Source organism: Leptosomus discolor, chromosome 10, assembly GCF_034619465.1.
Source record: "Leptosomus discolor isolate bLepDis1 chromosome 10, bLepDis1.hap2, whole genome shotgun sequence".
Classification (NCBI taxonomy): Eukaryota; Metazoa; Chordata; class Aves; order Leptosomiformes; family Leptosomidae; genus Leptosomus; species Leptosomus discolor.
The window spans coordinates 1045363-1320610 of NC_141400.1; the positions used below are offsets into that span (position 1 = coordinate 1045363).

General features: G+C 49.2%; 12 protein-coding genes and 5 pseudogenes across 12 annotated transcripts; all 17 read left to right on the forward strand.

Annotated features, from left to right (window-relative positions):
- The first annotated feature begins 2138 nt into the window (after positions 1 to 2138).
- On the forward strand, positions 2139 to 6596 carry LOC104351309 (protocadherin-10-like). The gene is made up of 4 exons (XM_086471261.1): positions 2139 to 4625; positions 5837 to 5895; positions 6000 to 6088; positions 6337 to 6596. The coding sequence occupies exons 1-4, from the start codon at positions 2139 to 2141 to the stop codon at positions 6594 to 6596; spliced, it is 2895 nt and encodes a 964-aa protein (XP_086327387.1).
- A 19728-nt stretch (positions 6597 to 26324) lies between these two features.
- LOC147414732 (protocadherin alpha-2-like) lies at positions 26325 to 33464 on the forward strand. Its single transcript, XM_086471190.1, has 3 exons — positions 26325 to 28787; positions 31860 to 31949; positions 33414 to 33464. Exons 1-3 carry the CDS (start codon positions 26325 to 26327, stop codon positions 33462 to 33464), a joined length of 2604 nt encoding a protein of 867 aa, XP_086327316.1.
- A 640-nt stretch (positions 33465 to 34104) lies between these two features.
- On the forward strand, positions 34105 to 41251 carry LOC147414733 (protocadherin alpha-2 pseudogene; annotated as a pseudogene).
- Positions 41252 to 41887: 636 nt separating this feature from the next.
- Positions 41888 to 46728, forward strand: LOC147414734 (protocadherin alpha-2-like). Its single transcript, XM_086471191.1, has 2 exons — positions 41888 to 44353; positions 46678 to 46728. Exons 1-2 carry the CDS (start codon positions 41888 to 41890, stop codon positions 46726 to 46728), a joined length of 2517 nt encoding a protein of 838 aa, XP_086327317.1.
- A 6627-nt stretch (positions 46729 to 53355) lies between these two features.
- Positions 53356 to 59078, forward strand: LOC147414735 (protocadherin alpha-2-like). Its single transcript, XM_086471192.1, has 3 exons — positions 53356 to 55818; positions 56025 to 56048; positions 58890 to 59078. The coding sequence occupies exons 1-3, from the start codon at positions 53356 to 53358 to the stop codon at positions 59076 to 59078; spliced, it is 2676 nt and encodes an 891-aa protein (XP_086327318.1).
- Positions 59079 to 61120: 2042 nt separating this feature from the next.
- LOC147414736 (protocadherin alpha-2 pseudogene) lies at positions 61121 to 65961 on the forward strand (annotated as a pseudogene).
- A 6641-nt stretch (positions 65962 to 72602) lies between these two features.
- Positions 72603 to 79948, forward strand: LOC147414737 (protocadherin alpha-2-like). Its single transcript, XM_086471196.1, has 6 exons — positions 72603 to 75068; positions 75981 to 76032; positions 76183 to 76228; positions 77473 to 77504; positions 78085 to 78136; positions 79888 to 79948. The coding sequence occupies exons 1-6, from the start codon at positions 72603 to 72605 to the stop codon at positions 79946 to 79948; spliced, it is 2709 nt and encodes a 902-aa protein (XP_086327322.1).
- Positions 79949 to 81897: 1949 nt separating this feature from the next.
- LOC147414738 (protocadherin alpha-13 pseudogene) lies at positions 81898 to 89171 on the forward strand (annotated as a pseudogene).
- A 1912-nt stretch (positions 89172 to 91083) lies between these two features.
- On the forward strand, positions 91084 to 98426 carry LOC147414739 (protocadherin alpha-2-like). The gene is made up of 6 exons (XM_086471197.1): positions 91084 to 93546; positions 94459 to 94510; positions 94661 to 94706; positions 95951 to 95982; positions 96563 to 96614; positions 98366 to 98426. The coding sequence occupies exons 1-6, from the start codon at positions 91084 to 91086 to the stop codon at positions 98424 to 98426; spliced, it is 2706 nt and encodes a 901-aa protein (XP_086327323.1).
- A 1949-nt stretch (positions 98427 to 100375) lies between these two features.
- Positions 100376 to 107657, forward strand: LOC147414740 (protocadherin alpha-2 pseudogene; annotated as a pseudogene).
- A 1921-nt stretch (positions 107658 to 109578) lies between these two features.
- LOC147414741 (protocadherin alpha-2-like) lies at positions 109579 to 115365 on the forward strand. The gene is made up of 3 exons (XM_086471199.1): positions 109579 to 112041; positions 114850 to 114909; positions 115351 to 115365. Exons 1-3 carry the CDS (start codon positions 109579 to 109581, stop codon positions 115363 to 115365), a joined length of 2538 nt encoding a protein of 845 aa, XP_086327325.1.
- A 1536-nt stretch (positions 115366 to 116901) lies between these two features.
- On the forward strand, positions 116902 to 119772 carry LOC147414742 (protocadherin alpha-13-like). The gene is made up of 2 exons (XM_086471200.1): positions 116902 to 119367; positions 119674 to 119772. Exons 1-2 carry the CDS (start codon positions 116902 to 116904, stop codon positions 119770 to 119772), a joined length of 2565 nt encoding a protein of 854 aa, XP_086327326.1.
- A 7263-nt stretch (positions 119773 to 127035) lies between these two features.
- On the forward strand, positions 127036 to 132773 carry LOC147414743 (protocadherin alpha-2-like). Its single transcript, XM_086471201.1, has 2 exons — positions 127036 to 129492; positions 132585 to 132773. The coding sequence occupies exons 1-2, from the start codon at positions 127036 to 127038 to the stop codon at positions 132771 to 132773; spliced, it is 2646 nt and encodes an 881-aa protein (XP_086327327.1).
- A 2346-nt stretch (positions 132774 to 135119) lies between these two features.
- LOC147414744 (protocadherin alpha-6 pseudogene) lies at positions 135120 to 141322 on the forward strand (annotated as a pseudogene).
- Positions 141323 to 141380: 58 nt separating this feature from the next.
- Positions 141381 to 144328, forward strand: LOC147414745 (protocadherin alpha-5-like). The gene is made up of 2 exons (XM_086471202.1): positions 141381 to 143867; positions 144266 to 144328. Exons 1-2 carry the CDS (start codon positions 141381 to 141383, stop codon positions 144326 to 144328), a joined length of 2550 nt encoding a protein of 849 aa, XP_086327328.1.
- Positions 144329 to 148368: 4040 nt separating this feature from the next.
- On the forward strand, positions 148369 to 182868 carry LOC104341171 (protocadherin alpha-C1). The gene is given in 5 exon segments (XM_086471203.1): positions 148369 to 148477; positions 151501 to 151571; positions 151574 to 154000; positions 154061 to 154082; positions 182588 to 182868. Coding segments are annotated over 5 exon segments (2910 nt in total).
- Positions 182869 to 183150: 282 nt separating this feature from the next.
- LOC104353985 (protocadherin alpha-C2) lies at positions 183151 to 230819 on the forward strand. Its single transcript, XM_086471205.1, has 4 exons — positions 183151 to 185670; positions 227203 to 227319; positions 228947 to 229013; positions 230509 to 230819. The coding sequence occupies exons 1-4, from the start codon at positions 183151 to 183153 to the stop codon at positions 230817 to 230819; spliced, it is 3015 nt and encodes a 1004-aa protein (XP_086327331.1).
- Positions 230820 to 275248: the final 44429 nt, after the last annotated feature.

Below are 275248 nucleotides of genomic sequence, written 5' to 3' on the forward strand. Positions count from 1 at the left end.
GAGCTGCCTTAGGAGAGGGAAGCAAGGAAAGGGGGAACGGACCCCCCCACCCCAAGGAAGCATCGACGGAGAGCTGCGGGGGGGCATCGCCGAGCAGAGCTGGAAAAGGGCAGGCAGGACCGGGCGGGGGGGCACGGATCCTGCCAGGAGCAGGTTGCACCTGGGAGGGGAGAGAATGAATATTTTAATCTGAATCAAACAAAAGGGCGAGAGCAGCTCCGAGGATTTCCCGGAACGCACTTGGTCGGAGACGAGGAAGGACTGGAAGGAAGGAAACGAGACCCCCCAAAATCTCTGTGTCCAGTGCCCCCTCCCGCAAATCCCCCTCTGGCCTGAGCAGCCGTCGGGCGGCTCCCGGAGCATCCCTACCCCCGGCATCCCGCCGCCGGGGTCCCAGCCCCGGGCAGGGCTGGGCGGGGATGCAGGGCGGGGAGGGGGGGACAGAGAGAGGGATTGGGGGGGCGGGAGGGAGATTGTGGGATGAGAAAGAAACAGACCGGGGCGGGGGGGGGAAGGGGGGGGGGTGTGACAACGACTCCGCCAAGGGTGGCCCTGGCGTGGGAGATGGTGCGGGGGCCGGGCCGGCCGTGATCGGCGCTGCCGAGGCAGCCTCGGCTTCGCTTACCGGGAGCCGTCCCGATTCCACCCGTGACCCAGCCGCGCCGCTCCCTCCGCCCGCTCGCCCGCGGCACCGCCCCGCTCTTCTCCGGGACCGGGATCCCCCGTGGGTCGCGCTGCGCTCCCACGGACCAAACCCCCCGCTTTTCCCAGCCAGACAAACCCCTCCGGCCCCGCCGCCTCCTGCTTCCTCCGGACTCCCGCTCGCCCCTGGATCCTGCCTCCCACGCGGGGCCCCGTGGGGAGCCGGCGCGGGCGGGCGGGGGGGGGGGGGGGGGGGGGGGGCGTTTGGGGCCGGCGGTTCCCTTCCCACCGGGGGCCGGGAGGCAGAGACAAAGGCGGTGAAATATCACTGCACGGCTAAAGCCGCACCGAGCCCCGCCGAGCCCTTAACTAGATCGTTAGGGGATTATCCGCGCCCTAAGCAGCCGCGGGGCGAGGGGGGGTGTGCGGGGGGGGGGAGCGGCCGCCCCGTCCCGTTACCGAGAGGCCCCGGGGACGGCGCCGGTGGGAGGCGACGCGCGGAGCTGCCCGGGCGCGGCGGCGGCTGGAGCCGGGTCTGCGGGGAGAACGGATCGGCCAGCGGAGGGACTGTGATCGGTACCGGGGCGGAGAGGGGACCGGGGGCGGGGGGGCGGGTTCCAGGGGGCTCCGTCTGTCGCCCTCCGGGGGCCGGTGGGGGATCCGAGGCTCGGTCCGCGCCCGCCTCCCCTCTCGCCTTCCGCGGGGGGCGGAAAGTTTGTGCCCGCGGGGGGAGCCGCTGGAGGGGGGGGACACGACACGGTGGGCAGGCCCTCGGGTCTCCGCCGGGATCGTGCCCCGAGAGCCCGAGGGGGCTGACATCGGGGTGCCCGGTGGGAGACCGGGATTAGGGGCGCGGGGCTGTGGGCAGGCGGGGTCTCGGGGGTGGGAGCAGGCAGGGAAGGCGGGGGGCGGGGGGGTGTCTCTGTGCCTCCGCGCTGATGGGCTCAGCTTTATCCGGGGCTGTAATCCCCCCTGCTCCGGTAATTAAAAACTCCGCATTACAAGGAAAACGGTGTGCAGGGAAATGTAATCAAGTCTGGAGGGGCTTAACCATCTGGTAAAGGTTAGGACCGGCACGGCGGGGGACGCGGCCGGGGGATTTGGCAGCCGCCGCGATCCGGGCTCCTCTTAATCTACCGCGGGGGACAAGCGCAGCATCTGCGGTGCCTCGGGAAGCGATCGGTCTCGCCGGGGCTCCCACCGCTGTTAACAGGACCTCCTCGGGGCTAGCCCCCTCTCCCCAGGTGCGTCCGGCTCCGGTAGACCGATTCGGGTGTGACACTGGAGCCCGGATTGCATCCCCTCCCCGGGGCCAGCAGGGAAAGGGTTAAGCGACCGCCGGTGGCCGCGGCTCGCCCCCCGCCAGCTCCAGGCAGGGCCCTCCCCCGCCGCCCCCGGGAGCCCGAAACTCTTTGGAAGTGCAAGCGGCGAGCAAAGGCGAGGGGGGACGCGGCGGCGCCGTTGGGACCCCCCGTCCCCGGGAGGGCTGCGGGGCCATGGGGGCCGCAGCAGGCTGCGGGCGGGGGCAGCTCTTCCTCCGCTCCCTCCTCTTCCTCCTGCTAGCCGGGCCCCCGGCACCGCGCCCGGCGGGCGGGCAGCTGCGCTACGCCGTGCCGGAGGAGCTGGAGCACGGAGCCTTCGTGGCCAACCTGGGCGAGGACCTGGGGCTGGACGTGTCCACCCTTTCGGCGCGGCGGTTCCGCATCGTGTCGCGGGCCGGGGCCAGGCAGCACCTGGAGGTGAACCTGGAGAACGGGATCCTCTTCGTGAACGAACGGATTGACCGGGAGGAGGTGTGCGAAGCCGGGGGGACCTGCCTGCTCCACCTGCAACTCCTCGTCGAGAGCCCACTGGAGCTCTACCGCGTCGAGGTGGAGGTGCTGGACATCAACGACCACGCGCCCACCTTCCCCTGGCAAGAGTATGTGTTGGAGGTGGCCGAGTCTGCCGTGCTCGGTGCCCGCTTCCCACTGGAGAGCGCCCAGGATCCTGACGTGGGTACCAACTCGGTGCACACCTACCGCCTCAGCCCAAACGCTTTCTTTTCGCTCGAGGTGCAGACACGCAGTGACGCCAGCAAGTTTGCAGAGCTGGTGCTGGAGCGCGCCCTCGACCGCGAGCAGCAACGCGCGCACCGGGTGCTGCTCACCGCGCTCGATGGCGGTGTCCCCGAGCGCTCAGGCACAGCTCACATCCTCGTCTCCGTGCTGGATGCGAACGACAACGTGCCTGCCTTTGACCAGCCCTCGTACGGCGTGAGCCTTCCTGAGGATGCCCCTGCCGGCACCCTGGTCATCCAGCTCAACGCCACTGACCTGGATGAGGGCCCCAACGGGGAGATCGAGTACTCCTTCAGTGGGCACGCACCGCCGCGCGTCCGGGAGCTCTTCCACATAGAGCCCCGGAGCGGGCAGGTACTGCTGAAGGGGCGCCTGGACTACGAGCGGGCAAGTCTCCACGAGCTCTACGTGCAAGCCAAGGACCGTGGACCCTCGGCTGTGGCCGTGCACTGCCGGGTGCTCGTGCACCTCCTTGATGTGAATGACAACGCGCCAGAGGTGACCCTCACCTCTGTGTCCACGCCTGTGCTGGAGGATGCCCCACCAGGCACCGTCATCGCTGTCATCAGCGTTCTGGACCGGGACTCTGGGGACAACGGGCGCGTGAGCTGTGAGGTCGGCCCCGACGTGCCCTTCGAGCTCCGCTCCTCCTTCCGCAACTACTACACGCTGGTCACCACACAGGCGCTGGACCGGGAGGCTGTGCCCGAGTACAACGTAAGCATCACAGCACGGGACATGGGCTCCCCCGCCCTGCTGACCCACAGCACCCTCACCGTCCCAGTGTCCGATGTGAACGACAACGCTCCACGCTTCCTCCAGCCCTCCTACAGCGTCTATGTGATGGAGAACAACGCGCCAGGTGCTTCCATCTGCTCCGTCAGCGCGCTGGACCCCGACTGCCAACAGAATGCCTACCTGTCCTACTCCATTGCTGATGGGCACATCCATGGCATGCCTGTGGGCACCTACGTGTCGATCAACTCGGACAGCGGGCACATGTATGCCCTGCGCTCCCTCGATTACGAGCAGATCCGCAGCTTCCAGATCCAGGTGCAAGCACAGGATGCAGGTTTCCCCCCACTCAGCGCCAACGTCACCGTCCACATCTTTGTGCTGGACCAGAATGACAATGCTCCGGTCATCGTTTCCCCCATGCCGCGCAACGGCTCCGTGGCCACTGAACTGGTGCCGCGATCAGCCAGGCCTGGCTATCTCGTGGGCACGGTGTCGGCGGTGGATGCGGATGCAGGGCTGAACTCCCGCCTCTCCTACCAGCTCCTCCAAGCCACTGATTTTACCCTCTTCAGCGTGGCACCAGACACGGGTGAGCTGCGCACCCTCCGCTCCTTTCTGGAGCAGGATGCCACCCGGCAGCGGCTGGTGGTGCAGGTGCGGGACAGCGGGCAGCCAGCCCTCTCTGCCACCATGTCCCTCCTGCTTTCGGTAGTGGAGACCATGCCTCAGAGTCTCTCCGACTTCAGTGAACTCAGCCTGCCCCCAGAGGCCTCCTCATCCTCCCCACTCACCCTCTACCTCCTTGTCTCCCTGGGCTCCATCTCCTTCACCTTCCTCCTCGCCATCCTCATCCTCACGGCCATTCGGTGCCGTGGAGATCGGCACTCCCGCCAAGGTGACAGCTGGTCACCACCCCGCTGCCGCTGCTGCCCTGGGTCCAGACCCTCCTCTGACGGCCTGAAGACGTCCAACCTGACAGCGCAGCCCCCCACGGGGACCACAGCTGCCACTTGCCTCGACGTGCCCGCGGGCGGCCCCCCGGGCTACTGCTACAAGGTCTGCCTTGGTCCTGAGTCTGCCCAGAGTGACTTCATGTTCCTCAAACCCTGCAGCCCTCCACGGAACAACGAGAAGGACCCCGGGAAGCAGGCCCAGCCGGGCCAGCACCTCCAGGTCTCCAAGCAGGTAACACCGTGCCCAGTGGTGCTCACTGGCGCTCCATGGGTCCCCCCAGCCCCCTCCCTCATCCTCTGCCGTGAGAGAAACCAGGCACGGCTTTTCCCAAAGAATAAGCAGCGCCTTTGATCAGTGCGGGAATTAGGAGCCGTTAGGCAGCGGGGAACTCTCCACCAAGCTTCCTGACGGCTCTAATTACCAGGGGAGCGTCAGGCTCAGCTGAGGCAAGAGGAAATCCCTTCCCCACGCCTTTTGCACCCATTAAAGACAGCGGAGATGCTCTGGTGCCCCGGGGGAGGTAGGATGGTGGGATTGGCATCTCCTTCGTGTGGGTGAGCAATTCACGCTGGGACAGTCTGAGCGTTGCTGCGGCTCCGCTTCCCCCGTGCCGGTGGGGGTCCGCAGTGTCCCGCTGCTGCCACCAGGGCCGGTCCTGGCCCCACCGGCACCACTGGTCTCCCCAGTTCTGGCACCCAGGCCTTGGGTGCTTGCACTGGGCTGTGCCAGAGGGGAGGGGGCGCACTGGGCTGCCTCCCATCTTTGGGGCGGGATTTTGATGTCAACATTCGTTAGGTATTGAAATGAGGAACGTCTAATTTTCCCGATGAAAGACTCTTTCTGAAATGCGATTACAAGGATGGAGAGTGATGAGGCGTCTAATCCACTTACGTTTGACTTTTAATAAAACAGCCCTTCCAAGGAGAGCCCAAGACGCGCTGCCAAGAGGCTCTCCCCACGCATCTGCTTGCACCCCTGGACTCTCTTCTCTATTACACTAATGCAATTTTCCTGTGGGTGTTTGCAATTCCCCCTGGGACATTGGTTGTGCAGCCCATTTCCACACCTCTCACCCTTTGTGCCCCAGACCTGGGCTAATTTACCATTGCACCTGCAAAAAACGCTTTTTAAAATTAACAGAAACAGGAAAAGACCCTCTCTCTCCCCAAAAGGACAAAACTTGGCAATTAAGAGATGGAGAGTAAGCCCCAGACAACCCCAGTGTCTCAGGAGGGTGGGCAAGGTCCAGAAGGGAACAGGCTGGTTCAACACTGCCTCAGTTTCCCTAAAACGGGAATGTGCTGCTTGCTTCTCCACAACGGGCACGGGGAAAGAGGAGATGGGGTTCTGCAGCCCCAGCTACTGAAGCCTTGTGCTGGCAGGGCTGGGCTGACAAGCAGAGGGTCCCAATAACCAGTCTTGCCCTTCCCTGTGTTTTCCAGATCAAGCAGCCCAACATGGACTGGCTGCCTCCAAGCACCCAGCGACCTGCCCTGAAGAGGTACCAAATCCAGCACTGCAGGAGCAGAGGGAGCAGATGGAAGGGGGGTGTGGGGACGGGGAGGTTATCTCCAGCACACCTTTGAACTGGTCTCTTCTCTTTAGTTCCCAGAGCCTGGAGGACATGGGGGAAATCCGCAGAGCCTTCCAGAAGGAGCACGAGAGGCTGTGCACACTGGTGACTCCTGTCTCTGGTTAGTAATGGGGTGCTGGGGCTGGGAAGACCAGACCCTCTTGTCGCTTGGTGGAGGTGCAGTGGGGGGGACCCATCCCTGTTCCTAGCAGTGGTAGAGTTTTGTGGGGTGGAAGGGGCGTCCAGGCTCCAGAAGGGAGGTTGGTGACACAAGCCCACAGGCTTGCACCCTGGGACATGGATGTGACTGTTCCACTGCGCTATGGTGTGACCTCCCCTGAGCCAGTCTCACACTCATCTTTCCTCCAGAGTTTCAGAAGGCTTCGGCAGGCACCAACAGCATCTGGACACCCCAGTACAGCCCCTTGTACCCAGGTCACATTCCAGCCCTGGATTATCAGCACAATGTCTACATCCCTGGCACCCCCACTCTGCTTTCCAGCAAAGATGGGCCCCTCTTCCTGGGCCGGGAGAACAAGAACAGCTTCTCCACCTTTGGCAAGAGGAAGAAGATGACAACTTACTGTGACATGCATGACAGTGTGGTTATCAACAATGACCTGAAATAGTGACCAGCGCTGAGCCTGGCTGGCTCTGCCCGTGGCCCTGGTAATCACTCGCGTTATTTCAGCTGTTAGGTCCACCCACAGCTCCATGTACGGACCACTCAGGACTGTGGGGCTGCTGAGATAGTGGCTCACCAGAGCGTGGGGAAAGGATTCAAGGAGCAAGAGACTGAAAAGTGATAGGGATGGGTGGGGGGAGCGGAGGGGGTGTATTTCTCCCATCTCATTCTGCAGAGCTGTGTCAGCAGCAGGTGCTGTTGGGGGTCCATATGACCAGATTTAAGCAAATCTGCCTTGAGTTTACCCATTCCCATGTCCCCTTAGGGACCATCCAACTCTGTAAACGTTGTCACTTCTTTGTCTTGTCTGGCTGTGTGAATGTACTGAGCTGCATGCCTGTATTTCTGTCCCAGTAGGCATGGAAAATGCACGCAGACCAAGCCTGGTTCAGTCAAGCCTGACCGTAGGTACTGGCGCAGTGACCATTGCTCTGGCCCTGAGATCCAGTGGGACGTGTTGCATGTCCAGAGCAGCCGTTGGTATTTGTCTTCTCTGGGAAGTGAGTCCAAAACCCAGCCATTTTGGGTGCTTCCCTTCAAACCCTTACCTAACACTTGCAGGGCTGGAGACCCAAAGTCTGGGACACGGACAGGGTCCAGGACACAGCCAGTCTGTGCTCCGGGAGCAGCATGGGCCGGAGCACACACACAGGTTAGATGTCCTGAAGAGCTGTTAGCTTAAGCAGCTGAGAGATGCACAAGGTGAGGCCCTGCTGGGTAACTCTCTAGCCCAAGGCAACATCATCTGAATGAAAGACAAGTTTCCAGCCATTGCAGGGGCCCAAACACAGGTGACAGTCCTCTTCCCTCCTCCCCCTGCCCTCACCTAGATCTCTCTTTTCCTCAAGTCCTGAATGCCTGGGGGAACCCCTCCACTGGGGGTCTCCACCTGAGTAGGACAGACATCTCCCACTGTGCCCTGCTTCTCTTTGAGGACTTTTAGCTGGCTGGCAGGAGCCCTCAAGGGCAGAACTCCAGCCCCAGAACAGTCTCTTCCCTGCCCTGCTCACCCTACACCTGTCCACCCGGTCTGTCTGCTAGCATTGCCAATCGCTCCTGTCACGGGACAGTTCATCTCCAATCCATCTGTGCAGAACATGACAGCTTTTTCTAAACCAAGTTTGTTTCACAATGTCTGATTTGTACCAATAAATCGTATTTTAATAGCTCACCCTGGCTCCTGGCTGTCCCTGAGCTGCACATGACAGCAGGAATTGCTGCTCAGCTCTTGGAGCAGAGCTCTTGGCTCCAGGAGACGTGTGTGTGTGTCCCTCTGGCCTCCTTAGTTGCTGGAGCAGCCTAGGACAGCTCATTTTATTTATTTCCCTTGGATGCTGGGGGCTCAAGGTTCCCTTCCCTCCTTCCCTGGACTCAGGAGCCATTTGGGGTCCTGGCCAGGAGGAGCCTTGTGCTGGAGATGTCACTCAGCTCCTTGCTCCACGCTCCAGCTGGGGTAAAGACTCTGCAGAGATTTGCACCAAAGTGTGGGCATGAAGGGCTTTGAGCTGCTGGGGAGAGGGGCTGGATCTGGCCGTAACGACTCATCGCTGTTATTGTGCATTGCTTTCTATGGTTCATTTAAGCTTTCCCCTGGATGCTCGCCACCCACCAGCTTGCCTTGAGAGTCACCGAGATAACTTGCACGTGTGCCAGGTGCAAGGGACCAACTGCCTGGGAATAGGGAAGCCTGTAGCTGCTGGTGGGATGACTCTTGACTTGATGGGGGAAGCAGTTCACCTTTGGATGAAGTCCTGAGGTGGCCATGCACGGCTGTCCTTCTCTTACCCCCTGCTTGCTCAGTGACTGGCTTTGGGAGGCTGCAATGCGGCTTTTGGGATTGACCCAGAAAAGTTCTTGCCTACAAGTGGGTAACGTGCTCTTTAGTGGAAGCAAGGGGCAGGCAACGCTCAGAAGGGCCCCATGGGAGCCAGAGACCCAGGAGGACAGTGCTTTGGACATGAAAGGGACCTGGCTGCTTCTGGTGACTTCAGTCCCAGCTCGCAGCTGCCTGACTGTGAGTAGATGAAATATTCCCTGTCCTAATTAGACAATAGGATGAAGGATTTTATGCTGCTGAATGCATTCTTCAATGGTCTCTACAGAGTGTTAAAGGTAAAAAAAGAACCCCAAACAGCCACAGCTTGAGACCTCTGTACAGCATTACCCCATTTCACTGCTTCAAATGAACAAGAGAATTATGTAAAGCAATACAATAATATTAATAACAGCCTCAAGAAGTAATAAAAGCACCAAACGGACGTGAGTCCCTGCAGGGCAGTAAGCATCTCCGTCTCCCAGATGAGCTCTGGCAATATATTCCCTGCCATTTTCAGGTGGTGCTGGTCAGGCATGAGAAGAGGACTGCAGCTCCTCTCCAGCAAGGCACAGGGGCTCAGGCACAGGCCCTCTGCAGCGGGGCCAAGCCGTTAGCCAGGTTTTAGCTCACTCAGCAAAAGCACCCAGTATACGTTCTTGGTGCTATCCAGGATCTAAGTGAACGCTGGCGCTTTGCATCAGATTCCCAGGTGTGGCTTCCCAAAGCGGATCTCAAAATTGATCCCCAAACCCACAGGCATTTGAAAGTGATACTTTACATCCCTGTCTTTGGAATTTCATGGGGTTGAGCAACCAGGTGGCCAGCTTTTGCCATCTCCCTTTGTCACTTTCCAGTGTATTTTCTTGGCATTTTTTAACCCCTACTACTAGGGCTCAGCTGACACCCAGTAAATTGCCTCCCTCTCCTCTCCATTACTCCTGCCCATCCCCAGCCCAGGCAATGAAAGACACACGCACACATCTGTGCCTCTTGCTGATCCTCAGGTTTGCATGTTCAGGTCAGGCATCTTCCAAAAGGGATTTGAGGGTCAACACAGGGCTCAGCCTGGGCCCCACCACCCCGTATTCCGTGAGGGTCTCCTTTTGCTTAGTTGAAGGAAATCCTGCATTAACAAGAGCTCAGTTTCAATCTTTCTTCTCAATCTACATATTGATAAAAAGGACAATAAAAAGAGACTTGCTTTAGGGGAGAGGGCACTTACTTAAATCTCATTCAACCACACTACTACTCCTTCTTCAAAGGGCATGCCTGGTCATAATTGTCCATCTAATACATGAGATCTCCTTTGAAGATATCCCACAGGGACAGGGGGTCATTAAAAATGCAAGGTCTTTGCCCTCCAACCAGTTATTTTTACAACTCCTCCTGTGCTTACACTCCTGCACAGTTCATGAGCATTAGCTGGTTTCTGTAGTCGGGTAAATGCACTGGGCATGAGAGATGCTTTGGAGATATACTCCACAGCACGCTCTCTATATGCTTTTCTCATACATTCCAGCTCTCTTATTGCTCCAGAGGCAAATCTGGCTTTCAGGGACCTGCCAGACAGCTTGAGATTTGCTTTTACAACAGTGGGAAAGCTGCCATGTGGAGCAGTTGGCTGCAAAACGCTGCAGGCCATGCTAGGCAGGCACATAGTGCTTCTGGGCACCAGCACAAATAGGGGGGTTTGTGCTCTTGCTGTTGCTGAATAGACTCCTTGGATGGAAACATTACTTATATCTCTGTAATGACTTGAAAGCATATACCGGAGAGACAAAATGAAGCCAGAGGTAGGGAGAAAAGAGGCCAGAGAGAAAGACCCAGAGGGGCTGGTGCTCAACTCTACTCCGGTCTGCCATGCATGGAGTCGAGTGGCAGCCAGTGGTGCCCCCAGGAAACCTCAGTGGGGACACGGTGCTCTGCATGCAGCCGGGTGAGGCTGGGTAGAGCCATGAATACAGGTGGTCTCAGCTCACCGGGGGGGCGGTATCAGCAGGACAGAGCTAAAATCCATCGGGATCAGTGGCAGTCTGCACATTGACCTTGGAAGGTTCTGGATCCAGCCCGAAGTCTGCAGCGCTCAGTGGTTAACTACATCTCCAGCGATGCTGGGACTTTGTTTTCTTTTCTTCTCTCCTCACTTGAAGGTGCTTCTGGAATGAACACACCTTAATTTAGCCAAGACTGGGTCGAGATCCACCCTGATTTCTTTTCAAATTGCCTCAGTGTCTTCAGTATGTCCCTGGACTCACCCTGCAGAGCAGTCTGCTGGTCTTGGCTGGATCTCCTCCTCCTGTTTCCTTTTCAATCTCAATAGATGTTTTGTAGAAATAAATATCCTTTAGCTTTTGTCACAATAATTTAGCCTCTGACACACTGAAAAATGGTTTGCATGATTATCAAGTGCTGATTTTCTCTCTTCCAGTCCATCTTTTCTTTTTTTTTTTGCTGCTCTGACAACACCAGTTGCCAACTCCTCCACAGAGATCAGATGAAGAAACAGGCCTGGGCTAAGTGAAGCTTTTGCCTCCCCAGTTTGCCTATAATGTGTTTTCAATCTAAGTGGTAGAAATGTCACTGACTGTTTGCAGCATTCACTCAAGTGGAGTTAATGCTTCTTGTTAGTGATAATATGACTTAATCAGCTTAATTATTGTGAGACATAAGTAGACACCTTTGTGTATTGAATAACTTATGACATACTGGACCAAAAAGCACAAATGAAGGCTTTGAAAATAAATTAAATATGACCTCTAGTGCAGGCTGCACTTTGACTAATGATTCGTCTCCCATGGAATTCAATGATTTACAAATGTTACTTTTGAATAAATTATACATTTTTGCATGTTTTAAACAATAGCAGCGATTTTTATTTCAGCTTTCAGAATTCAAAGTCTTTCTCCAATGCCAGGAAGCAGGGCAAACAAGTTCATGTTAAACGGATTGAAAAATAAAACATTTGTGCAGTCAACCATCAGAAATGCATCCAGAGGATCTGCAGGCATTTGTGATGAGATATTTATTCTAATTCATTGCTAGGAATCTCTGCAACAACAGGTGAAAAAATGCATCAGAAGAAATGAAGAGCAAGTGAAGATTCCCAGAAGGGTCACTAAGGTCTTCGCATCAAATCTGTTCATTTCAATAATGTCTACAACAGCAAATATCATTAAATAGCTCCAGGAATGTCTTATCATACATTTTGCCTGCACAGAAAATAAATCATACTTATACAAAGGAAAGAGAAGCAGGAAAAGCAACCATCAATCAAGAAAATTATTATGAGCATTAATAGGATTTCTGGTAGGCCAGGATGCAGAGATAGCACGCTGCATGTGGAATAGAGAAGTTGGGGTTAAATTGCTGTGTGAACCCAGAGAAAAGATGGCCTGTCTGAATTTGTTCTGTTCTATTGCAATGAGTCACTGCATTTCTGTGTCCAAATCTTCCCCTAAAAAGCACTGGAGTTCATCGTGGTGCAAACAGTAACGCAGATCTCTACACAGGGATTTTCAGCCCAAGCCTATCTGAAATTCAGAGCTTAGTTTAGACTCTAGCATCACAGGGAAACCTGGCTGGTTTGAAGAGTCTCCTTGTAAGTCCATGTCCATATTTCTTAGTGTTTTAACTACTAGAAAGTTTTTTTCATACTGCCAAGGGTGAGGGCTGAGGGCTTTAGGCTTCATTTTTATGTCAAAGAGCTTTTTTGCACCCAGTTTATCACTGCTCTTGCTCTGCAGCTGTTCATTCTGTATTGACTAAATCTCCAAAGCTCCCCTGAATACAGATGGAACATGTCCACCCAGGTATCTAAATGTAAGGAGTTTGATCTGGGGCTAAATCCTACCTGTAGAATCCCTCTTGTTCTCAATTTCTTCCTTGATCTTCCTTAATATCATTTACCAGAAGTGGAGGTAAAGCCCTATGTGCCCAACTGCTGTCTGTCAGCGGCATTTTATCAGAGACCAGAGGAACAAATTTGCTATTTGCCTTGAGTCTCCCCTAGAAGACAGAACTTCAGGAATGTAATCCTGAAATCAGTTCCTAAAACTAAAGCTTAATTTTTCTGTTGCCAGGAAACACAATGTTATATTCCGTTCGCTTACCTAAACCATCTTTCCTTCCTCTTAGTTTCCCCCTGCAAAATAGTCTGGTAGTTGCCCTGGTGTATAGGTAAGGAGATCTACAGCCGGGGTTGAATCCTTTTCCCTTGTTCCCCAAGAGTCCTCTTGGCTGGTTGTGCCACATGTTGTGAGCCATCTGACTCCCTCAGTGCCCGTCAGATGGCGCTCACCGTGAGGATCGTGTTCCTTTGACATTTGAACAGACTTCAGCATGCTCCTCCTGTCGCTGCGGGGTCCACCCTCATGCTCAGGTTTTATATCTGCCACAGTTTCCTAGTGAAGGTGGATCAAATCTGGCCCTGCTTTGACCATGAGGCTGACCCAATCACTTCCAGGCACCCCTTTTGGTCTCAGTCATCATGTGAATCCACGAAAATCCCCTGCTGCAAACTGCCAAATCCCTACTGATATTGTGCCTCCCCTACGTTACCCACATGGTGCACACCACCACCAGCACCCAACTGGGACAAAAGCATCCTTTCTGCTGTGCTTGTGCCCACTGACCCATCTTGTGTACAGCGTGGTGGTGTCTGAAAAGCAGCATGGATCTAGGTGGGGCGTCACGGCTGACCAGCAAGACACTTCCAACCTTGCAGGGGAGGAGTTAGAAGATCATTTCTGTTCCTCCTATCTCAGAGGCCAGCAGGGACAAATTACACACTTTGTTTTAATGTTACAACTTCTTCACAAAGATAAAAAATAAATTAAAAACTTGGATCTGAGCTGCGGGGTCAAATCACAGCACAGAGCTTGGGAACACAATGGGGACCCTTGTGTCTTCCCGCAAGCCTTTCTGTCTAGTAAAGCGCTGTCTATCTGCTGAAGGAATGAGGAAGGAAGACCACTCTGGGAGCCACTTGTGAAAAGCTTGATTCTGTTGGCATGGAGAATTTTCTTCACAAAGGACCTCTATATGCAAATGGGAAAAGGCGATGGAGTGGGAAATGAGCCCAGCAAAAAATCATGTTGCCTGCAGGTGGAATTCAAGCAAAAAAGGGGGAAAAAAAAAAGAAAAAAAGAAAAATGAAACAGCCTCTTCTCCGCATATCTTGCATTGCTGGAGAAGCTCTGAATCTTGCAAGGCACAACAGTTGTCTGCTCAGAGGTTCCTTCCCTGGGGCCTTTGCCTGGGATTGTTTCATCCGTTTATCCCTGACTCCTGGCATCTGCATAACATGCTCACAGAGAGAGTTATTAGTTTAATTTTCTTGTGAATTACAACAGAGGCAGAGAGAATTAGAAAACACTTTTTTTTTTATTATTATCATTACTTTTTGTTTTCCAGTTGAGAGATTGTAAATGAGGCTATTCATCCTGCTAACATCAGTAGGGACCCAAACTCAAGCCTTTCTGGGGTAATTGGTTTCTGATGAGCAATCACTTGTGAAACCAATAGTGAAGGCAAGAAGTGAAATATAAATTCTCCCTTTACGTGCCGAGCTTTTTGTTAGGATAGTGTGGCTGGTTTCTTTCTGGGATTCAGTGGAAAAGCCAAGAAGTGGTAAACAAGGCAGTGGACTAAGCCTGACAAGGAGTTTGTATTAGCAACAAACAGGGAGAACAGCATTGCCCGACGTCCTTGGGAACAAACAAAGCAGCCGCAGAATCGCTCAAGCTACAGCTTTCTAGTGAGCCCTCTGGCCAAACTAAGGCCTTGGTCAGGAACCAGAGACAGCAGATCTTCTCATGTGGTTTCATGTGGGGTGGGCCTGAGTGTGCTTCTACCCAAAAGAGACTGAAAGGTTGAGGAAAGCAAAAAAAATTAAAGACCAGGGACAGGTGTCCATGCTGCAAGTCTAACCAGGGTGGCTGATGGAAATTTGCAGTCCCTGGTATCCTGCAGTTCACAAAATACAGTGGACCTTGCTATCTGGAGTTGTTATAAGGGCTGAGACTGCGAGTCAGGCTTCAGTTATCTTTTTTTTTTTTTTTTCCCCTCAGTTCCCAGTGAGGAGGCTGCTAATCTGCACCAGCTTTTGTTTCCCTGATGAATGTCATGGTGCTTAAGGCTTGATTTATTTATTTATTTTGGTGGTAAATTAAGTATCAATCTAGATGCAGCTTTCAGTGTTTTCTAGGTTGGGGTTGTGGGGCTGTCATTCATTGGCTTAACTGGATTGCCTGCTGCTTTATGGGGGTTTTTTTCAGTAAAATCTTTTGGCACACATACAGCTGGTTGTTGCCTTAAAGATGAGAAGAGAACAGCAGGCTTGACAAAGACGGAGAACATTTTTAAACTCATGTGCACAGAAAGACCTCTGAAACAAGAATAATGCAGACATATCTCTAACAAAACAAACCAAGCAAAACTCTTCAAACAAATCCACATTTTCAGCTTCATATCCTGAAATCTTTCCCAAGGAAACCAACATGAAGAGTAAAATCACTGGACTCAGTCCTGGGCAATCTGCTTTGAGCAGAGGGGAGTTAGACTAGATGGTGTCCAGAGATCTCTTCCAAACACAACTATTCTGTGATTCTGTGATCACAGCTTTTTCCTTTCCTTAACCCAAAAGAGACAGACATGTTGCTGTGGTCACGGGAAGAAAGGAGACAATTCAGACATTTCCATATTTGCATCACATTTGCTCACAACACGTAGCCCAACGCAAGATTCTGCATACCTGTGACGCAAACCAGTTTCTGCTTCTCTCATTTGGAGCCAAGCTTTCCAGGAGCCTGGATGTACCCTGTACTAACCATGATTTGCTATCAGTTGCACACCAGCCAAGCTCTGCTGACTCTCCTGCCTTTTTGGCTTCCCACCTCAAACATCAAGCCCCCTGATGTAATTCTGGAACTGCTTGAGCAGAAGTGAGTGTCTTTCCATGCCCAGGATCATTCACCTAAACTTAAACACTGGAAGTTTGAGGAATATAAGGCATTGAGAAGCAGTTTTAGCTAAGACTGTGGTGTGACCTAGGAGAGGGAGAAGAGGACCAGCTGGTCCCAGCAGTTTTCCGAACTGCCCAAGCCCCTGGAAACAAAGATGATAATTCAACCCTTTCTCCTTGCAATGTGAGCAGAGGTTTGTACCAGATTTCTAGCTCAGAGAAAACTTGTGCAAAGGGAGGCTTGTGCCTTCCTGTCAGACCGGACAAGGACAATCCCCAGGGCCTGACCCTGCATCCTCATCACTACTGGTACCTCTTTAGAAATATACAGGCAGAAGCAGAGTCTGCAGATAATGAACATTTTTTCCTACTTTGAGTAGCTGCCCCATGAGCCCTGGTTCCCCCCCCCTTTTTGTGATCCTCGAACATTTCCACACATCCTTGCTCTGCGGAGAGCTGAAGTTCCCCAACGAGTTCTCTTTTGCATGGATACGCTGGCTAATCATCAGAACATGCTTTCATTTTATCTTAATCGGGATGTCTGTCCTCCAGATGATGAACAATATGGCTGACCCTTTCAAGGCAATTGTGATGGAAAAAAAAGGTGAGAAATTACAGGAAGCAAAACCTTCTGACTTGTTTGTTTTGTAACAAGGTTCTACTGTGAAAAATTTGTTATTTTGGATATGCCCCATATTTCCCCTTTCTGAGCTCAGCCATGAGGAGGTTGGGACTGAAAAATTAGGAAAACATCCACAGATCATATACATCATATATCAAATACATAACAGAATTATATATTCCTTTTAAAATGTGTAGGTTCTTTTAAAAGATTTACTCATTGTGGTGACAATTTGTCAGAGGCACAAAGTGGTGAGCGATTGAAGAACCTTTATCAATCCAGAAAATATTTTTGTTGCTGTTGCTGGTTTTGCTCATCCTCTGCTTTATTCTGTGACCTGGCCTAGGAAACTCGTTGAGGACGTGTAGATTTGGGAGGTCTGTGAAAGCAAAAAGGAGATGGCATTCGGGACCTGCACAGCTGGTGTGCAGCAAAGGAAAGCGAATGAAAAAAACTATGGTGTGAGATTTGTCTAATTTAAGCACCTATAAGAATTTCTGCCATGGGATAGTATCTGTAGTTGCTGTTACAGAAAGAAGGAATAAAGATGGGTGGAACATTGAAAATTGGATAAGAACAGCCACTATCTGACTAGGAAACCAGTGTTGGAATATCCCTCCATTCCCTTTCTGGTGGACCTTTCAGGGAATCCATGGTATTAGAGGAAGCTATGGATAGAAAAGAAAATTGTTATGGAAGCAGGGTGCAAGGTGTTATATAGTTTCTGCCTGAAATTGCAAAGAGATCAGTCTCTGATAGTCCACAACCTCCCTTCACCTCATGCTCACTGGGCATTTTACATGACACCCCCAGCTTTTACAGCCTGATTACCCTTTCTGTGGCAAGCCTGGCCGGCATGATTTCATGCAGTTCTTCCCTATTGCTGTAGAGCAAGGAGGATGGAATTCTTTTTTCCTGCAACTGCATCATTCTCTCACTTTATGTACAGAGGATGAAATGAAGAAAACTCACCCCTGCACTAGAGCTGTTGGGCATGGGGAGCACGGTGAAGGCAAGGAAGTGGAATTATATTGCAAATGTCAGGAGCTATGAAAAATGTAACAGACTTTAATACCCTTCTGCTGTTATTGCTGAGTGTCTCTCACCTGCGCTCACAGAAAGTGAAGTGCCTTTTACCGAGCCCAGCTGCCACTGAGCAGAAAAGATTGCCGAGCTTCCTATTTTTATTTTAAAACTACACAATGGCAAACATCCTGATAATAAATGCACATTCCCTCCAAACCCTTACTTTAACAATTAACCTTCAACTTTAAGACTGAATTTAACCCTCAGTCTTTAGGGTTAACTCCTACATCATGCTCCACTGAACTTCAGCCCCAAATGTTGTGCTACTTACACCTTACAAGTGACTTCTACATTCCAAATTGTAACCACAGCCCCTACCTTCCGTGATACCTAACTGGTCCTAAGCCAGCCACTTGGATGCTGCGCTGAAGATGTAAAACATTAACCATTCACAGCTCACTCTCCCGTGGGGTTGTGTTTCAAGGTAAGTGGTTTGCATAAGATCCCTCAGAGACCTGCATTTAGTTTATTCAGTAGTATAAACAACCTGCTGCTTTTGTGCTTCTCCCTATAGAGCAAAGAAAAGCCCATTTTATACATTAAAATTGAACGTAGTGTTGCTGAAAGGTCTGTGATGGCTTTTTCTGGAGCTCAGAGCATCTTACCTAGTTCCGGGAAGAGTCTCACAGGGCGTAACCAGTTTCTCCCTGTACAACCCCCTCCTCTTTTAAGACCCTGTGTCCAGGAGGGAGATGAGGTCACTGGCCCTCAGCTCTGCTTGTCTCGCTGCCCGTACTGCCCAAGGCTGGGGGAGTTCGTGTCAAGGGTAGTATTGGTTTTCTTCATGGGGTTGTTTTGATTTCATCCCAATACAGCCATCCCCACTGTTCAGAAAGCAGCTCCGGGAGGGGGAACCTGGCTCTCCACAACCCAATTAGCACAACCCTGGGAAGCAAAGGGCATCAGTCCCGACCTCTGCTGTTTTGCTGGGAGTCACGATAACTTGTTCCCTGCCAGGCACTGGAGAGGGGGGCTGCAATGCGTGCCTCAGCTTCCGGCCCGCCATGGAGAGCGGAGGGCCCCGATGGGGAGCGAGGCGGCCCCGGCAGCACTCAGCGGTGGATCTCCCCAGGACATGGGGGCTGGCAGGGCCAAACCAAGGCTGCCATCAGACCTAGTTCAGTTCCCAGAAGCTTATACGCAGGATTGGGGAGGGGGAGGCATGAATTTCACCCTTTCCCTCCTTGTCAGTCGGTGCTGCTAAGGCACAAAGAGGAGCAGGAGGAGATAAATGAACAGCTTCCCCAGGCCGGGATTTGAGCAATCAGGAAATATAATCTGAGCTGGAAAGTGCCCGAGCATCTGCTGGGTTATTAATAAATTGTATGCAATCTGTCCGGGATGAACCTCGGGATGGAGGGGAACCATCTGCTCCCGAGCGGGAGCTCTAATGGTGTCTGGGGAATGAACTTAGCAAATGAAAGGCAGTGCGATCGGCCAGCCGAGCTCCCGGGGTGCCTGGTCTCCTCACAGCTTTTCCAGGGTGGGACAACACGGGGCTCCCCGACTCCCAGGACAGGACTCAGCATGGATGTGCAGAGAACTGGGATTCAGGCCGAGGGTGTACATCATCCCCTCAGCCTCGCAGGCTCCGCCAGCCCCCGGGGAACTCGCCCTGTCTTTCGAGTCCCTTTCAACAAATCAAAGGGTCCTGGGCCATTGAGAGCCCCGCTCCCAGGGGCTGCCTTGTGTCGTGTCCCCCCCGCGGGGCGGGGAAGCCGATCTTGTCCGCCTTTTCTCTCGGTCAGTGCTAATTGCTGCCCGTAAATGTTATTCTCCACGTTTTATCCTCCACCTCTAACGGTGCCTGCTGTGTTTTCTCGGAGCAGGTGGCGAGGATTCCCAGCTCAGCAGCCCCCAACGCCGGGCAGCCGAAGGGGCGGGCGGGCCGTAACACAGCGCGGGTGCCTGCGCGGCTCCGCAGCGCTGCGGGCGGCGTAACCCCCCTTCAGCCCAGCGCCGGGGCTCCGTGCCTGCTGTCCCCCGGGAAAAGGGGGACTGGTGGGGTGCTGCGAGGGCCTAGATGTCACTTATGTTAATTGAGGAAGGCTGGGGGCATGGAGGGCTTATCACACGAGTTCTCATCGCGGGATGAATAACCAAAATGTTGATTGTTGGAGGAGATCACCGCCTGATCGCGACCGGGTGGGGTCTGTGTTAGCAGACATGCTTTCCCTTAAAGGGAGAACCCTGGCTCGGGCAGCTGTTGCAAATCTGCAGTGGTAAGAAAAACTTCTCTACACAAGTTAGATCAGTAGAGACGTCCCTTATCAACGATGCGCACCGGGGACATGGGATCCTTCCCAAGGATGTCCGCCTGCACATTGCAATCAACAAATATTTATATATTAAATTCATACATATTCAGTCTGTACAATTCATATTCATTATCATCCTCTCGATGATTGGTTCTTCTCTTCTCGCTTCTGATGCAAATTAGCATGCAGCCTCTGTCGTAGTCTTCTATTGTTCTCTTTTGAGTAGGGGGTATAATTTGGGTGGGTGGTCCGTGAGTCGGAGGTCTCAACCACTCCTCGAATTGACCGTGTATGGTCAAGAAACATGTCCTCGGCTTATACCTACTTTGGTCATGATTCAAAGATGATACACAATGAGCACCATAATAAATCCTGTCTAGCAGATATCTTGGACTATAACACATTATCCTTGTTTCTAACCACTAACAGAGCATTGGTTAATGAATACCTCAGGTCTGGGGCTTTACAGGGGTGTCTTAGCAGCACTGGCAATATAAATTTTGGTTTACATTTGATCATTTATTCTATTTGAGACTTACCTTCCTAGAATCATCACTAGTCATTCCCACTAATCTCCGCTAATTAGAATTCTTGATATTCAAATCAAAATGAGAAGAGTGAGGGGGTTTTCAAGCAGCATCACCGGGGCACGGCAGATGTCAAGTTTCTCTAAACTGCCATCACCTGGTGAGGTTTCTGCGGTTACAGGACTCAACACACCACACCCCCCCCCCACAGTTCGAACATCCTAAATCTGATGAGTTTATGCACCGTGCGCCTAAAACACTCAGCACGTGGGAAAGCCCATGAACCCTTCACGGCGGGCGGGCGGGCGGGCGGGCGAGCTCGGCCCGGGGGCGCCCGGCGCTGCCTCAACGTCGCTGCCTCCGCGCCGCTCTCGCCCGCCGGCCGCCGGGCGCGCGCCGCAGCGGGAGCAAAGGCTGCCGGGAGCATCCGGCGGAGGCGGGAGGCGCGGGGGGCGGCGGAGGGGCGGGGCGGGGCGCCTGCTCTTTTGAGGCCGCCCGGGGAGGGACCCCGTGGCTCGGGGGCGGTTTGGAAGTGGCTGGAGGGTTTTGTTGTTGTTGTTGTATTTTAGTTTGGTTTTGTTTTGTTTGGGTTTGGTGTTTTGTTTTGTTTTTTTTTTTAATGCGCTTTATGACCGGGACCGCTCCTCGCCTACCGCGGCGGGGGAGTCCGGCCGAGCCGGGGCCAGGCCGCTTCCCCGGGCGAGCGGCGCCGGGCTGGAGGAGCCGGGCGGGCGCTGGGCCCGTCGGGGAGAGCGGGGCGGGCGGCGGCAGCGGCGGGAAGGCTTTTGCCAGAGCCCGCGACGGGCCCTGTGGCCGCCCGAGCGCCGGCAGCCGCCGGGTGCGCAGCGATGGGCGCCGCCGGCGGCTGCCCGGGAAGGGCCGCGGGAGGGGGGCTCCAGCTCTGCCGGCGGAGGTGAAAAGGGACGGGTTTGGGGTCCGTTTCCCCGCGCTCTGAGCCTGCCCCCGTTATCTTCGGTGGTTGCTGAAGGGGATGCGCAGAAGCGAGGGTCGCTGAGCCAGCAGCTCACCTCCTTCTCCGGCCTCTCCGCCGGCATCGCCCAGGGCGGAATGCCCCGCTGAAGGACCGGCGGGACCCTATACGGGCTGCCTCTCTCTCCGTGATTAGGGCACTCTTGAAGGAGAGGCTGTTTCAAAAGCTTTCGGTCTCAAGAGGGCTTTGAAACCAGACCTCGGCTTTTCTGTGCCGGGATCTAACGGCTAAACTGCGTTGAAGAGGCGTAAAGTACCCGCTTCGTAGGAAGACGAAGCCGACAGTGTGAGCTCGGGGTTCGCCTGCCCTTCAGGAGGGGACGGGCTCTACTTTCGGGATCCCCGTCGACGGGGACAGTTGCCCTGAGCCGTCTGATCTGGAGCTGCTGTGCGGCACTTTCCGTCTCGGGGGTGGTAAAGCTGGAGCGTCCTGTGTCATGGGAGCGATTCTGCCGGAGCTGCTGCTCTTCTCCCTCTTGCTGATTCTCCATTTCTTGCCTCAAAGTGTAACTGAAGTCATGCTTTATGTTCAGAGGGGGTCGAGCTTTCCAGTTATCCTTGCAAAAGTCTGCCTGTCTCTCCGCTGTCTAAAGAACGACAGGAGGCGAACCTTTTGGCTGGCCGGAGCTTCTCTTTTTGTCATGGGGCTGTACCTGTACATTTCTAAGAATCCAGCGTTCAGTCCGTGAGCTCTGATGGATGAACTGAACTCAGGGTGTCGAAACTCGAGGTTATTTTTTGCAACAGTTTAGGCTTTCACCGCTTGCTGTCTAATGGAGGAGACTCAAAGTAATGCCCGGGCACTTAATGGGCTGTCGGGGTGTAAACGTGAGTAGCTTTTACTGATTTTTTCTGTAGATTATTTCTTGATGTGGATAACCACTCCTCACGTCTTGCTGCTTAGTCAGAGGCCCAGGACATACTCTGAGACTGACCAAAGTTGGAGTAGCTAAGCTAAGCCTTCCACTAACGCGAGTGCTTTTTGCAGGATCATCTCAGCTTTCTCTTATGGCCTTTGCGGCTTCTTGTTATAGATGCAGGCGGTATAAAAGGCAACGTAGCTGTACATCTGTGGTAGCAGTGCGATGCTACAATGCTTAAGGATTGCCAATCCCACACGCTACCCTATGCTGCTCAGGTAGTAGCTGGATTTCATCAGAATGTGAGAATTTCACGTGGACTAGATTTGAGTAAGCAAGAAACAACTCTTCCAACGTGGAGGTCATCCTGGATTCTTTAGCTGTTTCTTTGCATATAGAAACACCTTTATATCTTTATCCTCAGATCTCCGGCATTGTGGGACCGTTTATTCAAGCTGCTGCTTGGTGGATATAGAAACAATGCAGACAAGTGTTCAGACCACAGGAAAAGGGACACCATGTCAAATATCCAACGTCAGTGCTTGTCATCTCATTAAAAGCTGTTTTACTGGTTTAAAACATCCTGCTACATTTTACAGCAAGCTTAACTTAGACCTTAGCACAGGTCTAGATACTTGAAAATAAAATGGTGCTCTTTTTGCTGACATCAGCGTTATAGTTTCATCCCTATGAATATGCCATGAAATATTCCTCCAGAGATGATCTACTTATTCCAGGTAAGTCGATTAATTTAGCAAGCGGATAAGTAGGGGAAAAACAAAAACAAAACAAAACCAAACCACCAACACCCCCCCCCCCAAAAAAAAAAAAAAAACCAACACAAAAAAAACCCCCACCAAACCCCCACAAACCTATCCTGCTTAAATACTTCTCGTCCTGGACTCACATGGTTGAGCGTGATGAATTTGTTGATAGAAGATCTGTCCCAGCGTCTCTTCCTATCCACGAGTCAAGACAGTGATCTCTATCCAAACCTTTATTTCCTTTTGCTACACGAATTAAAACAAACTGCCAGAAAACTCCAGGAAACTCAGGTCGGGAACTTGTCTCCAGAGTAACATGGAAAAATCATGCTTTGTAGAATCTTACTCGGCAGTCCTCTGTTAACAAAAAGATCCAGTCTGTCACCTGCACCTGGAAAAAGTTAACACATGCCATTCTACTTGGTAGGAGAGATTTGTCTCTCTCTGTAGTCTATGGTAAAGACAGTGTGAGCCTGCAGAAAATCCATGTGTAGACTTAAACAATGGAAGGGCATTACAAAACCTGTGTGGCGTTATGAATGCGATAGGGATGTGCTAATGGGCTTGGTACATCCGAGTCCCCGGTAGCAGCAGTGTCTGCCAGAGGTCCCTTTTGCCGTTTACTGTGGGCTGCTCCGCTCGGGATCAGCACTGAAGGGAAAGCCTCTTCAAAGACTGAACTTCCACAAGGATTTGGGATATGAAATCTGATCCGTCTGAATGTCTTTCTCGGGGAGAAAAGCCTGTCACTGGTCGGGATAAGGAAATGCAGGTAAGTTACAAAGACATAGTAGGAAGAGTTCATCTTTGCATTTTGATGGCATAGACTGTACAAAAATGGCACCAGGGATGGAGATGGAATCAAGACGTCATTACTGTCCACAGCAAGCCTAACTACCTTCAGTGGCAGATTTCCATAGGAACTGGCAGCGCTGTAGAGATCAGTCGGGCAGGAATACAAGGTCAGTAGGCACAGTCGTGTTCAATAATCTTTTGAACTGTGGTTCATGTACATGAGCTGCAGAGCTAACAGAGGAGTTGCACTCATCCCTGGTCCGGCTGCGGGACCGGTGTGCCACAGCCCGGCTGCCCGCGGGGGCCAGGGGCAGGGGATGGTGGATTCGAACGGGGGTGAACGAGAGCTGTGTGGGCAAGCGGTGGATTTTGCCCTGAAGCTTCAAATGGTGGTTGAAAATTCTCCCACAGCCACGCACCAGGCTTTGCCGGGGCGGGGAATGGTAACTCTTTTAATTGTTGAAATATGCTGTTGTGGTGGAGCAATGTCCGGGTACTGTGGCAGTGATCCTCCGGTGGGATGGAGCAGAACTTGGGGCATCCGTCACAGGGAGGGTGACTTTGAGTGGGGAAGAATCTTCCTGGAGGAAATGGAGATCCTGTGTAGAACGTGGCCTGTGTCTTTAGTGAAAAACTGGAGAATGTCTGCTTAGCAGGAGGTCTCATTTGCCAGGGCTTGGGATGGAGGATTCCAGTAGAAAACGTTTGGGACATGCCCAGGGCACCAGGTTGCTTGCCTGGGATCCTTTCAGTACCTCCAAAAGTACTGCATGTCCTCACGGCTTGGTGTCCTCCATGCTCTTCCTGCCAGATGTGAAGACATCTGCCATACACTACTTAGATCACTTGTTTCTAATGGGAAATGGTGTTGGTCAAACAGAAACTAAGGAAAATGTCACTTAGACCCACTTCTCCTCCCCTGAATGTGTTTATTTTCTGAAGAAGCAACCAGTGATGCTACAGGTAAGTCACTCTGACCTAAAGAAGATGCATCTGATATATAATTTTCTTCCTGTCTAGATATGGTACTTTATGTTGCTGGGATTAGGAATTGGAGTTGATGATCCTTAGGGGTCCTACCAACTTGAGAGATTCTACAATTCTCTGATTGGACCAGCAAAGCAGCACTGTCTGCTGTCATGGCTGTCTTGCTGCTTCCAGGCACAGTGTGAGCAGGTGGCAGCAAGGATGGATGGAGGAGGGAACCCAATGGATTTCTCGGCATGGATGTGTTGCAAGTCGAGGGGATATTTGTTCTCAGTGAAAATGCTGTGGTGTTACCTTTGTGTCTTTGATGGGTGGCTGCTGCTAATGAGTGAGAAGTGTTCTGTGGGGAGTAATGCCCCTGGGTATGGGGGTTCTTGCTGTGTGGTTCTGGCAGAGCATGGCTGCCTGAAAGGGAAAGCAAGAACTTGCCAGTCACTGTGCGAGTGGAAAATTAGTCTGGAAGACCAGCTCTTCATCGAGGTACATGAAGAGTGCTGTGGAGCTGTGTTTGTTTCATGATTTTTCAGCCTTCTTGTAGGCTTGGTGTGCTGGTCTGTGATGGGTTTGGGTCTCCGAAGGAAAGACGCCCCTGGGTTGTTTGGACTCCTTGGAGCCTGGTTGCACAGATGTTGAAGTACTTGGGCTTGGTCCTGTATTTCAGAGGGTGGTAGGTTGTCTGCCTTGAGAGGACAGTGGCTGAAGAGTGTGCTCTTCTTCCAGAACGGGAGGGAAGGGGCAGTGCAGGGGCTAGAGGAAAGCAGGAAAGTTTTTCCTCGTCTGGAGATCTGGAAGGTGTCAGGGAAGAGGCATGAGAGCTCTTGTCAAAGGGTATGTTCGTGCTCCATGGAAAGAGTCATGCAATCCTATAGAAAACCTGTTGGTTAGGGAGATAAAGCAGAGGCAAAGAGAAAAGGTGGCGGGGGGAGGGATAGGGAAGAGAAGACGAGGAGAAAGAGGGGAAGGAAGAGAAAGAAGGAAGGAATGATGCAGAGAAAAGAAAAAATAATGAAACAAGCAATAGAGAGAAAGGAAGAAAGGATAAAGGAGTTTACCAGCATGAACCGACGCTATCACTTTACAGAGAAATGTGGTGAGGCAGAGAAAGGAAGGAAAGGAAGATAACAAAGAAGATAAGAAAGGAAGAAAAAATAAGGGAGATGACCAGGTTGCACCAACGGTGTCTTGCAGAAGAATCCAGGAGGAAAGAAAAATGCCAGAAGGAATCTATGCAAGTAAGAAGCACGAAAGGAGAAAAGAAAGCATAGAAAGGAAGGAAGGTGGGAAGGAAGGAGACGATAGACAAGATAACCAGAACGCAACGCCGTCATCTCTACACACGGAGCGGAGCTGGCCCCTAACAGCCTCCGCCTTGGTTAGAGAACCGCGCTCCGGCGCTGATGCCCAGTCATTAGAGCTGATGGCGCCGCCTTTGATGGTCTGTGCCGCGGCGCAGGAGGCGACTGGTGAGGCACTAACGAGGGTAAAGGAGAGGAAAGGATGAAAAGAGAAGCGAAAGGGGATGAAAGGCTGGAGCACGACAAGGCAAGAAGGAAAAGAAGGAAGAGAAGGAGGAAAGATAAGATAGTAGGAAGGGAAGAAAACATTGTAGGAAAGAAGTAAAGAGAAAAAATGAAAAAGACTTGAAGAAAGAAAGAGAAAAGGAGAAAGTGAAACGAAGACAGAGGAAGACTGAAAGGCAGGAATGTATGCAAGCAAAGAGGGAGCAATGAGGAGAAAGGAAGAGAGAAAGAAAGAGGAGAAGGAAGGCCGAGCGGAGAGAGGAGATGAGGCGGCCGGGCCCGGCGGCGGGGAGCGTGCGAGGCGTCGGAGCAGCACACGGTGTCGCTGCAGGCTCAGAAACGGGGCCGGAGCGGCTCCGCCCCGGCGCGTCGGCGAGCCCGGCTGTGAGCGCGGGGGGGCGGCGCGGGCAGGAGAGGCGGTGCGTGCGGGCGGCGGCGGGGAGCCGTGCGGGGCCCGGGCGGGTGCCGGCGGCGGCTGCGGCGGCGATGGCGGTGTGTTGGGGTGCCGTGGTGCGGGTGCTGGTGGTGCAGGCGGCGTGGGCGCTGGGCGGCGGGCAGGTGCGGTACTCGGTGCCGGAGGAAGCGAAGGCCGGGACGGTGGTGGGGCGGCTGGCGCAGGACGTGGGCCTGGAGGCGGGCGAGGCGGAGGCGCGGCGGCTGCGGCTGGTGTCGGCGGGCCGGCGGGCGAGCGTGGAGGTGAGCGGGGCGAGCGGGGCGCTGGTGGTGAGCTCGCGGCTGGACCGGGAGGAGCTGTGCGGGAAGAGCGCGCCGTGCGCCCTGCGCCTGGAGGTGCTGGTGGAGCGGCCGCTGCGCGTCTTCCACGTGGAGCTGGAGGTCACCGACATCAACGACAACGCGCCGCTCTTCCCCGCCGCCCGCAAGAACCTCAGCATCGCGGAACTGTCGCTGCCGGGCTCCCGGTTCCGGCTGGATGGTGCGTCGGATGCCGATGTCGGAGCCAACGCGCAGCTCTCCTACACACTCAGCCCCAGTGAGCATTTCCGTCTGGATTTACATCGCAGTGAAGAGTACCGAGAATCCCTGTTCCTGGTGCTCGTGACGCCGCTGGACCGCGAGACGCTGGCTGTGCATCGTTTGGTGTTGACGGCGAGTGACGGGGGCCGTCCGTCCCTGACGGGCACGATGGAGCTGGTGATCTCGGTGCTGGACGCGAACGACAACGCGCCCCAGTTCAACCAGTCGGTGTATAAGGTGCAGGTGCCCGAGAGCGCTGCAGAGGGGACGGTGGTTGTGCGGGTGAACGCCACGGATCCGGACGTGGGAAGCAATGGCGAAATGACCTTCACTGCGAGCGATACTTTTCCTTCGAAGGGAGTAAATCTCTTCATTTTAAATCCGAAGACGGGGGAGATCCGTCTGACCGGCGCCTTGGACTTTGAAGACGTCCGTTCGTTCGAGATAGAAATCGAAGCGACAGATAAGGGGACGCCACCGCTGTCGGGTCACTGCAAGGTGGTGGTGGAGGTGTTGGACGTGAACGACAACGCGCCGGAGGTGTGGGTGACGTCGCTGTCGGTGCCGGTGGCGGAGGACGCGCCGCTGGGGACGGTGGTGGCGCTGCTGAGCGTGTCGGACCGGGACTCGGGGGCGAACGGGCGCGTGCGGTGCGCGGTGTGGCCGGCGTCGCCGTTCGGTCTGGTGTCGACGTTCGCGGGCTCGTACTCGCTGGTGCTGCGGGAGGCGCTGGACCGGGAGCGGGTGTCGGAGTACGAGGTGGAGGTGCGGGCGGAGGACGGCGGGTCGCCGGCGCTGCGCGGCAGGCGCGGGGTGCGCGTGCCGGTGTCGGACGTGAACGACAACGCGCCGTCGTTCGCGCAGGCCGTGTACACGGTGCTGGCGCGGGAGAACAACGCGGCGGGCGCGGAGCTGGCGCGCGTGTGGGCGCGGGACCCGGACGAGGCGGGCAACGGGCGCGTGAGCTACTCGTTGTGGGAGGGCGGCGTCGGGGGCGCGGTGTCGGGCGGGGGGTGGCGGTCGGCGTCGAGCTACGTGTCGGTGGACGCGGAGAGCGGCCGCGTGTGGGCGCTGCAGGCGCTGGACTACGAGGAGGTGCAGGTGCTGCAGTTCGAGGTGCGGGCGGTGGACGCGGGGGAGCCGCCGCTGTGCGGCAACGCGACGGTGCAGGTGTTCGTGGTGGACGAGAACGACAACGCGCCGGCGCTGCTGCCGGGGGCGGGGGCGGGGGCGGGTGCCGCGGGCGCGGTGGAGGCGGGGCCGGTGGGGTCGGGCTCGTCGGGGGCGCTGTGGGCGTGGGCGGCGTGGGGGGCGCCGGCGGGGCAGGTGGTGGCGAAGATCCGGGCGGTGGACGCGGACTCGGGCTACAACGCGTGGCTGCGCTACGAGCTGTGGGAGCCGCGGGGCAAGGGCCCGTTCCGCGTGGGGCTGTACAGCGGCGAGGTGAGCACGGCGCGGGCGCTGGAGGAGGCGGACGGCCCGCGGCAGCGGCTGGTGATCGTGGTGCGGGACCACGGGGAGCCGTCGCGCTCGGCCACGGCGACGCTGAGCGTGTCGCTGGTGGAGGGCGGCGAGGCGGCGCTGGCGGCGGCGGCGGGCGCGCCGTCGTCGGGGTCGGGTGTGCGGGCGGCGTCGGGCGCGGAGGGCGACGCGGGAACGGCGTCGTCGTCGTCGACGAACGTGTGGCTGGTGGTGGCCATCTGCGCGGTGTCGAGCGTGTTCGTGCTGGCGGTGGTGCTGTACGGGGCGTCGCGGTGGGCGCCGCGGGCGGGCGTGCTGTCGGGGCCCGGTCCGGCGACGCTGGTGTGCGCCAGCGAAGTGGGGAGCTGGTCGTACTCGCAGCGGCAGAGCCGGAGCCTGTGCGTGGCGGAGGGCGCGGGCAAGAGCGACCTGATGGTTTTCAGCCCCAACTTGCCGCCGCCCGGCGCGGCGGCGAAGGAGACGCAGCCGGAGCCGCCCGCTCTCGTGGACACGGTCAGTGGCCCTCCCTGCCTCGCCTCTGGCCCCTTGCCCCGCCGCCCCTTGCCCGCTCTCGCCCTTCTGGGCCGCCGCGTGGGCAGGTGCTGGTGGGGTGGGAGTGGGGCCGATGCCGCGGGCCCCGCGGGCGGTGGGTGCTTGTCGTGTGCTTGAGGGTGTTAATGGGACCTTTGCCTCTGCCCTCGGGTCCTTGCTTTGTGGAGGGAGGTGGTGACGGGGGAGATGAAGGTACGGGCGCCCCCCGCAGGAGTCGCCGTCGGCAGCTGCGGTTTGCTCTTGTGGGTGTGAGGTGGTGTCCCGCAGAATGAAATCGCTGGTGATTGCGGTGAGCGGTGCCACGACGTGAGCTTTGCGGAGGCTGTTGCTTGCTGGTGTGTGGCATTTCTGGTGGGAGCTTGCTGAGGGAGTGCAAGACAGGAAGGCTGGGGGGGGGACGCTTCCCCAGGCGCTGTTTACTGCCTTATTTCCGTTGCTGCCGTGCTGGTATCAGCTGTAGTTTTCTGTTGGAAACTTTGTCCTCCTCTTCTTTTATTCTCTTCTGCGAGAGACCTGATGGCATATCTCCCTTTTGTTTAGCCCAACAGCATCCTTATGAAAGCAGGGAGGGGAAAACGGACTTTTCCTGTGTTGATTTGCCAAGTATGTTGTAGCCGTATTTATTGTATTGAGTGTTGTGGCAGAGGATCGTGACTCAAGTCCGTGTTAGAAACGCGGATTTTCTTTTTCTTTTCCTGCTCCTCTTGTCCCCTGGGTTGTGGATTCATGTTCCCGGTCAGAGAAGTGGCATGACGTATGCCGGCCTGTTTTCGTGTTCTTTCAATATACAGTTACAAAAGACCTCGAAATCCTGTTTTGGTGATGATAAACAAATAAACAAAACCAGGCAAAGACACCCCGTCCAAAAACAACCCTCCAAACCTGAATTCTCCTACACAGTCGATATAATCCTTTACAGTGGTGTGCTCATTAGCTTTTTGGTTGTTCTCCCACAGCATGGAATCACTGTTATTGTTGTTTAGAGCAATTATCTATAGAAAGAGTAGAGAGTCCACTGGACATCCTGTGTGTGGTTTCATCTGTGTGTTTTTTCATGGTGATCTCAATTGATTGAAGGGTCTACAAATGCTGGAGTGGGCCTTGAGGTGGGAAAGGAAGGTGTGACGTGTTCATGGAGGTGAATGTGGCAGTGGCACTGAGCAGGGTCTGGCAATGTCCTGCTGTGAAGTGTGACTGTGAGCCTTGTCTGAGGAAACTGGAAATCCTTGGGAAGACCACAGGCCATGTCTTAAGAAGAAAAGAATGTGAGATGATGTGTTTGTCTTGAGAATGCATGTCCTAGAGTGGGGAGTGGAGGATGCCTAGATTACAGCATGAGGCAGGATAAGCAGAGCGCGTTCCTGTCCAGGAGCCTTTCCCAGGGTCCCAAGGGTGTAGGAGTTCAGATGTTCTGGATCTTGAGGTAGTTACATGGTATTGCAATGCCCACAATGTCCTTTGATGTTATGAAGATCTCCCACCAGAGACAGTCCCTTGTGCTGATGTCTAATTGTTGTAGGCAACGTGTGGCTAAGAGGGAGTGAGCTGCAGACTGCTGAATGTTGTCTGACGAAGCTTTTTGCTCCTGTTTTGGGAAAGATGCTGTGGGAGGGTAGTGCTTCAACCTGCTGTCCTTGTGTAGTGGTGGGCATCTACAGGAGCTTCCACAACTGTTGTTGGTTCCTTGCTCTTCTTCAGGTGTGATGGGAGGTGGCTGTAATCTGTGTGTGCTTTATTTCCCCTACCTGTGCATGTGCACAGTCAGCCTCAGTAGAGATGCTGTGTCCCCTGTTCATGCTTAGTTCTGGTGTGTGCACAGACAGGCCAAATGCTGCACAGCAGCCCAGCTCTTGTTTTGTGTGATACAAATTCTCCCACCCTGTGATATTGTGAGTGTGCTTGTGCTTCAGCATTTGGTGTGGTTCTCTGAACGAATAAAATCCGTATGGATTGGGATCTGAGCTGTCACCGCTGGAATCACAGAATCTTTAAGAACTCTAATGTGCAGCTCTGTGGTGGTTTTCCATCTGAGATTGTTGAAAAGTCACAAGGCATTCAGGGTGAAGTTCACCCAGCTGTGTAGAAGAGTCTGCCAGCCACTGTGGTTTTGCATCCCTCTATATGTTCTTTGTGCCAGTTGTGCATAAAAGTGAGGACGTGCGAAGGCCCGGGTTGTGCTCAGAGTGGGTTTCATTGCTGGGGCATGTTGTTGTGATGGAGAAATGTCTGGGTTCTGTGGCAGCAGTTTTGTGAGTGGCATGGAGTAGGGCCTGTGGCATGCATCACAGGGAGGGTGACTTTGAGTGGGGAAGAGTCTTGCCTAGGAAATGGAGATGCTGTGTAGAACATGATCTGTGACATTGGGGAAGAACTAGAGAATGTCTGCCTAGCTGGTGATCTTACTTGCCAGGGACTGGGATAGAGGATTCCAGTAGAAAAGATTAGGAAGGTACTGGTACACTGGGTTGCTTGCCCAGGATCCTCTCAGGACCTCCAGAAGTACTGCATATCCTCACGCCTTTGTTTTCTCCATGCTCTTCCTGCCAGATATGAAGACAACTGCCACACACAGCTCAGATAATTTGTTTTTGAAAGGGAATGGTGTTGGTCAAACAGAAACTTTGCCAAATTTCAGTCAAATTTGGGCAGCCTTGTCTCCTTGGTTACGTTTCTGCTCTTAACCTTGCTAGAAGGTGGAAGAAGTGTTCTCCATATTGAAGAAGTCAGCAAACCTTGTGTTTCAATATGGGGGAGTGGGATCCTTTGGTTTTCTTCTCCCCCTTACCAAAATCTCCTACATTTTTGAGGCAATGAGTTGGTAACTGTGGCTGAGATGCAGACTGGTGAATTTTGGCAGCTGTCAGGTGGCAGAGATTCAGGCAGTTGGGTGTCAGTGCAGGGGATAGCTTTTCCAGTGTCCTGAGCTTTCAGGTGTCCCTGCTGCTTCCCCTGTGATAGAAGTGCATAAGGGAGCACTGCACACTGTCCAGTTTTGCGTAGGGTGGGTCATTTTTTTCGGTCCATCTTGCCCAGAAATCTCTGATAGTGTTAAATCTACCTTCGATCCAGTGCCTCTCCACTGAAAATGTTTCTTTTCTGAAGAAGCAACCAGTGATGCTACAGGTAAGTCGCTCTGACCTGAAGAAGATGCGTCTGAGAGAGAGAGATGTACTTTTGTTCCTGTTTAGTCTTGGTGTCTTCATCTTGGATTGTCTGGCTTAGGAGTTGGACTTGGTGATCGTTAGGGGCCCTTCAAACTTGAGATATTCTATGACTGGACCAGCAAAGCAGCACTGTCTGCTGTCATTGCTGTCTTGCTGCTTCCAGGCACAGTGTGAGCAGGTGGCAGCAAGCCCGGGTGGAGGAGGGACCCCAATGCATTTCTTGGAGTGGATGTGTTGGGAGTCAAGGGGATGTTCTCAGTGAAAATGCCGTGGTGTTACCTTCGTGTCTTTGATGGGTGGCTGCTGCTATAAAAGTGAGAAGTGTTCTGTGGGGAGTAATGCCCCTGGGTGCTGTGGTTCTTGCTGTGTGGCTCTGGCAGAGCGTGGAGCCTGAAAGGGAAGGCAAGAGCTTGACTTTCAGTGTGCAGGTGCAATATGAGGCCAGAAGACCAGCTCTTCCTCGAGGTACCTGAAGAGTCCTTGGTAAGTGTGGTTGCTCTGTGCTTTTTCATTCTTCTTGGAGGATTGGTGTGCTGGTCTCAGTCCCCAAATGAAAGACTCCCCTTATTTGGACTGCTCGGAGCCTGTTTGCACAGATCTAAAAGTACATGGGTCTTGGGCTCCTGTTTCAGTGGATGGTGGGTTCTGTTGTGATGTAGCAGAGCTGTTGTTTGCCATTTGGTTGCATTGCTGTGTTCTCTGGTGGGTCCTTGAGAGGACTGGAGGCTGAAGAGCGTGGCCTTCTTGCACAGGGAAGAGGAATGTGAGCTGTTGTGAAAGGGTATGCTTGTGCTTCATGGGAAGCATGGAGTAGACATTTTAGAACTTCTTGTTAAGGGAATAATGAACAGAAGATAAAAGGATGGCCGTAGAAGAGAATGAGAGGCAGAAAAAAAAAAAAAAAGAAAAAAGAAAAAAAGAAGAAAAAAAAAAAAGGTGATGGGGAAGGACGAAAAAGAGGAAGGAGGAAGGAAGGGACAACAGACGAGATTACCAGTATGTGCCGACATTATCCCAACACAGTAAGTGGAGCAAAGGACCTCACCACCCTCGCTACACAGGGACACTGAATAAGCTTATGGAAAAGTGTTGAGGAAGAGAATTGAGAGCTCTTGCCTGAGAGGATGTCCATGCCTCATCGCGAGTGGTTGTGTGATAAGGACGCATGGATGGGGCAGGGCAGGGAAAGAAAGAAAAACAACGAAGCATAGGAAAAGAAAATAAGACAGAAAGAAGTAGGAGAACAAAGAGTATGTGAGAAAGCAGAAGAATGGCAGAAGGGAAGGAAGAAGACAAGGAATGAATTTATAGAAGTAAAAAGGAAGAAGGAAGAAAGAAACGAAGGAAAGAAGAGAATATGGAGGAGATGACCAGCACACCCCGAGCTTACCTGTGGACGCTGAATGCAGTTTGACCCTAACAGCCTCCGCCGTGGTTCGAGTACCGCGCTCCGGCGCTGATGCCCCGTAATTAGCGCTGATGGCGCCGCCTTTGATGGTCTGTGCCGCGGCGCCGGAGGCGCCCGGTGATGTGCCAGCGAGGGTAAAGGAGAGGGAAGGTTGGGAAGAGGGAAAGAAACGAAAAGGAGAGGGATCGGCAACTACGAGAACGAAAAAAAAAAAAAAAAGAAGAAAAAAAAAAAAAAGACAGAGAGAAGACGACGAAACAGGAAAATGAAGGAGAAGACGGGAGGAAAGAGAATAAAACAAAGTAGGAAGGAAAAAGACAAAAGAGGAATGATGGAAACGACTTGAAGGAAAAACGAAAAGGAGAAATTGAGACGAAGACAGAGGAAGACTGAAAGGCAGGAATGTATGCAAGCAAAGAGGGAGCAATGAGGAGAAAGGAAGAGAGAAAGAAAGAGGAGAAGGAAGGCCGAGCGGGGAGAGGAGATGAGGCGGCCGGGCCCGGCGGCGGGGAGCGTGTGAGGCGTCGGAGCAGCACACGGTGTCGCTGCAGGCTCAGAAACGGGGCCGGAGCGGCTCCGCCCCGGCGCGTCGGCGAGCCCGGCTGTGAGCGCGGGGGGGCGGCGCGGGCAGGAGAGGCGGTGCGTGCGGGCGGCGGCGGGGAGCCGTGCGGGGCCCGGGCGGGTGCCGGCGGCGGCTGCGGCGGCGATGGCGGTGTGTTGGGGTGCCGTGGTGCGGGTGCTGGTGGTGCAGGCGGCGTGGGCGCTGGGCGGCGGGCAGGTGCGGTACTCGGTGCCGGAGGAAGCGAAGGCCGGGACGGTGGTGGGGCGGCTGGCGCAGGACGTGGGCCTGGAGGCGGGCGAGGCGGAGGCGCGGCGGCTGCGGCTGGTGTCGGCGGGCCGGCGGGCGAGCGTGGAGGTGAGCGGGGCGAGCGGGGCGCTGGTGGTGAGCTCGCGGCTGGACCGGGAGGAGCTGTGCGGGAAGAGCGCGCCGTGCGCCCTGCGCCTGGAGGTGCTGGTGGAGCGGCCGCTGCGCGTCTTCCACGTGGAGCTGGAGGTCACCGACATCAACGACAACGCGCCGCTCTTCCCCGCCGCTCGCAAGAACCTCAGCATCGCGGAACTGTCGCTGCCGGGCTCCCGGTTCCCGCTGGAGGGCGCGTCGGATGCCGATGTCGGAGCCAACGCGCAGCTCTCCTACACGCTCAGCTCCAACGAGCATTTCCGTCTGGAATTAGGAAAACCGAATGAGCGAAATATTGTACCCGATCTTGTTTTAACGACCCCGCTGGACCGCGAGACGCTGGCTGTGCACCGTGTGGTGTTGACGGCGAGTGACGGGGGCCGTCCGTCTCTGACGGGCACGATGGAGCTGGTGATTTCGGTGCTGGACGCGAACGACAACGCGCCCCAGTTCAACCAGTCAGTGTATAAAGTGCAGCTGCCCGAGAGCGCTGCAGAGGGGACGCTGGTTGTGCGGGTGAACGCCACGGATCCGGACGAAGGAGTTAACAGTGAGGTAACCTACGCGGCGACCAACTTCGTTCCTCCGAGTGGAAGAGAAGTGATTAGTGTCGATCCGAAGACGGGGGAGATCCGTCTGACCAGCGCCTTGGACTTTGAAGAAGTCAGTGTATTTGACTTTCGCATAGAAGCGAGAGATAAAGGGACGCCGCCGCTGTCGGGTCACTGTCGGGTGGAGCTGGAGGTGTTGGACGTGAACGACAACGCGCCGGAGGTGTGGGTGACGTCGCTGTCGGTGCCGGTGGCGGAGGACGCGCCGCTGGGGACGGTGGTGGCGCTGCTGAGCGTGTCGGACCGGGACTCGGGGGCGAACGGGCGCGTGCGGTGCGCGGTGTGGCCGGCGTCGCCGTTCGGTCTGGTGTCGACGTTCGCGGGCTCGTACTCGCTGGTGCTGCGGGAGGCGCTGGACCGGGAGCGGGTGTCGGAGTACGAGGTGGAGGTGCGGGCGGAGGACGGCGGGTCGCCGGCGCTGCGCGGCAGGCGCGGGGTGCGCGTGCCGGTGTCGGACGTGAACGACAACGCGCCGTCGTTCGCGCAGGCCGTGTACACGGTGCTGGCGCGGGAGAACAACGCGGCGGGCGCGGAGCTGGCGCGCGTGTGGGCGCGGGACCCGGACGAGGCGGGCAACGGGCGCGTGAGCTACTCGTTGTGGGAGGGCGGCGTCGGGGGCGCGGTGTCGGGCGGGGGGTGGCGGTCGGCGTCGAGCTACGTGTCGGTGGACGCGGAGAGCGGCCGCGTGTGGGCGCTGCAGGCGCTGGACTACGAGGAGGTGCAGGTGCTGCAGTTCGAGGTGCGGGCGGTGGACGCGGGGGAGCCGCCGCTGTGCGGCAACGCGACGGTGCAGGTGTTCGTGGTGGACGAGAACGACAACGCGCCGGCGCTGCTGCCGGGGGCGGGGGCGGGGGCGGGTGCCGCGGGCGCGGTGGAGGCGGGGCCGGTGGGGTCGGGCTCGTCGGGGGCGCTGTGGGCGTGGGCGGCGTGGGGGGCGCCGGCGGGGCAGGTGGTGGCGAAGATCCGGGCGGTGGACGCGGACTCGGGCTACAACGCGTGGCTGCGCTACGAGCTGTGGGAGCCGCGGGGCAAGGGCCCGTTCCGCGTGGGGCTGTACAGCGGCGAGGTGAGCACGGCGCGGGCGCTGGAGGAGGCGGACGGCCCGCGGCAGCGGCTGGTGATCGTGGTGCGGGACCACGGGGAGCCGTCGCGCTCGGCCACGGCGACGCTGAGCGTGTCGCTGGTGGAGGGCGGCGAGGCGGCGCTGGCGGCGGCGGCGGGCGCGCCGTCGTCGGGGTCGGGTGTGCGGGCGGCGTCGGGCGCGGAGGGCGACGCGGGAACGACGTCGTCGTCGTCGTCGACGAACGTGTGGCTGGTGGTGGCCATCTGCGCGGTGTCGAGCGTGTTCGTGCTGGCGGTGGTGCTGTACGGGGCGTCGCGGTGGGCGCCGCGGGCGGGCGTGCTGTCGGGGCCCGGTCCGGCGACGCTGGTGTGCGCCAGCGAAGTGGGGAGCTGGTCGTACTCGCAGCGGCAGAGCCGGAGCCTGTGCGTGGCGGAGGGCGCGGGCAAGAGCGACCTGATGGTTTTCAGCCCCAACTTGCCGCCGCCCGGCGCCGCGGCGAAGGAGACGCAGCCGGAGCCGCCCGCTCTCCTGGACACGGTCAGTGGCCCTCCCTGCCTCGCCTCTGGCCCCTTGCCCCGCCGCCCCTTCCCCCCTCTCGCCCTTCTGGGCCGCCGCGTGGGCAGGTGCTGGTGGGGTGGGAGTGGGGCCGATGCCGCGGGCCCCGCGGGCGGTGGGTGCTTGTCGGGTGCTTGAGGGTGTTAATGGGACCTTTGCCTCTGCCCTCGGGTCCTTGCTTTGGGCAGGGAGGTGTGGATGGGGAGATGAAGGTACGGGCGCCCCCCGCAGGAGTTGCCGTCGGCAGCTGCGGTTTGCTGTTGTGGGTGTGAGGTGGTGTCCCGCAGAATGAAATCGCTGGTGATTGCGGTGAGCGGTGCCACGACGTGAGCTTTGCGGAGGCTGTTGCTTGCTGGTGTGTGGCATTTCTGGTGGGAGCTTGCTGAGGGAGTGCAAGACAGGAAGGCTGGGGGGGGGACGCTTCCCCAGGCGCTGTTTACTGCCTTATTTCCGTTGCTGCCGTGCTGGTATCAGCTGTAGTTTTCTGTTGGAAACTTTGTCCTCCTCTTCTTTTATTCTCTTCTGCGAGAGACCTGATGGCATATCTCCCTTTTGTTTAGCCCAACAGCATCCTTATGAAAGCAGGGAGGGGAAAACGGACTTTTCCTGTGTTGATTTGCCAAGTATGTTGTAGCCGTATTTATTGTATTGAGTGTTGTGGCAGAGGATCGTGACTCAAGTCCGTGTTAGAAACGCGGATTTTCTTTTTCTTTTCCTGCTCCTCTTGTCCCCTGGGTTGTGGATTCATGTTCCCGGTCAGAGAAGTGGCATGACGTATGCCGGCCTGTTTTCGTGTTCTTTCAATATACAGTTACAAAAGACCTCGAAATCCTGTTTTGGTGATGATAAACAAATAAACAAAACCAGGCAAAGACACCCCGTCCAAAAACAACGCTCCAAACCTGAATTCTCCTACACAGTCGATATAATCCTTTACAGTGGTGTGCTCGTCAGCTTTTTGGTTGTTCTCCCACAGCATGGAATCACTGTTATTGTCGTTTAGAGCAATTATCTATAGAAAGAGTAGAGAGTCCACTGGACATCCTGTGTGTGGTTTCATCTGTGTGTTTTTTCATGGTGATCTCAATTGATTGAAGGGTCTACAAATGCTGGAGTGGGCCTTGAGGTGGGAAAGGAAGGTGTGACGTGTTCATGGAGGTGAATGTGGCAGTGGCACTGAGCAGGGTCTGGCAATGTCCTGCTGTGAAGTGTGACTGTGAGCCTTGTCTGAGGAAACTGGAAATCCTTGGGAAGACCACAGGCCATGTCTTAAGAAGAAAAGAATGTGAGATGATGCGTTTGTCTTGAGAATGCATGTCCTAGAGTGGGGAGTGGAGGATGCCTAGATTACAGCATGAGGCAGGATAAGCAGAGCGCGTTCCTGTCCAGGAGCCTTTCCCAGGGTCCCAAGGGTGTAGGAGTTCAGATGTTCTGGATCTTGAGGTAGTTACATGGTATTGCAATGCCCACAATGTCCTTTGATGTTATGAAGATCTCCCACCAGAGACAGTCCCTTGTGCTGATGTCTAATTGTTGTAGGCAACGTGTGGCTAAGAGGGAGTGAGCTGCAGACTGCTGAATGTTGTCTGACGAAGCTTTTTGCTCCTGTTTTGGGAAAGATGCTGTAGGAGGGTAGTGCTTCAACCTGCTGTCCTTGTGTAGTGGTGGGCATCTACAGGAGCTTCCACAACTGTTGGTGGTTCCTTGCTCTTCTTCAGGTGTGATGGGAGGTGGCTGTAATCCGTGTGTGCTTTATTTCCCCTACCTGTGCATGTGCACAGTCAACCTCAGTAGAGATGCTGTGTCCCCTGTTCACGCTTAGTTCTGGTGTGTGCACAGACAGGCCAAATGCTGCACAGCAGCCCAGCTCTTGTTTTGTGTGATACAAATTCTCCCACCCTGTGATATTGTGAGTGTGCTTGTGCTTCAGCATTTGGTGTGGTTCTCTGAATGAATAAAATCCGTATGGATTGGGATCTGAGCTGTCACCGCTGGAATCACAGAATCTTTAAGAACTCTAATGTGCAGCTCTGTGGTGGTTTTCCATCTGAGATTGTTGAAAAGTCACAAGGCATTCAGGGTGAAGTTCACCCAGCTGTGTAGAAGAGTCTGCCAGCCACTGTGGTTTTGCATCCCTCTATATGTTCTTTGTGCCAGTTGTGTGTAAAAGTGAGGACGTGCGAAGGCCCGGGTTGTGCTCAGAGTGGGTTTCATTGCTGGGGCATGTTGTTGTGATGGAGAAATGTCTGGGTTCTGTGGCAGCAGTTTTGTGAGTGGCATGGAGTAGGGCCTGTGGCATGCATCACAGGGAGGGTGACTTTGAGTGGGGAAGAGTCTTGCCTAGGAAATGGAGATGCTGTGTAGAACATGATCTGTGACACTGGGGAAGAACTAGAGAATGTCTGCCTAGCTGGTGATCTTACTTGCCAGGGACTGGGATAGAGGATTCCAGTAGAAAAGATTAGGAAGGTACTGGTACACTGGGTTGCTTGCCCAGGATCCTCTCAGGACCTCCAGAAGTACTGCATATCCTCACGCCTTTGTTTTCTCCATGCTCTTCCTGCCAGATATGAAGACAACTGCCACACACAGCTCAGATCATTTGTTTTTGAAAGGGAATGGTGTTGGTCAAACAGAAACTTTGCCAAATTTCAGTCAAATTTGGGCAGCCTTGTCTCCTTGGTTACGTTTCTGCTCTTAACCTTGCTAGAGAGTGGAAGAAGTGTTCTCCATATTGAAGAAGTCAGCAAACCTTGTGTTTCAATATGGGGGAATGGGATCCTTTGGTTTTCTTCTCCCCCTTACCAAAATCTCCTACATTTTTGAGGCAATGAGTTGGTAACTGTGGCTGAGATGCAGACTGGTGAATTTTGGCAGCTGTCAGGTGGCAGAGATTCAGGCAGTTGGGTATCAGTGCAGGGGATAGCTTTTCCAGTGTCCTGAGCTTTCAGGTGTCCCTGCTGCTTCCCCTGTGATAGAAGTGCATAAGGGAGCACTGCACACTGTCCAGTTTTGCATAGGGTGGGTCATTTTTTTTTTGATCCATCTTGCCCAGAAATCTGATAGTGTTAAATCTACCTTCGATCCAGTGCCTCTCCACTGAAAATGTTTCTTTTCTGAAGAAGCAACCAGTGATGCTACAGTTAAGTCGCTCTGACCTGAAGAAGATGCGTCTGAGAGAGAGAGATGTACTTTTGTTCCTGTTTAGTCTTGGTGTCTTCATCTTGGATTGTCTGGCTTAGAAGTTGGACTTGGTGATCGTTAGGGGCCCTTCAAACTTGAGATATTCTATGACTGGACCAGCAAAGCAGCACTGTCTGCTGTCATTGCTGTCTTGCTGCTTCCAGGCACAGTGTGAGCAGGTGGCAGCAAGCCCGGGTGGAGGAGGGACCCCAATGCATTTCTTGGAGTGGATGTGTTGGGAGTGGAGGGGATGTTCTCAGTGAAAATGCCGTGGTGTTACCTTCGTGTCTTTGATGGGTGGCTCCTGCTATAAAAGTGAGAAGTGTTCTGTGGGGAGTAATGCCCCTGGGTGCTGTGGTTCTTGCTGTGTGGCTCTGGCAGAGCGTGGAGCCTGAAAGGGAAGGCAAGAGCTTGACTTTCAGTGTGCAGGTGCAATATGAGGCCAGAAGACCAGCTCTTCCTCGAGGTACCTGAAGAGTCCTTGGTAAGTGTGGTTGCTCTGTGCTTTTTCATTCTTCTTGGAGGATTGGTGTGCTGGTCTCAGTCCCCAAATGAAAGACTCCCCTTATTTGGACTGCTTGGAGCCTGTTTGCACAGATCTAAAAGTACATGGGTCCTGGGCTCCTGTTTCAGTGGATGGTGGGTTCTGTTGTGATGTAGCAGAGCTGTTGTTTGCCATTTGGTTGCATTGCTGTGTTCTCTGGTGGGTCCTTGAGAGGACTGGAGGCTGAAGAGCGTGGCCTTCTTGCACAGGGAAGAGGAATGTGAGCTGTTGTGAAAGGGTATGCTTGTGCTTCATGGGAAGCATGGAGTAGACATTTTAGAACTTCTTGTTAAGGGAATAATGAACAGAAGATAAAAGGATGGCCGTAGAAGAGAATGAGAGGCAGAAAAAAAAAAAAAAAAAAAAAGAAAAAAAGAAGAAAAAAAGAAAAAAGGTGGTGGGGAAGGACGAAAAAGAGGAAGGAGGAAGGAAAGAAGGGACAACAGACGAGATTACCAGTATGTGCCGACATTATCCCAACACAGTAAGTGGAGCAAAGGACCTCACCACCCTCGCTACACAGGGACACTGAATAAGCTTATGGAAAAGTGTTGAGGAAGAGAATTGAGAGCTCTTGCCTGAGAGGATGTCCATGCCGCATCGCGAGTGGTTGTGTGATAAGGACGCATGGATGGGGCAGGGCAGGGAAAGAAAGAAAAACAACGAAGCATAGGAAAAGAAAATAAGACAGAAAGAAGTAGGAGAACAAAGAGTATGTGAGAAAGCAGAAGAATGGCAGAAGGGAAGGAAGAAGACAAGGAATGAATTTATAGAAGTAAAAAGGAAGAAGGAAGAAAGAAACGAAGGAAAGAAGAGAATATGGAGGAGATGACCAGCACACCCCGAGCTTACCTGTGGACGCTGAATGCAGTTTGACCCTAACAGCCTCCGCCGTGGTTCGAGTACCGCGCTCCGGCGCTGATGCCCCGTAATTAGCGCTGATGGCGCCGCCTTTGATGGTCTGTGCTGCGGCGCCGGAGGCGCCCGGTGATGTGCCAGCGAGGGTAAAGGAGAGGGAAGGTTGGGAAGAGGGAAAGAAACGAAAAGGAGAGGGATCGGCAACTACGAGAACGAAAAAAAAAAAAAAAAAGAAGAAGAAAAAAAAAAGACAGAGAGAAGACGACGAAACAGGAAAATGAAGAAGACGGGAGGAAAGAGAATAAAACAAAGTAGGAAGGAAAAAGGAAAAGAGGAATGATGGAAACGACTTGAAGGAAAAACGAAAAGGAGAAATTGAGACGAAGACAGAGGAAGACTGAAAGGCAGGAATGTATGCAAGCAAAGAGGGAGCAATGAGGAGAAAGGAAGAGAGAAAGAAAGAGGAGAAGGAAGGCCGAGCGGGGAGAGGAGATGAGGCGGCCGGGCCCGGCGGCGGGGAGCGTGCGAGGCGTCGGAGCAGCACACGGTGTCGCTGCAGGCTCAGAAACGGGGCCGGAGCGGCTCCGCCCCGGCGCGTCGGCGAGCCCGGCTGTGAGCGCGGGGGGGCGGCGCGGGCAGGAGAGGCGGTGCGTGCGGGCGGCGGCGGGGAGCCGTGCGGGGCCCGGGCGGGTGCCGGCGGCGGCTGCGGCGGCGATGGCGGTGTGTTGGGGTGCCGTGGTGCGGGTGCTGGTGGTGCAGGCGGCGTGGGCGCTGGGCGGCGGGCAGGTGCGGTACTCGGTGCCGGAGGAAGCGAAGGCCGGGACGGTGGTGGGGCGGCTGGCGCAGGACGTGGGCCTGGAGGCGGGCGAGGCGGAGGCGCGGCGGCTGCGGCTGGTGTCGGCGGGCCGGCGGGCGAGCGTGGAGGTGAGCGGGGCGAGCGGGGCGCTGGTGGTGAGCTCGCGGCTGGACCGGGAGGAGCTGTGCGGGAAGAGCGCGCCGTGCGCCCTGCGCCTGGAGGTGCTGGTGGAGCGGCCGCTGCGCGTCTTCCACGTGGAGCTGGAGGTCACCGACATCAACGACAACGCGCCGCTCTTCCCCGCCGCCCGCAAGAACCTCAGCATCGCGGAACTGTCGCTGCCGGGCTCCCGGTTCCGGCTGGATGGTGCGTCGGATGCCGATGTCGGAGCCAACGCGCAGCTCTCCTACACACTCAGCCCCAGCGAGCATTTCCGTCTGGATTTACATCGGAGTGAAGAGTACCGAGAATCCCTGTTCCTGGTGCTCGTGACGCCGCTGGACCGCGAGACGCTGGCTGTGCATCGTTTGGTGTTGACGGCGAGTGACGGGGGCCGTCCGTCCCTGACGGGCACGATGGAGCTGGTGATCTCGGTGCTGGACGCGAACGACAACGCGCCCCAGTTCAACCAGTCGGTGTATAAGGTGCAGGTGCCCGAGAGCGCTGCAGAGGGGACGGTGGTTGTGCGGGTGAACGCCACGGATCCGGACGTGGGAAGCAATGGCGAAATGACCTTCACTGCGAGCGATACTTTTCCTTCGAAGGGAGTCAATCTCTTCATTTTAAATCCGAAGACGGGGGAGATCCGTCTGACCGGCGCCTTGGACTTTGAAGACGTCCATTCGTTCGAGATAGAAATCGAAGCGACAGATAAGGGGACGCCACCGCTGTCGGGTCACTGCAAGGTGGTGGTGGAAGTGGTGGACGTGAACGACAACGCGCCGGAGGTGTGGGTGACGTCGCTGTCGGTGCCGGTGGCGGAGGACGCGCCGCTGGGGACGGTGGTGGCGCTGCTGAGCGTGTCGGACCGGGACTCGGGGGCGAACGGGCGCGTGCGGTGCGCGGTGTGGCCGGCGTCGCCGTTCGGTCTGGTGTCGACGTTCGCGGGCTCGTACTCGCTGGTGCTGCGGGAGGCGCTGGACCGGGAGCGGGTGTCGGAGTACGAGGTGGAGGTGCGGGCGGAGGACGGCGGGTCGCCGGCGCTGCGCGGCAGGCGCGGGGTGCGCGTGCCGGTGTCGGACGTGAACGACAACGCGCCGTCGTTCGCGCAGGCCGTGTACACGGTGCTGGCGCGGGAGAACAACGCGGCGGGCGCGGAGCTGGCGCGCGTGTGGGCGCGGGACCCGGACGAGGCGGGCAACGGGCGCGTGAGCTACTCGTTGTGGGAGGGCGGCGTCGGGGGCGCGGTGTCGGGCGGGGGGTGGCGGTCGGCGTCGAGCTACGTGTCGGTGGACGCGGAGAGCGGCCGCGTGTGGGCGCTGCAGGCGCTGGACTACGAGGAGGTGCAGGTGCTGCAGTTCGAGGTGCGGGCGGTGGACGCGGGGGAGCCGCCGCTGTGCGGCAACGCGACGGTGCAGGTGTTCGTGGTGGACGAGAACGACAACGCGCCGGCGCTGCTGCCGGGGGCGGGGGCGGGGGCGGGTGCCGCGGGCGCGGTGGAGGCGGGGCCGGTGGGGTCGGGCTCGTCGGGGGCGCTGTGGGCGTGGGCGGCGTGGGGGGCGCCGGCGGGGCAGGTGGTGGCGAAGATCCGGGCGGTGGACGCGGACTCGGGCTACAACGCGTGGCTGCGCTACGAGCTGTGGGAGCCGCGGGGCAAGGGCCCGTTCCGCGTGGGGCTGTACAGCGGCGAGGTGAGCACGGCGCGGGCGCTGGAGGAGGCGGACGGCCCGCGGCAGCGGCTGGTGATCGTGGTGCGGGACCACGGGGAGCCGTCGCGCTCGGCCACGGCGACGCTGAGCGTGTCGCTGGTGGAGGGCGGCGAGGCGGCGCTGGCGGCGGCGGCGGGCGCGCCGTCGTCGGGGTCGGGTGTGCGGGCGGCGTCGGGCGCGGAGGGCGACGCGGGAACGACGTCGTCGTCGTCGTCGACGAACGTGTGGCTGGTGGTGGCCATCTGCGCGGTGTCGAGCGTGTTCGTGCTGGCGGTGGTGCTGTACGGGGCGTCGCGGTGGGCGCCGCGGGCGGGCGTGCTGTCGGGGCCCGGGCCGGCGACGCTGGTGTGCGCCAGCGAAGTGGGGAGCTGGTCGTACTCGCAGCGGCAGAGCCGGAGCCTGTGCGTGGCGGAGGGCGCGGGCAAGAGCGACCTGATGGTTTTCAGCCCCAACTTGCCGCCGCCCGGCGCGGCGGCGAAGGAGACGCAGCCGGAGCCGCCCGCTCTCGTGGACACGGTCAGTGGCCCTCCCTGCCTCGCCTCTGGCCCCTTGCCCCGCCGCCCCTTGCCCGCTCTCGCCCTTCTGGGCCGCCGCGTGGGCAGGCGCTGGTGGGGTGGGAGTGGGGCCGATGCCGCGGGCCCCGCGGGCGGTGGGTGCTTGTCGTGTGCTTGAGGGTGTTAATGGGACCTTTGCATGTGCCACGACGTGAGCTTTGCGGAGGCTCTTGCTTGCTGGTGTGTGGCATTTCGGGTGGGAGCCTGCTGAAGGAGTGCAAGACAGGCAGGCTGTGGTGGTGCAGTTTCCCCAGGCACTGTTTACTGCCTTATTCCTGTTCCTGACAAGCACTGATTGTGTCATGTGGATTCTGTCCTCTTTCTGTGTGATACCGCTCTGTAAGAGATGTGATTCCAAGTGAGAATTGGGAGTTCAGGGTTTACTCTTCCCCTTGGTGTATTTTCTCCCTTTTGATTCTCCCACCAGAGTCATTAAGAAAGTACAGAAAGTTCTTTTTCCAAGTATCTTGTAACCGTCATTACGGTATAAAGTATTCAGGCAGTGGAGTGTTGAAGGAGAGGAGTGCAAGCCAAGGTAGTTGTTACAAATGAGCATTTGGTTTTCCTGTTCCTGCTCCCACCCTCGCCCAGGTTGGGGATTTGCGTTCCTGGCCAGTGAAGTAGTGTGATGTCTGCTGCCCTGTTACAATGTTCTTTCAAAATTTGTATCAACAGCCAGACTGTTTCAGAAGCCCTGGAAATCTTTTTTGAAAAGAAAAAACAAAGAAATGCCTCCCCAGCCCAATATAATCTGTTACGGAGGTGTGCCTGTCAACAGTTTGGTTGTTGTCTCAGAGCATGACATCAATTCCATTGCCGTTTAGAGCTGTCCTGACATCGTCTTTAGCAAGAGTATTGCTCCCAGGTCTGCAACATTTCCGTCTGAGCTAGCTGAAGCATTGCCAAACATGAAGGGTCATTAGCAGAAAGTCTGCTGGACAGAGAGTATGTGACAGCATCTGTGTGGTGTTTATGGTGCTCTCGTTGATGGAAGGGTCTGGAAAAGCTGGAGTGAGCCTTGAGGTGGGAAAGGAAAGTGTGGCATGTTGCGGAGGTGAATGTGATGGTGGCACTGAGCAAGGCCTGTCCATGTCCTGATGTGAAGGGTGACCTTGAGCAGTGGGAAGGCTCATCTGAATTAAAACTCGTTGAGAAGTCCGTGGGCCATGTTGTGAGAAGACAGTAATGGGAGATGATGTGCTTGTCTTGAGAAGACGTGTCACAGAGTGTGGAGTGGAGGAAGCCTAGAAGAAAGGATGAGGCAGAATGGGCATGGAGTGTTGCTGCCCTGGACTATTCCTCAGGCTCCAAGGATCTGGAGTTGGAGGCCTTCTGGATCTGAAGGTAGTTCAATGGTATTGCAATGCCCAGAATGTGCTTTGAGGTTATGAAGATCTCCCACCAGAGACAGTCCCTTGTGCTGCTGCCTGCCTGCTGTAGGCAATGCAACAGTGAGGAGGGGGTGAGACGCAGACTGCTGAATGTTGTTTGATGGACTTTATGATTCCTGTTTTGGGGAAGGTGTTGTGGGAGGGTAGCTCTTCATTCTCGTGTGCTTGTGTATTGCTGCACCCAGCAGCAGCTGCGGTTTGCTGTTGTGGGTGTGAGGTGTTCTGCTGTAGAATGAAATCACTGCTGGTTGTGGTGAGAGGTGCCACGCCAGCAGCTTTGCAGAGGCTTTTGCTGGCTGATGTGTAGCACTTCAGATGGGAGCTTGCTGAGGGAATGGAAGACAGGCAGATTGTGGTGGTGACAGTCCCCCAGGCACAATTTACTGCATTATTACCGTAGCCGACTGCTGACCGTGCTGGTATCTGCTGTGGTAACTCTGTCCTCCTCCCCTTTGATTTTCTTCTGCAAGAGACCTCATGGCATAGTGGACATGGACTTCTCTGTTTGGTTTGCAAGTATGTTGTAACTGTAGTTAGTTGTAGAAAGAGAACTTTGAGTTCAGAGAGAGGTGTGTGACCCAAGGCAGGTGTTAGAAACGGGCATTTTGGTTTTCTCTTGCTGCTAACCCTGTCCCCCTGTTGCGGACTCAGGTACCTGTCCAGAGAAGTGGCGTGACGTACGCTGGCCTGGTTTTGTGTTCTTTCACTATTTGCATCAGCATGCATACAGTTACAAAAGTCCTCAAAATCTTCTTTTTGTGATAATAAACATGCCAATAAAAACAGCCAAACACAACACCTCCAAAAATAAAACACCAACCTGAAATTTTCCTACAGAGTTGACGTTATCCATTACAGTGGTGTGCTCGTCAGCATTTAAATTGCTCTTCCACAGCATGAAATCACTGCCATTGCCATGTACTGTTCCTATCTACTGAACGAGTGAAGGGTCTGTTGTACACCCTGTGTGTGGTGTCATTTGCATGTTTTTTCCTGATGCTCTCAGTTGATGGAAGGGTCTGCAAATGCTGGAGTAGGCCTTGAGCTGGGAAAGGAAACTGTGGTGTGAATGTGGCAGTGGCACCGAGTAGCACCTGGAGATGTCCTGATGTGTAAAGTGACCTTGAGCAGTGGGGAAAACTTGTCTGAGGGACCTGGAAATCCTTGGGAAGAGCATGGGTGCTGTCATAGAAGTCAAGAATGGAAGATGATGTGCTTGTCTTGAGAACACATGTTGCAGAGGGGGGACTGGAGAATACCAAGAGGAAAGCATGAGGCAGGATGGGCATGGAGTGGTCCTGCCCAGTGATCCTTCCCAGGCTGTGGAGTTAGAGGCCTTCTGGATCTTGAGATAGTTACATGGTATTGGAATGCCCACATAGCTGTTGAGGTTATGAAGATCTCCCACCAGGGACAGTCCCTCACGCTAATGCCTGTCTGATGTAGGCAGTGTGTTCCTAAGGGGGCGAGCTGCCGAATGCTGAATACTGTCTGATAGACCTTATCCCTTTGTTTTTGGGAAAGGTGTTGTAATAGGGTAGTGCTTCAACCTGCTGTCCTTGTGTGGTGCTGGGTACCTACAGGAACCTCCACAGCTGTTGGTGTTGCCATGCATGTAGAACCATAGAATGGGTTGGGTTGGTGGGACCTTGAAGATCTTCTAGTTCCCACCCCCCTACCATGGGCAGGGACACCTCCCACCAGACCAGGTTGCTCCCAGCCCCATCCAGCCTGCCTTTGAACACTGCCAGGGTGGGGGCAACCACAGCTGCTCTGGGCAACCTCTTCCAGTGTCTCACCACCCTCACAGTGAAGAACTTTTTCCTAATGTCTGATCTAAAACTGTCCTCTTTCAGATTGAAGCTGTTGCCTGTCATCCTATCACTGCACTCCCTGATAAAGAGTCCCTCCCCACCTTTCCTGTAGGCCCCCTTTAAGTAGTGGAAGGCTGCTATAAGGTCTCCCCGGAGCCTTCTCTTCTCTCATCTTTCTGGCCCTCCTCTTGACCCACACAATCCAGTCCCTGTCCTTCTTATGCTGGGGACCCCAAAGCTGAACACAGTACTGCAGGTGGGGTGTCACCAGAGCAGAGCAGAGAGGGAGGATCACTTCCCTCATCCTGCTAGTCACACTTGTTTCGATGCACTCCAATACATGATTGGCTTTCTGAGCCGCAATCACGCGTTGCTTGCTTATATTCAATTTTTTCATCCACCAATACCCCCAAGTCCTTCTCCACAGGGCTGTTCTTGGTCCACTCGTCGCCTAGCCCACATCTGTGCTGGGGACTGCCCTGGTCCAGGTGCAGAGCCTTGCACTTGGCCTTGCTGAAGTTCATGAGGTTTGCATGGGACCACCTCTGAAGCCTGTTGAGGTCCCTTGAGATGGCCTCCCTTCTATGTAGAGTGTCAACCACACCACTGACTTTGGTGTCATCTGCAGACTTGCTGAGAGGGCACTCAATCCCCCCATGTGCCCGAGAAAGCTTTTCAATAGTACTACTCCCAGTAATGGATCCTTGAGGTGCAGCACTCATCACTGGTCTCCACTCAGACATTGAGCTGTTGTCAGCAAGTCTTTGAGTGCCACCATCCATCCAATTCCTTATCCACCAAATGGTCCAGCCATCAAATCCATGTCTCTCCATTTTAGAGACAGGGATGTTGTGCAGGACAGTATCAAATGCTTTGCAGAGATCCAGGTAAATGATGTCAGTCATCTTCCCTTATTCACCAACACTGTAACCCTGTCAAAATAGGCCACCAAGTAGTCAGGCACAATTTGCCATTAGCGATGCCGTGGTGGCTGTCACCAGTTTGTTCTTTGTTTTCAAAAACCAAAGTCCATAGTTTCCAGGAGGATCTGCTCCATGATCTTACTGGGCACAGAGGTGAGACTGACCGGCCTGTAGTTCCCTGGGTCTCCTGTTTTTCCGTTTTTAAGCATGGGGGTCATGTTTCCCCTTTTCCAGTGCATGGGAACATCACCAGCCTGCCATGAATTTCCAGCTATGAGGGATAGCGGCTTAGCAACTGCATCTGCGAGTTCCCTCGGGAACCTTGGGTGCATCTCATCAGGTCGTATCGACTTGTGCCCATGGAGGTTCCTTAGATGGTCTCCAATGTGATCTTCTGCTACGATGGGCAGTACTTGATTGTCCCATTTGAGGTTTGCTGTTGTGGGTGTGAGCTGTTCTTCCCCTGGAATAAACTCAAGGCTGATTAGCGCTGAGAGGTGCCACACCCCCAGCTTTGCAGACGCTCTTGCTTGCTGGTGTGTAGCATGTCCCCTCGAGGCTGCTGAAGGAGTGCAAGGTGTGCAGGTTTGGAGGTTGCAGTCCCGCAGGTGCTGTTTACTGCCATCTCTGTAGCTGACTGCTGACCGTGCTTGTATCAGATGTGGTTTCTTGTCCAAAACTCTGTCCTTGTCCCCTTTGATTCTCCTCTGAAAGACGTGATGGAAGGTGACAGTTGGGACATCAGGGTTTTCTCTCCCTGTGATGTAGTAATTTCTGCATTTTGGTTGGCTCACCAGAGTCCTTATGAAAGTCAGGATTGTCCCATGTTCTTTTTCCCAGGATGGTGTTACTGTAGTTTGTAATCTAAAGTGCCCAGTGAGAGGTGTGTGACCCAAGGCAGGTGTTAGAAACAGGGAAATTTCTTTTGCTGCTCCCCCTTTCATGCTGGCTGTGGACTGCTTTCCTGACCAGTGAAGTGTCATCATATACGCTGCTCTGTTTTCATGTTCTTTCAAGAGTTGGATCAGCAGCGACAACCTTAAACAATCCATGTTAACTGTGTTTAAAAAAAAAAAAAAAAAAAAAAAGATAAGAAAAAAGAGCTCCCTGACTTGTCCTACACATTAATGTCATCGATTACAGTGCTGTGCTCGTCAGCATTTGCGTTGCTCTCTGGCAGCATGAAATCCATCCCCATTGCAATCCAAGATGCCATCCCATGTCCTGGGTTTATGAAAGGCAGGTTCTGCTTGACTAACCTGATATCTGTCTCTGAGAAGGTGACCTGCCTAAAGGATGAAGGAGAGGCTGTGGATGTTGTTTCCCTGGGCTCCAGTAAAGCCTTTGACACAGTTTCTCACAGCGTTCTTGTGGAGAACCTGGCTGCTCATGGCTTGGATGCGCGTACTCTTTGCTGGGTAGAAAACTGTCTGGGTGGCCGGGCCCAAAGAGTGGTGGTGAATGGAGTTGGCTCTGGCTGGTGGGTGGTCACAAGTGGTGTTCCCCAGGGCGGAGTATTGGGGCCAGATCAGTTTTGTGTCTGTATCGATGATCTGGATGAGGGGATTGAGTCCACCCTCAGTAAGTTTGTAGACGACATCAAGTAGGCCTGGGTTGTGCTCAGAGTGGGTTTCATTGCTGTTGTGGTGGAGCAACATCTGTGTACTGTGTCAGGGATCCTCCAAGTGGGACAGAGTAGGGCCTGGGACATCCATCACCGGGGAGAGAGACTTTGAGTGGGGAAGAGTCTCCGTTGAGGAAATAGAGATGCTGTGTAGAACATGGCCTGTGCTATTGGTCAAGAAGTGGAGCCTGTCTGCTTAGCTGGTGATCTCATTTGCCAGGGACTGGGATGGAGGATTCCAGTAGAAAACCATGGGAAGCTGCGTGGTGCGTGGGATTCTTGCCCAGGATCCTCTCAGGACCTCCAGAAGTACGGCATGTCCTCAGGCCTTGCTGTTCTCCGTGCTCTTCCTGCCAGACAAGAAGACATTTCCCATATACAACTTAGGTCACTGTTTTTAACAGGGAATGGTGTTGGTCAAACTGAAGCATTTACACCTTTTGATGAGATTTGGGCAGCCGTGTCTGAACCGCTCCTTGGTTATGTCTCTGCTCTTAGTCTTGCTCAGGAGTGGAAGAAGTGTTCTCCATGCTCAAAAGTTGGCGGAACTTGTATTTCAATATGGTGGGATGGGATCCTTTGGCTCTTCTCTTAACAAAAAAATCCTTTTTTTTTTTTTCCTTTCTCTCACATTGGCAGCGTGTCGGTAACTGTGTCCAAGATGGAGACCGGTGAATTTTGGCAGCTGTCAGGTGGCAGAGTTTCAGGCAGTTGGGCATCAGCATGGGGGACAGCTTTTCCAGTGTCATGAGCTGAGGTTGACATTGAGAGAATGTCCTGAGCTTTGAGGTGTCCCTGCTGCTTCCCCTGTGGCAGAAGTGCATAAGGGAGCACTGCGCACTGTCCAGTGGTTTTATGGCTTTTGTGGAAGGTGGGTCATTTTTTCCATCCATCTTCTGCAGAAATCACTGAAAATATTAAGGGAATATTTCCCTTAGAATCAGTTTCTCACTCTTTATTTTCTAAGGCAGCAAGCAGTGATGCTTACAGGTAAGTCGCTCTGACCTAAAGAAGATTCATCTGACAGAGATGTACTTTTGTTCCTGTGTAGTCATGATATTTTCATCTTGGATTGCCTGTGTGTTTCCTGGATTAGGAGTTGGACTCGATGGTCATTAGGGGTCCCTTCCACCTTGAGATATTCTAGAATTCTATGACTGGACCAGCAAAGCAACACTGTCTGCTGTCATTGCTGTCTTGCTGCTTCCAGGCACAGTGTGAGCAGGTGGCAGCAAGGATGGATGGAGGAGGGACCCCAATGGATTTCTTGGAGTGGGTGTGTTGGGAGTCGAGGGGATGTTCTTAGTGAAAATTCCATGGTGTTATCTTTGTGGATTTTGATGGGTGGCTGCTGCTAATGAGTGAGAAGTGTTCTGTGGGGAGTAATGCCCCTGGGTATGGGGGTTCTTGCTGTGTTGTTCTGGCAGAGCATGGCTGCCTGAAAGGGAAGGCAGGAGTTTGACTTTCATTGTGCCGGTGAAAATGAGTCTGGAAGACCAGCTCTTCGTCGAGGTATCTGAGGAATGCTGAGGAGCTGTGGTTGCCCCGTGCTTTTTCATCCTTCTTGGGGAATGGTGTGCTGGTCTGCACTCGCCTGGGTTGTTTGGATCATTGCAGCCTGTTTGCACAGATGTCAAAGTACTTGGATCTTGGTCTTGTGTTTCAGAGGGTTGTGGGTTCTGTTCTGATGTAGCAGAGCTGTTGTTTGCCATGTGGTTGCCTTGCTGGGTTCTTTGGTGGGTCCCTGAGAAGACTGGAGGCTGAGGAGCGTGGCCTTCTTGTACAGGGAAGGAGAATGAGAGCTGTTGTGAAAGGGTGTGTCTGTGCTTTGTGGGGAGTATGGTGTACACATTTTAGAACTTCTTGGTAATGGAAAAATGAACAGAAGACAGAAGGGTGGCCATAGATGAGAATGAGAGTCAAAGATATGGCAGGAGGAAAAAAAGAAGTGGCAAAAATAAAAAGAGAAAGAAGAGGAAAGAAGGAAGGAAGGAAGAGGTAAAAGGAGATTACAAGTATGCGCGGACATTATCAACGATACAGTGAATGGAGGAGCTCAGCATCCTCGGTACAGAGGGATGCTGAGTAAGCTTGTGGAAAAGCGTTGAGGAAGAGGAGTGAGAGCTCTTGCCTCAGAAGATGTTTGTGTTTCACTGCGAGAATGCTGTAGGCAATTAGAAAACTTTTCAGTTAAGAAGGAAAAAAAAAACAAGTTTCGGCTCTGTGTCTAGAAACAAAAAAAAAGATGCGGATGCAAAGATGAGGCAGGGCAGGGAAAGAAGGAAAAACGACGAAGCAGAGGGAGAAAAAAATGAAGAAAGATGTAGTAGAAAGAAAGAAAACGAGTATGTCAGAAAGCAGAACAATGGCAGAAGGAAAGGAAGAAGACAAGGAATGACTTTATAGAAGTAAAAAGGAAGGGAGGAAGAAAAGAAGGAAGGAAATAGGAGACGATAGAGGAGATGACCAGCACACCCCGAGCTTACCTGTAGACGCGGAACGGAGCTGGTCCCTAACAGCCTCTGCCTTGGTTCGAGTACCGCGCTCCGGCGCCGATGCCCCGTGATTAGCGCTGATGGCGCCGCCTTTGATGGTCTGTGCCGCGGCGCCGGAGGCGACTGGTGATGTGCCAGCGAGGGTAAAGGAGAGGGAAGGATGAAAAGAGGAGAGAAAAGGGGCGTGAAGAAAGTGGGTCGGCACGGCAAGTACGGAAAAAAAAAAAAAAAAAAAAAGAGAGAAGGAGGAGTTGGAACAAAGGAAAGAAGGAAGAGACGGAGGAAAGAGAAGAGACTAGGAAGAGAAGAAAACCAAGTAGGAAAGAGAAAGGAAAAGAGGAACGATGGAAAAGAGAACGATAGGAAAAAAAGGAAAAAAAAATGAGACGGAGAAAGAGGAAGACTGAAAGGCAGGAATGTATGCAAGCAAAGAGGGAGCAATGAGGAGAAAGGAAGAGAGAAAGAAAGAGAAGGAAGGCCGAGCGGAGAGAGGAGATGAGGCGGCCGGGCCCGGCGGCGGGGAGCGTGCGAGGCGTCGGAGCAGCACACGGTGTCGCTGCAGGCTCAGAAACGGGGCCGGAGCGGCTCCGCCCCGGCGCGTCGGCGAGCCCGGCTGTGAGCGCGGGGGGGCGGCGCGGGCAGGAGAGGCGGTGCGTGCGGGCGGCGGCGGGGAGCCGTGCGGGGCCCGGGCGGGTGCCGGCGGCGGCTGCGGCGGCGATGGCGGTGTGTTGGGGTGCCGTGGTGCGGGTGCTGGTGGTGCAGGCGGCGTGGGCGCTGGGCGGCGGGCAGGTGCGGTACTCGGTGCCGGAGGAAGCGAAGGCCGGGACGGTGGTGGGGCGGCTGGCGCAGGACGTGGGCCTGGAGGCGGGCGAGGCGGAGGCGCGGCGGCTGCGGCTGGTGTCGGCGGGCCGGCGGGCGAGCGTGGAGGTGAGCGGGGCGAGCGGGGCGCTGGTGGTGAGCTCGCGGCTGGACCGGGAGGAGCTGTGCGGGAAGAGCGCGCCGTGCGCCCTGCGCCTGGAGGTGCTGGTGGAGCGGCCGCTGCGCGTCTTCCACGTGGAGCTGGAGGTCACCGACATCAACGACAACGCGCCGCTCTTCCCCGCCGCCCGCAAGAACCTCAGTTTACCGGAGAACTCGCCTGCGGGCTCCCGGTTCCCGCTGGAGGGCGCGTCGGATGCCGATGTCGGAGCCAACGCGCAGCTCTCCTACACACTCAGCCCCAGCGAGCATTTTAGAATACAGGCAGAAAACAGTAATTCGCGCACTCAGTCCCTGTTCCTGGTGCTCGCGACGCCGCTGGACCGCGAGACGCTGGCTGTGCACCGTTTGGTGTTGACGGCGAGTGACGGGGGCCGTCCGTCTCTGACGGGCACGATGGAGCTGGTGATCTCGGTGCTGGACGTAAACGACAACGCGCCCCAGTTCAACCAGTCGATGTATAAAGTGCAGCTGCCCGAAGATGCTTTAGAGGGGACACTGCTTGCCCGGGTGAGCGCTGCGGATACGGACGAGGGAATATACGGAGAAGTGATCTATGAAATTGATAGTGTTGCTCCTTTCTCGGGCTCAGATTTGTTTAGCATCGATGCGAACAGCGGAGAGATCAGACTGAGGGGCGCGCTGGACTTTGAGGCAGAATTTTTCTACGACCTACACGTTAGGGCGAAAGATAAGGGGACGCCGCCGCTCTCAGGTCACTGCAGCGTGGAGCTGGAGGTGTTGGACGTGAACGACAACGCGCCGGAGGTGTGGGTGACGTCGCTGTCGGTGCCGGTGGCGGAGGACGCGCCGCTGGGGACGGTGGTGGCGCTGCTGAGCGTGTCGGACCGGGACTCGGGGGCGAACGGGCGCGTGCGGTGCGCGGTGTGGCCGGCGTCGCCGTTCGGTCTGGTGTCGACGTTCGCGGGCTCGTACTCGCTGGTGCTGCGGGAGGCGCTGGACCGGGAGCGGGTGTCGGAGTACGAGGTGGAGGTGCGGGCGGAGGACGGCGGGTCGCCGGCGCTGCGCGGCAGGCGCGGGGTGCGCGTGCCGGTGTCGGACGTGAACGACAACGCGCCGTCGTTCGCGCAGGCCGTGTACACGGTGCTGGCGCGGGAGAACAACGCGGCGGGCGCGGAGCTGGCGCGCGTGTGGGCGCGGGACCCGGACGAGGCGGGCAACGGGCGCGTGAGCTACTCGCTGTGGGAGGGCGGCGTCGGGGGCGCGGTGTCGGGCGGGGGGTGGCGGTCGGCGTCGAGCTACGTGTCGGTGGACGCGGAGAGCGGCCGCGTGTGGGCGCTGCAGGCGCTGGACTACGAGGAGGTGCAGGTGCTGCAGTTCGAGGTGCGGGCGGTGGACGCGGGGGAGCCGCCGCTGTGCGGCAACGCGACGGTGCAGGTGTTCGTGGTGGACGAGAACGACAACGCGCCGGCGCTGCTGCCGGGGGCGGGGGCGGGGGCGGGTGCCGCGGGCGCGGTGGAGGCGGGGCCGGTGGGGTCGGGCTCGTCGGGGGCGCTGTGGGCGTGGGCGGCGTGGGGGGCGCCGGCGGGGCAGGTGGTGGCGAAGATCCGGGCGGTGGACGCGGACTCGGGCTACAACGCGTGGCTGCGCTACGAGCTGTGGGAGCCGCGGGGCAAGGGCCCGTTCCGCGTGGGGCTGTACAGCGGCGAGGTGAGCACGGCGCGGGCGCTGGAGGAGGCGGACGGCCCGCGGCAGCGGCTGGTGATCGTGGTGCGGGACCACGGGGAGCCGTCGCGCTCGGCCACGGCGACGCTGAGCGTGTCGCTGGTGGAGGGCGGCGAGGCGGCGCTGGCGGCGGCGGCGGGCGCGCCGTCGTCGGGGTCGGGTGTGCGGGCGGCGTCGGGCGCGGAGGGCGACGCGGGAACGGCGTCGTCGTCGTCGACGAACGTGTGGCTGGTGGTGGCCATCTGCGCGGTGTCGAGCGTGTTCGTGCTGGCGGTGGTGCTGTACGGGGCGTCGCGGTGGGCGCCGCGGGCGGGCGTGCTGTCGGGGCCCGGTCCGGCGACGCTGGTGTGCGCCAGCGAAGTGGGGAGCTGGTCGTACTCGCAGCGGCAGAGCCGGAGCCTGTGCGTGGCGGAGGGCGCGGGCAAGAGCGACCTGATGGTTTTCAGCCCCAACTTGCCGCCGCCCGGCGCCGCGGCGAAGGAGACGCAGCCGGAGCCGCCCGCTCTCCTGGACACGGTCAGTGGCCCTCCCTGCCTCGCCTCTGGCCCCTTGCCCCGCCGCCCCTTCCCCCCTCTCGCCCTTCTGGGCCGCCGCGTGGGCAGGTGCTGGTGGGGTGGGAGTGGGGCCGATGCCGCGGGCCCCGCGGGCGGTGGGTGCTTGTCGGGTGCTTGAGGGTGTTAATGGGACCTTTGCCTCTGCCCTCGGGTCCTTGCTTTGGGCAGGGAGGTGTGGATGGGGAGATGAAGGTACGGGCGCCCCCCGCAGGAGTTGCCGTCGGCAGCTGCGGTTTGCTGTTGTGCCTGTGAGGTGGTGTCCCGCAGAATGAAATCGCTGGTGATTGCGGTGAGCGGTGCCACGACGTGAGCTTTGCGGAGGCTGTTGCTTGCTGGTGTGTGGCATTTCTGGTGGGAGCTTGCTGAGGGAGTGCAAGACAGGAAGGCTGGGGGGGACACGCTTCCCCAGGCGCTGTTTACTGCCTTATTTCCGTTGCTGCCGTGCTGGTATCAGCTGTAGTTTTCTGTTGGAAACTTTGTCCTCCTCTTCTTTTATTCTCTTCTGCGAGAGACCTGATGGCATATCTCCCTTTTGTTTAGCCCAACAGCATCCTTATGAAAGCAGGGAGGGGAAAACGGACTTTTCCTGTGTTGATTTGCCAAGTATGTTGTAGCCGTATTTATTGTATTGAGTGTTGTGGCAGAGGATCGTGACTCAAGTCCGTGTTAGAAACGCGGATTTTCTTTTTCTTTTCCTGCTCCTCTTGTCCCCTGGGTTGTGGATTCATGTTCCCGGTCAGAGAAGTGGCATGACGTATGCCGGCCTGTTTTCGTGTTCTTTCAATATACAGTTACAAAAGACCTCGAAATCCTGTTTTGGTGATGATAAACAAATAAACAAAACCAGGCAAAGACACCCCGTCCAAAAACAACCCTCCAAACCTGAATTCTCCTACACAGTCGATATAATCCTTTACAGTGGTGTGCTCGTCAGCTTTTTGGTTGTTCTCCCACAGCATGGAATCACTGTTATTGTCGTTTAGAGCAATTATCTATAGAAAGAGTAGAGAGTCCACTGGACATCCTGTGTGTGGTTTCATCTGTGTGTTTTTTCATGGTGATCTCAATTGATTGAAGGGTCTACAAATGCTGGAGTGGGCCTTGAGGTGGGAAAGGAAGGTGTGACGTGTTCATGGAGGTGAATGTGGCAGTGGCACTGAGCAGGGTCTGGCAATGTCCTGCTGTGAAGTGTGACTGTGAGCCTTGTCTGAGGAAACTGGAAATCCTTGGGAAGACCACAGGCCATGTCTTAAGAAGAAAAGAATGTGAGATGATGCGTTTGTCTTGAGAATGCATGTCCTAGAGTGGGGAGTGGAGGATGCCTAGATTACAGCATGAGGCAGGATAAGCAGAGAGCGTTCCTGTCCAGGAGCCTTTCCCAGGGTCCCAAGGGTGTAGGAGTTCAGATGTTCTGGATCTTGAGGTAGTTACATGGTATTGCAATGCCCACAATGTCCTTTGATGTTATGAAGATCTCCCACCAGAGACAGTCCCTTGTGCTGATGTCTAATTGTTGTAGGCAACGTGTGGCTAAGAGGGAGTGAGCTGCAGACTGCTGAATGTTGTCTGACGAAGCTTTTTGCTCCTGTTTTGGGAAAGATGCTGTAGGAGGGTAGTGCTTCAACCTGCTGTCCTTGTGTAGTGGTGGGCATCTACAGGAGCTTCCACAACTGTTGTTGGTTCCTTGCTCTTCTTCAGGTGTGATGGGAGGTGGCTGTAATCTGTGTGTGCTTTATTTCCCCTACCTGTGCATGTGCACAGTCAGCCTCAGTAGAGATGCTGTGTCCCCTGTTCACGCTTAGTTCTGGTGTGTGCACAGACATGCCAAATGCTGCACAGCAGCCCAGCTCTTGTTTTGTGTGATACAAATTCTCCCACCCTGTGATATTGTGAGTGTGCTTGTGCTTCAGCATTTGGTGTGGTTCTCTGAACGAATAAAATCCGTATGGATTGGGATCTGAGCTGTCACCGCTGGAATCACAGAATCTTTAAGAACTCTAATGTGCAGCTCTGTGGTGGTTTTCCATCTGAGATTGTTGAAAAGTCACAAGGCATTCAGGGTGAAGTTCACCCAGCTGTGTAGAAGAGTCTGCCAGCCACTGTGGTTTTGCATCCCTCTATATGTTCTTTGTGCCAGTTGTGCGTAAAAGTGAGGACGTGCGAAGGCCCCGGTTGTGCTCAGAGTGGGTTTCATTGCTGGGGCATGTTGTTGTGATGGAGAAATGTCTGGGTTCTGTGGCAGCAGTTTTGTGAGTGGCATGGAGTAGGGCCTGTGGCATGCATCACAGGGAGGGTGACTTTGAGTGGGGAAGAGTCTTGCCTAGGAAATGGAGATGCTGTGTAGAACATGATCTGTGACATTGGGGAAGAACTAGAGAATGTCTGCCTAGCTGGTGATCTTACTTGCCAGGGACTGGGATAGAGGATTCCAGTAGAAAAGGTTAGGAAGGTACTGGTACACTGGGTTGCTTGCCCAGGATCCTCTCAGGACCTCCAGAAGTACTGCATATCCTCACGCCTTTGTTTTCTCCATGCTCTTCCTGCCAGATATGAAGACAACTGCCACACACAGCTCAGATCATTTGTTTTTGAAAGGGAATGGTGTTGGTCAAACAGAAACTTTGCCAAATTTCAGTCAAATTTGGGCAGCCTTGTCTCCTTGGTTACGTTTCTGCTCTTAACCTTGCTAGAGAGTGGAAGAAGTGTTCTCCATATTGAAGAAGTCAGCAAACCTTGTGTTTCAATATGGGGGAGTGGGATCCTTTGGTTTTCTTCTCCCCCTGACCAAAATCTCCTACATTTTTGAGGCAATGAGTTGGTAACTGTGGCTGAGATGCAGACTGGTGAATTTTGGCAGCTGTCAGGTGGCAGAGATTCAGGCAGTTGGGTGTCAGTGCAGGGGATAGCTTTTCCAGTGTCCTGAGCTTTCACGTGTCCCTGCTGCTTCCCCTGTGATAGAAGTGCATAAGGGAGCACTGCACACTGTCCAGTTTTGCGTAGGGTGGGTCATTTTTTTCGGTCCATCTTGCCCAGAAATCTCTGATAGTGTTAAATCTACCTTCGATCCAGTGCCTCTCCACTGAAAATGTTTCTTTTCTGAAGAAGCAACCAGTGATGCTACAGTTAAGTCGCTCTGACCTGAAGAAGATGCGTCTGAGAGAGAGAGATGTACTTTTGTTCCTGTTTAGTCTTGGTGTCTTCATCTTGGATTGTCTGGCTTAGGAGTTGGACTTGGTGATCGTTAGGGGCCCTTCAAACTTGAGATATTCTATGACTGGACCAGCAAAGCAGCACTGTCTGCTGTCATTGCTGTCTTGCTGCTTCCAGGCACAGTGTGAGCAGGTGGCAGCAAGCCCGGGTGGAGGAAGGACCCCAATGCATTTCTTGGAGTGGATGTGTTGGGAGTCAAGGGGATGTTCTCAGTGAAAATGCTGTGGTGTTGCCTTCGTGTCTTTGATGGGTGGCTCCTGCTATAAAAGTGAGAAGTGTTCTGTGGGGAGTAATGCCCCTGGGTGCTGTGGTTCTTGCTGTGTGGCTCTGGCAGAGCGTGGAGCCTGAAAGGGAAGGCAAGAGCTTGACTTTCAGTGTGCAGGTGCAATATGAGGCCAGAAGACCAGCTCTTCCTCGAGGTACCTGAAGAGTCCTTGGTAAGTGTGGTTGCTCTGTGCTTTTTCATTCTTCTTGGAGGATTGGTGTGCTGGTCTCAGTCCCCAAATGAAAGACTCCCCTTATTTGGACTGCTCGGAGCCTGTTTGCACAGATCTAAAAGTACATGGGTCTTGGGCTCCTGTTTCAGTGGATGGTGGGTTCTGTTGTGATGTAGCAGAGCTGTTGTTTGCCATTTGGTTGCATTGCTGTGTTCTCTGGTGGGTCCTTGAGAGGACTGGAGGCTGAAGAGCGTGGCCTTCTTGCACAGGGAAGAGGAATGTGAGCTGTTGTGAAAGGGTATGCTTGTGCTTCATGGGAAGCATGGAGTAGACATTTTAGAACTTCTTGTTAAGGGAATAATGAACAGAAGATAAAAGGATGGCCGTAGAAGAGAATGAGAGGCAGAAAAAAAAAAAAAAAAAGAAGAAAAAAAAAAAGGTGGTGGGGAAGGACGAAAAAGAGGAAGGAGGAAGGAAGGAAGGGACAACAGACGAGATTACCAGTATGTGCCGACATTATCCCAACACAGTAAGTGGAGCAAAGGACCTCAGCACCCTCGCTAGACAGGGACACTGAATAAGCTAGTGGAAAAGTGTTGAGGAAGAGAATTGAGAGCTCTTGCCTGAGAGGATGTCCATGCCGCATCGCGAGTGGTTGTGTGATAAGGACGCATGGATGGGGCAGGGCAGGGAAAGAAAGAAAAACAACGAAGCATAGGAAAAGAAAATAAGACAGAAAGAAGTAGGAGAACAAAGAGTATGTGAGAAAGCAGAAGAATGGCAGAAGGGAAGGAAGAAGACAAGGAATGAATTTATAGAAGTAAAAAGGAAGAAGGAAGAAAGAAACGAAGGAAAGAAGAGAATATGGAGGAGATGACCAGCACACCCCGAGCTTACCTGTGGACGCTGAATGCAGTTTGACCCTAACAGCCTCCGCCGTGGTTCGAATACCGCGCTCCGGCGCTGATGCCCCGTAATTAGCACTGATGGCGCCGCCTTTGATGGTCTGTGCCGCGGCGCCGGAGGCGCCCGGTGATGTGCCAGCGAGGGTAAAGGAGAGGGAAGGTTGGGAAGAGGGAAAGAAACGAAAAGGAGAGGGATCGGCAACTACGAGAACGAAAAAAAAAAAAAAAAAGAAGAAGAAAAAAAAAAGACAGAGAGAAGACGACGAAACAGGAAAATGAAGAAGACGGGAGGAAAGAGAATAAAACAAAGTAGGAAGGAAAAAGGAAAAGAGGAATGATGGAAACGACTTGAAGGAAAAACGAAAAGGAGAAATTGAGACGAAAAAAGAGGAAGACTGAAAGGCAGGAATGTATGCAAGCAAAGAGGGAGCAATGAGGAGAAAGGAAGAGAGAAAGAAAGAGGAGAAGGAAGGCCGAGTGGGGAGAGGAGATGAGGCGGCCGGGCCCGGCGGCGGGGAGCGTGCGAGGCGTCGGAGCAGCACACGGTGTCGCTGCAGGCTCAGAAACGGGGCCGGAGCGGCTCCGCCCCGGCGCGTCGGCGAGCCCGGCTGTGAGCGCGGGGGGGCGGCGCGGGCAGGAGAGGCGGTGCGTGCGGGCGGCGGCGGGGAGCCGTGCGGGGCCCGGGCGGGTGCCGGCGGCGGCTGCGGCGGCGATGGCGGTGTGTTGGGGTGCCGTGGTGCGGGTGCTGGTGGTGCAGGCGGCGTGGGCGCTGGGCGGCGGGCAGGTGCGGTACTCGGTGCCGGAGGAAGCGAAGGCCGGGACGGTGGTGGGGCGGCTGGCGCAGGACGTGGGCCTGGAGGCGGGCGAGGCGGAGGCGCGGCGGCTGCGGCTGGTGTCGGCGGGCCGGCGGGCGAGCGTGGAGGTGAGCGGGGCGAGCGGGGCGCTGGTGGTGAGCTCGCGGCTGGACCGGGAGGAGCTGTGCGGGAAGAGCGCGCCGTGCGCCCTGCGCCTGGAGGTGCTGGTGGAGCGGCCGCTGCGCGTCTTCCACGTGGAGCTGGAGGTCACCGACATCAACGACAACGCGCCGCTCTTCCCCGCCGCCCGCAAGAACCTCAGCATCGCGGAATCGTCGCTGCCGGGCTCCCGGTTCCCGCTGGAGGGCGCGTCGGATGCCGATGTCGGAGCCAACGCGCAGCTCTCCTACACGCTCAGCTCCAACGAGCATTTCCGTCTGGAATTAGGAAAACCAAATGAGCGAAATATTGTACCCGATCTTGTTTTAACGACCCCGCTGGACCGCGAGACGCTGGCTGTGCACCGTGTGGTGTTGACGGCGAGTGACGGGGGCCGTCCGTCTCTGACGGGCACGATGGAGCTGGTGATCTCGGTGCTGGACGCGAACGACAACGCGCCCCAGTTCAACCAGTCAGTGTATAAAGTGCAGGTGCCCGAGAGCGCTGCAGAGGGGACGCTGGTTGTGCGGGTGAACGCCACGGATCCGGACGAGGGGGTTAACAGTGAGGTAACCTACGCGGCGACCAACTTCGTTCCTCCGAGTGGAAGAGATGTGATTAGTGTCGATCCGAAGACGGGGGAGATCCGTCTGACCAGCGCCTTGGACTTTGAAGAAGTCAGTGTATTTGACTTTCGCATAGAAGCGAGAGATAAAGGGACGCCGCCGCTGTCGGGTCACTGTCGGGTGGAGCTGGAGGTGTTGGACGTGAACGACAACGCGCCGGAGGTGTGGGTGACGTCGCTGTCGGTGCCGGTGGCGGAGGACGCGCCGCTGGGGACGGTGGTGGCGCTGCTGAGCGTGTCGGACCGGGACTCGGGGTCGAACGGGCGCGTGCGGTGCGCGGTGTGGCCGGCGTCGCCGTTCGGTCTGGTGTCGACGTTCGCGGGCTCGTACTCGCTGGTGCTGCGGGAGGCGCTGGACCGGGAGCGGGTGTCGGAGTACGAGGTGGAGGTGCGGGCGGAGGACGGCGGGTCGCCGGCGCTGCGCGGCAGGCGCGGGGTGCGCGTGCCGGTGTCGGACGTGAACGACAACGCGCCGTCGTTCGCGCAGGCCGTGTACACGGTGCTGGCGCGGGAGAACAACGCGGCGGGCGCGGAGCTGGCGCGCGTGTGGGCGCGGGACCCGGACGAGGCGGGCAACGGGCGCGTGAGCTACTCGTTGTGGGAGGGCGGCGTCGGGGGCGCGGTGTCGGGCGGGGGGTGGCGGTCGGCGTCGAGCTACGTGTCGGTGGACGCGGAGAGCGGCCGCGTGTGGGCGCTGCAGGCGCTGGACTACGAGGAGGTGCAGGTGCTGCAGTTCGAGGTGCGGGCGGTGGACGCGGGGGAGCCGCCGCTGTGCGGCAACGCGACGGTGCAGGTGTTCGTGGTGGACGAGAACGACAACGCGCCGGCGCTGCTGCCGGGGGCGGGGGCGGGGGCGGGTGCCGCGGGCGCGGTGGAGGCGGGGCCGGTGGGGTCGGGCTCGTCGGGGGCGCTGTGGGCGTGGGCGGCGTGGGGGGCGCCGGCGGGGCAGGTGGTGGCGAAGATCCGGGCGGTGGACGCGGACTCGGGCTACAACGCGTGGCTGCGCTACGAGCTGTGGGAGCCGCGGGGCAAGGGCCCGTTCCGCGTGGGGCTGTACAGCGGCGAGGTGAGCACGGCGCGGGCGCTGGAGGAGGCGGACGGCCCGCGGCAGCGGCTGGTGATCGTGGTGCGGGACCACGGGGAGCCGTCGCGGTCGGCCACGGCGACGCTGAGCGTGTCGCTGGTGGAGGGCGGCGAGGCGGCGCTGGCGGCGGCGGCGGGCGCGCCGTCGTCGGGGTCGGGTGTGCGGGCGGCGTCGGGCGCGGAGGGCGACGCGGGAACGGCGTCGTCGTCGTCGACGAACGTGTGGCTGGTGGTGGCCATCTGCGCGGTGTCGAGCGTGTTCGTGCTGGCGGTGGTGCTGTACGGGGCGTCGCGGTGGGCGCCGCGGGCGGGCGTGCTGTCGGGGCCCGGTCCGGCGACGCTGGTGTGCGCCAGCGAAGTGGGGAGCTGGTCGTACTCGCAGCGGCAGAGCCGGAGCCTGTGCGTGGCGGAGGGCGCGGGCAAGAGCGACCTGATGGTTTTCAGCCCCAACTTGCCGCCGCCCGGCGCCGCGGCGAAGGAGACGCAGCCGGAGCCGCCCGCTCTCCTGGACACGGTCAGTGGCCCTCCCTGCCTCGCCTCTGGCCCCTTGCCCCGCCGCCCCTTGCCCGCTCTCGCCCTTCTGGGCCGCCGCGTGGGCAGGTGCTGGTGGGGTGGGAGTGGGGCCGATGCCGCGGGCCCCGCGGGCGGTGGGTGCTTGTCGTGTGCTTGAGGGTGTTAATGGGACCTTTGCATGTGCCACGACATGAGCTTTGCGGAGGCTCTTGCTTGCTGGTGTGTGGCATTTCGGGTGGGAGCCTGCTGAAGGAGTGCAAGACAGGCAGGCTGTGGTGGTGCTGTTTCCCCAGGCACTGTTTACTGCCTTATTCCTGTTCCTGACAAGCACTGATTGTGTCATGTGGATTCTGTCCTCTTTCTGTGTGATACCGCTCTGTAAGAGATGTGATTCCAAGTGAGAATTGGGAGTTCAGGGTTTACTCTTCCCCTTGGTGTATTTTCTCCCTTTTGATTCTCCCACCAGAGTCATTAAGAAAGTACAGAAAGTTCTTTTTCCAAGTATCTTGTAACCGTCATTACGGTATAAAGTATTCAGGCAGTGGAGTGTTGAAGGAGAGGAGTGCAAGCCAAGGTAGTTGTTACAAATGAGCATTTGGTTTTCCTGTTCCTGCTCCCACCCTCGCCCAGGTTGGGGATTTGCGTTCCTGGCCAGTGAAGTAGTGTGATGTCTGCTGCCCTGTTACAATGTTCTTTCAAAATTTGTATCAACAGCCAGACTGTTTCAGAAGCCCTGGAAATCTTCTTTTCTGAAAAGAAAAAACAAAGAAATGCCTCCCCAGCCCAATATAATCTGTTACGGTGTTGTGCCTGCCAACAGTTTAGTTGTTGTCTCAGAGCATGACATCAATTCCATTGCCGTTTAGAGCTGTCCTGACATCGTCTTTAGCAAGAGTATTGCTCCCAGGTCTGCAACATTTCCGTCTGAGCTAGCTGAAGCATTGCCAAACATGAAGGGTCATTAGCAGAAAGTCTGCTGGACAGAGAGTATGTGACAGCATCTGTGTGGTGTTTATGGTGCTCTCGTTGATGGAAGGGTCTGGAAAAGCTGGAGTGAGCCTTGAGGTGGGAAAGGAAAGTGTGGCATGTTGCGGAGGTGAATGTGACGGTGGCACTGAGCAAGGCCTGTCCATGTCCTGATGTGAAAGGTGACCTCGAGCAGTGGGAAGGCTCATCTGAATTAAAACTCGTTGGGAAGTCCATGGGCCATGTTGTGAGAAGACAGTAATGGGAGATGATGTGCTTGTCTTGAGAAGACGTGTCACAGAGTGTGGAGTGGAGGAAGCCTAGAAGAAAGGGTGAGGCAGAATGGGCATGGAGTGTTGCTGCCCTGGACTATTCCTCAGGCTCCAAGGATCTGGAGTTGGAGGCCTTCTGGATCTGAAGGTAGTTCAATGGTATTGCAATGCCCAGAATGTGCTTTGAGGTTATGAAGATCTCCCACCAGAGACAGTCCCTTGTGCTGCTGCCTGCCTGCTGTAGGCAATGCAACAGTGAGGAGGGGGTGAGACGCAGACTGCTGAATGTTGTTTGATGGACTTTATGATTCCTGTTTTGGGGAAGGTGTTGTGGGAGGGTAGCTCTTCATTCTCGTGTGCTTGTGTATTGCTGCACCCAGCAGCAGCTGCGGTTTGCTGTTGTGGGTGTGAGGTGTTCTGCTGTAGAATGAAATCACTGCTGGTTGTGGTGAGAGGTGCCACGCCAGCAGCTTTGCAGAGGCTTTTGCTGGCTGATGTGTAGCACTTCAGATGGGAGCTTGCTGCGGGAATGGAAGACAGGCAGATTGTGGTGGTGACAGTCCCCCAGGCACAATTTACTGCATTATTACCGTAGCCGACTGCTGACCGTGCTGGTATCTGCTGTGGTAACTCTGTCCTCCTCCCCTTTGATTTTCTTCTGCAAGAGACCTCATGGCATAGTGGACATGGACTTCTCTGTTTGGTTTGCAAGTATGTTGTAACTGTAGTTAGTTGTAGAAAGAGAACTTTGAGTTCAGAGAGAGGTGTGTGACCCAAGGCAGGTGTTAGAAACGGGCATTTTGGTTTTCTCTTGCTGCTAACCCTGTCCCCCTGTTGCGGACTCAGGTACCTGTCCAGAGAAGTGGCGTGACGTACGCTGGCCTGGTTTTGTGTTCTTTCACTATTTGCATCAGCATGCATACAGTTACAAAAGTCCTCAAAATCTTCTTTTTGTGATAATAAACATGCCAATAAAAACAGCCAAACACAACACCTCCAAAAATAAAACACCATCCTGAAATTTTCCTACAGAGTTGACATTATCCGTTACAGTGGTGTGCTCGTCAGCATTTAAATTGCTCTTCCACAGCATGAAATCACTGCCATTGCCATGTACTGTTCCTATCTACTGAACGAGTGAAGGGTCTGTTGTACACCCTGTGTGTGGTGTCATTTGCATGTTTTTTCCTGATGCTCTCAGTTGATGGAAGGGTCTGCAAATGCTGGAGTAGGCCTTGAGCTGGGAAAGGAAACTGTGGTGTGAATGTGGCAGTGGCACCGAGTAGCACCTGGAGATGTCCTGATGTGTAAAGTGACCTTGAGCAGTGGGGAAAACTTGTCTGAGGGACCTGGAAATCCTTGGGAAGAGCATGGGTGCTGTCATAGAAGTCAAGAATGGAAGATGATGTGCTTGTCTTGAGAACACATGTTGCAGAGGGGGGACTGGAGAATACCAAGAGGAAAGCATGAGGCAGGATGGGCATGGAGTGGTCCTGCCCAGTGATCCTTCCCAGGCTGTGGAGTTAGAGGCCTTCTGGATCTTGAGATAGCTACATGGTATTGGAATGCCCACATAGCTGTTGAGGTTATGAAGATCTCCCACCAGGGACAGTCCCTCACGCTAATGCCTGTCTGATGTAGGCAGTGTGTTCCTAAGGGGGCGAGCTGCCGAATGCTGAATACTGTCTGATAGACCTTATCCCTTTGTTTTTGGGAAAGGTGTTGTAATAGGGTAGTGCTTCAACCTGCTGTCCTTGTGTGGTGCTGGGTACCTACAGGAACCTCCACAGCTGTTGGTGTTGCCATGCATGTAGAACCATAGAATGGGTTGGGTTGGTGGGACCTTGAAGATCTTCTAGTTCCCACCCCCCTACCATGGGCAGGGACACCTCCCACCAGACCAGGTTGCTCCCAGCCCCATCCAGCCTGCCTTTGAACACTGCCAGGGTGGGGGCAACCACAGCTGCTCTGGGCAACCTCTTCCAGTGTCTCACCACCCTCACAGTGAAGAACTTTTTCCTAATGTCTGATCTAAAACTGTCCTCTTTCAGATTGAAGCTGTTGCCTGTCATCCTATCACTGCACTCCCTGATAAAGAGTCCCTCCCCACCTTTCCTGTAGGCCCCCTTTAAGTAGTGGAAGGCTGCTATAAGGTCTCCCCGGAGCCTTCTCTTCTCTCATCTTTCTGGCCCTCCTCTTGACCCACACAATCCAGTCCCTGTCCTTCTTATGCTGGGGACCCCAAAGCTGAACACAGTACTGCAGGTGGGGTGTCACCAGAGCAGAGCAGAGAGGGAGGATCACTTCCCTCATCCTGCTAGTCACACTTGTTTCGATGCACTCCAATACATGATTGGCTTTCTGAGCCGCAATCACGCGTTGCTTGCTTATATTCAATTTTTTCATCCACCAATACCCCCAAGTCCTTCTCCACAGGGCTGTTCTTGGTCCACTCGTCGCCTAGCCCACATCTGTGCTGGGGACTGCCCTGGTCCAGGTGCAGAGCCTTGCACTTGGCCTTGCTGAAGTTCATGAGGTTTGCATGGGACCACCTCTGAAGCCTGTTGAAGTCCCTTGAGATGGCCTCCCTTCTATGTAGAGTGTCAACCACACCACTGACTTTGGTGTCATCTGCAGACTTGCTGAGAGGGCACTCAATCCCCCCATGTGCCCGAGAAAGCTTTTCAATAGTACTACTCCCAGTAATGGATCCTTGAGGTGCAGCACTCATCACTGGTCTCCACTCAGACATTGAGCTGTTGTCAGCAAGTCTTTGAGTGCCACCATCCATCCAATTCCTTATCCACCAAATGGTCCAGCCATCAAATCCATGTCTCTCCATTTTAGAGACAGGGATGTTGTGCAGGACAGTATCAAATGCTTTGCAGAGATCCAGGTAAATGATGTCAGTCATCTTCCCTTATTCACCAACACTGTAACCCTGTCAAAGAAGGCCACCAAGTAGTCAGGCACAATTTGCCATTAGCGATGCCGTGGTGGCTGTCACCAGTTTGTTCTTTGTTTTCAAAAAACAAAGTCCATAGTTTCCAGGAGGATCTGCTCCATGATCTTACTGGGCACAGAGGTGAGACTGACCGGCCTGTAGTTCCCTGGGTCTCCTGTTTTTCCGTTTTTAAGCATGGGGGTCATGTTTCCCCTTTTCCAGTGCATGGGAACATCACCAGCCTGCCATGACTTTCCAGCTATGAGGGATAGCGGCTTAGCAACTGCATCTGCGAGTTCCCTCGGGACCCTTGGATGCGTCTCATCAGGTCGTATGGACTCGTGTCCATGCAGGTTCCTTAGATGGTCTCCAATGTGATCTTCTGCTACGATGGGCAGTACTTGATTGTCCCATTTGAGGTTTGCTGTTGTGGGTGTGAGCTGTTCTTCCCCTGGAATAAACTCAAGGCTGATTAGCGCTGAGAGGTGCCACACCCCCAGCTTTGCAGACGCTCTTGCTTGCTGGTGTGTAGCATGTCCCCTCGAGGCTGCTGAAGGAGTGCAAGGTGTGCAGGTTTGGAGGTTGCAGTCCCGCAGGTGCTGTTTACTGCCATCTCTGTAGCTGACTGCTGACTGTGCTTGTATCAGATGTGGTTTCTTGTCCAAAACTCTGTCATTGTCCCCTTTGATTCTCCTCTGAAAGACGTGATGGAAGGTGACAGTTGGGACATCAGGGTTTTCTCTCCCTGTGGTGTAGTAATTTCTGCATTTTGGTTGGCTCACCAGAGTCCTTATGAAAGTCAGGATTGTCCCATGTTCTTTTTCCCAGGATGGTGTTACTGTAGTTTGTAATCTAAAGTGCCCAGTGAGAGGTGTGTGACCCAAGGCAGGTGTTAGAAACAGGGAAATTTCTTTTGCTGCTCCCCCTTTCATGCTGGCTGTGGACTGCTTTCCTGACCAGTGAAGTGTCATCATATACGCTGCTCTGTTTTCATGTTCTTTCAAGATTTGGATCAGCAGCGACAACCTTAAACAATCCATGTTAACTGTGTTTAAAAAAAAAAAAAAAAAAAAAAAGATAAGAAAAAAGAGCTCCCTGACTTGTCCTACACATTAATGTCATCGATTACAGTGCTGTGCTCGTCAGCATTTGCGTTGCTCTCTGGCAGCATGAAATCCATCCCCATTGCAATCCAAGATGCCATCCCATGTCCTGGGTTTATGAAAGGCAGGTTCTGCTTGACTAACCTGATATCTGTCTCTGAGAAGGTGACCTGCCTAAAGGATGAAGGAGAGGCTGTGGATGTTGTTTCCCTGGGCTCCAGTAAAGCCTTTGACACAGTTTCTCACAGCGTTCTTGTGGAGAACCTGGCTGCTCATGGCTTGGATGCGCGTACTCTTTGCTGGGTAGAAAACTGTCTGGGTGGCCGGGCCCAAAGAGTGGTGGTGAATGGAGTTGGCTCTGGCTGGTGGGTGGTCACAAGTGGTGTTCCCCAGGGCGGAGTATTGGGGCCAGATCAGTTTTGTGTCTGTATCGATGATCTGGATGAGGGGATTGAGTCCACCCTCAGTAAGTTTGTAGACGACATCAAGTAGGCCTGGGTTGTGCTCAGAGTGGGTTTCATTGCTGTTGTGGTGGAGCAACATCTGTGTACTGTGTCAGGGATCCTCCAAGTGGGACAGAGTAGGGCCTGGGACATCCATCACCGGGGAGAGAGACTTTGAGTGGGGAAGAGCCTCCGTTGGGGAAATGGAGATGCTGTGTAGAACATGGCCTGTGCCATTGGTCAAGAAGTGGAGCCTGTCTGCTTAGCTGGTGATCTCATTTGCCAGGGACTGGGATGGAGGATTCCAGTAGAAAACCATGGGAAGCTGCGTGGTGCGTGGGATTCTTGCCCAGGATCCTCTCAGGACCTCCAGAAGTACGGCATGTCCTCAGGCCTTGCTGTTCTCCGTGCTCTTCCTGCCAGACAAGAAGACATTTCCCATATACAACTTAGGTCACTGTTTTTAACAGGGAATGGTGTTGGTCAAACTGAAGCATTTACACCTTTTGATGAGATTTGGGCAGCCGTGTCTGAACCGCTCCTTGGTTATGTCTCTGCTCTTAGTCTTGCTCAGGAGTGGAAGAAGTGTTCTCCATGCTCAAAAGTTGGCAGAACTTGTATTTCAATATGGTGGGATGGGATCCTTTGGCTCTTCTCTTAACAAAAAAATCTTTTTTTTTTTTTTTTTTCCTTTCTCTCACATTGGCAGCGTGTCGGTAACTGTGTCCAAGATGCAGACTGGTGAATTTTGGCAGCTGTCAGGTGGCAGAGTTTCAGGCAGTTGGGCATCAGCATGGGGGACAGCTTTTCCAGTGTCATGAGCTGAGGTTGACATTGAGAGAATGTCCTGAGCTTTGAGGTGTCCCTGCTGCTTCCCCTGTGGCAGAAGTGCATAAGGGAGCACTGCGCACTGTCCAGTGGTTTTATGGCTTTTGTGGAAGGTGGGTCATTTTTTCCATCCATCTTCTGCAGAAATCACTGAAAATATTAAGGGAATATTTCCCTTAGAATCAGTTTCTCACTCTTTGTTTTCTAAGGCAGCAAGCAGTGATGCTTACAGGTAAGTCGCTCTGACCTAAAGAAGATTCATCTGACAGAGATGTACTTTTGTTCCTGTGTAGTCATGATATTTTCATCTTGGATTGCCTGTGTGTTTCCTGGATTAGGAGTTGGACTCGATGGTCATTAGGGGTCCCTTCCACCTTGAGATATTCTAGAATTCTATGACTGGACCAGCAAAGCAACACTGTCTGCTGTCATTGCTGTCTTGCTGCTGCTTCCAGGCACAGTGTGAGCAGGTGGCAGCAAGCCCGGGTGGAGGAGGGACCCCAATGGATTTCTTGGAGTGGGTGTGTTGGGAGTCGAGGGGATGTTCTCAGTGAAAATTCCATGGTGTTATCTTTGTGGATTTTGATGGGTGGCTGCTGCTAATGAGTGAGAAGTGTTCTGTGGGGAGTAATGCCCCTGGGTATGGGGGTTCTTGCTGTGTTGTTCTGGCAGAGCATGGCTGCCTGAAAGGGAAGGCAGGAGTTTGACTTTCATTGTGCCGGTGAAAATGAGTCTGGAAGACCAGCTCTTCGTCGAGGTATCTGAGGAATGCTGAGGAGCTGTGGTTGCCCCGTGCTTTTTCATCCTTCTTGGGGAATGGTGTGCTGGTCTGCACTCGCCTGGGTTGTTTGGATCATTGCAGCCTGTTTGCACAGATGTCAAAGTACTTGGATCTTGGTCTTGTGTTTCAGAGGGTTGTGGGTTCTGTTCTGATGTAGCAGAGCTGTTGTTTGCCATGTGGTTGCCTTGCTGGGTTCTTTGGTGGGTCCCTGAGAAGACTGGAGGCTGAGGAGCGTGGCCTTCTTGTACAGGGAAGGAGAATGAGAGCTGTTGTGAAAGGGTGTGTCTGTGCTTTGTGGGGAGTATGGTGTACACATTTTAGAACTTCTTGGTAATGGAAAAATGAACAGAAGACAGAAGGGTGGCCATAGATGAGAATGAGAGTCAAAGATATGGCAGGAAGAAAAAAAGAAGTGGCAAAAATAAAAAGAGAAAGAAGAGGAAAGAAGGAAGGAAGAGGTAAAAGGAGATTACAAGTATGCGCGGACATTATCAACGATACAGTGAATGGAGGAGCTCAGCATCCTCGGTACAGAGGGATGCTGAGTAAGCTTGTGGAAAAGCGTTGAGGAAGAGGAGTGAGAGCTCTTGCCTCAGAAGATGTTTGCGTTTCACTGCGAGAATGCTGTAGGCAATTAGAAAACTTTTCAGTTAAGAAGGAAAAAAAAAACAAGTTTCGGCTCTGTGTCTAGAAACAAAAAAAAAGATGCGGATGCAAAGATGAGGCAGGGCAGGGAAAGAAGGAAAAACGACGAAGCAGAGGGAGAAAAAAATGAAGAAAGATGTAGTAGAAAGAAAGAAAACGAGTATGTCAGAAAGCAGAACAATGGCAGAAGGAAAGGAAGAAGACAAGGAATGACTTTATAGAAGTAAAAAGGAAGGGAGGAAGAAAAGAAGGAAGGAAATAGGAGACGATAGAGGAGATGACCAGCACACCCCGAGCTTACCTGTAGACGCGGAACGGAGCTGGTCCCTAACAGCCTCTGCCTTGGTTCGAGTACCGCGCTCCGGCGCCGATGCCCCGTAATTAGCGCTGATGGCGCCGCCTTTGATGGTCTGTGCCGCGGCGCCGGAGGCGACTGGTGATGTGCCAGCGAGGGTAAAGGAGAGGGAAGGATGAAAAGAGGAGAGAAAAGGGGCGTGAAGAAAGTGGGTCGGCACGGCAAGTACGGAAAAAAAAAAAAAAAAAAAGAGAGAAGGAGGAGTTGGAACAAAGGAAAGAAGGAAGAGACGGAGGAAAGAGAAGAGACTAGGAAGAGAAGAAAACCAAGTAGGAAAGAGAAAGGAAAAGAGGAACGATGGAAAAGAGAACGATAGGAAAAAAGGAAAAAAAAAATGAGACGGAGAAAGAGGAAGACTGAAAGGCAGGAATGTATGCAAGCAAAGAGGGAGCAATGAGGAGAAAGGAAGAGAGAAAGAAAGAGAAGGAAGGCCGAGCGGGGAGAGGAGATGAGGCGGCCGGGCCCGGCGGCGGGGAGCGTGCGAGGCGTCGGAGCAGCACACGGTGTCGCTGCAGGCTCAGAAACGGGGCCGGAGCGGCTCCGCCCCGGCGCGTCGGCGAGCCCGGCTGTGAGCGCGGGGGGGCGGCGCGGGCAGGAGAGGCGGTGCGGGCGGGCGGCGGCGGGGAGCCGTGCGGGGCCCGGGCGGGTGCCGGCGGCGGGTGCCGGCGGCGGCTGCGGCGGCGATGGCGGTGTGTTGGGGTGCCGTGGTGCGGGTGCTGGTGGTGCAGGCGGCGTGGGCGCTGGGCGGCGGGCAGGTGCGGTACTCGGTGCCGGAGGAAGCGAAGGCCGGGACGGTGGTGGGGCGGCTGGCGCAGGACGTGGGCCTGGAGGCGGGCGAGGCGGAGGCGCGGCGGCTGCGGCTGGTGTCGGCGGGCCGGCGGGCGAGCGTGGAGGTGAGCGGGGCGAGCGGGGCGCTGGTGGTGAGCTCGCGGCTGGACCGGGAGGAGCTGTGCGGGAAGAGCGCGCCGTGCGCCCTGCGCCTGGAGGTGCTGGTGGAGCGGCCGCTGCGCGTCTTCCACGTGGAGCTGGAGGTCACCGACATCAACGACAACGCGCCGCTCTTCCCCGCCGCCCGCAAGAACCTCAGCATCGCGGAATTCACCACGCTGCCGGGCTCCCGGTTCCCGCTGGAGGGCGCGTCAGATGCCGATGTCGGAGCCAACGCGCAGCTCTCCTACACACTCAGCCCCAGCGAGCACTTCACGCTCGATGTTAAATCCCCTGATGAAAACAGGAAATCCCTGTTCCTGGTGCTCGCGACGCCGCTGGACCGCGAGACGCTGGCTGTGCACCGTTTGGTATTGACGGCGAGTGACGGGGGCCGTCCGTCCCTGACGGGCACGATGGAGCTGGCGATCTCGGTGCTGGACGTGAACGACAACGCGCCCCAGTTCAACCAGTCAGTGTATAAAGTGCAGGTGCCCGAGAGCGCTGCAGAGGGGACGCTGGTTGTGCGGGTGAACGCCACGGATCCGGACGAGGGAATTAATAAGGAGTTTTCTTACAGCATCGTCAGTTCGGTTTCTGTTGGTACTAGAGATCCGTTCAGCATTGATGCGAAGACGGGCGAGATCAGACTGACAGGCGTCTTGGACTTTGAAGATGTCCGGTTTTATGAGCTGCAAATCGAAGCGACAGATAAGGGGACGCCACCGCTGTCGGGTCACTGCAGCGTGGAGCTGGAGGTGTTGGACGTGAACGACAACGCGCCGGAGGTGTGGGTGACGTCGCTGTCGGTGCCGGTGGCGGAGGACGCGCCGCTGGGGACGGTGGTGGCGCTGCTGAGCGTGTCGGACCGGGACTCGGGGGCGAACGGGCGCGTGCGGTGCGCGGTGTGGCCGGCGTCGCCGTTCGGTCTGGTGTCGACGTTCGCGGGCTCGTACTCGCTGGTGCTGCGGGAGGCGCTGGACCGGGAGCGGGTGTCGGAGTACGAGGTGGAGGTGCGGGCGGAGGACGGCGGGTCGCCGGCGCTGCGCGGCAGGCGCGGGGTGCGCGTGCCGGTGTCGGACGTGAACGACAACGCGCCGTCGTTCGCGCAGGCCGTGTACACGGTGCTGGCGCGGGAGAACAACGCGGCGGGCGCGGAGCTGGCGCGCGTGTGGGCGCGGGACCCGGACGAGGCGGGCAACGGGCGCGTGAGCTACTCGTTGTGGGAGGGCGGCGTCGGGGGCGCGGTGTCGGGCGGGGGGTGGCGGTCGGCGTCGAGCTACGTGTCGGTGGACGCGGAGAGCGGCCGCGTGTGGGCGCTGCAGGCGCTGGACTACGAGGAGGTGCAGGTGCTGCAGTTCGAGGTGCGGGCGGTGGACGCGGGGGAGCCGCCGCTGTGCGGCAACGCGACGGTGCAGGTGTTCGTGGTGGACGAGAACGACAACGCGCCGGCGCTGCTGCCGGGGGCGGGGGCGGGGGCGGGTGCCGCGGGCGCGGTGGAGGCGGGGCCGGTGGGGTCGGGCTCGTCGGGGGCGCTGTGGGCGTGGGCGGCGTGGGGGGCGCCGGCGGGGCAGGTGGTGGCGAAGATCCGGGCGGTGGACGCGGACTCGGGCTACAACGCGTGGCTGCGCTACGAGCTGTGGGAGCCGCGGGGCAAGGGCCCGTTCCGCGTGGGGCTGTACAGCGGCGAGGTGAGCACGGCGCGGGCGCTGGAGGAGGCGGACGGCCCGCGGCAGCGGCTGGTGATCGTGGTGCGGGACCACGGGGAGCCGTCGCGGTCGGCCACGGCGACGCTGAGCGTGTCGCTGGTGGAGGGCGGCGAGGCGGCGCTGGCGGCGGCGGCGGGCGCGCCGTCGTCGGGGTCGGGTGTGCGGGCGGCGTCGGGCGCGGAGGGCGACGCGGGAACGGCGACGGCGTCGTCGACGAACGTGTGGCTGGTGGTGGCCATCTGCGCGGTGTCGAGCGTGTTCGTGCTGGCGGTGGTGCTGTACGGGGCGTCGCGGTGGGCGCCGCGGGCGGGCGTGCTGTCGGGGCCCGGTCCGGCGACGCTGGTGTGCGCCAGCGAAGTGGGGAGCTGGTCGTACTCGCAGCGGCAGAGCCGGAGCCTGTGCGTGGCGGAGGGCGCGGGCAAGAGCGACCTGATGGTTTTCAGCCCCAACTTGCCGCCGCCCGGCGCGGCGGCGAAGGAGACGCAGCCGGAGCCGCCCGCTCTCGTGGACACGGTCAGTGGCCCTCCCTGCCTCGCCTCTGGCCCCTTGCCCCGCCGCCCCTTGCCCGCTCTCGCCCTTCTGGGCCGCCGCGTGGGCAGGTGCTGGTGGGGTGGGAGTGGGGCCGATGCCGCGGGCCCCGCGGGCGGTGGGTGCTTGTCGGGTGCTTGAGGGTGTTAATGGGACCTTTGCATGTGGCCTCGGGTCCTTGCCGGAGCCCCCCGGCTCTTGCTTTGGGGATGGGGGTGTGGATGGGGGAGATGAAGGTACGGGCGCCCCCCGCAGGAGTTACCGTCGGCAGCTGCGGTTTGCTGTTGTGGGTGTGAGGTGGTGTCCCAAAGAATGAAATCGCTGGTGATTGCGGTGAGCGGTGCCACGACATGAGCTTTGTGGAGGCTGTTGCTTGCTGGTGTGTAGCATTTCGGGTGGGAGCTTGCTGAGGGAGTGCAAGACAGGCAGGCTGTGGTGGTGACACTTCCCCAGGCACTCTTTACTGCCTTATTCCCGTTGCTGACTGTCCTGGTATCAGCTGTGGTTTCTTGTGGAGAACTGTCCCTCTTCTCTGTTATACTCCTCTGTAAGGGACGTGATACCAGGTGACAACTGGGATATAAAGGGTTTTCTCTAACTGTTATTTCTCCCATTTCATTCACTCACCTTAGTCGTTCAGAAAGTAGAGGAGTTGCAGTGTTTTTCTTTGTTCTTTTTTACATACGGTGTTATTTTCTGCAAGTATTTTGTAAGTGTACTTATTTGTATATGGTGTTCAGGCAGAGGTGTGTGACCCGTGGTAGGTGCTGGATGTAGCTTTAATGTAATGCTGTAATGTAGTATTTCAGGTGGGAGCTTGTTGAGGGAATACAAGACAGGCAGCCTGTGGTGGTGATGTTCCCCCAGGCCCTGTTTACTGCCTTATTCCCGTTGCAGTCAAGCACTGATTGTGTCATCTGCTTTCTGTCCTCCTTTGTTATTCTCCTGTGTAAAGGGACATGATTCCAGGTGAGAACTGGGAGTTCAGGGTTTACTCTTCCCTTAGTGTATAGTCTCCCACCAGACTCATTAGGAAACTAGAGAAGGAGTTGCAGACTTTTCCTGTGCTCGTTTTTGAAGTGTCTTGTAACCGTTCTAGTATTCTCTAGGGAGAATAGTGTTCAAGGAGAGGAGTGCAAGCCAAGGTAGGTGTTACAAACAGGCATTTTGTTTTCTTGTTCCTGCTCCCTCCCTTGCCTAGGTTGTGGATACGCGTTCCTGGTCAGAGTAGTAGTGTGATGTCTGCTGCCCTGTTACAATGTTCTTTCAAAATTTATATCAACAGCCAGACTGTTTCAGAACCCTGGAAATCTTCTTTTCTGAAAAGAAAAGGTAAACAAACACCCTCTGCCCCCCACCTATAGTCGGTATCATCTGTTCAAGGTGTTGTGCCTGCCAACAGTTTAGTTGTTGTCTCAGAGCATGACATCAATTCCATTGCCGTTTAGAGCTGTCCCGACATTGCCTTTAGCAAGAGTATTGCTCCCAGGTCTGCAACATTTCCGTCTGAGCTAGCTGAAGCGTTGCCAAACACGAAGGGTCATTAGCAGAAAGTCTGCTGGACAGAGAGTATGTGACAGCATCTGTGTGGTGTTTATGGTGCTCTCGTTGATGGAAGGGTCTGGAAAAGCTGGAGTGAGCCTTGAGGTGGGAAAGGAAAGTGTGGCATGTTGCGGAGGTGAATGTGACGGTGGCACTGAGCAAGGCCTGTCCATGTCCTGATGTGAAGGGTGACCTTGAGCAGTGGGAAGACTCATCTGAATTAAACTCGATGGGAAGTCCATGGGCCATGTTGTGAGAAGACAGTAATGGGAGAGGATGTGCTTGTCTTAAGAACGTGTCACAGAGTGGGGAGGAGGATGCCTAGAGGAATGTATAAGTCTGTTGTGTGTATGAGCTGTTGTCCTGCGGAATGAAATCACTGCCGATTGCGGTGAGAGGTGCCACAACATCAGCTTTGCAGAGACTTGTGCTTGCTGGTGTGTAGCATTTCGTGTGGGAGCTTGCTGAGGGAGTGCAAGACAGGTAGTCTGTGGTGGTGAGATTCCACCAAGCATTATTTACTGCCTTATTCCCATTGCTGATCGTGCTGGTATCAGCTGTGGTTTCTTGTGGAAAACTCTGCTTTTCTCCTCTGTGAGGGACGTGATGCTAGGTGACTTAAGATTTAAAGGTTTTTCTTTACCTGTGGGGTAATTTCTCCCTTTTCGTTCACCCACCAGAGTCCTTAAAGTAGGGAAGGCATTGTGGATTTTTTCTTTGTTCTTTTATTTTTCCTATGTCTGTTGTAACTATATTTAGTCATATATAGTGTTCAGGCAGAGGAGTGTGAGCCATGGTAGATGTTGGAAACAGCGATTTTTCTGTTCTTTGTTGTCCTGTCCCCCAGGTTGCGGACTTGCATTCCTGGCCAGAGGATTGGTGTGGTGTATGCTTTGTTACAATGTTTTATCAACATTTGCATCTGCAGCCACACCCTTACAAAACCACCTGAAAATTCTCTTTTTGGGAAAAAGAAAAAAACCCAACCCAGAAAAGTCAAGGCAGTTCACCCCAAGAACCCGACACAAAATGCTTCTGCAGAGCAGATATCCTTGGTGACACCTGTACATTTGCCATTTGGGTTGTGCTCTCACAGCATGAATACAGTGTCTGTTGCTGTTAGAGTTGTCCTGACACCACCTGGATAAATAGTATTGCTCCCAGGTGTGTAACGTTTCCATCTGAGATTGCTGAAGCCACAGGGGAGTGTGGGGTGAATGTGACAGTGGCAGTGAGTAGGGCCTAGCCACATCTGATGTGAAGGGTGACCTTGAGCAGTGGGAAGATTTATCTGAGGAAACTGGAAATCGTTGGGAAGACCGTGGTCTATGTCTAGACAAGAATGGGAGATGATGTGCTTGTGTTGAGAATGCATGCCCTAGAGTGGGGAGTGGGGGAATGCTAGAGGAAAGGATCAGGGAGGATGGACAGGGTGTTCCTGCCCATGATCCTTTTCCAGGCTCCAAGTTGTCTGGAGTTGGAGGCTTTCTGGATCTTGAGGTAGTCACGTGGTATTGAAATGCCCACAATGTCTTCTGAGGTTACAATCTCCCACCAGAGGCAGTCCCTTGTGCTGCTCCTGCCTGATACAGGAAATGTGTTGTCTAACAGTTGGTGAGATGCTCAGTGATGGATCTTTCCCCTCCTGTTTTTGGGAAGTGTTGTGGGAGGGCAGCACTTCAACCTGCTGTCCTTGTGTATTGGAGGGCATCTCTAGCAGCTTACATAGCTGTTGCTGTGATGATTCGTTGGGCCTCCTCAGGCAGGATTTGTAAGCTCATATGAGAAGGTGAGCGTAATCTTTGTGCACTTTACTCCCCCTCCTAGTGCTCTTGCACAGTCATCCTCGGTAGGGATGGTGTGTCCTGTTGTTACACGTGGCTCGTTCTGATATGTGCACGTGCACACCAGACCCTGCCCAGCAGCCCAGCTCTGGGTCTCTGTGGTACCAATACTCCCACCGAGGTGGCATTGCGAGTGCAATTGCACTTCAGCATTTGGTGTGGGGGTGTTGGAGAGTAAGGTCTGCGTGGACTGGGACCAAAGTTGTCACAACTCTCATCACAGAATCTTTAGGAACTCTGATTCTCTTTGAAATTGCTGAAGAGGCACAAAGCATCCAGGCAGCTGGGAAGAGTCTAAAAGTCACAGAGTGGTTTTGCAGTGCTCTAGGTGTTCTTTGTGAGTGAAGGTGAGGATGTGCAAAGGCTGGGGTTGGGCGTAGAGCAGGTTTTAGTGCTTTCATAGCTGGGGCATGTTTTTGTAGTGGAGCAGTGTCTGGGTATTGTGGCAGTGATGGCTCCGATTGGCAGTGATGAGGGTCTGGGGATGCATCACAGGGTGAGTGTTACCTGAGGAAAATGGAGATACTGGGTAGAACACGGTCTGTGTCATTGGGAAGGGAATGGAGAATGTCTGCTTAGTTGGAGATCTCTTTTCCCATGGTGTGAAATCAAGGCTGCCAGGAGGAAACCTCGAGTAGAATCCCAATGCACAGTGATTCTTGCCCGGGATCCTCTCAGGATCTCCCAGAGTTCTGCATAACCTCACAGCCCTGTCTCTGTGGTATTCCTGCCAGATGTGATGATGTCTGCTATACTTGTCTTCACTCACTCTTTTTTGGTCTGGAATGCCATTGGTCAAACAGAAGCTTTTTGAAATGTGGATCGTGCTGCTAGCCTGCTGTGAACTGCTGCGCCTTTGGTTTTCCCTCTCTCACGTTGTCAACGTGTTGGTAACAGTGGATGAGATCCAGACTGGTGAATTTTGGCAGCTGTTAGGTGGCAGAGATTTAGGCAGTTGGCCATCAGGGCTGGGGATGGTTTTTCTACTCTTTTGAGCTGAGACTGATGTTGAGAGAATACCTTTAGGTTTCACGTCTCCGTCTTGCTTCCCTTGTAATAGGAGGGTGTAAGGGAGCACTGTGCACTGTCCAGCTTTTTCAAGGCTTTTGCAGAAGACGAGTCATTTTTTTCAGTCCAAGTTCCCCAGCAATCAGTCATAATGTTGAGTGAAAACATCCATTACAATAAGTTTTCCTGTCCTGAAAATGTTTTTTTACTTTGAAGAACCAGCCAGCGATCCTACAGGTAAGTTACTCATAAAGGAGATGATGTATTTTGATAAACAGATGCAATTTATTCCTATTTAGTTGTGGTGTCTTCATGTTGGACCATTTTAATGTTGCCTGGATTATAGTGCCTGTAGGTTTGGATGAGCCCAGCACCAGGGCCTGCTCTCGTTCCTTTCCTGCTGCTTCCAGGCACAGTGTGATTGGGCAGCAGCAAGCATGGACGGAGGAGGGACCCAATGTATTTCTCTGAGTGGATGTGTTGGGTATCAAGGGAGTGTTCTCAGGGAAAATTCTGCAGTGTTACCTTTGTGGTTTTTGGTTGGCTGTGTGACAAGTGGATCACGCTGATGAGTGAGAGGGATTCCATGAGGACTAATGCCCCTGGGTGCTGTGGTTCTTGCTGTCTGCTTCTGGCAGAGCATGCCTGGCTGAAAGGGAAGGCAAGAGCTTGATATTCATTGTGCAGGTGCAATATCAGGCCAGAAGACCAGCTCTTCGTTGAGGTACCAGAAGAGTGCTGAGGAGCTGTGGTTACCCCATGCTTTTTCAGCCTTCTTGGAGGATTGGTTTGCTGGTCTGTGATGGGTTTGAGTCCCCGAAGGAAAGACTTCCCCTGAGTTGTTTGGACACCTTGGAGCCAGTTTGCACAGATGTTGAAGTACTTGGGTCTTGTTCTTGTGTTTCAGAGGGTGGTGGTTTCTGTTCTGATGTAGCAGAGCTGTTCTTTGCTGTAAGGTTGCCTTGCTGTGTTCTTTGGTGGATCCTTGAGAGCACCAGAGGGTGAAGAGTGTGACCTTCTTGCACAAGGAAGAGGAATGAGAGCTGTTGCGAAAGGGTGTGTCTGTGCTTTGTGGAGAGTGTGGTGTAGACATTTTAAGAACTTCCTGTTAACGGAAAGATGAATAGAAGATACAAGGATGGGAACAGAAGAAAATGTGAGGCAAAGATAGGGCACGACCAAAAAAAAAACAAACCACAAAACAACAAAAAAACCCCAAGAAAAAAACCCACAAACAACCACAAAAAAGAAAAAGAGAAAACAAAAAAGAAGGAAGAGACAACAGAGGAGATTACCAGTATGTGTGGACATTTATCACGACACAGTGAATGGAGTGGAGAAGCTCAGCATCCTCGGTACAGAGGGACGCTGAGTAAGCTTTTGGAAAAGTGTTGAGGAAGAGGAATGAGAGCTCTTGCCTGAGAAAATGTTTGTGCTTCACTGCGAGCGTGCTGTAGGCATTTAGAAAACATTTTGGTTAAGGAGAAAAAGTAAACATGTCTCGGCTTTGTTTCTAGAAACAAACAAAAAAAAAAAACACCAAGCGGATGCAAAGATGAGGCAGGGCAGGGAAAGAAAGAAAAAATACGAAGCATAGGGAGAAAAAAGAAGAAGAAAAGAAAAAGAAAACGGGTATGGCAGAAGGAATGATTTTATAGGATAAATAAATAAAGGAAGGAAAAAGGAGGCGATAGAGGAGATGACCAGCACACCCCGAGCTTACCTGTAGACGCTGAACGGAGCTGGTCCCTAACAGCCTCCGCCTTGGTTCGAGTACCGCGCTCCGGCGCCGATGCCCCGTAATTAGCGCTGATGGCGCCGCCTTTGATGGTCTGTGCCGCGGCGCCGGAGGCGACTGGTGATGCACTAGCGAGGGTAAAGGGGAGGGAAAGATGAGGTGGGGCGTGAAGGAGAAAGGTCGGCACGGCAAATAGGGGGAAAAAAAAAACCAAAAAACCCCAAAAAACAGAGAAGGATTTGGAACAGAAGAAAGAAGGACGAGACCGAGAAAGGAGAAGAGAGTAGGAAGAGGAGAAAACAAAGTAGGAAAGAGAAAGGAAAACAGAAACGATGGAAACAGGTGTGAAGGAAGAAAGGGAAAAGAAGAAAAGAAGAAGGGTATGCAAGCAAAGAGGGAGCAATGAGGAGAAAGGAAGAGAGAAAGAAAGAGGAGAAGGAAGGCCGAGCGGGGAGAGGAGATGAGGCGGCCGGGCCCGGCGGGGGGGAGCGTGCGAGGCGTCGGAGCAGCACACGGTGTCGCTGCAGGCTCAGAAACGGGGCCGGAGCGGCTCCGCCCCGGCGCGTCGGCGAGCCCGGCTGTGAGCGCGGGGGGGCGGCGCGGGCAGGAGAGGCGGTGCGTGCGGGCGGCGGCGGGGAGCCGTGCGGGGCCCGGGCGGGTGCCGGCGGCGGCTGCGGCGGCGATGGCGGTGTGTTGGGGTGCCGTGGTGCGGGTGCTGGTGGTGCAGGCGGCGTGGGCGCTGGGCGGCGGGCAGGTGCGGTACTCGGTGCCGGAGGAAGCGAAGGCCGGGACGGTGGTGGGGCGGCTGGCGCAGGACGTGGGCCTGGAGGCGGGCGAGGCGGAGGCGCGGCGGCTGCGGCTGGTGTCGGCGGGCCGGCGGGCGAGCGTGGAGGTGAGCGGGGCGAGCGGGGCGCTGGTGGTGAGCTCGCGGCTGGACCGGGAGGAGCTGTGCGGGAAGAGCGCGCCGTGCGCCCTGCGCCTGGAGGTGCTGGTGGAGCGGCCGCTGCGCGTCTTCCACGTGGAGCTGGAGGTCACCGACATCAACGATAACGCGCCGCTCTTCCCCGCCGCCCGCAAGAACCTCAGCATCGCGGAACTGTCGCTGCCGGGCTCCCGGTTCCCGCTGGAGGGCGCGTCGGATGCCGATGTCGGAGCCAACGCGCAGCTCTCCTACACACTCAGCCCCAGCGAGCACTTTTCTGTGGATTTACGAAAACCGAATGAGCGAAATATTGTACCCGATCTTGTTTTAACGAACCCACTGGACCGCGAGACGCTGGCTGTGCACCGTTTGGTGTTGACGGCGAGTGACGGGGGCCGTCCGTCCCTGACGGGCACGATGGAGCTGGTGATCTCGGTGCTGGACGCGAACGACAACGCGCCCCAGTTCAACCAGTCGGTGTATAAGGTGCAGGTGCCCGAGAGCGCTGCAGAGGGGACGCTGGTTGTGCGGGTGAACGCCACGGATCCGGACGAGGGGGTTAACAGTGAGGTAACCTACGCGGCGACCAACTTCGTTCCTCCGAGTGGAAGAGATGTGATTAGTGTCAATCCGAAGACGGGGGAGATCCGTCTGACCGGCGTCTTGGACTTTGAAGAAGTCAGTGTATTTGACTTTCGCATAGAAGCGAGAGATAAAGGGACGCCACCGCTGTCGGGTCACTGCAGCGTGGAGCTGGAGGTGTTGGACGTGAACGACAACGCGCCGGAGGTGTGGGTGACGTCGCTGTCGGTGCCGGTGGCGGAGGACGCGCCGCTGGGGACGGTGGTGGCGCTGCTGAGCGTGTCGGACCGGGACTCGGGGTCGAACGGGCGCGTGCGGTGCGCGGTGTGGCCGGCGTCGCCGTTCGGTCTGGTGTCGACGTTCGCGGGCTCGTACTCGCTGGTGCTGCGGGAGGCGCTGGACCGGGAGCGGGTGTCGGAGTACGAGGTGGAGGTGCGGGCGGAGGACGGCGGGTCGCCGGCGCTGCGCGGCAGGCGCGGGGTGCGCGTGCCGGTGTCGGACGTGAACGACAACGCGCCGTCGTTCGCGCAGGCCGTGTACACGGTGCTGGCGCGGGAGAACAACGCGGCGGGCGCGGAGCTGGCGCGCGTGTGGGCGCGGGACCCGGACGAGGCGGGCAACGGGCGCGTGAGCTACTCGTTGTGGGAGGGCGGCGTCGGGGGCGCGGTGTCGGGCGGGGGGTGGCGGTCGGCGTCGAGCTACGTGTCGGTGGACGCGGAGAGCGGCCGCGTGTGGGCGCTGCAGGCGCTGGACTACGAGGAGGTGCAGGTGCTGCAGTTCGAGGTGCGGGCGGTGGACGCGGGGGAGCCGCCGCTGTGCGGCAACGCGACGGTGCAGGTGTTCGTGGTGGACGAGAACGACAACGCGCCGGCGCTGCTGCCGGGGGCGGGGGCGGGGGCGGGTGCCGCGGGCGCGGTGGAGGCGGGGCCGGTGGGGTCGGGCTCGTCGGGGGCGCTGTGGGCGTGGGCGGCGTGGGGGGCGCCGGCGGGGCAGGTGGTGGCGAAGATCCGGGCGGTGGACGCGGACTCGGGCTACAACGCGTGGCTGCGCTACGAGCTGTGGGAGCCGCGGGGCAAGGGCCCGTTCCGCGTGGGGCTGTACAGCGGCGAGGTGAGCACGGCGCGGGCGCTGGAGGAGGCGGACGGCCCGCGGCAGCGGCTGGTGATCGTGGTGCGGGACCACGGGGAGCCGTCGCGCTCGGCCACGGCGACGCTGAGCGTGTCGCTGGTGGAGGGCGGCGAGGCGGCGCTGGCGGCGGCGGCGGGCGCGCCGTCGTCGGGGTCGGGTGTGCGGGCGGCGTCGGGCGCGGAGGGCGACGCGGGAACGGCGTCGTCGTCGTCGACGAACGTGTGGCTGGTGGTGGCCATCTGCGCGGTGTCGAGCGTGTTCGTGCTGGCGGTGGTGCTGTACGGGGCGTCGCGGTGGGCGCCGCGGGCGGGCGTGCTGTCGGGGCCCGGTCCGGCGACGCTGGTGTGCGCCAGCGAAGTGGGGAGCTGGTCGTACTCGCAGCGGCAGAGCCGGAGCCTGTGCGTGGCGGAGGGCGCGGGCAAGAGCGACCTGATGGTTTTCAGCCCCAACTTGCCGCCGCCCGGCGCCGCGGCGAAGGAGACGCAGCCGGAGCCGCCCGCTCTCCTGGACACGGTCAGTGGCCCTCCCTGCCTCGCCTCTGGCCCCTTGCCCCGCCGCCCCTTGCCCGCTCTCGCCCTTCTGGGCCGCCGCGTGGGCAGGCGCTGGTGGGGTGGGAGTGGGGCCGATGCCGCGGGCCCCGCGGGCGGTGGGTGCTTGTCGTGTGCTTGAGGGTGTTAATGGGACCTTTGCATGTGCCACGACGTGAGCTTTGCGGAGGCTCTTGCTTGCTGGTGTGTGGCATTTCGGGTGGGAGCTTGCTGAAGGAGTGCAAGACAGGCAGGCTGTGGTGGTGACGCTTCCCCAGGCACTGTTTACTCACTTATTCCTGTTCCTGTCAAGCACTGATTGTGTCATGTGGATTCTGTCCTCCTTTGTTATTCTCCTTTGTAAAGGGAGGAGGTTCCGGGTGAGAACTGGGAGTTTAGGGTTTACTCTCCCCTTAGTGTATTTCTTCCGTTTTGATTCTCCCACCAGAGTTGTTCGGAAAGCAGAGAAGGAGTTGTGGACTTTTCCTGTGTTCTTTTTCCAAGTATCTTGTAACTGTCATTACAGTATAAAGTATTCAGGCAGTAGAGTGTTGAAGGAGAGGTGTTCAAGCCAAAGTAGTTGTTACAAACGAGCATTTGATGTCCGTGTTCCTGCTCCCACCCTCGCCCAGGTCAGGGATTCGTGTTCCTGGCAAGAGAAGTAGTGTGATGTCTGCTGCCCTGTTACAATGTTCTTTCAAAATCTGTATCAACAGCCAGACTGTTTCAGAACCCTGGACATCTTCTTTCTGAAAAGAAAATGCAAACAAACACCGCCCCCTCCCCCCCGCCCCCCTAAGTCGTATCATTCGTTGTGGTGGTGTGTTTGTCGACAGTTTGGTTTTTGTCTCAGAGCATGAAAAAACTGCCATCGCCATTTAGTCCTATTATCTACTGAAAGAGTGGAAGGTTCTTTGTACACTGTGCGTATGGTTTCATCCGTATGTTTTTTCATGGTGCTCTCAGTTGATGGAAGGGTCTGCAAATGTTGGAGTTGGCCTTGAGGTGGGAAAGGGAACTGTGGCATGTTCATGGAGGAGAATGTGGCAGTGGCACCGAGTAGCACCCAGACATGTCGTGATGTGTAGCGACCTTAAGCAGTGGGAAAACTTGTCTGAGGGACCTGGAAATCCTTGGGAAGAGCATGGGTGCTGTCATAGAAGTCAAGAATGGAAGATGATGTGCTTGTCTGGAGAACACATGTGGCAGAGTGGGAACTAGACAATACCTAGAGGAAAGCGTGAGGCAGGATGTGCATGGAATGTTCCTGCCCAGTGATCCTTTCCAGGCTCCAAGGTGTGTGGAGTTGGAGGCCTTCTGGATCTTGAGATAGCTACATGGTATTGGAATGCCAACATAGCTGTTGAGGTTATGAAGATTTCCCACCAGGGACAGTCCCTCGTGCTAATTCCTGTCTGATGTAGGCAGTGTGTTCCTAAGGGGGCGAGCTGCCGAATGCTGAATACTGTCTGATAGAGATTTTCCCTGTGTTTTTGGGAAAGGTGTTATAAGAGGGTAGTACTTCACCCTGCTGTCCTTGTGTGGTGCTGGGTACCTACAGGAACCTCCACAGCTGTTGGTGTTGCCATGCATGTAGAACCATAGAATGTGTTGGGTTGGTGGGACCTTGAAGTTCTTCTAGTTCTCATCCCCCTGCCATGGGCAGGGACACCTTTCACCAGACCAGGTTGCTCAAAGTCCCATCCAGCCTGCCCTTGAACATTTCATGGAGAGCATAGCCACAATGTCTCTGGGTAACGAGTTCAAGTGTCTCACTACCCTCACAGAAGAGAATTTCTTCCTAATGTCTGATCTAAAACTGTCCACTTTCAGTTTGAAACCATCACTGCTTGTCATATCACTGCATTCCCTGATAAAGAGTCCCTCCCCACCTTTCCTGTAGGCCCCCTTTAAATAGTGGAAGGCCGCTATAAGGTCTCCCTGGAGCCTTCTCTCATCTTTCTGGCCCTCCTCTGGACCCACTCAATCAAGTCCATGTCTTTCTTAGGCTGGTGACCCCAAAGCTGAACACAGTACTCCAGGTAGGATGTCACCAGAGCAGAGGGAGGATCACTTCCCTCATCCTGCTGGCCACGCTTGTTTCGATGCACTCCAATACATGATTGGATTTCTGTGCTGCAGTCAAGCGTTGCTGGCTGTTATTCAGTTTTTCATCCACCAATATCCCCAAGTCCTTCTCCACAGGGCTGTTCTTGGTCCACTCGTTGCCCAGCCCTCATCCGTGTTTGGGACTGTCCCTGTCTAGGTGCAGAGCCTTGCACTTGGCCTTGCTCAACTTCATGAGGTTTGCATGGGCCCACCTCTGAAGGCTGTTGAGGTCCCTCTGGATGGCCTCCCTTCCCTATAAAGTATCAACCACACCACTGAGCTTGGTGTGACCTGCAGACTTGCTGAGGGGGCACTCCATCCCCCCACTTATCACTGGTCTCCACCCGGACATTGAGCTGTTGTCAGCAAGTCTTTGAGTGCCACCGTCAAGCCAATTCCTTATCCACCAAATGGCCCAGCCATCAAATCCATGTGTCTCTATTTTAGAGACAGGGATGTTGTGCAGGACAGTATCAAATGCTTTGCAGAGGTCCAGGTAGATGATGTCTGTCCCTTATTCACCAACACTGTAACCCTGTCAAAGAAGGCCACCAAGTAGTCAGGCACAATTTGCCATTAGCGATGCCGTGGTGGCTGTCAGCAGTTTGTTCTTTGTTTTCAAAAACCAAAGTCCATAGTTTCCCGGAGGGTCTGTTCCATGATCTTGCTGGGCACAGAGGTGAGACTGACCAGCCGGTAGTTCCCTGGGTCTCCTGGTTTTCTGTTTTTAAGCATGGGGGTTATGTTTCCCCTTTTCCAGTGCTAGGGAACATCACCAGCCTGCCATGAATTTCCAGCTATGGGGGACAGAGGCTTAGCAACTGCATCTGCGAGTTCCCTTGGGACCCTTGGATGCATCTCATCAGGTTGTATGGACCCGTGCCCATGCAGGTTCCTTAGATGGTGTCCGATGTGATTTTCCTCTGCGGTGGGCAGTACTTGATTGTCCCATTTGAGGTTTGCTGTTGTGAGCTGTTCTTCCCCTGGAATAAACTCAAGGCTGATTAGCGCTGAGAGGTGCCAGACCACCAGCTTTGCAGACGCTCTTGCTTGCTGGTGTGTAGCATGTCCCCTCGAGGCTGCTGAAGGAGTGCAAGGTGTGCAGGTTTGGAGGTTGCAGTCCCGCAGGTGCTGTTTACTGCCATCTCTGTAGCTGACTGCTGACCGTGCTTGTATCAGATGTGGTTTCTTGTCCAAAACTCTGTCCTTGTCCCCTTTGATTCTCCTCTGAAAGAGACATGATGGAAGGTGACAGTTGGGACATCAGGGTTTTCTCTCCCTGTGGTGTAGTAATTTCTGCATTTTGGTTGGCTCACCAGAGTCCTTATGAAAGTGGGGAAGGCAATTTGGACTTGTCCTATGTCCCTTTTCCAAGGATGGTGTTACTGTAGTTCGTAGTCTAAAGTGTTCCGTGAGAGGACTGTGACCCAAGGCAGGTGTTAGAAATCGGAACATTCTTTTGCTGCTCCGTCTTTCCCGCTGGATGTGGACTGCATTCCTGGCCAGAGAAGTGTCATGACTGGCCTGTTTTGATGTTTTTTTCAATGTTTGGATCAGCAGGAACAACCTTAAACAATCCCTGTTAACTTTGTTTTAAAAAAAAAAAAAGTGCCTGACTTGTCCTACACATTAGATGCCCAGTGCACCTGATTGCTTGCCCAGGATCCTCTCAGGACCTCCAGAAGTACTGCATATCCTCAGGCCTTGCTGTTCTCCATGCTCTTCCTGCCAGATGAGAAGACATTTGCCGTATACAACTTAGGTCACTGTTTTTAACAGGGAATGGTGTTGGTCAAACCAAAACATTTACACCTTTTGATGAGATTTGGGTAGCCGTGTCTGAACCGCTCCTTGGTTATGTCTCTGCTCTTAGTCTTGCTCAGGAGTGGAAAAAGTGTTCCCCATGCTCAGAAGTTGGCAGAAGTTGTGTCTCAATATGGTGGAATGGGATCCTTTGGCTCTCTTCTCTTAACAAATTTTTTTTTTTTTTTTCCCTTCTCTGACATTGGCAGCGTATTGGTAACAATGTCCGAGATGCAGACTGGTGAATTTTGGCAGCTGTCGGGTGGCAGAGTTTCAGACAGTTTGCATCAGCGTGAGGGACGGCCTGTCCAGTGTTGTGAGCTGAGTTTACGTTGAGAGAATGTCCTGAGCTTTGAGGTGTCCCTGCTGCTTCCCCTGTGATACAAGTGCATAAGGGAGCTCTGTGCACTGTCCAGGGGTTTCAAGGCTTTTGCACAAGTTGGTTCATTTTTTCCATCCATCTTCTGCAGAAATCTCTGATGACGTAAAGAGAAAATCTCCCTTAGAACCAGTTCTCCTGTCCTGTAAATGTTTGTTTTGTTTTGATTTGATTTGTTTTTTTTTCCCTGAAGAAGCAACCAGTGATGCTACAGGTAAGTCACTCCTACCTAAATAAGATGCCTTTTGGAGCGAGAGATGTACTTTTGTTCCTGTCTAGTTGTGGTGTCTTCATCTTGGATTGACTAAGTGTTGCCTGGATTAGGAGTTGGACTTGATGATCCTTAGGGTTCCTTCCACCTTGAGATATTCTAGGATTCCATGACTGGACCAGCAAAGCAGCACTGTCTGCTGTCATTGCTGTCTTGCTGCTGCTTCCAGGCACAGTGTGAGCAGGTGGCAGCAAGCCCGGGTGGAGGAGGGACCCCAATAGATTTCTTGGAGTGAATGTGTTGGGAGTCGAGGGGATGTTCTCAGTGAAAATGCCGTGGTGTTACCTTCGTGTCTTTGGTGGGTGGCTGCTGCTATAAAAGTGAGAAGTGTTCTGTGGGGAGTAATGCCCCTGGGTGCTGTGGTTCTTGCTGTGTTGTTCTGGCAGAGCATGGCTGCCTGAAAGGGAAGGCAAGAGCTTGACTTTCAGTGTGCCGGTGAAAATGAGTCTGGAAGACCAGCTCTTCCTCGAGGTATCTGAGGAATGCTGAGGAGCTGTGGTTGCTCTGTGTTTTTTCATCCTTCTTGGAGATTGGTGTGCTGGTCTGTGACGGGTTGGAGTCCCCAAAGGAAAGACTGCCCTGGGTTGTTTGGATCATTGGAGCCTGTTTGCACAGATGTCAAAGTACGTGGGTCTTGGTCGTGTGTTTCAGAGGGTGGTGGGTTCTGTTGTGATGTAGCAGAGCTGTTGTTTGCCATATGGTTGCCTTGCTGTGTTCTTTGTGGGTCCTTGAGAGCACTGGAGGCTGAAGGGCATGGCCTTCTTGCACAGGGAAGAGGAATGAGAGGTGTTGCAAAAGGATGTGTCTGTGATTTATGGGGAGCTAGCGTAGACATTTTAGAACTTCTTGTTAAGGGAATAATGAACAGAAGATACAAGGATGGCCGTAGAAGAGAATGAGAGGCAAAAATAGGGTAGGATTAAAAAAAAAGAGAGAGAGGGAAATCAAAAAAGAAAGAAGTGAAAGGAAGGAAGGAAGAGACGATTGAGCAGATTACCAGTATGCACGGACATTATTCTGACACAGTAAATGGACTGGAGGACCTCAGCACCCTCTATATGCGTGGACGCTGAGTAAGCTTATGGAAAAGTGTTGAGGAAAAGGAGTGAGAGCTCTTGCCTGAGAGGATATGTCTATGCCTCGTTGCGAGCGGTTGCATGACAAGGATGCAAGGATGGGGCAGGGCAGGGAAAGAAAGGAAAAGGACGAAGCATAGGGAGAAAAAAATAGACAGAAAGAAGAAAGAGAACAAAGAGTATGTGAGAAAGCAGAAGAATGGCAGAAGGGAAGGCAGAAGACAAGGAATGAATTTATAGAAGTAAAAAGTAAAAAAGGAAGAAAGAAAGGAAGGAATTAGGAGACGATAGAGGAGATGACCAGCACACCCCGAGCTTACCTGTAGACGCGGAACGGAGCTGGTCCCTAACAGCCTCTGCCTTGGTTCGAGTACCGCGCTCCGGCGCCGATGCCCCGTAATTAGCGCTGATGGCGCCGCCTTTGATGGTCTGTGCCGCGGCGCCGGAGGCCAATGGTGATGTGTCAGCGGGAGGAAAGGATAGAGATGGATGAAAATAGGAGGGGAAGAGGCGTAAAGAAGAAAGGTCGGCACGGCAAGTACGGTGAAAGAAAAAAAAAACAAAAAACAAAAAACCCCAAAAAACAAAACCCCAACAAAAATTGAAGGAGGAGTTGGAATAGAAGAGAGACGGAGGAAAGAGAAGAGAGTAGGAAGGGAAGAAAACCAAGTAGGACAGAGAAAGGAAAAGAGGAATAATGGAAAAAAGAACGATAGGAAAAAAGAAGAAAAAGTGAGACGAAGACAGAGGAAGACTGAAAGGCAGGAATGTATGCAAGCAAAGAGGGAGCAATGAGGAGAAAGGAAGAGAGAAAGAAAGAGGAGAAGGAAGGCCGAGCGGGGAGAGGAGATGAGGCGGCCGGGCCCGGCGGCGGGGAGCGTGCGAGGCGTCGGAGCAGCACACGGTGTCGCTGCAGGCTCAGAAACGGGGCCGGAGCGGCTCCGCCCCGGCGCGTCGGCGAGCCCGGCTGTGAGCGCGGGGGGGCGGCGCGGGCAGGAGAGGCGGTGCGTGCGGGCGGCGGCGGGGAGCCGTGCGGGGCCCGGGCGGGTGCCGGCGGCGGCTGCGGCGGCGATGGCGGTGTGTTGGGGTGCCGTGGTGCGGGTGCTGGTGGTGCAGGCGGCGTGGGCGCTGGGCGGCGGGCAGGTGCGGTACTCGGTGCCGGAGGAAGCGAAGGCCGGGACGGTGGTGGGGCGGCTGGCGCAGGACGTGGGCCTGGAGGCGGGCGAGGCGGAGGCGCGGCGGCTGCGGCTGGTGTCGGCGGGCCGGCGGGCGAGCGTGGAGGTGAGCGGGGCGAGCGGGGCGCTGGTGGTGAGCTCGCGGCTGGACCGGGAGGAGCTGTGCGGGAAGAGCGCGCCGTGCGCCCTGCGCCTGGAGGTGCTGGTGGAGCGGCCGCTGCGCGTCTTCCACGTGGAGCTGGAGGTCACCGACATCAACGACAACGCGCCGCTCTTCCCCGCCGCCCGCAAGAACCTCAGTTTACCGGAGAACTCGCCTGCGGGCTCCCGGTTCCCGCTGGAGGGCGCGTCGGATGCCGATGTCGGAGCCAACGCGCAGCTCTCCTACACACTCAGCCCCAGCGAGCATTTCCGTCTGGATTTGCGGAAGACGGAGGAGGACGGAGAGTTCTTATTCCTGGTGCTCGCGACGCCGCTGGACCGCGAGACGCTGGCTGTGCACCGTTTGGTGTTGACGGCGAGTGACGGGGGCCGTCCGTCCCTGACGGGCACGATGGAGCTGGTGATCTCGGTGCTGGACGCGAACGACAACGCGCCCCAGTTCAACCAGTCGGTGTATAAGGTGCAGCTGCCGGAAAATACGGAACGCGGCACTTTGGTGGTGAGACTAAACGCCACGGATTTGGATGAGGGGACGAACAGGAATATCTCATATTTTCTCCAGAACCTGTTCCCGCAGGAGGGAAGAGACGTTTTCGAGATCGATCGAAACAGCGGCGAGATCCGTCTTAGGGGCGACTTAGACTTTGAGGATGTTGGTCTCTATCGCCTGGAAGTGGATGCATCGGATCACGGAAACCCTCCGCTGTCGGGTCACTGCAAGGTGTTAGTGGAAGTGTTGGACGTGAACGACAACGCGCCGGAGGTGTGGGTGACGTCGCTGTCGGTGCCGGTGGCGGAGGACGCGCCGCTGGGGACGGTGGTGGCGCTGCTGAGCGTGTCGGACCGGGACTCGGGGTCGAACGGGCGCGTGCGGTGCGCGGTGTGGCCGGCGTCGCCGTTCGGTCTGGTGTCGACGTTCGCGGGCTCGTACTCGCTGGTGCTGCGGGAGGCGCTGGACCGGGAGCGGGTGTCGGAGTACGAGGTGGAGGTGCGGGCGGAGGACGGCGGGTCGCCGGCGCTGCGCGGCAGGCGCGGGGTGCGGGTGCCGGTGTCGGACGTGAACGACAACGCGCCGTCGTTCGCGCAGGCCGTGTACACGGTGCTGGCGCGGGAGAACAACGCGGCGGGCGCGGAGCTGGCGCGCGTGTGGGCGCGGGACCCGGACGAGGCGGGCAACGGGCGCGTGAGCTACTCGTTGTGGGAGGGCGGCGTCGGGGGCGCGGTGTCGGGCGGGGGGTGGCGGTCGGCGTCGAGCTACGTGTCGGTGGACGCGGAGAGCGGCCGCGTGTGGGCGCTGCAGGCGCTGGACTACGAGGAGGTGCAGGTGCTGCAGTTCGAGGTGCGGGCGGTGGACGCGGGGGAGCCGCCGCTGTGCGGCAACGCGACGGTGCAGGTGTTCGTGGTGGACGAGAACGACAACGCGCCGGCGCTGCTGCCGGGGGCGGGGGCGGGGGCGGGTGCCGCGGGCGCGGTGGAGGCGGGGCCGGTGGGGTCGGGCTCGTCGGGGGCGCTGTGGGCGTGGGCGGCGTGGGGGGCGCCGGCGGGGCAGGTGGTGGCGAAGATCCGGGCGGTGGACGCGGACTCGGGCTACAACGCGTGGCTGCGCTACGAGCTGTGGGAGCCGCGGGGCAAGGGCCCGTTCCGCGTGGGGCTGTACAGCGGCGAGGTGAGCACGGCGCGGGCGCTGGAGGAGGCGGACGGCCCGCGGCAGCGGCTGGTGATCGTGGTGCGGGACCACGGGGAGCCGTCGCGCTCGGCCACGGCGACGCTGAGCGTGTCGCTGGTGGAGGGCGGCGAGGCGGCGCTGGCGGCGGCGGCGGGCGCGCCGTCGTCGGGGTCGGGTGTGCGGGCGGCGTCGGGCGCGGAGGGCGACGCGGGAACGGCGTCGTCGTCGTCGACGAACGTGTGGCTGGTGGTGGCCATCTGCGCGGTGTCGAGCGTGTTCGTGCTGGCGGTGGTGCTGTACGGGGCGTCGCGGTGGGCGCCGCGGGCGGGCGTGCTGTCGGGGCCCGGTCCGGCGACGCTGGTGTGCGCCAGCGAAGTGGGGAGCTGGTCGTACTCGCAGCGGCAGAGCCGGAGCCTGTGCGTGGCGGAGGGCGCGGGCAAGAGCGACCTGATGGTTTTCAGCCCCAACTTGCCGCCGCCCGGCGCCGCGGCGAAGGAGACGCAGCCGGAGCCGCCCGCTCTCCTGGACACGGTCAGTGGCCCTCCCTGCCTCGCCTCTGGCCCCTTGCCCCACCGCCCCTTGCCCGCTCTCGCCCTTCTGGGCCGCCGCGTGGGCAGGCGCTGGTGGGGTGGGAGTGGGGCCGGTGCCGCGGGCCCCGCGGGCGGTGGGTGCTTGTCGTGTGCTTGAGGGTGTTAATGGGACCTTTGCATGTGGCCTCGGGTCCTTGCCGGAGCCTCCCGGCTCTTGCTTTGGGGATGGGGGTGTGGATGGGGGAGATGAAGGTACGGGCGCCCCCCGCAGGAGTTACCGTCGGCAGCTGCGGTTTGCTGTCGTGGGTGTGAGGTGGTGTCCCACAGAATGAAATCGCTGGTGATTGCGGTGAGCGGTGCCACGACATGAGCTTTGTGGAGGCTGTTGCTTGCTGGTGTGTAGCATTTCGGGTGGGAGCTTGCTGAGGGAGTGCAAGACAGGCAGGCTGTGGTGGTGACGCTTCCCCAGGCACTGTTTACTGCCTTATTCCCGTTGCTGACTGTCCTGGTATCAGCTGTGGTTTCTTGTGGAGAACTGTCCCTCTTCTCTGTTATACTCCTCTGTAAGGGACGTGATACCAGGTGACAACTGGGATATAAAGGGTTTTCTCTAACTGTTATTTCTCCCATTTCATTCACTCACCTTAGTCGTTCAGAAAGTAGAGGAGTTGCAGTGTTTTTCTTTGTTCTTTTTTACATACGGTGTTATTTTCTGCAAGTATTTTGTAAGTGTACTTATTTGTATATGGTGTTCAGGCAGAGGTGTGTGACCCGTGGTAGGTGCTGGATGTAGCTTTAATGTAATGCTGTAATGTAGTATTTCAGGTGGGAGCTTGTTGAGGGAATACAAGACAGGCAGCCTGTGGTGGTGATGTTCCCCCAGGCCCTGTTTACTGCCTTATTCCCGTTGCAGTCAAGCACTGATTGTGTCATCTGCTTTCTGTCCTCCTTTGTTATTCTCCTGTGTAAAGGGACATGATTCCAGGTGAGAACTGGGAGTTCAGGGTTTACTCTTCCCTTAGTGTATAGTCTCCCACCAGACTCATTAGGAAACTAGAGAAGGAGTTGCAGACTTTTCCTGTGCTCGTTTTTGAAGTGTCTTGTAACCGTTCTAGTATTCTCTAGGGAGAATAGTGTTCAAGGAGAGGAGTGCAAGCCAAGGTAGGTGTTACAAACAGGCATTTTGTGTTCTTGTTCCTGCTCCCTCCCTTGCCTAGGTTGTGGATACACGTTCCTGGCCAGAGTAGTAGTGTGATGTCTGCTGCCCTGTTACAATGTTCTTTCAAAATTTATATCAACAGCCAGACTGTTTCAGAACCCTGGAAATCTTCTTTTCTGAAAAGAAAAGGTAAACAAACACCCTCTGCTCCCCACCTATAGTCGGTATCATCTGTTCAAGGTGTTGTGCCTGCCAACAGTTTAGTTGTTGTCTCAGAGCATGACATCAATTCCATTGCCGTTTAGAGCTGTCCCGACATTGCCTTTAGCAAGAGTATTGCTCCCAGGTCTGCAACATTTCCGTCTGAGCTAGCTGAAGCGTTGCCAAACACGAAGGGTCATTAGCAGAAAGTCTGCTGGACAGAGAGTATGTGACAGCATCTGTGTGGTGTTTATGGTGCTCTCATTGATGGAAGGGTCTGGAAAAGCTGGAGTGAGCCTTGAGGTGGGAAAGGAAAGTGTGGCATGTTGCGGAGGTGAATGTGACGGTGGCACTGAGCAAGGCCTGTCCATGTCCTGATGTGAAGGGTGACCTTGAGCAGTGGGAAGACTCATCTGAATTAAACTCGATGGGAAGTCCATGGGCCATGTTGTGAGAAGACAGTAATGGGAGAGGATGTGCTTGTCTTAAGAACGTGTCACAGAGTGGGGAGGAGGATGCCTAGAGGAATGTATAAGTCTGTTGTGTGTGTGAGCTGTTGTCCTGCAGAATGAAATCACTGCCGATTGCGGTGAGAGGTGCCATAACATCAGCTTTGCAGAGACTTGTGCTTGCTGGTGTGTAGCATTTCGTGTGGGAGCTTGCTGAGGGAGTGCAAGACAGGTAGTCTGTGGTGGTGAGATTCCACCAAGCATTATTTACTGCCTTATTCCCATTGCTGATCGTGCTGGTATCAGCTGTGGTTTCTTGTGGAAAACTCTGCTTTTCTCCTCTGTGAGGGACGTGATGCTAGGTGACTTAAGATTTAAAGGTTTTTCTTTACCTGTGGGGTAATTTCTCCCTTTTCGTTCACCCACCAGAGTCCTTAAAGTAGGGAAGGCATTGTGGATTTTTTCTTTGTTCTTTTATTTTTCCTATGTCTGTTGTAACTATATTTAGTCATATATAGTGTTCAGGCAGAGGAGTGTGAGCCATGGTAGATGTTGGAAACAGCGATTTTTCTGTTCTTTGTTGTCCTGTCCCCCAGGTTGCGGACTTGCATTCCTGGCCAGAGGATTGGTGTGGTGTATGCTTTGTTACAATGTTTTATCAACATTTGCATCTGCAGCCACACCCTTACAAAACCACCTGAAAATTCTCTTTTTGGGAAAAAGAAAAAAACCCAACCCAGAAAAGTCAAGGCAGTTCACTCCAAGAACCCAACACAAAATGCTTCTGCAGAGCAGATATCCTTGGTGACACCTGTACATTTGCCATTTGGGTTGTGCTCTCACAGCATGAATACAGTGTCTGTTGCTGTTAGAGTTGTCCTGACACCACCTGGATAAATAGTATTGCTCTCAGGTGTGTAACGTTTCCATCTGAGATTGCTGAAGCCACAGGAGAGTGTGGGGTGAATGTGACAGTGGCAGTGAGTAGGGCCTAGCCACATCTGATGCGAAGGGTGACCTTGAGCAGTGGGAAGATTTATCTGAGGAAACTGGAAATCGTTGGGAAGACCGTGGTCTATGTCTAGACAAGAATGGGAGATGATGTGCTTGTGTTGAGAATGCATGCCCTAGAGTGGGGAGTCGGGGAACGCTAGAGGAAAGGATCAGGGAGGATGGACAGGGTGTTCCTGCCCATGATCCTTTTCCAGGCTCCAAGTTGTCTGGAGTTGGAGGCTTTCTGGATCTTGAGGTAGTCACATGGTATTGAAATGCCCACAATGTCTTCTGAGGTTACAATCTCCCACCAGAGGCAGTCCCTTGTGCTGCTCCTGCCTGATACAGGAAATGTGTTGTCTAACAGTTGGTGAGATGCTCAGTGATGGACCTTTCCCCTCCTGTTTTTGGGAAGTGTTGTGGGAGGGCAGCACTTCAACCTGCTGTCCTTGTGTATTGGAGGGCATCTCTAGCAGCTTACATAGCTGTTGCTGTGATGATTCGTTGGGCCTCCTCAGGCAGGATTTGTAAGCTCATATGAGAAGGTGAGCGTAATCTTTGTGCACTTTACTCCCCCTCCTAGTGCTCTTGCACAGTCATCCTCGGTAGGGATGGTGTGTCCTGTTGTTACACGTGGCTCGTTCTGATATGTGCACGTGCACACCAGACCCTGCCCAGCAGCCCAGCTCTGGGTCTCTGTGGTACCAATACTCCCACCAAGGTGGCATTGCGAGTGCAATTGCACTTCAGCATTTGGTGTGGGGGTGTTGGAGAGTAAGGTCTGCGTGGACTGGGACCAAAGTTGTCACAACTCTCATCACAGAATCTTTAGGAACTCTGATTCTCTTTGAAATTGCTGAAGATGCACAAAGCATCCAGGCAGCTGGGAAGAGTCTAAAAGTCACAGAGTGGTTTTGCAGCGCTCTAGGTGTTCTTTGTGAGTGAAGGTGAGGATGTGCAAAGGCTGGGGTTGGGCGTAGAGCAGGTTTTAGTGCTTTCATAGCTGGGGCATGTTTTTGTAGTGGAGCAGTGTCTGGGTATTGTGGCAGTGATGGCTCCGATTGGCAGTGATGAGGGTCTGGGGATGCATCACAGGGTGAGTGTTACCTGAGGAAAATGGAGATACTGGGTAGAACACGGTCTGTGTCATTGGGAAGGGAATGGAGAATGTCTGCTTAGTTGGAGATCTCTTTTCCCATGGTGTGAAATCAAGGCTGCCAGGAGGAAACCTCGAGTAGAATCCCAATGCACAGTGATTCTTGCCCGGGATCCTCTCAGGATCTCCCAGAGTTCTGCATAACCTCACAGCCCTGTCTCTGTGGTATTCCTGCCAGATGTGATGATGTCTGCTATACTTGTCTTCAGTCACTCTTTTTTGGTCTGGAATGCCATTGGTCAAACAGAAGCTTTTTGAAATGTGGATTGTGCTGCTAGCCTGCTGTGAACTGCTGCGCCTTTGGTTTTCCCTCTCTCACGTTGTCAACGTGTTGGTAACAGTGGATGAGATCCAGACTGGTGAATTTTGGCAGCTGTTAGGTGGCAGAGATTTAGGCAGTTGGCCATCAGGGCTGGGGATGGTTTTTCTACTCTTTTGAGCTGAGACTGATGTTGAGAGAATACCTTTAGGTTTCACGTCTCCGTCTTGCTTCCCTTGTAATAGGAGGGTGTAAGGGAGCACTGTGCACTGTCCAGCTTTTTCAAGGCTTTTGCAGAAGACGAGTCATTTTTTTCAGTCCAAGTTCCCCAGCAATCAGTCATAATGTTGAGTGAAAACATCCATTACAATAAGTTTTCCTGTCCTGAAAATGTTTTTTTACTTTGAAGAACCAGCCAGCGATCCTACAGGTAAGTTACTCATAAAGGAGATGATGTATTTTGATAAACAGATGCAATTTATTCCTATTTAGTTGTGATGTCTTCATGTTGGACCATTTTAATGTTGCCTGGATTATAGTGCCTGTAGGTTTGGATGAGCCCAGCACCAGGGCCTGCTCTCGTTCCTTTCCTGCTGCTTCCAGGCACAGTGTGATTGGGCAGCAGCAAGCATGGACGGAGGAGGGACCCAATGTATTTCTCTGAGTGGATATGTTGGGTATCAAGGGAGTGTTCTCAGGGAAAATTCTGCAGTGTTACCTTTGTGGTTTTTGGTTGGCTGTGTGACAAGTGGATCACGCTGATGAGTGAGAGGGATTCCATGAGGACTAATGCCCCTGGGTGCTGTGGTTCTTGCTGTCTGCTTCTGGCAGAGCATGCCTGGCTGAAAGGGAAGGCAAGAGCTTGATATTCATTGTGCAGGTGCAATATCAGGCCAGAAGACCAGCTCTTCGTTGAGGTACCAGAAGAGTGCTGAGGAGCTGTGGTTACCCCATGCTTTTTCAGCCTTCTTGGAGGATTGGTTTGCTGGTCTGTGATGGGTTTGAGTCCCCGAAGGAAAGACTTCCCCTGAGTTGTTTGGACACCCTGGAGCCAGTTTGCACAGATGTTGAAGTACTTGGGTCTTGTTCTTGTGTTTCAGAGGGTGGTGGTTTCTGTTCTGATGTAGCAGAGCTGTTCTTTGCTGTAAGGTTGCCTTGCTGTGTTCTTTGGTGGATCCTTGAGAGCACCAGAGGGTGAAGAGTGTGACCTTCTTGCACAAGGAAGAGGAATGAGAGCTGTTGCGAAAGGGTGTGTCTGTGCTTTGTGGAGAGTGTGGTGTAGACATTTTAAGAACTTCCTGTTAACGGAAAGATGAATAGAAGATACAAGGATGGGAACAGAAGAAAATGTGAGGCAAAGATAGGGCACGACCAAAAAAAAACCAAACACAAAACAACAAAAAAAAACCAAGAAAAAAACCCACAAACAACCACAAAAAAGAAAAAGAGAAAACAAAAAAGAAGGAAGAGACAATAGAGGAGATTACCAGTATGTGTGGACATTTATCACGACACAGTGAATGGAGTGGAGAAGCTCAGCATCCTCGGTACAGAGGGACGCTGAGTAAGCTTTTGGAAAAGTGTTGAGGAAGAGGAATGAGAGCTCTTGCCTGAGAAAATGTTTGTGCTTCACTGCGAGCGTGCTGTAGGCATTTAGAAAACATTTTGGTTAAGGAGAAAAAGTAAACATGTCTCGGCTTCGTTTCTAGAAACAAAAAAAAAAAAAACACACCAAGCGGATGCAAAGATGAGGCAGGGCAGGGAAAGAAAGAAAAAATACGAAGCATAGGGAGAAAAAAGAAGAAGAAAAGAAAAAGAAAACGGGTATGGAAGAAGGAATGATTTTATAGAATAAATAAATAAAGGAAGGAAAAAGGAGGCGATAGAGGAGATGACCAGCACACCCCGAGCTTACCTGTAGACGCGGAACGGAGCTGGTCCCTAACAGCCTCCGCCTTGGTTCGAGTACCGCGCTCCGGCGCCGATGCCCCGTAATTAGCGCTGATGGCGCCGCCTTTGATGGTCTGTGCCGCGGCGCCGGAGGCGACTGGTGATGCACTAGCGAGGGTAAAGGGGAGGGAAAGATGAGGTGGGGCGTGAAGGAGAAAGGTCGGCACGGCAAATAGGGGGAAAAAAAAACCCAAAAAAACCCCAAAAAACAGAGAAGGATTTGGAACAGAAGAAAGAAGGACGAGACCGAGAAAGGAGAAGAGAGTAGGAAGAGGAGAAAACAAAGTAGGAAAGAGAAAGGAAAACAGAAACGATGGAAACAGGTGTGAAGGAAGAAAGGGAAAAGAAGAAAAGAAGAAGGGTATGCAAGCAAAGAGGAAGCAATAAGGAGAAAGGAAGAAAGAAAGAAAGAGGAGAAGGAAGGCCGAGCGGGGAGAGGAGATGAGGCGGCCGGGCCCGGCGGCGGGGAGCGTGCGAGGCGTCGGAGCAGCACACGGTGTCGCTGCAGGCTCAGAAACGGGGCCGGAGCGGCTCCGCCCCGGCGCGTCGGCGAGCCCGGCTGTGAGCGCGGGGGGGCGGCGCGGGCAGGAGAGGCGGTGCGGGCGGGCGGCGGCGGGGAGCCGTGCGGGGCCCGGGCGGGTGCCGGCGGCGGCTGCGGCGGCGATGGCGGTGTGTTGGGGTGCCGTGGTGCGGGTGCTGGTGGTGCAGGCGGCGTGGGCGCTGGGCGGCGGGCAGGTGCGGTACTCGGTGCCGGAGGAAGCGAAGGCCGGGACGGTGGTGGGGCGGCTGGCGCAGGACGTGGGCCTGGAGGCGGGCGAGGCGGAGGCGCGGCGGCTGCGGCTGGTGTCGGCGGGCCGGCGGGCGAGCGTGGAGGTGAGCGGGGCGAGCGGGGCGCTGGTGGTGAGCTCGCGGCTGGACCGGGAGGAGCTGTGCGGGAAGAGCGCGCCGTGCGCCCTGCGCCTGGAGGTGCTGGTGGAGCGGCCGCTGCGCGTCTTCCACGTGGAGCTGGAGGTCACCGACATCAACGACAACGCGCCGCTCTTCCCCGCCGCCCGCAAGAACCTCAGTTTACCGGAGAACTCGCCTGCGGGCTCCCGGTTCCCGCTGGAGGGCGCGTCGGATGCCGATGTCGGAGCCAACGCGCAGCTCTCCTACACACTCAGCCCCAGCGAGCACTTTTCTGTGGATTTACGAAAACCGAATGAGCGAAATATTGTACCCGATCTTGTTTTAACGAACCCACTGGACCGCGAGACGCTGGCTGTGCACCGTTTGGTGTTGACGGCGAGTGACGGGGGCCGTCCGTCCCTGACGGGCACGATGGAGCTGGTGATCTCGGTGCTGGACGCGAACGACAACGCGCCCCAGTTCAACCAGTCGGTGTATAAAGTGCAGCTGCCCGAGAGCGCTGCAGAGGGGACGCTGGTTGTGCGGGTGAACGCCACGGATCCGGACGAGGGGGTTAACAGTGAGGTAACCTACGCGGCGACCAACTTCGTTCCTCCGAGTGGAAGAGATGTGATTAGTGTCAATCCGAAGACGGGGGAGATCCGTCTGACCGGCGTCTTGGACTTTGAAGAAGTCAGTGTATTTGACTTTCGCATAGAAGCGAGAGATAAAGGGACGCCACCGCTGTCGGGTCACTGCAGCGTGGAGCTGGAGGTGTTGGACGTGAACGACAACGCGCCGGAGGTGTGGGTGACGTCGCTGTCGGTGCCGGTGGCGGAGGACGCGCCGCTGGGGACGGTGGTGGCGCTGCTGAGCGTGTCGGACCGGGACTCGGGGTCGAACGGGCGCGTGCGGTGCGCGGTGTGGCCGGCGTCGCCGTTCGGTCTGGTGTCGACGTTCGCGGGCTCGTACTCGCTGGTGCTGCGGGAGGCGCTGGACCGGGAGCGGGTGTCGGAGTACGAGGTGGAGGTGCGGGCGGAGGACGGCGGGTCGCCGGCGCTGCGCGGCAGGCGCGGGGTGCGCGTGCCGGTGTCGGACGTGAACGACAACGCGCCGTCGTTCGCGCAGGCCGTGTACACGGTGCTGGCGCGGGAGAACAACGCGGCGGGCGCGGAGCTGGCGCGCGTGTGGGCGCGGGACCCGGACGAGGCGGGCAACGGGCGCGTGAGCTACTCGTTGTGGGAGGGCGGCGTCGGGGGCGCGGTGTCGGGCGGGGGGTGGCGGTCGGCGTCGAGCTACGTGTCGGTGGACGCGGAGAGCGGCCGCGTGTGGGCGCTGCAGGCGCTGGACTACGAGGAGGTGCAGGTGCTGCAGTTCGAGGTGCGGGCGGTGGACGCGGGGGAGCCGCCGCTGTGCGGCAACGCGACGGTGCAGGTGTTCGTGGTGGACGAGAACGACAACGCGCCGGCGCTGCTGCCGGGGGCGGGGGCGGGGGCGGGTGCCGCGGGCGCGGTGGAGGCGGGGCCGGTGGGGTCGGGCTCGTCGGGGGCGCTGTGGGCGTGGGCGGCGTGGGGGGCGCCGGCGGGGCAGGTGGTGGCGAAGATCCGGGCGGTGGACGCGGACTCGGGCTACAACGCGTGGCTGCGCTACGAGCTGTGGGAGCCGCGGGGCAAGGGCCCGTTCCGCGTGGGGCTGTACAGCGGCGAGGTGAGCACGGCGCGGGCGCTGGAGGAGGCGGACGGCCCGCGGCAGCGGCTGGTGATCGTGGTGCGGGACCACGGGGAGCCGTCGCGCTCGGCCACGGCGACGCTGAGCGTGTCGCTGGTGGAGGGCGGCGAGGCGGCGCTGGCGGCGGCGGCGGGCGCGCCGTCGTCGGGGTCGGGTGTGCGGGCGGCGTCGGGCGCGGAGGGCGACGCGGGAACGGCGTCGTCGTCGTCGACGAACGTGTGGCTGGTGGTGGCCATCTGCGCGGTGTCGAGCGTGTTCGTGCTGGCGGTGGTGCTGTACGGGGCGTCGCGGTGGGCGCCGCGGGCGGGCGTGCTGTCGGGGCCCGGTCCGGCGACGCTGGTGTGCGCCAGCGAAGTGGGGAGCTGGTCGTACTCGCAGCGGCAGAGCCGGAGCCTGTGCGTGGCGGAGGGCGCGGGCAAGAGCGACCTGATGGTTTTCAGCCCCAACTTGCCGCCGCCCGGCGCCGCGGCGAAGGAGACGCAGCCGGAGCCGCCCGCTCTCCTGGACACGGTCAGTGGCCCTCCCTGCCTCGCCTCTGGCCCCTTGCCCCGCCGCCCCTTGCCCGCTCTCGCCCTTCTGGGCCGCCGCGTGGGCAGGCGCTGGTGGGGTGGGAGTGGGGCCGGTGCCGCGGGCCCCGCGGGCGGTGGGTGCTTGTCGTGTGCTTGAGGGTGTTAATGGGACCTTTGCATGTGCCACGACGTGAGCTTTGCGGAGGCTCTTGCTTGCTGGTGTGTGGCATTTCGGGTGGGAGCCTGCTGAAGGAGTGCAAGACAGGCAGTCTGTGGTGGTGACGCTTCCCCAGGCACTGTTTACTGCCTTATTCCTGTTCCTGTCAAGCACTGATTGTGTCATGTGGATTCTGTCCTCCTTTGTTATTCTCCTTTGTAAAGGGAGGAGGTTCCGGGTGAGAACTGGGAGTTTAGGGTTTACTCTCCCCTTAGTGTATTTCTTCCGTTTTGATTCTCCCACCAGAGTTGTTCGGAAAGCAGAGAAGGAGTTGTGGACTTTTCCTGTGTTCTTTTTCCAAGTATCTTGTAACTGTCATTACAGTATAAAGTATTCAGGCAGTAGAGTGTTGAAGGAGAGGTGTTCAAGCCAAAGTAGTTGTTACAAACGAGCATTTGATGTCCGTGTTCCTGCTCCCACCCTCGCCCGGGTCAGGGATTCGTGTTCCTGGCAAGAGAAGTAGTGTGATGTCTGCTGCCCTGTTACAATGTTCTTTCAAAATCTGTATCAACAGCCAGACTGTTTCAGAACCCTGGACATCTTCTTTGTGAAAAGAAAATGCAAACAAACACCGCCCCCTCCCCCCCGCCCCCCTAAGTCGTATCATTCGTTGTGGTGGTGTGTTTGTCGACAGTTTGGTTTTTGTCTCAGAGCATGAAAAAACTGCCATCGCCATTTAGTCCTATTATCTACTGAAAGAGTGGAAGGTTCTTTGTACACTGTGCGTATGGTTTCATCCGTATGTTTTTTCATGGTGCTCTCAGTTGATGGAAGGGTCTGCAAATGTTGGAGTTGGCCTTGAGGTGGGAAAGGGAACTGTGGCATGTTCATGGAGGAGAATGTGGCAGTGGCACCGAGTAGCACCCAGACATGTCGTGATGTGTAGAGTGACCTTAAGCAGTGGGAAAACTTGTCTGAGGGACCTGGAAATCCTTGGGAAGAGCATGGGTGCTGTCATAGAAGTCAAGAATGGAAGATGATGTGCTTGTCTGGAGAACACATGTGGCAGAGTGGGAACTAGACAATACCTAGAGGAAAGCGTGAGGCAGGATGTGCATGGAATGTTCCTGCCCAGTGATCCTTTCCAGGCTCCAAGGTGTGTGGAGTTGGAGGCCTTCTGGATCTTGAGATAGCTACATGGTATTGGAATGCCAACATAGCTGTTGAGGTTATGAAGATTTCCCACCAGGGACAGTCCCTCGTGCTAATTCCTGTCTGATGTAGGCAGTGTGTTCCTAAGGGGGCGAGCTGCCGAATGCTGAATACTGTCTGATAGAGATTTTCCCTGTGTTTTTGGGAAAGGTGTTATAAGAGGGTAGTACTTCAACCTGCTGTCCTTGTGTGGTGCTGGGTACCTACAGGAACCTCCACAGCTGTTGGTGTTGCCATGCATGTAGAACCATAGAATGTGTTGGGTTGGTGGGACCTTCAAGTTCTTCTAGTTCTCATCCCCCTGCCATGGGCAGGGACACCTTTCACCAGACCAGGTTGCTCAAAGTCCCATCCAGCCTGCCCTTGAACATTTCATGGAGAGCATAGCCACAATGTCTCTGGGTAACGAGTTCAAGTGTCTCACTACCCTCACAGAAGAGAATTTCTTCCTAATGTCTGATCTAAAACTGTCCGCTTTCAGTTTGAAACCATCACTGCTTGTCATATCACTGCACTCCCTGACAAAGAGTTTCTCCTTACCTTTCCTGTAGGCCCCCTTTAAATAGTGGAAGGCCGCTATAAGGTCTCCCTGGAGCCTTCTCTCATCTTTCTGGCCCTCCTCTGGACCCACTCAATCAAGTCCATGTCTTTCTTAGGCTGGTGACCCCAAAGCTGAACACAGTACTCCAGGTAGGATGTCACCAGAGCAGAGGGAGGATCACTTCCCTCATCCTGCTGGCCACAATTATTTTGATGCAGTCCAATACATGATTGGCTTTTTGTGCTGCAGTCAAGCGTTGCTGGCTGTTATTCAGTTTTTCACCCACCAATATCCCCAAGTCCTTCTCCACAGGGCTGTTCTTGGTCCACTCGTTGCCCAGCCCTCATCCGTGTTTGGGACTGTCCCTGTCCAGGTGCAGAGCCTTGCACTTGGCCTTGCTCAACTTCATGAGGTTTGCATGGACCCACCTCTGAAGGCTGTTGAGGTCCCTCTAGATGGCCTCCCTTCCCTATAAAGTATCAACCACACCACTGAGCTTGGTGTGACCTGCAGACTTGCTGAGGGGGCACTCCATCCTCCCACTTATCACTGCTCTCCACCCGGACATTGAGCTGTTGTTAGCAAGTCTTTGAGTGCCACCGTCAAGCCAATTCCTTATCCACCAAATGGTCCAGCCATCAAATCCATGTGTCTCTATTTTAGAGACAGGGATGTTGTGCAGGACAGTATCAAATGCTTTGCAGAGGTCCAGGTAGATGATGTCTGTCCCTTATTCACCAACACTGTAACCCTGTCAAAGAAGGCCACCAAGTAGTCAGGCACAATTTGCCATTAGCGATGCCGTGGTGGCTGTCATCAGTTTGTTCTTTGTTTTCAAAAACCAAAGTCCATAGTTTCCCGGAGGGTCTGTTCCATGATCTTGCTGGGCACAGAGGTGAGACTGACCAGCCGGTAGTTCCCTGGGTCTCCTGTTTTTCTGTTTTTAAGCATGGGGGTTATGTTTCCCCTTTTCCAGTGCTAGGGAACATCACCAGCCTGCCATGAATTTCCAGCTATGGGGGACAGAGGCTTAGCAACTGCATCTGCGAGTTCCCTTGGGACCCTTGGATGCATCTCATCAGGTTGTATGGACCCGTGCCCATGCAGGTTCCTTAGATGGTGTCCAATGTGATTTTCCTCTGCGGTGGGCAGTACTTGATTGTCCCATTTGAGGTTTGCTGTTGTGAGCTGTTCTTCCCCTGGAATAAACTCAAGGCTGATTAGCGCTGAGAGGTGCCACACCCCCAGCTTTGCAGACGCTCTTGCTTGCTGGTGTGTAGCATGTCCCCTCGAGGCTGCTGAAGGAGTGCAAGGTGTGCAGGTTTGGAGGTTGCAGTCCCGCAGGTGCTGTTTACTGCCATCTCTGTAGCTGACTGCTGACCGTGCTTGTATCAGATGTGGTTTCTTGTCCAAAACTCTGTCCTTGTCCCCTTTGATTCTCCTCTGAAAGAGACATGATGGAAGGTGACAGTTGGGACATCAGGGTTTTCTCTCCCTGTGGTGTAGTAATTTCTGCATTTTGGTTGGCTCACCAGAGTCCTTATGAAAGTGGGGAAGGCAATTTGGACTTGTCCTATGTCCCTTTTCCAAGGATGGTGTTACTGTAGTTCGTAGTCTAAAGTGTTCCATGAGAGGAGTGTGACCCAAGGCAGGTGTTAGAAATCGGAACATTCTTTTGCTGCTCCGTCTTTCCCGCTGGATGTGGACTGCATTCCTGGCCAGAGAAGTGTCATGACTGGCCTGTTTTGATGTTTTTTTCAATGTTTGGATCAGCAGGAACAACCTTAAACAATCCCTGTTAACTTTGTTTAAAAAAAAAAAAAGTGCCTGACTTGTCCTACACATGAGATGCCCAGTGCACCTGATTGCTTGCCCAGGATCCTCTCAGGACCTCCAGAAGTACTGCATATCCTCAGGCCTTGCTGTTCTCCATGCTCTTCCTGCCAGATGAGAAGACATTTGCCGTATACAACTTAGGTCACTGTTTTTAACAGGGAATGGTGTTGGTCAAACCAAAACATTTACACCTTTTGATGAGATTTGGGCTGCCTTGTCTGAACCGCTCCTTGGTTATGTCTCTGCTCTTAGTCTTGCTCAGGAGTGGAAAAAGTGTTCCCCATGCTCAGAAGTTGGCAGAAGTTGTGTCTCAATATGGTGGAATGGGATCCTTTGGCTCTCTTCTCTTAACAAATTTTTTTTTTTTTTTTTTTTTTTTCCCTTCTCTGACATTGGCTGCGTATTGGTAACAATGTCCGAGATGCAGACTGGTGAATTTTGGCAGCTGTCGGGTGGCAGAGTTTCAGACAGTTTGCATCAGCGTGAGGGACGGCCTGTCCAGTGTTGTGAGCTGAGTTTACGTTGAGAGAATGTCCTGAGCTTTGAGGTGTCCCTGCTGCTTCCCCTGTGATACAAGTGCATAAGGGAGCTCTGTGCACTGTCCAGGGGTTTCAAGGCTTTTGCGCAAGTTGGTTCATTTTTTCCATCCATCTTCTGCAGAAATCTCTGATGACGTAAAGAGAAAATCTCCCTTAGAACCAGTTCTCCTGTCCTGTAAATGTTTGTTTTGTTTTGATTTGATTTGTTTTTTTTCCCTGAAGAAGCAACCAGTGATGCTACAGGTAAGTCACTCCTACCTAAATAAGATGCCTTTTGGAGCGAGAGATGTACTTTTGTTCCTGTCTAGTTGTGGTGTCTTCATCTTGGATTGACTAAGTGTTGCCTGGATTAGGAGTTGGACTTGATGATCCTTAGGGTTCCTTCCACCTTGAGATATTCTAGGATTCTATGACTGGACCAGCAAAGCAGCACTGTCTGCTGTCATTGCTGTCTTGCTGCTGCTTCCAGGCACAGTGTGAGCAGGTGGCAGCAAGCCCGGGTGGAGGAGGGACCCCAATAGATTTCTTGGAGTGAATGTGTTGGGAGTCGAGGGGATGTTCTCAGTGAAAATGCCGTGGTGTTACCTTCGTGTCTTTGGTGGGTGGCTGCTGCTATAAAAGTGAGAAGTGTTCTGTGGGGAGTAATGCCCCTGGGTGCTGTGGTTCTTGCTGTGTTGTTCTGGCAGAGCATGGCTGCCTGAAAGGGAAGGCAAGAGCTTGACTTTCAGTGTGCCGGTGAAAATGAGTCTGGAAAACCAGCTCTTCGTCGAGGTATCTGAGGAATGCTGAGGAGCTGTGGTTGCTCTGTGTTTTTTCATCCTTCTTGGAGATTGGTGTGCTGGTCTGTGACGGGTTGGAGTCCCCGAAGGAAAGACTGCCCTGGGTTGTTTGGATCATTGGAGCCTGTTTGCACAGATGTCAAAGTACGTGGGTCTTGGTCGTGTGTTTCAGAGGGTGGTGGGTTCTGTTGTGATGTAGCAGAGCTGTTGTTTGCCATATGGTTGCCTTGCTGTGTTCTTTGGTGGGTCCTTGAGAGCACTGGAGGCTGAAGGGCATGGCCTTCTTGCACAGGGCAGAGGAATGAGAGGTGTTGCAAAAGGATGTGTCTGTGATTTATGGGGAGCTAGCATAGACATTTTAGAACTTCTTGTTAAGGGAATAATGAACAGAAGATACAAGGATGGCCGTAGAAGAGAATGAGAGGCAAAGATAGGGTAGGATTAAAAAAAAAGAGAGAGAGGGAAATCAAAAAAGAAAGAAGCGAAAGGAAGGAAGGAAGAGACGATTGAGCAGATTACCAGTATGCACGGACATTATCCTGACACAGTAAATGGACTGGAGGACCTCAGCACCCTCGGTATGAGTGGACGCTGAGTAAGCTTATGGAAAAGTGTTGAGGAAGAGGAGTGAGAGCTCTTACCTGAGAGGATATGTCCATGCCTCATTGCGAGCGGCTGCGTGATAAGGATGCAAGGATGGGGCAGGGCAGGGAAAGAAAGGAAAAGGACGAAGCATAGGGAGAAAAAAATAAGACAGAAAGAAGAAAGAGAACAAAGAGTATGTGAGAAAGCAGAAGAATGGCAGAAGGGAAGGCAGAAGACAAGGAATGAATTTATAGAAGTAAAAAGTAAAAAAGGAAGAAGGGAAGGAAGGAATTAGGAGACGATAGAGGAGATGACCAGCACACCCCGAGCTTACCTGTAGACGCTGAACGGAGCTGGTCCCTAACAGCCTCCGCCTTGGTTCGAGTACCGCGCTCCGGCGCCGATGCCCCGTAATTAGCGCTGATGGCGCCGCCTTTGATGGTCTGTGCCGCGGCGCCGGAGGCCAACGGTGATGTGTCAGCGGGAGGAAAGGATAGAGATGGATGAAAATAGGAGGGGAAGAGGCGTAAAGAAGAAAGGTCGGCATGGCAAGTACGGTGAAAGAAAAAAAAAAAAAACAAAAAACCCCAAAAAACCAAAACCCCAACAAAAATTGAAGGAGGATTTGGAATAGAAGAAAGACGGAGGAGACGGAGGAAAGAGAAGAGAGTAGGAAGGGAAGAAAACCAAGTAGGACAGAGAAAGGAAAAGAGGAATAATGGAAAAAAGAACGATAGGAAAGAAGAAGAAAAAGTGAGACGAAGACAGAGGAAGACTGAAAGGCAGGAATGTATGCAAGCAAAGAGGGAGCAATGAGGAGAAAGGAAGAGAGAAAGAAAGAGGAGAAGGAAGGCCGAGCGGGGAGAGGAGATGAGGCGGCCGGGCCCGGCGGCGGGGAGCGTGCGAGGCGTCGGAGCAGCACACGGTGTCGCTGCAGGCTCAGAAACGGGGCCGGAGCGGCTCCGCCCCGGCGCGTCGGCGAGCCCGGCTGTGAGCGCGGGGGGGCGGCGCGGGCAGGAGAGGCGGTGCGTGCGGGCGGCGGCGGGGAGCCGTGCGGGGCCCGGGCGGGTGCCGGCGGCGGCTGCGGCGGCGATGGCGGTGTGTTGGGGTGCCGTGGTGCGGGTGCTGGTGGTGCAGGCGGCGTGGGCGCTGGGCGGCGGGCAGGTGCGGTACTCGGTGCCGGAGGAAGCGAAGGCCGGGACGGTGGTGGGGCGGCTGGCGCAGGACGTGGGCCTGGAGGCGGGCGAGGCGGAGGCGCGGCGGCTGCGGCTGGTGTCGGCGGGCCGGCGGGCGAGCGTGGAGGTGAGCGGGGCGAGCGGGGCGCTGGTGGTGAGCTCGCGGCTGGACCGGGAGGAGCTGTGCGGGAAGAGCGCGCCGTGCGCCCTGCGCCTGGAGGTGCTGGTGGAGCGGCCGCTGCGCGTCTTCCACGTGGAGCTGGAGGTCACCGACATCAACGACAACGCGCCGCTCTTCCCCGCCGCCCGCAAGAACCTCAGTTTACCGGAGAACTCGCCTGCGGGCTCCCGGTTCCCGCTGGAGGGCGCGTCGGATGCCGATGTCGGAGCCAACGCGCAGCTCTCCTACACACTCAGCCCCAGCGAGCACTTTTCTCTGGACTTGCAAAAACCGGAGGAGGACGGAGAGTCCTTATTCCTGGTGCTCAGGAAACCGCTGGACCGCGAGACGCTGGCTGTGCACCGTTTGGTGTTGACGGCGAGTGACGGGGGCCGTCCGTCCCTGACGGGCACGATGGAGCTGGTGATCTCGGTGCTGGACGCGAACGACAACGCGCCCCAGTTCAACCAGTCGGTGTATAAAGTGCAGCTGCCGGAAAACACGGAACGCGGCACTTTGGTGGTGAGACTAAAAGCCACGGATTTGGATGAGGGGACGAACAGGAATGTCTCATATTCTCTCCGGAACCTGTTCCCACAAGAGGGAAGAGACGTTTTCGAGATCGATCGAAATAGCGGCGAGATCCGTCTTAGGGGAGACTTAGACTTTGAGGATGTTGGTCTCTATCGCCTGGAAGTGGATGCATCGGATCACGGAAACCCTCCACTATCGGGTCACTGCAAGGTGGTGGTGGAGGTGTTGGACGTGAACGACAACGCGCCGGAGGTGTGGGTGACGTCGCTGTCGGTGCCGGTGGCGGAGGACGCGCCGCTGGGGACGGTGGTGGCGCTGCTGAGCGTGTCGGACCGGGACTCGGGGGCGAACGGGCGCGTGCGGTGCGCGGTGTGGCCGGCGTCGCCGTTCGGTCTGGTGTCGACGTTCGCGGGCTCGTACTCGCTGGTGCTGCGGGAGGCGCTGGACCGGGAGCGGGTGTCGGAGTACGAGGTGGAGGTGCGGGCGGAGGACGGCGGGTCGCCGGCGCTGCGCGGCAGGCGCGGGGTGCGGGTGCCGGTGTCGGACGTGAACGACAACGCGCCGTCGTTCGCGCAGGCCGTGTACACGGTGCTGGCGCGGGAGAACAACGCGGCGGGCGCGGAGCTGGCGCGCGTGTGGGCGCGGGACCCGGACGAGGCGGGCAACGGGCGCGTGAGCTACTCGTTGTGGGAGGGCGGCGTCGGGGGCGCGGTGTCGGGCGGGGGGTGGCGGTCGGCGTCGAGCTACGTGTCGGTGGACGCGGAGAGCGGCCGCGTGTGGGCGCTGCAGGCGCTGGACTACGAGGAGGTGCAGGTGCTGCAGTTCGAGGTGCGGGCGGTGGACGCGGGGGAGCCGCCGCTGTGCGGCAACGCGACGGTGCAGGTGTTCGTGGTGGACGAGAACGACAACGCGCCGGCGCTGCTGCCGGGGGCGGGGGCGGGGGCGGGTGCCGCGGGCGCGGTGGAGGCGGGGCCGGTGGGGTCGGGCTCGTCGGGGGCGCTGTGGGCGTGGGCGGCGTGGGGGGCGCCGGCGGGGCAGGTGGTGGCGAAGATCCGGGCGGTGGACGCGGACTCGGGCTACAACGCGTGGCTGCGCTACGAGCTGTGGGAGCCGCGGGGCAAGGGCCCGTTCCGCGTGGGGCTGTACAGCGGCGAGGTGAGCACGGCGCGGGCGCTGGAGGAGGCGGACGGCCCGCGGCAGCGGCTGGTGATCGTGGTGCGGGACCACGGGGAGCCGTCGCGCTCGGCCACGGCGACGCTGAGCGTGTCGCTGGTGGAGGGCGGCGAGGCGGCGCTGGCGGCGGCGGCGGGCGCGCCGTCGTCGGGGTCGGGTGTGCGGGCGGCGTCGGGCGCGGAGGGCGACGCGGGAACGGCGTCGTCGTCGTCGACGAACGTGTGGCTGGTGGTGGCCATCTGCGCGGTGTCGAGCGTGTTCGTGCTGGCGGTGGTGCTGTACGGGGCGTCGCGGTGGGCGCCGCGGGCGGGCGTGCTGTCGGGGCCCGGTCCGGCGACGCTGGTGTGCGCCAGCGAAGTGGGGAGCTGGTCGTACTCGCAGCGGCAGAGCCGGAGCCTGTGCGTGGCGGAGGGCGCGGGCAAGAGCGACCTGATGGTTTTCAGCCCCAACTTGCCGCCGCCCGGCGCCGCGGCGAAGGAGACGCAGCCGGAGCCGCCCGCTCTCCTGGACACGGTCAGTGGCCCTCCCTGCCTCGCCTCTGGCCCCTTGCCCCGCCGCCCCTTGCCCGCTCTCGCCCTTCTGGGCCGCCGCGTGGGCAGGCGCTGGTGGGGTGGGAGTGGGGCCGATGCCGCGGGCCCCGCGGGCGGTGGGTGCTTGTCGGGTGCTTGAGGGTGTTAATGGGACCTTTGCATGTGGCCTCGGGTCCTTGCCGGAGCACCCCAGCTCTTGCTTTGGGGATGGGGGTGTGGATGGGGGAGATGAAGGTACGGGCGCCCCTCGCAGGAGTTACCGTCTGCAGCTGCGGTTTGCTGTCATGGGTGTGAGGTGTTCTGCTGTAGAATGAAATCGCTGCTGGTTGTGTTGAGAAGTGCCACGCCAGCAGCTTTGCAGAGCCTTTTGCTGGCTGATGTGTAGCACTTCAGATGGGAGCTTGCTGAGGGAATGGAAGACAGGCAGATTGTGGTGGTGACAGTCCCCCAGGCACAATTTAATGCCTTATTATCGTAGCCGACTGCTGACTGTGGTGGTATCCGCCGTGGTTTCTTGTTGGAAACTCTGTCCTCCTGCCCTTTGATTTTCTTCTGCAAGAGACCTCTTGGCGTAGTATCTGCATTTTGTTTGGGCCTCCTGCCTCCTTACGAAAGCAGGAAGGGCAACATGGACTTCTCTGTTTGGTTTGCAAGTATGTTGTAACTGTAGTTAGTTGTAGAAAGTGTTCAGAGAGAGGAGTGTAACACAAGGCAGGTGTTAGAAACGAGCGTTTTGGTTTTCTCTTGCTGCTAACCCTGTCCCCCTGTTGCGGACTCACATACCTGTCGTGACTGTCGCTGGCCTGGTTTCGTGTTCTTTCACTATGGGCATCAGCAGCCATACAGTTACAAAAGACCTCACAATTTTCTTTTTGTGATAATAAACAAGCAAAGAAAACCAGGCAAAGACACCCCCTCCAAAATGAAGCCCCCAAACCTGAATTCTCCTACACAGTATAATGCATTGCAGTGGTGTGCTCGTCAGCATTTGGGTTGTTCTTCTACAGCATGAAGTCAGTGCTATTGCAATGTAGAGGCGTCCTGACAGCATCTATGGAAAGAAGAGAGATTCAATTGGACACTGCGTGCGCGGTTTCATCCGCATGTTTTTTCGTGGTGCTCTCAGTTGATGGAAGGGTCTGTAAATGCTGGAGTGGGCCTTGAGCTGGGAAAGGAAACTGTGGCATGTTGGCCATAGGCAATGTGTTCTTAAGAGGGGGTTAGATGCATACAACTGAATGCTGTCTGATGGAGCTTTTCCCTGTCTTTTTGGGAAAGGTGTTGTAGGAGGGTAGTGCTTCAACCTGCTGTCCTTGTGTAGTGGTGGGCATGCGTAAGAGCTTCCACATCCATTGATGTTTCTGTGATGATTCCTTACTCCTCCTCAGGTGGGATTTGTAAGCAGATGTAATGAGGGGGTGGGTATAATCTGTGTGTGCTTGATATCCCCTACTTTTGCCCATGCACAGTTGGCCTCAGTACAGATGCTGTGTCCCCTATTGATGCTTAACTCAGATGTGTGCACAGATGTGCCAAACACTGCACAGCAGCCCAGCTCTGTTTTTCTGTGGTACAAACCGTCCCAGAGAGTTGATACTGTGAGTGTGCTTGTGCTCCAGCATTTGGTGTGGTTCTCTGAAAGAATAAAATCTGTGTGGATTGGGATCTGAGCTGTTGTGTCTGTAACCACAGAGCCTTTAAGAACTCTAATGTGCAGCTCTGTGGTGTTTCCATCTGAGATTGCTGAAAAGGCACAAAGCATTCAGGGTTTGCAGCCCTTTGTACGTTCTTCGTGCCAATCGTGAGGGAAGGTGAGGATATGCAAAGGCCTGGATTGTGCTCAGAGCAGGTTTTATTGCTGGGGCATGTTTTTTTGATGGAGAAATGTCCAGGTACTGTGGCAGCAATCCTGCAAGTGGGATGGAGCAGGCCTGGGGCATCCATCACAAGGTGGGTGACTTTGAGTGGGGAAGAGTCTTCCCTGAGGAACTGGAGATGCCTGTGCCATTAGAACTGTAGCTTAGAACCGTAGCCTCTCTGCTTAGCTGAATATCTCATTTGCCATGGACTGGGATAGAGGATATCAGTAGAAAACCGTGGGAAGATGCCTGGTTCAGTGGGTTCTTGCCCAGGATCCTCTCAGGACCTCCAGAAGTACTGCATATCCTCAGGCCTTGCTGTTCTCCATGCTCTTCCTGCCAGATGAGAAGACATCTGCCATGCAGAAATTGGATCACTTGTTTTTAACAGGGAATGGTGTTGGTCAAACCAAAGCATTTACACATTTTGATGAGATTTGGGCAGCCTTGTCTGAACCGCTCCTTGGTTATGTCTCTGCTGTTGGTCTTACTAGGGAGTGAGGAAGTGTTCTCCATGCTCAAAAGTTGGCAAAACTTGTGTTCCAGTATGGTGGAATGGGATCCTTTGGTTCTCTCCTCTTACCAAAAAATTCCATCTTTTTTTTTTTTTTTTCCTTCTCTCGCATTGGCAGCGTGTTGGTAACTGTGGCTGTGATGCAGACTGGTGAATTTTGGCAGCTGTCAAGTGGCAGAGTTTCAGACAGTTTGGCATCAGTGTGGGGAATGGCTTTTCCAGTGTCATGAGCTGAGGTTGACGTTGAGAGAATGTCCCGAGCTTTGAGGTGTCCCTGCTGCTTCCCCTGTGATAGAAGTGCATAAGGGAGCACTGCGCACTGTCCAGTGGTTTCAAGGCTTTTGCGGAAGGTGGGTTATTTTTTTCCATCCATCTTCTGCAGAAATCTGTGATAACGTTAAGGGAAAATCTCCCATAGATCAAGTTCCTGTCTACTGAAAAAGTTTCTTTTCTGAAGAAACAAACAATGATGCTACAGGTAAGTCACTCTGACCTAAAGAAGATGCGTCTGAGAGAGTGATGTACTTTTGTTCCTGTTCAGTCGTGGTATTTTCATCTTGGATTGACTAAGTGTTGCCTGGATTGGGAGTTAGACTTGAGGATCCTTAAGGTCCCTTCCACCTTGAGATATTCTATGATTCCATGACTGGACCAGCAAAGCAGCACTGTCTGCTGTCATTGCTGTCTTGCTGCTGCTTCCAGGCACAGTGTGAGCAGGTGGCAGCAAGCCCGGGTGGAGGAGGGACCCTAATGGATTTTTTGGGGTGGATGTGTTGGGAGTCGAGGGGATGTTCTCAGTGAAAATGCTATGGTGTTACCTTTGTGTCTTTGATGGGTGGCTCCTGCTATAAAAGTGAGAAGTGTTCTGTGGGGAGTAATGCCCCTGGGTATGGGGGTTCTTGCTGTGCTGTTCTGGCAGAGCATGGCTGCCTGAAAGGGAAAGCAGGAGTATGACATTCCTCATGCAGGTGGAATATGAGGCCAGAAGAATAGTTATTCATTGGGGTACCTGAAGCGTGCTGGGGAGCTGTGTTTGTTCCATGCTTTTTCATCTTTCTTGGAGGATTGGTGTGCTGATCTGTGATGGGTTTGGGTCTCTGAAGGAAAGACTGCCCTGAGTTGTTTGGACACCTTGGAGCCTGTTTGCCCAGATGTCAAAGTACTTGGGTCTTGGTCTTGTGTTTCAGAGTGTGGTGGCTTCTCTTCCTTGAGAGGTCGGGCAGTGCAGAGTGCGGTCTTCTTGCAGGAGCGGAGGGAAGCGATGGCGCAGGGGCAGTCTGTCTTGCAGAGATGGGAGGAAAGCAGGAAGTTTATTCCTCATCTGGAGATCTGGAAAGCAGCAGGGAAAAGGCATGAGCGCTCTTGCCAAAAGTTATGTCCGTGTTCCACGACAAGAGTGATGTAATCACATAGAAAAGCTGTTGGTTAAGGAGTCAAAGCAGGGAAATATACAGAAGAAGAGAAAGGCGTGTGTGTGTGTGGCAGGACATGGAAGAGAAAATGAGAAAGAGGGGAGAGGAGGAAGAAAGGAACAATGCAGAAAGAAGAAAAAAAAAAAGAGAGTGAAATGAAGAAATGATAAAGGAGTTTACTGGCATGCACCGACACTATCGCTCTACAGAGAAATGTGGTGAGGGGAGAACCTAGGAATGAAAGGAGAGAGTGGAAGAGAAAGAAAAAAAAGATGGATGCTAGGAAGGAATGAAGCAAGGAAATAATTGAGGAAGGAAGATAACAAAGGATAAAGAAAGAAACAACAGAGTTTTTCACTGTACACCGACCTTGCCTGTAGACACGGAACAGAGTTGGTCCCCAACAGCCTCCGCCTTGGTTCGAGTACCGCGCTCTAACGCCGATGCCCCGTGATTGGCGGTGATGGCTCCGTCTTTAACGGTCTCTGCTTCGGCGCCGGAGGCGACTGGTGATGTGCCAGCGGGGGTAAAGAAAGTTGGAATGGGAAGGGAAAGAGAAGTAAAGAATTGGGCACGGCACAGTAAGAATGAAAAAGAAAAGAAGAAAGAGAAGGAATAACGGAGAAAAGAGAAAGGAACAAAGAGGAACAATAAAAGACAGGATAGAGGGAACGAAGAAGACTAAAGGAAGAAAGCAAACAGAAGGAAGGAAGAACTAAAGATGAAGAAAGAGAAGAAAGAAAGGATGAAAGCAAAGAGGGAGCAATGAGGAGAAAGGAAGAGAGAAAGAAAGAGGAGAAGGAAGGCCGAGCGGGGAGAGGAGATGAGGCGGCCGGGCCCGGCGGCGGGGAGCGTGCGAGGCGTCGGAGCAGCACACGGTGTCGCTGCAGGCTCAGAAACGGGGCCGGAGCGGCTCCGCCCCGGCGCGTCGGCGAGCCCGGCTGTGAGCGCGGGGGGGCGGCGCGGGCAGGAGAGGCGGTGCGTGCGGGCGGCGGCGGGGAGCCGTGCGGGGCCCGGGCGGGTGCCGGCGGCGGGTGCCGGCGGCGGCTGCGGCGGCGATGGCGGTGTGTTGGGGTGCCGTGGTGCGGGTGCTGGTGGTGCAGGCGGCGTGGGCGCTGGGCGGCGGGCAGGTGCGGTACTCGGTGCCGGAGGAAGCGAAGGCCGGGACGGTGGTGGGGCGGCTGGCGCAGGACGTGGGCCTGGAGGCGGGCGAGGCGGAGGCGCGGCGGCTGCGGCTGGTGTCGGCGGGCCGGCGGGCGAGCGTGGAGGTGAGCGGGGCGAGCGGGGCGCTGGTGGTGAGCTCGCGGCTGGACCGGGAGGAGCTGTGCGGGAAGAGCGCGCCGTGCGCCCTGCGCCTGGAGGTGCTGGTGGAGCGGCCGCTGCGCGTCTTCCACGTGGAGCTGGAGGTCACCGACATCAACGACAACGCGCCGCTCTTCCCCGCCGCCCGCAAGAACCTCAGCATCGCGGAATTCACCACGCTGCCGGGCTCCCGGTTCCCGCTGGAGGGCGCGTCGGATGCCGATGTCGGAGCCAACGCGCAGCTCTCCTACACACTCAGCCCCAGCGAGCATTTTAGAATACAGGCAGAAAACAGTAATTCGCGCAGTCAGTCCCTGTTCCTGGTGCTCGCGACGCCGCTGGACCGCGAGACGCTGGCTGTGCACCGTTTGGTGTTGACGGCGAGTGACGGGGGCCGTCCGTCTCTGACGGGCACGATGGAGCTGGTGATCTCGGTGCTGGACGTAAACGACAACGCGCCCCAGTTCAACCAGTCGATGTATAAAGTGCAGCTGCCCGAAGATGCTTTAGAGGGGACACTGCTTGCCCGGGTGAGCGCTGCGGATCCGGACGAGGGAATATACGGAGAAGTGATCTATGAAATTGATAGTGTTGCTCCTTTCTCGGGCTCAGATTTGTTTAGCATCGATGCGAACAGCGGAGAGATCAGACTGAGGGGCGCGCTGGACTTTGAGGCAGAATTTTTCTACGACCTACACGTTAGGGCGAAAGATAAGGGGACGCCGCCGCTGTCGGGTCACTGCAAGGTGGTGGTGGAGGTGTTGGACGTGAACGACAACGCGCCGGAGGTGTGGGTGACGTCGCTGTCGGTGCCGGTGGCGGAGGACGCGCCGCTGGGGACGGTGGTGGCGCTGCTGAGCGTGTCGGACCGGGACTCGGGGTCGAACGGGCGCGTGCGGTGCGCGGTGTGGCCGGCGTCGCCGTTCGGTCTGGTGTCGACGTTCGCGGGCTCGTACTCGCTGGTGCTGCGGGAGGCGCTGGACCGGGAGCGGGTGTCGGAGTACGAGGTGGAGGTGCGGGCGGAGGACGGCGGGTCGCCGGCGCTGCGCGGCAGGCGCGGGGTGCGGGTGCCGGTGTCGGACGTGAACGACAACGCGCCGTCGTTCGCGCAGGCCGTGTACACGGTACTGGCGCGGGAGAACAACGCGGCGGGCGCGGAGCTGGCGCGCGTGTGGGCGCGGGACCCGGACGAGGCGGGCAACGGGCGCGTGAGCTACTCGTTGTGGGAGGGCGGCGTCGGGGGCGCGGTGTCGGGCGGGGGGTGGCGGTCGGCGTCGAGCTACGTGTCGGTGGACGCGGAGAGCGGCCGCGTGTGGGCGCTGCAGGCGCTGGACTACGAGGAGGTGCAGGTGCTGCAGTTCGAGGTGCGGGCGGTGGACGCGGGGGAGCCGCCGCTGTGCGGCAACGCGACGGTGCAGGTGTTCGTGGTGGACGAGAACGACAACGCGCCGGCGCTGCTGCCGGGGGCGGGGGCGGGGGCGGGTGCCGCGGGCGCGGTGGAGGCGGGGCCGGTGGGGTCGGGCTCGTCGGGGGCGCTGTGGGCGTGGGCGGCGTGGGGGGCGCCGGCGGGGCAGGTGGTGGCGAAGATCCGGGCGGTGGACGCGGACTCGGGCTACAACGCGTGGCTGCGCTACGAGCTGTGGGAGCCGCGGGGCAAGGGCCCGTTCCGCGTGGGGCTGTACAGCGGCGAGGTGAGCACGGCGCGGGCGCTGGAGGAGGCGGACGGCCCGCGGCAGCGGCTGGTGATCGTGGTGCGGGACCACGGGGAGCCGTCGCGCTCGGCCACGGCGACGCTGAGCGTGTCGCTGGTGGAGGGCGGCGAGGCGGCGCTGGCGGCGGCGGCGGGCGCGCCGTCGTCGGGGTCGGGTGTGCGGGCGGCGTCGGGCGCGGAGGGCGACGCGGGAACGGCGTCGTCGTCGTCGACGAACGTGTGGCTGGTGGTGGCCATCTGCGCGGTGTCGAGCGTGTTCGTGCTGGCGGTGGTGCTGTACGGGGCGTCGCGGTGGGCGCCGCGGGCGGGCGTGCTGTCGGGGCCCGGGCCGGCGACGCTGGTGTGCGCCAGCGAAGTGGGGAGCTGGTCGTACTCGCAGCGGCAGAGCCGGAGCCTGTGCGTGGCGGAGGGCGCGGGCAAGAGCGACCTGATGGTTTTCAGCCCCAACTTGCCGCCGCCCGGCGCGGCGGCGAAGGAGACGCAGCCGGAGCCGCCCGCTCTCCTGGACACGGTCAGTGGCCCTCCCTGCCTCGCCTCTGGCCCCTTGCCCCGCCGCCCCTTGCCCGCTCTCGCCCTTCTGGGCCGCCGCGTGGGCAGGCGCTGGTGGGGTGGGAGTGGGGCCGATGCCGCGGGCCCCGCGGGCGGTGGGTGCTTGTCGGGTGCTTGAGGGTGTTAATGGGACCTTTGTCTCTGCCCTCGGGTCCTTGCTTTGTGGAGGGAGGTGGTGATGGGGGAGATGAAGGTACGGGCGCCCCCCGCAGGAGTTACCGTCGGCAGCTGCGGTTTGCTGTTGTGGGTGTGAGGCGTTGTCCCGCAGAATGAAATCGCTGGTGATTGCGGTGAGCGGTGCCACGACATGAGCTTTGTGGAGGCTGTTGCTTGCTGGTGTGTAGCATTTCGGGTGGGAGCTTGCTGAGGGAGTGCAAGACAGGCAGTCTGTGGTGGTGACACTTCCACAGGCGCTTTTTACTGCCTTATTCCCTTTCCTGACAAGCACTGATTGTGTCATGTGTTTTCTGTCCTCCCCTGTTATTCTCCTTTGTAAAGGGACGTGATTCCAAGTGAGAACTGGGAATTTAGGGTTTACTGTCCCCTTAGTGTGTTTCTCCCCTTTTGGTTCTCCCACGAGTGTCATTAGGAAAGTAGAAAAGGAGTTGTGGACTTCTGTGTTCTTTTTCCAAGTACCTTGTAACCGTCATTATAGGGTAAAGTATTTAGGGAGAATAATGTTCAAGAAGAAGAGCACAAGCCAAGATAGTTTTTACAAATGGGTATTTTGTTTTCTTGTTCCTGCTCCCTCCCTTGCCCAGGTTGTGGATGCACGTTCCTGGCCAGAGAAGTAGTGTGATGTCTGCTGCCCTGTTACAATGTTCTTTCAAAATTTATATGGACAGCCACATTGTTTCAGAACCCTGGACATCTTCTTTCTGAAAAGAAAATGCAATACGCCCCCCCCAAGTCATATCATTTGTTACGGTGGTGTGCCTGTCAACGGTTTGGTGGTTGTCTCAGAGCATGAAAATCTGCCATCGCCATTTAGTCCTATTATCTACTGAAAGAGTGGAAGGTTCTTTGCACACTGTGTGTATGGTTTCATCTGTATGTTTTTTCACCGTGCTCTCAATTGATGGAAGGGTCTGCAAATGTTGGAGTTGGCCTCGAGGTAGGAAAGGGAACTGTGGCATGTTCATGGAGGTGAAGTTGGCAGTGGCACCAAGTAGTGCCTGGCCATGTCCTGATTTGTAAAGTGACCTTGAGCAGTGGGGAAAACTTGTCTGAGGGACCTGGAAATCCTTGGGAAGAGCATGGGTGCTGTCATAGAAGTCAAGAATGGAAGATGATGTGCTTGTCTTGAGAACACATGTGGCAGAGTGGGGACTGGAGAATACCAAGAGGAAAGCATGAGGCAGGATGTGCATGGAATGTTCCTGCCCAGTGATCCTTCCCAGGCTGTGGAGTTAGAGGCCTTCTGGATCTTGAGATAGTTACATGGTAATGGAATGCCAACATAGCTGTTGAGGTTATGAAGATTTCCCACCAGGGACAGTCCCTCACGCTAATGCCTGTCTGATGTACGCAGTGTGTTCCTAAGGGGGTGAGTTGCTGACTGCTGAATACTGTCTGATAGACCTTATCCCTCTGTTTTTGGGAAAGGTGTTATAAGAGGGTAGTACTTCAACCTGCTGTCCTTGTGTGGTGCTGGGTACCTACAGGAACCTCCACAGCTGTTGGTGTTGCCATGCATGTAGAACCATAGAATGTGTTGGGTTGGTGGGACCTTGAAGTTCTTCTAGTTCTCATCCCCCTGCCATGGGCAGGGACACCTTTCACCAGACCAGGTTGCTCAAAGCCCCATCCAGCCTGCCCTTGAACACTTTCAGGGAGAGGATAGCCACAATGTCTCTGGGCAACAAGTTCCAGTGTCTCACCACCCTTACAGAAGAGAATTTCTTCCTAAAATCTAATCTGAATCTTCCCTCTTTCAGTTTGAAACCATCACTGCTTGTCGTATCACTGCACTCCCTGACAAAGAGTTTCTCCTTACCTTTCCTGTAGGCCCCCTTTAAATAGTGGAAGGCCGCTATAAGGTCTCCCTGGAGCCTTCTCTCATCTTTCTGGCCCTCCTCTGGACCCACTCAATCAAGTCCATGTCTTTCTTATGCTGGTGGCCCCAAAGCTGAACACAGTACTCCAGGTGGGGTGTCACCAGAGCAGACTAGAGAGGGAGGATCACTTCCCTCATCCTGCTGGCCACGCTTGTTTCGATGCACTCCAATACATGATTGGCTTTCTGTGCTGCAGTCAAGCGTTGCTGGCTGTTATTCAGTTTTTCATCCACCAATATCCCCAAGTGCTTCTCCACAGGGCTGTTCTTGGTCCAGTCATTGCCCGGCCCACTTCCATGTTTGGGACTGCCCTGGAACAGGTGCAGAGCCTTGCACTTGGCCTTGCTGAACTTCATGAGGTTTGCATGGGCTCACTTATGAAGTCTGCTGAAATCCCTCTGGATGGCCTCCTTTCCCTCTACAGTGTCAGCCACACCATTGAGCTTGATGTCACCTGCAGACTTGCTGAGGGGGCACTCCATCCCCCCACTTATCACTGGTCTCCACCCGGACATTGAGCTGTTGTCAGCAAGTCTTTGAGTGTCACCATCCATCCAATTCCTTATCCACCAAATGGTCCAGCCATCAAATCCATGTCTCTCCATTTTAGAGACAGGGACGTTGTGCAGGACAGTATCAAATGCTTTGCAGAGGTCCAGGTAGATGATGTCAGTCATCTTCCCTTATTCACCAACACTGTAACCCTGTCAAAGAAGGCCACCAAGTAGTCAGGCACAATTTGCCATTAGCGATGCCGTGGTGGCTGTCAGCAGTTTGTTCTTTGTTTTCAAAAACCAAAGTCCATAGTTTCCCGGAGGGTCTGTTCCATGATCTTGCTGGGCACAGAGGTGAGACTGACCAGCTGGTAGTTCCCTGGGTCTCCTGTTTTTCTGTTTTTAAGCATGGGGGTTATGTTTCCCCTTTTCCAGTGCATGGGAACATCACCAGCCTGCCATGAATTTCCAGCTATGAGGGATAGCGGCTTAGCAACTGCATCTGCGAGTTCCCTCGGGACCCTTGGATGCGTCTTATCAGGTCGTATGGACTCGTGTCCATGCAGGTTCCTTAGATGGTCTCCAATGTGATCTTCTGCTACGATGGGCAGTACTTGATTGTCCCATTTGAGGTTTGCTGTTGTGGGTGTGAGCTGTTCTTCCCGTAGAATAAACTCAAGGCTGATTAGCGCTGAGAGGTGCCACACCCCCAGCTTTGCAGACGGTCTTGCTTGCTGGTGTGTAGCATGTCCCCTCGAGGCTGCTGAAGGAGTGCAAGGTGTGCAGGTTTGGAGGTTGCAGTCCCGCAGGTGCTATTTACTGCCATCTCTGTAGCTGACTGCTGACCGTGCTTGTATCAGATGTGGTTTCTTGTCCAAAACTCTGTCCTTGTCCCCTTTGATTCTCCTCTGAAAGAGACATGATGGAAGGTGACAGTTGGGACATCAGGGTTTTCTCTCCCTGTGGTGTAGTAATTTCTGCATTTTGGTTGGCTCACCAGAGTCCTTATGAAAGTGGGGAAGGCAATTTGGACTTGTCCTATGTCCCTTTTCCAAGGATGGTGTTACTGTAGTTCGTAGTCTAAAGTGTTCCATGAGAGGAGTGTGACCCAAGGCAGGTGTTAGAAATGGGAACAGTCTTTTGCTGCTCCCCCTTTCCCCCTGGCCAGTGAAGTGTCATGACTGGCCTGTTTTGATGTTCTTTCAATGTTTGGATCAGCAGAAACAATCTTAAACAATCCTTGATAACTTTGTTTTAAAAAAAAAAAAAAAAAAAAAAAAAAAAGAAGAAGAAAGAAATGCCTGACTTGTCCTACACATTATATGTCATCGATTACAGCGCTGTGCTCATCAGCATTTGGGTTGCTCTCTGGCAGCATGAAGTCCATGCTCATCGCCATCCAAGTTGCCACCCCATGTCCTGACATCCTGGGTTTATAAAAAGCAGGTTCTGCTTGACTAACTTGATCTCCTTCTCTGAGAGGGTGACCTGCTTAGTGGATGAGGGAGATGCTGTGGATGTTGTTTCCCCGGGCTTCAATAAAGCCTTTGACACGGTTTCCCACAGCATACTTTTGTGGAGAACCTGGCTGCTCATGGCTTGGATGCGCGTACTCTTTGCTGGGTAGAAAACTGTCTGGGTGGCCGGGCCCAAAGAGTGGTGGTGAATGGAGTTGGCTCTGGCTGGTGGGTGGTCACAAGTGGTGTTCCCCAGGGCGGAGTATTGGAGCCAGATCAGTTTTGTGTCTGTATCGTTGATCTGGATGAGGGGATTGAGTCCACCCTCAGTAAGTTTGTAGACAACATCAAGTAGGCCTGGGTTGTGCTCAGAGTGGGTTTCATTGCTGTTGTGGTGGAGCAATGTCTGGGTACTGTGTCAGGGATCCTCCAAGTGGGATGGAGTCGGGCCTGGGGCAGCATGTGTCATGGGGAGAGAGACTTTGAGTGGGGAAGAGTGTCCGTTGGGGAAATGGAGATTCTGTGTAGAACATGGCCTGTGCTATTGGTGAAGAAGTGGAGCCTGCCTGCTTAGCTGGTGATCTCTAATTTGCCAGGGACTGGGACAGAGGATTCCAGTAGAAAACCTTGGGAAGATGCCCAGTGCACCTGATTGCTTGCCCAGGATCCTCTCAGGACCTCCAGAAGTACTGCATGTCCTCAGGCCTTGCTGTTCTCCATGCTCTTCCTGCCAGATGAGAAGACATTTGCCATATACAGCTTAGGTCACTGTTTTTAACAGGGAATGGTGTTGGTCAAACTGAAGCATTTACACCTTTTGATGAGATTTGGGCTGCCTTGTCTGAACCGCTCCTTGGTTATGTCTCTGCTCTTAGTCTTGCTCAGGAGTGGAAAAAGTGTTCCCAATGCTCAGAAGTTGGCAGAAATTGTGTCTCAATATGGTGGGATGGGATCCTTTGGCTCTTCTCTTAACAATTTTTTTTTTTTTTTTTTTCCATTCTCTGACATTGGCAGCGTATTGGTAACAATGTCCGAGATGCAGACTGGTGAATTTTGGCAGCTGTCGGGTGGCAGAGTTTCAGACAGTTTGCATCAGCGTGAGGGACGGCCTGTCCAGTGTTGTGAGCTGAGTTTACGTTGAGAGAATGTCCTGAGCTTTGAGGTGTCCCTGCTGCTTCCCCTGTGATACAAGTGCATAAGGGAGCTCTGTGCACTGTCCAGGGGTTTCAAGGCTTTTGCGCAAGTTGGTTCATTTTTTCCATCCATCTTCTGCAGAAATCACTGATGACATAAAGAGAAAATCTCCCTTAGAACCAGTTCTCCTGTCCTGTAAATGTTTGTTTTGTTTTGATTTGATTTGTTTTTTTTTTTCCCTGAAGAAGCAACCAGTGATGCTACAGGTAAGTCACTCCTACCTAAATAAGATGCCTTTTGGAGAGAGAGATGTACTTTTGTTCCTGTCTAGTTGTGGTGTCTTCATCTTGGATTGACTAAGTGTTGCCTGGATTAGGAGTTGGACTTGATGATCCTTAGGGTTCCTTCCACCTTGAGATATTCTAGGATTCTATGACTGGACCAGCAAAGCAGCACTGTCTGCTGTCATTGCTGTCTTGCTGCTGCTTCCAGGCACAGTGTGAGGAGGTGGCAGCAAGCCCGGGTGGAGGAGGGAACCCAATGGATTTCTTGGAGTGAATGTGTTGGGAGTCAAGGGGATGTTCTCAGTGAAAATGCCGTGGTGTTGCCTTCGTGTCTTTGGTGGGTGGCTGCTGCTATAAAAGTGAGAAGTGTTCTGTGGGGAGTAATGTCCCTGGGTGCTGTGGTTCTTGCTGTGTTGTTCTGGCAGAGCATGGCTGCCTGAAAGGGAAGGCAAGAGCTTGACTTTCAGTGTGCCGGTGAAAATGAGTCTGGAAGACCAGCTCTTCGTCGAGGTATCTGAGGAATGCTGAGGAGCTGTGGTTGCTCTGTGTTTTTTCATCCTTCTTGGAGATTGGTGTGCTGGTCTGTGACGGGTTGGAGTCCCCGAAGGAAAGACTGCCCTGAGTTGTTTGGATCATTGGAGCCTGTTTGCACAGATGTCAAAGTACGTGGGTCTTGGTCGTGTGTTTCAGAGGGTGATGGGTTCTGTTGTGATGTAGCAGAGCTGTTGTTTGCCATATGGTTGCCTTGCTGTGTTCTTTGTGGGTCCTTGAGAGCACTGGAGGCTGAAGGGCATGGCCTTCTTGCACAGGGAAGAGGAATGAGAGGTGTTGCAAAAGGATGTGTCTGTGATTTATGGGGAGCTAGCGTAGACATTTTAGAACTTCTTGTTAAGGGAATAATGAACAGAAGATACAAGGATGGCCGTAGAAGAGAATGAGAGGCAAAAATAGGGTAGGATTAAAAAAAAAGAGAGGGAAATCAAAAAAGAAAGAAGCGAAAGGAAGGAAGGAAGAGACGATTGAGCAGATTACCAGTATGCACGGACATTATCCTGACACAGTAAATGGACTGGAGGACCTCAGCACCCTCTATATGCGTGGACGCTGAGTAAGCTTATGGAAAAGTGTTGAGGAAAAGGAGTGAGAGCTCTTGCCTGAGAGGATATGTCTATGCCTCGTTGTGAGCGGTTGCATGACAAGGATGCAAGGATGGGGCAGGGCAGGGAAAGAAAGGAAAAGGACGAAGCATAGGGAGAAAAAAATAGACAGAAAGAAGAAAGAGAACAAAGAGTATGTGAGAAAGCAGAAGAATGGCAGAAGGGAAGGCAGAAGACAAGGAATGAATTTATAGAAGTAAAAAGTAAAAAAGGAAGAAAGAAAGGAAGGAATTAGGAGACGATAGAGGAGATGACCAGCACACCCCGAGCTTACCTGTAGACGCGGAACGGAGCTGGTCCCTAACAGCCTCTGCCTTGGTTCGAGTACCGCGCTCCGGCGCCGATGCCCCGTAATTAGCGCTGATGGCGCCGCCTTTGATGGTCTGTGCCGCGGCGCCGGAGGCCAATGGTGATGTGTCAGCGGGAGGAAAGGATAGAGATGGATGAAAATAGGAGGGGAAGAGGCGTAAAGAAGAAAGGTCGGCACGGCAAGTACGGTGAAAGAAAAAAAAAACAAAAAACAAAAAAACCCAAAAAACAAAACCCCAACAAAAATTGAAGGAGGAGTTGGAATAGAAGAAAGACGGAGGAGACGGAGGAAAGAGAAGAGAGTAGGAAGGGAAGAAAACCAAGTAGGACAGAGAAAGGAAAAGAGGAATAATGGAAAAAAGAACGATAGGAAAAAAGAAGAAAAAGTGAGACGAAGACAGAGGAAGAATGAAAGGCAGGAATGTATGCAAGCAAAGAGGGAGCAATGAGGAGAAAGGAAGAGAGAAAGAAAGAGGAGAAGGAAGGCCGAGCGGGGAGAGGAGATGAGGCGGCCGGGCCCGGCGGCGGGGAGCGTGCGAGGCGTCGGAGCAGCACACGGTGTCGCTGCAGGCTCAGAAACGGGGCCGGAGCGGCTCCGCCCCGGCGCGTCGGCGAGCCCGGCTGTGAGCGCGGGGGGGCGGCGCGGGCAGGAGAGGCGGTGCGTGCGGGCGGCGGCGGGGAGCCGTGCGGGGCCCGGGCGGGTGCCGGCGGCGGGTGCCGGCGGCGGCTGCGGCGGCGATGGCGGTGTGTTGGGGTGCCGTGGTGCGGGTGCTGGTGGTGCAGGCGGCGTGGGCGCTGGGCGGCGGGCAGGTGCGGTACTCGGTGCCGGAGGAAGCGAAGGCCGGGACGGTGGTGGGGCGGCTGGCGCAGGACGTGGGCCTGGAGGCGGGCGAGGCGGAGGCGCGGCGGCTGCGGCTGGTGTCGGCGGGCCGGCGGGCGAGCGTGGAGGTGAGCGGGGCGAGCGGGGCGCTGGTGGTGAGCTCGCGGCTGGACCGGGAGGAGCTGTGCGGGAAGAGCGCGCCGTGCGCCCTGCGCCTGGAGGTGCTGGTGGAGCGGCCGCTGCGCGTCTTCCACGTGGAGCTGGAGGTCACCGACATCAACGACAACGCGCCGCTCTTCCCCGCCGCCCGCAAGAACCTCAGTTTATCGGAGAACTCGCCTGCGGGGTCCCGGTTCCCGCTGGAGGGCGCGTCGGATGCCGATGTCGGAGCCAACGCGCAGCTCTCCTACACACTCAGCCCCAGCGAGCATTTCCGTCTGGATTTACATCGGAGTGAAGAGTACCGAGAATCCCTGTTCCTGGTGCTCGCGACGCCGCTGGACCGCGAGACGCTGGCTGTGCACCGTTTGGTGTTGACGGCGAGTGACGGGGGCCGTCCGTCCCTGACGGGCACGATGGAGCTGGTGATCTCGGTGCTGGACGCGAACGACAACGCGCCCCAGTTCAACCAGTCGGTGTATAAGGTGCAGGTGCCCGAGAGCGCTGCAGAGGGGACGGTGGTTGTGCGGGTGAACGCCACGGATCCGGACGAAGGAGTTAACAGTGAGGTAACCTACGCGGTGACCAACTTCTTTCCTCCGAGTGGAAGAGATGTGATTAGTGTCAATCCGAAGACGGGGGAGATCCGTCTGACCGGCGCCTTGGACTTTGAAGACGTGCGTTCATACGAGATACAGATCGAATCGACAGATAAGGGGACGCCACCGCTGTCGGGTCACTGCAAAGTAGTGGTGGAGGTGTTGGACGTGAACGACAACGCGCCGGAGGTGTGGGTGACGTCGCTGTCGGTGCCGGTGGCGGAGGACGCGCCGCTGGGGACGGTGGTGGCGCTGCTGAGCGTGTCGGACCGGGACTCGGGGTCGAACGGGCGCGTGCGGTGCGCGGTGTGGCCGGCGTCGCCGTTCGGTCTGGTGTCGACGTTCGCGGGCTCGTACTCGCTGGTGCTGCGGGAGGCGCTGGACCGGGAGCGGGTGTCGGAGTACGAGGTGGAGGTGCGGGCGGAGGACGGCGGGTCGCCGGCGCTGCGCGGCAGGCGCGGGGTGCGCGTGCCGGTGTCGGACGTGAACGACAACGCGCCGTCGTTCGCGCAGGCCGTGTACACGGTGCTGGCGCGGGAGAACAACGCGGCGGGCGCGGAGCTGGCGCGCGTGTGGGCGCGGGACCCGGACGAGGCGGGCAACGGGCGCGTGAGCTACTCGTTGTGGGAGGGCGGCGTCGGGGGCGCGGTGTCGGGCGGGGGGTGGCGGTCGGCGTCGAGCTACGTGTCGGTGGACGCGGAGAGCGGCCGCGTGTGGGCGCTGCAGGCGCTGGACTACGAGGAGGTGCAGGTGCTGCAGTTCGAGGTGCGGGCGGTGGACGCGGGGGAGCCGCCGCTGTGCGGCAACGCGACGGTGCAGGTGTTCGTGGTGGACGAGAACGACAACGCGCCGGCGCTGCTGCCGGGGGCGGGGGCGGGTGCCGCGGGCGCGGTGGAGGCGGGGCCGGTGGGGTCGGGCTCGTCGGGGGCGCTGTGGGCGTGGGCGGCGTGGGGGGCGCCGGCGGGGCAGGTGGTGGCGAAGATCCGGGCGGTGGACGCGGACTCGGGCTACAACGCGTGGCTGCGCTACGAGCTGTGGGAGCCGCGGGGCAAGGGCCCGTTCCGCGTGGGGCTGTACAGCGGCGAGGTGAGCACGGCGCGGGCGCTGGAGGAGGCGGACGGCCCGCGGCAGCGGCTGGTGATCGTGGTGCGGGACCACGGGGAGCCGTCGCGCTCGGCCACGGCGACGCTGAGCGTGTCGCTGGTGGAGGGCGGCGAGGCGGCGCTGGCGGCGGCGGCGGGCGCGCCGTCGTCGGGGTCGGGTGTGCGGGCGGCGTCGGGCGCGGAGGGCGACGCGGGAACGGCGTCGTCGTCGTCGACGAACGTGTGGCTGGTGGTGGCCATCTGCGCGGTGTCGAGCGTGTTCGTGCTGGCGGTGGTGCTGTACGGGGCGTCGCGGTGGGCGCCGCGGGCGGGCGTGCTGTCGGGGCCCGGTCCGGCGACGCTGGTGTGCGCCAGCGAAGTGGGGAGCTGGTCGTACTCGCAGCGGCAGAGCCGGAGCCTGTGCGTGGCGGAGGGCGCGGGCAAGAGCGACCTGATGGTTTTCAGCCCCAACTTGCCGCCGCCCGGCGCGGCGGCGAAGGAGACGCAGCCGGAGCCGCCCGCTCTCCTGGACACGGTCAGTGGCCCTCCCTGCCTCGCCTCTGGCCCCTTGCCCCGCCGCCCCTTGCTCGCTCTCGCCCTTCTGGGCCGCCGCGTGGGCAGGCGCTGGTGGGGTGGGAGTGGGGCCGATGCCGCGGGCCCCGCGGGCGGTGGGTGCTTGTCGGGTGCTTGAGGGTGTTAATGGGACCTTTGCATGTGGCCTCGGGTCCTTGCCGGAGCCCCCCAGCTCTTGCTTTGGGGATGGGGGTGTGGATGGGGGAGATGAAGGTACGGGCGCCCCCCGCAGGAGTTACCGTCGGCAGCTGCGGTTTGCTGTTGTGCGTGTGAGGTGGTGTCCCGCAGAATGAAATCGCTGGTGATTGCGGTGAGCGGTGCCACGACATGAGCTTTGCGGAGGCTGTTGCTTGCTGGTGTGTGGCATTTCTGGTGGGAGCTTGCTGAGGGAGTGCAAGACAGGAAGGCTGGGGGGGGGACGCTTCCCCAGGCGCTGTTTACTGCCTTATTTCCGTTGCTGCCGTGCTGGTATCAGCTGTAGTTTTCTGTTGGAAACTTTGTCCTCCTCTTCTTTTATTCTCTTCTGCGAGAGACCTGATGGCATATCTCCCTTTTGTTTAGCCCAACAGCATCCTTATGAAAGCAGGGAGGGGAACACGGACTTTTCCTGTGTTGATTTGCCAAGTATGTTGTAGCCGTATTTATTGTATTGAGTGTTGTGGCAGAGGATCGTGACTCAAGTCCGTGTTAGAAACGCGGATTTTCTTTTTCTTTTCCTTCTCCTCTTGTCCCCTGGGTTGTGGATTCATGTTCCCGGTCAGAGAAGTGGCATGATGTATGCCGGCCTGTTTTCGTGTTCTTTCAATATACAGTTACAAAAGACCTCGAAATCCTGTTTTGGTGATGATAAACAAATAAACAAAACCAGGCAAAGACACCCCGTCCAAAAACAACGCTCCAAACCTGAATTCTCCTACACAGTCGATATAATCCTTTACAGTGGTGTGCTCGTCAGCTTTTTGGTTGTTCTCCCACAGCATGGAATCACTGTTATTGTGGTTTAGAGCAATTATCTATAGAAAGAGTAGAGAGTCCACTGGACATCCTGTGTGTGGTTTCATCTGTGTGTTTTTTCATGGTGATCTCAATTGATTGAAGGGTCTACAAATGCTGGAGTGGGCCTTGAGGTGGGAAAGGAAGGTGTGACGTGTTCATGGAGGTGAATGTGGCAGTGGCACTGAGTAGGGTCTGGCAATGTCCTGCTGTGAAGTGTGACTGTGAGCCTTGTCTGAGGAAACTGGAAATCCTTGTGAAGACCACAGGCCATGTCTTAAGAAGAAAAGAATGCGAGATGATGCGTTTGTCTTGAGAATGCATGTCCTAGAGTGGGGAGTGGAGGATGCCTAGATTACAGCATGAGGCAGGATAAGCAGAGAGCGTTCCTGTCCAGGAGCCTTTCCCAGGGTCCCAAGGGTCTAGGAGTTCAGATGTTCTGGATCTTGAGGTAGTTACATGGTATGTCAATGCCCACAATGTCCTTTGATGTTATGAAGATCTCCCACCAGAGACAGTCCCTTGCGCTGGTGTCTAATTGTTGTAGGCAACGTGTGGCTAAGAGGGAGTGAGCTGCAGACTGCTGAATGTTGTCTGACGAAGCTTTTTGCTCCTGTTTTGGGAAAGATGCTGTGGGAGGGTAGTGCTTCAACCTGCTGTCCTTGTGTAGTGGTGGGCATCTACAGGAGCTTCCACAACTGTTGTTGGTTCCTTGCTCTTCTTCAGGTGTGATGGGAGGTGGCTGTAATCCGTGTGTGCTTTATTTCCCCTACCTGTGCACGTGCACAGTCAGCCTCAGTAGAGATGCTGTGTCCCCTGTTCACGCTTAGTTCTGGTGTGTGCACAGACAGGCCAAATGCTGCACAGCAGCCCAGCTCTTGTTTTGTGTGATACAAATTCTCCCACCCTGTGATATTGTGAGTGTGCTTGTGCTTCAGCATTTGGTGTGGTTCTCTGAACGAATAAAATCCGTATGGATTGGGATCTGAGCTGTCACCGCTGGAATCACAGAATCTTTAAGAACTCTAATGTGCAGCTCTGTGGTGGTTTTCCATCTGAGATTGTTGAAAAGTCACAAGGCATTCAGGGTGAAGTTCACCCAGCTGTGTAGAAGAGTCTGCCAGCCACTGTGGTTTTGCATCCCTCTATATGTTCTTTGTGCCAGTTGTGTGTAAAAGTGAGGACGTGCGAAGGCCCGGGTTGTGCTCAGAGTGGGTTTCATTGCTGGGGCATGTTGTTGTGATGGAGAAATGTCTGGGTTCTGTGGCAGCAGTTTTGTGAGTGGCATGGAGTAGGGCCTGTGGCATGCATCACAGGGAGGGTGACTTTGAGTGGGGAAGAGTCTTGCCTAGGAAATGGAGATGCTGTGTAGAACATGATCTGTGACATTGGGGAAGAACTAGAGAATGTCTGCCTAGCTGGTGATCTTACTTGCCAGGGACTGGGATAGAGGATTCCAGTAGAAAAGATTAGGAAGGTACTGGTACACTGGGTTGCTTGCCCAGGATCCTCTCAGGACCTCCAGAAGTACTGCATATCCTCACACCTTTGTTTTCTCCATGCTCTTCCTGCCAGATATGAAGACAACTGCCACACACAGCTCAGATCATTTGTTTTTGAAAGGGAATGGTGTTGGTCAAACAGAAACTTTGCCAAATTTCAGTCAAATTTGGGCAGCCTTGTCTCCTTGGTTACGTTTCTGCTCTTAACGTTGCTAGAGAGTGGAAGAAGTTTTCTCCATATTGAAGAAGTCAGCAAACCTTGTGTTTCAATATGGGGGAATGGGATCCTTTGGTTTTCTTCTCCCCCTTACCAAAATCTCCTACATTTTTGAGGCAATGAGTTGGTAACTGTGGCTGAGATGCAGACTGGTGAATTTTGGCAGCTGTCAGGTGGCAGAGATTCAGGCAGTTGGGTATCAGTGCAGGGGATAGCTTTTCCAGTGTCCTGAGCTTTCAGGTGTCCCTGCTGCTTCCCCTGTGATAGAAGTGCATAAGGGAGCACTGCACACTGTCCAGTTTTGCGTAGGGTGGGTCATTTTTTTCGGTCCATCTTGCCCAGAAATCTCTGATAGTGTTAAATCTACCTTCGATCCAGTGCCTCTCCACTGAAAATGTTTCTTTTCTGAAGAAGCAACCAGTGATGCTACAGTTAAGTCACTCTGACCTAAAGAAGATGCGTCTGAGAGAGAGAGATGTACTTTTGTTCCTGTTTAGTCTTGGTGTCTTCATCTTGGATTGTCTGGCTTAGGAGTTGGACTTGGTGATCGTTGGGGGCCCTTCAAACTTGAGATATTCTATGACTGGACCAGCAAAGCAGCACTGTCTGCTGTCATTGCTGTCTTGCTGCTTCCAGGCACAGTGTGAGCAGGTGGCAGCAAGCCCGGGTGGAGGAGGGACCCCAATGGATTTCTTGGAGTGAATGTGTTGGGAGTGGAGGGGATGTTCTCAGTGAAAATGCCGTGGTGTTACCTTCGTGGCTTTTGAAGAGTGGCTGCTGCTAATGAGTGAGAAGTGTTCTGTGGGGAGTAATGCCCCTGGGTGCTGTGGTTCTTGCTGTGTGGTTCTGGCAGAGCATGGCTGCCTGAAAGGGAAGGCAAGAGCTTGACTTTCAGTGTGCCGGTGGAAATGAGTCTGGAAGACCAGCTCTTCCTCGAGGTACCTGAGGAGATCTGAGGATCTGTGTTTGTTCCATGCTTTTTCATCCTTCTTGGAGGACTGGTGTGCTGGTCTGTGATGGGTTTGAGTCTCTGAAGGAAAGACTCCGCTGGGTTGTTTGGACTCCTTGGAGCCTGTTTGCATGGATGTCAAAGTACGTGGGTCTTGGTCTTGTGTTTCAGAGGGTGGTGGGTTCTCTTCCTTGAGAGGTTGGGCACTGCAGGGTGTGGCCTTCTTGCAGAAGGGGAGGGAAGGGGTGGTGGAGGGGCAGTCTGTCTTGTATAGACTGGAGGGAAGCAGGAAGGTAGCTCCTCGTCTGAACAGCTGCAAGGCAGTAGGGAAGAGGCATGAGAACTCTTGCCAAAGGGCATGTCTGTGTTCCATGGCGAGAGTGATGTAATCATATAGAGAAACTGTTGGTTAAGGAGACCAAGCAGGGGCAAAGACAGAAGTCAGGGGGAGGGCTGGACAGGGTAGAGAAGATGAGAAGAAAGAGGGGAAGGAAGAGAAAGAAGGAAGGAACAATGCAGCGAAAGAAAAGAAAAAGGAACGAAAGAAGCAATAGAGAGAAAGGAAGAAACAATAAATGAGTTTACCAGCATGCCCTCATGCTATCACTGTACAGAGAAATGTGGTGACGGGAGAAAGGAAGGAGGCAAGAAAGGAAGGTAGGACAGAAGAAGGATGACGGAGAAGATAAAAAAGGAATTGAAAAATTAAGGAGATGACCAGGTTGCACCAACGGCATCTTGCAGAAGAGTCCGGGAGGAAAGGAAAAAGGCAAGAAGGAATCTATGCAAGTAAAAAGCACTAGAGGAAGAAAGAAAGCATAGAAAGGAAGGAAGGTGGGAAGGAAAGAGGCGATAGACAAGATAAGAAGAACCCAACGACGTCAACTCTAGACATGGAACGGAGTTGGTCCCTAACAGCCTCTGCTGTGGTTAGAATACCGCGCTGCAGTGCTGATGCCCCATAATTAGCGCTGGTGGTTCCATCTTTGATGCTCTCTGCCGCAGAGCCAGAGGCGACTGGTGATGTGCCAGCAGGGGTAAAGGAGAGGAAAGGACAGAAAACGGGATTAAAGGGAACGGGCCAAAAACAAAAAGGCGAGAAGACCAAGAGGGGACCTTATCAACGCTTACAAATATCTAAAGGGTGAGTGTCAGGAGGATGGGGTCAGGCTCTTCTCAGTTGGTGCCCAGCGATAGGACAAGGGGCGATGGATACAAACTGGAACACAGGAATTTCCACCTGAACATGAGGAAGAACTTCTTTACATGGAGGTTGGTGGAGCACTGGAAAAGGCCGCCCAGAGAGGTCATGGATTCTCCTGCTCTGGAGATACTCAAAACCCGCCTGGACACGTCCTGTGCAACCTGCTGTAGGTGATCCTGCTTTAGCAGGGGGTTGAACTAGATGATTTCCAGAGGTCCCTTCAACCACTGCCATTCCGTGATTCTGTGAACGGAAAAAGGGAGAAGGAAGAAAGACAAGAAAGAAGTTAGCAAGAGGTGACAGAGGAAAGAGAAGAAAGGAAAAGAAGAAATAACAAAAAGAAAAATAGACAGAAAGAAAGAATGAGAGAGACGAATAAAAAGATAATTGAAGGAAGGAGAAAGAACAACGAGAAAAGAAGAAGGAAAGAGGAAACGAGCAAGGAAAAAAAAATAAAAAGGAAGAAGAGAAAGAAAGAGGAGAAACAGAAGGAAGAGAGGAGATGAGGCGGCCGGGCCCGGCGGCGGGGAGCGTGCGAGGCGTCGGAGCAGCACACGGTGTCGCTGCAGGCTCAGAAACGGGGCCGGAGCGGCTCCGCCCCGGCGCGTCGGTGAGCCCGGCTGTGAGCGCGGGGGGGCGGCGCGGGCAGGAGAGGCGGTGCGTGCGGGCGGCGGCGGGGAGCCGTGCGGGGCCCGGGCGGGTGCCGGCGGCGGCTGCGGCGGCGATGGCGGTGTGTTGGGGTGCCGTGGTGCGGGTGCTGGTGGTGCAGGCGGCGTGGGCGCTGGGCGGCGGGCAGGTGCGGTACTCGGTGCCGGAGGAAGCGAAGGCCGGGACGGTGGTGGGGCGGCTGGCGCAGGACGTGGGCCTGGAGGCGGGCGAGGCGGAGGCGCGGCGGCTGCGGCTGGTGTCGGCGGGCCGGCGGGCGAGCGTGGAGGTGAGCGGGGCGAGCGGGGCGCTGGTGGTGAGCTCGCGGCTGGACCGGGAGGAGCTGTGCGGGAAGAGCGCGCCGTGCGCCCTGCGCCTGGAGGTGCTGGTGGAGCGGCCGCTGCGCGTCTTCCACGTGGAGCTGGAGGTCACCGACATCAACGACAACGCGCCGCTCTTCCCCGCCGCCCGCAAGAACCTCAGCATCGCGGAGCTCACCACACTGCCGGGCTCCCGGTTCCCGCTGGAGGGCGCGTCGGATGCCGATGTCGGAGCCAACGCGCAGCTCTCCTACACACTCAGCCCCAGCGAGCACTTTTCTCTGGACTTGCAAAAACCGGAGGAGGACGGAGAGTCCTTATTCCTGGTGCTCAGGAAACCGCTGGACCGCGAGACGCTGGCTGTGCACCGTTTGGTGTTGACGGCGAGTGACGGGGGCCGTCCGTCCCTGACGGGCACGATGGAGCTGGTGATCTCGGTGCTGGACGTGAACGACAACGCGCCCCAGTTCAACCAGTCGGTGTATAAAGTTCAGCTGCCGGAAAACACGGAACGCGGCACTTTGGTGGTGAGACTAAACGCCACGGATTTGGATGAGGGGACGAACAGGAATGTCTCGTATTCTCTCCTGAACCTGTTCCCACAAGACGGAAGAGACGTTTTCGAGATCGATCGAAACAGCGGCGAGATCCGTCTTAGGGGCGACTTAGACTTTGAGGATGTTGGTCTCTATCGCCTGGAAGTGGATGCATCGGATCACGGAAACCCTCCGCTGTCGGGTCACTGCAAGGTGTTAGTGGAAGTGTTGGACGTGAACGACAACGCGCCGGAGGTGTGGGTGACGTCGCTGTCGGTGCCGGTGGCGGAGGACGCGCCGCTGGGGACGGTGGTGGCGCTGCTGAGCGTGTCGGACCGGGACTCGGGGTCGAACGGGCGCGTGCGGTGCGCGGTGTGGCCGGCGTCGCCGTTCGGTCTGGTGTCGACGTTCGCGGGCTCGTACTCGCTGGTGCTGCGGGAGGCGCTGGACCGGGAGCGGGTGTCGGAGTACGAGGTGGAGGTGCGGGCGGAGGACGGCGGGTCGCCGGCGCTGCGCGGCAGGCGCGGGGTGCGCGTGCCGGTGTCGGACGTGAACGACAACGCGCCGTCGTTCGCGCAGGCCGTGTACACGGTGCTGGCGCGGGAGAACAACGCGGCGGGCGCGGAGCTGGCGCGCGTGTGGGCGCGGGACCCGGACGAGGCGGGCAACGGGCGCGTGAGCTACTCGTTGTGGGAGGGCGGCGTCGGGGGCGCGGTGTCGGGCGGGGGGTGGCGGTCGGCGTCGAGCTACGTGTCGGTGGACGCGGAGAGCGGCCGCGTGTGGGCGCTGCAGGCGCTGGACTACGAGGAGGTGCAGGTGCTGCAGTTCGAGGTGCGGGCGGTGGACGCGGGGGAGCCGCCGCTGTGCGGCAACGCGACGGTGCAGGTGTTCGTGGTGGACGAGAACGACAACGCGCCGGCGCTGCTGCCGGGGGCGGGGGCGGGGGCGGGTGCCGCGGGCGCGGTGGAGGCGGGGCCGGTGGGGTCGGGCTCGTCGGGGGCGCTGTGGGCGTGGGCGGCGTGGGGGGCGCCGGCGGGGCAGGTGGTGGCGAAGATCCGGGCGGTGGACGCGGACTCGGGCTACAACGCGTGGCTGCGCTACGAGCTGTGGGAGCCGCGGGGCAAGGGCCCGTTCCGCGTGGGGCTGTACAGCGGCGAGGTGAGCACGGCGCGGGCGCTGGAGGAGGCGGACGGCCCGCGGCAGCGGCTGGTGATCGTGGTGCGGGACCACGGGGAGCCGTCGCGCTCGGCCACGGCGACGCTGAGCGTGTCGCTGGTGGAGGGCGGCGAGGCGGCGCTGGCGGCGGCGGCGGGCGCGCCGTCGTCGGGGTCGGGTGTGCGGGCGGCGTCGGGCGCGGAGGGCGACGCGGGAACGGCGTCGTCGTCGTCGACGAACGTGTGGCTGGTGGTGGCCATCTGCGCGGTGTCGAGCGTGTTCGTGCTGGCGGTGGTGCTGTACGGGGCGTCGCGGTGGGCGCCGCGGGCGGGCGTGCTGTCGGGGCCCGGTCCGGCGACGCTGGTGTGCGCCAGCGAAGTGGGGAGCTGGTCGTACTCGCAGCGGCAGAGCCGGAGCCTGTGCGTGGCGGAGGGCGCGGGCAAGAGCGACCTGATGGTTTTCAGCCCCAACTTGCCGCCGCCCGGCGCGGCGGCGAAGGAGACGCAGCCGGAGCCGCCCGCTCTCCTGGACACGGTCAGTGGCCCTCCCTGCCTCGCCTCTGGCCCCTTGCCCCGCCGCCCCTTGCTCGCTCTCGCCCTTCTGGGCCGCCGCGTGGGCAGGCGCTGGTGAGGTCGGGCCGATCCCGTGGGTGATGGGTGCTTGTCGGGTGTCTACCGTCTCAGTGCTGGCTGTAGTGTTCTTCCTCTGCAAACTGTTACAGCGCTGCAAATATTTGTGACACTTTCTCCTTTTCTTGGGTGAATTGCATGGAGCCGTTGTGCAGTCGTTTGCCACAACGTCACCACTTCAGTGCTAATATCTCCCCCTGATTGTTTACTCCTTTATTTCGCTCTGAGGTGTGGTAGTGTAGGCTGCTGTTTTCTGTAGAACCTCATATGTTTTTTCAGAGAAAGCTGACGTGCATGGGGAGAATGAGAGCATAACCCGAGATTGTCAGGATGAGTGGAAATATGCAGTCCAAGCCATCCTGAAATGCAGACGTCTGGGAGCCGGATGGGTTTTCTGGCAGTGTTGTTTGATCTACTTTTTCATGTGTTTGTCCCCTGTCATTCTTCATGGTACTTCTACTTTGAATACCTCTGTCATATTCTTTTTCAGTCTTTTATGTTTTAACACGAGGATATATTCCTGAAGCAGAAGATGCTGTACATCTTTGGTCAGCCTGCTTGCCTTCTCTGAAACACTTCCCAGTCTCCTCTTTTCTTCTTACTTTGTTAAGAGAAAATATTAAAAGTGTTGGTGAACCTTACATTTCCACAAATTTGGATGAAATGCATTTTTTCTGTGGTCTCATAAGTCCTACCCTTTCGATAGGCACTGAGAACGGAGCCACTATAACATGTTGCTGTCTTCCCTGTGCCATGAAAAGTATCATTTCAGAACCTTCAATGTTTGGTTCAGTCACAGTCTCTCTTGATGCGATGTTTTTTCCTCATCTCCTCAGCTTTGTGGTGTCCTTTATGGAAAATCTTTTGCCATTTTCTCACCTAGGTTTTCAGGGTCATCAACTCTTTTGTAGGTCTCAGCAGATCTGTATTTTAACTGTGCTCCGTAGGGTAATATTTCCTGTAATCTTTCTTACATCACTTTTTGAGGTCCCTTGATGGGCTATCAAATGGCACAGATCTCTGCCTCACTGAAGTGTTGACCTTATCCTGCTCAAGTGATCACATTTGGTTTTCATGCCGTCTGTGTAGTTAATCATAGCTCAAATTGCCTCTTTCAACTTTTTTTTTGGTTTTGTATGGAGTGCCTTCGTTTGTGTACATTTTCCTGTCTTGCAGGTAGGGCAGTTCTGATGAACTTTTTGCTTTTGACTGCTGCAAAGTGCTGGTTTCTAGTCCTTTCTTAATCAGAAGTCTGACCTTTTTGATCCTCCTCTGAAACAGAGATCATGCAAGGTGACCACAGTTGGTACTCCATATTCTTCTCTGTTCACCTTGCATGGCATATATTAGTTTGTGAAGTTCTACAGAGTTACTATGGACATGGAAAAGATAGTAGAAGCATTTCACATTGCTCCTTTCTAAGTATGATGTAAATGTACTTTCTAATACAAAGTACTTAACGGCAGAAGAGCACAAACCAAGGTAGGTATGAAAAATGTGTAGTTACAGCACTGTATTAGGCAAGATGTATTGCTAGATGACTTGTTCTTGGTGGGCGAATATATTTGTAAAAGCACCTCAGCTTTGGTTCCTAACTCTGCTAGTTCTACGTACCCTGCCATGGTAGGCTTTGTATTTCTATTTATTTATTTATCCTTCCTGAGAATACTTTTTAAAATAAACTGTTATTTTGTGTCTGGTTGTGTGCATGCCTTATGATGATTGTGTGAATATGAACTGGGATGGCACTTGAAACTCCTGGTTCCCTCATAGGCAGCACAGCTCAGCTTGCCTTTCTCAGGAGATGTGTCAGTAACTGGAGTGACAGCCATGCTGCCAAACGTTGACGACTGCTTGATTTCAGAATTTGTGCCCCTTGCCATCGCTGTGGTTCACTCTCTTGTAGTCTCAAGATGTAGTCAAGATTGTAGTAAACCAGATGATGTTTAGCTTGAGAGAATGCTGTGAGGCCTCAGGTTAAATTTCTGTTTCCACCTTTGTAGAAGTGGGTACAGAAACGCTGGCAATACAGCAGGGATTTGAGAGGCCGGACAAAACCTCTTTGGTCTTCCAGCCCTGCTTTCCTGAAATCATGAGCAGTGGTCCTTGAACTCTGCCCTGACAATGGAGACCTGGAAATAAATCCACACAGCTGTTAAATTAGCAGCAGGTGTAATTAAAGATGACCTATTGACAGACCTACCTGGATTATTTTTCTTTATTAGCATCTGGTATCTTCATTGTGTTTTGACCTCCTTTTGCATCATTGATGCTTCTGTGGTAGAACCACCAAGTTACTACTGTGTGAAATCATCTGTTTCATGTTGCTGCCTGATGGGGTTGCAGCAAGTGTCTGTAGTTGTGCAGAGAAGGGGCCTTGATGTGTTTATGTCAGTGGATGAGGTGGATGCCTGGGAACACGTTGTAAGACAAACTGTAGCGAGCCAGAGCAGCGGTGCAACTGCTTTGTGTTGCCTTCAGTTATGTCATGACTGTACTGTATCCTGCAGCAGCTCATCTCCATCAGTAAGGGGCACATTGTTTTGCTGTACTGTGGGTGCCTACCTGCCTGAAAAGGTAAGAAAGAGCTTGACATTCATTGTGCAGCTATAAGTGGGGAATGAAAGTTACAGGAAATACTTTACTGAGACACTTAGAGACTACTAGAGAGCTCAGGTTCCCTGAGCTATTTCACCCTTCTGAGAGGATTTGTGCTGTGTGGTTATGACTGACATACAGAGTTAGGGAGTTACTATGGTGTTGAACGTCTTGGAATTTGTATGAGTTGCTGTTGTTTTAGGCTGGACCTATACTTCAAAAGGCAAAACTATTCTGTTATGGACAGACACAGATATTCTTTGTAATATGATGTCCTCACGCTATTGTTTACTGTATGAAAACCAAAGAGAGTGCATGGGATTGCTCATCTACATCACTGCACAAAGCCATGGAAAATTAAACAATTTCTGTGGTTTTTTTAACGTTGCTGCACTAGACACAAATTCCATGTGAATCTCTGTCTTCTAGAGACCTGAGTGTTTTCAATAGATGGAAGATCAGGGATATAATCGTCTTCTGCAGAGGAAACATCTGAACGGTCTTTACAAAGAAAGACATAAATGAAGAAACTGAGTTATGTCTCCTCAGCAACGTCTAGGGAAGACAAAGCCAGAAGAAGCGGGGTAGGCTCTTTGCAGTGAAGACCATCACAGCTGTGATTCCTGGGTTAATGTCGGCATTTAGGAAATATTTTGGCAAGTACATATCAGAGTGCCTTTAGGAAAGAGAAGAGGAGAGAGGAGAGAAAAGAGAAGAGGAAGAGGAGACAAGCACCTATCACCGTTTTTGACGAAGGGAAATATTCCGAAGGGAAACTGCGGAGCCTGCAGCCCGGGCGGACAGAGTCGCAGCCCGTCCGTGCCGGGAGGCGGCAGGAGGCGGCTGCGGGCAGGAGGAGCGGCGGTCGGACACCAGGTGCCGCTGTTGGCCGCGAAGGCGCTGCCAGCCCGAACGGGGGCGGTGGCTCCTCCCCGAGTCTGTGTAACGGCGCCGTCAGCGGGCGGTGGCGACGGGAGGCCGGGTGCGGCTGGCAGGGCCGGCGGAGACCGGAGCAGCGCCCCGCGCCCGCCGGGGAGCCCCTAAAGCGGGTGGCTGAGTGGCGGCGGAGAGCCGTGCGGGGCCCGGGCGGGTGCCGGCGGCCATGGCGGTGTGTTGGGGTGCCGTGGTGCGGGTGCTGGTGGTGCAGGCGGCGTGGGCGCTGGGCGGTGGGCAGGTGCGGTACTCGGTGCCGGAGGAAGCGAAGGCCGGGACGGTGGTGGGGCGGCTGGCGCAGGACGTGGGCCTGGAGGCGGGCGAGGCGGAGGCGCGGCGGCTGCGGCTGGTGTCGGCGGGCCGGCGGGCGAGCGTGGAGGTGAGCGGGGCGAGCGGGGCGCTGGTGGTGAGCTCGCGGCTGGACCGGGAAGAGCTGTGCGGGAAGAGCGCGCCGTGCGCCCTGCGCCTGGAGGTGCTGGTGGAGCGGCCGCTGCGCGTCTTCCACGTGGAGCTGGAGGTCACCGACATCAACGACAACGCGCCGCTCTTCCCCGTGAGCGAAGAAGCATTTAACATCGCGGAATCGTCGCTGCCGGGATCCCGGTTCCCGCTGGAGGGCGCTTCGGATGCCGATATCGGAGCCAACGCGCAGCTCTCCTACACACTCAGCCCCAGCGAGCATTTCAGTCTCGACCATCAGGGGAACAGTCATCAGAGCGTGTCTTTGGCTCTTGTCCTAACTACCCCGCTGGACCGCGAGACGCTGGCTGTGCACCGTTTGGTGTTGACGGCGAGTGACGGGGGCCGTCCGTCCCTGACGGGCACGATGGAGCTGGTGATCTCGGTGCTGGACGCGAACGACAACGCGCCCCAGTTCAACCAGTCAGTCTATACAGTGAAAGTCTTAGAGGGTTCAGAGCTCGGGACTCTGTTGATAAAGCTGAGTGCGATTGATTTGGACGAAGGCATCAATAGTGATATTATCTATTTCTTTAGTAGGCGTGTACCTGCCGAAGTAAAAGAAATGTTCACTATCGACGAAAACAAAGGAGAAATCCGACTTCAAGGGAAATTAGACTACGAAGAAATTAATAGTTACGAGATCACGGTAGAAGCAAGAGACAACGGGTCCCCTCCGCTGTCGGGTCACTGCAAAGTAGTGGTGGAGGTGTTGGACGTGAACGACAACGCGCCGGAGGTGTGGGTGACGTCGCTGTCGGTGCCGGTGGCGGAGGACGCGCCGCTGGGGACGGTGGTGGCGCTGCTGAGCGTGTCGGACCGGGACTCGGGGTCGAACGGGCGCGTGCGGTGCGCGGTGTGGCCGGCGTCGCCGTTCGGTCTGGTGTCGACGTTCGCGGGCTCGTACTCGCTGGTGCTGCGGGAGGCGCTGGACCGGGAGCGGGTGTCGGAGTACGAGGTGGAGGTGCGGGCGGAGGACGGCGGGTCGCCGGCGCTGCGCGGCAGGCGCGGGGTGCGCGTGCCGGTGTCGGACGTGAACGACAACGCGCCGTCGTTCGCGCAGGCCGTGTACACGGTGCTGGCGCGGGAGAACAACGCGGCGGGCGCGGAGCTGGCGCGCGTGTGGGCGCGGGACCCGGACGAGGCGGGCAACGGGCGCGTGAGCTACTCGTTGTGGGAGGGCGGCGTCGGGGGCGCGGTGTCGGGCGGGGGGTGGCGGTCGGCGTCGAGCTACGTGTCGGTGGACGCGGAGAGCGGCCGCGTGTGGGCGCTGCAGGCGCTGGACTACGAGGAGGTGCAGGTGCTGCAGTTCGAGGTGCGGGCGGTGGACGCGGGGGAGCCGCCGCTGTGCGGCAACGCGACGGTGCAGGTGTTCGTGGTGGACGAGAACGACAACGCGCCGGCGCTGCTGCCGGGGGCGGGGGCGGGGGCGGGTGCCGCGGGCGCGGTGGAGGCGGGGCCGGTGGGGTCGGGCTCGTCGGGGGCGCTGTGGGCGTGGGCGGCGTGGGGGGCGCCGGCGGGGCAGGTGGTGGCGAAGATCCGGGCGGTGGACGCGGACTCGGGCTACAACGCGTGGCTGCGCTACGAGCTGTGGGAGCCGCGGGGCAAGGGCCCGTTCCGCGTGGGGCTGTACAGCGGCGAGGTGAGCACGGCGCGGGCGCTGGAGGAGGCGGACGGCCCGCGGCAGCGGCTGGTGATCGTGGTGCGGGACCACGGGGAGCCGTCGCGCTCGGCCACGGCGACGCTGAGCGTGTCGCTGGTGGAGGGCGGCGAGGCGGCGCTGGCGGCGGCGGCGGGCGCGCCGTCGTCGGGGTCGGGTGTGCGGGCGGCGTCGGGCGCGGAGGGCGACGCGGGAACGACGTCGTCGTCGTCGTCGACGAACGTGTGGCTGGTGGTGGCCATCTGCGCGGTGTCGAGCGTGTTCGTGCTGGCGGTGGTGCTGTACGGGGCGTCGCGGTGGGCGCCGCGGGCGGGCGTGCTGTCGGGGCCCGGGCCGGCGACGCTGGTGTGCGCCAGCGAAGTGGGGAGCTGGTCGTACTCGCAGCGGCAGAGCCGGAGCCTGTGCGTGGCGGAGGGCGCGGGCAAGAGCGACCTGATGGTTTTCAGCCCCAACTTGCCGCCGCCGCCGACCGGCACCGTAGCAGAAAACAGTTCTGTTGGGTCGGGGCCGTCTCTTTCCCCATTTGCTTCAGGCGTGGTAAGTGCGTTCTCGAATGTATAACTTTTTCTGGTTCTCGTAGTTTTATTTTTCTGACACTTTTTTTGGTTCATCTCTATATTAAAACTCGTTTTTTGCGCTAAAGCGATTTTTAGCCTCGTGTTGCTTTTGAATGTAGTCATAGTGATCCGCCTTAGATATGCGTGTTCGCCTTTTGAAATTTCATTGATTTTTTTTGAAATTTCAATTTTTGAATTTCACCTGGAACGTCTTGCAAATTTTCCTTCTCTCTCTTTTTTTTGGTTTTTTTTTTCCTTGTGGTGGTCGTTATCGTTAAACGTATTCTTAGCGTCGTAAGATTTCCCACCCACTCGCCCGCTGCTTGGCTGCAATGGCAGTTGTCGGTGTTAGCGACAAGTTTTATTTCGCTTTTGTAGTGTTTTTCAAGGTGTGAAAACATCCGGACGGTGTCCGGGATTTTGGTAGCTCTCTCAGGATGACTGTATTAAGGATGCTAGTTATATTTGACACCAGGCTGGTCATGCTTGGTTTGAAGAATGTTGTGTTAACGTGTGCGAAGGCTCGCTCGGGTTTTTATTGATTCTGGAGCTCGGTGGTTGGTGGGTTTCGTCGGTCTTAAGGAGTTGAAATACATAAAATGACAGTTAAGGGGTGCAGCGAGAGGAAGAGGTGTTGGTGGAGGTCGCAAGTACTGTTCTGCCTCTAGGAGCCTGGTGAAAATGTGGGGGCAAGTGGAGCGAGATATAAGATGCTTCAAGAAAACGTGGAGGCTCTTTGAGGGAGGGGGCGCTCCCCGGCCTCCCTGCACGACTTGATCCCGCTCTCTTCGTAGTGTTGTGGGGTTTTTTCTATCCCATCCACCCCAGAAACTTGCAGTGGAAAGTAGAGTCGGAAGTTGGTAGGAGTAGGGAGATGAAGAGTGATTAAAGGAAAAGGAGAAGGGAGAGCTTCTATACACAGTATGAAATAGTGTAGAGGTGGTAGGTTGAAAAGTTATGGTTCTCCCAGCAGTAAAGCAGAAACAGCAGGGAAACACAGATTCGGCTAGGAGTTTTCGATACTGGTTTCCATAGTGATTTCCTTGTGTGGAGAGTGATTGCGTAATTACCCGGTTGTTTTAACACCATTATTGAAGCAGCTGATCCTGGACGTGTACTGGCGGTACTGAACCGACTTTTTCACCGAGACCGGCTCCAAAGCAGTCTTTGAGATGAGATGTTAGGGTCATGTTTAGTGTTCCTTGTTCCATGTTATAAACTGGATACAACAAGTGAAAAGCCAAGATCTCTTATATCTGATTTAATTTTCGTTATAGCGTAAGAAGGAAGTCTGTAGCGCTGCCGAGGTAGTAAGAACAAGCAGTACTTCTATATCATTCTTTTTCGTGTTATAAGTTCAATTCGCCAAAGACACCCGCTTGGATAACTACCATAGTTTTATGGCAAAGCGATATCTGTAACGCAGTACACTTCTTCTGAGAAAGTATATTTTGTCGGGTTTTGTACTACTAGAAGCGTTTTAGACGAAGGACACGGACTGAAAAAAAAAAAAATCGCAGACCGTTGGTTCCAAATTGACAAAAAAGGTGCTTATAGGTGTATCGAAAACCAGTAAAGAAAGATGAAAACTTCAAGTCTCTTTTGAAAAAAAAAAAAAAATCGTAGGATGTGGGTTTTCTCCCGCTGATCCGTAGAAAACTGAGCGTGTCCCGCGAATTTCTCTTTGCTTCCGACATCTATTTTAGATCACCTAGTAAGGGGTTGACGTTCGACTTCTTTGTGTATTTACTGAGGATTGTGTTTCTAGTGTCCTTTGATCATGTTCGGTAGCTGATGTGCTTAAGGGGAGTGGGTCATCATCTCTTAAGTATGCGTGAACTACCTTCACTTGTGAATAGCAAGGCTTATCCTAGAGCTGTCGTTTTCTTTCCGTAATTCACACGATTGTGATGTAAGGCAGGAACAGGGAACCGCAGTCTCCTAAGGGAAAATCTTCTGGTTAAGTTTATGAGGAGATTTAACTAATTCTGTAGGAGAGCGTGGAAGAACACAGCACTTGCTCACAGGTGTGGGAAGAAACTTGGGATATGATTAACGGCGTTATGGAGCCTCGATACCGATCGTTTGGGGCTTCCATACGGTTTCTCTTGGTTTTTCTGACTGCAGTAGTGAATTGGAAATCTGAACGCTGTTTATTATGGACGTACGCTGCCAGGAGATATTTCAGTATTTCATTTAGAAACACAAAGGAACCTTAACTTTAGAAACAGCTCGTGGATTGTTTTATTTCATCGCATAGTCTAGGCAGAAATCGTTAAGAGAAGGCGCTAGAATATCCAGTCAGTGTCTTGAATAAAAGATAACAGTTTCGCGCAGGGTTGTTAGTCACTGCAAACCCAGGCTCTCACTCTCTCTGCGTGTTGGTTTGGAGAATGATGCTGACTAACAGCGATGTTATCAGAGCCGGTACAATAGTGGCGGCTGAGGCAGGGCTCGCAGCCGGGTGCGCTGTAGAGTGCGGCCGCAGGCGGCTCCGGGAGCGGGAGGGGCGGCGGAGCAGCGGCTGCGGCGCCCGCAGCGCCCTGGTGGTCGGAGGCTGTTTTGCAGCCTCAGGACTGGGGATTTTACAGGCAGGGAAATGCCTGCTACGGCTGCCGGAGGAGTTGGGAGAGACGACGGGTGTTCGGCTCGGAGCTGCTTTGCCGCAGGAGCGGGACTGGTCCCCCGTACCCGCTGTCGCTGGTGTGTCCCCCCGCAGCTTCCGCCAAACCCGCTGGCCTCTGGCTGGGGGTGAATAGACCAATCTATGCCCTCACGTTCAAGAGGCGAGTTCTTGCCTGCGATGTACCGAGCAGCACGTTGTGACTCCGGCTTTCTGCGGCTTGATGTGGGGAAATGAGGATTGTCGTGGGGTTCGCTGAAATCTAGAAATCCTCTGCGTACGAGATTGTTCTCCCGCGTTCCTTGTAGTCGTTTCCGCTCCCGCTGTCCCCACGTAGCAGCTGCGAGCTGCCGTGGCTGGTTGAAGGGCATCCTGACAGCCTGCCTCCGCGGAGGGGGGGGGGGGGGGGGGGGGGATCGGAGCTGCGGGAACAACAGGGGATCAGCCCGGAGCTGCGGCCGGCAGCGGAGCTGCTCTCCTCACTCCTTTCGCCGGGGGAGGCGCGGGGCTGAGAGTGAGCCTGCAGGGTGGTGGAGTGGCGTGTGTATGTATGCGGCTCCCACCGGGAGGAGCCCGGTGTTTCGGGTCGCTGGGGATGTCGCTGTCCTTGCGCTCATCTCTGCCCGGAGAAGCCCACATGCGGTAACGGGATCCCTGCGCTTCCGTCGGCGGCTCCGCGCTGGCGATTTGGGTTCGGTCTGAGGTGGAGGAGAAGCTCCGGTCTTCCTCAGTCCGAAGGCAGATCCTATTTACTGCCGGATTCCCGTCAGTGCGAGCTTTCCCCGTGCTCCTTCCAGGCGGAGGTGAGGGCCGGGGCTGCCGGTGGGTCCGGGGACAGCAGCCGTAGCAGAGAGCTTCTCGGTTCCCCTTGGAAAAGAAACGACAGGGCTGTCGCTCCGTCTGCTCCCCCGAACGGATTCAGCCCCATCTGCTGGGTTCTGGTGGGCACTCCTGGGATTTTCCCAAGCCTTAGTACCGAGCGGGACGTGTCCTGCAAACCTTCGCCTCCGCACCGCCTCTGACACGTTGCCCGCGGAAACAGCTCTTTAAAATCATAGCTGACGTAGATGATGATGTTCAAACACGAGTGACCCTTCGTATGGTGCTGCCATGTGCTCCACAGTCCCAAGGTAGCCCCGTTTTAATACCCACTTTTTTTTTTTTTTTTTTTTTTTTCTCGCTTAACAGTTCCTTCTGGCCGCTACCATTGCTCTGAGCACGACGTGCACGGCTGGACTAATGATGTCTTATCGCCGGAGAAGGGGATGATTGACTGAAAATATAAGACGGGGCGGGAGAAAGAGTATGTAAGGGATGCTTGGGGCTCTGAGACGGTGTAAATGTAGCACTGCAGCCGCCTGTCGGGCGAAGGGACATGGAGGAAGTGCTCCATGAGCAGCACGTCGGGGAGCGGGACGTGAGAGGGGTCGTGTAGCGGTCGGTGAGACCGCAGAGGTCCCGGACCATACCCTCCGGGACGTAAAAGTTGAATTCGTCGGCGACTCGGGTCAAATTGTCTTTAAGAATGAGTCAAGCCGAGGGAAGGGAAGAGGGAACAGCTCAGAGATGGCAAATTGAAGGCAAACGTGAGATCAAAGACGAGGGATTTTAAGCGGTAATTACATTATCTGCTGTGATAACAAGGAAAGCGTCTACGTTAAAGGTGTTTAATACGACTGATGTGCAAATAACGTAATTAAGGTAAACGACTTGAGACGGAGAGGAGACCTTTGAGATTGGAGACGCTGAAAAGAGCGATTAGGTAGAAGGGCGGCCAAACAAGAGGGAGAGTGGAGAAACTGAGTGTAAAGGCACCCTTGAGACCCCCGGGGCAGCTGGATGTGGGAGGCAGAGCACGATGAGGCAGGGCGGAACGAGCCTGGGACTCTGCCGAGCAGAGCAGTGGCTTCGCACTCAGGGCAAGCTGGATTCTGCCCCCACGGCGCAACGGTGTTGCTCCCTTCACGGTAGGAGTGGCTGTGGTGGAACTGGCCCTGGATATTTCATATTACTAAGCACTGGATTTTAGCCGTGATCCAAAGCGGTGTGTGGATCAGGCCCTCATCCAGGCTGGACAGGGAGGGCAGTGCGGTAGGAGCTGGGTGTTGAGATGGTGTCAGCAACACGCGTGTTCCGGTGAGTGTAGCTGCCTGGCCGCTGGGGACGTCACTGTCCGCAGCAGAGCGTGGAAAAGGACAATGGGACAAGGGATGCCAAAATACTGAAGCAGGGTTGTAAGGCGTAAAGATGTTGTTAAGAAGAGAATCAAAGGCAGGTTCCCTTAGAGTCCTGTAAACAAGCATTAGGCAACGGTACAAAATGTAGCAGAGATGTAGCAGAAAGCTGAAGAAATTATTTCGATGGTGAATGAGTAGTAAATGACTGAATTAAAGAGAAAAAAAGGTGTAGGCTGCCAGATACTTCTCAAAAGGTGCGTACATCTTGGAAAGAGGCAAATGTGTGATTACTGTGGCCATTGTTCGTTAATCAGTTTCTGCTAGCGCTGCTGGGTTTTCAGGCACCAGTATGCATAACTACAGCTTGTTGTTCCAATATTAAGATTTAAAGAAAATCTACCTTTGAGTGGGTTTATCTAATTTTTTTAACAGGAGGATCTTGCCCCCAAAATTCTTTGGTTTCTTCCTTGCAAACCCAATCACAGACGGGTAAGTAGAGTCAGTGTGTTTTACCTGTGTGTACACCTGGGACACCAATGCCTGGCTGCCCTTCCCAGATGGATGGATTTAGCTTTGCCTCAGAGCAATGTTAAGAGAAATTTGTCAGTCTTTCTTGTGGCTTTTATAGGTGTTACTGCATTTGTTCAGAGTGTTTATAATGACTGTGCATCACTGTAGTAAAACCGGCAACTTGTTTCATATGTTGTAGATGACATCATGTCTTGGCAGAATAGGAGTCTAGGGGAAATTTGGGGCGGGGGGGAGACTGGATGACAGTTTTATGGTGACTAGGTGGGAACTGGGGATTTCTGCAGTTAGCAATCAAGAAAAAAACAGAAAACAAACAAACAAACTCAAGGTAAACAGTGTACTGTAAATTCTTGCATTGTCTACTGTATGCAGTGGTCCATTGAACAAATTTACGTAGTGTGGGAATTGAGGTGGATGTACACCAGCTCTGCAGCTCCTGCACTCAGCACCCGCCTGCCCTCCGAAGCTCTCGTGGGTGCGGTAGCGTGAACGCAATGCAACATTTAGGTACTACCAGGTGCTCCTGGAGTTAAAAAAAATCATAATATCCAGAGGTACTTCTGCTGGGGCTGACCAGGGCTTGCTCCAGTGCGGGCAGGGTAGGAGCCTCACAGGGAGGTTTTGCTGAGTTGTGAGCATGCAAACAGATGTATCCATTTTTATTTAATGTACAACTTCTGGCTGCGCTCCCGATTTTCTCCTGTTTTGAAAGGCCCTGATACTATGTATATTTGATTTTTTTTTTTTTTTTTTCCCACGTGCCCGGAAATTCTCAAATGCATAAAGAAACACAACGAACGCAAGAAGGGTTAAGATCTGTCCTTGTCGCACGTTTGTCGCCTCTTGCTTTTGATCGGTCAGGATTTTATGATAATAAACTCTCACAGAAGGAAGCTGGAAACGGAGGAGACCAGAGGGGTTGTCATGGCTTGGGGCCCATCTGTGTAAATTGCTGCTGAAGGTCATCCAGGAGGGTATTTTGAAATGCTTCCTGCTCTCTCCCATCTGCCTGGGGGGGTAGTTGCTATCTACGCCCTCGGTGCAGAAAGTCGGCGGAGCAGAACGGTTTTATTTTTTTATTTTTTTTTTTTTCCCCACTCATGACCTGCTGTCTCTGTGTGGTATCAGCTCCTCTCTCCCCACAGTTCCTGAGCATGTTCTGAATGTAGGACCTCTCTGGCGCCGATATTTACTTCTCTACAAGTAATTCAACTGCTGCAGCCTCCCGCTTTCCCCCGCCCACTCGAGCCATCCCCATCCTGCTTTGGCGGGCTGGATGGGAGCTCCGCTGTGGCTGTGGGTGATGTGGCTGTGGGTGATCTGACTGGGGACTGTCAGAGGAGAGAGCCGCCTTCTCTCCAATAATCCATGTTAATTTACCTTGTCTGGAAGGCGAAGCAGGACAGTTACTTTTTTCTTTCTTTTTCCTTTTATTTTTAAATTTCTTTTCTTTTTTTTCCCTTTTTTTCCCCCCTCCCTTTCCCTTTTTTTCCCCCCTCCCTTTCCCTTTTTTTCCCCCCTCCCTTTCCCTTTTTTTCCCCCCTCCCTTTCCCTTTTTTTCCCCCCTCCCTTTCCCTTTTTTTCCCCCCTCCCTTTCCCTTTTTTTCCCCCCTCCCTTTCCCTTTTTTTCCCCCCTCTTCCTTTTTTTTTTCTTTTTTTTTCCTGCTTTTAAAGTTTAACAGGGGTAGAGCCGACTGCCTCCTTTAATTGTGCTCTTAAAACCCCTCTGGGAAATGTTGTGCTCAGCCGAAGCGTTCCTGGACTGTGCTGACCCGCGTTTAGCCGATGCCTGTCACTTCTCATCCGCCTTTTTCTTCCACCGCTCTACTCTGACAGCATCCTTTCCTGCAAGGAGCGCAGGGAGGAGGGGAATCTGCTCTGCATCTCCCCTTCAAGGAAACACAGCCGTGCCGCGGACTCGGGGAGCCCGGAGCCCCGTCGGGGCGTTTAAAAGGGGAAGAAAAAAAAAAAAAGAGGGGGAGGAGAAGCCGCCGACCGGCGGGGCGGCAGCGGCGGGGGGAGCGCAGCCCCCTTCCCCAGCGGTACCGGGAGCGCCGCGGCCTCTGGGTGGCGCCGCCGCCGCTCGCTGTGACCGGCGCGGCGGACCCCGCGCGTCTTTTAGACGCGCGGGGTCCGCCGCGCCGGTCACAGCGAGCGGCGGCGGCGGGGGAGCCGGCGCGGAGCCGGGGCTCCTCCCGCGCCTGCAACGAACTTCTCCTTTTACCGTCCCGGTTGAGCCCCGGTTCCCGTTTGCTTTTGTGCTTGGGAACTTCGCGGAGGAGGGGGGGTGGGGGCGGGTTTGGTAAAAATTCTGGATTATGTTTCTGCTGAGCCGGTCTGCGGGGAGCTGAGCCCAGGGGAGGAAGAATGCGGGTCTCTGTAATGGTCTTCTGCCTTATTTGCTGCACCGCGAAGGGGCAAGTAGTGTATTCCATCGCTGAGGAAACGGAGCGTGGAGCGGCTGTGGGGAATGTAGCGAAGGATTTAGGAATGGATGCAGCTACACTTTCAGCTCGGAAATTTCGCCTGATCACCGGTGCAAGTAAGCAATATTTTAATATAAATGCAAGCACAGGGGCTTTGTCTGTTAACGAGCCCATAGATAGAGAGCAGCTTTGTGAGTTAAAGTCTGCCTGTCTTCTGAATTATGAACTTGTGTTAGAAAACCCTCTAGAGCTTTATAGAATGGAATTTAAAGTCTTGGACATAAATGACAACTCCCCCAGCTTTCCCTTAAGTGAATATCATATAAACGTGCCTGAGTTCCTGTCACCCGGGGCACGGTTTACACTCCCCAACGCCCAAGATCTTGATGAAGGTACCAACAGTGTCCAGAATTATACTCTGAGCCCTGATGAACATTTCCATTTGGAAATGCAGACCCGTGGGGACGGGAGTAAATATCCTGAATTGGTGCTGAAGAAAGCCTTAGACAGGGAGCAGCAAGCCACTCATGGACTTGTCCTTACAGCCAAAGATGGTGGGGATCCTCCAAAGTCTGGTGATGTCCCAGTCATTGTGACTGTGCTGGATACCAATGACAATGCACCAGAATTTGAGCACTCGGTCTACAGGGCGAGTATCTTGGAAAACTCCCCCAGTGGCACTTTGGTAGTGCAAGTGCATGCTACGGACTTGGATGAAGGTCCAAATGGAGAGATCAGGTATTCGTTTAGCAATACTACTTCTGCTGACCTACAGCGAATGTTCTTAATTCATCCGCACACTGGGGAGGTGACAGTCAATGGCATTTTAGCTGTTCAGAGACCTCTCCTCGAGATGCTTATTGAGGCAAGGGATAATGGGGCATTTGGCATGTCCAGCACAGCTAAGCTGCTGGTAGAAATCACTGATGTGAACAATCATGGACCAGAGATAACGATTACATCCCTTTCTAGTCCCATTCCTGAGGATGCTGTTCCTGGCACAGTGATAGCTCTGCTGAGTGTTTTGGATAAGGACCCTGGGGAGAATGGGAAAGTAACCTGCCAGATCCCTGATAACCTTCCCTTCCAGTTAAAGCCTTCCCTTGCAAACTACTATAGCCTGGTCACCAGTGAGCTTCTGGACCGAGAGCTGATCAGTGAGTACAACATCACCATTACTGCCACAGACTTGGGCTCTCCACCCATCACCACTCAGAAGACCCTTTGGGTGCAGATTTCTGACGTGAATGATAACCCCCCTGTCTTCAGTGCTGACACTTTTGATGTGTTTGTGGAGGAGAACAATCCACTTGGTGCTTTTCTCTACCAGGTCTCGGCATCTGACCCTGATATGGGGGAGAATGGACGAGTCTCTTACATGCTCAGGAATTCCACAGTTGCAGGCAGTTCCCTGGCCAGCTTTTTGTCTGTGAGCTTGGCCAATGGAAGCATCTATGCAAAACGTGCCTTTGACTTTGAGCAGCTTAGGAGCTTCTATTTCCAAGTGGAAGCCAAGGACAATGGGTCACCAGCCTTGAGTGCTGCCATAACTGTGAATGTTTACATCTCAGACCAGAATGACAATGCCCCAGCTATCCTGTACCCCACCAGCCAGAATGGCTCAATAGCTGTGGAAGTTGTGCCGCGCCTGGCTGATGAGGACTACCTGGTGACCAAAGTGGTGGCAGATGATGAGGACAACGCGCAGAATGCCTGGCTTTCCTATCACCTTGCCCATTCCTCCGACTCCACCCTGTTCCGCTTGGCCCCCCACTCTGGTGAGCTGCGCACCACGCGCTCCATGCGCTCCACTGACTTCCTCAAGCACAAGGTGGTTGTGGTGGTGCGGGACCACGGGGATCCACCACTCTCCTCTACTGTGACGGTGGGCATCCTGCTGGCTGACACCCTGCCTCAAGCACTGCCGGACTTTGATGACAGTGGGGAGCCACCACCACTGCTCAACGCTACAAACATCTACTTGATCGTTTCCCTTGCCTGTGTCTCCTGCATCTTTGCGGCGTTTCTCCTCTTTCTCGTCATTGTGAGGCTGTGCCACTGCCGGACTTGCTGCTGCAGCAGCTGCTGCTGCCCAGCCGATGAGTATGAAAAGTATTGCTATAGTGTGCACATGCTTCCCAGCTCCCACCTCCCACCGGACATGCTGGAGGTCACTGGTGTGGGTAAACTGACTCATACCTACTTGTACAGGGCATCTGTGGGTCTTGGGCCTAGTAACAGCAGCATCCCAAATGGTGATGCTGGGAACGTTCCCAGTGGCTCAAGGTTACAAGTGCCAGGACCCTGCATCCAAGTACAGCAGGTCCAAAGTGATCGGTTGAGTGCTGTCCTCGTGGTAAGTACTGCTGCTTTTCACTTTTTTTCTCCCAGGCATGGGGCCTTGTGTCTACACTAGGTTGCTGTCAGGGTGGAAGAAGGTACCGGGGCTATTTGCAGGAGAGCAGGCATCATTTCATGACACCTGGAGGAAACTTCAGTTCCGTTTATGTCTTTCCTAAAGCCAAGATCTCTTTAGGGAAATATGGTCATGGGATGACAAAAGAGATGTTTTTTCGCACAAACATTTGGGACCTTCAGACATAACTGAAGGTAATGAAGATGTAAGTGAAAACTAAATACCTTGCAAGCCAAGCCATTGTCTTCAGATAGCCAAGTAGGGGCGTGGTAAGAGTCCATGCAAGTTTCTAATCCATGGGTGGTTCTAATCTGCACTGTATGGAGCCTGTGATTATTTTTTTTTTTTAACTATTATTTTTTATTTCCCCTGTGCCTCCTCCCCTCCCCTGCCACTTCTGAGATTTTTTTCATTGGGGGGTGAGTACTTTGCTGAGCCAAGATGCTGGTTTACAGTGCCCAAGGTAAGCCTATGGTGGAGTAGCAAGAATTCAATATCCAACACTGCTTTAGGAAATGTAGTTTGTAGTGCTCATCTCTCTCTCCAAGCAATCCATAAGTTTTGTGAATCTAAACTAATTCTCCTCTGAACCTCTGACCAAGCTGTTTTCTCCTCAGTAGTATGATGGGTGACTTTACAGGAGAAAATATCTTGCTTGATCACGGTGTAGGGCTACAAGGTGGGGTATGTCTGCAGGTCTGATCTACTGGGTGTTGCTGTGTCACTTGTCCAAGATTCAGTTTTCTTATATGCAAAATAATACCGGTTGTATTTTAATAGGTACCGTGAGTTGTCTTTATATTTTTTGTGAAGTTTTGAGATGTTTTGCCTGCAAAATTTTGCTGTTAAATTTCCTTAGTGTGCATAATGGTAACTAACCACTGTTGGCTCTCTCCAGGCCAGTACTCTGTGCTAAGAGCTATTCCAGATGTTTCTAAGGAAAGTGTAAGAACCCATGTTAGACAGACATGGTATAATCTGCTTCCTGCAGTTGTTTTTATCCTAATTTACAATTATTAGATGCTGTCCTAAGTCTGTAACCATTGTGTTTATTTTCATTTTTTAAAATCATTATTGTACCTTTAAATACATGTAAATGGCCAGCCCCTTTTTGAACCTTGATGTAAGAGTAGCTTCAGCGACTTCTTTGTATAATCAAGTGCATATTCAGCTATATAGCACTTCCTTTTATAGCTCTCAAATTTCCAATTTGTTTCTTTTAGTAAGTTTTCCTGTGTTCTAGAAAAAATCCTGATTTGCTCTTAGCTATGCAGTTAGTTCATTGTGCATTCTCTTATTTATCTGTTGGCAAGGTGAAGTAGGTTTGTGGGTTGTGGTTTCTTTCTTTTTCCCCTCTCATTCTTTTTTCTGAACACCTTTTCCACGTAAGTCCTGCTGACAGGAAAGAGATTTTCTCAAATATTTGTTATTTGATTTATTCATGATGGTTTACCTGGGTTTTAATTAAAGTCTTAATCAGTTTTAGGTTCTGTTCCCTGTAGTGGCAGAGGGTTGCACATGTCAGGGGTGTCTCACTGTTCAGGGGTGTGTGGAATAAATCCTGCAAAAGCAGAAGCATCAGCGTCTTTCAGGAAGAAATTGTAGAGTCCAGGAAAAGAGCAGTTGGCAGTATGTAGAGAAGAATTTGTGCCTAACGCGTCGGTGTACTTTGGGAATATTATTGATTATTTTGCGGATCTGAAAAAAAGGCTGAGTTAGAACCTTTGTAATGGGGAGCTAGAAACCTTTTTGGCAATCTCTTAACTCAGCAGGTGTCTGCGAGAGCCCTGAGAGTGTCTTGGGGGCATATCCTTGGCTGGAGAGTAGTTCATAATTGCAAAACTTCTGTAACAAAGGTGATAAAAAAACCCACCCTGGCACAACTAACTTCTATGTTCCTATTGAGCAAGAACTTGAAACTCAGGTTACCAGCACATTAACAGAATGAATAATAATAAAAATGCAAAAGTATCCCTGATCTCTGTAATGAGAACAACCAAAATGTGTCTCATTACATCTCACTGTATTTCAGTCATTCAGGTGAATTTTTAAACTTGAAATATGAGACACCTTTTATGAGCTTTTGATTAGGGCAAAATCAATCCCAGATGTCACCTTTGGCAATTTTATTTTCTTAGCTCCTAATTGCAGAAGTGGATAACTGTAGATGTGACCTGCGTGGAACCTCCAAAAGCTCTGCATGAACTGAGCTGAGTAGGGGAGCAGAGGCAGAGACTGTGGAAACTTACCTACCCTTAGAAACAAAAGGATGTCAGTTGTTATTATTTTGCTGCTGATGACTCCAGCAGTGAGTATACTGGAGAATCGACCACACATATAGGTGTATATATACAATTCATGTATTTCTTGCAAAATTTGCAAGTTATTAAAATGGCATTCGTACTCAAATAATCAGGAGTGGGCAGAAGCTGCAGTTTCTGTGCTTTCATGTCTGTACCTGCTTTAGATTCACCAAGATTTAAAATAAAGTATAATTATGTTAAAGAGGTGCTTGGAGAATGGTTTCCAGTCATCTGAGGTGGGAAAGAGAACTGTCACTTTTTCTCAAAACCTATTCCTTAGTCCAAATCGCTCTGGCCTTGAGTATGATTTCTATGCAGAAAGATCACAGGCATTTTATTAGTGAGGAATATTTTTACTCATTTTATATCAAAATAAGAGGATTATAATTTTTCAGTGTTTACCAATAGAAATTTCAGTAAAAAATAAAATTTAAGTTTGGGTGTTGACTAAATTTTGTCTTTAAGTGCTTTCAGACTGACTGATTTTGAGTTAAAAATATAAACTAAATGACCCTTTGAACTTTTGAGGAAGGATCATTGTATTGCTCCCTAAGAATATAAATGTAACAAAAAGAAAGCGTTAAATATTTAAAAGGCACTGGGAGAAGCTCCACAGTTATAATTCACGACACTGGAAATTACTCCAAAATTACAATTTTAGCAGAACTTAAATCCCTGATTTTTTTATTTTATTTTATTTTTTTTTTTTAAATTGAGGGGCAGATTACAGTTTTTACTGTGTGGAAGACAGAAAAAAATCTACATATATAAAAAATTATTTGAAATTCCAGAAATTAAATGTACTTTCAAAATTTAGGTTAATGTTTTTTTATTCTCGGTCTTCTTTTGCTACTGAATTAAACGATAGGCTTGAATGATTTTTACATACGCAGACGCGTGAGACCCTTTTGTGCTTTTACATCTTCTACTTGGGTTAGAGCTAAAAATAGAACTATGTAAGGCCATAATAGCAGTGTAGTAAACTGTATCTTTTTCAGTATTTTGCCACATCTTTCTGCAGTGTAGCGTAAGTGAACAGCAAAGTGAAAAGCATGTTGTGCTGCTGTGCTGTATTAGAGACAAAGGCAGTAGTGGGATTACTGAAGTAAGCAGTAGTTCACTGAGTATTTCTGGGATCATGGTGCGGTTGTGGATTGTTACAATTCTTTTGTTTGCTTGGGTTCTCCATTGTGCTACGCAAAAAGCCTGTAAGATATTTCTGCATTCAGAGTGTAGTGACCTTTCTGTGACTTGACATTCAATATTTAGGTTACATCCGAAAATAGACACGAACCTAGCAATGGAGGATATTTCTTGCTGAACTGTAATAGAAGTGGAATAATTTTACACAACGTGGCACGCATTTCCAGTGACAAAAATGGATGCACTTACATGAGACAGTGGCATGCAATCTAGGCTGAACTGCTGCAGGCGAAGCATCACTGGCTTACGCAAGTAAAGACCAGCTGTGTGATTAAGCACTCCCTGCATCTTGTTCCACTGGGAGCACATCCCATAACACAGACAAATGTAAGGGTGAAGCACCTTTCTAATTTTTTTCAGTCTGTGCTTGTAACAACCTGCCCAGAAGCAGCAGTCTTGTGCCCACATTGTAAGAATTCAGTTGTCTAGGCAGATTTCTTGGCTACAGAAGTTACTTTTGGAGTCAGGCCAAGAAAATCCTGGAAAGACTGATGATCAAAGAAAGTTCAGCAAGGGGAACTGCTGTAGATTTCCCTCTTTCTGACCACTACAACTACCTTTTTCAAAGAAGGATGCAGCTCCAATGTTCAGCAAAAGAACACCATGTCCAGGCAAGGCTACAAATGCCTGGGCTGAAACTTTGCTTGTGTGATGTCTGCCTTGGAGTATTATTTTTAGAGGTGGTGGAAGGGAGAGTGACAGAAGGAGTAGCTTGAGACAAAGGGCTTGAGGGGATGTGGAGAGTAATGTGACTGTATTTGGAGATGCATAATGCAAAGACAATTGGCAGGGAAGGATGAGATTACATGGTGACCTGGGCTGAGGGAGCATAGGTGTGAGCAGTAATTCTTGTATGAAAGGACAGAACAAGAAAACACAATTTGGATCAAGTCCTTTCCTATATCAGCCACCACTTAATCTTAAATCTTCAAATTCAAAGATTTAAATTTTAACTGTAAAAATACTCATTTTAATTGCAAAATTCAGTAGGCTGTGCCCATTATTCCTATTGGAAAATTATTCCTGTAAGGCTCTGAAACCCTCTTCTGACATCCTGTCAACAGTTATTTGCTACGAATTTGTAGACATTTGTTCTTGTGCCAGCAATGTCCTTTTAGCATAAGTAGTTGTTCTCCCTTTGGGACTGGCTTTCTTCATAGTTTATAGAGCAACCACATCTTTTCTTAGCTTTGTTTGACTGACCTGAACAAGTCAATCTATTCTGGTCCTTTTTTCTATGGTCACCTCTGCACTTCTGTGATCATGCTAATATCCCTTCTCTGCATCTGTTCGTCCTTTGTGGAGATACGTTTCTTGCAAATGTGACCAGAATTACATTTAATATTTGAGACAAATACTGCACTCCTATACAGTGATAGGAATACTTCCTGGTCCAGGGGATGGGGAATACATCACCTGATACTTCTTGAGATGGCGGTTACCTTCTCCATAGTTGTAATATGTTGATTTAGCAGTCATGTAAGTATGACTGCAGAACTTCTTTGGGGTAGAGGTGATGGGGGAAGATTGGTTCCCAAGATGGTAGTTCTTCTGACTAACTTCATCCATCTGAAGTGCTTGATGTTTGAACCTTAGATGTCAAAAAAAGGCATAGCCACCTGCTGAGAGATGTTAAAAAGTCATAGCCACCTGTTCATCTTAGACATAAGAGTTTAGACGCAGTCTACAAACAGTGCTGAGACTAGATGCACAACCTTTAAGTAACTGAAGCTAGTTGACGTAAGTAGTACCTTACGGGAGTGTGCACTTTGGGTATTAGATGTCATCCATTTCCGAGACAGGTGTCAAGTTGTTCCTGCGGTGGATCATGCCATATGATTGTCTTCTACAATTGGTGTTAGAATAGCCCAGCTTCTTATGTCGTTGTTAAACTTTTGAGTGTAACACTGTATTGAATGTTTTACTGAGATCAGACTAGATGAGATTAATTTCGGTTTGTGTTTTCATTCAAGAGTATTGAAGACCAGTCTAGCAAAGAGTTGTGTTTGATAAATCTATGAGAATTTTCCTTCCTTTTCAGTGTACTTTCATTTGTCACTTAGTTCTTCCTCCAAATTTTTATCCAAACAGGCAGGCTAGTGCGCTTGTGGTCACATAGACTGGATTTTACCATTCTGAATTACTGGCACTGCAGTTGCTTTACTCCAGTCTGATCATTCTACTCCAGATTTGATGAGTTTACCTTAAAAAAAAAACAAACAACCAAACCCCCCAAAACAAACCTTCCTCAGTCCTATGCTTTTATTTGTCAGTTCTTTTAGAAATCTGTGATGGAAGTCAGATAGTGGGGATTTCAGAGGATGTTGAACTCCCAGCATTTTAATTCTGCCTTGGTGATAGCAATTTCTGCTCCCTCACAGTAGTTTGTCGCGTAGTCAACATCACACTCAAGATACTGAAAATAGAGTAAAATGTAGATCTGTTGTCATAAGATGGGATGGTGTCTCAAGGGATTGACTGGTCCCCATGTACCATGTTTGTGTACTATTGGCCTGTGCACCCTCTGTATCCTGTTGGAAAGAGGCTGCTCGGCTTTTAGTGTGGCCCAATATAACAGTACTCATGGTATGTGGTTTTGGGATTACAGTTAGCTTGTTTCAGTGTAACAAAAGGAATTCTGCTAAGAGTGTGATTTGCTGAGCACTGTTTGAAGTCACAATTAACCCAAAGAATGGCAACAAAATCCAACATCAGAACTAAAAAGGGAGGCAAGCTGGCACATGGGAGTTAAGGTACTCAGTTGAGATTTGTAAGGCAAAGGAAAGGGCACAGCAACAGCTCAAAGGTTTGATGCTCTCAGAGGCATTTGGAGAATAACAGCAAATTTGAGAAATATGGCAAGTGGAAATTAAATATCAGAGAAAGAAAGTACATTAAGAAATAAAGAAAAGGTTTGTACTCTCTGGTCTTTGAGCAGTCTCTCTAAGGAAAATGAACAGATTTTTGTTCTTTGAGTTCTTTCTTCTCCAAAGGAATGATTTTTATATTTTGATCTGTTATTTCTTCTGTCTCCCCCTGGGCTTGTCCCAGCCTGATGGGTCTTTCCTCCTTGACATCTCATTTAGCAGCTTTTCATTTCTTTTTTGTTCTGCAAAAGCTGCCTTCTCAAAGTGAAACATCTTTGCACAATCAGACTGCAAAATCAAAGTTTATGATGTTCATTCATGAAACCTGAGGCCGTTGGGTCCAAAAAGTTCTGTGCTGTTCCTCATCCTTTTCCAATTCCTTTGTAGGGTACAGAAGCTGAGCAAGGAACAGCTGAATGGGCTCTTCATCTTTTGAACTACATAGTTGTTTCCTTTCTGTCTTGGGAAGGTATTTGAGATATTAAGCTCTGCTTTCTAGCCAATAGTTATGTGGAGATTGACACAATATCCTTATGATTAAAGCAGTTTTCATTGCATAGTGTTAAATTCACAGGTTTGTGATCAGACCTGTAGTATTAACACATGAAGACATTTCCGTGTAAGCCTGATTTCAGTCTCCTAACTTTGTGAGACTCCATGCATCCCAGTACAAGAGAGGTGTGGAGTTACTGGAGAGTCCAGTGAAAGGCTTCTAAGATAACTAAGGTACTGGAGCACCTGTCATATGAGGAAAGTCTGAGAGAGCTGGGACTGTTTAGCTCACAGAAGAGAAGGCTCGAGGAATGTCATTAATGTATGTAAATATCTGAAGGGAGGGTGTAAAGAAGACAGAGCCAGGCTCTTTTTAGTGATGCCTAGAGAGAGGAAGAGAGGTGGTGGGCACAAACTAATGCAGGAGGTTCTGTCTAATCATAAGAAAACATTTGTTATTTTTTTTTTTATTTTTAAATTTATTTTTTTTTTACTGTGAGGATGCTGAGCACTGGCACAGATTAACCAGTGAGACTGCGGAGCCTCCATCCTTGGAGATATTCAAAAGCCATCTGGATATGATCCAAGACAACCTGCTTTAGTTGGCCCTGCTTGAGCAGTGGGGTTGGACAAGCTCACCTCCTGAGGTCCCTTCCAAGCTCAACCAGTCTGTGATTCTGTGTTGTCCATGATGAAGGGATGTGCTGGGTGTGCTTTACCTTACAGAGCTGTGTGATGACCATGGACACAAGGTGTGACTTCTGGGATATGAAGTATGTCCTGTAGTAGGTTTCCATTGGATAAAATACTCTTGGACAGTTCCTGGGGAAGAGGATGGTGCTGGGCTACAAATGTGAGCTAGATGTTGCTAATGTGTGGGTGAACGCTTGAGGATTGCAGAGATTTTTTTTTCAGACTTAACAAGTTTAAGCCTTTGGTTTATCATCATTGAGATAATAATAACTAAATTAGGCCATTTCGAAGGTACAGAATTTAGCAAAAGTGTTGGGTTTCATGTTTGTGTCTACAACGTGGACCAAGTGTACTGGTCTATAAAAAGCAATGTTCCTGGACATCTGTTACTCAGTCAAAATTAGCACAGCGAAGATTGGAGGAGGGGAGAATGGGTTAATGTAACAAAGTTTTTAGCAACTAGGTACTCTGCAAGAGGATGATCTGTCCATAGGATCTGTAATGCCAAGGAATTTTTATCTGAAACATCACATTCCATTGACAGTCAATTTTTTTTTGTATGTACTTTGGACAATCTTTTTTGGACAGAAAAAGAAAAAACCCCTCAGTTATGTGTTTGCTCAGGGAGACCTTTTCTATGTTTTTCATTTTCACTTAAGATACCAGACACCAAAAACTCAAAACACCTGGCATTTGGTTAGACCTAAAAGCACTGCAGAATTTGAGGAGTTTTGTTTAGTAGAAAATTGGAAATTTAGGAATACTGATAAATGCCAGTAGAAGTGTTACTCTGGGTAATTGATGAGTTGAATGTTCAGTGACTAAATCTTGTGAAAGGGCATGGGTCTTGCAAAGAGCATAAGAATGGTACAGGTGCTGAAACAGAACAGACTTGATATTTTATATTGTAAACCAAACGGCCCCTGCAACAATGCAGGCTGAGGTATTTGTTGTGGGGGTTGTTTTTGTTGTTTGTTTGGGTTTTTTTAGAGTTTTCAGGTTTTTTTTAGCCAGAATCCTATTTGCATGCATTACCCATTCTTCCTGTACCTCTCACACCCCCAGCCCCTAAAAAAGGAAAAAGAAAATGTAGTCAAATTTATTCAAATAATCTTAATTCGGCTCTATATGTCAGTCTGCTATTTATCTTCAATAGGTTTACATCATGAGAAAATTTGTAATATTTCAGGAATCATTAAAATGTGATGTCGTAAACACATTTCTGTCTGTTGACTCAGGTTTCTTCTCCTAGTCTCATGGAGCATGGCCTATATCAATTCTGTTTGCTATATATATTCCTTCAAGTGAATCCTTCACTTGTTTGGTGTTTGTTGTTGTTGTTGTCATGGGTGTTTTGGTTTTGTGTGGTTTTTTGGTTAGGCAATCATGAATACCTTAAAGATAATCAAACTCTAAAGTTATTTGTTTTCACTATAGTATTGGTAAGAAGGAAATCAGGTGGAAAAAGAAAGTGATTTCTTCCTTCCAATCGGAGGAAATATAACCGCCACCTTGTCTTGCGTTTTTGGACTGGTGAAGTAAAATCGCTCTAGCAAATGCCTTGTCTGATCTGAGTTGCCAGCTGGAATACCTTCAAAGGATTTGGGGCTGTTGGTTTAGAACTGCTATTTGCACTTTCATCTTTGTTTTAATCTTATTATATATTTGTCTAGGGATTAGAATTAGCGAGTTCCTGTCTTCTCTTTTACAACATCATGCTTCTCTACAAGACATTCAGTCTCTTTAATGTATCTCACCTTATTTGGAAAAACTACAAGAAAAATTAACCCAAGGTAATGCAGAACATGGGAAGATGCCAGTTTGATCATAGTCAGAATGTAGCTGTAGAATACAAATCCACACTGAAGAATATTATTATTTTGGAGCCCTTAATCTGGTGAGGCCCTTTACTATTGCAATGTTATGTTTGATGAAAAACGTTTTCTTCACTCAAGCTGCTCAAAGACAATGCAGATATTTTTGGATAAAATCCGAATTGAACTGTCAAGCCCTGGAGCTGTACATCCCCATTGTATGAATTAATAGTTCATCACCAAGTGGTTCTCTTTTGTATTGTTTGTGTTATTATTTAGGATATTGGGACAATGTTCTTTAATGTAGGTAATTTAGGTTCTTGGAAAACATGGAAAACAGCCAATATTGGAGAAAAAATAAACAAACAAAAACCCCCAAACAACAAAACAAACACTGCCACCACCTCACCAAAAAAAAAACCCCACCAAAAAAACACAAAAAAATAAACCCCAAAAAACCATGAGGGGGGAATTAACAGTAGTTTTCCACTACCTAACAGGCATTGCAGTGACAGAAAGAGAGGAAATGGTTACAAATTGCAGCAAGGGAAATTCTTGCTGGACCTGATGAAGAAATTCTTCCTTGTCAGAGGGTTGCAACACAGGGACAGGACCCAGAGAGGTGTTGGGATCTCCATCCTTGGAAATACTCAAAGCTTGACTTGACGAAGGTCCTGAGTAACCTAATCTACCTGTCAGGTTAGCCCTCCTCCCTTTGAGTAGGAGGATGAAGTAAAGACCTCCTGAGGTCCTTTCCAACCTATTTTTTTTTTTCTTTTTGTGATTCTTTGAAATGTGGCGAAAGATAAACATTTAAAAGTTGTTATATCCTTTCCAAAAATGATGATTCATTCCATTTTCAAGAGCTGAAGTGAGGTATTTACAGGGGTTCTGAAACTACTGTATATTTCCCCACAGATGCTCAAATCCCACTGTGAAAGGTGTGAAAATCATGCCAGAACATCTGAATTCCTTCCCTGTCAGATGCACAGCTGATGGCATCTCCTGTCATGGATCCCAATGCTGGATTGTACCCAGCTGTCTCCAGCTGCAATGGCAGTGATGATCGTACCCAACATGACTTTAGGAAGCTCTGTTTTGCCACACAAGCATGAGATCAAAACCACACATAACTAGTTTTGGGGAAAGTTTTGGTAACTGAAAGCAGCTTTGTACTTGTAATTGTAGTCTTGAATTCTCTCCTGAAAGAATCTTTTTCTGCGATAGAATAGCTGGTTTGCTTTTCTAGAAAGCATTTATGCTAATAATTCAGTTCCCACAGGAAGCCTAGATCTTACCTTTATCCTCAGCTACATATAACTGAGAACATTTTAATTTTCTTCTCTCTCTCTCTCTCTCCCCCCTTATAAAATGGGAGTTCCTCAGATAAAACAGCACCGTATAAACAATGAGCCTGGTGACAGGGTGGAAACAACTGTTGGTCACGTGCTCAGGGTTCTAGGATAACTGTAAACAGGGAAGAGGAGAGATACTCCATGGTGTAGTACCCTGATTCAATAGGAAGCTGTGGAAATGGCTTTACTGCAGCTATTAGGTTGTGGTGTACTATGTAAGCATCTGTAGCTCATCTATTACCTTTTGCAAGGAGACTCTGTTCTACTCTCTGCTGTGAAATGAATGGATTCTGTTACTCTGTCTTGAACCTGTTGGTTACTCTAACCCCCAAAGTTGGTGGAAAAGGATTATACACAATCATTGTAGTCTGGTTCACTGTCTGATGAACGCAATGATGAATGTTGTCAGGAAGTTGATTTTAAAGGAAACGTCAGTTTTCATACATGATACATACTGAATAATTTAATCTTCTGCATATGGTCTGATTTGAAAGAATTCATTGTGTTAATGTTTTTTGCTTCTCCTGGGTGACATTTTGTGAACTGCTGAAAGCTGTATTAAAGAGACAGACAAATTAATGAGGTAGAAATACCTGACAGATTAAAAATACCAGTAAGATAAAAGAACAAGAGGGAAGTGTTGGGTTTTTTCCAGTGCACTTAGTTTAAGTATCATTCTAACTTAAAGTAAAATTCAGTTTACTGAAAATCCTTGTTAATACTTCAAAATGAACTTGTACCTACCTAGACCGATGCCTGCACTGTAGCATTGATACCGGCTGAGAGCTATCTGTGACAGTGGCAACTGCACTGTTCCTTCCAAACTGAAGTTCTGTAAGGAGTTTTTAATTTCTTTTCCGTTCTGCCAGATGGTAAGGAGGTTTTTGGAATAATTAATAACTCTTACCTTTAAAATATGAATTTTCCTTTGTAATGCCCTTTTGAATACTTACTTATCTACTTGCAATCAAGATTCTGATTAATTTTATCAGAATGTATTAATTCATTGTGCTTTTAACAATCATGTGGCCAGGAGTACAAAGTGCAAAAGGGAAGAAGAAAATATTTGAGCACCTGCAATTACATTTCACCTCACTTCACAGCTGCCTTATCCCCCCTCACAGGGGATTCTTATCTGAGATTACATTATTAGAAGACTCATGGAGAAGTTTAACTTTTACACTGGATCTAATATTCAAGATTAGACAGCTTGTGATTTTCAGGACTACCATTGATGCTATCCTGCCATTAGAGAAAGGAGATGATTATTTGTTCAATGAGACAGCACTTACTTCTGGGCTTGGAGGACTTTAGGGAGTCTTATATTCCATCTCATGGCAGTCCAAAACACTGAAAAAGCTAAAGATACCTTTAAATGTCCCTATTCCCTCCTAACTAATTCAGTAGAACAGAAGTCATGTTAGAATAGAAGTAGCAGAAGAATGGAGTTATAACACTTATGGTTTTATTCTGGGGTGGTGTGTGTTGTGTGTGGTTTTGTTTTGGTCTGGTGTTTTGTTTGTTTGTTTTTTCCCTGAAAATGTTGCCATATTTTTTCTCACTTGTTAAAAAACCAAAACAAAACCAAACCCCACCAAATCAAACAAACAAACAAAAAGGCTCTAAATAAATCTGAAATTGGCATAAACATTTTTCATGTGAACTCTGGAAAATCTCCATAACTTGTGGCCATTTAAAACACATTAAAATCCCCAAACAAATATATATTACATTATCTCATAATATATTTCATCTCTCTATACCAAGGGCTTCCAGCCACCTCCACAGAGGTACCAGAATTGTCCTTGTTATCAGCCATGATGCTATACAATTAGACTGTTCCAAGTGTATGTTTGGCTGCTGCTAATGCTCAAGCCTGGTTTGCTTCCAATGAAGCTGGGAGAATTTTATATATAAAAGCATTCTGCCTGAAAGACACTTTTTAGTTACTATTATAAGTAGTATCATGCATTTTTAATGTAATATTAATTCTTCTAAAAGGAAAGTTTTTCAAAATACTTTGAGAAACTGGACAGTAGTAATTACTGTATATAGTAGCATCTCATGTTCAAACTGAATTTGCTTCTAGTAGCAAACCTTTATTGTTTATATGGGGGATATGTTACTTAAACCAGAGGATAGGTTAATGTGCCATCCGAAGAGAACTGTGACCTCAGTAACAGATGAAAGGAAATTCAACAGTGTAAGTAACTTTCAAATGACTTTTTCTTTTAATTAATGAAAGCAATTGGTTATCTTGGAGCTATGGACTCCTGTATTTCCAGCTCTGTCTGAAAGGTTTTCAATCATTCAGTAACAATGTTTCAGGCTGTGTTCATACCACTGCTTGCTGTAAAACTGATGCTATTAATTACAAAAACCCTCTAGTCTTTCAGGGGGGTGATATGTGTGAACTGGGGATTGCCTCTTAGACAAATCTGACTGAACAGTTTGGTCATTCCTTGGACTGAGGGTTTCTTGTTCGCTGTGCTTGGTAGATGCTTGCAAGAGCTGGAGAGCTTAGTTCCCTCTGAGTCCTGCCAGCACAGTGCCCTGCTTCAGCCAAGAGCTGGCAGGACCTTCCCGTAATTGCAGTTGTATGATCGTGGCCCAGACCAAAGTTGAGGCTGGGGTTGGAGCTGAGACCAGGAAGACTGGGAACAAAAAAGCCCCCAACAATGCCCAGTCAAGGACCAGGGTGCAGGGAAGGGGAGGGTCCCTAAATTCAGTGCAGAAGGTGTAGAAATGCATTGCACAGGAGAAGGCCAAGTGATCCCATGAGCAGAGCACTGAACTGGCTTGCGGGAGACAGACAGGGTCTGTTGTTGATTCTCCTACATGGTCCTGACATGTCCTCCTACCATTGTGAGTCGTTTTCCCATTGTAAATTTATGTCACTTGCGCTGACTGCTCCTCTGTGAAATACTTTGAGATGTTCCAAAGTGAAGTACCAAATATAAGCTAAGTGTTGGTGAATGTTATACGTTTCAGGGAAGTTGGATGAGAACTGACAGGAGGAAGAGAGAAAGGTAGGAGGTGACTTGGAGATGTTAAAGAAACTGCTGAAGGGAGGAAAAAAAGGTGTCGAACAAGTGGCAAAAAAAAAAAAAAAAAGACACATGAAAATCCAAATCCAATAGCAAGTTATGTTAAGAGTTTCATCAAATCAAGAGTAGCATGTGTATTTGGAGAGCTGGTACATATATTGTCGTCTTATGGAGCAGAAGGAAGCAGGCTTTATGAACAGCATTGCTCTGTTCTTTACCTTTGCAGAGCTTGGCACCGGTACTTTCAAAGGTTTGTTTGCTCTGTGTTTTTTCTAATGGGTTACTTTTATAAGGTATAAAAATATATTAAAATACATGTTTGGGTCATTCAGTGCTTGAATTTTAGATCAATTGCTAACCAAAAATCCAGTCCTTAGGAATATACAAATGCAAGACATTGGTATAATGAACACTCAATTAGATTAACTGAATATTTACTGTACAATTATCATCTATTTGTGTCTTCCAATGATTGGATATGTGTTTTGGCTGGACAAGGACTAGTTTATTTTTTTTCAATCTGTTTTAGGAGGACATTTTGGCTTAAGACTTTAGAGGCTTGTAAGTCTTGAGTGGCAGTTACCACATAGTGGAGATTCATCAGCAGAAAATGTGATGTCACTTCTTGAACAAATAAGCTGTGTGAAGCTTTGTGTGGGGGACTAGTTTCACAGTATCACTAAAAACTTATTAAAGGAGTGTTAAGAAGCTAAGAACAGATAAATAAACAAATCAGAAGTATCAAAGATGAGACTAAACAAACAGAGTTTAAATAAGTCATTGCATGATGTAGCAGTATAGTAATTAAACAGAAGTATCACAATGGGACATGAGAGGTGAAAGGTTTGATAGCTCAGAAATGTAATAGCTTCTTTCTTTTAATACTTTTACCTGGAGTGAAGATGCTTTGTTTCAGAGAGATTCTAGCAGGACTGAAAATCATAAAGGCTTTTGTATTGCAGCAGTGTAAAAACCAGAAAATAACTCATCAGCATGAACATTTGGCAGAGTTCCCATTGTGGGTGGTTTTATGTGACAGAATTCTTGAACGAAGGACTGAAAAAGAACTGAAAGTCTTTGGTGATAATACAATGTCAAGATTGCTACCAGTATATGTACATCAGGAAGATAACTGTGGTGTTCATGGCTGCAGGACTAAGTACCCAAAGGATAGGAATACTGTTTGGGTTGTGCCTCCCTGTCTTTCCAAACCTCTTTTTGGCTCTTTCTGCTTTCATTTTGTCCTCCCCAGTGCTTTTCCCTCTTTCCTTGCCACATTCTGAGATCTAGTTCCTACTCCCCAAATTGTTTTCAGATTGTACTCTGATTTAAAATATATAAACCCCTGAGAGAGGGACCAGACCCAGTCTCCTGTTCCTTCTATGTCCTTGACACAGAACCAAGCTGCCTTTTTTGATCTCATGAACCTTGAATTTGTTGGCTGGAGACTGGCTCTGTTTCCACAGAAATGCCTCCCCTGACCACTGTGGTAATGGTTGGGGGGGGATATGGCCGCCACCTCAGTGGACAGGACTTGAAGGGGGGCCTTCAACCACTGTTGAGTGTGATGAAGAAACCCAGGAGGATCACCGGTGCTGCTGCTGGATATTCTTTTAGTTTCTTCCTAACCATGTGGCCAGTAAGATTTGGTATTCCAAATTCTCAATTGTGAAATCTGTCTCCAAACAGCACAGTTTAAAAACAACATTAAATGAGAAGAATCATGCTGATACATTGCAAGTCTATCTGGTTGTGGAGGACAATGTTTTGATTAGTACAAGGAGGGGAGATTGATTTCAGCAGGTACATTTGATATCATCGTCACTGCTTATAGCTCAGAGTCTCACGTGTCCTGCTGTGGTTTCTTTGTTCAAGGATGGAAGAAGTACACTGAGCTCAGCTGAGTTGTTAAAAGCTGGAAGTCTAGTGTCATTTGAGGTATACCAGGGCTAACAGATAAGGTTGGCAGATATGACTTGTGGGAGATCTGTGCCGTTCTGGAAGAGCAGCTGAGGACCACGCAGGATACCCTGCCTTCTGCATCACAGAACCATTGCCTGCTGTTGCAGGAACAGGCACACACAACATGGGTTTCCTGCAGTACTGAAGAATGAGTTTGCCACGTCTATGATCCATGCAAAATGCATAAGGTAAATCTACATTAATACTGTAGGACTAACTAGTGCTAATCACGTCTGCCTTTTAAAAGAATATTGTATTAGGTCGACCACTCTGAGCTATTCAGTAAGAACTCTTGAGCTCAAGGAAAGAAATATTGAAATTTTATTAAATTCAAAACATAAATATTTTGTCGCTGATGTTTTAAGAATTCTGAAGAGAAGTTTGAAAACATTTTTCTTAATGTGTGCTTAAAAAAAAGCCGAACAGTTCTCTCTCTTCAGCACCCATTACAAATAATAAATTATACATATGTATATGTACCTCCTTCCTTGAGAATATTCAAGTATCCTTTACAGTAGTGCTTTAAACCTTGCAGTGGCCATTTGAGCCCAGATATTGTTGACATCTTAGGAACCAACTAAGATACTTGCCACAAAATCATGAAGGCCTTGATGTAACAGTGAACAGAATCCAGTTCTCCTGACTTTCTGCTTTTATGGCATAACCAACTGCTTCTTCCACCATCTCGTTTTTGTCTTGTCCCATTTCCAAAAGCCCCGACTTAGCTCCAGGGAACTTTTTTCCCCTTCTTGTTACTGCATGAGAGCCATTGTTTCTCAGTCCTTCCTCTAGGCTTCTCATCATAATCTGCCCCACCATATACATTGCATCTCCCCTTTTCTTTGCTTCCCCCTCCAGGTACTCTCCGCTGCTCTTCTGTGCTGTAAATCGGAGGTGAGCTTGTTGCACTGGTGAATCTGCACAGAGCTGTCTCTCCAGTGCTGAAGCTGGGCATACAGGCCCTGAACTGGGCAGCTGTGGTCACTGGCTTTCTGTCATCTTCTTAATAACTTGGCCGCTGTCTCACCCAGAGGCAAGCCCGTCAGCCTGCACAACGCAGGATTTGTTTCATGCCATGATGCCAATCCTTTTTAATAGTGTATGCGATGTTACAGTTCTTGTATTTTCTAAAGGTCTGCCTCATTCTCTGCTGCTGTTCCCATCCAAGCAGTGAGTTGAGAGATGCTGCTGACTTCTCCCATCTCACTTCCCTCCTGCTCTGCTCCTTGCAACCCCCTTGCAGCTACCTGGAGCTAGTCCTGTTCTCCAGGGGCAATAGCAGCAGTGAGTGCTAGAGGCTGTGAGGGACTGTGAAGAGGGATGCAGGAGCTGGTGCCGATGTATGTATGTAGGTGGGGAAGTGGACCTGGAGCAGAGAGTTAATGCAGTTGTGTCCTCAGCCCTTTCTTAAAGTCTTTCTGGGTTGCAAAAGATATTGTGGCTTTGTTCTTCTCTGGGCCCTTCCACATATTGTTGTCTGGTTTTGTTTTCTCTTGGTTCCTCACGGCATCTTCTGGCTATTGCTATGTCTCATCTTTTCTGACTGAGCCGTTGCCCTCTCAGGATCTGACCTTGTGCACAAATACTTTCTTACACAGAACAATCTGGAATTATTACATAGGAAATTAGTGTAATGGAACTGGATGCAAGATCTTGTGGAAGGGGAAAGTGATTTTCTTCTGCAGAATCTCGAAAGTTTCCCACTCTCATTCTCATAGATTTTGCTCACTCACAGCCACATACTCAGAAGCATCAGCTCATGTGCCTGATGGTCACTGGTGACCAGGATCACTTGGTCACTTATACAGTGCAGAAGACAAGGGACACTGGCTATCGTGATCATAGGTTCTCATTCATTAGTGACAACAGACTGAGCTGGGATTTACCATTGATTCCCTTTGGGAATGGGTGCTGTTTGGGATCTTCACAATCATTATTTTGTTTCACCTCTTTATGGGTCTTAGGTAAAATTCCTTCATTTCACAGTTCTCTTGTATTCCTCAGCTGTGCATTTTAAGGCTCTAGTTCTTCATCATCTTGACACCTTATTTTAAGTTGTGTTGTTCTTCATTCATTTGGATTAAATCCCCATATAGGGTGCTCTGCAGCAATTAATGGGTACTTTTCCTGTTAATCCTTATTTTTGTTTGTGTGCTTTTACATGTGCACACACTTAAATTCTTAATTCCTTCATACTAATCTTAAATATATACATATATATATATAAAATCTCTGCATGTAAAAGGAAAGATAATAAATGGATACAGGTAAAATACCATGGATTACAGAAAGGAAAAATTTACATTAGTTATGGGTAATGAACTCAAACTATTGATAAAGTATTCACAAGAAGTGGGAAAGCAAAATTGTTGCTGGGTCTTCGCATAGAATTATTGGCAGACAATCTTTTGGCACATTATTAGGTGCTATTTGTAAGTACACAGTTAGAATCCAATTGTCTGTGTTGTTCTGATAACCTTATTAAAGGGAGAATATGACTGAGATTGTAGAAGTGGTAGAGGGCATAAAATGGCTGAATCTTAGATTACCAGTCAAGAGAGAGAAAAGATTTTGCTTGTCTGTTTAGAAGCGAGTTGAGGGGCAAGGAGGGCGAGGGATCCCACTGTGTACCAGGACCCTGAAGAGAAACACAAATGTAAAACAAAATAATTGGCAGAGAGTGTAAGTCAGGGTCAAATGCTGATCCTGGTTCTGCTGAGTAAGAAAATCAATGGGACTTGTCCTGAGGTCAGATATCATCAGCAGAATCTGCAGTATTAACATTTAGCCCATCATATATGTGGTTATAGGTTAAAAATAGTCCAAGCACAGCACAGTTTGGGCAGATGGATTTTTTTTTTTTAATAGGATTTGAAGTAAAAATCTTCTAAGCTCAGAAATGCCTGCTGAGAATTAGCAGACAAAATATTTTCCTGTCCTACTTTCCCTGCTCATCCATTCCTGTGCAGACACGTGAAATACAGAAAGCTGCAGAACAGCATACTGGTCTCATAAAAAAACCCCTCAAAGTCTCAGTATGTTTTATGGGGCCTGTGCTCTAATCCACTCCTGCCTCCTTTATGGCTCTCAGCTGCTCTTTAAAACAGTTGAAGGGTTTTCATTTTCTGTCTGTGTACTTGAGCTCATGGTACATTGATCAGGACTGTAGGCAAAGACCTGCAGCTGAAAGCGGAACTGCAAGGGTGGTAAGAGCAGAGGATTGTTAGGTATTTTGCCGTGTTGCTGAGCAAAGTGTTTCCTATTTGTGCTAAAAGCTGGGTAGATTCTGTGATGCAAATTTTCCTCAATTGTTTGTTCTTGAGGTGAAGTTTCTTCCTTCCCACCATAAAGAGAATCGCAAGTCTAGACAATGACTAATCCTGAGAATGTTGGGAATAGCTGGAACCAGACCTGCAGAGGTTCACTCCGCACTGTGTCTGGCTCTTCTGTCAGGGCAGGTATGCTGAATGCAACCTGTACCCACCTGTGTTTGTTGTGGTGAACTCTGGAAGCCCAGAGCAACACCTTCATTGTTCCTTTGGTTGCTCATCTGTTCTGCAGCAAGGAACTTCCATGGTATCTGAACAGTTGTGCCTACTCTGGCTTGGAGACAGTACTGAGCCTCTGGATGCAGAAAGCATGGGAATTGTGTCCAAGTGCAACAGCCAGAGGCAGAGGGGATGATTTGCCTCCCTTCTGTGTTTTTAAAAAGCGTAGCTCTAATAATTTAATTTCCTGGCAAATTTGATATTGACTTTTTCCAACATCAAGAAAACAGCAATTAAGCAGTTAATCCTAAAATAACCTTAAAAAGGAAAGTCCTCTCTACATTTTTAACTCTGATTAAGTATAATTTGTTCTATTAATATGAGAACTTGCTGAAATTTAGGGCAGCTCTGCACCACTCAGTACAGTAGCATTTCTGGGTTTGATTTTAGATTAAGAAAATCTGTCTTTCGTGACTTCTGTACTGCTTTACCTGTTCAGCATCAGGAGCAAGTTGTGGCTTGCTGCTGTCAGAGTATCACGGTGGTTTGGACACTTGTAGCTCAGTGCTAACCTCCCATAGAGCTTTGAAGCAGAGGTGTGCCAGGGAGGAAGAAAGGACAGAACTGTGACTCTCAGCTGCTGGAAGAAATTTAGAGCAGCCTGAAGACTGCTTAGTTGGAATCATTGGATGGTCCATCCATCTTCACACTGTGTATCTTAGACTTCTGCTTGTCTGGAGTGGCTGCAGGGTGTATGTTGAAAGTATATTGTAAACATTCCTGTATACGGAATAAACACAAAACACTTAAGTCCCATTTAAGATGTCACATGGGACTGAAGTTGCGCATAGGTCTGCTTTGCTGAGAAAATGCGCTTGGTCTTAGCAGCCCCGTGTGAAATGTTAATCCATGCTTCAGCTGGTGGTGTATATTTTGTGAAAATACCAGGAAGCAGAGTGGCAGCAGGTGTGAGGCAGGTGAGTCTGGGTTTTCTTTCTTTTGTTTGTTTTTCCTTTTAATTTTTTATTTAGTCAGCGCAAGGTGTGCAATGTTTTAGGTAACTTGAAGATGTGTTAAGGATGGACTAGGCAAGCTTGTAAGAGATAGTTGCAGTGAAAGAATCTTTGAAAAATGAAAGCATGAGTTAACCGTTCAGTACAAGTGGTAAACCTGTTAGTATATTAACAGGGCAACTCTGCTGAGGAAAGATCTTCACAATGTCTTTTTGCGCAGTTTTGTTGCTCTGAATTAAATTTGATTGACCAGATACAGGGATCAGTAAAGGAAGCATTGAAATTAAAGCTTAAGATATGCATTTATGTATTGAATTTATAATTTTCTAACTGGATATACTTTCACAGAGTAAAAGAATTCATCAAGATGCTCTTAGGAAATGCAGCAAACCTGGAAAAGTCTAGGTGAGCAGTAGAGCAAGAAAGAAAAGTGCAAATGAAGGAGGAGAAAGCACCCGACCTTCCAAAAAGTAAAATCTGATCTAGCACAAGATGTAAAGGTTATAGTTAGGACATTGTCAGTCAATGCTTCTAACATGCTCAAAGGCAAACTTAGGTCATCATTAAAACAGTGTGATGACAAACCTACGTGATTGCCAGCTCCTTTTCAGAACCAAGTAGGCAGTTTTGGATTTAGGTGGTTAACTCCTAAGAGACACTTAGGAGTAAGCAGCCAGCAGAAATAAACTCAGTGTATGTTTTCAAGAGAGTGAATACGCAGTACTTGGGTACTTGTATAGTCTTATAATGCACACCTGACCTCTTTTGCCTATTAAAGAGAGGCACTGGCAGGCTTTAAAGAAAATGCTGTCAGTCTTTCTCAGCAGTGAAGAAGGTGACTGTTCCTCATATTACTCCTTGCCTGTACTTTTGATTCTTGCCATCTATTTTTATACCTCGGTCTCTGTTTCCATTGGTTCTGTGCCACTGTTTGGTGCTTAGCTTCCTACTTTATCTGAGTTGTGTAGACAAAAATGAAGGGAAAGGGAGACATCAGCATCCCTTATCAGCATCATTTTGGAACACAGTAAATTTCTTGTATACGCAGAAGGACAAATGCAGAAGTCCTAGGACACTGAGGGGAAAGAAATATGGAAAATCAACATAAAGAAAGAAAGAGTGGATGATTCAGGCAAAAGTGAAAGAGGTAGGAGGCCTGACTGAAAATGGACTGGAAAATAAGTGAATGGACTAGAGGTAGAAGATGGAAAGAGGTAAATATTCAGTTGAAAGAGACAAGATGGAAAAAAAAGTATAGAAACCAAAATGAAAAAAGAGGAGAATTATATAAATAAAAGATGGAAAGTTGAAGTTAAACTGTGGATAGTAATAGGAAAAAAACCCCACAAATGGAACAAATATTTAGGAAGGAAAATAGATAAACAGGAAAAGAATAAAAGGATGGCTTTGAGAGTCAGACTATGAGTAATAAGACAACACTGGCAGATTTAGAGCTGCCAGTCCAACTTGGATGTCCATCTAGGAGAGCTCAGGAGCCATTAGTAGAGACCTGAACTGATAGGACCATAGAAGTCTAGTAGAAGATCTTGTTCAGTAGGATAAGTAAAACAATCTTTGAAGTAACTTTGTGCCAGAACATACCTGTTCCTCAGGAGCATGACTTACTGGCAGCTATATATATGACATTGGACAAGTTAGAAAATCTTCCAGGAGAACTGGTTTCAAGAGAAAGAGATGGAAAATAAACCCTTCAGATTTGAGATCTTCTCATAGGAAGTGTAAAGTTGACAAAATGCTAATGTGCTTGAACATGAGAATAATATGTATGAAATGCTTCATGTACAGGTATGAATGGAGCTCCTAAAAAAAAAAAAAAACAGGTCAAGGACTGTCTGACTAATAATTAAATTTTTTGGATAGGATAGGAAAAAGGTGACATAAGTAAAATTAAACTAAAACCATAGAGGTCAATGTTTATGTATTTTTTAAAAAAATAAACCATAGCAAAGAATAAAAGGTATTGTTGCAGATGTAACGATACTGGTTATGCATTGTCTATGACACTGTGTCATTAGGATCTGATACTATAAGCATGAAACAGAAGGACTCATGCTGTGAGAATAGTTCATCATCACTAACAAACACAGATATGGGTGTATAAGAAGTAACACAAAATCTATAAAATATTAGAACTAGTTCTACTGTGAATTATGTCCCAAGGTGGTTTAGTATAAAGTTAATAAAACTTCTCCGAGCACAAACAGGTTTCTAGCATCTTCTTCTCCTTTCCAAAGGAGTACCTCATGTGTCAGGATACAGGATGGTCCTTCTTATATGGCTGTTCTCTTTGACCTAGAATGGCATTAAGTTTTTGCCTTGTTTCCATAGAGGACTTCCTGTGGCTTGTGAGGAAAGGAGTTTGAACTCCTTAAAGCAGGAAATTAAATTGAGTCTTCAGTTTCTGGGCAACTGCTCTGACACATTGATATACGGTTCCAAGAGGGGGACAGCTACCTTGTAACTTTATCCCAGTTCTCAAACTGGGGTGTGCAACACATGTGAATATAAGCACGTGGTAAGACAGTAGCCAGAGCTAGGGAAATAAATGAAGGTACAATCATCTGGAAGAGATTTGTTTGACTAGAGTGTGTGTCACAACCAGTTCCTTGAGCTGAAAATTAGTGGTGATGGCTTGAGCTGAAGAACCCCAGCCTGCATAGAAGAGTGGCAAAGACTGTGGCTCTGAAGAGCAGCAGCGGTGATAAAGGAAAACACACCAACCAAAACCTTCAAGAAAACGTTTTGCGGTAGAAGTAGCACTTACAGGTTTTGTAGTGACTTTAGAAAGGTGAAAGTTGTTTTGTCAGTGTCCAAGTTGTTAATGTCCTTTCATTTAGAATGGTGCGGTATGCAACATTATGGTCAATAAATTACTGAAAGGATTCTTAAGCCATCAGAAGAATATAGCAGAAGACAAACAGAATGAGTCAGAGGGATAGCCATCCTTAAATTTTAGACTAGAAGTGAGAAATAATCAAATGTGCACCCGTAGAAGAAATGAAAGATATTTTCTGTGTATCTTTGTTATATGTGGGTTTTTTGGATTCAGATTATTAGCACAGATCCCTCTCCATACTCCAACCCACCACTTCTTTTTCTTTACCTGCTATTTTCTAGAGTAACAGCAAGCACACTACTGCAAAGAAATTGTGACCTAAATACAAACAGGATTTTCTCTGGCTGTTTAGCAGCCTTGGTTCCCATAACAGCAATGTTTTAAATAGTCAGGCTTCAGATGTCTGTGATGCAAATAAAAATTATCACCAGTTAGATTCATAACAATGTGAAAAATGGATTTAGGGAAAGATATGACAGAACAGAGCCCATCTAACTGAGCGATTTGGCACCAGACCTGTGTGTTTCAAAGTGTAGAAACAAGAAGTCTGCATATCCTCAGGGAGGCATTTTGCAGTATTTTTAGGAAGAGGGAGAATCCCATGTCTCCAGAGGATGCAGACCATATACTGAAAGAGATCTGGTTCAACTGCAGGGCTCTGTTTAAGGGGCTGCTCAGTGGCTCTGTTCTGCCTGCAGAACCTCCTCTCTCATATTTTGGACTCTCTGAGCTCAGCTTGCTAAATCAAGACTGATGGAGGCTTGTCAGGCAGAGAGCCACTGTAGGGTATGAATCCCTTTCATTCCTGCCTTTAAGTTGCCTTATCATCTCTAGGTAGTGTCTTCCTGATCGGGTAATACCTGAGGCATGGGAAATCACCAGAAACAATCCTGTATATATTCTCACTCAGAGAAGGGGGGGGGGGGGGGGGGGGGGCATGACTGAAATAAGTAGAGTGCAGAAGAATGCAGGAATCCCAGAAGAAGTGAAAGGTTGGGTTGGACTGAAGAAGTAGTGTGAGCGTACCCTGAAATGATCAAGTTGTTTTTTCCAGAGATCTCTGAGTACCCATGGGGTAGAAGATGGTGTTAGAGTCCACCATCTCACTGGAAAAAAATGTATGTAAACCCCACAACTTGAGTCATTCCCTTACAGTTTATGGGTATTGTTTTCCACTGTGGTTGATTTAATTTGGCCTGTGACTGATGGGTGTTTCTTTCCTCTGGACTTGATCTAATTCTAAGGCAGATAAATTGTAGGCACCACATGCAAGCAGGCACATAGAGAAAATCTAGGATTTTCTAGAGAATGACACCACTTACCTGCTTGTTAATGGCTAAACTGTATGGACTCTCTAGACTTATCTCCGTATTTTTTGCACACTTTTTTATCATTAGGCAGAAATTGTGTGTGCATTTATACGGTATGCAAGCAAACCCATTGTTGCTGAAAACCTACATGCTGACAAGACTACATGCAAAAATCTAGAGCTTGATCCTTGGAGCTGGTGACTTCCCACCAGTTCAGAAAGGAGCTATATCACAACACTGAGTCGTTGGATATCATGTTTGAGGGATGTGAGTTACTGAAGGTGGAATTATTTAGAAAGAAGCAAAATGTCTTTTCAGATGCCAAAATACCTTAGGCAGTTCTTTGGTTAACATGTTGTATTTTCACATCTTCCTCTTTTCTCATATGTCTTTCTCTCCTTTTGCTGTGTGAGACACAGAAATAGCCAGAGGAAGGACTCTGCATAGTGTTCTGCGATGAAGCAAATTGAACACAGACTTACTGCTGCTCAAGCAAATTTAGGTGGTTCTAGTTACAATGTTATATAAAAACATGCCTTGTACAGGTCTGATTTGAAATGGATGAACTTTTCAAGACCCTAAATACCTACAGAACTGTACCTGTGTATAGTTGTATCAATCCTGAGAGAAATATCTGCACAGAAATATTTCTGTGGCACTCCATTACACTGCTACTAATTCAGGCATATCTATATGTAGAACTGTTTTAAGGAAGGCTTGTCTAGGAATGTGAGAACTTTTCATACTAAAATAGTTATATTACTTCAACCTCTAGCATAGATATATATCACTGTATTACTATCTTGACATATACTTAATTTTCTTCTGCAGGACTTTATAAGATCAGTGTATTCTTTGCTACACTCGTATCTTTGTACTCATGTTAAATGACTTGTACCATTTAATTTAACCAAGCTAATTAAAGTGATGCAATTTTTGTATGTCAGGAAAGCCCAATAGGCCTGTGTATATAGATACTGCATACGGGTAGTATCCAGTCGCTTCAGGGGTGATCAGGTTCATCAGCAAATGGATATTTGGGCCTGGTATGTTTTATCAGCTGGTTTTACTGCAGGAACGGATTCTGATTCTCTTGTTCATGTGGATTGATCTGAACCCACTGTATATATATCTTTATTTAGTGAACTTTGAAGGTGTTTTGAAAATTGGTGCTTAAATGAAATTTCAAGAAATTACTGGAAAACAAAACTCTGGGAAAAAGAAAACTAGGAAGCCCCTAAGCTTTCTATTGAAATCCAATTCAGTTCAATTGAAACTGAAATTATGTTTTTCTGTGTTTCAATTTTTGCCTTTCACTAGAAAAAGCGATATTACTACAGACCAGATCCTGAAGTATTTTCTCAATGCAAGTTTTTCTTGAATTACAAATTGAGGCCTGCAGGCCTGACTCAGCATTACCACTGAAGCTGATGGAAATAACTAAAATTATTGTGGCCATGGATGAATTTTTGTATAGTTTTAAAGGGACTTGAGGAACATTTAATCAGAACAGAACAAGTTTTGAAATATAACTTAAAATGTATAGTCAGCATAAACTGCATAAAAGCTAACATTTTGAGAAAGACTGTTACATTTGTACCGTGCTACTGTAAATAAGACAAGCTACAGTATTAATTTGTAAAATGAAAATCAGAGTACCTATTTTATTGATGCTATAAAACATACAAAAAAGCAAGAAGCCAGATGATCCTAGGACTTACAATTTTGAAATTAGGAGAAAAATTTTTGAAGCATCTGAGGTTCAGAAACAGGTTTGATGGGAATGAAAATATTACGGAATATGTTCTAGAATGGCTTAGTTAAGAGTGTGTGTGTTACCCCTGTTCAGTTTTACATTCTGTGGTGTTTCGCAAAGCTTTGGATGTGCAGAGCCTTAGCTGTGAGGACATGAGGAAGGATGAACCTAGATAGCATGTAAATACTGAGGTGGGTCAGGATTTGGGTGTTCATCAGCCCTTTCTTGTTGGAGGACCGAGCTGGAAAGCACTAGAGCAGAGCCTGAATATCTATCAGAAGTAACTCACTGGTGTCTAGGAACAGTGTGAAAGATTTCTCGCTGGCATTAAAAGCCCCTGGATGTGTGATTGGTGTGTTTCATTGACACACTGTAAGTAAAATCAACTTATGGCTAGAAAGGCATTGCCTACAGAGATGAGTTTTGTTTTCCCACCACCTCTTAGCGTAGGCATTGTCCATTTCCAGGAGAGTCTCTACCAACATGTTCCTTAAGGCAGGGCCTTAGATGTTGAGATCTTGGTATGCCCTTTGGACTTTTATTAGTGTGCTGTGTATTTGTTAGAGGACTCTGGCTGTACACATGGGACGTATGGGGTAGAGATGATCTGTGGACTGTCTGGATGAAACCCCTATTTGATTGTCTGGCAAACTGAGGGTGTGTCCCTTCAGGTTTCTGTTTGACATGATGGCTGCCAGTTGCTTTGACACACAGCCACATAATCTATGTATATTAATGCTGCTATAGCTTTTTTTCATAGCTTTTAGCAGGGTGATGGGGTTTTTTTGTTGTTGTTGTTGGGGGGTTTTGTTTGTTGTAAGGCTGTGAGGGTGTTTTGTTCTGAATCTGTGAATATTGTGATCTTGAAGGTGGGTAGCTAAAAACTTGAAGCTGATTTTTTTTTTTTTTTTTTTTAAGTGCTTGGCTCCTGTTTAGATGGCTGGATAAAATGGGCAATTTTCCAGATGTTCTGGGCACTTGGCATCTCTATATGCACTTCTTGGTCTGCACAGACCTACATTTGTCCTGCTTAGAAAGATAAACAGGGATGGGTGGTTCAACAGCAGTATTTGCAGACACTAGGGTACTGGGCACATTAGTATAAATATGAGGACAAATATTTGGGGCACAAAATGGGCTAGGAATTAAATGAACCCATCAGCCAAAACATAAATTGTGTAATCCTGCTCTTAATGTTGTCTCTTCTGGTAGTGGTGGCCATTGATAAAAGCTGATAGACTGGTAGTCCTTATCAGTGCTGAGTCAGAATTAGGGCAGTTGTTCTCCAGGGTTTGTGCATCAAAGTAAAAACTTTGGGGATTTATAGCGTAAGGTTGTGCTCTCAAAAGTCGTCCTTCATGGTAAGGGGTGCCTAAGGCAACAAAGGCCAATGAAAGAGGTTTTAGCTGAATGTTAGGGTCACCCTCTCCCCTTGAAAGACCAGCCCAATCCAGAGAGGGTCCATTGCACATTCCAAAAGACTTTGTGGGTTAAGCAAGGGGAAAAACAACAGGGAGAGAAATACTAGCAGAGAAGCAGTTTCTGCACTGGGTAGCAGGTACAACATAGTTGCACCCCTGGAGGACTGTGTGATAGAACTATAGAATACCAGGTTGGAAAGGACCTCAAGGATCATCTGGTCCAACCTTTCAGGACCTTTCCGGTCCTGTGGTTTGTCTCATTAAATATGTCAGCTTAGTGACTTAGATGTTGTATGAATGAATACTTAAGTTTATTGTCTTCACTGGGATTTGTGGCATTGGGGTAAAACTCACTGCAGCTGGAGCACCCTCATCCCCACGGCTGAGTTTGTTCAATTTCAAGGTTCTGGTTTTTGTCAGTCCTCCATCACAGGGATAGAGGAGGAAAAAAACGTAACTGGAAAAGAGATCGCGTTCCATCTTCTCTCCAGCTGCACTTGATCACCTTGAGCATTGGATGAGAAACTGAAGCCCACCTTAAATGCTCTTAAATCTACGACTTGCAGAACTCGACCAGCTGAGCTGCTGTCGGGGCATGGCCGCTACAGCAAGGACAAGAGGGAGCTGAGCAGGAGGAGGGTGGGAGCGGGGCAGGGAGGCCCCCAGAGAGTCGGCAGAGGGATGGTGCTGCAGCAAGGATGAATCTCCGAGGGAGCAGAAGGGGCAGGTCTCCAAGAAAGAGGTCGTCAAACGTACTGCAGCAACTCACAGACGGCACCAGACCTGGCTGGAGGCCCGATTTTTTTTTTTTTTTTTTTTTTTTTCGGAGCCCTGCGCTGATTTAACCCTCCCAGGCGGCTGTACTTTAGCACTGCAGCAGGAGGGCCAGAAGTGCAGGCGGTTTGCAGCCCTTCCCCCGCTCCTCCCCGCGCCCCCGAACCTTCAGCAGCGAAGCCGGGGCGGAGACGAGGGGCGGTGGCGGCGGCGGTTGGGGAAGCGCACCCCTCCCGGCTCGGCAGCGAGAGCTCCGCCGGCTACCGGGAGCGAGGGGCCCGCCTTACCGAGGGGCCGCAACACGTGGGTGAGGAAGGTGCGGCAGGTCCCGGCAGCGGCGGCAGGTCCCGGCAGCGGCCCCGAGTCCCGGCAGCGGCCGCGGGGGCGGCTCCCGGCCGCAGCCGTGTCGCTGTTCCGTGCCGAGGTGCTGAACCGGAGCCAGCCGCGGCTTAGGCGTCCTCCCCCGCCTCCTCCCGCGCAGCAGCTGGAGCAGGAGAAAGCGGATCCGGCGAGTCCCGGTCCCTCCTCTTTCCTCCTCCTCCTCCTCCTCCTCCTCGGAGCCGCCGTCTCGGGCAGCCGGTGAGCATGGAGCGGGCGGCGGCGGGGCCGGAGGCGGCCGGCGGCTGCTGCTCGCCGCTTGCATGAGGCGGCCGGGCGGCGGGGAGTGAGGCCGGGCCAGGGCCGGGCGAGGCGGCTCCGGGCTCCGGCAGCTCCCCCACCCTCCCCGCCCCGGCCATGGCGGCCGCGGCTGCTCGGCGGAGCCACGGCGGGGCGGTGGTGCTGGGCCTGCTGCTGCTGCTGGGGCTGGGCGGCGAGCGAGCGGCGGGCGGGCCGCTCCGCTACTCGGTACGGGAGGAGCTGCCGCACGGTGCCTTCGTGGGCAGCGTAGCGAGCGACTTGGGCGTGGATCCACGGCGACTGGCGGCGAGGGGAGCGCGGCTTACCTCGGGCAGCGGCCGGCAGTACCTGGAGCTGGAGCTGGGCCGCGGGGCGCTGCTGGTGCGGGAGCGCATGGACCGGGAGGCCCTGTGCGAGCTGACCCCCACCTGCTTCCTCAGCCTGGAGTTGGTCATCGAGCAGCCCATCGAGGTGTACAATGTGGAGGTGGAGGTACTGGACATCAATGACAATGCGCCGCGCTTCCCTCGCCAGGATTACCGGCTGGAGATCAGTGAATCTGCCGTGCCCGGGGCTCGTTTCCACATCGAGAGCGCCCAGGACCCTGATGTGGGCACCAACTCTGTGCAGAGCTATCAGCTCAGCCCCAGCCGCCACTTTGCCCTGGACCTTAAAGGCTTCCAGAGTGGTAGCAAGCTCCTGGAACTGGTGCTGCAGCAGCCGCTGGACCGGGAGCAGAGTGCCCTGCAGCAGCTGGTCCTCACTGCTGTGGATGGTGGGGACCCCCCCAAGTCTGGGACAGCCCAGATCTCTGTGCGAGTTGTGGATACCAATGACAACCCTCCTGCCTTTGACCGCTCCACCTACACCGTGAGCCTTCTGGAGAATGCCCCGCCTGGCACGCTAGTGGTCAAACTCAATGCCTCAGACCCCGACGAGGGCTCCAACGGGGATGTGATCTACTCCTTTGGCAGCTACACTCCAGAGAAGGTGAGGCAGCTCTTTAGTGTGGACCCACATTCAGGGGAGGTGCGGGTTAATGGCACCTTGGACTATGAAGAAGCATCTTCCTATGAGATCTATGTGCAAGCCACGGATCAGGGCCCTGTCTCTATGGCTGGGCACTGCAAGGTGCTGGTCAACATTGTGGATGCTAACGATAATGTTCCTGAGGTGGTCCTGACCTCCCTGTACAGCCCAGTGCCAGAGGATGCAAAGGCAGGAACTGTGGTGGCCCTGATGAGTGTCACTGACCAGGACTCGGGGCCGAACAAGCAGGTGAGTCTGCGTATCCCCCCTGGCCTCCCCTTCACGCTCAACTCTTTCAAGAACTCCTACACCTTGATCACCCAGGGCAAACTGGATCACGAGAAAGCAGCAGCCTACAACATCACAGTTACAGCTACCGACTCTGGGAGCCCCCCTCTCTCCTCCCAGAAGGTGATCCATGTGGAGATTTCTGACATCAATGACAATCCTCCACACTTTGAGGAACCTGTGTACTCAGTTTACATCCCTGAGAACAACCCCCTTGGAGCTTTGCTGTGCACTATCAAAGCCACTGACCCAGATGTCGCCGAAAATGCCTATGTGTCCTATTCTCTACTAGATGGGGAGATCGAAGGGCTACCTGTCGCCTCCTATGTCTCCATTAAATCTGATAGCGGCAACATGTATGCTGTCAGGTCCTTTGACTATGAGACACTAAGGGAGTTCCAGGTGGTTGTTCAGGCTCAGGATGCTGGGAGCCCACCACTGAGCAGCACTGTCACTGTCCACATCTACGTGGTGGACGAGAATGACCATGCTCCACAGATTCTGTATCCTACCTCAACCAACACTTCAGCAGCCCTGGAGATGATCCCACGCTCAGCATATGCTGGATATTTGGTAACCAAAATTATAGCCATTGATGGGGACTCAGGACAAAATGCCTGGTTGTTCTTCCACCTGGTGCAAACCTCAGATCCAGGTTTGTTCAGGGTAGAACTTCATACTGGGGAGATTAGGACTACTCGCAAACTGGGAGAGGACAACACACCTACTTTCAACCTGACGGTGGAGGTGAGAGACAATGGAGAGCCACCGATGTCCTCATCAGTAGCCATCACTGTTGCCGTGGTGGACAGAGTTTCCAAAATCATCCCTGATACAAGAAGGCATGTTAGAAGTCCGAGCAATTACTCAGAGATCACTCTTTATCTCATTATCGCTTTGAGCGCCATCTCCTTCGTTTTCCTTTTCACAATCATTGGGCTTACTGTTATCAAGTGCTACAGATACAGTCTGTATGGGGACTCCTGCTGTGCAGGGTTCTGTGGGGTCAGAGAACGGTGCCCTGCTGACTTATACAAGCAGGCCAACAACAACATCGATGCTAGGTTGCCCCACGGTTTAAAAGTACAACCCCATTTCATTGAAGTGAGGGGCAATGGGTCTCTCACTAAGACCTACTGCTATAAGGCATGCCTAACTGCAGGATCAGGAAGTGACACTTTTATGTTTTACAATACCTGTGGCCCAACAGGAACTACTGGTCCCTCTGCAGTGATGACTGAGAGGCATCTGACAGGACAGAGTGGGCAGAGTGCACAAAACCTGATCATACTTAAAAATGACTCCATTACTCCTAATGAGGTGAGCCTACGTTGATAAATGGTCAGCACGGTGCTCTGAGAAAATCTGTACTTAAGAAGAGGTTCAAACTGGAAAACTCAGGTTGAGCATATTCCCCTTTGGGCTCACTGACACGCAGCTGTGAAACGTGGTTCTAATTAATCTAATCTGTGCAATGCCTTTTGTTTTTAGGTAAATACTGGGACTTTCAGGGTCTATTTGGTAAGTTCGGTATATGTATCTGTTGTTTCAGATGCACTTCATTTTTGCAGCGTGTGCTGTATAGAGTATTGCCTCCTTCCCTTTTCTCTTACACAGCTGAAATGGCCTGCTAGTGCAGGGGAATGACAAGTGCAGTCTTAAAGTTTTAACATTAAAAGTAATATTGCAGGAAAAAATAAAAAAGTGAATAGCCTGGAAATCTATGGCATTTATAGATGTTTGCAACTTCATTGATTTTGTACATAGGCAAAGCTGTTAAATTTAGATCATTACAATAATAAGCTTTGCTTACTAATGTGGGCATGTTTCAGTTGTCTGAAAACTGCAATCCCTCCTTTGATAACGTTTGTTTTACCTGGTGCTGCATTTCCTGCTTTCGGACAGTGACATCTTCGTAGAAAATTACAGCAAGTTGCCATCGTTGTGTTGCAGTGTGACAACTTCTAACCTGCTGGGTTGCCATTCAAAATTGTTTAATACCTATGGTTTGACCAGCAGCCTTTTCGATATTTCCCCACAGTGAAGAATTAATGGTTGCTTTATGCCAGCATACAGGCAGTCTGCAGTTAGTGTGTGGTTTGCCTGCTCTGTACAGTTTCCTTTCTATACATATTGCAACTAAACCCAGAAGCACTCACAGGAGAGACTAATTCTGGTTCACAAAAGGAAAATTTTCCGATTACTGTGTGTTGTTTGTATCCTACAATTGTGGCAGGTATAAGATCAGTTCATGCATTAATGTGTGCTATGCCTCCAGATGTGGGAAAGCTGGAGGAAGGAACTGTGGTGGGATAGAAAGGAGCCTGTCTTGTATATTCTTGCCAAAGAAGTGTAATTTATTTCTTTATTTCTTTATACTTATTCACATGCGAAGATATTAGTATCTTTTTGTAACTAGTTATACAAAGATGCACGAATCCTAAGGACTAGCAAGTCTTCATAAATATGCTTTTAGAGAGTAATGATCATCCATTCAAGACTAATTAATTTAAAATTATTGCAGTGTTTTCTTATAAATCACAGTGGCAGGTTATGGGGGAAGTATTTTTTATTTTTCTACGCTGTTTTTGTACCATAAAATCTCTGAGTACAATAAAATGCTTGGTGTCTGTTTGATATAGGAGGAAACATGAGACATACTCTAAGTATGTATGCTGAAGAATCAAAAAGTGAAATATACCCTTGCATCTGATGTCTGGGGGAAAAAAAAGAGGAGCAATAGTTGAAAAATGGCTTAACTTTGGATGCAAGACCAGTAGGAAATTAGTTTAACAGACAGATTCCTATCTCATTTTAGGCAATCACTCCATTGCATGCAATGAATTAGCAAGTTTTGAACACCGGTGCAGATCAGGCCCTGGCAACAAAGCCAGCCCAAACTTGGAGTCCAGAAGTAGAGCTGTATAGAGCAAACTAACGAATGCCTGCCTGTGAGGAGTTGTGACCCAAAAGAGGAATCAATTACTCAAGTAGTTCTGTATGATGTAAACACAGGTGCAATTCTGACAAGTTCTTCTTGTCACAAGTTCTTTTCTTACGTCTCTGATTCTTAAACTGTCCCAGGGTAGTACATGAAGATGTATCAATGCCAGGTGTACCTGAGAAAATGGGTGAATGTACTGACATTCACTAATTACTAATTCTGAGCTAATTACGTACTATAAAATCATGTCTCTTCCTTATTTCAAGCTCAGCATACGCACTGAAGATGCCATCCATTGCTTAGCAACCCTGAATTCTGCTTTTTAAGGATGATGATCTTTGTGTTACTAGCTCTTCAGAGACCTGTGTTTCTCATTTTAGTTGAAATGAACTTTTAATCGGTCTATAAAAGCCTATGCCTTCGTCTGTGAAGTGTAGCAACAGGCATCTTTGTCCTTGCATTGATTTACAGCGTTAATCTCTGATGTGTATGCTACTTTTGGGTAATGTGAACAGGTCCTTTTTTTCTTTTCCAATTTTTGGAAATTGATCTTCTGTTAATTGTTCAGTGATGAGGATGGGACCAGGTGAATGGACACTCTATGCATGCGTACTGTACATAGGGTTTCACAAAGGCTAGTATTTTGCAAATGTTTATACAGTGAGAGGAAAAATATTTCAAAGTTATTTGGGATTAGTCTCTGTAACAGTGCAATAAGATCTTGGTCCTTTTCATGTTTACTAATAAGGTCAAGGATGTTGTTAATTGCTTTACTCTAAATTGTGACTATTCTGACTTGCACTGCTAATGCGATGGTGGAATGGGAGCTTATTTCAGCAAGGCAGCCTGTGCTTCTGCATTCACCTGGTTTTCCTGTGTGGTCCTTTATAGGTTTATAAGAATATCCCAAACCAAATGTGTTTTGTAAAAGAATATTTTCAGTGCAGCTGTGTTAGTACCTTAGAAACAGTTATTGCTGGCAAGAGCCTGGTCATAAGGATCAGAACGTGGGGTTAATGAGTATCATGCTTTCGTCAGCTAAAGAACTACTGCAGGGTGAGCAGGCAAAATTTAGGGATAGCAAAATACTGTGGCTTCGTTGCTGGCGCTGCGTGAGGTTACGGGCAGCCTGGATTCCTGCCTTTTGGAGGGGGGGGGCGCACACAGCTGTGAAGCGGGTGTGGGAAGGTGTGATTTTTTTTTACTGGACACTGCTGCAGCGATCATCCGTCATTTTCAGGAAAGGTTTCAGTGCTGTAGGCTGGACGCCCTTTCCGCGTATGCCTGTGAAGACACTGAGTGACATCTGGGTAGTGTCTGGTCCTTGGGTCGCCTTTTCATCTCTCCCGTCTTGTTCTTGCTTTCTGTGCTTAACTGCTTGTTCATTATGTCTTGGATCTCGTGACAACCTTTACCCTTCGATACAGGGAATAACAATCAAACCAACATATGTTTTAACTGGAGTTTTCGGCCCTAGAAGGCAGCCTGGCACATTCCTCATGATAAGGGGTCAGTCTGGATGCTTGACAGAACTAGATACAAACTCTTCTGATTATACATTTCTCTGTACCCTTTTTTGTGTGGTGACATGCGTGGCCGACAAAATATGATGTTTGGTGTCAAGTTCAGCAATAAATTTGCTTGTTGCTCTGTGGACACTTTTCAGGAAGTGAAATAAAAGCGATGGTAAGACCCAGGGGTTCAGTGGAGTTTCATGGCTGTTTGCTCTACTTCTGGCTCTTTCTCTGTGTTTTGCACTTCAAAACCAGCTTGCTAAATACATGGAAAAAAAAACCAACCAACAAATGACACTTGAGTTGAGCACATCTTGATACTGCTTTAAAATGCAAGCATGTTTTGAAGTGTCTAAATCCCACAGCATTGTCTGGAGCAGTCTTTCCAAGAGATTTCTCACAGAGGCTTTAAAGGTATTAATGGTGGAATATCTTACAATCTCAGTTCAAGTACTTAAGCCTTTAAGAAATTCTCCAGCCCCACTGACATTGTAAAGGTTAACTAGAAATGTTTGTTCTTTTGTTTAGTGGCAGTATCTGAACCCGTTCTGCTAAGCAGGGACAGTGCTCTGTGCTTCGGGGCAGTCAGACTCTTGGTTTGATGCTTACTGCTGTGCCAGCAGAAATTTGCATCCAGTATTAAGCAGAGGCATTTTTCCTCCCTTGGAGCTCATTAAATATACTTTGCAGAAGCACTTGCCTGTGCACTTCACCTTCATTTTCTCAGGGAATGCAAATGAACACTGTCAGGAAGAAAATTTTTAGACTTCTACTACTTTTCCAGTTCCCATTCTGATTTCTTGTATGATAAACACATGTTCAGTCTAAAAATAGTTTGTTCTCCTCATCAAGTTAATTCTAAACATTTACAGAAGGAAGTCAGGAATAGTAGCCTGACTAGTATTTCCCCACATCTGTCAGTTCTCACTGAAAATAAGCAGAGCTGCGGTCAGGAGTTCTAAAAGGTCTTTTATTATTGCTTCAAAGTGGATGTATTTGATAAACATACCTTATGTCATTCTGTCATGCATTTGTGTGGAAACAGGAATGGAGTGGGATGTTTTTAGCAGTCTCATCATCTGGTAACTGTTTGTAAATGTTTGATTCACACTTCTCTGCCTCAGGCAGACCCTGATCTAACACCCACGTGAAGTGAATGGTAGCCTTTGCCTTGATTTTCATTAATATGGGATCAGAACAACATTAACAAATTTAGAGATTCCTTGTATCCCAGGGACAAATCCTTATTGTGTTAAAGATAAAAGAGAGAATGGAGCAAAATGTTTGTAACAATGTATTTTCAACTAAATTTATTCTTCATGAACAAATGAAATGATTCTTAAATTAACCCACTCTGTGCAGTATGAAAACAACTGTGAGAAATTTTGCATGAGCTTTTTTGCTCTTAAGGTGGCTCCATTTTATATTGTACATTCACTTTGCTTATCAGACTTTCCAGTAGGGTTGGTTATTTATGACTAGTCACATTAATGTTTGTGGTTGTGGTTGGCTGAATGTAATCCTGGTGCCTGGAAGAACCGACATGAGCAAACTGTTGGCATGAGGTGTTCACCTGGTGCAGTGACAATGACTTCTATAGGCACGTGGATAGTGACCTATCCCACAACTATGATGATGTGTGCTGTTACTAAATTAGAAAAAGCAGGTGATGGGAGAAACAGGGAATGGTTGATTACTTCTGTGCAGGATCGTGTGATTTTTCTCACCTCCATTGGTGAGTGGTAAGGACAGGACCACTGGACTTGGTCCATGGCCTCCAAAAATCTCTGAGGGAAATGGCAGACTAAGATTACCTTAAAGTTAGTAGAGTGGGCTGGCGTGAGATAAACAGGGTCTTGTAATGAGTTGGGAGCTGGGGAGGTAAAAGGAACAATAATATCTTTGTCAGAATTGTGTGACATAGTGGGAGTATGGGGACATACAACCGGGAAGCATCTGGAGCACTTCAGAGTCCCTGTTCCTCTTTGTGCTTCCCCTTTGTACCCGTGCTTCCTGGCCAGCTGTACCATGTCCTGGAGGTGTTGATTTATCACACAGCTCCATTTCTCACTACAAAGCCTGTGACAGGGCTTTGCAGAAGAGCCTCCTAACAGCTGCTGTGCAGACTCTTGTCCTCTGGGACTGTGCTGAAGACATGACTCTACTTTGAGATGGGCCATATCGTCTCATGACACAGTGCTGCGTGCTGTGTGACAGCATGTGTCAATGTGGTGGGTTTCAGTGAGTGGTCTGGTAAAGGTGGGCTGTTCATAGCCAGAGAGATAAGCCAACCCAAGCATGTAGACTGTGAATGCCTGATGGTTCTATAAGAAGCATCACTGCTGCATCTGAGCTGGGGAAAGATATTAGTGAACAGGTTTGCTGCTTCTGCTATGCTGTCGCTTCTATTATCGCCCATACTTTTTGGCTTTTCTTGCTCCTAATTGCCCGGTCTTGTCCAAAGGTGTATTGAAACAGCTTTTCTCTTATGACTAGAGGATCTTAAAGAATGACTGTTTGTAGCAGAACAAAAGAAGCCAGTTACACTGACAAAATTGGAATTTCACCAGTTTTGCCAGTTACAGGACATTGACCTGTGATAACACAAGTGTGGGACAAACATGCGTCTCTTGCTGAGGTCTGAAAGTTCCCAGTCAAGCAGTGCATGCATGGTAAAACTGGGTGAGAATAGATTTGAACTACAGCCCTGCCTGAAGACTAGTAGCAAACAGAGAACTGTTTGAGAGTAGCCACAAGATGCCACAACTTCTGGACAGTAACCTTTGAAAATACCACAATCTCCTAATTGCTGGTCTTTCTGTTATATTGACACGGTGAATGTTGTCCATGCATGAATGATAAATTTCTAACTGATGAGTTTCTCCTGCCATCATCACCCATTTATGATCTGGTGTTTGAAAGTTCCCACTGCAACAGAACATAGATTTTTGTCTTCTAAGCAAGAGCTGGAAAGCTCTTAGCTGACAACCAAAAATCTATGTACTGTGAGCGAGTGGCCGTTTCCTCTTTTCTCACTCCTACCCAACTCGTGTCAGACTTTTCCAGCTCTTTGATGTAATCTCACTTCATCTGTGTTTTGCCTGGGACTGTGGTAAGATTCCTCCTCACACTGCCTATAAGCCCGTACAAATTAGTAACCTGCATCTCTCCTGTTGGAAAAAAAGAGCAAAGGGGCTTTCCCCCTCTCCCCAGTCCATCAGTTCCCCCAGCAGAGGATAATCTGGTGTCAGCACCCTTCGTACATCAACAAGGGCAAACTCAGGAGAGGATCTGATCAGTGTGTATTTTCTATCCTCTTTCATTGATTATTACTACACAGTTGACTTTAGAGTTGCTTTGACATCCCTGGGCCTGGAGCCAAAATGGAATGAATCAGAAAATACTGGAACCATGCATAGCGGGCTCCTTGTCAAGCCACTTTCTGCTAAACTCAGCAGAACCTGAGCACGCCAGAGAACTGGGGGCTAAATGGGAAGGAAATTGCTAGCACAGATGTTTAATGTGTGGTTGTAAATAGCAGCCTCCTCCCTTTTGTGTAACTCGGACCATAAAGAACACTAGGATGCACATCATCCAAGAACGTCTCACTCTTGAGTGATGCTGGACCCAGGGAATATGGTTATAGAGCAATAGTCTAAGTTGTAATTGCTCCATTTTTATTTGAATAAAACCTATTGATCCAGGAAAAAGCATACCCCAGCCCTCAAGAGGAAAGACAGAGTTGGCTTTAAATAATTCAGAGCATTCAACACTTTCTTTTTCTCTTTCAAGTAATGGGACAAAATTCATTTCTGATCCGCCTCCAATAGCTTGAAGAGAATTAAACCATTACTGTCATATATTATTTGTGTGTTTGGCTCTGTACAAGACAGACCAGGAATGGAGGGTAGTCCATTATGTTTCTGGACATAAGTTCTCTCTTTGAATTCAAGTGCCTGAAGTTAAGCACTGGCTGCAGTATCACCTACAGAATAATGTCTTGAGAATCCTGAGAAATAACCTTGTTATGTGCTTAGGACTTAATTTTAAAGGACCTGAGCTTGCATTCATTGGCTGAAGTTGAAAATCATTGTGATGGTCCCCTGACAATGCAAAAGAGATTTTCTGCAGCGATTTTTGATCAACAGAGGATTTCTTCATTCTCTTTTATTTAGCAAGTTATTCTGCAGCAGGTCAGCGTATGCTGAGGTTTGTTGGTCGAAGGGTATTGCTGGCTATTTTCCCCTTCCACCTCTTATGCCTTCTCATGAATACGGAGACTGTAGTAGTTCTTGATATTATGAAAGAGCACGTCTGCCTTTGATAAAAGACTTGCTGCAGTCTGCAAATCTGATACAATCTAGCGCACTCCTCTGCAGTACACTAAATGCCAGCAGAAACCTCAGCAGCCTGACTACCCTGCATGTGCCCTTCACAGGGGGCCGTATTTTATACGTCCTCAGGCAAATGCTATTCAGGAGCTCGAGTTTCCTCAGCTTATCAGGTAAACAAACAACATGTTATATGGATTTATGATGTTGGGGTTTTTTCCTATGCTCAGAATGTTGATGACTGTATGAAATAACTGTCCACCGGTTTCCAGCATTAAATGTCGTTCCACAGAGATCATCTCTAGCCAAAGGCCTTGGCAGGCAAACAAGGTTCTCTATTACAGAGACACCCTTTGTGTGTCCATTTGAAAGTTCCCTTAGCTTTGTAGAACAATTTGGCCATTCTGAATGTTCACAAAAGTTGAGTAGCTTCATTTAGACTCTACTGACAAAATTAGCCCGATGCCTATGCTTTTCAGCACATTTAACATACACTAACAACCTTATCCTGGGCTTTTGTTTCTACAGCCAAAACACCCCAATCCTGACTGGCGCTACTCTGCATCCCTACGGGCAGGCATGCAAAGGTACGTATGGTGTTTCCCCACATGAAGGGGAATTCTGTCTTTGTCCTCTGTGAAATGGACAAAGCTGTCTGGCTCCTCTAGCACCTTAGACCAAGGATATCTGTACAGTGAGGTGGAAAGCACCTGAGTTCTGCTGCTGTCACTTCCAATTTCCGACTGTTACAGACTCAGTCTGACTGCATCTTACGTTATTACTATACTAGCATAGATCTGTGCTTTTTGGTTGTTTACCTCCTGCCTTTTTATACATTGACTGTCAAGGCATAATTGCTCCCATTATTGAATTATTTAACTGTGATTATACACTTCTTGTTTGCTTTAAAGCTCCCTGTAATCATCAATGCTGATATGTTTCAATAGACTGTCTGCAGCATTGATGCATTTTCCATCTTGTCTCTCATTACCTTGAAAGTATGCTGCTCCTGCAGTCAGCTTATTAGCCACATGGTGCAATCAAGATGATTAATACAGTTTAAGGGTCGTTTTGAAGATGAGACAGATTTTCAAAGAAGGAAGAGTGAGGCTGTGTCCAAATGTCTTCAGACATCTTTGAAAGTCCTCTGCCTAACATTGCAAGCAGTCTCTGCTATAATTTGTTACTTGGTACACCTGGAAAAAGGGTATTATAATAAACTTGGGTTTGTAAAGCCAAATAAAACAATATTTTTGCTACCCCTTCCTGAGCAAATTAGAAAATTGGTTTTATATTCAGATGTAATCTAACAAGATTTAGTAAGAGTGGCTTACAGGTTTCGATGCAATTATAAGGCTGCAGCGGTTCCTAGTGGCACTGCAAAGGTCAAATGTTCCCAAAATTGTTGGTGCAATGGGACTGTAGTCATCACCTTTCATCCATGACCCACAGGGCTCAAGAGTTTTCATAAAGCTGAAGTCCAAACCTCAGATTCAGCCTGTCCATCCCTGAGCCTGTTCTTCATGTGGGTGAGGGCATGGTGCACCTGTCCAGCTGCCTTTGGGCTGCTGTGTGAAAAGGAACCTGAACCTCAGGGACCAGAAGGAAAGGAAGAAAGAGCAAGCTTGATTCTGCAGCCTGTTGGGCAAACTGGTTTCTTTCTTTTATATTCCTGCTGTTATTTTGTTTTTTCACTCCCTGACTGCTTACTGCAAAATGAGTAATCGGTCTGGGGAGCAGGATCCTGAAGCAGGAATTCTCCTGCCTACATGAGCATCTTATTCTACCCATCCTCAGAGAGTCAGGCATGCTCTTGTGTATTCCCAGCATGATCCTGTGGATCCACATTCCTTTCTATATAGAGAGTTCAAGATCTTGCTTGAAGGTACTTGAACAGTTAATGAAAAGTCAGAGCTCATTTAAAGCAATTTGTCCCACAAGCAGGGGAGCTAAAGAAGCATTTCAGGGAAATTGTATGTGTTCCTCTGTTCTCTCACATCAGCAGTCCCCGTCCTTAGCTGAAATCTCAGATTCTGAGCCTGTGTGACATGGCCAGCTGATGATTTTCATAAAATTCTGATTTTTCATGAAACTTGTGCAACTTTGGTATCTGTAGGAGCCTTGACATCTGCCACGTTTGATTGAAACTGCCCGTTAAGTTCAACTAGGGGTGTGGAAGGGAGCTGAGAAGCAGATGGACAGAAACGGGGACGCAGTCACAGAATCCTGTTTCTCTAGGGAACTGCACACAAATACGTGCCTAGTTTTGCATTAGAAGTAGCAGATTTTTTTCTTTTCCTTCCATGTAAGGTGCTGGCTAATGCCCAAATCTGTGCTTTCAAGGCCAAGAGCTCACGATGCAACACCGTAAAATTTGCTGTGTTAGTTTCTGCATTTGAGAAAATGTATTTAATTCTCTGAATTGCACACGAGAAGCATGCAGTAACCCAGGAAGGTGGGATCTGTTAAGTAGCACAGTGACAGAAGCTCAGAGCTAACTCCACCAACTTTTTATTATTTGCTTTTATGTTAGTATATCATAACAGCAAAGAAGGTGTGTAACTACCTTGTTAGGGACTTCCAGTCAATGAAAGCCAAGTGTCCTGCAGGTATGTTTGTTTTATAAATTATGCCACAACTGTGTTTTAGTAAATAATCGAAGATATTTTTTTGCAAGTCCAAACAGCTAGTTTGCAATGCTTCAGCAGAACTTGTTAGCATCACACAGTACTATAGTAGTAGTTGCAGAGCGACAAACAGTTATGGTCTTTGAAGAGTAGCAAGAAAGGGAAATATTATGGAGCACAGGGCAGAGGGGAACTGTATAATCTAACTATGATATATGCTTATTCAGTGCTGTGCATATGGAGGAGGCAGGAGTCCTGCGTGGCGGACCAGGAGGGCCTGATCAGCAGTGGCCAACGGTTTCCAGTGCTACTCCAGGTAAGGGTGTGAAAATCTAGAATACATGGGAGGAGCTAATGTTAACTGAAATAGACTTCCTAATGCTTCCATTTTCAGTTGTTTTTCTTCTGTTTTGTGTCTCTGGGTGAAGTTCTTGTAAATTAATCTGTGGAATCTAATTAAAGTGGAATAATAAAGCGTAAAATAGATTGTGGATGGTGTCCCTGCCCATGGCAGGGGGGTAGGAACTGGATGATCTTTAAGGCCCATTCCAACCCCAACCATTCTGTGATTCTATGATTTTTTTTCTTTACTTGGTCTCAGATGAGCACTGAAGATAAGAGTCCTTGATCCCAGCTTTCACCCTGCCTTCGGAGGTTATTGGTTTGTGTAACAGAGTAGTGGAAGGGCTTCAGTTCTGATGTGTGTATTCAGATTCAAAATGCTTGTGTCTAGGGCTGGTTTGCCCTGCGTTTCAAAAGAACAGTAAAACTGGGGTAGGAACTTATCAGTTCTCCCTTTGTTATTTTTACAAACCCAGTAAGTCTCTTTGAATGTCTTTTCTCATTTTCTGTGGTGAAATCGGACCTAATTTTTTGCTAGCTATATTCATTCACATTCGCCCCCCTTCTCTTTGTCTAGTGAAGCTATAGCCCTCTATGTAGTACTGAATTTGGAAATTGAAACTAAACTATTATTTGCTTGTCAAAATAAATTACCAAAACCATATTTTAGAATGTAGCTTTACTTACTCAGTAACTGACTGATGACTTCACAGCAGTCAGTAAGAATTGGCAAAAGGTCCTCACTGAGTTAAGACAAAAAAAAACCCCACCTGCATCTTTTGCAATGCAGGCAATAAAATATTCTCACTTTTTATGTTGGAGCAGGAATAAGAGAGAGATGTAGTGGAACAGCCAGTCACTGGTGTGATCAGCAATTTTAGTCATGTCCAAACTTAGCTGTCAACTTAGGATGCCCTGTGTAGGGTTGTGAGCCCTGTATGACAGCTCTGCGAGCACTGTCAGTCCTCCAGAAATTTAAATGAGGAGTAATGCTCATATCACAGAGGCAGGTCAAAGGCTGAGAAGTGGGGTCTCCAGCAGAAAAGATGAGAAAGCTGCTTTATTTAATACTTTTTCTACAAAACTTTCCTTTGGCTTAAATGGGAATTTTACCTGGATAAAGGGCTGAGGAGCAACTTCAGGATTTGCAATCGCAGTTACAACACATCCGTGAATTAACAGTGCCCAGCAAGATCTGCATTGGTGTTGTAGAATGGCTGTCTGCAGAAACAGATTTGGAAACTAACATAATACATAGTGGGCCCCTAGGCTATAATTACCTGGTTTTCGTGTGCTCTTCCTTCTGTTGCAGGCTTTGCAGGAAGACGCAGCTTGTGCATGTTGTGAAGGGTGCGTAACTGTTGAGCTTGCATTTGAAAATGTCACCACAAGTACACTCTAACCTTTACAAGGGGTTCCTTCAGGCTTTCAGCTGCACTAATCATCCTTGACTGAGCGCTTACTGTATTACCTTACACCAAGTTCAGTGTGGTTGCAAATACCCACCTAGATGTTTGCTTGCTGGTAATGCAGTTTTCTAAGTACGTGAATGTAAATGGCAAGGTAGGAATGTCCTGTCTTCTGAGAAGGTCTGTTGGCACTTGGGTCCCAGAGCCCTGTTCTACGATGTGGACTCCTCCCTGATATTCTTTTTGTGTCTTGTAATTTTAGACTCATTTTGGGAACTTGAACATCTCTTTGTTTGAGGAGCAGCACTAGCCCTTGGCTCTTATTGCTCTTTCCTTCCATGACCATGCGATGAGGCACTTGTGCAGTGAATGCACCCCTGTCACCCACGCTGCTCTGCATGTTTGTGGCTACGTAGGGTAGAGAAAACTGTAAGGCATAGTGAGAGAAGAAGCTGGCAGGAGGCCCTGTGGAGCTGGCCAGCTGCAGAGTCCACGGGCCAAGTCTGTTTACTCTGCCCCTTGGACTGAGCGGTGTAAATCACTGTTTCTCTGTGGTTTTTATTTCTAGATAATGTGTTCAAACAGGTTGTAAGAAAATAGCTTCAGCAACAGAAAACTTTTCTACCATACAGGAAACTGTGACTAATTAAAATTGCATTATGGAATATCCGTGCTAGTTACAGCTACCTTTAAATCCGATTTTTGTAAAACAGGATCCTTGTAAATTTTTTTTTCCCTGCACAATGAAGATTCATTTGTTTTGTCTTTGTCCACTCCCAAGGGATTAGTGACCCGGACATAACATTGATTAACCCTTTTTTAGTGCATTTCACATAATATTCTTCTCCACTCTTTGTAAGCAAAAGCTACAGATGTCCCTGGTCCTTAATAGCAAACAGGCAATTCATAGGGAACTCTGTTAGGATTAACAATTGTGTTAATTTTCATACCTTAGGCACGACATCATGCATCCCATTTTCAGCAATGTACTACCACTGGTTTAGGATCTTATCTGCAGTTTCCCACGAATATCTCTTTCAATGCTTCTTTCTCTTTCTGGATTAGGTTCAAGACCTGTAATATTTTTCGTCAGGTTAACATACACAGCTGATGCTTTTCAGAAGAGATTCAACTCATTATGGTCACATGCAGTCGATTGAGTCCACAAATGTACTTGCTCCTGACATATCATTTGCATTTGAATGGAGTGCACCTGGGTCCAGATAAACTCCTAGATAAGATATTTGTTATCTCTGTTACCATCAGCATACTGTGGCAGCCATAGGTCTCAGCTTCTGATTACTAGAAACCACTTCGAAGCCTGATCTGTGCACGCATTCTCCATGCAGTTCTTTTAGTCAATTGATTAATCCCAATTGATTTGTCACTAAACCATTCGTTTAATTTAACAATCCACAAAAGCCATGGATAAGATGCCTCTCAGAGACAGATTCAGAGAGCTAATCAATGAGAGCATTCAAAGGTGATGTCATAGGAACACTTTAAGAAGGATGAACAAGTCAAGTGTTAAATGAGTAAATCCTTAATTCCTAATGCGTAGCTGTACTCAAACATCACACGATGTTTCAGCAAATATGTGTTGCCCAAGAGAACTTGGTCCTCATTTGATGGACAGCACTTCTACTGACTTTATCATGTATTTCACCCATGCAGGGGACAGTGAATCTTGATCTGGCATTTTTAAATTGTCTTCGTGTTTTCTTATAAACCAATAGTTTGTAGGTTTGTAGTCAGGATGCTCCCAAGTGAGGTGGGACAAGAAGGCTCAAACTCCCTCTGTGTAGAGGATAGCATTGGGTTTAGCTTCCTGCGTCATCTCATTTGTCCTCCACATGCTATATAGTGAGTCTAGGAAATGCAGGTTTCTGCTCTATGTCTTTGACAGTTTGGGCAATTATATCAGAGTTTCTATAGGTGACCACTAATCTGAGTGAACTTTATTTTCTGGATGCCTAACTTGGAATAACTGGAGCTTGATTTGCAGAAATGGTGGGAGCTTGTAGTAGAAACTAAGATGAACAGAAATGTTGCTCTAAACATACAACACTGAAGATTTCTGAATAAATCAGACCTGTGCATAGTTCAGAGCTTAGAACTACTGGGCATTTGACATATCTGTGTGTATTTCTCTGTGCCCCTGGTTCCAATCTGCAAAACAGAACTGGTGATGCAAGTGCTTCGCAACAAGTCTAAGGATGCTTTCATAGCACATGTAAGACTTGGGAGAATGATAAGGTTTTGTAACGAAAAACAGAGGAATTTTAAATCCTGTGTCCAATGTGGGCTTTATATGTGTGCAGTAAATAAGGGACTGGGCCACACACCACATATATAGAGGGGAAAAAAGATACTTCCATTCAGACAGCTCTGTAAACAAAAGAGAAAGGACCTCATGAAAAAATCTGCATCTGGAATTTGTAAGTGTGTAGGTGAAGACCATGGGTGAAACACTGACATCTCTGAATTCCATGGCAAATAGCCCACAGACTTCATGGAAGCTAGGATTTTGGTGTCTAGCCTTACAAAAATGTACAAGGGACTGAATTAAGGTTGCTTAGGGAAATGCCATCCTAAAATATGCTAGTTTTATGTTTTGTGGTGGTAACCTTCTTCTAAGTATATCTGTCATTTTTGTTTCCTTTTCCCGAGTAATTGGCTGGGGAAGAGAGGTGGTAGCCTTGTGTTTTAAAGCACTCTTATGAAAAAAGCAATTATATTGTGTGAGAATCTGCTGACCTCAAGTCCTTCATGCTTGACACTCACGGTGCATATGTTTATCCCTTGAACTGGCCAAGTAAACAGCAGTAGTAATATTGGCTGCTATTCCTTACAGGACATCAGCAGGAGAGACGGGTTAGCTGTGAATTTCATAGCTACTTGAAAAGGCAAGGGAATATTATAACCAAGAAACCCAGAGATCAGCTTTAGGTCTGAAGAGGACTGTATGTGCTGTGCTATATATGTATGTAAATATATATATTTTATATATATATATATGTTTGTATATATATGTAATCTTAATGCAAAATTTATAGCTCCTTGTGTCTCATCACCCAAAGCCTGACTCTTTCAACGTTTGTCCTTTGAAGTTTGTCTATCACAGCTTTCCTCTTTTTATTTAGTTTTCCCTGCAGTTCCTTACCTCCTGCCTAACCGTGATTTTTCTACACATGCTCTGCAGGCTAGGGATATTCCATGCCCATATAGCCTCAAACTGTCCTGAAAGATTATAGAGACTTTTAGGTTTTATGCTGGGATCTACAGCTGGTCTGGAATAGATTTCTCGCTCTCGGAGGACAGCTCGTGCTGCAATCAGCTGGAATGCAGAAGAGGTCCATTGACAGGGCATGGGCTGTAGAACAGGTGATGAGTACTGAAAATTAAATGAGAAGCAACTATAAATATGGCAAATAAACAAAGTTATCTGAAAGGTAAAGTCAGTTTTCCTAGTAAGTTCTGCACTGCTGGTTTGGGGTAGAGTGTTGTGAGTGGAATGACTGTGGGAAAGCTGTGAAGAAAAGGAAAGGGGATGCTTGCATGGATTTTAATAAAAAGTGTCCAAGAATGCCTTGATAGGAGAAGAAATTATTATAATTATCTAGTGTAAGTTGTGTTGTACACAATTCTGAGTTTCACAAGCAGGTAAATCCTACTTGAATAAGAACATTCTGACAGAGAGACACTTTCTTCCAACAGAGCGGTGTGAGAAGGGCCCAGATGAGAGAGAGGGCACTAGTGTCAGCAGGAGAGATCTGAGCAGAGAAATCTAAGGACATGAGGGGGGCATCAGTAAAACTCTTGGAACAGGAAGATAAGCAAAGAGGATCTGGTAGAGGGAAACAATTGGAAAAGGATGCTAGAAGGTCTGCAGGAGCAGGTAGCATTGGGAATGGCACAGCGTGGACTCTTAAGTGACTACTGAGCACAGGCCACTGGGAAGCAGATTGGCACACTGAGTTTGAGTAATAGATTGTGATGAGGGGGACAGAAAGCCACACTGCAGTTAGTTCTTCTTTTCATGGAATAATAATTTGATCTGTCTGCATCTTTGAGTCCATTTAACATCGGCACAGAAGGAATGAATCATTTTTTTTTCCAGGTTGACTCTTTCACTGTTGCAACAGACACTGTTCTTGAAATTCAGTGGACGTAACACTCCCGTAAAAGCTCACAGGGGGCCACAGTGCTGTCACAAGGCTCTTGGCCTCTGAAGTATTTTTCTTAAAATTCAGTGTAAAGAGAAAGAGCCTAAGAAAATAACTCTGAGAGTTATAACATACGAGGTATAACGTATTTTATATGCTACAACTTTACACTGTGGTTGTAAATGGAGAGCAATTTCTTTCTAAATGTCTGTTTAGTTTCTATTCACCTTCTTCAAATGACCTTCCTTATATACAGAAAAAGGTCTAATTAAGACTCATCAAGCAGGCACTGCAAAGACTGTGCAGGGGCTGAAAGTGCTGCTTCTTTGAGACTCTCAGAGGTTAATTTACAAGTAACAGCAGAGAACACTGGTCTGGCTTAGCTTTAGCAGTGCATTGATTGAAGCTATAAAAGATAATAACTAGTTAGCAACTCAGAATATAAAACAGATCTTGGTTTATTGCAGCTGCTTAAAATGGAAGGAACTAGAAAATGCAATCTATATCTTCTATATTTATTTGAATTAACAACCAATTTTCTATGGAATTTCATAATCCCAACTTTCAAACCCAGAAATACCTACATGTCGAAATACCTACGTATCAATATACCATCCCAAAGAACCATACCCTAAGTGGTCTAAGAAACACTGTGATAGTATGTGTAATATTTTTAAAGGAGAAAATAGGGAAAATACAGAACAGCCAAGTTATTAATGTTTCTCCTGAAAATTAGTCTTCAAATCAGTAAATTAATAAGTCCCCAAAATGAAGGTCACATGCAGTTTAACTAGTTCCTAAGCCTACCCAGTAAAGTATCAGAGATTTGGTTCACAGCCTGTTGTAATCATGGAAAAAATCATCCCCATAAAGCACACTAAAATCATTCTTTAAAGGTGCAGTATCTCTACCAGCTCAGTAGAGTCCTGAGAAGGAAATCACACCAGCTTTCTCCTGTAGATGCAGAGCATTGACACTCTACTGAAATAGAAATAATCTGTAAGGACCATATAAGGCTAAATCCCTTTCTTTTCTCTCATGTTTTGACCTTAGTCGTTGAATTCTCAAATTAATTCCACCTAGTTGCTGAGGGCTTCAACATGATGCACAGTCCTTATTTTTGTCCCTACTCCCAGTATGGTTCATTCCCAGGATGCTCCCTGTATACTCCCTGCTCTTCAGCTTTCCACTTCTGTTTGCTCCATTTTCACCTCTTTCCTGTTACCTATCTGGTTTGCCAAGTTTGCACCACTTTCTTCCCTATTTCTCTTCCAAACCTGTTTATTCCTTTCATCTAATGACTCTGCTCTCTTCCTGCTTGTTTGTCCACTGTGTCTCCCCTCTGTATTGGTATTCCAGGAATGCTGAAATGTAGATCACCGGCTTGGCCACACATCACCTTTTCAGTATTTCACACTGAACTAAGAATTTTCTGTGATAAACACTCTCATTTCTGGCAGCCTGATGGAAGGTGGAGAGGACTGAGAATTTCAGATACTGCTTGGGCTGAAGAAAAACATTCTGAAATCAGAAAGATTTTTTCAAAAGAACATATAAAAATATTTTTGACAGATGCAGCTAGACATACTGATTATTATTTTTAAAAAGCTGATGGCTGTTCTGGCCAGGAACTTGTCTGCTTCACCACATGGAAACTCTAATTGAAGCAGCAGTTTGGGCTGTCGGTATTTGCAGCCAGGACTACATAAATGAATAGGTTAGATTTCTGTTCAGCTCAGTGGGCAAAGAAAGAAGAGGAAGATACAGAAACTGCAGTCATGACTTGGCTAACGTTAAATTTATTTTCTGTTATTTTGTTCTTTTCCTCCTAGCTGAAAAAAAAAAACAACCCGTGACTGACCTGAAATGGCATTTGTGATCTTTATCACGGGATCCATTATTTTCCAGTGGAGTGTACCAAGTAAATTAGATGACATGGATGAGAGATTTAATAGTGTGTGATACCTTAGTCCTTGAAGACTCGAGAGTAAGGAAAAAAAGGACTCATCAGAATTTGAAAAAGGCTAATGCTGGAAACTTCAAAGTTTTGTGGTCTGTTTGTCTTGATAAGCTTGGATAAGACTTTGTTTTCATTTTGACTATGAAAGAGAATGGTCTTGGAAGAATTTGTATCTTCATATGTTGTGGAGAATTCTTGATTCCACCTGCTGTAAAGATTTGTGAGAGCAATTAACCTTTCTCATTAACCCCAGGCAAGTCCCTGTGCATGTGCAGTCCTCCCATTTAGATTTGGGTCATGTTTGTCCCTGACTGGAGCCAGTTGTTGAATTTGCCAAAATGGAGATGACCGTGTTCGAATTCTGATCTCCTCTTGCACGAGGTGATGGTTCCAAGGCAGATTTCTTGAAGGTTCCTGTAGGACTGATAGCTCCAGCTGAGGTACTAGTAACACAGGAGACCCGCAAAATTTCTAAAACCAGGAATAAAATAAGTAAGGGGGGCAAAAGGCCAGTGGTTTTCTGTGACTGAGTAACATGAAGCGGGTCTTCCCAAACTGTAGACAAAAGCTGCTGCAGCTCAAGACTTAGTCATTTTAAGGAGCGATGAAGTAAGAGATTTTACAGAAGCAGTTTAGCTGGGTAGCTGGCTATAATTTCTATCTTTAAGTGCTAGGAGAAAGTTTAATGACAATATCTCCTTGTCTACTTAATTCATCCTTTCCTATAATAATCTCTTTGCTCCCTCAAAATGGAAGTTACAGTTGTACCTTAAAATGTTTCTCATTTGACAGCAGTTACCAACTCTACTCTTTGTTCTCAGAACAAAGTAACATCTCTGGAAAACTACCTGATTTTGATTATGGCTAATTTTGTTATGTCTGTAATGGCCAGTAATTTGGTAACTCTTTTGAATCCAACACCAAATACTCCAGCTAGTTTATCATGTTTTCCACCCTGATTAACCTACCATCTAGGAGTTAGATATACCACAAATGATGCTGTAACTGAGCAGAAAGGGAGGGGTGGAACAACACTTCTTAAAAAAAAAAAAAAAAAAAAAGATTTACCAGATGATGCAATTCTTAGACGTCTGGTGGGAAATTATTTTGTAAATAAAATAAAGTCCAGTTTTCAAATTTAAGCAACTTTTTCACTTGTCCATCGCTCTAGGCATGTGCTTCTTTGTGATCTTTGTGACAATACTCATGAGTTTGTCTTGCATGCTTACTGGTAATATTCTGTAGCTACGCAGAAGACATGGGTTTTGATTCCCATCTCTATTATTTTCTCAGAGGCTTCAATAAATAAACAGAAAAATCACTCATTTGCAGCTGTACTACCTTGGGTTGTGATCTTGTCAGAACTTATAAGCTAAACAAGTGTTTATGTGGTCAGTACTTCAGGGAATTGATGGTAATCAAATTGTTTCCACATGAGGTTACAGCTGCTTTATTTTCTCCATATTGTGCCTCCCTGTTGTGTGTGTGGTTTGGGTTTGTTGTTTTTTTTGTTCCCTCTTTGCTGCTGTGGGCTTAATTTTATTCTTTTCAGATTTTTTTTAAAAGAAAATATAGTCAAGTAAATGTTAAAACAACCTATGAATTTCATGATCCCAGAGGAATTTCAACCCCATTATCTCTTGCAATACACAATTCACTATCTGATAGAAAATAGGTGGATAAAATAAGGAAGTTTCTAAGCAATTCTAAGGAATTTTGATCTCAAATGTATTTATATTGCAAGTGATAGAAGGAGAAAAGAGGTTGAGAGAGTACAGACCACTCTGGTATTACATCTTCCCCTAATGGATGTCTGCCTGTCTGCAGCACTTTGCTGTACACAAGGGTCATGGATGTATTTTTCATGTGTTTATTTTTGTAACTGGGCATTGCTTCAGCGTCTGTTATTAATGTTGGAGCATGGCAGCGCCTCTCAGGTCAGATGGCACTACACAAAGCCCATGCAAATAGCAAAAGACAAGCCTTGCCTTAAGGAACTTACCAGTGACATGAGCAGGGCAGACAAAGTCTGGGAACACAAGGGAAAGGACACGATCGTTATCCTGTTTTAAAAAGCAAAAGGAAAAACCACTCAAGGTGCAGAAAAATTACCGTTATTCTTGTCACAGAGTGCTCTATGGCAATGCTGAGGACTGGATCAGCATCCAGTTGGCCCCAGCTGCTCTCACCGTAGCAAGAGTGAGCAAAGAATACCAGAGCTGTGAGCCTGTTTCGGGGTGTCCTTTCCTGCTCCTCTCCAGCCTGCTGAGACAGAGAATGCCCCTTAGGTCAGGGCTTCCTGGACACTGTGGGATTGTTGGTTTAGCCTTCACGTTTTCCTGCAGTGTTTACAGGCCCTTTGCCTTCGATGTCAGACCTTCAGCAGCTCACAAGCCCCGCTTTTAAAGAGGCGGGCAGAGGCTGCTTCCCATTCCTCTTGGTCATCATGTTTCTCTCTTTTGCACCTCCCTGATCAATTTGCTGTATCCTTGCTTTGGTGGGACTGCCAGAGCAAAACTGGGCTGCAACAAGCAGAGAAAGCATTACTGCAATACTGTGCATATTTTTTCCAGCGTGCATGGTGACTGTTTATGTAACATTGACCTAGAGATGCTGAATTTACTTGGAGAGCTAAACGCTGAACCCATTCGGTCATTACTTGTGTGCACTCAGAGGGTGTAATGAGAGATGCAAAATGGTGATAGCAGCACACAAAGGCATCCTCTTCATCATAGGGATTTAATTCTCAGAAAATCAAGGCTCTGGCTGTGGAGGGAATGAATCCGAGTGCAGCTTCTTTGCTCTTGTCTTGTATAATTACAGTCACCCATCCCTAAAAGCATCCCCTCTTAGCATGCACACAGAGCTAGCAAAATAAGTGGATTGATTAGGAATAAAAAAAAAAAAATACCACAAACCCTTTGTGGTCTTGTGGAAATTGTTTATGTGTTTATGCAGAGAAAAATAGTGTGCTGCTTCTACTCATGCAGGTAGATAGCACAGGCTCAGAGAAGGCAGGGGAGGCTTGGTGCAGCCTGCATGCCTCAGCCTTAGCATCAGCAGTTCATCCCACAACAAATGCTGTCAAGGAGGCTGGAGCTAGAATGGAATTCATTGGTGGTGGTTTGAACACGATGAAATTAAATTGCTTATATTTTGTTTGAGTTTGTTACTAGGAACAGAGCAAGTGCTTCATTTGCTGCTGGTAGTGGCCCAGTTCTTCTTGTGCCTGCCTCCCAGGATTTGTTTTTTGACCATTAAGAAAAGAAGCTGTTGAAAAAGCAAGTAAGATTTGTTGACTGGCAAGCAAATCCTGTGCTGATGGATTCACAGGCTCTCGGGGTCTCGGGGGGGGGGGGGGGGGGGGGGGGGGGGTGCTATCCTGTTGCATGGAGTTGGGTGGGACTGGAGGGGCTGGGAAGGGAGTTCACTCTCCGTGTAAAGGTCAGATCTCAGGCATATAATACTGAAGCACACACAAGACAGGCTGCTGCCCAGGCTGGGAGTGGCACTGATTAGATACCTAATTGTGCAGCTAATCTCCTTAGGCTCACTTAGACAATTAATGGCAAGAGAGGTCCTCTGTCCTTCCCTCTCTGCATTTGTCTCTGTGGTTACTAGAGCTGGCCGAGGGATTTTGCCTTAGGTTATACCCTCTTATCTTGTAATCATGCCTCCTTGGCCTAGTGCCTGCTCCTATGGATTGCTTATACTAGCTAGGTTACTCAAACCTTGGAAAAGAAATACCCAGTTATTTCCAAGAGGCAAGCTCTGGTCTTCAAATAATTGTGGTAGGTTTTTCACATTCAAATTTCTAATACATTGGGAGGCACTTGGAAATCACGAAACAATAGACTGAGCTTAGAAACAGTCAAGAAAGTCCTGAACCTTCTTTAGTTCTCTTGATTCAATTTTCTGATATATTTTTTTTGCACTTAATCACTTGAATATAGTAGCTGAGCTTAAAGGCAAAACAGAATGTTGTAAGACTTAGAATAAAATCAGAGGGGCTTTGAGCAAAGGCAGAGAGTGAAAAATGGCAAAACCTGTATTATAAATATTAGCATAATACTGAAAAATGCAGAATAACAGTTCCTCCACCAGGTTTCCTTCAAACTCTGCCTGCAGACCTTACAACATGGCATTTTCATTACCAAGGAATGTTACACATTAAACACATCTTAGGATCTGCAATTGCAAATTACATTCTCCTCCCTCCTGCTCTTCGTTTTTCACTATCTTGTGTTGGATTAATTTTCCATGATCCTATATGGTCCCAGAAGCAAGAGACTGTCATTTTAGTAGTACATCAACTTGCATGCCTATAGTGGTGTTTAAGCAGTCATAATTAATAACTACAGTAACTGAATACTTTGTCTTCAGTGTTCACCATCTCAGATTGTAATGGTGAGCAGTGTCCTTTCCAAATGCCCGGAGTCAAATGCATTCAATCACATATAGAGGATGAGCTAGCCCAAAGACGTAACCTGCAACTGTAGCACAGATAGACTGTCAGCAGGAGGAGTGTGCTAGCACCGCACTACTCATTAGATTTCCAAGGGGTTTGTTCTTTCTAGTCATCATGTATAGCGTCATCTTTTCATACCAAAAATTACCTGTTCTTGGCAGATTATTATCTTGCTGCAAATTTATGCTAAGTAGGTAGCGGAGTCTCCCTCATGTATAGCTGGAAACAAAAGAATTAAAATAAATTAATAACATTAGTGTCAGATTATCTGCCTCAGTTATTCCCAGACTTCACTCTAGTTGGGAGAAATAAAGCACCATGATGAACATCACCTTTTGCTTTTAATTGAGCTTATTTGCTGTGGGGCAAGAAAGGTTACAGAGTTCCACAAGGACCACACGCGCTGTGGTCCACTTTGAATCGCTGTCTTTGCCCCTCTGAAGAGTGTGGGTGCAGTTATATAGTAAAACTGTTTTCAGCAGTGAAGTTTGGAGAGAGAAAAAAGCATGTTTCTGTTCCACGCTGTAAATCAGTGTATCCATTGCAGTGTACAGACTTTCAAACCGCAGCTAAATCTATCTAAAAGACGCAGTAATGGGAAAGAGAACTATTTACTTCTGGGCCAACAGGCAAAATAACTTGGTGATCCTAATCCAGTTCCCCACTGGCAATTTGCCACATTGGAGAAAACACTGTCACAACTGAAGCTAATTGTCAGCCCCAGCAGGGAGGCCAGTGGGTCATGCAGACTAAATCCATGTGGGTCAACTTCTGATCTTTTGTGAGGCGTGTTGGCTAGACAGCATGATGGGAAGCTTGGGGCATTTCTGCTGGCTTCATAGCTGTTCTCAGTGGAAAATATATTCCCAGCCGTGAATACTGATGCTATGATTGTTTATTTCTTGGTGCATTTTTATGAATCTTCAAATTATATGTCAAATACGATTTTAAAAGCTTAATCCTCATGAAGGTTTACAATTAACCTCCTTATTCTTGCCTGGTATTTCTCTTTTACCATTCCCAGATGGCAAGTGTTTGTAACAGACATAGAAATTGTATCTGGGTCCTTCAGAGCTATGATGTAAGGTCAGCCCTGGCTGGAGATCTTTGATGAGAACTTCACTCTAATTTGTAGAGTCTCCTTTCCATTTGTTCTTTTCTCCTCATTAATTTGAATTAAATACTAGTTTAAGAGCTTTTCACATTTCCTTCAGGTGAAATAAACAATCATCGAAGGATGGAATGTAGGTATTTCTTCCTGCTTCATACTAATCTTCCAGGCAGCCTTAGAATGCACTCCACTTGTGCATTAAAGGAGAGAAAGAGGCAGTTAAAGAGTCTAAAGTATCTGTTTGAGAAGAGCTGCAACAACCCTGTGTTAACTAGTGCTCAGTACAAAATCACTGCTAAGGTGGCCTGCAGAGTTGCTAGGAAACCAAAATAAAAATCCCTTCTTTATAAAGCACAGTGATATCACGAGCGTGACAGATTTTTCCTGCTATTCCTCTTTTTTTTTTTTTTGGTGATGATTGAGCAAGGTTGTGGAGGATGGAGGGAGGAGAGAGGCTGCACAAAGCAGTGTTTGTAGGAAGCACAAGGAAGCTGATCTCTGTCCTGGTGTCTGTAGTCCTACCTGTGTTACAGGCTTATGCAAGTATTTTTAATTTAAAAAAAAAAAAAAAAAAGAAAAGGAGTTAGTTTCCAGCTTTAGGACAATGCAGTCCTTCCCTGCTCTCACCCAGCTTTTATTCCAAGAAACATGGAGGGAGCTGGCAGGGAAGATAGTGAGGCTTGTAGCAGGGAAGAGATTGCCTGAATTTCAGGGAGTCTCTGTCGACTAAATGGATGGGCTTTGTGTAGTTCCATATGAGCTTATACCAGTCTAAGTCCGGGAGTTTTGGTTTTGCTCTTTCTTTTCGTTCTTGCCGTACGTTCCAGTCCTCTCTCAGATCAGCACCGTTTCTTCTCTGACTATGGAGTTAGCTGGTTCAGGGAGCTGATCTGCCTGAAAAGGCTTGTGTGGACTTAATTTTCAACTCAATTAGCTGCTGCTGCTGAGAACTAATACTGGCACAAAAAGGGGTAGGGTTGTCACAGACTAGATGTGTGGAACTGCATCTTCAGAACAAGGGACTGTTGTGTTTGCAGAGAATCAACTTTGTGAAAACATGGTATCGGAAAGAGGAAACAAGAACTGATCTTGTAGAGTTGATTGTAACAGATAATGAAAAGGAAGATAGGGACTTTCATTATATGAATAAAAAGAACACAAACAATGAAAGAGATACTGTGGCCAAGAATAATGAAGAATTTGATAAGGAGTTTGAGAAGTACAGTAATCCCCTGATAGAATTAATTCTTCTAAAATATGTTATTTTTGAAGTATATTTAAGAAGTTGAATATTGAATAGATAGCCTGCATGAACTCCAGCAGCGGAGACACTGATTTCTGAAATTAGAAATGAGCTACGAGGGGTTATAGCTACACTGCAACAACAACAACTGAGGCTGTGCTCAGCATGCTTGGCTCCTCCGTATTGCAGTGAGCTTGCAAAAATACTGAACACTTCTCCCATTTGTGCTCCCTGGTTTGCTCATACAGAGCCTCAGCTGTGGATAGGCATTGCAAATAGTCAGTTAATCTGGTTTTGGGGCCATGCAAAAAAAAAAAAAAAAGAGAGCGAAAACACAGATACAGAGATCAGAGAAATGCTCAGAACTTTAGGAGATGGATCAACATTTAACTGCTATGAACAGAAGGCAAGTGTACCAGGTCAACATGTGAGAAACTAAGAATTAGGAGAAAAGAAAAGGGTGGGTTTTTGGTTTAACTTTAATTGCCTGTGGTGTAAACGACAGCATCCCAGCTGGTCCTACAAACTTGTGAGCTCAAACAAATTCTGATGGAGAGAAATTACATGTTGCATTTAGTTCGCCACTTCCTAGAGCAGAAATCTAAACCAGATCAGGTGAATTATGTTCACCAAGTTCTTTTTTCACTCTTATTCGAGTAGTCTGTCATGACTACCAGAAATGCTGACATCTGTGTTGTAGATGGAGGCCAAAATACCCAGAGCCGTGACTTCTGTGGTCTTAGTTAAGACTGCAACCTTTGCCCTGTGCTGGGAAAGACAAGCGGTAACGCTGTGTATGGAAACAGATTTACTCTTACATCTGGATGCTGTAGCCATCCAGCCTAAGAGCTAGGAACAAGAATCCACCTGATGGTGTAGAAACTGGCAATGAAGAAGAGATCTCTGGTATGATGTTAGCAGACCCAGACATTCTCAGTAGACATGCTAGTCAGAAACAGCTGCTGGACGTTCAGCTGCCATATGTGCAGCCAGTCCGTTTGATCAATGACCAATTCCATTTCAGATGGATTGTGCTGCCAGCTGCAGTGTAATCAGCGATACTGATAAGCAGCAATATTGGATTGGAGAGCGTGATCAAACGCTTGTGTTGTATTAGCAGAACTATTTAATGACTAGTGGGCAGTTGCAGGTTGTGGAGAAGAAAACCACTAACCATGAGACACTATTGCTTGGAATTCGTATTAGCAGGCAGAGTACGCCTTGCGTGGGGTTGCAGTGTTGCATGAGCATTCAGAAGAGTGGAGGGGGAACTTATCGTGGGTTCTTCCTCCCCTTCCCATGCACTCTAAGGATATGTTTCTAACAGCAAGCTGAAGTCAGAACAGAATCCACTGCGAAGTTCATGAAACTTCTGAAATGCAGATGGCCATCAGATGTAGTAATACCTCTGTAGGAAGAACAGAGGCTGTTCTTCCATGGCAGGGGGGTTGGAACTAGATGATCTTTAAGTTTTCTTTCAACCCATACCATTCTGTGGTCCTGTGATTCTATGAAGAAAATAAATTGTTCTATCCACTAAAATTAGAAAAGCATATCCACAGCCAAATAGTTATTTAAAAACTTGCAGGTAAACTGAGAACCAGCATTGACAACCCACCGAAAAAAAATACCAGCTATTTCCACCATCCGAGGGCAAACCTATCTGCCCACAGCAGTCTTTCCTGGTTGTGGTGCAAGGACTGTGTTCTGCCAGACAGAATGAGAATACTCATCAGACTAGCTGACTGCCTTAGTCTCAGCTTTTGGTAAGCATCCCTGGGAGTAAATGCTTAAGGGCTAGGGCTTGAAAGGTTTTTTAGTGTTGATATATGCAGACAATAGGGGAACTCCAAGACATCTGAATGGCACCCTTTTACAGAGATGGCACTGAATTACCATTTTAGTGTAAAAGAAAGCAAGCCTAGAGAAAAATCCCCAAATCATACCCTAGAAGTGCCTCCTGAAATTAGTAGGAAGGATGTAGCTAACTATCTTCCTTTCATTGTAGACTCAGCTTTACAGTGTAGCTAAGTGAGATGAAACCAGCCCCAAGACAGGAAAATTTGGCCAGGCAGACAAGTTGAAAATGAAGAAGGCGGAAGAACTCCTATACTGAATAACGTTAACATCTGAAAACTCCAGTAGTCCACAGGAGACTGAGAGCCTGAATGGACAAGCCCAGACCACAGGACAGGAAGGGAGTAAAGTTTATAGTGTCACCAACTGCCTTTCCAAATTCTGTACTTTTCTATCAGTATCCAGGAAGCCCTTCAGAACGGTGACTTGCAATAATGCGACAAGACCAGATTCTTGAAAGAGTAAAAACCCCATCATTCAGAGTTCCTGCCTGTATCCACTCTCCTTCCTACACTTTGAACCTTTTAGCTACAGGTTTCCTGATGATTTATCACTATAGAGAAGATCCTTGTGTATCGATCCTTCACTTCTGGTGAATTCTGTATCTATATGGCCATAAAATTCTTTCTGTAATCCGTATAGGTGTGTATACCTTGCTCTAGTTTTCTTTCTCTTTCCTCCATCCCGTTGAAATGACAGTGCTATTTTCATGCACTTGTATCTCACTTCTGGGTAATCAGCATTATTTTCATGCACTGAGCTATTGCTTTTAGCAGCCTTACCATTCACTTGAAAGAGGGGACAGAACATCTGAGTAGGGAGCAGAAAACATTGTATTTACATTTTGTTCTCTTTGAACCATAGCTTGTGCTGTCTGTCCTCCCCAAGCTGTAGTTCCCTTGTTGCCCTTGGGTATTTCTTTCCAAGGGCGGGAACTTTCATCCACCCTGGAGAGATGAAGTCTCAGCCTTGTCTTGGCATGGCCTTCCTCATGGCATCTTTGAACCCTTGTGGATCATGCTGTGCATAGGCTATCGTTGCTTCTCATGCTGTAGGAGAAGTCCTAGACCAAAACCAGTGAGACCTGGACTTCTGTGAAATCTCCTTGGTTTAGCTCATTTATGGAATGTAGATTGCCCAGTACATTGATTTCTTCCCTAAATGATAAACAGTGCCTGGACGGCCAAACTATTTTTTTTTCCCAAACATTTTAACAGCCTTTGATGCTGCCAGCTGGGATGTGGGTAATATGCTGATGGATTCTGGCAAAAGTGGACAAGATTGCATTGAACTGGCCATACATCTACTTTTGAGGTACAGGCTGGGAATTGGAGGAAATAGTAATTAAATATTTGCTCTACAATTTTGACGTCACAGCAGTAACCTTTCCTTTGAGCTGTGCGGAACATTATACTTGAAGTTACTTAAAAGCTAGTTATTATCTGTCCCAAGTATAGAGCTCAGTAGCCAAACATCCAAAGATCATCTGATTTTAAAAAAATAAACTTCTGGTTCGTTTTTTCTACATCAGAGTCATGAATCTTTTTTCTTCCCTTTTTCTGCCCCCCCCCCCCCGCTTTTCCTAAATCCATAGCGATTATAGATTTGATTTGGTTTAATTCTGAGATTATGTAGTGCTGGAGCAGTATTTGAGCCTTCAAAAAGTTTAGCAACCATCATGTAGCATGCACAAAATGAGGGAACTGGCCATTTTGCACTTCGGAGTAATTACTGGTAAAAAGTGGAGCTGTATTAATTCCATGGTATTAATTTTTGTGAACATACACATACAATTCTCTACAGCAGTTTCAGCATGCTAGTCAAGCCAGTGTTCAACATAGAGTGCTGATGACGGACTGAGAATTTTTAGATATCCTTAGTCCTGACTTTTAGATGCACAACTGCTCATTTCATATGTTGGGTTAACTGTTAAGGTCAGCTCAGATGCTGAATTAGTCTCGAAACTGGTGAACAGGTATTCCTGTAAAGCAGAGCTTCCTTTCTGCTCTGCCAGATACTGAGGTTTTGGCCTTCTGGGCTGTATACAAAGTCCTTCTACTTTCACAGGGGAACTGAGGAGACAAGAGAGGATTGTTTGTGTTTTGAATGGCCTTTATTCATTCTGAAAGGAGGCAACTGTTGCAGGTTTTTTTATACAGAACATGTGGTCTGAGGCTGTGCAATTCTGATGGAAAATACAAAAAAAATATGTAACATGGATTAAGGTAAAGGGAATATTTGGTCATTAAGATAAAGTTAGTATTTGTGAAAGGGGGCAAGTTGTTGCACTTGGCAGTGAGGTCTCCTGTTCACTGCAGAGGAGAGGTAATGGGTGGAAATTTCTACCTCCTTTGCAGACCTGCTTGTGTTTCATCTTCGACCTGGAAGAATCAAGGCTAGTAGCTACTGGCTATTTCTTATTTATGTGTTAATCATTCTTTTTTTTTTTCTGCTGAGGTTGGCAGTTAGAAAAAACGATGTTGTAGTTGGTATTGGCAGTGTGAAGGTTTGTCCCGCCCACCACTTGGCAGAGACCCATCACTTCATAACACATAGGCTGGGAGGTGTAAATTGCAGCAGATTTTGGAATCTGGAGGTGAAAGTTTCCAAATCATACTATAATCACTAAAGCTTTTGAGATACAGACAGTACCTCCTAGCAAACATTCAACTGGGTTTTCAGAATAACTCGGGTACACCTTTATGCTGAGACAACAGTTTGAATGCACAAATAGAGTTTCCAGATGAGAATGTCACTGTCTAATCAGGAGAAACATATTCAGGTCAAGTGCCAGATACAGTTATGCAGGGTAACAGTGCTGGTCCACACAGCCTTTAGGGAAGCAGCATGATACTGGGATACAGAAATAGAATCTAGAAACCAGTGCATAGCTTCAAAGGAAGCCATCGGAAGACATTTTTCTGTCTTGCAGACCATGATTATTGATTACTCAGTCCTGTGATTCTCAGACACGAGCTCTTCATTGAGTGGAATTAGATTTATGAAGGCAGTTGCTTTCTCTGCAGCAGTAATGCATACATGGCATGTTCTGTTTGTCACAGATGCCTGGGTAAGGGAGAGCACCTGTTATTAAATGCATGATGGTGCATAGAATAGGATGGATAAACAGACCATGAAATTGCATTGGGTCAGTCCTATGCTGCCAGTCCCAAACACTCAAAACTTAAGCCTCAAGTAAAGGCTGTTTTAAAAATGATGCTTTAAAAACAGAAAACAAAAAACAAAACACCACACCAAAAAAGCCCCCAAAGAATAAGTTCCTTTTATTTGCTTTCTGGTGCATTAGCAGCCAAAAGTAACTTTTTTTTTCCCCCATGTGAAACCTGAGATTCTCACAAAAAACTACTGATACTTAAGTAAAGCAACAAATATTCTGAGAATTGTTCAGGATGAATGGACATGACATGATCCCACAGTGCGAAGACTAGAGACACAAAAATCCCACGTGGGTAGAAAAAGCTACATGAAAAAAATCAGGCTGCAGTTTATGCTTTTTCATTATTTAATTGTGATTAAATTACAGCAGCCACAAAGGAACAAGCTTGATTCCATTCTCTGTGTGTTAGACTACGGCAGTGGCACTGCTCAGCATTTTTCTTTCTTAATGAAGCTTTTGTACAGAGCCCAAAGCCGAATTACCTGGAGGAGCAACTGCAAATTTACAGAGAGGCTTGTGACAGTTGAGGATTAGGAGGCAGGAAATGGGTGATTCACTTTGGCTTCTGAAGACAAACACTAAATCAAAGCTTCGGGCAAGTGTGGGAAGGATATTTGGGTGGAGTATGAACTGATATTTATACAGGGGAAAAATAGTGAGTTTTGCCCTAAGAAACCTCTGCAGGTTTGGGTGCAGTTGCAGACATAGTTATCCAAACAGGTGACTTTGGACGCAGTGTGGCCTTGCATCAGTGAGTTGCCTGGCTTCTTCAGTGAGGGGAAAATCAACCCCCTTGGCACCATTTGATATACTTCAGTGAATGACTGAGGCCTGAAGAGAGCAGCTGAGCAATTAGCAGATTATTTTCAGTATTTATAAACAGTTGTTTTGTTGGTGTCCCCTCTCACCTTTATTTTTAAACTGTGTCTGTATCTCTAAAAAAATATTTATGTGCCAAAGGGAAAGCTCTGGCCCCTGCAAAAAAGAGTAAAGACACCATAATTCATGTCTGCTATTTGTTTCTCTCAGATACTATAGGCAAGGCTATACAGCTTGTGTCAGTATTTGCTATTGAGACTAAATGTTTGTCCCCTGCCCAGGTATTGTCCCCTCCTGAAGACTGACACATCAGCTCTAAGCAACTGGCAGATCTGCTCACCCGCAGAAATACACATCTGTTTGCCTGGTCACTGAGTCGTTTCACTAGAGATGCAAACTGGATAATAGCTGACGCAAAAACTGTCAGTAGCTGCTTGTTGAAGATCTGCATGCATGATTATGCTGTTTTTACAGGAAGAGTTATTAAATATTAGTGGTAATTTCGGTAAATATGCACACACATTTTGAATATAAAGTTCAGAATTGTGTGCCTTTGGTGAGTAGAATGAACTAGATCAAGCACAGCATTTTAAAGCATCCTTTGGCTGTCTTTTCTCCTTGGTACGTAGTATATGTGCTTTGACCGCACTTCCCCCAGTCTCTGAGCCACTGCAGAAATTCCAGCCCCTGAGCAGCTGCCTGTATGCTTGAATGAAGTGTGTGCCGTTGTGTGTGTCAGCAGGAAGGGATATAAATAGAGCTTTTTTCTCCTTGTTGTCACAAACTATGTTTCTGCTGGCTACCCCAAGCTATTTCTTCTTCAAGTCTGGTGTAAAGGGAATACACTTCAGTTAGGTTCAGTGCTGCAGTTGTGGCTCATAGCAAGAATATGAAGCAATTTAAGAATTTGCATTTACACCTAGTGCTTAGTGGGATGAGGCCTATCAAGATTAGTGAATGGCTTCTCTTGCTGCTGTCCAGGCAACTGGCATTTTGCTGCAGGAGCTGCCTTTTTTTTTTTTTTTTTTCCATTTCCAGTGAGGGAATATATTGAAATAGCTGACAAAAATTCCCTTTTCATGGAACCATCAGGTTTCACAGCCTGAGGATGAAGCTCTTTTGGCTTTGTGTTCCCATGGTGGTCTCACACCTTTGGGATGAAGAATTGCTACTGTTGCCAGCTCTTACACCAAATGCAGTCAGCTGAGGGATCTGGAGAGCTGGTGTGTGAGTTGGTTTGCCTGGCACTGGGGATCCCCGAGTGGGAGAACAGTGTTCCCTGGAGTAGCAGGAATATGTCTTTATCACTGTGTGATCTGGCATAACGTGAGCTGCACCACAAACCAGGACTCTGTGAACTTGAGTGGCCTGGGTGGATTAAAATGGGCCAGGACATGATGCACTTCAAGGTACTATTCCAGATACAGAGTTGATAATATAATAAACCCTTTCCCCCGTGACCTGACCTGGTAGCGGTGTGACTGAGGAAAGGTGCTGGGAAAATAGAATCTGAAATGGGGTGTTCTTTGAAGTGGGAGAGGGCTTGGCCCATCCTGGGATGCACAAAGACTGGTTCGTGAGGCCTCAGTTGCGTGTGGCTTTGATGGAATTGCAAATAATGGGGTGTCGCCTCATTTTTCCAACTCAAATCAATCTTTAAAGTGTTCCTGAGGCGTAAACATCTGATTTTGCCTATAGTCCTGAAAGAAACGCTATCTTATGCGTTATGTATGTGCACCTCTGTGCAAGGACTACTGTGGGTGATAGCAGGCCACAGTTTATGCAAAGACTGTGCCAGTGCACATGCCTCTGTCACTGGTTTCCTTTCTGCTAAGGAAGTGCCTTGCACAGGCTCCGTATTATGGTTTGGTGTGCAGGAGGCTGATACTTGATGGTGGTCACTGTTACTGTCAGGAGTTGCTCTCTGCATCATTCTGAGTGCACTTACATGTAGAGCATATATGTAATAATTAAAAGCCAGTCACCTCCTCAACAATCACAGAAACTGAAAACGAATGAACCAATTGTATATCAACATGTGTTTATACACACAATTACATTCGTAAAACAGAAGTTTAAAGTTTAATTCAGTCTTGAAATATTTTTAAAGTATTCTACTTGTAGATACTACCAGATGGTAATTCAAAATTCCTTTTGAAGTGAAGGATTCAAGAAGCAATAACATCACCTTTTAGCCTTTATAACCACTAAGATCTTTTAAATGTCTCTATTCTTTGACAGCTTGTCCTAATTACCTGGGCATATGACATGCTTCCTGGAACGAAAATAACTATCAATCCAGATACAGTCTGTCCTTGATTTTCTCCCTGCCTTTTCATTTAAAGGAATCACAGCTATAAGAAATATGAATTTTCTAAAATTTAATCAGCATAGGATTTTTTTTTTCTGTCAGCCTCCATTAAGCAGTAATGTGGAAATAAAGTTAATTTTCCTTACTTTGCTTTCAGACATCCATTTTACATCCATGACACTTTATGTGTAATTATTCATTTTCCAGATTTGATCTTCCTGTCTGTTTCAAGAAGGTTCTTCCATTTTTAACATTTTCTTTAAGAAGTGAAACGGCAGGCATATTACATAAATAACTTTCTGACATGTTACTACAACTGTTTGAGCAGTGCCTTTCTTGAAAGAGAGCTTATTAGCAAATGAGCAGTTCCTGAGAATAATGTAAAGCATCATTTTACGTGGAAGGACAAGCCTGAGCCTTTTCTCCAGTTGTTCCATCGAGGGAACAATTCACGGCTTAAAGCATGACTGGGGCTATAAGATTCAAAGATCAAAATAATTGAAATATAAAGTAGGTCATTTACTAACTCGAACTGGGATTAGGAAAGCCTTATTCTGAAAAGGTTACAGTGATCGAAAATTAACAGAGATGGCTCTACCCACTTGTAGTATAAGTGTTAAGCCTCCAAGACTTACTACTTGCCATCTGATGAATATTTAAGAAAGTGTAGTCCTAGTGACAAGACACAAAAGGTACCTGCAACTTTGTTAAAATGGCTATTGCAGTGTGGTGCCATCCATTGCAAGCAACTGCCAACTTTCATCTCATCTTTACTTAGATAACTATACCTTAACATTCCATAATTGTGTATTACCCCCCTCAAGTAACCTCTTTGTCAAGTTTATTTTGTTTCAGCATTATATGGGCTTTACAGCACATCACCTAGCATTTTGTGATTTCAATTTATGAGACCAAGTAGAATAAAGCACTGAACAAGATAGGAGATTCATAAACATATTTAAATTGGCTTTTAACAGCCAACCAGAGCAGAACTGCGTGAAGTTGTATTGAATTCAGCAGAACTACACAGGCACACATCTGTTGAAAACCTAATGCAAATTTTTTTCATCATACAGTTCAAGCAGGTACTGTCCTTCAATTAAGAAAGAACTTTAGCTGCAGGGAAGGACAGACAGGTAGAAGGCTTGGAGCCGTGGTACTGTAGGTCCAGACTTCCAGGTCGGTCAGTCTGGTTCATCTCATCAGTACCAAAATAACCTACTTTAAAGGGTTAAAGACCCAGATGGCTCTAAATTGTCATAATATCTGGGTTTACCTAGTACCTAAGAAGAAGTCCTCCAAGTGTGGATGTTGCAACCCCTTGAAAGAGCAAAGTTATTTCTGCAGTAGGAGAATGGATGTGGGATGACTTTGCAAGGTCACCTCCATTTTCTCCTCAGAGATTGTTTAAAGAATTCTGAAAAACAGAGAAATTACATAGTGTGCTTATCCAGGGGGCTTATCATATTGTATTAGCAGTTACTCATCACATTTAATTAAGATTCCTTTTTAGCTGATATGAAATATTATTAGCTCCGTTCATCCCATATCAGAAAAAGCATTAATAATGGGATGTGATCCTAACAGGAGATGATAGGAAGCTGCTAATGTGACATACGTAGTGTGGAAGGGAAAGAGGGCTGTGACTGCCACGGTCTGTTTTGAGGCCTGCCATGTCTTCAGTTTTACAGCCCCTTCCTGTGGAAGGTATTAAAGTGCCACTCTTCTTTTAGGGCAGGTTGCTGGCTAACAGCGGTATCGGTGAGAATCAAAATAGACGTTGGTTAGTATTTAGTTAGTTGGCTTTCAGTGGTGGCGAAGCTTTCAGAGGTTCAGCGATAAACCAGTCAGAGCAGGTCAGCAAAAGGATTGCAAAGGTAGGTCTAAATTCATTTTATATACCTGTATGGTATAGTTTACTTTTAAAATCAAGAAATCCCCGGAGGATAACAAAACCAAACCAAACAATAATAGTACCCTTTCTTCCCCTTTATGATCCATATAGAGAAAAGGCCAGTTTCAGCTTTAATCCATAAAATACCAGTAAATTTTTTCCTTTATTTGTGATCAGAGCCAGAGGGAACCAGGGAAACAGGTTCCAGCCGCCTTCAGCCTCTGAGAGACAAGGCACTGCATGTTCCACTCTCTGAAGCTTTATGTGTTTTTTGAAAGGAAGATCCAAGCAGAAAGCTTTACACTGTAGTCATCTGGCCTGGAGATTACAATGGTTTGGGCTGCTGGGGCAGGAGCCACATACAAGAGGAATGGTTGAAGCCTGTAAGCTAGACATAGATGATGAAGAAAGAAAAAAAAAATGTTATCTTTTAGGACTATTTCTTAGGCGTCCATGATCCGTTACTATGCTATCCTTTCTGAGTGGTGAATCTCACACATTCATTCATGTTTAAAATAGATGCCTCTAAAAGCACTGAAATAAATGTGTCCCTTTTTTTTCTTTCACCACCACTTCAAGCATCCAATTAGTTGGTTAAAATTAGGTTCTGCTTCGAAAGACTAAAATTGATGCTTCAAGTTTCCATAGTTACTGTCTTTCTGTTAATTGTGCTCAGTTTAAAAGTGGGGATTCTCTTTTTACCTGCCAGCACTGGATTTTGGCAACCATGCTGGGCTCTCTGCTCTTTGTGCACCAGCAGTAATATGCACAGTGCTAAGGTAAGTTTACCTGCAGAAGGTTTTCACAGATGTAGAGACTGGTATGTGGGTAACAGTTTTGTTGAGGGTAAGCAGAAGGGAATGAGTTCAGCTGAATTCTCTTAGGAGTGTTCATTCTCCAATATGGACACAAATACAAACAAACCAGTCCTGTCCAGGAGATCCAATGCCACGAGAACACCTAATCATGCTTTCTGTCTTCCCTTCAGAAGAAGGAATGCCCGACCTGAATTTTTCCCTCTTTGGGGAATCAGTCACAGCCAGCCATCGAGATGGGGGCTGAGGCAGAAGGTAGCTGTGGTGGCTGTAGACAGGAGTCCAAGCTGCTGATCCTGTGATCACCCTGTAGAAGCAGAGTGGCCTCCAGTGGCAGGAGGCAACCAGATAGATGGCACGTCTGTGCTCTTGGCCTCAGCTCAATAGCTCATCTAGCAGAGAGCGAGGGGAGTGCGGGGGTGGGAAGGGGGATGCTGCCTGCAGAACGCTGTCACACGCTGCAGCAGCAGCCAGGAAGTGCTTCCTCCTTTTCACATTCACAGCAGGATTTAGGAAGGTCTGTGAGCCTGTTGTCTTTCATCTAGAAGTGCTTGTATGTAAGAATTAAATTAGTTTTTCATTTAGATTTGACAGAATACAGTAACCAGAATTGGCTTTCCGTAATACAGACTAAGCAGTGCCCCAATCTGGTCCTGTCCTCCTGACATTTGGAGCTCCGTCTTCTGCAATGACTTTTGCTCTCTTTGCAATATTTCGTGTCTTTATATAATAGAGGCGGCACCCATACGCAGCACCCGTCCGCTGAAAGCAGTTAGAATGCCACCTCCCTCCTGGTCACATCCAAACGTAGGTTCAGCCACAAATCAGACATCCCGGTTTTTAAAGATTTGTCTCAAATTCCACGGTTTTGGGTTGTGTCACCTAGCCATCCTAAAACCAGCCCTCAGTAGAGGCCTAGGTAGGTGTTTGCCACTCCAGTTGGCTCGGTTTAGGGCGCTGAGGGGACTACATAGCACCTGGTTTGACATGAAGGCAAGGAAAAGCCTTTTCTTTGGTGGAGGTGGGGCAGGTGGCAGTGAGGCCAACCCACCGCAGGTCCTCAGGTGAACATTGTCCCGAGACACTGCCCATACCACCTCTCCCTTCCCAGGTACTGAGGGGCACAGCAGTCCCCCCAGCACCAAGTCCAGTTTTCCTGCACTATCGCTGCCCTTTACCTTACTGTTTGCATTAAAACAAGGGCAGAGTGGCTGGTGTTTTAGCTGCCCACACCGTATTCACAACACATAAGACAAAAATAATTTACATTTGAGGTTATTTTTTTGGCTGTTTTCAAATATGAACTCTTAAAAATGGTCACTGTGGGCCTGCAGATGTGGTGAAATGCCCAAATAAAAATCCATCTACCTTATATTGCAGGAGTAGACTCTCCCTGACAACCTCTGCTTGCAACACAAACAATCATACGCTGCATCCTCAGAGTCCAGCGTCCGATTAGAGCTGGAAAGATGATATGGAGCATCCTGGATGTGCGTGCATGCTGTCTCAGTGATGCATCAGATTAATCCTCAGTTTGGTGAGGAAAAAGTTAAAGCTTGTGCTCAAGAAGTACTAACAGGTGCTTTCCAAGACAAATTCTAATGGTGGGAGCAGGACAGGGCACAAGTACAGCACTAGAAGGATGTTACCTGAGAAGGTTGATTTTTTTTTTTTTGATTTTTTTTTTTGGCAGGAGAAAAAGCCTCTCTTAGTGAAAAGAGAGTGAGAGGAGCTGCAGACACCATGCTCTGATACTGCTTCTTCAGCAGCTGCAAGGACCTATTTAGCATGTGTTGTGCTGTGGCCACATCAGGCTGTGGTACCAAAGGAAATCAATTTTTTCTTTCACATCTCTTAGAGTATGCTGGCAGAGCTGTTTGGTGACTGAGACAATTGCATTAATACACAGCCGTGTAAAATTGTTTTCTTCTAATGAGATAAATAATCTCTACTTAAATTCAATTTCAATGTCAGCATGAACAGTAACCTGAGGCTGAGCTGGAAGTGACCTCCGTGCCCGCCCCCTGCTTTGTATCTGGATGTTGGAGCAGTGGGGGGTTACGGAGCAGTGGAGGTTATGGATCTCCCACAACATATGTTCTATAATTACCCTGTTTAATGTTACTGCCTTTAAATCCAAGCAATGGATTAAAGCTACAGGCTCCTTGGCAGGGAGAAGTTTTCCTTCTGCTCATTCCTCCTTACTCTGAATCATTAGTGCAGAACAGGTCAAACAGATGGAAGGGCCAAGACTGAGAATGACTTGTTTTTTCTTTAAGACTCCAAATTGACATAGTCCTTAGAGATAGTTGGGATTGTTTGGCAAACTGTTAGTTAAAATGGTTCAACATTGTTCTGAGTCATTTCTCTGCCTTTCAGTTCAGTATCTGTCATTTTATCATGCTGATGATGGATTTTTTTTGCTTGTTTTATTGTTTTGTTGGGGTTTGTGTTGTGTTTTTGTTGGTTTTTTTCGAAAAAAAAAAAAGATTAAATGGGCATTTTAATCCCGAAAAGGCTTAGGGTTGATCAGTGAAGCCAGAATGTCCTCAGAGACCCTCCAAATGACACAGAGAGGATTTTTCAGTGCACGCAGTTTGCATTTGATGTGCTGTTTCGGAATCAGTGCAGAATGTCAGAGTCTTTATAACAGTGAATATTCATTAAGCCTGCCAGAGGCAGAAGCTGCAGTCAGTACAGCATCAGTGGAGGAGGCAGGGAAGAGAGAAATCAGGTTAATGACTAGCTTTCTCTGCAATTTGCTTCCTGCTTATTGCCTGACCTCAGTTTTAAATAAATTCATTTAATTAATGTGTTTTGCTACTCTGACCTGCGGACAGAAGGGTCTGTGATTAATGGTGGGGTATTCATAGTTTCACAGTGGCTTTAGTTGGTATGTTTTGGTGTCTAGAAAAAAACCTGAAAAATATTTCCTTTAAACTTCATAATAATAGATGGTGGGATTGAAAGTGTTTATCTAAATGATCTCCTGAGTCCGTGAGCCACCAAAATTTTAAGGACAGGGACAAAGTAGTGAGTGGGGAGGGGTGGAACAGAGTGAAAGCAAGCTGCTGTCTTGGCTGAGCATGTCATGCAGTCAAAAATGTCTCTGCAGGGAGACAGAGCTGCACAGAAATGCTTTCCTCTTCTCCCCCTTGAGCAGGGGCACATCTGTTCTAACACGAGTTAGCCTTCTTCTGACAAAGGTTCTGTAAGAAAGCAGCAGAGGCATAGGAGGTAGAGACAATGTACATGACACTCGGAATATATGGCCAGCTCGCATTATGGGAAGTGAGCACCACCTGTTCCTAGTAAACACCAGATTGGAGCTGTGGGGCTATACAGGGACAGGAATAAAACACGTGGCTTCCCAAAAGAGAGAAAAATGTCAGTGAGATGGAAACTGCAGCCTTAGCCCAGACCTCATGGGGTATCGATTAGTGGGCTGAGTGACGACATGTTCTGTGAGCAGGTGTTTTGCCCCAAATGTAAAAGACATCTCAATTTCAGACTCTTTGTACCCATCACTCGGCATTTCAACTTTGTTCCACTTACGTATCAGCTCAGATGGTTTTACAGGCTGATGAAAGCCAACCCTTCAACTGAGTGAATTCGCAAATGCTGCACCTGAAAAGGCAGTGCTGTAAATCTCCATGACAGGCCTATACTTTGGAGTTTTGCAGCGGGGTGTCACTCAAGACCTAAATTGTACTGGTGTTACTGCTGTCACAGCTAAAATGTGGCCTTTTAAGGGGTGGAAATGGTGCAACCTTTTCCAATGTGGCTGAGCTGTCACGGGTATTTCTGAACAGAAAATGCCAATGCCTGCCTAAATGAAAGTCCTGCGGTGGTATTAGGGCTGAGAAAGTGGCCTCATCTTGCAAATAGTTGCACAGGATTTTTGTGGCTGTCACCGTTAAAGAGATTAGTTTCAAACTTTTTTTTTTTTTTAAATACTCTGGCACGGTCATTAGTACAACATCCCCCAAGCCATGATGCTGCTTAGCTTGCTCCTGAGAGCGGAATTCAGCTCCTTTTGCACTAGCCACCCAGAAGTTATCTGTCTGGTTTAAACTGGCTGGCTGAGCTTTGTCTCTAGTTAAAGAAGCTCCAGCAGCGAGGGCAGAGCAATGAAGAAAATCCAGGCGTTTAAGCTAGGTGGGTTGAACTGCCTTCTGAGGGTGCCTGTCTCTATAGACTGCAGCAAGAACTAAATTAGACAGTTTAGATTGGAGGCCTGCTGTTTTGGTTGCTGAATATAGAAAAGGGTTACCTTACTCTGTGGATGACACCTAAGAAAAAAAAATCAGGTGCTTACAGCTACTACAGGCTGAATTTTAGGGACCCTGTTCCTTGTAGTAAGTGCCTGGGCTCCCTGCACGGAGCATGGAGAGAGTTAGGTACCTCAGTACACAGGTTTTTCAGAGATCAGGCCTGCCTGGAGCATCCGAGCAAGAAGCTCTGTGCTATGTGAGGTGACACAGCTCACCTGCAACCTGCTCCCTTTCTGGAGCCTTGGAGCCTAGGACATCCACGTGATGCTTTCTGCCTGACAATGTGGAGGAAATCAGGTGCTTTCAGAGCAATTAGGATTTGAACAAGTGCCTGTTGAGTGAGATTTGTATGTTTTTCAAGTCCTGTGAGAGGTAGAGGGTTACAGCATATAACCTGTAAACGCCTTTGGAAGAGAAAAAAGTAGCTAGGCACTGTACCCTACGGCTTTAAGCTTTCAGATATGTGATGTTAGGATGGGGGGGGGGGGGCCTGCGGTTTGTATGTAAATCTGCCTGTGCCTTTCAGACAACAGTCACTGGATGGAAAAAGAAGTATTTCGAAAGACAACCTGCGAGTCCTTTCCTCCCAACAAAATACATGATCTACTTGACTGCACAGTCTCTGTTGCTCTAGGTTCCATTTAAAGTCTGCAGAGATGCTTGTATTTCAGCAAGAGTACAAGGAAATGGAAGGGTTGAAAAGTTCATCTCCCATTTTAGCATCCAGACACACAGGCGAAGAAGCATCAAGAGCTGCAGGTGCAGCCTAGATTTTGGGTTCTGCTGCATGCATGCATTTTAAAAATAAATCATTTGGTCATTGAACATGAAGACTGCTGTATTCCTTGAGAGTACAGAGAAGGGGCAGTCTCCAAAGTAATCTTTTGAGTTACAGGATGGCCAGACTGTGCTTTTATGTAGAACTCTGGTAAAAAAAACACAAACCCTGTGTAGCTGCAGGAAGAAGAGAAGTGTCATGTTCTAAATTAAGTGTTATAAATATAGCTGCCAGATTTGCTTTATTTAGGTTTTCCTCTAAGTTTAATAAAAAACTTTAAAGCATTCAATAAGACCCAGAAAATATGCAAGAGAATTACAACTAATCCTGTTAAATGTAAGTGGAAAGTTCTTGTTGTTAAATTCCTGCTGATAAGAAACAGACCAGATGTTTAAGGAAGCTTCGGAAACAAGGTGTTAAGTGACATTTATCCTTGATCTGAAATGCCTAAACATACAACATTTTTAGTACAGCTGAACTGTGACCTTCCAGCCTGCCAATACAGATAAACACACATGTTATCAGGTAAATCACGCAGAAGGGAAATTTCCTGAGGAGAGGGTTGAAGCCCTGCTCGTAGGAGATGATGGCTATTAACTCATTAAGTTCTGTCTGGCTCTGTCTTTCTGTATGTGAGCTCCCCACATAGTTGTAAGGATAATTAGTTTCCTTTGGCTTAGTGGGTATTAAGGACTATTAAAATGCTTAGTTTGTATGGACAACAAACATATTTAGGGGCTGGAGGAAAAACACACAGAAATGCAAGCAACCCCCCCTCAGTCTTTAGGTTGACAGAACCCCGATTCCCCAGGGTAGATATGGCGGATTTGTTTCGTTTGGATACGTTGTGTCAGGTGGCTTTGTGATGAATGTTACTGACTTCATCCGGGGAGTGACTTTGTCCAGGCAGAACCAGATTAAATGCTCAGTATCCTGCTCTGGATTAGATTTCAGTAGTGCAGATGTGTATGTGCACCCTGTTAGACTGGCAAGAGTGCTCATGCAAGACATACTGTACCTTAAGGACACCCTCTATTCTTGCACATTGCTGTATTTTTGGGGTGAAACGGATAATATAAAGTCACTGTCATTGTCTTGTGTCCTGTCTTCAGCCTACTATGCACACGTCAAAATGGCACGACCACGTGCTGTGTTGTTTCAGCTGTGCTGTGGTGGCACTGTGGGCTGTAGAGCGTTGTAACCCTGAACGCTTCAAAGCAGTTTTTGGACTATTCACTGCTACAGGACTCTCCGCAGCCAGAGCAGGGATGGTTCAAAAATTACTTGGGGGTCACCTTCAGCTGTTTTTTTTCCTGCCAGGAACAGGAAAAGAGCATTGGGGCTGGGCCAATGTTGTTCGGAATGAACGTTGCATGGGCTTCTTGGGAAGGAGAAAGGATTTATTTGTCAAATAAGGCTTAATTTATTATATACAATATGAAAGCTCACATTTTGGTGTTGCTGGAGAAAGACAACTGATTAATAATTTGGAAAAAGGCCAAGACACACGACATTCACCTTTGTAATTTATCATCTCAAAGAAACAAAAGCAGTATAAAAGGTACCTGAGTAAAATACTTTATTAAGCAGAAATAAAAGCTGGTTTATATTAATGCGTTTAGTATGAAAGGTCTTGCTAGGGCATTGCTTTTGCCAACAAGAAACATGTAAAAAATCTGAAGTTGATAGTTAAGACCATAGAAAATTTACGGAACAGCTACAACTGATAAAATAAAGGAAATTCCACATGAATAACTTCTAAAAAGATATTTGAGACTAGGGAGGTTAAGGTCACTAAAACGACTTCAGCAGTTCCTGGAAAGAACATAAAGTCAAATCTTCATCATTAGGTACCATCTTAGGGGAGAAAGAAGTGTGCAGGTTCTGCTAATTCTTGATTAAAGATCCCATCACAAAAGCAGTCATATCACCTCCTTTACAAAGACTCCATGTGCCAAACTTATTACACAGATGGTCTCAGAGACAGTTCTGATGTTTCATGTATACACGTTTCTTTGGCTCTGTAACATGGATGCACTGTGTAAGTATGGAAAAGGTTAAAAAGGAACCGTGCACTCCCGTAGTATTGACTTTGCTGCCAGGCAAACGAAAGGCTGTCAAGCAGCAGCAGAATGTGTTCTTTAGCTTTTGAACCAGGAGAGCCTTATCTCTGCACGCGTGATACACATTTCATTTCATAAAATAGAAAACTGTATGAACAACATTACAGAAGATGAAGAATCATAAAAGAATAAGTAGTACAGGAGATGCTGTTCGTTTCGTGAAATGGCTGCTCAAGTAGATGCAATGTTCTTCATTACTGCTCAGAGGTACAGAGCAGTCAGTAGCTGAGGTTTACTGAATAGCATCTTCTGGTCTGGCAAAACGTTGGAGATCTCCCTCTAGTTTGTCTGCTTTGTTTTCTTTTCCTGCCCTCTTTCACCAGCAGGAGACCTAGGACTTCTCTGTTTCTTGGATATGGAGGCCCTCCCAGCTGGTTTTCCAGCCCTGCCTTGTAGTAATGCAGATCCCACCTCCTTCTTTACCCTGAACAGCTTCCACCTATTCAGCTGGACAGCTCTGATACAGAATACATGATGCTGAGACTTAATCTGATCGGTGGTATCGGCATTCTTTGTGCACTATTGCAAGAATTTATGTGTGTCTAAGAATGTTACAAGTGTGACAGGTCCTACGTTTGTGATACTGCACTTTTAGAGTGTAGATAGGAATGTTTTCATTAGCTTTGAGGGCTTTAGCATCAGTACAGAAGCATTGAACCTTCCCCTAATCACAATCCTTCAGACACCTAAAATGATACGCTAAAATGGATATGCTGTTCCTGTTCAAAATCATGAGTTACGTAAATTACAGACAATTTTCAAAGTTTAAGAAAAAAGAAAACAGCCAGGTTTTAAGACTTTTTCTTATAAAAGAACCTAGTCTGTTGCATCTTGTTATGCTAGAAGATTGTCCTTGTCAGGGTGGCATACATAAACATCTCAATCTGATTAGCTCAATCTTGTCAAAATCGTGGAAATAAAATTAAAACTTGCTTCATACTGCAAGCCTAAAGCTGGGGACAGTAATTCACTTTATATTTGCTTGTATAAAATATTGTGATCTACCATTCTACTATATAAATTCAAAGAACCAAGAGTTAGTCACCAGTCTGGAGTTTTTCAGCCTTTACGTTGTGATATTACAATAAGAAAAAAGACACATAATACTGAGGACTTTCCCAGTTTGAGAACTCACTGCAGTATTTACTTCTGAACCGTTCTTGACAACTTACCACAAATTTGACACCCGACCTTTCCGATTTCCCATTTTGCTCATAAGGTCATAGTTCAGAAAAACTTTACAAATCTCTTACGATAGTCAGCCATTTCCTAACAAAAGGGAACAAGTTGTTAGACCCTTGTCTTGAAGAAGACTATGGATGTTTCTGAAACCAGATTCTGTGATTGAAGGAGTCCTGTGGTTTCTATACTCAGGCAATTCAGTTTACTCCTGGTTTTGCTCTAGGGTCGTGTCTGCCGATCAGCCTCGTTGCATACATACGTACATACATACGAACATGCTAGTTGGCTCTCACCTTCCTCTCTGGGATGCACCTCTCGTTCCCTCCACGAGGAACCCTGGTCACAGCTGACAAGGCAGTTTGCTAAGAAATCCAGCATGGATGTGCATACTGCCAAGGCCGGACACTCTTCTAACCCTATCCCAAAAGACTTGACACCTCAAACATACCCTTGTGCTGTGCAATGCACACGCTTGTGTTTCACGCTATAAAACACTACAGTGGGCTGCATCACAGCAATCTCTTTGTGCACTTCAGATTCAAAAGAAAAATAGAGAACAACTGTATTTCAAGGCACAACATGGGATCCAGAGCATGTTGGGCCCAGCAGTATGTGGAGTGAGTCAATGCACACTAGCATTGAGCAACCTGGACAAGAACTGGGTGTTGATAACACCCAGACGAGCAGCCAGGCAACCAAGAGTCAATGTAGAGCCAGGCTAAAGCCATCACTTTCAAATAGGACGCTGATGTTCACAGAGTGCTTGTATTTAACGGTGCTTTAAGCTTTTCTTGCTGTTTTGACTTTTTCAGAACCTGAGGCAGGAGAGGTGTCCCCCCCAGTGGGAGCTGGTGTGAATAGCAACAGCTGGACCTTTAAATTTGGACCCGGCAATCCCAAACAAGGTGGTCCTGGTGAGTTGCCAGACAAATTCATTATCCCAGGATCTCCTGCAATCATCTCCATCCGGCAGGAGCCACCAAACAACCAAATTGACAAAAGTGACTTCATAACCTTTGGCAAGAAGGAAGAGACCAAGAAAAAGAAGAAAAAGAAGAAGGGAAACAAGACGCAGGAGAAAAAAGAAAAGGGCAACAGCACCACTGAGAACAGTGATCAGTGAGGGGTTTATACTGAAAGAACCCACTTAGCCAGTTTTTGTAATAATGGCAGATTTCTCCTATGTAGCAACTCCCAACTTCTTCCTACTGTTACCAAATTTCCTGTATGTACAGACTTGAGAAAATCAGCAGGAAATTCACAGTGTCTGTCTAAATTGCTTAACAGGTTTTGTCTTAAAAGCTTTATTAAGTCTGGTGTTAACTCTTTTTCTCCACTCTGGCTTGTTTTCAGAATCTAAAAAGCAGACACAAGTTTCCTTTCTCCTACGCCGAAAAGGAGAATCTTCACAGTACAGCCAGTGAGAGGTTGGACTCTGCACTGTGGTTCCTGTGCTCCTGTCTTGGTGACACTTACAGGACAGGTTTAAAAGTTTTAATGTTGTGCACCCTCCATCTGATTGGAAGTATTTGTGTGCAGATGTCAGCTAGGTGATATGAGAACAGATTATAAAATGCAAGAAGAGCTGGTAAATATGCAACAGAGGAAACACCTAATGAACACCTATGTTCAAAGATGTTCAGGCTGGGGAGGAAATGTCTGAAAGGAGATGACCAGACTTTTCAAAATCTTGAGAAGTCACTGTGTGGAAATACTGAGTCCTATACATGACGTATTGTACACGCTCCTGCAAAAAAAAAAAAAACCCTCACATTTACAGCTCTTTAAGATACCATAAATTTTATCTCTTACCAAGCAAGCCATTGGGAAAATTGTCCCTTAAAGCCCTGCATTACCCTGGCAAGGCTAGCCCAAGACGGGCTGGGCTGACATCCCAGGAATGTAAGTGACTGTGATGCTCTGTGTCCCTATTTCCACTCTAACATTATTTTGCACATTATGTCTCTGAAAAGGTCAGAGTTTTTCCACGACACTTATGCAAAAGAGAGAAAAAAAGAAACGTTAACTATGCTCTTTGTTATTTGAGATATTTATTTATAAAGAAATATAGCTGTAAATGTTAAAGAAATATGATGCCCCTTAGCCCAAACAGAAGTCAATCTAGAGCCATTATAAACTACAATTGCTGCTATTAAAGTGCTTTAGAAAAATTGCCTGAAACATCTGTATTATATCGGCCACTTGCCAATAACAGCTTTATTCTGTCGGGTGACTTGGGGGCTGCCTCTTGCATGTATTAATAAATACGAGAATATCTTCTTTTTTTTTGCATTGATCTGCACTTTGAATACACCTTTGCAAACAAACTGTCCTAATACGAAGAAGCAGAAGCAAACTCCTCACACATATGGATTTACTAACCTGCTAGCTCTGTGCAGTACCTTGGTGTTACCTCCCACACAACCTTTTCTGATTTTAGTTTTACTTTTCTATGAGATTATGAATTTATGACCCTACTAACACTCAGTATGTAAAATTCAAGTACTGTATGTATGCTGTATGCTCTTATAAGAATCCTGAAATATTTATTCTGTGCTTGTGTATGTGAATGTCAATGCAACTATTATTAGAGTGAACTTTAAGCTTTACCGTTGAATGTAAATTCATTATTTCTTTTTTGTACACTTGTGAAAAAGTGGAGTAGTGTTAATTTTTTAAGCCACTGTTGATTATCAGTTTTTTGTGTATGAAACACAAGTAAAGTATCTTTCTTAAATCAAGCCATGCATGCATTTTGGGATTTATTGGTAAGAATCTGTGAAGCTAAAGCTCTGTGAATTACTAAACCTAAGGGTATAAATGGAGTATTGAATGCGATTGAGGATGTTGCTATAAAACCAATACCTGTATTTCTAAATAGCATATAGCTGATGAGGGAATTCCAAGGAGTTTTCTACATTACTGTACATTCACAGAATAAAGCTCAAGTGTCGTATTAATTGGAACTGTGTAAGAAACTACATAGCTCTAAAATATGTAACAGGCCCTTTAATCTAGGATCAAAGAGAACAACTGGATTTCTTGAGACATGTCCTGGATGTTTTAAGTTTCCAAACTGCTGACAGATCAGAATAGGACAATTCCTATTCATTTTTAAGAACCTGCAGTAAGTCTTAAAACATCACAGAGGGAAAAGCTGTAATAAAAGAATTCATATCTCAAAGCATGAACCGCCAATGGCCTCATGTGGTCTATTTAGTTTTCTTTTGCTACCAGTCTTGTTTTACTGGCAATGAAAGGGATGCTACTTGAGAAAGAGAATCCTTGACTCAGTTTTAAAGGATAGCCAAGAGGAAAAAACTTAAGATTTGGGGAGGGAGCTGTTCTTTTATGCAACTGTGCTATGCGAGTACATTTAGACTGATTTTTAATTTGGTGACTAATCCAACAGTTCCCAAAATGTTCATAAACTAGAGATACAGTAATGTAAACACACAGGAGGAGACTGTTGTTTTGTACTCATCATAATGTAGTTCTTCTCAATGCCTCTGGCAAAAATCTAGCACAAAGATTTAATCCTTACAGGAATCTTTAACATTTGATTATTTTTAGATGGTAATTGAGTGGTTTTTTTCTTTCAAGTGCTTGCATTTTCCTCAATACAGGCCAATCTAATTCATTCATTTTTCATCTGTGGTCATACACAGCCAGTTCTCCGAGGCATGCTTCTATCAGAACGAACCAAGAACTGCAGTATTTCTCTGGTTTGCCTGTTTTACACAAAACTACATTTGCCAATGCTGGCTTTGTTGCAGGTGCTTACTGCAGGACTGTGTGCTTACATGACTTGGTAGACAAAAGCAGACTATCTGAAGATAAGCATTCCAGTACAGAGTACGTAAGGAGAAGAACATAGAACCCAAAATGCATTTCCCAAATATCATATATGAAAATCCATTACAGAATTAATTGCAGCCGGCTTTGCTATCTTTTAGAATCATCTTTCATTTCCCCTTTCTCTTCAGTCATTTGATGTGTTTCAAGAACCGCTTCCATTTTTTGAAAAAGCTGTTACACTGTTAATTGAGTTTCTCCCCAGAAGAAATGAGAATAAGCTACCTTTGTAGAACAGTGTTTATTAGTCCATGATACAGTGACTACAATTTCTGTAGGATACATAATACACTTTGACTGGTCGAAAACTTAGACTTGCCCATTCTGGGGCTTAACAGTCTCAAGGTTACAATAAATAGCATTTCCTTTAGAAAACTTCATTTTATTAGCTCCCTAATCTATATGTAACATAATTAGGTACAAAATTAGTTCATGATTCTTCCTGCTTCATGCCACCAAACACTTCAGTTAGATAGTTCTGTGTTTCTAAAATCACCTGTTCTCGAACTGTAGTTACATTCTTAAAATGTAGACTCAGTTACTGCCTTTCCCTTACACAATTGGCCTCACTTATTTTAATCCATGTTATAGCCAAGTTTGTGTCAACAACTGGGTAAAATAACCCGTGTACAATCTTCCTTTCTTATCCTCTTCTCCCCTAGCAGCCATATAGTGAATCTCGTGTAAGACAAGTATTAAGAAAGGAGCAGAGCCTTTGAGTCCTAAAGAATGAGTAGGTTCCTCAGTTTTGCTGTTACCTAATTGTTTGGAAACTACTGGCTGTTCCTTGACACAGACACCTTTTCAAGACAGTCCCAAGAGTCCCATGTTCTGTGAAGGCTCCTGTAAATATGCAGAAGTATCACTTTGATCAAGAATTTGGCTTTGGTGAGTAAGTGTCCACTGAAGTCCTTTGGTTTTTTTCCTTTACATGTCTCTGCAGGAGAAATGAACAGCTGAACAACATTTTGGTGGCATCACACATAGTTTAATCTGCATGGAGCAAATGTATGCCCTGGCAAGTATAGGACAGGCTGAGGACTCCAAGCAATGCAATAATGAATGGGGTATGTGAAGGGCCTGCTATGGTGGCTGGTATCCATTAGGGCCTGCACGATGCTCACACACGCCTGAGTGGCTGGCTTTGCACAGTACTTACACAGTTGGACATACCAAGAGTGCATAGAATAGCTGTAACAAAATAAATGCTTTGTCACATTTTAATGACCTTGTGCAGCTTAAACCAGCATACTGGAAAATCGATATTGCAAGCATATCAATTCATTTAACATTAGCTCTTGGTATGGGGATGATGTATTCTCCACCCTCCTGGGTCCTTTCTCCTCTATACAGCCTCCATCCCTCACTAGAAGATTCAGTGACACTGCTCTGCATTTGCAGATAGGTGTGTGCCTATATATATATACAAAAATCTGGGACCTGGTTATGTTGTTACACAGAATACTGCAACACCTACTGTCAGTGGCAATAGTGCTTAGGCAAAGCCTATTATGCAAATCTATCTGATTTTTCGAGGTGATACTACTATGGCGACGTGCACCATGTACTTCAGGTGCCTTTGGCTGGCTTAGTGAGCTGATGAAAGGAATCCTTCAGCATGAAGTAGCACAGAGTTGCTTTTGCCACATGTGAGAAGAGTGTATCCTACACTGTGCTGTGGATTCCCTTTCATATCCCAGGACTGCCTCCATGCAATCACTCTGACACAGATTTGAACATCAAAAGATTGCAGAGATGTAGTGAAGTAAACATCTCTCAGAAGCCACGTAGCTTGGCAAACATTAAAAATGTTTGCCTGCCAGTGATGCCCAGAGCTAGTAACTGTTGTCTGAAAAAAGACAGGAGATAACTCATCCACATTTAAAAGCTGATGTCTGGAGCATATTACAAAACAGATGTGCTAGGTTTGAAAACTAGTTTTTAACAGGACCCTGACAAAGAGTTGGAGGTACTAAGCTGGCCTTCACACCAAGTAGAGCAGCCATAAGTCTGTTGTCACTCCCACCACTCAACTCACTGAGCTCCATTATGGTGGGGGGGGAGTGAGGCATGTCGTGAAGAGAGAAGCCCATGTATGCTGTCAGGTGGGAGAAGTTATCCTACAGGCCTACCATTGCAATAAGGCACATAGATTGGGCGTTGGGCACACCTATGGGGCTTTGTATTAGGGGCAGGGTGAAAGCCCGTGTCACCCATATGCCATTCCAGCAGGAACAATATCTGAATCTCCTACCAAATGTGAGACTCTACAGGGCTGCCCTATGGACTCAGCAGTGGGTATTGCATCAGTGCTAGGGCATTACACTTGATTTCAGGCTTCAGCACTGAGATGGGATAACATTAGAGCTGGCCCTGGCAGCCTTGTTCCAGCTCCTTCAGTGATATTTTTATGGACGCTTCAAGTGTCTTGGCACCCCTTGAACAGCACCAAGGAAAACTGGAAAGTCCTTGCCCATTAATTACAGGAATGGCGCCACACAAGAAGCCTGACAAGACATAACGATTGTTAAACACATCAGTCACAGCCACCATAGATTTTTAATCTTGCAATAGTTTTCCTGCTGGATAAATCCTTCAGTGTTTCTGGGACCCAAATTCCACTCAGTGCAGCATCAGTGGGAAAAACATGTGTGATTCTGGGGAAGGCTAGACTGAAAATATACATAGAAGTAATCCTATGTCCTAACTAAGCCCCCTGTGTATCATGGCCCTCCTTTAGGAAGGCATGAATCCACCTCTACTTTTTAGAACTCCCTTCCATCAGTGTTTAAGTAATCCTCCCTGAAGTGTCTCTCTCCCTGTAAAGTGGTGTGCTAAGCAGTCATGAATCAAATTCATTCTGTACATTAGGACTTCAGGATTTTCAGACATCACCACTCCTACCCTCAGATTGTCTACTCTGGTGTCTACCTTCCTTTTCATCACCTATGGTGCAAACAGCCTTAGGCTAAGTGAGGACCCAAGATCTCGTTCCCATGGGCTGGCCCAGGAGACTCAGGCCCTACCTAGAGCAGCTATGCCAACCTTGCCCTTCCCAGATGCTGTGAACCCCAGCTGTGGGCAACTTCAGCTGGCACCAGGGCTGCGTGGTGACAGAACGAAGGGACTTCACTTAGCTGAATTTGCTCTCAACTCCTTGCCTTGCAGGGTAGAAATTACCTGGGGTGCATGTTAGATAAGGGACAAGCCTAAAACCGTGAAATTCTGCGTGTCTTCTTAGATGCCTATAGGGGATTATGCAACATTTAGGTACTGACTTTTGATAAAGTGATCCACAAAGCTCCTGATGGTTGTTTACCCAATCAAGAGGAGCTGCCTAAACTCAGGGGTGTGTAAGTTGTGTTAGACCAGCTACCAGTAGACTCAGAAAGTTCCTTGTAGAACGGAATTTAAGCTGCCACCTAGCATCACAAAAGCTACCTTGATCTTTCCAAAGCCACCTATAACAACCTCTTGTTAATCTGCTTCAATGCAGTTGCAATATAAGTGCAATCCTGAAGATAAGCTGCATCTTACCCTGAAGGGTGACTGCACTGAGAACTGGCAAGCGCAAGTACCTCCCTCTGTTCTCAGGGAGTAAATGGCACAGCAAGATGAAACCAGTTTATCCTTAGGCTCCCTTCACACACACAAGGGGCAGTCTAAGCTGGCCACATAATGTCAGATTCCGGCCAGCAGCACAAGCAAGGAGACATTTATTAGCCAGAAAGTAGTGAGAGCGCTATGTGGGTGGATTTTTCCTCAACATTAGAAGATATCAGAGATCCAAAGTGTGACAGGTCAACTCAGGGCACTAAATGCACTTACTTTCAGTCAGATGGGGGGTGGCCTACTCCGCCTATAGATCTTGCTAATGGCCCCCTGGGTCAAGCAAGCTTTCACAAACGGACAGCCCATATCATCTGCAAAGCTGTCAGATGTGCTGTTTGGCTGATGGCAGGAACTGCTGACCTGTGAGTTATATTGCTCCAGTTGTTTGTGCCTAAGAAAAAATTAAAATTCCTGTCAAGTATCTTTGCTTAGGCCGTTATTGTGCACTGCTGGACTCCCCCTGTGAACCTGCCAAACCACGTAGGTGCTGACGTTCATTAGCATGCACACAGGCTAATGGAAAGCAACCTGGATATAACAGGATATCGCAGTGTTATAATGCCAAAGCCTTCACAACCTGATCAATATCGATGGTGCCGTTAGTTCTGCATTGATTAACTTACAAAGTGAAACCCCTACAGCAAGTGAGTTTCGTGGTGAAGCGCTCACTGCTGCAGTGTCTACCAGAACTGTGGGGCTGTATAAAATAAAAAAATAGGTCAGAGGCAAACTGCAGGTGTAAGCATGTGCAGCCCAAATGGCTTGATGTGCAATGAACACTTAACAGGACAGCTGCATGCCCCACAGGGTTGAATTTGGAAAATTTTTATGTTATGCTAAGCCTTGTCCCTTCCCAACAGAGGTGTGTACAAAAAACCCTTAACCCCAGAGGCACTGTCCATGCTCCATGACCTCACATTGCAAGGTCATGTGGATGTTCCACCATACATATCTCTATTGCTGACTGCAGATGCCAGTGGGCTTTAGGCTGCTGGTACCTGCTTGGTGTAAAGGCATAGGGCTGGCTACAAAATCCATACATGCTGCCAATCAGTGGTGGGATTATGGTGGTGAACAGGCCAGATGCCCTGATGCTCATCCACCCACATAGCAAATAGTGATTTGCTTGAGCCCATCCTGAAAACTCCCAAGGTCTCTTCACGTCTGTGCAGCTGAGTGAGGTCAGGGCTGTTGTTCCTCTCCTCTGATAAGTTAGATCGATCAGAAGTCCTATGTCCTCTTTTAAATGCATCAGGGAAAGATAATAATTTTCTATATTTTATACATACTTTCAAAACAAATAAAAGAATTTGTTGGTAAAAGCAGCCTTCTACCCTAGTCCAGCTGCCCTAGCCTCCTCCAAAAACTTGTTTTAAAATGCAGAACTGGACAAATTTAGCATGACTAGATTTATGCCCATGACCAGACATACCTTTAAAATTAAGAGACTGTCCAAACACTTGTCTAAGCTGTCATGTTGGCTTCTCTTCTGCTCTCTGAGCCACCCACCTACCTCAAGCTCTGTTTCAGAAAACTGCTTAAAATCTTTCAAAAAGCCATTCACCCTCCTTCCCGGCAACTGATGGCTCGCAGGTTTTTAGGCATTTGTAAATGTGATGGCCAATGGGTGACACAGACCAAGGTGGCAAACATCCCTCACTTCCTTTGACCAGTGTCTCAATCCTTCCCTGGCATGCGTGGCCAGCACTCATATATCCGGGATAATGCTAGCTGACACACAGAGCATAAGCTACCAATAGAACCAGTTTGCTGACTAGTTCAAAACCCTTTTCAATACCTGGCTGTCATGGATATGATTCCTCTAGTCAGACACATGACCTACATTCTTGATCATATAAGATAATGCCTTTGGATGTGGTAAAGTGTATGTGCCTCAGTTGCTCTCCTCCTTCCAAACCAACACAAGTTAGTTTGTATAATTGACCCAAGTGTCTCATTTTCTGTTCTAAGAGTATCTGCCCTGTGCATGCTTTTCCTTAAATAATTTTATATCTTCTTCTACATTATTAGTTTAGCAGGTTTTGGTGAAGAAGAAATCCCCTGGAGATGCACAGAAGATCCCAGAGAAAGTTTTACAGTTAATCGCTGCATTCCATCTGTTATAAGATATTTAGTAGCCAGTTTACAGCTTTATTATATATGATCACTGTTGTGTAAAACTAAGGCACACAAATTGATCAGGGTTTTTTTTTGTTAGCACAGTTTTCTCTATAAATCAGACCAATGATCCATTAAAAAATGTATTGCATTTATTTGACAAGACCCAATTCTCATAAAACCATAGTTTTATTCTTCATTATTCGCATACTGTACCAGTCTTTCCTTAATTTTTCCTGGCACAAATTCCAGGTCCTTTGCCCTGTAATTTTCTAGCTCTTGTCATTTGGCCTCTTTCACCAGTCTCTCTTCAGAGTTCCAAAAGGTGTTAAAATAATCAGTCACTGAAGGGACCTGAACCGATTCTTGTACTGTTCTTGAGTGAAGACATCCCTCTCACCTGCCATCAGCTCCAGGTTCACTTACACATGCAAAAATGTAAACACACGTAAACAGATGCTCACTTGTTGCACTTTGTAGTATTTCATCTGCTTTGTCCGTCATCTTAGGAGAGGCTTATTTCATTCTTAGCATAGCAGAACAACAATCTCAGGTGAAGCTTCTGGGCCAAAACTTTAATAAAATAACAATAGCTAGTGAAAATCCATGCGTACCAGAAACCTGTCTAGAAATGTTCTCATTTGTTACAGTCATTTTTAGCTTATCTAGCAAATTCTCATCCGCTTCAAGGCTCTGTAGAATGAAACTCTTGCAGCTTTATTGGCAGTGGGGGGTACTGAAGCTAGGATTCTAATGAAATGTTTCACTCAGGTCACGGTGGTGTTGTATTCAATAGAATGCCTCTGCCGAATGCAGTAGAGGGAGGCAAAGGTCACAAATCTAATTGTCAAGGCCACGTGTGTGCTGCTGCGAACTGAGTCCTAAATCCTGCTTTCGGGTGTTCTCATTCCTCAGTCCCTGGTGCAAAAGACTAGAAATTTTGCGGTGGTTTCTTTTTCAATTGCTCACATAATCAGTACAGTTCTTCTGAACTGTTTGCTTTAATATGAAATTACATACATGACATGCTTTCCCTTTTTTTTTCTCAAGAGCCCTGATTGTCCTCTTCATAGAAAATAGTCTCACAAAAAGTGTCAAAAATTATTAGAGAAGAATTGGAGCTTTTCACACATGAAAAGATGTGGGAGGGAGTTCTAGATAAGGAAGCTTTTCTGTAAACGTGAAGAGAAATGAAAGAGTTAAAGACATTGATTTTTGAACGATGAATGTTTCATTTTGCCGTTTTCAGCTCTTTGAGATGTTGCAGTTCACATTTCTCTGGCTGGCTGCTGAGTTAGGACAACCACTTCAAAATGTAGACATGCTGTCAAGATCGTCTTCTGTATGACAAGGACAAGCATGAAATAACAGAAATAAAATAGGAATTTTGATCATGCGGTGGGCAAATGGCACAAGGTCTTTCCTCAGCCTCTAGCTTTTAACAGTAATGAAATGTAACATGCCACGATAAAAGCTGGGGGCAAATTTGCCTTTGCTGGCATGTTTTGAAAACAGTGCATTATTACATACACTGCTTTCCTCAGTCAGTACAAGACATTTTCTGCCACAATCATGTAGATGGGCTTCTTCCTCAAATATGTCCAACAAGATCACTGTGATCATATCACTGCTTCTTTTCTTCTGCTAATATAAGATCATCGTGACTCATTTTGGCATTTAACAGCTAGCGGAGGGTCTTTTAATGCACAGCTTAATATATTTCAGACTAGGAAAGAAGGTTATTCCACGTCAAAACCCTGAGGACAGAGGAAGTGGAAAAAATGCTTTTAAGAAAAATGTAAAAGAATAATTTTGTTACCAAAAAAAGAGAGAAGAAAACACCTACTGAATAGCATTTGGAGGTTCCAAGTTTTAAGTAGCTCAAATAGCTCAAATTTTATTATTTCTGTGTAGGACAGCAGTATTTAGTCAAAAATGGTCAGAGGGCTGGAGCACCTCTCCTATGAAGATAGGCTGAGAGAGTTGGGGTTGTTCAGTCTGGAGAAGAGGAGGCCCTGGGGAGAACTTACAGCGGCCTTCCAATGCCTGAAGGGGGCTATGAGATGGCAGGGGAAGAACTGTTCACAAGAGTTTGTAGCGACAGGATGAGGGGTAGTGGTTTTAAGCTAGAAATGGGTAGATTTAGGTTGGACATTAGGAAAAAGTTCTTTAATATGAGGGTGGTGGATCACTGGAACAGGTTGCCCAGAGAGGTAGTGGAAGCCCCATCCCTGGAGACATTCAAGGTCAGGCTTGATGGGGCTCTGAGCAACCTGACCTAGTTAGAGGTGTCCCTGCTTATTGTACAGGGGTTGGACTAGATGACTTTTAGAGGTCCCTTTCAACCCAGTACATTCTATGATTCTATGATTTTTGACTACGAATTTGAGGTTTCTTTGTTAGATTTTTGAATCCTTGGAGAACGGTTTTTCAAGCTTGCGAAGGCCTACTTCTAAAACTTAAAAAATTGAAAGATGAGTGAACAGGTAAGAATTCTCTAATGAGAAAGACTGTCACAGAATACCTATTTGTTGTTCTGCTATTGGAGGGTTGAACTTCAAATATAAATATCCTCCAAAATAGGCAAGAATAATAAATACTTGCTCACAATGTTTTCACCCCTGTAACATGAGCTTCCTGCTGTTTGCAGTTCTGAAGCCTTTCCTTTCTGCCCCTGCAGTCTGTCTTTCAGCCCTGCAGTCTCTGGGACAGTGCTTTCACCTATGCACCCAAAATCCTCTAACTCTCTGGGCCTTGCACTAATGCACCTTAAGTACCTGTTAGGTCTGATGGGTTGGATTTGTAGTGGGACACTAATGTGTTAATCGACTTTCCTTTTCCACCTCCTGCTTTGTAGCTGTAATCTAAAACTACCAGGAACCACATTGCTCAGTACATAACAATAGGAGGCAGCCGTAATTTAAACAACTAATAAACGTCCAATGATGGTCAGCACCAAGCTTAATGGGCAATTAGTGCTGCAATGCCCGCAACTCTTCAAAGCCTGCTCCAATCAACACTATTAGCCTGAACAATGACAACGGGGAGACTGAGCAAAGCCTGATGAAACCAGAGAGGCTGTGGCTGCCCCCTCCCTGGCAGTGCTCAAGGCCAGGCTGGATGGGGTTTTGAGCAACCTGGTCTAGTGGAAGGTGTCCCTGCCCATGGCAAAGGGGTGGAACTAGATGATCTTTAAGGTCCCTTCCAACCTAAACCATTCTATGATATTACAGCTGGAAAAGTATTTGGTGTTTCCATGTTGCATTTGAGGAGACGCTCTCACAGTTGCTAGGAGAGCTTTCCTTTTCTGTTCTTTCTGCCCAGTAACAATTTTTTCCGTTAAAGTTGATGTGTGCTGTCAGCTGTGGATCCTTTGAGTAAATCTGCATGCACCTAAGCCTGCCTCCCTATTTGCTGTGCTACAAGGATAAACTCCTAATTTATTGTTTGGTTTTGGGATGGGGAGGTTGATGTAGTATTAAATATTAGGAAGATGCTTAAATATCTTCCTTCTTCCCCTCTTTTTCTGGTAAATTAATGAGTCACAATAATTTTTTTTGCTCCTCTTATAAGACACAAGTGTTTGTAATTATTTAGGTTCTGAATTCACTCTTTGGAAGACAGAGAAGGAAGAAAATAAAATTTATTCTGTGATGCTCAACTCCCTAGTTGACATCCCAGACTGGCAGTGTCAGAGAAGAGGATGATTTCATGAAGGGTTTGGACTGAATCTGTCTGTAGAGCACGAGCCACTCTCAGACCTTACCTTGGGATCTCAGTCCTAAACAGGCAGTGTGTTTCATGCTGTGAGACAGTGAGGAGCTGGAGGTGTATCTCCACATTTGCTCCTGCTTTTTTGGCAAGCAGCAGCTCTTGACTGCAACAAGGAAGAAGTATTTTTGCACTTGAAGACCAGATTTTGTCTAGGGGGAAAAAGAATTTAAAAGAAGAAAGCTCTTTCACCTAAACTCAAAGAATCCTAGATTTAATGAAAATGAATTGTTTAATGTTGCTTATTCTCCTTATGTCTGGCAGCAATATTGCAGAGAAAACATCTCAGATCAATCAGCATGTGGGCTGGGAGGACAGATGCAAGGACAGTGGGATAAAGAGCTGAACAACAGGTGCTTTGAATTGGTACCAGTTAGTTAAAATGTTTCAGTTAGGCTAACAAGCATCTGGTCTTATTCAGCCTATAAAAGATACAGAATTGCTTGTTCTCTTCTCTAAATGGTACAACGAAGCCTGAGGTGAAAAAAAGAAATGAGAGAAACTTCGCTTTTAAGGATGATGAAGCCACCAGGTTGCCTGTGGTTTCTACAGGTAACAGCTCTTTCAAAAAAAAAAAAAAAAGAGAGAGAATTTTGTTTCTGTGTAATCTCAAGCTGGTTGTTGCTTCAAAATGTGGTAGTACTTCTGCCTCAAAAAGAGTTAGGTACATTAGGTAAGTATAGCAAGTAGTTAAAAACAATCTGGTAGTTCCTGTAGTTAAAAATAATTATAGAAGTATGACTCTGCAAAAGGCTGCGCTTCTTCTTTCCAACTGTAGACAACTTAAAGTGGAATAGTTATTCAAAGCTGCTTTTTTTTTTTTTATTTATTCAATGTCACAAGTCTAGTCAAAGCCACTTGACCTGTCTGCGTGCGTATGCGGTCAAGAAAGACCACCATTCCTGGAGGGCAACTCCTCGGGAGTGCTTTTAGAAGTGAGTTATCACTTGGAGATGCCCATTTTTCTCTTCTAAATGATCAAAATCCTTTATCTTTCACGTTTTCAGAACAGAGGGAGTGTGTAGAGGATGACTTCAGATCAAGTAACCAACTACTTAACTGTCTGAAGTCATGCAATAGATGTCTCAAGAAACTGCTGAAATTCTGACTGAGATTCGTTGGTACCAAAATTAGGTTGTGCTGATCACCAGTGCTCTTACAAAGTTACTGAAAAGCCCAAAAAGAGGCGAGAGACACAGGACAAGACTTTTCCAGATAGCTTTTGATGTATTAAAAAATGGTACTTAGTTCCAAGACGGTGATAATAAGTTCTGAATTTAAGATAATATATTGTAATAGACCGCACCAGAAACGAGCTGAGGAATTATGTGAAGTTACAAGATGAAGTAGGTAATTCAATGTTGCATTACAATCAGGAAATTGTTACCAACAAAACACCAGCTCTGTACTGCAGAAAAAAGTTTCAAGTAGCATTTAGTGTTGGTTATATATTATGCAGAAGTTCTTTATTTCAAGAAATGGGTTTTTTTTTTTTCTCTCACTGAGAAAACTCTTAGGAGGACCTTTCTAAGATGGGACCTTACATAGCTGGACATTGGTCTAGAGACTGAACACGGCCTTTCAAGCTCTATTTTTTTTTTTTTCCTGACCAGCATCAGGTAAGAAACCTTGGCTATTTCTGAATACTCATTCTAAAAGAAAATCCCTTTTTTTTCAAATATGGGAAGTGTTATGCTTGCTTCCTTAGTGCGCAGTGCTGCAAACTGTTGTAAGTAATTTTGCTCTAAAGCATAGGTATGAAACTGTGCTGTTAAAGACTATGTTCACAGTCCTCAGATTTTCCAGATTAGTCTCTTTCTTCTTTTATGTAACAATTCTTAAATCACCCCTTAAGTTTTTGTGCAAAAAAGCAAACTTAGATGTCTCACTGAAAAACAGAGTAAACCACTAACTCAAACAGAGCAGCCTGAACGATGAAGTCATGTAAATTGTGAATAAGGCTGCTATTTCTTCATTAGTGTAAAGAGTACTTGTATTTTTGGTACTCAAGGTACTTGAGACAGAAAGCTCTTTCTAGAGAAGATGAAGCTTTTAAAGATTCTGGGGCTTGAAGGCGGCTGTAGCCAAATCAGAGGCCTGTTGCATGCCTGGAAGTAGGACCTCCTCCATAAGCAGGATATAATTGGTATCAGCTTGTTTTGAATTCAAACTTGAGCACACTCATACACTGCTTAATAGCTACGCAATACAAGCAGTTTTGTACCTGGTGTCCTAGTAAAAGTAGTATTGCATTGCTAGGAACAGGTCTCAGGCTTTATACTAACCGTGGCAGAATCCAGGGCGTGCCCATTAGGTTTGTTACCAGCTTGTTACAAGAACTTCATGTATAAACTCGAGCTTGAACTAGTGTCTTTAGTTATATGCACAGTTTAAACACAGGATAGCAGTGAAGGCCTTGAAAATGTGGGCACATGTTGAAACAGAGCCCCCAGAACTAGGAGTCAACAATGAGTTGACCACTGGCGATCAGAGGCACACCCTGGAAAGCTGGGAAAAGATTGCTTTTGCTCTAAGGTGGCAGGGGGGCAGCAATGACAGCATCTTACAGAGAGATTAAAAAAAGAAAAACAACAACAAAATCCCAGCACAAACCAAAAAACAAGCAACAGGCCAAGACACATGTAGCAGCCTGGGAAAGTAACACCCCCCAGCACGCTGCAGTGCATAGGTGAATGGCTAAGAACTGTCTAGCAACTGAAACACATATAAAAGAAGAAAGCATTGAATTTAGGCGTTAAGAACGAACTTTCCCCTTTTCCAGTTTCCCAAAACTGCTCACCTACCCTCACAGATTGAGATTATCAAGGACAGGAGCCCTTGGCCCTGACTATATGGCACCCTCTCCATAGTATCATACACCGACAGATAATTTAGAAAAGATAAAGATTGTTAAAATAACTTATTTGAAGATGTAGTGATGGTTATTAACAATAAGTGCCAAAAAACTTTGTGTATTATTAATACTAGGCAAGTCCGGTGGGGTTGACTTTAGAGTTTAAAGCTGCCTTTGTTTATCTGTCTTCTAAATGCTCCCATGACAGCAGTTTCCTGAATTAGTACAATTGTACCCAGTTGCGACATGGTAAGGGGTCTGCTAAGGAATTTTATTCTTGGTAGTGAAAGAATCAAATATATAATATTTAACAGTGTATCTGGTGTTTATATATTTCACGTTAGGTAGGACAAATAGGAAATGTGTGGGCAAGATTTAGAAAACCTAGTGGGACTCATCTCGCCTAATCTGAGAAGTCTGCAGCATAGATATCTGTATCTGATCTAATCTTTGAGTCTCCTTTCATATTCAGTGGAGGGAAATAAACTCTTCTGAAATTCTAGTCATTTGTCCTATCTTCCAGTGAGAGGAGGCAACCCTTGAAAGGCCTATTTCTGTCTCTTTGTAAAGAGAGACCAGACAATGAGCTCCAAGGTGACAGTCTGCACCACTAACATCTCCATTTGGACAGGGAAATCTCGCCCTTTGGCTGTTAGAGATGTCTGCTCCTGGAAGCTCGTCTAGCCAGAAGTTCCTTTTCTGTCTCTTCACAGGCGAAGCTACTAAATTCTTGCTTTAGAGTAAAAAAAACTCAGCAAGATTACTCTTGTTTGTTATTCTTAATTTTCTCCAAGCAATCCAGTTTTGGGTTCAAGTCGATATTGATTAGTTACGGGTAAGTCCACGTAAATATGCTATGCAATTTTTCTCTCTTTTCTCCGCCCTGCCCCCCCCCCCGCCCCCTCCCATGCTGCTTAAATTGATGTTCCCAGACTCCCTTCTCCTTGAGCCTCGCCCCCCAGTTTGGATCCCATCATTATTTCAATGTAGGAGGAATGCAGGTTTCTATGTTGATGAAAAGGTTAATAGGTTGTTATTCTGGGGAGCAAGGTATGATGGCGATGCAATTTATACTGGGTAAAGGGAAAGGATGACTAATGGAATGAAATTCTGGCTCTTCTAGAGGTCACTAGTTCATAATATAGGACAAACAGGCATAGAAAGAGACCACTGGGGAAGTGGACGTGGGGGTAATTATCTCCACTAGAAGGAGAAGCAGGAAGTTACAATGGATTCAGGGAGCAATAAGAAAGCCAGAAATGAGGTGATGTGACTCCTAACAGGTTTCCTTCTCTCATGATTGAAGAGAGATGGCTGACTGAACAGGCTGGAGCTCAAGCGATGCAGACTGTGGTGGAGGAGATCTGTAATAGGTCTCATCCCTAACACAGGTCTTTGTGCTACTCCTTCCTCAGGAATTTGGCTACTGTGAGCCCAGTACCACCTTAAACTCCACTAAACTGCTGTGGTCAAGGCTGTATGCCACAGGGGATGATTTGGGAAGCAGTGGGTAAAAACAACACTGCAACAGGCCATGGATTAACAAAAAACACATTAAAAGGAAAAATATTTGCCACCAGTTTCTAGCCTGTTGAAAGAAGATAATACACATATGTAGGAGTTTACCTGTCATGCTGGTGGCTCTTAGGAGCCTTGCTCAGAGCACATGTGCTTGCATTTGCACTAAAATAGCTTCCAGACAAGGGAAGAAATAAATTTAAAGTGACAGCTGCTAGGACTCAAGGACTAGGAAAGACTCTAGGGATGTTTTCTTCTACAGATTGCAGACAGATAAAAGCATGGAGTAAACAGAGGTGGTTTACACCAGTTCTGTGTTGCTGACTCAATGGAAAAAGTTACACTCCTCTTGCATATATTCCAGTTCCACCACCCCGACCTGTTGTACAACTTGGGAACATGATGCAATATGCCTTCTTTGGCTTAAAATCTAAATTAATGGTAAACATTACATGAAGGTACAGCTAATGAACAAATACAAATACTGTCAGAACACTTTCTGCCCCCTTCTCTTTCCCTCTCTGTCACCAGGCTAGTGTCACCTTTGGATTCTCTGAACAATTCCAGCTCCTGAAGCCTAGGGCCCCAGTCTGGCCTTTCCGAGACTCATGAGGCAGATCTCTTGTGGCCTCTGCAGACCTTAGTGTGTAGCTTTGGGCCTGTCAGACAAATACAACGGAACTCAGTCCTATTATTGTAAAAGAGAGTAAAGAGCACACGTCCCAACCCATCCCTTTGTTTTTTCTCTGAGTGAATATCTTCAAATACTAGGTGAAAGCTGGAAACTTTTAGATTGGAAAAAAAATGGTTGTTCCCTGATGTGATGAAGGGATTGTCAGTCAGTTAACTGGCTAGTCCACCATTTTAAAAAGGAATCCTTTCCTATCTAGACCCAGAGCAAAGCACAGATACTCCCCAAACTTTAAAAACAGCTTATACTTCCTGGTGGGTTTTTTGCTATCAGTGTTTTCTTGTTACAGTGGTATGGCAAAAGCACTTTGTTTTATTTTGCCTCTATTAGGTCTCTGAGGTCTTTGAGAACACCTCGTAGAACTGACTTCTTTTCACAAGCTTAAAGTAATAGAGTTCAATATATAAGCTTCTGAGCTCCTCAGCCATTAATTGTTGGGTTATAGTTGAGCTAGGCTGTTGTTCTGGGATGTCTGATGCACTTTCTGTTCAGACTTCTTCGCTTTGATTCTTTGGATTTGGGGTTTTTTTGACAGATCTGTCTTATAAAGCAGCTATCTAATTAAGTCTGCACGGACAATCTTTTCTTGCATCTTTATCCTGTCGTAATAATATTTGACAGATACTATTTCTTGCCCACTACCTCCCAGCTTTTGTGGTTGTAAGGTCATGTGTTAGTTGAAAGGACAGTTGTCTCTCCTTGCTGTGTGCATCACTGGTTGCTTCTTAAAATAAGGCACCTGCAATGCACAAAAGTGAGACCTTTTGAAAGGAGCTGTTGAAGCAGTTATTAATCCTTGGGAAAGAAAGCATGTAATATATTTTTTAAATTCTAACAACTCTGCTTGTTACTGGAATCACACAGTAAGAATCCCACAAATGGGCAAGTGAAAGATTATGAATAGTAAAGAAGACAAAGTCATTATCACAGCTTAGTATAAGCAGATTATTTGTCTGTTTATTTAAATTTAATTTACTCAAAGCACTTGCCTTGGACTGCTAGATACTTTTATAAATTTTTTTAAACACAAAAATCGAGCAAACAGTGTTCTTAAAAATCTACAAAATTCCTTATTCTTCTGCAAAGTTTAAAGCTCCTAAGCTCAGTGTAATAAAACCCACTAACCATTGTTGAGAGAGTAACATTGCATCTTTTCATATCTAGGAAGGAGATGAATTCAACACGCAGGTCACCAAAAGAAAGTATCAGACTGTTTCCTCCCATTTGAAAAGGTTCTTATGTGTCAAAGCAGCTCAGTAACTAAGAATTCACTTAGTGTCACGTGAGAAGAAAGAGGATTTCCAAGGTAAATGAGACACAAACAACAGAGCTTTATAGATAAAAATCAATAGGTTGAACTTCGTAACTGTGAAAACATTGCACTTGAAAATATAGGTATGCTGTATTCTCTGTGGGTATTATTTGACAGAAGAATTTTGGAAATTAGAGAAGTCCAGTGCCAAAAATACTGTAGCAACCTGTTGACAAAGTCATACACTGCTTTAGCAGGATCTGCCCTGTAATAATTCACTTTCATATTCTTTTCTGGTTAGTAATGAAGCACTGTCATCAAATAGTGATCAAATTGATCATTAATGATCCTTGTCAGCATGTGTGTAAATAGCCAGTTATATCAGAGAGGGTTGGGATATGTTCAACGATACCATTTGCCAAACGCTTTAACACGCTTCTCACAAGAATTCCTAACTCTGCAACCAAGGTGCTCATCAATGTGAGGTCAGATGCTCAGCTTGGTCCAGTATCATTACATATAGAACACATGTAGATGCAGCAGTAAAATTATATCCAAGATGCAATAGATGACCAAAAGATCCTTTACCTCACTTCAAACATGAAAGACAAGCAGCTCCTATCTCTGACACATCAGTCAAAGTTGTTCTTAAAACTTCTTATTGAAAGGATCCTACTAGCTCCCCAGATAGCCTGTTCCAGAGCTTAACTGTCCTTATAGGAGCGAGTTTTTTCCACTGTGTAACCTAAATCCTCTTTGCTGCAAATTAAGCAGATTGCTTCTTGCCCTCCTCCAGAGGACACGGAGAACAATTGATCACTGTCTGCGTTCTAATAACCTTTGATAAACTGGAAGACTCTTCTTACCTTCCCTTGACCTCCTTATTTATCATCTAAACATCTAATTCTTCTTTAGAGACCGTGATTTTAGAAAAACCTTTTTCTTGCTAGAGAGCAAGAAATATCAGATATTCTGCATGTCCATGCTTCTTTAAATGCAGTGCCCAAAGCAGGAACCAAGCTCTCACTAGTAACAAGTAGAGCAGAATAATTACCTCCCTTGTCTTACATACAACACTTCTGATAATATACCCCAGAATGAGATTTTCTGTTTTTTGAAAGTGGCATCTCATAGTCTGTGAACCGCTATAACCCCAGATATTTTCTGCAGTACTGCTCACTCATTCATTTCTCCATTTTGTTCTGTTATATTTGCTCTGAATTTCCTGGGTGTACCTTTTTGAATGTGTCATTATGAAATTTTCTTATTTCAGACTCTCCCTCCCAAATTGTCGAGGTTCTTTTGAATTCAAAAAGGCTTCCCTTTTTCCTTGTCCCAGTTTTGCACCAACTAAGGTTTTGTGTGCACTACGGCTAGTAAAACAGTTTTGTAGTGTCGGATGCGTGACAGGCTCCTGTAGGAGTATATGTGAAATGTCATCGCAGATTGACAATGAATCATAGTTTAAACACTGATTATTTTCAGTCAATCACTTATGAATCTTAAGGTGATTTAATTTAAGCCATTTCTAGGGTGTAACCAGGTTGCTTTTTGAAGTTTGTCTGCAAACTCAGGCACATAAAAGTTCTGTCAGGTTGAAAGTTGAAGGGGGTAGAAGGAAGAGGTCAGAGTTGGAGTAACAGGTGATTAAAAGGTGAATGTTGGTCTACATGGCATCAGAAAAAGAAAGCATACTGGAGAAAAAGAAGATGAGGCCAGCCACAAAGATCCATAAAGATTTTCTGGAGGAAGAGGAATGGAGAAATATTAGCAGACAGTTACAGAAATATATTGTAAGTTGGGAAGTAGATGTGAAAAGAGATGCAGTTTTCTTTAGTCAGGAATGGACCAGATTTGAAGAACAAAATTAATTTGGAAAGTAGAAAGACCATGTTATCAAAAGACTTCTTGAAGAATTGCTAAACATCATGAGCAAAAGCAGCAGAAGTGTGTTTGGGAAATAGGCTCCAACTCTTGCTTATGCAAACAACTCCCTTTTGGATGAAGGGGTAAAACATCTAAGAGGAACAGAGAAAACAGGCCGAAAACCTCAATGCTGTGACAGAGGGATTTGTAATAGGAGACTGAAAGTGTGGATGACAGATGAACAACCAGCTGAAGGGAAAGAGCAGTACAATAATAGATACCTGTTTATCTTCAACAAAAAAGATGTCACTCAACATAGCAAACATGGGAATTGAGACGGATTATGCGAGCTGCAAGCTTAAACTCGCATAGACATTTTCAAAGCTAGCTTGCTGAACCAGAGAGGTTTTAAGGAGTTTGACCCTTGAAGAAACTGTATTAGATTTCCCACTTTTGTCTACTAACCATCAATGTCAAGAGCCCAATCAGGATCATTGTCAGCAGAAGATATATTAGGAGTTGTACGTCTATGCAAAGGACAGAAAACTTACTGGGTAACCTCTTTTCATGAAGCAAGTCCCTCCTTTATGTGCCATCTTTCTGTGTCAGAGCAGTCTGGGATTTCCCTGTACAGTTACTGTCACTTAAGTTCCCTGTAATCAAGGGTGACAGCACAGTGGGGTAAGCCAAGCCCACTGATGCCCATGTAATTGGATGCTCCTGTGCACAATAAGCACCTTTTACTGCACAGCTCAGAATGTCTCTCATGTGTGAATCATTCTGTTCTGCTCATGCTTCCTTCACTCTGCATCGTTTTATTGCTCAAGGGCATTTTGTTCTTGCTTAAAGAAGCCTACGTCTTCCCTCCTTTGATGCTTCACTGTAGTTTATTTATGTTTAAGAGCTGAAAGAGTTGAATCTTAATTTTAACTCACTGAAGCCTACCTTTAGGTTGTCCTTATCTGCTTTCTGGGGCACCAGTCAGCATAAACTCAGTCTCTGTGTATGATAAATGACTAGCTCTAAGAAAAGTCAGTGTTCTTCAGTCACATACACAAAGGCACACAAGCTACTTTAAGTAAAGGAAAATAAGGAGGTGGCTTTATAAATAAATTTATAAATATTGTAAGTATTATAAATCAAGATATTTTGGACAAATGGAAAGTTTTTTAAGTTATTCTGGGCACAGGCTGTGGTAGAGATCAGTATGAGGGGTATCAGGTAGGTGAGATTTGACATAAAAGAAGGGCTATTCAAGTCAAGACCAAAATGTGGAGTTTTCCCATCTACGTATTTTCTCCATGGTGTATGTCACAACACAGATGTCATGAAGAGCAGTAATGTGGAGGACCCAGAAACAGTGAGGTTCTGAGGAGTTGTATGTTTCTGAGTGAAGAACAAATGGTACAACTCTGGGATGGGACAGCATTGACTCATTTGACACTCCTTAAAATAAGCCTGAAGAGGTATGTCCCCAGGGGAGGCCTGGCTTGGCAAAACTATTCTAGCACTAACTGGGCTGAGTCCATGCTCTAGAAAGTTCTGAGAACAACAAATGCTGCAGTGAGATACTGCGTGGGGCAGATTTAGACAGCTTTTACAGTGCTCAGAGATGTGGACATATCAGTAGAACCGAGAGGTACTGCAATATCCAGATACGAGATGGAGTTTCTCTAGGGATTAGGCTTGGGGAAAGGAAAAAAAAAAAAAAAGCTAGTTGCCTGATACTTACAGCCTATGGGCAATGTATCCCCTTCCCAATCCCCAGTTCCTTTCAGAGCTCAGCACTCAGGTTTGGTGAGCCAGTGCAACTAGAAAGCTGTGACTGACTGATTCCCCGGATGGGCTGGGTAACATGGTCCATGGTAACTGTAAAGGAAAACATGTCCAGTTTGGTACCTTCAGCCCCAGTCTGTTGTGGGATTTGCTTTTTGACCTTCGCTCAGTACTGCACAACCCCCCCTCCAGGTCTCTTGGTCAGTAGCTATACTTCCACCCGCACAAGCAGTCAAGGACTATCAGCTGGAGACATTTGTAGTACAGAAGTGCACTACAACACTGTGGCATGGAAGCATTCCTCCTCTGGCTTCCTCACTCCAGAAAGCAGATTTATGCATCTTCTTCCCTAAGGAAGAATACTGGCACAGGGTTATATGATGCTGCTATGTGATGTAATGCAGCTTTCACACATGTACCCTACAAAATATGTAATTAAATGCCACACTAACATGTGGGTTTAAAATGTATTGCCATGCATATGGAACTACAGGACTAAACTTCCCGAGCATTACCTAATGTATGTACACTGTTATTACATTTCTTAGTAAGGGACCCCCATCTTCCTTTTTGTCTATGAAATTACCACAATGTCAGCCTGACAGAGATGGATGTGTTGCTTTCTTGCTGCCAAACTGAGAGGTCTGAAAGTCTGCAAACTGAACTCAGAATGTTATTACACAGAGTCAGTGTGTGGCCTCAGCTCTGATCTTCAAAACAGATAGCGGTCAAAGCCTGCATTTAATTTCCTTCCAAGTATTAGACTATTTTAAAATGATCTTTATAACAGATTACATTGCTGTAAACACTACTGTTGGTAAAATAAATTAGTAATTTTTTAACTTTAACATTCTTTCTTATTTGGTTGATATTATCTAGAGTGACTGCCAAACAAACTTTTATCTAGAAACATTTTGGACTTACACAAACAACTTCAATGTTAACTGAAGTACAGTTTTGGGGCCAAAGTCACCAAACTTCATTTCTCTTAAGCCAAGTAGTAGAGCTGAGGAACATTCACTAAAGAAGTTTTTCAACAAACAATGACCCGGAGTTCCTCTAGAACTGCTTTCTGGGTGGTACAACAGCCTCAGCTGATGTAATCCACCAGAGGGTTTTATGAGAAAATGACCAGTCCTTCAGGTTATAATTAAGTCCTTTCATTCGGCCGAATATAGGGTGTGCTCCCTCCTTTTAAGCCCTGGCATATTAACTATCCTAAAAAAAAAAAATATGGAAGCTGCTGACTAATTTCCTCTGTGCCACACAGCAGCGCTATGAAAGATCAAGCAGTAGAAAGGCTTTCTGCTGGCTGGGGGTTTACTGAAGAAATAGTGCTACTTGATTATCTACTAGTGTATTCTCAGTGTAGTTACACCCCATTGCATGTCCTTTTTCCTGAGCTGGGACAGTTACCACACTTGACTACAGCATAAGGAACAATGACCAGAAAAAGCTCACAGATTTTTCAGGCTCTTTATCCACTCTGCTATTTGCTGAAAGGGCAACAGAGCGGGACACAAGCAAGCCAAGAGGTTTCTGGAGTGCATTAATGATAACTGCCTGACACAGATGACTGAGGAACCAAGGGGAGAAAGTTCTTTGCTGGACCTGATACTTAGACAAGAAAGAACTGGTTTGGGGTGTGAAGGTGGGGGCATCTTGGTTTTAGGGACTACACAGTGGTGGAGTTAAGGATTCTGGAAGGAGGGAACTGGGCAGATAGCAGCCCCTCAACCCTAGGTTTCAGCAGAGTAGGCTTTGGTCTGTTCAGGGACCTGCTGGCAAGAATCACATAGAGGATGGTCCTCGAGAGAAGAGGAGTTCAGGAGATTTCAGAGTTTTACCTTCTCCGAGCTCCAGAATGGTCCACCTCAACGTGTAGAAAATCAAATGGAGGTGGAAGGAAGACTGCAGGGATGATCAAGGAACATCTGGCACAACTTGAAGGTAAAAAGGAAGCATGCAAAAGGTGAAAGAAGGTACAAGTAACCCCACAGAACACAGAGACGCTGTCCAACATGCATACAAGGATGCAACAGGAAAGCCAAAGCCCATCTGGAGTGGCATGTGAAGAGGGATGGGAAAGATAACAGGCTTTTACAGGTATATCAGCAGCAAAAGAAAGACTAGCAAAATGTGGGCCCGGTGCTGAATGACACAAGGGAGCTGGTGACAAAGAACAAGGAGGCACTCAGTGCCTTCTTTGCCTTGGTCTTTATGAGTTAGGCTTGTGTTCAGGAATCTCAGGTCTCTGACAGCAGCTGGAAAGTGTGAAACAATAAAGAATTACCCTTAGTGGAGGAGGGTTGGGCTAGAGAACATTTAAGCAAACTAGATATATGCAAGTCCATGGCACTGATGGGATACAGCCACAAGTGCTGAGTGACCTAGCTGATGTCACTGCAAGTCCACTCAATCTTTGAAAAGTCGCGGTGTTTGAGGGAGGTTCCTGAGAACTGGAAGAAGGCAAACATCACTAGTATCTTCAAGACTGGCAAGAAGGAGGGTCTATAGAACTATAGCCCATCAGATTCACCTCAGTCCCTGGGAAGATGGTGAGCAAGAATCTTGGAAACCATTTTGAATAATATGAAGGACAAGAAGGTAATTTGGAGTAGTAAGCATGGATTTGTGAAGGATAAATCATGTTTGATTTATCTGATATCTTTTTACAATGAGATGACTAGATCACTGGATGAGGGAAGAGCAGTGGATATTATTTACCTTGACTTTAATAAGGCTTTCAATGCTGCCTTCTGTAGCATTCCTACAGGCAAACTGATAAAGTACAGCCTAGATAAGCGGCCACTGAGGTGAACTGAAAACTGGCTAAACCACCAGGTTCAAAGGGTTGTGACTAGAGGTAGGAAGTTCAAGTGGAGACTAGTTAGCGCTTCGAGGAGATGCTCAGAATGCTGGTAGAGCTCATCCTTGAGACAAGGATCAGGGGTGAGTTTATCAATCAAATACCTGATTGGAGGGAGTAAAGCAAACAGAGACAGGCTGACAGGACAATAGGCAATGGGCAGGAATGGAAATACACGAAATTCAGTTCTAAACGCAAGGAAAATATGTTCATACTCTGGAATAGGCCTCCCAGAGAGGTTGCAGAGTCTCCATTCCTGGAGGTATTCAAAAACCAATTGGCCAAGAGCTTGAGCAACCTGCTTGATCTTACCCAGCTTGGGGGAAGGCTTTGAACTAGTTGATCTCCAGGAGGTACATTCTAACCTCAAGTGCTCTGTGAATGATAGGAAAACTGTTTCCTGATAAAGCAGCTTGACAGTGAGCTCCCAGGAAGAAAAGACAAGGCCAGAATTAAAGCAGGAATTAGTCACATTTAGATAATGTACAATTTATGCACTTTTAGGTAGAAGATCAGAACTCATGTTTTGCTGAAAGCAGTATTATTATGCCTCTAGGGTTAGTTGACGAAAAGATATGAGGAGAAGGCAGATACATTTAATTTGATGAAGCTGAGTATGTTAAAATTTGGTCTACATACTATCTTTTGATTTCACACATTTCGTTTCAAAGCCATCTTTTTCCTTTTGCAAGCTTTTCATGCTGTATACACCCTAATCATTAACTTTCTAATTTAACAGTATTCAGTACAATGTCAAATCATTTTTATGTCCACAGTTTTCCTCTGTGATAGTAGTTACTACTGTGAAAAATTCTGTCAGATTTGATAGGAATAATCTCCCATGTATGAATCCCACTGAGTCAAACTCCCTTTAATTAAATCATAACAGTCCAGCTGGCCTGCTCTGTCTCGGCTTAACGGTGTCCTCTGTTACCCTTCCTGCATTTTTTTAATTCTTGTATTTTCCTTAGCATAAAAGACAGGTGTTACACTCAAATCTTTCTAAACATCTCCTTCCTTCCAGAAGTGTATTGAATACATATGCTAATATTGGCCCAGTTCTTTTGGTACTTGCCACAGGATTCTACAAAGGAGACTTTCTCATTTTGCACAGTTGCTTAATCTTCAACTGCTCTAATTTTTTCTTTTATTCTACTTTTTTTTCTTTCTTTCTTTTTAAGTACCAGTTCTGGCAAAATTCCAGTTTCCTTCAGTAGATTTTGTTTTCTAAAATAATAACATCTGTTCCTGGGAAAAGTGGCTCACTTTAATGATTGTATGTTTTTCAGTAGCTCCCATGGGTGCTCTCGTTTCTCATGTGGCTAAAATACACTTGTCAGTTAGGCTGATATCGTGGTCACTGCTGAACAGTCAGGCCATTGGCTCTTTGTCAAAAACATGCAGTCTAGTCAAACCCAAACTTGTTCAAAAAGATTATATGCTTTCTGGTGATAAAAATCAGGTGGTAGCACTAACCTCCTTTGCATTCTGATGACCATTTAACAAGTGATACATATACTACAAGGTGTAACTGTAAGGCAGAGGCAAAACTTCATAATTTTTACTCACACCTTTGCTTATCTTTCTACAGCTGGATAAATTTAAAGCTGAGGTTAAACCTGAAATTGTGATATTAGTTTTTTGTTAGATATTTGTTTCAGTAACCACAGCGCTTCCTCTTAAATTTTAGGTACTTCCCTGAATACTTAATATTTTTCTAATACAATTTGCAGTTGAGAAAAAGGTGTTAGAAGGCAAATGATCAAGTAGGTCAAGAAGACTGATTGTTCTCTGTCATGGTCTCTATTTCTCAGTTTTACTCCAGAATATTCACAAAAAAATCTGCTATAATTAATTTTAGAATGTGCTTTTATATGGAGATTATGTTTAGACTTGCAGGGATCTATATGTAAATAAACCCCAACAGTTCTTTAGCATTCAGTTTACATCTTCCCCTAAGTCATTTTGTGCACATGCTTAGTTTTGTACCCCTGTGCCTCTGCTATTTCATGCTTTATTGTTGACACACTTTTGATTTTTGTAGACTTATATCTCACCTCTTCATCTGTTTCTCCCTAAGCTATATATTTTTAACTCTCTTTCTTCACATTTAATTTCCTTCAAGGCTTTTATCAGTTGATAATATTTCTTTGGATTGGCTAAGTTTATGAACATGTGGCTTTTGAGCTACCCTGTGTGATGTGGCCATCCATTTATTATCAAACGGATATTATAGAAACAGAGAGAATATAAATCAGTCAGAATTACACATGGACCTAGGAACGGTAGTTAATTAAAAATATTACAAAAGCTTCATGTCTGCTGTTTAGAAAACAGGAAGCTTACTGGAAGTTCATTGTACTGAACAGAGTACAGAGATGCAGGGGTGTATTTGAACTTCTTGTCTTTTTCATTTATAGTGGATAGTATAAAGAAATATATGAACAAAGCAGCAAGTAATGATGTAGGAAATGGCCGAAATACACAGTTGACTTTTGTTTTTTACCCTAGATTACATCAGCTAAAACCAAGGTAACAGGGCAGATGATACGCTCCTTTTCAGGATATACCAGAAGTGCTTCACACAATTAACATTCACAAAGCTGGCACGATAGATAAGGGTGTGTTGCCTAAAGTAGAAATAACAAATTTTTAATTTTATATTGCAATGAAAAACATTTTATGTATTTGCATTTCCTTTGGACTGGACAAACCAGTACTTACCAGCAGAAGTAGCTACATTATGGTAGAAGAATCTACCCAGAAAGCCTGTTCTGGGGCTAACACCGTATAGATCTAGGTAGGTACAAGCACAAACAATATATGACCATTTGACCAAACAGCTGACTTCCAAGTAGTAACTAACAACATTTGGAGTTTTTCTTCATTTGAAGTGATAAGTTTTCCCCCATTTGTGTGTTATCACATCTCAATGTGCCTTTCAGCACAATAATGTAACTTCAAAAACTTCAGGCAAGGAAGTGTCCCATGAGGGATGCTGGTTTTGCCTGACATCCTCCTTGTGAACTGCTATGTGGATTTCTCAAATAGGGTTTCTGCCTGAGACATTCTCCTTTTTAAGTACATGTCCAAATGTCTGCTACCTTCGTTGTCTGCTCTTTCACTTCTTCTGGAACTTTTCATCTTCAAATACAATTTATTTACCTTATTAGATTCTGTCAGGCCATACTGGATCTTTAGAAACAGAGGAACTTGCAGTCTAGGATTTGGAAGATGGCTGCTTTGAAGAGATTTTATTCTAGACTGCCAAGTGTCACTCGCAACACCTGTTACTGGTCTATGACACCTCCTGGTGCAAGAACACTGTGCATGACATCTTGGAGCAAGAAAGGTCTGTGAATATTAGAACGAAGCTCACCAGGAAATCGGATTTGGGTGAAAGAGCCATCTTCTTATAGATCTTGTCTACCCCTTTTATCTGTTCCCAGTGATCTTCATGATCTGTCCAGAAACCTTCCTTGGGGACCTTCCATATTCTTGCACGAGGAGAGAAAGAACACAGAAGTAGATTAAGTATAGTAACAATACAAAGTTCATAGCTCTCTCCACTCCCCAGTGCCATCTAGTGCAGTACATGTCAGCTACATCCTGTTCAGGCTTGGAGGAGAACGTAATGAGTGAGTGACCCTGAGGAGCCTTTGGAGCACAAAGAGATTGGGTTTGGTATGAACATACAGGCTAGTATCTGAAGACAGTAGGTTCCTCCTGGGGGAACAAATCAAGTATTGTTAGAAGGGGAAAAAATGACATTATAACAAAGGCAGAAAACCTCTGTGGAGATCCCTTTGATAGAGTCATCAAAACTAACAAGTAGCCATGGATGCTATTGCTCAGTTTCTTCTCAAGTGAAAAATGGAGCTCTGCCTCTCCTGTCCAGGTGTCAAAACAGTTCAATATTTTCTTGTGGTCAGTGGTATCAGTGACAGATGATACATTTTAAAAAACCCTAAGAACATTCTTTCTTTGTCAGCCGTCAGAAGAACATCAGCAAGTGATGATCCTTTGACAACAGAAAGATTCTAGTATGATATTACCTATAAGGAAATCTGGCCCAGATTTTGAAGGAGAGGCTGGGAAAGTGTCTGCTTCACTGATCTGTGCTGAGCAAAGAGGAACCACTGCCTTGGGGAAATCTCTGCAAAGTATAAGGCTGATTTAAGCTTCCAGTTACTGCTCATCGGGAATACTGAAAGTAAAAGTAGGACACTGCTGCGCTCTGTCAATCCCAAACTTATACCCAGGTCCCTTAAGAACTTCTACCAGCTGGCAGAAAAGAGATCTTTGAAACATTTCTGATTTGTCCTAGAAAGTAAACTTGGTCTTCTCAGTGCTGAGGAAGGAGATGAGTTGTTATATCCCTGTGCTTTATCACTATATTGGAACTACAGCAGAGAATGTATACAGCCTGTTCCTCAGGCTCGTTCCTCAATATTTTCTTGGTTGCATGTTTTTTCTTGTTGCTTTTAGGTTTCTTCATTCCTCAGAACTTTCCCTCTGAATTTCTCAAAATGCACTGGACTATCTCTGGGAATTTACTCCATATTTTGCAGAAAATTGCACATTATCTATACTTGTTCTTCATCTCATTCTTCCATTAGGATGAGATGCATTAATACCTCACTTACAGTTGTAGTCTTCTCTAAGTAGCTCAGTGAGTGAATCTTGAACTCTAAGGAGTAGAGGGAAAAACAGAACTACAACTGGTATTTTTTAAAGTTGGTATCAAATTCTTTGCCACTGAAACAGATTTGTTATTGCAAAAGATGCACCAAGGGTTCAGTTTTACAAAGAGATATAAGGCATCAGAAGAAAACACCCAGTGCTTTCAGATACCAGTTGCAGATTTGTCTTGTGTTTGGAAGTGATTGGCAAGCTTATGCTGCTTAACTTCAAATGCACTTCGTTATTCTGAATGCATTAGGTGTGACCTGAATATACCACAGTGAGCTTGTGTCCCATTCAGGAAGGAATGTTAGAAAAGGAGAACAGAGACAAAATAATGGGCATAAGCAAAGAAAATAAAGAAAATATGGAGAACCCTGAAAGAGTAAAGGGCTAAAAAAATAATGTGCAAGGAAACAAAGTCAGGATGAAAAAGTTTATATGACATTTATTTAACATACGAAAATCCTGTTTAAGTAAGCTGAACTGCCTTCTAGCCTCTCCTCCTTTAATGCAGTATGCAGTTTTCTAGTCTGCTGGTCAAAATGCGTGGCTTTTACATAGAAGGCATGAACAAGTTCTAGGATGCCACAAACAAACCAGAGCATTTGAAGCATCCTCACTTTGATTAGCCCAAACTATGGGGAGGTTTTTTCTCTGCTTCTGTCATAGCTGATCCTAATGGAGATGTTACAGTCTCATTAAACAGCAAGAGCTCCTTTTTCCATTTGCTCATGGGACTCTCCTTACAATTTTGGGCAAGGGTTTTTGTGCTCTGGTGGTGTGCAGAGGTTTTCTGTCTTTAACCTGTTCTCCTTCTTCTGCTCCTTCAGTTTCTTCCTGTATGTAAGATAAAGATGTACGTTGTTCAGGTTAGTCACTCCTACAGAGCCACATTGAAACAACTGCTGGAGCTAACAGCTGGGGTACATGGTTTTTTTCATAAGTAAGAGACTGAGTAAGGGAAGGAAAGAGAAGACCAAAAGCTGGTGTGTCATAGTTCTTCTGGCAACATAAGTGAACAATGTGCCCAGCTGATAAGTAACCAGGAGATATCAAACATCAAAATAGTTATTGATTAGTAACTTATTAAAGCCCATATAAACAGTTTTGGGTTTAAGAGTTGTGTCTGGAGATTTTTTTTTAATAAATATTTCTTATCCTTTTCCATCAGTTTCATTTACAGCCTAGTACTTTGCTATGACGTATCTTCCAGAACTTTCCTCAAACTTGGCTATCATTAAGACAAAAGACAGAACAAGTGAGAGTCATATATCAGGACATGGGAAATAACAGCGTTGGAAACAAACAATGCTATGATCTTTTGGGGAAATAAGTTAATGCAGTCATTAGCAAACGACACAATAAGTAATATCTGGCGACTGAAGATGTTCTGTTTGCTTCTAAATGGACATTTGTGCTTTAACTTACAGAACAGGAATAAAACAGGAATACAGATGGTGACGTTAGAAGTAGTTTGTAGGAGTTAAGAGTTTTAAACAATGTCCTTGAGGAAACCCAGGTAATGAAATATTTCATCTCTCAAGGGTAACATATTAAATCCTCCCTCCTGTTTCCTTTCAGTAGTATTTATGTATTTGTGATTGATGTTCGCTCCTTTGGAGGGCTATACAATCTGTTTCATTACCACTCTACATCCCAGACAGTTTTACCCCCATCCTGATCACATTCCCTAGAAACTTCTGCCCAAGTTACTACTGCAGTGAAGGGCAAAGGACCGAGGACCGACCATTGGTTTTCAAGGACAGCCACCTTAAAACACAAGCAAGCGCCATTCCAGCACAGGGGAAGTCAAGCAGTTGTAGCAGAAACCAATATGAATAAACAGCAAACTCCTGACTGAGCTTAAATGCAAAAACGAGTTATATAGTGAAAGGGGGGACACATTGCTCGAAAGGAATGTAGAAACCTGACTTGATCATGCTGAGGTCAAGTTAGTGTAACTGAAGCTGAGCTGGAGTGGGAACCAGTGAGTGCTATGGCAACTGGAAGGCTTCTAGCAGTACATTGACAGCAAAAAGAAGGCTGAGGAAAATAGGGGCCCAACGCTCAGTGGGGCAGGTGGTGTAGTGGCAAAGGACATTTCAAAGTCTTTCCTATTCCAGTTAAGGCAGATTAATTCATATTTCACTTTAAAAAACAATGGTGTAAATGCAGGATTTAAAAATTCCATGTTTACTGTCTGACTGGACACAGATCAAACATGTTCCTAATGTAAGCAAGAAGTATGTTTTTCTATTGCCAGGAAACACCATTTCTTGTTAAAGTCAGGCAGTTTGCACTGTTTGGTGGATATGTGCAATAGGAAAGAGAATATATAACACATCACATTGATTTTCATCTTCTGGAAGATCATCATTTCAGAGTATACAGCGGCAGACAGAGAAGTAGCTGGGTACAGCCATTACTAAGGCCAGCATCTGGCCCTGCAGATGCATCTTCATTAACACTTCAGCTCATATTTGTGATACCGAACAGGCAGAACAGAGCCAGCTCTACAGATCTCAAAGGGAAAAAAAGTAGCAGAACCAAATATAACTGGGGGATCAGCAGGATATCTGCTCTTCAGAAGACAATTGGAATTGAAAAGTGGTATTTCCAAAATAACAACATAAAATAAAATAAAAACAAACAAAAAAACCCCTGCAACTTATTCTACTGAATACACATATATGTAGTCCGTGAGGGATACCATTGAGATTAGTCTGTCATTTGGAAGAATCCTGTGGGAAATGGACTAACAGGAAGCAACATCTGATGTTCACATATGTCTTGACCAGAAGGAATGGGACTTATGTGTGTTTCCAAAGGTTTGAACTTTATCTTTGTTGTTTCAATAACTTCTATTAAAATCTCTAGTTCTCTTCAGCTAGGGGCACAAAGCAGAGTAAAAGTTGAGTTTGATTCATTCTATTGTTTAAAGATGTAATTCCTGGGAAATCTGAGTGTTAATTAAAAGACGAGATTATTTTGAAATCTAATAGTTACGTGGTATTTGGGAATCAAATGTGGAGAAGCTAAATACAGAAGACATGATATATGACGTGGAGCATGTTAAATACCAATGGATATATTTCACAGATGCAAGATTAATTTTGTGATCATCTGATCTGCTCTGTGCATGGCATATACTACATATTCGTATCCACTGCTCCCTGCAGCAAGACCATTGACCTGTGACAGAATTACAAACTGTCTTTAGAAAGACTCCACCTATTGATTTGAAAGTATCAAATGAGAGGAACACACCATATATCTTGGCCATGTCCTCTTGGTGTTATAAATTGTGCCTTGTTCCCTGTTTTCATTAAGCTTCTGGATCATAACAGGGATATGTTAGATGCCCTTGCTGGGTTCAAGAGCCATCTAATCCATATCTGTCCATCAGAATCTGATCAAACCACCTTTAACTTCACAATGGTAAGTTGGAGACTGGAGTCCTTTTTGTTGTGTCCTGTTCTCTAGACCAGTTTATCATTCTCACTGTTCCTCTGTGAATTACCAGCAGTTTTGAAGTGCATACATGGAGGCTGTGTTACAATGGTTTCTATCAAAGAAATGTTGTATTTCTATTCAGTGTTCTTCTGTAATAAGCCATGTATTGTGTTAGCCTTCCCAGTGGTGTTCAAGAGATTGCCTACAGAAATTTTCAGTCTGTCCAGAGCCAATGGTTTCTGGAGCACTGCATATGCAGACAGGTCTCTGCATATGATTTTTTGTTCCTACAGGAATAACTGTGGTTTATTATTAAAAAGTGCCTTGGGGTGCCATACCAAGCATTCCACAGTTCACACACAGACCAGCATGAACTGCTCAGTGGCTTTCTCATTTATCACCATCCCAGTATTTATATAATCTGAAAACTTTCCAAGACCACATGTATGTTTCCGCTATTGTTATATATCTATATCATTGTGGAAGAAGATTATAACTATATAAGGGCACAGAAGAAATTCTTCATAAGACACTACTAGTCTAATTGCAATTATTTGATGCATCAAATTAGTTGCAGTGAGACTATCATCTTGACAATTTTCATTTGATTCAGTATGTGCCATTCCGATTTTCCATGGTGCTCTTGTTTTTACACTTTTATCTGAATGTTAGAGGCATAAAGCCAGCAGTCTTACAAAAGTCTGATTATATTATTTCAGCAACACAGTCTCCGTTATCATTCGTATTTGTAATCTTGTCAGAGAAAGATATCAAATCTCTTTGACATAATCTGCTTTCCATTAAGCTGCACTCTCCTCATTAGAGTTGTGCTGAGAGTTTAAGCTGTTGCCACACAATGACAGGAGTATCTAGAAGAAAGTAGTAAATAAGATAAGATACGATAGGAATTGGGGGATTGACTTGTTCACTACTTCTTCTTCCCAATGGCTGGAAGGACTTCTTTCCCCTTGCTTGTGACTTTTGTTACATGTTTACCCTTGTGTCCAAGTCCAATAATTGTGTTTTAGAAACAAGAGGTCAGACTCCATTATCCACTGGTTGGCAGCCAGTACCATATGCAACAGTAACTGGGATATCCACAGAGGACTGGAAGATGTAACACAGGCTTGACTGGAGACTCGTGTCCTTCTGGCACTGAAGACAAGGACAGGCATCCTGTATGTTGTGCATATATACACATGGTACGTCATGCTGTATGTATTTCATTTTAAATAGCACTAAGCACCTCTATTTAAGCACTGAATGTCACTCAGTGTGCTCACTCTGTCCTGTAATTGTGCCCCAGCAGCACCTTCAAAACCCAGATAGTGTCTTGGCATGCCTAAGCTGGCCATCTCAGAGGTGACTGGGCCTCACACCTTCCCCCAAGTGGTCCCCTCCTGCCCTTCCAGTGACCTGGCACCATCCACATGGAATGGATGCTGAGAGGGGACCATCTAGGAAGGGTGATAAGGACCATGCCAGCCATGCCTCCTGGCATGCTCTCTATGCAGGATCCCTTTAGAAGTCTGTTTCTGATGATGCAATCCCATAATACTTGTAATGGAGGATGTCCCAGCACTGGAAGAAAGGCAGGAGCAGAGCAACTGTATATTTTTTTCTGGATCTCTGAGTAGGGTTACAGGGCTCCACGACAAGAGCTGGGAAATCTCTAAGTCACCAGCAGGACAAGAGCAGTAGAGGCAAGGACAGGGTGGTCCTCAGCACTGACCCAGCCACCACCTAAATATTTAAAAATTATTGCTAGGTGTTTCATGGAGCAGCAAGTGAAGGAATCCACAATATGGGGTGCTTTTGCTGTGAAATATATAATCTTTGTCAACATGGTTACCTTATCGCTTTCATGCATATTTTTCCAAAGAATGATGATCATTTTTGGTCTAACCAGTGACATATCAAGTTTAAACTGCCATATACCTCTATAATAATTTTTGAAATAATGGGTTACATGGTGATGGTAGTTGAATGCCTGCAAAATTTAGCCTTTGGCAATGTTCAGCTACTTAATTACAAAGTTAGGGACAAATTGTAGTCTATTATCTAATTTGGTTAAATATTTGGTTAAACATTTGGTTAAATGTCTTGCCACTCAACAGCCATTGCAACTGTTGCGAAGAACAGAGGACTCATGGTGGGATCATCTGTCCTTGCAGAGGAATAACTTTAGAGGCCTTGTTCAGAATATCACTCACTGGAACAAAACCTCTGAATTTCTATCCCATTTTTTTTCTGGCCAAGAGCTATCTATAGGTAAGGTGTAATGAGTGACATTGAAATGAGCAGTGGTTTCCTTTAATTTTCTTTCAGAAATTTTCCTATAGTCCATCTTCTCATTAATGTAGACAACAAAAGTGACAAGAAACAAACAAACAAGAAAATAGATCATGAAGTCCTAAGAAGCTAAAGGGTTCTAAGATTTAGGAAATTACTAGGTCATTAAAAAAAAGCCATTTCCAGTTCCCCTGTAAAATGAATACTTTTTCTGCTCTGGTTATAGCACGTGTAGATCAATACATTTAAGCAGATTTACTATGTTAATTCAGAAAACTTCAGAAAATTCTTAGGATCTTGTTCCCATGGGCCAAGAAACCAGTACCTGCAGTCCTCCGAAATGTCCTCAGTGTCTCTCACTGTTTCATTAACTGAAGGAAGAATCACTTTCCAAGTTCAATGTTATTCTTAACTGTGTATAACCTTGTGCGTTTTTATTGCAGGCAAGTGCAAATGTCTGTCCAATAGGAAGGGGTTTCTCCCCCCCTCCATTTGATGTAAAACTTCAAATGATACATGAAGAGCTTTTGTTAGAACATGTATGCCTAACTGAAATTCATGTCCAGTATCATGCCAGCTCCTCCCATATGCTGTACCCAGTATACGTAGGTATGTGATAGCTAGATTTCAAATTTTTGACAAACTTGACAACAGATGGATGGCTTCTATATAACAGCAGAAAGCAGTATGTTTCAGAGTCTGATATCTTTTTCCTAAAATAATTATCTGTTCTTAAAGACACCATAAATCAGAAGTTGCCTAATAGGGGGTGACAATATTAATAGATCTGTATGATTATTTTGTGTTCCTCAGAATTTCTTACTTTTCCCCTCAACTACAAACAAGCCTATTTTTGTGTTGTTTTGAAAGAAGACAAATTAGTTTCCTAGCTTATCACATAGCTGCTGCTCTAATCCAGCTTTTATTATTGGTACTAGGCCTTGCTGGTTTTCTCCTTTGCAACACCCTGGAACACATTTTCTGCCAGCTGTTTCTCACTGTTCCAAACTTGGAGACCATTTGAGACATCAATGAGGTAAGGAGGAGAGCGAGCGAGTTCAAAATCTCTGATTCTCGGGGGCAACATCAACCGGCTTATCTGAATGCTATATAAACTTAAAGGGTATTATATTTTTTTGTTGTTACTGTTTTTATTTTTCTGTAGCTCGCCTTTAGACAACATTGCCTTGAAGAAAATTTTTGCTGTATCCTAGTGATGCTGGCACTCAATTATCTGCGCAGGTCAACATTTATCTTGATTTTACTGATGTTTTGCTTATGAAGCATGTGCATAAATAAGTGAAGGTTAAGTACAAAGCAAGAATCACTACACAGGTTCTGTTCAGCTTAAAGGTTCTTAAAGCTCTTCTGCCAAATAGCCTCTCTGACGTCTTTTTGCTATGTGCATTTGGTGTGAAGAGTCAATAAACAAAGAAACTGGATAGCTAGGAGTCTCTAGGTTTAGCGTTTTTGTGTAAAAGTAACTCATGCTCCATCTACTGAACAACAATATAATGAACATTTATCTGTTCCTGTCACTGTATCCAACACCCCTGGTTTACCCTCAGAATGGCAGATGATTGTGTATTGGGCACAGAGCTGTGTTTTCCATATGTTCAAAAGGATACACATTTCCACTTGGGTTTGGGGTTAAAAAGTTAGACTTAAAGGACATGCTTTTTATTCACAGGGGCAGCCCACATCAATTCTTAATGTCTCTTAGAGTCACCCATGATTTGTACTGGGTTTGGAGGGGGTTTTGAGCATTTCTTTCTTTAGCTACCTTGATTAATGTATCAAGTAATAGAATGAAGTAGATAAAGGAAACAAAATGAGGAAGCAAGAGATACTGGTTTAGTTGTTAACTACCACCTGCTAATGGATATAATGTATATTTTGAGAGGAAGGCTAAGAATCACTCCAGTTCCATGCTGAAGTTCCTGTCATCCAATATCCAGATGCGAGTTTGAACATTTTTAGGCAGAGTTTAACTTTGAAACATCCAATATAGTGTGGCATTAGAGAAAAAGAGGATCATACAATACTCTTTTCCATTTGAGAGTTTTGAAAGAAAGCGCTGTACTTTGCATAGCAGCACTGCATTTTGCACAGGCTCTGCACAAATCTGTCCTTTAAATCCCAAGTGAACCAAATCCCTTTTGACAGACAGACATGGGATCACAAACTTCTGGACTCCACATGGGCACTTAAAGGAAAAACAATGTTGCTTAGTAATATGGGACACATCTGCACATGCAGACGCAGAATTTTGTGGGCTTACAGAACTCTACAGTTAAAGAGCAAATGCACTTCAGCTGTTTATCTCCAAGTTCAGGAGACATGGAGTAGGGCTTTCAGGAATATAAGAATTCTGTCCTTAATTTCCAGTTAAGGCATATTTTAAGCAGTCTTTCCTTACTTGGGCCTTCAGGACTAGACCTAATTACACACATGGTGATTGGCGAAAATTGCATTTTCTACATATGTGATTTTCTTCAACAGTGGAAATATTATGTACCTGCCTAATTCGACACATATAAATTCCTTTTCCTCTAATGCAATACAGAACACACTGCTCATTTACATTTCAAGTATCTTTGCCTAACTGGACTTGCATTTACAAGTCTGGAGGACTAGAGGACTAAAATTGTACAGCCCAAGTAAAATGAAAAAATAAACTGATTTTCAGCAAAAATTAAATAGTACTGTGAGGTTCAGGCACAAAAAATGTTTTGCACAAAACATTTTTAAAAGAGGAAGGAAAAAAAAAAGGAGACAAAAACTATTTTGCTTGTGCCTTAAGGATCTAAATAGGAGATTTACAATAGTGCACGACATGCTTCCTTCTTGAAAATCAGAATTTTTACTGTGCCTTGGCTGAACCTTCTTGATATTGAATGTCTCCACATCACTAATCTTATTTAAAAGTCTTAGCTTAAACTTTTTATGATGTATTTTCTTTCAGTATTTTAAACAAATAAATCCGTCATGGACAAACATGTGAGTTTCACTTTAAAATGAAGTGTGTGATTAGGAATATTTTATATAGAGAGAACTTCCTGACAACTGTGTCTCTTTATAAATAGGTGTCTGTATCCCCTTTCTTTGTCTTCTGTGAAGATTAAAACAGATGACAAGCGTGTAGTAATGAATGTGAACACAATTCTTTAAGCATATTTAAAATGGTATAAATATTTTCTGTATTAGACACACTCCGGCCTGACAGGGAAGGAAGTTAAGAGATTATTCAGCCCTGGTATCTCCTACAACAATCCCTGATTCCCAGGGTTTAAGCTGGCTGCTGTCCTCACTTGCCCTGTAGTCCCAGTGCTGGGGGGGACCAGCACACTGCTCAATACTGCTGCAATTTCATTTTTGATCTGTGGCAAGGGCAGGCAGCCAGCTTTGGGGACCCCAAGGGATAAAACAATCCCCATAGTTGCTCCATGACCTATATCCCCTCCCAAACCCAGCTCCATTCAGAGTGCTGGGGTCCCGTACCCCACCCCCACCCCCAATCTCACAGCCTCACTAATGTCATCTTAATTCCGCTCTCTCTCCAGCCTCCTGCTTTGAGTTTAAAACTCTCTCAGTCTGAGCTTGTTTCCCTGGATCTGTGTGTACGCTCCTTTCCCCGGGGAAACAAGCAGCACAACAGGAGCCAGCTCCTATGGACAAGGACGCTGCTAGAGAGATGGATGGATGGATAGATAGATAGATAGACAGATAGATAGATAACAGATGGTTGGATTGATAGGTAGGTAACTAGATGGATAGAGAGAGACGGATAAATGAATAGACATAGATGGACAGATGGATGAGTGGACAGATAGAAAGATAGACAGACAGACGGATAATAAAGAGACCTGCCTCTCCGGGAGCATCTGTCCCTTGCCCTAGCCGAATCCGCTTGCTGCCGAGCCCGGCTGTTTCCAAGCCGGTTTCTGCCGCTCCCTGCCGTGACTTGCAAATTCGCCGCTCGGTCTTTCCCTGGTGGCGGCTGCCCTCCGCCGGCGGAGAGCGGGGATGGCAGCAGCCAGGGACGGGGCAGCCGTATTCCACCGCGCTGCCTCTGCTCCTCCCTAGGCAGAGCTCCGGGAAGAGGCCGACTTGCTGGTGGATAAAAAAACCTGCTTTTAAGTGGTCCCAAGGTGTGCCCAAGTCTTTACTTTTGGGTGAGCTTGAGCAGATAATATTTTTACATGTGGCAGTGCTCATGGACTACAGGTTTTCTATTAGACTGCCCCATCGTTGATGGAATCCAGTATTTTAATATAAAAATAGATTACCTCCCCCCCCATCCCACATTTATGAACCCAGCAGTAGAAGAATCTGGACATCAGAGGAGTGCTGCACCTGACCAGGTATAAAGTCTTTGGAAAGTAAATTAGATGTCATGCACCTTCAGCAGTACCTACAAAATGTGTTGCTTTCATATATGTTTACTTTATAATTAGTCACTAGGAACTGCGTATGTACGGCTGTCTTTAAGTTGCTATTCAGTTCTTCATCGCTGGTGTGTCCACTTCATCAGTAAATGTGTTACTGATGAGAATCTATGTCTGTTGCCTAAACAATGAATAAACCCTTTCTGAATTTCTCCCCACAGGATGTTTTCTGTTCTCTAAGTCTCCTTTCTTTCAGAATATCTACATGTCGTTGTTCAGCAGTACTAAGCGTGTCAAAACACAATCTGACAGAAAGACGGCTTTTCACAGCTCAGCTTTGACAGGCCACAACAGGTATAAAACAAAAAATTGTCAAGATACAAGGGTATGTTAGGATACTGAGAGCCTAAACTTCATTACTTTGTGTAAAAGATGAGCCAGGAAGTTCCTTGCTCCCCCTGTGTTTCTGGGAATGGTTTAGTTGTGTCAGAGACACAGGGGTCATCCTGTGATCCCAGAGGGTGCCTGGTCTGCAGTTGCTGCTGGAATGTTTGCTTTCTCTGGGCACTTCATCCTGTTAAACTGGCTGAGATACTATGGTTCCCTTTGGTTTGCTGTTACCTTCTGATAATTTTCTCACTTCCCAAGTGGAAAGAGAGACAATCTGAGGCAGAAAGATGGAACAGGAGATCTAGGTCCTAAGCCAGACACTGAGAACGAGGGAGAGGCAAACACAAACCTAAAGGACTGTACCTCAGCCTTTCCTCCTCCCAACTTCCTCTCCTGCCTAGCTGTTTTGTTTCTTCCTTCTTTATGTCCATTTTTGCTCCATTCTGATCCATCCACCTGCTTTGACTTTAAACTGTACCAACTGCCCTTCTTGCTTTTCTCCAGAACTGCCCATACCCTTTTCACTCTGGCTGATTGGACCCCACATTCCCTTTAGTAATGCCCATTCTGATTATTTTCTTACAGGTGCTACAGCAACCAGATCTTCCTAAATTGCCTTCAGGATGGATCCTACGTGTATTTCTCTGTCCTTACCCTCCTTGATCCGCCTTCTCAACTGAACAGGTTCATGCTTGTCCTTTCTTGGCCACTCTTGCATAGCATTTTTCACTCCTCTAACCAGTTCTACTCCTCCTTCTGTTCTCCCTTTCTCTCCTTCACTTCCAAATCCATTTCTCAGCTGAATTCCTGTTTCTCTCCTCAGATGACCAGCTAGAATTTCAAAAGTAGCCTGTCCAACCTCTCCCCAGGTCTTTTGCTTCCTGGCCTGTCCAGTAAAGAGAAAATGTGCTACTTCTGCACCCAGAACAACATAAAGTCTGGCTATTTCTCACTTTCTTATTAGATGACTCAACTGCTTTCCTTCAGTGACTTCTACTCATTATCTTCAGGTAGCCAATTGTAGAAACATTTCTTCACAAGCTGCAAGTTTCTTGCCCTTGTTCAAGAAATGCCTGTATGGCACTTCTGTCCCTGAAGTCTCTTTCTCAAGGCTAACCAAATGTCACTGAGAAAATCATCTTATTCCTTGTTGCTTCATGAAAATCGCATGGAAAGCCAAGATTATTCATACAGTGGACCTGAATTGCCTGGCAACCTTGTGCTGCTTGACTGTTCATCGTGTGACTTTCCATGCATACCCATCTCCTCCTAGTCAATTGAAACGGCCACTGTGGGAAACTGTGGAAGGACTTGTACAGAAAATGGATGCAAGCACATGAAAAAAAAAATCCCAATAGATTCCATTTCCTCCCACAAAACACATCAACTTAGAGATAGAAATTAAAATTATTTGTGGGCCATTTGAGATACCAGGACACAAGAAAACACATGGTTCTAGGGATTTATGAAGAAAATTGCTGCATATTTGACATAGGAATGAGATTGAAGATGGAAAACTTGGATCCCACTGAGCACAAAGTTTATGAAGATGAGAGTAATTACTTATTTGACTTCAGTAGGCATTCATAGTAGCAAACTGTTGAAGCTGAGCAGATTTATTTTCAAGCAAGAAGTACTGAGATTGTCATGGCTAGGGAAAAGAGAGCAAGAATTCTTTGCCTTTGAAAGATGTAGGATGGAAAACGTCTGGGTAGATGTCTGGCAGATGTATTCTGTCCAGCATCATGTTTGGAGGCCGGAGAGTGCTGAATGTCTCTGAGAAGATATAGGAACTTAGACTTCTGAAGCTGGGAATTTCCCTTTATTCTTCAAAGTTGGAAGGTATACAGGGGAGATTTTAGAGCAGATAACCTCACAAACTGGTGTTAGTAGAAAGCGAGTATTGCTACCTAGGTAGAAATGTGGTCCACGGAGAATGAGCAACATTTCTACCTCAGTCAAAACACCGGAGTCTTGACAGTAAAGGAGTCACTGGATTGAGAGGACATCTGTCCGCAGAGCAATATACCTGCACGTTCTTCTTTAAGATATTTTTTGAAAATCCATTGCAGCTGATCCAAGAGGCATTGGAGGTTTGCGCTACTATTAATACTGAACTGGTTCTTCACTTCAGATTACTTTAGAAAAGGGCATACAACAGTTTGAGATATTGTGAAACAGAAAATACTCAAAACTCTGAGCTTCCCTCAACCAGCCTGTGCTTGAAAACTTCACGATTGACTCTCTGACTCCTCAAAGATGTAGTACACAACACTAGAGCCTGTAGCTGGCACCTTTGTTAAGTGCATTTGACAGGTTTGTATAGACGTTTCATACTTGTCTGGATTATTAGTGCCAAACAAAATGTCACGATAAGTACTAAGAAAGTGCATTTATTTGCCAAAGACGTCAGGTGGGAAATATATTTCATAATTTGCCCTGGCAATCGCCAGAAGCCAGCGGAGGAGATGGATGCGTGCTGAGACTCGGGGCTGGATGCCCATGTGCAGTTCCTGCGGTGGACGCCCAGTGCCGCTGTTGGTCAGCGCTGTGCGAGTCTTGCTGCTGCTGGGCGGGGAGCTCCCAAGCAGGGAGAGACCAGTGAGCACCAGTCAGATGCTGCATGGCTGACAGTAGCTGAGAGCTCAACCGAAATGTCCCGGTTGCACTGGAATACGCCCTGGTTCAAAGCCTTCCGAAGGGATGTACTGCGAATTGCCGCACCAAGAACCGTCTGGAAACACCAAGAGAACAAGGCAGAACTGGGAGGGAGCCGGTCTCCCAGGTCCATCCCTGGGGGATTTGAGAGGATTTCACCAGAGGTGCGGAGTGACTCAGAGCCCGTTGGTTGGTAAGCACCGACTTAATACCGCGAGAAAGGTTTACATTTAACAGAGTGATGAGGAAAGCGGTAACTGCACTGAAAGCAGAGAGAGAGGAGGCTGGTTTATCTCTTGGAAAATGAACCACAAACAGGATATGTACCAGTGGTATTTCAGTATAATGGAGAGAAGGTTAGGAAGGATCCTCACGGCTTCCCTCAGGTTTGTATCCAGCGGCGAGCTCAGAGCAGCAGTTCCGCGGGAGAGCTGGGAATTCACAGTCACAGAACACTGTCTGAGTGCTAGAGGTGAGAGAAGAAATCCGTCCTGGAGGCTGGCTGGTAATGAGAGGACGGGAACGTCGGTCACTCTGCACTCAGGCATGGAAACCACAGTGACTTGGGGAAGCATCTGTGCTTTTGATCTTCAGGCAACTGCTCCTCCCAAGCTACGTCATCCTCAGGGTGTGCTGAAGGTGGATGGGCAGTGGCTCCAGGGGTGGGGAAGAAGAGGGGCAACAAAACCCGGCGTGGGGCCTCTGAGATCTCAGTCAGTGGATCTGAATTCACAGCTGGAAGACCAATAAGGGCATTTTAGAAACCGAAATTTCTCTGGCTGCAGAAGTGTGGACAGAATCTTCTTTTAGGAACACTGTGTTCTGAAATACGGAGACATACCAGGAACTGGGCAAAGTATGTTGCTGTAGATTTTTACTAGCTTTAAGATGTAAATCCCAGAGTAATGAAGACAACCGGTTTTTGGTCATTTTAAGCTACCTTCTTAGGATAAAGATGTCATCACTGAACCAAAAAATGAGGAAGCCTGCAACATCACTGTGTGCTCAAGGAGATAAGTGAATGCTCTGACACATTTATGCAAATTACGTTCTTACTGTGGCTAGAGTTCCTTTGTCCTAAAACACAGTATGCCTTCATCTGGCAGTATACATACCTCTTTTTTCCACTCATACGCAGCCATCTTATTGTTGTGACCCCAGCATTAGCTATCCATGGCAAGTGATGCTCTTTATTTCGCATTTCTCTAAAATTTGAAAGAATATGAGCTTCAGTCTAAAACCAACAACTTCTGTGATGCAAAGATGATTAATATAGCCAAGAGCTCCGTTAAGGATCACTGTTCCTCTTACACCTTTCTACAATTGAAGCTGAAGGACACCACTTGCTTTCCAAAATGAGGGGAGTAGCAATTAACGGGTTACTGTGGTCAGGATGGGAAGTGACTGTGGAAGCTCTTCTCAGCTTGTGTCTGCTCCCTGCTGCGTAGTGGTGCAAAAGATTAGGTTCCAGAGAAGCAAGTACACCTCCCTCTCTCGGAGGTG

Excerpts from the sequence above, each read along its gene's own strand:
- LOC147414732 (XM_086471190.1), top strand. The coding sequence starts at position 26,325 with ATGGCGGTGTGTTGGGGTGCCGTGGTGCGGGTGCTGGTGGTGCAGGCG. Across the intron at positions 28,788-31,859 it reads CGCCCGCTCTCGTGGACACG|AAATCTCTGATAGTGTTAAA; the intron begins GTCAGTGGCCCT and ends CATCTTGCCCAG. Across the intron at positions 31,950-33,413 it reads AGCAACCAGTGATGCTACAG|CCTCCGCCGTGGTTCGAGTA; the intron begins GTAAGTCGCTCT and ends TGACCCTAACAG.
- LOC147414745 (XM_086471202.1), top strand. The coding sequence starts at position 141,381 with ATGGCGGTGTGTTGGGGTGCCGTGGTGCGGGTGCTGGTGGTGCAGGCG. Across the intron at positions 143,868-144,265 it reads CCCCATTTGCTTCAGGCGTG|TGTTTTTCAAGGTGTGAAAA; the intron begins GTAAGTGCGTTC and ends TCGCTTTTGTAG.
- LOC147414735 (XM_086471192.1), top strand. The coding sequence starts at position 53,356 with ATGGCGGTGTGTTGGGGTGCCGTGGTGCGGGTGCTGGTGGTGCAGGCG. Across the intron at positions 55,819-56,024 it reads CGCCCGCTCTCCTGGACACG|GGAGGTGTGGATGGGGAGAT; the intron begins GTCAGTGGCCCT and ends TGCTTTGGGCAG. Across the intron at positions 56,049-58,889 it reads GTGTGGATGGGGAGATGAAG|AAATCTCTGATAGTGTTAAA; the intron begins GTACGGGCGCCC and ends CATCTTGCCCAG.
- LOC147414737 (XM_086471196.1), top strand. The coding sequence starts at position 72,603 with ATGGCGGTGTGTTGGGGTGCCGTGGTGCGGGTGCTGGTGGTGCAGGCG. Across the intron at positions 77,505-78,084 it reads CATTCCTGGCCAGAGGATTG|GCTCCAAGTTGTCTGGAGTT; the intron begins GTGTGGTGTATG and ends ATCCTTTTCCAG. Across the intron at positions 78,137-79,887 it reads GATCTTGAGGTAGTCACGTG|GCACAGTGTGATTGGGCAGC; the intron begins GTATTGAAATGC and ends TGCTGCTTCCAG.
- LOC147414741 (XM_086471199.1), top strand. The coding sequence starts at position 109,579 with ATGGCGGTGTGTTGGGGTGCCGTGGTGCGGGTGCTGGTGGTGCAGGCG. Across the intron at positions 112,042-114,849 it reads CGCCCGCTCTCCTGGACACG|ATCAAGTTCCTGTCTACTGA; the intron begins GTCAGTGGCCCT and ends AATCTCCCATAG.
- LOC104351309 (XM_086471261.1), top strand. The coding sequence starts at position 2,139 with ATGGGGGCCGCAGCAGGCTGCGGGCGGGGGCAGCTCTTCCTCCGCTCC. Across the intron at positions 4,626-5,836 it reads ACCTCCAGGTCTCCAAGCAG|ATCAAGCAGCCCAACATGGA; the intron begins GTAACACCGTGC and ends TGTGTTTTCCAG. Across the intron at positions 5,896-5,999 it reads CAGCGACCTGCCCTGAAGAG|TTCCCAGAGCCTGGAGGACA; the intron begins GTACCAAATCCA and ends TCTTCTCTTTAG.
- LOC147414739 (XM_086471197.1), top strand. The coding sequence starts at position 91,084 with ATGGCGGTGTGTTGGGGTGCCGTGGTGCGGGTGCTGGTGGTGCAGGCG. Across the intron at positions 95,983-96,562 it reads CATTCCTGGCCAGAGGATTG|GCTCCAAGTTGTCTGGAGTT; the intron begins GTGTGGTGTATG and ends ATCCTTTTCCAG. Across the intron at positions 96,615-98,365 it reads GATCTTGAGGTAGTCACATG|GCACAGTGTGATTGGGCAGC; the intron begins GTATTGAAATGC and ends TGCTGCTTCCAG.
- LOC147414743 (XM_086471201.1), top strand. The coding sequence starts at position 127,036 with ATGGCGGTGTGTTGGGGTGCCGTGGTGCGGGTGCTGGTGGTGCAGGCG. Across the intron at positions 129,493-132,584 it reads CGCCCGCTCTCCTGGACACG|AAATCTCTGATAGTGTTAAA; the intron begins GTCAGTGGCCCT and ends CATCTTGCCCAG.
- LOC147414734 (XM_086471191.1), top strand. The coding sequence starts at position 41,888 with ATGGCGGTGTGTTGGGGTGCCGTGGTGCGGGTGCTGGTGGTGCAGGCG. Across the intron at positions 44,354-46,677 it reads CGCCCGCTCTCGTGGACACG|CATGAAATCACTGCCATTGC; the intron begins GTCAGTGGCCCT and ends GCTCTTCCACAG.
- LOC104353985 (XM_086471205.1), top strand. The coding sequence starts at position 183,151 with ATGGCGGCCGCGGCTGCTCGGCGGAGCCACGGCGGGGCGGTGGTGCTG. Across the intron at positions 185,671-227,202 it reads ACTCCATTACTCCTAATGAG|GGTAGATATGGCGGATTTGT; the intron begins GTGAGCCTACGT and ends CCGATTCCCCAG. Across the intron at positions 229,014-230,508 it reads GAGACTTAATCTGATCGGTG|AACCTGAGGCAGGAGAGGTG; the intron begins GTATCGGCATTC and ends TGACTTTTTCAG.
- LOC147414742 (XM_086471200.1), top strand. The coding sequence starts at position 116,902 with ATGGCGGTGTGTTGGGGTGCCGTGGTGCGGGTGCTGGTGGTGCAGGCG. Across the intron at positions 119,368-119,673 it reads CGCCCGCTCTCCTGGACACG|AATGAAATCGCTGGTGATTG; the intron begins GTCAGTGGCCCT and ends GTTGTCCCGCAG.